At 37.6% G+C, this 286,489-nt stretch overlaps 5 protein-coding genes across 5 annotated transcripts; all 5 read left to right on the forward strand.

The window, feature by feature from the left end:
• Positions 1–12,863: 12,863 nt before the first annotated feature.
• On the forward strand, positions 12,864–16,615 carry RPS16 (ribosomal protein S16). Its single transcript, XM_084206928.1, has 6 exons — positions 12,864–12,913; positions 13,000–13,055; positions 13,731–13,832; positions 14,551–14,647; positions 16,221–16,268; positions 16,411–16,615. The coding sequence occupies exons 2-6, from the start codon at positions 13,008–13,010 to the stop codon at positions 16,554–16,556; spliced, it is 441 nt and encodes a 146-aa protein (XP_084063054.1). The 5' UTR covers positions 12,864–12,913; positions 13,000–13,007; the 3' UTR covers positions 16,557–16,615.
• A 5,234-nt stretch (positions 16,616–21,849) lies between these two features.
• OTOGL (otogelin like) lies at positions 21,850–110,617 on the forward strand (the record flags this gene model as incomplete). The annotated part of the gene is made up of 59 exons (XM_084205440.1): positions 21,850–21,931; positions 22,897–22,936; positions 24,007–24,055; positions 26,132–26,189; positions 27,877–27,975; positions 28,615–28,769; positions 31,446–31,567; positions 32,713–32,918; positions 35,583–35,713; positions 36,342–36,448; positions 38,635–38,741; positions 39,433–39,558; positions 40,254–40,362; positions 40,600–40,646; positions 41,997–42,142; positions 43,680–43,803; positions 45,454–45,631; positions 46,372–46,496; positions 48,303–48,512; positions 49,349–49,514; positions 50,584–50,658; positions 51,198–51,250; positions 51,933–52,095; positions 55,170–55,277; positions 56,310–56,448; positions 69,499–69,633; positions 70,066–70,212; positions 71,870–71,989; positions 73,973–74,089; positions 76,844–77,000; positions 77,545–77,571; positions 78,981–79,148; positions 80,709–80,987; positions 81,605–81,722; positions 82,943–83,022; positions 83,929–84,198; positions 85,876–86,735; positions 87,423–87,600; positions 88,505–88,647; positions 89,300–89,323; positions 89,460–89,552; positions 90,172–90,361; positions 92,627–92,841; positions 93,905–94,046; positions 94,392–94,577; positions 95,090–95,302; positions 96,150–96,254; positions 96,557–96,664; positions 97,028–97,129; positions 98,360–98,464; positions 98,550–98,590; positions 99,538–99,601; positions 100,545–100,723; positions 101,040–101,144; positions 101,953–102,072; positions 103,668–103,713; positions 105,604–105,675; positions 107,863–107,942; positions 110,417–110,617. Exons 1-59 carry the CDS (start codon positions 21,853–21,855, stop codon positions 110,615–110,617), a joined length of 8,112 nt encoding a protein of 2,703 aa, XP_084061566.1. The 5' UTR covers positions 21,850–21,852.
• A 6,182-nt stretch (positions 110,618–116,799) lies between these two features.
• PTPRQ (protein tyrosine phosphatase receptor type Q) lies at positions 116,800–241,375 on the forward strand (the record flags this gene model as incomplete). The annotated part of the gene is made up of 63 exons (XM_084205495.1): positions 116,800–116,847; positions 119,481–119,618; positions 120,221–120,356; positions 121,417–121,671; positions 122,669–122,886; positions 126,146–126,332; positions 126,472–126,756; positions 127,065–127,349; positions 127,928–128,197; positions 129,310–129,570; positions 131,053–131,183; positions 131,362–131,491; positions 132,908–133,058; positions 133,580–133,686; positions 134,161–134,258; positions 136,982–137,144; positions 138,779–139,039; positions 140,745–140,905; positions 141,833–141,944; positions 142,658–142,884; positions 145,087–145,156; positions 147,176–147,375; positions 148,767–149,016; positions 150,787–150,915; positions 151,679–151,825; positions 153,539–153,711; positions 156,066–156,279; positions 157,939–158,091; positions 158,196–158,375; positions 159,170–159,277; positions 161,678–161,959; positions 162,698–162,880; positions 163,559–163,660; positions 166,020–166,140; positions 169,813–169,973; positions 171,516–171,661; positions 178,412–178,565; positions 179,027–179,317; positions 179,552–179,827; positions 180,605–180,756; positions 181,909–182,050; positions 183,675–183,944; positions 193,585–193,917; positions 200,332–200,453; positions 204,070–204,256; positions 206,461–206,705; positions 207,319–207,385; positions 207,970–208,128; positions 209,339–209,561; positions 210,002–210,075; positions 215,508–215,607; positions 216,454–216,582; positions 217,807–217,851; positions 224,053–224,079; positions 224,739–224,820; positions 229,112–229,202; positions 230,593–230,669; positions 233,078–233,212; positions 233,329–233,454; positions 235,601–235,749; positions 237,564–237,699; positions 240,929–241,052; positions 241,338–241,375. The coding sequence occupies 63 exons, from the start codon at positions 116,800–116,802 to the stop codon at positions 241,373–241,375; spliced, it is 10,197 nt and encodes a 3,398-aa protein (XP_084061621.1).
• Positions 241,376–263,252: 21,877 nt separating this feature from the next.
• MYF6 (myogenic factor 6) lies at positions 263,253–264,399 on the forward strand (the record flags this gene model as incomplete). Its single annotated transcript, XM_084205726.1, has 3 exons — positions 263,253–263,768; positions 264,008–264,098; positions 264,281–264,399. 3 exons carry the CDS (start codon positions 263,253–263,255, stop codon positions 264,397–264,399), a joined length of 726 nt encoding a protein of 241 aa, XP_084061852.1.
• Positions 264,400–271,047: 6,648 nt separating this feature from the next.
• Positions 271,048–272,425, forward strand: MYF5 (myogenic factor 5; the record flags this gene model as incomplete). The annotated part of the gene is made up of 3 exons (XM_084206930.1): positions 271,048–271,554; positions 272,018–272,093; positions 272,232–272,425. The coding sequence occupies 3 exons, from the start codon at positions 271,048–271,050 to the stop codon at positions 272,423–272,425; spliced, it is 777 nt and encodes a 258-aa protein (XP_084063056.1).
• Positions 272,426–286,489: the final 14,064 nt, after the last annotated feature.

Consider the following 286,489-nt stretch of genomic DNA (forward strand, 5'->3'; position numbering starts at 1 on the left):
GAGAACTCATGTTAAAATCAAATCAAGGAGTGCACCTTGATTTGAGCCTTTATGATCTTCTCTTCAAAAGGCAACTCTGCAAACAGCATGCAAGTATAATGTGTAGTTTGAGAAAAAAAAAAAAACCAACGACTAAAAGTAAGAATATATCACATCAGTCAATCTCTATTTCAGGAAGTGATGCAAGAAAAGTCCATAGCAAAGTGGGCCTCCCAGAAATACTCTGCCACCCACAGCATTGTGTAACCTTCCTTTGGTGTGAAACACGGCTGGGCTTAGCTCCTGCTAGCAGCAGTTAGCTGCAGCCCATGCAACCTTGCTGAAAGTTAGAGAAACAACAAACAACCACTGTTATTCGCCCCCCTCTGCAAAAGTGTGTCTGGTTAAATTCCTGTTACAAAGCCCTACAGCAGAAATGAGTCCTGCAGTTTCTGATGGGAAAACTGCCTGCTCCACATCCCACCAGAGGGAATGGAAAGGCTGGTTTGCTTGAGAGCTGTTCATGTTTTGGATCTTGCCTCTTTTTGGAGCTCTTGGCCTTCAACTTTATTGTCTGGGATTTTTTCCCATTTCTCTCATTTTCTCTCCCATCAGCTAATTTTCTTTGTTTCTTTCTACTTACAGTTTCCAAAACTGAACAAACAAGGAAAATACATGGTCAGGTAACAAAACTCAACACCTGACAATAACACTTAACAACTCATGCAACAATTACAGCTGATAAATGACTATACCACATAATTTTTAATTTGGCTGCCATCATAGTAAGTCTTGCATACAGAATATCCCACTGCACTACCTCAAACCTGATACTTTCTGAGCATATCTACATGGACTATTTCCTGGCAGAGTAACAGCTGCCTTAAAACTACTGACTAAGCAAAGTAGGACTAGAAGAGAGCACATTATTTGACATAATCTATCCTGCTCTCAGGATATTTGGTTGGATTTTTTTCTCCCCTATTCCTCTGAGGCCACAACTTCCCACCGCTGCCGCAGCAACGGTTCATCTGCTATTGCTTTCTTGCTTTTTGAGCAGGGCTGGTGGCAGGAAGCCACAATTGCTCCTTGTGTTTATCTCTCCCCATCTCGAAGCCCTGACAGAGCGAGTCTATTTGGATAGCAAGAAGCTGTGGTAACTAAGCAGCCACAAAATTTAAAAGGGACATTTCCAGCTACTTGCACTCCTAAGAGTAAGTGCAAAGCAAGTCTTTTATAATAGAATATTTTTTTAATGTTGGAATGAGAAAATGGAATGGAATGAGAAAAACAAATAGCAGGTTTTGTGTGGGTGCTTTACTTACATAATCTTAAACTAAATCTTCATGCTTAAGAATAAAAAGCTCTTCATCCTAGAGATGGTTTTTGCTGACAAACATATTAGCAATAACATCATATTCCAGTTACAATCTCTATGTATTTCATCTTGAGCCTTTCTGTGAGAAATTCAGAGCCATGCACAGCCCACTCTTTCTCTAGAATGTAGCTCCCATTTCCTGAGGGAATCAAACAGCCAGACCCACTTAACCCCTTCCTGGAATACTTAACACCCTGCCTCTGGAAGAACTGTTTCAACCAAACAGTTAGCGAAAACATTTGAAGGGGTAGGTCTAAAATGCAAGCTTCAAGCCCAGACCTCAGCTTTGCCAAAGAGGTAGTGCTCAAATCTAGGGCTTTGCTTCAAGGTCAGCCAGTGAGTCAGAAGTAGACTCAGCACCCATACTGGCATCAGCAATGCTCCCGGTCCTGCCTCCTGTGCTTGGACTACTCCTTTTGGTTTTGTATGGAAAATAACGACTGCAACACTCTCCAAGAAAGACTAACAGAATGGTAATGAGACTGCTAGCAGTAGTTATTCTTCTAGGTGGGTCACCAGATTTAAATAAAATTTTTTTTCATCAACAGTGCTCCTGAAAAATAAGATTTGATACTATAAACATCACCACAGATTTCAGGTCTTCTGTGTTCACACATAGTCCAAGGGTTTGATGAGATCAGGGTGCAATTTTTACATCTCAAGCACCATTATACTTAGTGGACTTCCATTATAGACAGTGAAAAACACATTTTAAAGAAGAGGCTATGCCTGCATTTTTGCAAAGGTAAACTCTGCTAATTTCTGCACACGCTTCTCCTCTGGACACCCAGCTGCCAGCGCAGCCCTGCTGGACCTGAGGTGATGCTCAGTGCCTCTGCACAGGGTGAGGGCTGGTTTGAGGAGGTTTGTTCTTCCTTAGTTTTTCCAAATGATGTGCAAGATTTCCCAGTGCACTCTGCCTGCCTTTTACTGCTTCAGGGATTCAGAGTGGTCATAAAGTTTAATTGCTCAATTAAGCAGGCTTTACAGTTGCTCTGTGTTGCTGGAGTGCCACAAAGCAGATTGAGCAAACTAGTGAAGCTGGATCATAACTGTGTCAAAACCAAGACACACATATTTGAGTGTGTGTGTGAAAAAAAAAATTCAATACATGGGGTAAAGAATTCTAAATGCAGAAGTGTGTGTAGATTGTACAGGAAGGCACGTTTCAGTGTTGTGACTTACAAGCAAGAACCCTAATCCCCCCTGATCTCTTTACAGGATGGTAGAGGGAGCCCCCAGTGTGCAAGTGAAGCTGGCACAGCCAGGGTTCTGTCAGGGCTGCAAGATGGAGGGGAAACAAAACAGCTGAGGCTTCCTTCCACTCTCCCAGGGTAGCAGAAATAACCTGCTGCGAACGAAATACAGGAAAAGGAAAAAAAATGCACACAAGTGTCTACGACAATTTGCCAGTGGAGGAATCTAAACTCTCATGGGGAGTGGAATTCAGTGAAGGCGGCTGTAGGTGAGGGCTCAGACCAGCTCTGCTTCTCATTGTCTGCTTGTCCTTTACCAGCTCCCTTTGGCAGCCCCACAGCTTCTGTCCCCACCCACCCTCGGCGGGTTCCTGTTTCTTTTCAAGTCTCTTGGTTGTGGGTGACGCCAGATGCATGTGCCTAAGGAGAGCACAGCAAACACTTTAGGGTGGTGGAGGCCTCTAGAGACAATTTCACTACAATGGCAGCAGGCATCTCAGTAAAAGTGGCTTTATGTTCACGAAAGAGGCCTGCTTACTTCCAGGTTAGTTGGTTTTTGTTTGTTTTTTTTTTTAATTAACAAAGCAGTTTGCTGACAATATAAACTATTGGCTAGAGCAGTGCTGGTCAAACTGTCAGCTATGGCTACCAAAGGAGCCACGGGACAGTTCAAAAGGGCTGTAGCTCACAAAGAGTTAATCAATCCACAATACTTTTATATTAAACTGTCAACAGTTCAAGCCAGTAAGTATTAATTTTGGTAAGTGGGTGTTGTGGAGGGCTTGCAGGATTTTCAGAAACAGACAAATCAAAAAGTAAGCCATGCTTGGAAAACCAAAATTATATAAAATTGAGAAATGGACAATAACACCAGCCCCCAGCTCAGACCCCATAGGATGGTGCCTATCTGGTGAGGCACTGCCTGTGCTGGGATCATGCTCAGCTCCTGACTCTTTCCACCTCAAGGAGCTACCCCAGTCCTCCTGCTCCCTGACAAAATCACATTGAAAACCATTGCTTTTGGGATCCACATCGAAGTTTGTAGCAATATTTTTTCAAGCATTATTTTTGAGTCTGTAACAGTAGTACAAATCAGCTGATTTCTAGTTGTTCTTTAGTACAGATAATAGTGACAGATTTGAGTTAGTACAAACACACTTCACTGTAGCTTTTCCACTATGTTTGAGGGGCAGGTCTTTCTTGGTGGTGATGAAAAAGACACAGGAACATTAGCATTCACCCCCATGGCAGTTGGCATTAGTGCCAACCCAGTGTGCTCCCGCTCTCCATACCACAAGGACACTCACAGCTACACTGGGCTGCACACAAGCCAGCTTTGCCCTCCCCATCTCCTGCCACCCACACACATTTAGATCAGAACTGAGTCTGTTCCAGGACGCTTGTCACAACCCTCTGACAAAGCAAAGAGAGGCAAAGGGAAAAAGGGTTCAGAGAGAATTAGCAAGGAGGGAAGAGATGGAAGGAATACGTATGTGGAGTGGAATATGCTTAAATAGATCATTGACTGGGGTTTTCAGTTGTGTTTGAGGAAGCCTTCAGTAGAAAGCGTTCTACGGGACTCCAAGTAGATGACAGAAGTTGAAAAGGTCACTTTAAGTGAACTGATTTCAAATCTAGATCAGATTAGAACAACTGGAGGTCTGATCACTAGACGGTTATGCAAAATGTGAAATCATCAATTGCTCCTTATAGTGTAGTTCAAGTGAAACCCTCTGCCCAGCCTTTCCTCTGGAGAGTTAATGCAGGAATAGTTGAAAGAAAATGCATTTTGAGATTCATTTTTCATTCTCAGAACATCCCATAAAGTAGTTGTTTCTTTTGGACATTTGGGAAAGAATAATTGCATACATTCTTTAGAGTAGTGTTATGTTGTTTGGACCAGAGCTACCTATTGAACAGTTGTCACATCACAGTTCAGGGACAAATGCCAACAAATTTGAAATCTAAACTCGCAGACATGAACAGGAACATGAAGAATTTAGATAAAATGTGCATTTCAACCTCTAAGTAGGCAAGCCTGCACTGGCATTGCTCTATATAAAGCAAGATTTCTGTTGCTACGGTTTCCAAATGGCCTCATTGTGAGCAATCAATAAAGGCACTGAATGAAATTGTTAAATTAAAACTGCAGCTCCTGATGCTGAAGGCAAGGACTCTGTGCATGTTCAGTCACAACTATAGGTTAGTTTGTTTAAGTCTTTCTATTCAGAGGATTTGATCACTGCATAGAGCAAATTCATGCATGCACAGCTTGAGATCACACAGAGATGGTTGCTTTTTCTTTTTGCACAAATGATGGTTTGACTTTTGAGCTGTTGAAAGGCAAATATGTGTCAAGATCATGACATACAACTAACTGCAGAATATTTTGTTAAAAATTATAAATTGGTGTAGCACATTTTAGTATGTTATTAAAGCCCTATTATTTCTGTTACATATGAACTGTATGAATAAAATTTCAAAAATTAATACAATACAGAAAATGTCAAGTTTTCTGCAATTTTAGTGAAAAAGGTATAAACACTAAGTACAGTCAAACGGAACATCAACAGATCTGAAACTGAATGCTGTCTATAGATAAAAAAGAATTTATATCAGCTCGATATGAAGAGGCAAAACAATATAATTACCATTAAAGATCATTTGGGATGACAGAAGATTGTGAAAAATTATGGTTTTGGTTTACCTATCCAAAATGCTACTGGCCATGGAATGGAATTACATGGTAGAGATTATATGGGACCTTCTTTTCAAAATACTTTAACTCTTTGAATAAACAACTAGCAACTGATTCCAGAATGCATAATAAACAGAACTGAAGAGCTTTTAACCCAAATCTTAAAGGAAAAAAAAAGGAAAAGTGCCTATATAACTAAGAATAACAGTTCAGAGCACCTTTAAATCCAATGGAATACATTTTTTAAACCCTTAATACCCTGATGTATTTGTCCCAAGCACAACCCTGGTGTGGCTGTGAGATACTTGACCTGTTTCCTTTCAAACCCCTCAAAATAATGTAATTGGTAGAACAGAAAGGTTTACTCCCCTTGATACAGACAGCATGCTAGATGGAAAATAAATCTTCCAAAGATTTCCAATGATAATCAACAGAAGTTGTAATTACAAGACGTAGAGGTACTTTAAAAAGCTAAACTTTCAATTAGATATAAACTATGAATCCATGTCGTTCTGCAAACAAAACTAAAGGCAGAGGTTTTGTATTCCCTTGAGATTTAGACATCTACATCTTGTATATATTTTAAACATTTTTGAAATCTGGCATTAATTTCCAATCTAACCACTGATTTTTATGGGGTATAAAATCACCAGAGTTTGTATTTCTACACTTGCCTTACTCCAAACTCCTTCATTTGACAAGACTTTGCAAGCCAGCATCAACTGTGACTTTCATGTGTAAAACTAGAGACACCAACCATGAAATCACAGAATCATCTGTGACAGAAAGGACCTTTAAGATCATCGAGTCCAACTATAACCCCAATACTGCCAAACCCAACACTAAAAAATTTCCCAAGTACCACATCTACACCTCTTCTAAACACCTCCAGGGATAGTGACTCTGCCACTTCCCTGTTCCAGTGTCCGACGACGCTCTGGGTGAAAAACCTTCTTCTAATACGCAACCTAAGCCTCCCCTGACCCAACTTCAGGTCATTCCTTCAGGTACTGAGAGAAGAACAGACTACTGGATGAGACTTTATTTGGATGAATGCTCCAGTCAATCATCATAGGACACATATATAATTATTTTACTTTGTGTGTGAAACCTTTTCTAGAAGAACAAAGTACCTTACAAAATGTGAACTTTGTCTTCATAAATAAAAGCATCTGGTTTGCTGTCTAACCATCTGGCTTGTCTAAAGTTTATAGTCTCCTGAGTGTTATTCACAGGCCCACATATGACCAAGCCTCCACAGACATTTTTATTCAGTAAAAGCTTTCCCAAGCCCCTCATTTTTTCTATCTGTTTTTGATCTTGTAAAAAAATGTCACTTTAATACGTGTGTTGTAATACTGCATGTGTTTGTGTTTCTGTGAACTGTGCAGATCTCCTAGTGTGTAGATATTATGGGCTAGATTCTCTTGGGAACAGTGGAGGAATGAACTACGGAAGAATTTGGAGATACCAGACTCTACGATTTCTCTGTGGTCTCTGAATAAAGGGCTAGGTGAGGGTGGATAGATTACTTTAAAATACATCAACTATTAACATGTAACAAGGCATTGAGGATTGTTTCAGTTCAAGAGCTACAGCTGGTAATTGGTAACAACCACTTTGTCAATCCTACACCAGACAGGCATTCTGCTGTGTTCAACAATTCCATGATTCCTGACAGCACACAGTGTCCAGATAAGCTAGCTGTGTTCAGCTCTGTGTGAATAAAATCTGTTATTATTTTCCCTTAATTCTACAAGCTGAACAGTCACTACGTTTCTGCCTGCTCTCTCTGTTTCATAAACACAAGATTTTCCATCCAGAGCCCTTAGAAAGCCTTGCCAAAAGGGTTCATTCTCCTTTAGAGTTCAACTGCTCCAGTTTCTGAAGAAAATGTCTCAGTTCTCTGGTGGGTCAGTAAGTACACAACAGTTCATGAGCTCTGATACTTCTGCCTAATCTGCTCTCTTACCACAGGCAATGGAAAATGTTTCACTTGAAACAACAAACATTCAAAATCAGAAATAGAAATTACCTCAGTAGATATTAATATAACTTCACAGAAGCCTATCTCTTTGTGCTCTAAACCATGACTGATGTTTCAGCAAAGTAAATGTGTGCATATTTAAGTCTTTTTCTGTAGTCGATAACGATTACACCTCTTTATCTATTAGAAGTCAGCAAATTTCTGTATATATTACGTCAAATGTGTGGTTTAAAGAGAAGTACAGACCTATGGATCATGGAGTGCAGTACTGTATTTGCAATCCGAACATAATTAAGCCAACTGGAGCAAAAAGCATGTATTTTAAGTGGGAAATAGGTGTCTATTTCTACAGTCACTCTTCCTCATATTTCTTTAATATAAGAAAGGATCCAAATAGCCCTGCAGAAGTTAAGACCCAGGACTTCTCTTTCTGCAGAAGAGTTGAGAGAGGGCAGCTGGATCCCACTGGAGCCTGCTGTGTTTAGTTTCTAAAAATGGGAACTAAACTGAGAAGCAGCCTCCAGGGGCAGCAAAATACAGCAGGAAGCTTGGAGATGCCGTTCTGTTCTAAAAAAATAAATTGTTTCATGTACGTGATTCTATTTACTTCTTTGCTTATTAGTGTAGCTTGGGGGTACTGGGCTGTTGCCAGGTCAGCTTCTTGCAGCTTTGATTCCTGTTGACATACAAAAGTGTGAGTGTGTGAGCTCACGCACACATACTTAAAAGCAGCTTCTGTGAATGCAGAGGAGAAGAGTTTTAAGTAATTCTAATTTGCTGTCATAGATTTCACTAAAGCCTTGTATGCTGCAAGAGAGATCGACCATATATTCCAAGTCTAAATCCCAGATCATTCAATTTTAGTCTCCATCATATAGACAGATTCTAAAATGAGCCATAACTTTCCATCTGGAAAGTTAGTGTGTTACCTGATTATACAAACTCCCCGCCATTGTAAATAGGATGCATGTTGCAAATTTAAGTCCCAACTTTTTTCAGATTTCAGCAACCACTCAGGTAACAGAGCTAAAACAGTGAGCCTTAATCTTTGTCTGTATGTTCAGATACAAGATGGGCTTTGTAATTCTATTGTTTATTGTACTGAAAGAGCCTATTCTAAATACCTAGCCTATTCATTCAAAATGAAAGTCAAGACAATCATTAATTGTAATTTTTTCCAAGTAGCAATGCTAACCCTGGTCCTGAGTAAACTATTGTATTGCTAATTATTTACATGCATTGAATTTCAGTGTGAATGAGCTTATCACTGTGTCAATTTCTACATTACAAATCGTCTCATGCTCTCAATCTCTATGCAACATTAACATTTTTCACCTGCAAATGGGAGACAGTATTCACAGCAATCAGGATAACTCACATCCTTATGTTCCAGAGCTTATGCCACAGAGCTTCATTTGAGAAGGATAATTAAATCAAAATTTTTGCTTTAGATTTTAAATATATTTTTAAGAAAAAATATTTATTGCTATGAAAATCTTGTGTGATCCATATTTGGTTTTCAGAAGATATTTCCAAGAGCTGGGAAGATTTGTTTTCTGGCATGCATCAAACATTTTTCCATTGGCCACAGCATTCTTGCACTAATTGAGTTTAGAAAACTCTTCAGCTGCTGCCTGGATGAATACAGTCCGTGTAAAGCAAGCCTCAGAAATAATGGGATCCATTAGCTAATTACACTTTATCATCAAACATGCATCAGTTGCAAACTGTAATATGAGAACTATATTCTGCTATCCCAGACCTTTCAGATTATAAGATCTGCCATCAAAAAGTGATGTCAGTATCTTCTTTCTTGACATATTTCATGCTTTATAGTGAAGGAATCCACTAATTTTCAAAAGATACAAAAGTGTACAAGACCAACACTACCTTCTGAAGAGATGATTCTACTGTCTGAACTAAGAACTTCAGAGAATTTGCTTTGTTTATCATGCATGAAATCGGAACAAATTTCTTCCCGAGTTAAAATTATCCACTCTGCTAAAAAAACCACACAAAATTCTACGAAGTACAATCAATTGCAAATTGGGACATTTTGGTAGAAGGCATGGATCTTTTAAAGTGTGATTAAGGACAATGTAGAAGAACGTTTCTTTTTATTTCCCCTAAATGTTCCTTTACTTTCACAATAATTTTATTTCCTATGACAATATATATAGAAGTAACAGACTGTATTTTGCCATAGCTCTTACCTTTCTATTAATGTTTTAGGTAATACATGAGGAAGATAATGTTGCTATTTCTCCCATTATTTTTCCACTGAGAGCATTTTCTCTCCTTTTTAAACAGGAGGAAATTTAGAGCCACATTACAGCTGGCCTGGTTAACATACTGACCTTGACTCTTTGTTGTTGCCTTACACTCTTGGCAGCTACATAATTCCGTGCTAAGCGGAAGCTAAAATGCCGTCCTCTTTGAATGTTTACCTTCTGAACTTACATGTGAATTTCATTTCAAAGAGGACAAGATCTGAGCAGAGAACAACATCACGATTTCACATGGATGTCCAGTCACTTGCTGTTTTGGTTTCCAAACTACATAAAATCCCAGAAGAAACAAATCCCATGCAAGCACATAAGTCACAAAAATCTTCAATATATTTGACTCGTCTGTTGCCAAATAAAGTGTGAGCATTCAAGTAACAAATATGTTTAAATTTAAAATTCATGGGTTGGACTGCATCAGCCTGACAGTGTTGGTGGGCAGTGGACTAACACACAGGTTCTGTACTGCAGTTTTAGACTGCAGTGAGGTACTGTGCTCTACATTGGCAACTTTCCAAGGAAAGACTCATTGCTGCTCTCCTCAGCCCAACTCACTGGCTCTGCTCAGCTCACCTCTGTCCACCTCCTGCCATTCTCTTCCAGCCCTCCTCCCTGTGGAGCCATGTTATATACACAAGGTTTGTGCTCCTGTCACAAAGTGAATAAACAACTGGAGATGCTGTCAGAGACACTCCTTACAGTGCTACACCCTGCTGCCATACCCTCACTATTTCCAGAAAACTGAGAGAAAACTGCATGTGGCTGGTCTGTGGGAGATGAGCAGGTCACAGCAGCACCTGACAGCATAGCCTGCAATGAGGACAAAGCAGCCCCAGTGGAGGAGGTCAGCTAGTGAGACTCTCAATCCCTTAAAGCCTCACTAAATGCCCACATAAAAGATTAAGTTGCAAAAATCTCGTTGCTACAAAGATACACAACACATCATCTGTGTAGAATTAATAGAATGACTGTGAAATAAAGTACTTAGATTTCTGTAAAATTCAAATAGTTTTCCTTCTATTAGGAAATAATCAAATACCCTATATATAGATGAGTACAATCCTGCCAGCTTTTTATGAGATGCTCTTTCTGCTAAGAGTGGTTTACCAGCAAACATGCTTTAATTTCTCTGGGTCTGATTATTCCCTATAGGAGTCCTCACACTGGTGCAAAATCAGGTTAACAAGAAAAAAAAAAAAGAAGGCCACCAAACAAATGCCTTACATTCCACAGGTGCAATTATTTCACAAATAAAAAGGAAGTGAACACAAGCGTTTGTAGGTGGTGCTTGCAGATTCTTACCATGTATTCCTTTTGAAATCTGAGATACATTACCATTTTAAAGTACTCTGTGCTCAGTAAAACTAAATAGGCATATTGTTAGTGCTGGGACGTTTTGTAAAAGTATAGTATCTTACCTCAGGGGTTTCTTTTCCATTCTGGTATCTTTTTTTTTTTTCTTCTTGTTTTGTGCTATTTATGTTCCAATTAATTCATACAACAGTACACAGCCTACAACCTCTTAGCTCTTATTCCTATTTTTATGCTAGAAAGCAAAGGGAGCAAGCAGCACAAAGCCTTTAACCTTATCTTCCAGGCAAACTTATCACTACATGTTGGTTATTGTCCTCTTTTGCTGATAGAAGGCAGAAAGATACATGTATGTAGGCATATCCCTGGCTCTCACGCAGGCTCCTCTAGGATGATTGCTTTCAGTTCCAGGAGGATCATGCTGCAGATCAACACTCAAATGAGGATGAATTTTAAAGGACCTAAGGAAGCATGCTTCCAAAATGTAAGTTTTATACATGTTAAAAATACCTATTTAATAGTATACTTCATATTAAAACACAGATTTTCATTAGCCGATCTTAGATAATGCCCACACAGGAAACAGATTTAGAGTTGCTTTCTTTTTCTTTGAAAGTTTCCTGGACACCCAACAAAACTGAATTACTAATGGCTCACCTTTGGGTTGATCATAAGTATTAGCTGAACCTTTTTGTCTAACTGGGTTAATAAGGTATTATGTTTTCTCTTTTTCACCTAAATAAAGGTTTTATAATGTCTTAATATTCCAGCTCCTGCAGCTGCTTTCATTGTGCAAGTTAAAGATCTCTCTCGTGCCTTGCCACCTATTTTCAGCAAACATGTAAAACCTGTCTTGGTTCTGAAATTTCCACTCATCTTCAAGAACTAACTGAAACAGGCCAACAAGGAGGTGACCATTCCCCTTCCTCCCATGATAGGGGGAAAAACTGCATGATAGACATGTGTGAGAGCATAAACACTGTTCCTTAGGAAACAGCCTTAAAGAAATAAATCACTGTTTGGATCACATGTTAAAGCTTTGTACAACTGAAGGTTTGAGATGTGCTAAATCTTACATGTTCTGCACAGTCCTATTCATTTGAACAGAACTAATCACTCAAATTGCATAAAGCTAAGTGCTTGTTTAAATCCTCACATGACTGATGACTAATGTTCAGTATTTAAAATCCTGTCCAAAGACAAAGGAACTGATTGTTTCATTTGAACAGTCAACTTTCTAATCATCATAGTAATTTAAATCTCTATCATTTAAAATGTCTAAGAAGCGTGACCTTGCTTCATCAACAGATTCTCCTTTTGTCCTTCCAGAAAATTTCACGTACTACATACTACTGCATTAGAAGTACAATATTTTCAGTCTGAAAGTGACTTAAATTCCATGCTTTATGACAGATATTAAAGAAGGAATAAACGGAAACAGAAGATGAATTTGATGAGGTTCCCTGAGTGCACTAAATCTAAAGAGAACTCTGAGTTGATTTTAAATATAACCATCACTGAGTATTTAAGTGGGTAAAAGGCATTTTCTGAGTATGTGCCAGTGTACAGTGCTAGAAGCGAATACAGGGCTTACTGCTTCATCTTCTCCAGCTTCCCAGAGTTCAAAGTTATAAAAGCCATGGAGTTTGTATTGTGGCATCTCTAGGAGGTTCAAAGAGCGACTGTAAGACTGTTCGGGCATGGCATCATTTTGCTCTCCTTACAGCAGAAGCCCACCTGGGTTCTGCTTTGTGCCTGGGACGCAGCAAAGCGCCCAGCAGTGCCAGCAACGGAGCGGGCCCTGGCGGGTGTCCAGGCTCTCTGTGCCCGGTGTCCCGGCTCTCTGTGCCCGGTTCCCCGGCTCTCTGTGCCCGGTTCCCGCAGCGCTTCCACGGCCGGGCCGAGCTCGGGCCGGGCCCGCCCGCCGGGGGGCCGCCAAGCGCGCCTGCCGGGGCCGAGGCGGCCGCACTCTCTGTCGCGCTGCCGGAAGTGATGGCGTTGCGCTTTGCGGCGCGGCGCCCCTGTTTCGAGGCCCGGAAGCCCCGTACGGCCTTTCCGCGGAGCCGCCGCCGAAGACGGGTGAGTGTCGGGGCGCTCCGGCCGCCCGCGCCCACGCCCGCGCCCCCGCGCCCGCCCGCGCTCACGCCGCTCCGTCTCTCTTGCAGGAACAGCCATGCCGGCCAAGGGTCCCCTGCAGAGCGTCCAGGTCTTCGGACGAAAGGTGAGGCGCGGGCCTGGCGGCCTGCACCATCTGCTCGTCGCTGCCGGGCTGGCCCGCGCCTTTGGGCCGTTCGCGCTCGGGGTGTCTCGGCCGCAGCTCCTCACCGGGGCCGTGCGGCGGGGCTTGGCCGCGGGAGGGCCGGCGGGGGGAGTCCCGCCGCGCAGCCCACGTGTCCCGCGCCGGGGCTGCCGCAGCGCGCCGTGTTCCTGGCTGTGGGGAAGGCTTTGCTCCCCTCGCGGGTGGGTCTGGGCGGCCTCTCAGCGGAGTCTAACGGAGTGGTCGCCGCAGTCCACAGCGGCCTGGCTTACCATTGCCGGTATCCGAGGGGCACGTTGTGAGGGGAGGTAAAGCTCGCCCTTTTGGATGGAATAAAGTGTCTCGAATAATTCACGGTACCAGTGTCTTGTGAGAAAACGAGCCACAAAACTACGGTGTTGTAGAACAGAGGGATCTTTCCTTCGTATACAACTAAGTCTTGTAACTATAAATCAGACACTGAAACTTTTTTTTAGATTTTGTTTTAATACTGATTATACCAGGAAATGTAGAGAGAGATACTGTTTAGTGCATAATGTTAGTCTGGGGCATAAGACTAGGACTGTCGATTGTTAAATTGATGTTCCTGCTGCTTGTGCAAAAATAAAACGCTGTGTTCATACACCTTTGGATTTTTAGAAAACTGCAACTGCTGTTGCCCACTGCAAGAGAGGAAATGGCCTCATTAAAGTTAATGGAAGACCTCTGGAAATGATTGAGCCCAGAACTCTGCAGTATAAAGTAAGCATCCACCCAACGTCTGCCCTGCATCCCTTTTTATGCATGTACCTGCTTCACACTGGAGACAAGTGGCTTGTCCTACTGAAAGTACCAAATTTTTGGTTGCTTAGCTAAAATACAAATGCTGTTATGAAAACTCAGTAAACTGTGCTTCTGTGATTGGGGGGGGGGGGGGGGTGTGTTTGCTTAATGGATTTCATTTAATGTGAAGTATTTTTTGCATTTCCTATCCAATTTCTAAACTAAAATGGGTGACTTGAAGCTCTCATTTTAAAAAGGTTATTTAGAACTTTATACAGTAGCTGCTGAACAATGCTGACAGAATCTGAAACTGTCTAGATAACTATAAAATATAATAAATAGTGAAGAAAACTGCCTACAAACTACTCTAGGTCTTCAGTTTTAATGAACTTGACTTATTTTTTGTAGGTAGTTGTGGCATTCTAGTTAGACTGTTCTCTTGTTCTTAATTCCCATGTACATGTGCTTTGCTGCTAAGATATTTGAAGCTTAAATAAACTAAAGATTTCAGTAAATGTGTCTTATGACAGCGCTAGTACATGTCAAAGAACTCTGCAAGAGGTGTACTTGACCTGGGTGTGTGCTTTTAAAATCAAGGCTCTATTTTTCAGAAGATTCAATGACATCACATTTGGTAAAGCAACTGCAAGCTCTGATCCTCGTTACAAAGGAATTTTCTTTGTGTTTTGTTTCCCAGCTGCTTGAACCTGTCCTCCTTCTGGGGAAGGAACGGTTTGCTGGTGTTGACATCAGAGTCCGTGTGAAGGGTGGTGGCCACGTAGCACAAATCTATGGTAAGGTTTTTGGTGGGATTTCTGGAGTGGGCTGGAATGGGTAAAGCCACTGTAGTGAGTTGACACTGGCTGGGTGCCTGGTGCCCACCACGCTGCTCTATCACTACTCTCCTTATCTTGATGGGGAGGGGAAGAAAATAAGATTGAAAAACCTTGTGGGTCAACTTGAATGAAGATTAATAAAGTAAAAGTAAAGGCTGTGCACTTAAGCAAAGGAAAACTAAAGGCTTCCATCAGCAGGCAGTGTTCAGCCACTTCCTGGGAAGGGGCCTCAATACCTGTGGCAGTTGCTCTTCCTTTGGTTTTACTGCTGAGCAGACATCCTCTGGTATGGAATATCCCCTCTGGTCAGTTTGGATATCAGCTGTCCTGGCTATGTTTCCTCAAGATCTTGCCCACTCGTAGCCTAGTGGTGATGGAGATATCTTGTAGGCATGGCCTTGATGCTGTGCAAGCACTGCTTGGCTGTAGCCAGAACACAAACCGAGTGAGAACTGTCACAGGAAACTCATCTCAGCCAGACCCAATGCAGCCACATATTTATGAGGCTTAAGTTTGGAACAGTGACTTGCCAAACTGTTTCTCTGCTGTGCAAATGTAGTTGATTATATTTTTATGTGCAAAGCTGCAACAGAATAAGCTGAGTAAAGCAAAATGAAGTTTTGACAAAATGTACAGCAGCTACCTATACATTGTGAAGTGACAGGATAGTTTAAAGGTGACTGAGCACAAAGATTACAGGAGGGGTTTAGCGTTAGAAATTATATCCATAGTTGTATATTTCCATGTTGTTCAGAAGCTTCTTTCCAGTATGAGCAAAGCTAGGCAGTTTTCTCCTTGCAGGGAAGGCTGGGAATATATTTGCATTAGCTGTTCTTATGAGTTCATCTTTACAAAAGATAGATTTGTTCTGCTCTTCATTTGAATGTAGTTAGTGAAATGGAGCTGAGGCTGCATAAAAAACAGGCAAATTTCAGGAGAAACTCAATACCATTTGTTTTTCAGAACATTCATATTTTCGTCAAAATCCTGATGTTAATATTTTCACAGTTAAGTGTAACAACATCCTGACAGTTTCTCCCATTCTTCTGGTTTGAGTTCTGATTACTGTTACTGTGCTAGTTCGTTTGTATTGCTGTGTTCTAGCAGTCAGACCATCCTGTTGTCCCTTTTGCATCCTTAGTCTTTCAACACACAATCAATTTTATCTTTGTTGAAAAGTATAGACATTTCAGAGAACTGTGTTTTAAAGATTTTGAAAATTGACTGCTTGTAGACAGAAGATGAACCAACATTAGTACTCAGAGAGAAGGTGATCTGACAGCCCTTGTGCAATTTCTTGGCTAGCTGGCAGCTGTCAAATCTACAAATGAACTGTGGGTGGCCTCTTGGCACAGATTCCTTAAGATTTGCCAAAGTAAGGGTCACGTGGACTATGTGGGAGGGGATATTAAAGAGAGAAAAGGCAATTTGGCAGCGAACAAAATAGCAAATTTCTCAGATAACTAGCACTTTGTGTTTAGATTTTAAATAGATTTGCAATCGTTACTGATATTTTATCTTTGTTTAACAGCTATCCGTCAAGCTATTTCCAAAGCTTTGGTGGCTTACTATCAAAAATGTAAGTAACTTTGATTGTTTTATTAGCTTCAAGTGGAAGTGTATGGCTTTTTGGTTGTTTTATTGCAAGAAATACTAATATGGATTTGTTCCATATGAAACTGCTTAAACTAAAGATTGTTTTTTATTTATTTTTTGAACAGATGTTGATGAAGCTTCCAAGAAAGAGATCAAGGATATTCTTATCCAGTATGATAGGACTCTGCTTGTTGCAGATCCTCGCCGTTGTGAATCCAAGAAATTTGGAGGACCTGGTGCTCGTGCACGCTACCAGAAGTCTTACCGTTAAAATTGGTCTCTAGTCATGTGGCAGTCAATAAACAGAAAGAATTTGATAATTTTCATGTTTCTAAATTGCCTTTTCTTGGGTGGGTAAATAGATTTTTTCACTGTGTGTTAAGATTGATACAGAAAGGGATTTGTATTACAGTAGAATCAGAGGGTTATGGCAGTTCTTTTTTTATCCTTTCATAGTAATTCTGATAGGTAGGGTTTTAGGAGTAAAGAATATCTTTATTCTGTTGAGGAACGTGTGGTTATTCAAACATAAAGAAGGCTCACATCCTGGATTTTGCAGGCACGTGCAACAAGACTGGACCATTTCAGTCTTTACCCTTCTGGTTGTTAACATTGTGAAAACCAAAATAATTATGGGGGCAGGGGAGGGAGGTGTGTTGAGCTCTTGCATTACCAGATAATGCAAAGTCTGAGTCCTGGACTAGTACATCTGAATGTAGGAAACTTAAAAATACTTCTAGTGTTTTGTAAAAATAGATAAAGGATTTTATGTTTTAAGATTAGGTCTGAGTGATTAGTACTTCAACCATATGTTCACACAGTACAAGCTGAGAGGAGTAACTGCTAATGTTATGAGCTAGGTGAGACAATTTGAAAGCCTGGAAGGAAGCAAGGGTGAAAAAAGTGAGTTGGAAAGTAATTTTCAAAAATTTGGCTACAGGATGTGCATATTAAATGTAGGAGAAGTTTCAGATCCTGTCCATTTACCCAAGGACAAAAAGTAAATTCTGAGTAAATGTGGGATGGGCCAACAAGAGTCTTACAAAGACTCATTCTGTCCTTTGGAAGAGATGCAAGTAATGGAATGAGGCTGTGGGTACAAACTGTCCCAACTGGTGTGAGTACAGCCCTGAGCTGTTGTTTCATGTGTTTGTAAACCAGTTTGGAGTGGAGCTGGAAGAAATACTGGAGATTAAGACACTGAGAGTGCAGCTACTGCTCTATTCCTCTCCAGGCCTCGTATTTTAATGTCTATGCTTGTATGGCATTACTGGAATTGACATAGGAGCACCTTGGTTGGAGATTTTTAAATGTTGGGCTTTTCTCTTAGTATTTTATTCTAATTTGCTTAATGGGAAATGTTTTTTCAGTGTGCTCAGTCAACACAAACCAGCTTCCCTTGTGTGTTGGGGAATTGGAATGAATAGTAAAATCCACCCTTTTGCTCTAGTTTAATATTAACAGGTGGTTACAGCTTTTTATTAATGTTAAGCATTTGTCATGAGGTCTGTTTTTTCTGTAGAAGAGTATTAAAGGTATCCTCACAGTTACTCAAGAGTTAAATGCGTAGCAAACAAATTCCTTCTAAAAAAGGAATTCTGCATCCATCTCCCCGTTTTAGCTGTCAGTTTCTGCTGTGAAGTAACTGCATTCTGTGATTAGAATAGAAGTGCAATGCTTGTATTCAAACCTCTCATGCTCCTGTTGAAGTGGAGGAGACTATGTTCTATCACCAATTTATATACCAGGACTATGTGGTTTTACGAAGCAAATGGGATACTACATCCCAGACTCCTGTCTGACTAGATGCATGGTCTGCTTTCTTCAGTTCCCCTTTCCTGTACTCTAAGCTCTTGGGCTGCTGAAAACTGCCACGCTCAGCCTCCTGGCTTGGTGTTCCCAGGAAAAGATGCTATGCAGAGCTAAGTTTGAGTTTGATCGCTTGAATTCCTATGAGTTTTGTGAAAACTTGTGTCTTGATGTTAATTAGCTTCAGCTGAGGGAAAATAAAGTCTCTAGTTTGGCTGAGTGACTGAAAAGCAATGGCTCACTCATTGCTTAGGAGATGCTTCCAGGCCTGCCAGTTGGCACATACATACTCTATGCTGTAGCTTGTCCAAAACTGATTCTTGTCTGGCTGTTAGATCTGTGGGATGGAGGGGAACAGAGATGATGCAAAGTTGTGGTGGTGTGAAACTTAATGAGGCAGGGGGTGATTGAATACCTGATGCCAGTAACCTTAGGGCTGGATTTCACAGTTATGAGGAAGCCTGATGAATCTTTTTTTGCTCACAGAAACAGCTTGTAACAATTGGGGATTATTGTTTTGCTGTTCTTTTGTGGGAAGGCTGAAAATAAAACTCGCATTGCTACTAATATATTCAGAGATGATATCTGCATGTCATTTCTTCAACCAGAAGACTCTTAATGTAATAAAAATGCAATCTGAATGGAACTCTGATCCTATAAAAATTCCCCATTAATCCTGCAGAGTGATGTCATTCCCACACACTTGCTTTCTAAATGAGAAATGTTTGTAGAATTGGACTGCTGTCTGCCTGGATGGCTGAAGATTTTTATTCTGAGAGGTTGCTGACTGACCACCCACTAGATGGCTTAACTTCATTGGGGAACTAACCACTGTAAAGTTTGAAGGTGTTAGTAAAAATGTCTCCTTTCCTCCTGTCCTGATTCTTCAGGGATGGTAATCAAGCACTTGTCATTAAGCATCCACTCTGGCCAGAGAAACACATCCCCAGAAAAATAGTAGGAGTTTGATCTTCAAACCATTAGGAAGGTTCTTGAGCAGCTGGGGAGATGGTTCTCAGAAAAGAGGAAAGGATCCTCACCTTGTATAGTCCAGCTCTTTCATTAGTTTCAGCAATGCTAATCCTTAGAAGATCATCTGTGCACGACAAAATTGAATTCACAATAAAATTGAATTCTTTATTGAAAATACCATGTTTTGTTGACAATGACAGTGGACCCCCTTTCAAACCAGGGTAAGCTTGCCAGCCCATGGCACAGAAGGCAGTTATTTCCTTATCCATTGTTTATAATCCTGATCAGCATTGTGATCTGTGTATAACTTTGAGTCCTCTGAAACAATATGTTGGAAAATTTGGAGAAAATTTATTTTGACTTCAATGTACAAATATATTACTGCTTAAATGTTTAAATTTTACTTTTGAAAAAAAAATCTGTAACTTAAAAATGTAACTGGCATTTTTAAAGTGTGGACAAATGTGTTCTGTATTGTGCTTGTTTTCTTACAAAAGCAATTATTTTCCAGCGCATTTTTTCAAGTTTTTTCAGAAGTGCTAGTCTTGTTAGTATTCTAATACTTGTGTAGATATTAAGTGTTGTTGACTTGATATAATTTGATTTGATTTTTTAATCTCTTTCTTAATATAGTCCTCTGAGTTACAGTTCAGAGTACTTGGTTGAATAATTCTTTTGCCTTAGCTGACATCCTTAATGTGCTTGGGACTTTGCTGTTTCCTACCTTGCCTTGGGGCTGAGATGTCTAAACTTTATGAAGTCTATTGCTTTAACTCTTACAAAGTTCCTTTGCAGATAGTAAGGCTTGGCCTATTTTGAAATATTAGAAGTTAAACAACTGTGAAATACTACATATACCAACTTTGCTATAGAAAAACTGTTAAAAGAAATCCCAAAACCAAACAAAACTCACATAAATGCTATTTTGGATAGCTTTTTTTCCCTGTATAACCAAAAGAGTTCATTCCTATTAATATTATATTAATTTAGTTGAGAAACTGCATATGAAGCATAGTGAGAAATACACTCTTGAGAAAGGGAGAAATCCCAGATCAGATTTCTCAAAGGAGTTTGAGTTTCTAAAGAGTTTCTAAACCAGACTTAGCTTGACAGTAAGATAACAGAGAGACCCGTAAAGGAATTTGGAAGATGTAATGCTTGGTTTCATCTCGACAGCAGTCTTGAGAGTAGGTTTATGAGATGGTGAAAGTCTATTTCCTATAAGTTCTCACAAAAGAATGAAAAGTCTGTGAGTGACTATATCAATGTTTCCATATGGCCTAGGAATTCACTTTTTTGCTTCTGTTTGTGGTGTGGAGTGGTTTTGGATCACGTACTGCAGGTGCAACTGAGCTGCGAGATGCAGTCCAGCTGCAGACAAACAGCCAACCCATGGGAACACACCATAGCTACTCCCATAGAGTTAAAAACAAAGCAAAACACTCTTGAAATGCAACTAAGAGAATGTCAGCTTCTCAGATCCAACATAGTTCTTAAAAATAAAATAGCTCTTAAATACTCCTCGCAGGGCATAGTGTTACACATCAGTTTCCAATAAGTACCCTTGTGCCATCAGTGATCCCACACCTTCACCAGTGCTGCTGGCTGCTGCGTGGACACAGGGTTTTGTTCTTGTCTGTGCTTAGTGAGGCTGAGTTTTCATTTGCTTTCTCTGGTCCATCTGAGGAGCAGGAAAGAGAAAGAGCTAGAAGAAAGGATGGGAGAACTTCTTACCCAAGAGAGGTCATCAACTTCTAAATTTTGTTTAGGTTCAACCACAACTTCTGTAGCATGCTCAGAGGGTCTCACAAATTACCTCCTGGGAAGAATGGAGAGTAGGCAAAAGATAGGCTTTGCAAAATAAAATGATCATCAACAATTTCAAGTAGCATTGTAAGTGTCTTTAACACTGTGCTTTCTGATGATTCTGTTTACATTATGGTAAAGCAGGTAAGATACTTTCAGTTTAAAACATGACAATTTTTAATTTTGGTAAAATTATGGTTATATATTTTAATGACAATTAGAAATTAAACCCTTTGGCCCTGTTGACTGCTTTCTCCTTTTTCCTAATGTGAAGTGTTCATAACATGATTTTTTAAGACCAAAATATAATTATCCTCTGAGAAGCCTTTTTTTGTGCTATAAGCAAACTATACCCAGAAAGGCATCCAGAATATTCTTAAAAAGCCAGATGTATTATTTAATAGAAGTTTATTTCCCTCCTTTCAGGACAGAGAAAAAACATTAACATGTTCATATGTAAAACCATGTAGTTATAATTATACAATGGTATTATTTCAGGGTCTTGCAAAAAATTTTTGCTGTACTAAGGAGTAGAGAATAGCCCTCAGCTCAAGCCTCAATGCACACAAAGGTGTGTGACGACAGAAGGATCTCTCAAACCACCATGACATGGCAACATTTCTGTCATTGTCTGCTGTGTTATAAAGGGCCAATTCAACTCAACAGGAGAGTAATACTCGCAGGTCTGGTGGAAGTGTAACTAATACAGACTGTGCTGAGGAGCTACCATGCATTGCTAATGAGAGACATGCAGCCAGGAAGTTGTACGCAACACTCGCAAGGCTCCTGGAGCTGTATGTAGCTTCCACGCTTGTTGTCTCCTGCTCTTTTCCTCTTTTGCATTGCATTATTTTAAGTAATGAGTCCAATTATCTAACCTCTAAAGGATTTAAATACACTGTAGAAATACACAGTTGTAAGATGCCCCATAATCAAAGCCATTAATTTGGATAAATTCCCTTTTTCCAACTTATACTGAAATGAACATTGTAGGAAAGCTCAGTTTAATGATACCGTGGAGTATATTCTTGCTTCATTCACTGCTGTCCACTTTGCAAGGTAAGAATTTTATTCTATTTTTTTGTAGTAATACTAATTTTTACAAATATTTTTTCTAAATTTTTTAATATTACAGCTAGTTATTTTTTCTATCCTTTTTTTTTGACTTTGCTGGAATTTGTAAATGCAATTTAAACAAGTATAAATCATCATTCTCTCTCACAGGTGCAGAAACTAAAATATAAATTCTTTTTAAGAGTCAATTTTTACATCTGAATTTGTTAGAAAACAATTATTTATGAACAAAGTCTAACTTTCTTGCCTTTCTTGCTATTATTGTCAGATGAGTAGCATTTAATGGTTTCCAACAAAGTAAGATTTTATTTGAACAGACTGCACCTGCAGTTTGTTTAAACGTTTTTAGACTGCCAGGGTAAATAATTGCTCTTTTAGTTATAGAATTTTTTTTATTTTCTATATAATGCAACTGGATCTTAGATATAGTTTCCTTGCTACAAGTATAAATACTTCTAATATAATATAAACAGTTTTTTTGTGGTTTTGTTCCATTTTGTTTATTTGCTGGCTTGTTCTAAGCATGGACTAATTTAAAATGATTTACAATTCAGTCTTACAAGCAACAGTCAGAAAAATATTATAACTCTGGAGGTTTGATTCTGAAAAGCTCTGGGTACCTGTTCTATTTTACCTGTTTAGCTCTTCTATTTTTTTGTTCTGAGCCTCTAAGGAACTATGAGCTCTTTTTACTTCTTCATGGTAGCAGGTACTGAAACCACAACCACGAAAACCTGCAGGTAAAGACTGTGTGAGAGAATCAAATTCTGAGGAAGGAGTGCATATAGCGCTACATTCCTTGGATACAGAGCTTCTACAAAGGTGCCCTGCAAAACTCAGGATTCTTAAACCCTAAAATTCAATAATGTTGTTTTAAACTTGACATTGCTTGCCAAGGGCAGAGTGATGCTGTAGAAAAAAGTTTTACTTTGTGATTTTTTAATCTACAGGATCTTATTGCAAGCTTCCTCTTTTGAGAAGAACTTTGAGGTAAGTTTTTATTCCTTATTTGTCAAGTCCTACAACAAGAATGAGCAAATACAATGCAGTGAAAGTTAGAAAGTAAAATATAACCTTGAATTCAATGTGTAAAATGTCATCTACATGTAGATTGGATGTAGAACACACTTTCAGAATGTTTACAACTCTGTCCCAAGTATTTACGTAATGGGCATGGGTCCTCTGTTTGAAAAATGGAGGTCCTTATGAAAAATGATACTTCTATGGTCTCGAGAAAGCTTAGAGGAATAATGGAATGAAAACAGCATGAGATCATGATTTCATGACTGGAAAAATACATTAAATGAGTATCCATCTACAGTTTTAACTGCATGATAAAATCCTAGCTGCTATTTGAAGCACAGAGAAGTAAGTGCTATACAGCCTTAAAATAAACATTTTCAATACTAATTTTCACATAGAAGCTGAAATCCAAACAAAACCCAAACTAGGCAATGTTCCTGATCCCATTGAATTAAATGGGATCTATGCCATCAATTTCAATGGAAGCATCAAGTTGGACGTAGCTTTGTGTGTCTTATGACTTCTAATACATCTAGCGGACACACAGGCACGTCAAATGATATGCCATCATGAAGTGTTGATAGAACTAAGTGTGTTTTATAGTTTGATGCCCTTGTTTCTAAACTTAATCACAAATTAAAGTCGGCTCCGGCTGGAGAGTCATCTCTTGCTATCAAAAGAACCATCAGAGTATATTCAAGCAACACTCTGGGGAACATGTAGCCACTGACATGCAGCATGAAATAAATGTGAAGCTGGTTTACAATTTGTATCCTGTTGTGTAAGTCTGTTTTGCCTATTTAGGTCTCCCCAAAGCTCCAGGTACCTCCCTGCAGAGATTGGAGTGCCTCCCAATTCTGTAAAATGAGACACTGACGAAAAAAAAAACAAGAATCACCTTTTTAAATGTTAACCCAAGAAAGACCTCTTTGATAAAGTGATGGTAATCAGAGAGAAACACTTCTCTCTGGGGACTTGCTTATTCAGGTTGCTCCAGGGACCTTTGATAATACAAGATCCTTTTTGTTTTCTTCCAGAGCTGAGTCTAATGCAACTCGACAGAAAAGAGATCTTGTAACAGCCGAGGTAGGTTATACCTCCAAAAGTAGGAGGGTGGGGAAACCCTCCTCCCTTTTCTGCTCTGGGCCTTTGCCATCCGTACAAATGACCCTTTGTGGGGAGAAGGGCTGCGGTAACAGGAGGACAGTGAGGACGAGCAGCTACTCCCCACCTGCTCACCCCACCTGAGCCGTGGCCTGATGCCTTCATTCTCCCTCAGCAAAGCACCCAGTGGGCAACCTACCCCGCCAAGCCGACTGACACACACCTTGGGAAATAATCACAGGGCGTCTCTGTGTTTTGTGGGGGTGAACAGGACCTGGAGAGCTGTTTGTGTTTGTGAGAGGCACGACGGCCATGCCTCTGGCAAGGCTCCCTCCTGGACATGGTGCCCCGGCAGCTCCGGCCCAGCCCCGGTTCCCATCGCGCTGGCCCCACGCTGCCTCAGTGCTGCATCCCAGCGATGTTGTGCTGAAATCCAATCCTAAATGGAGGAATCTTGTTCCCCCACTTGTACACACTCGGGCTGTGGAGCCCAGCCAGGGGTTATAACCCCTTTGAAGGGGGTAGGCAGGACGCCAGAGGCGGTCCCTCCTCAGGGCGCTGCAGGCCGCAGGGTGATTTCCTCCAAGACCCTTTGAGATGTGTGCGCTGCTGCGGAGTCAAAGGCGCCGGTGTGGAACACTGCCCCGAGGGTAAGCGAGCCTCTGAGAGAGGCAGGACTGGAGGTGTCCCCACAGGGCCCTCAGCAGGGCAGGGCTGCTGCACCAAGGACGCTCAAAGGCCTAAAGCAGCTTTTGTGAGGTGGGCGGCTTGGAGGCGCTGTCAGGAAAAATGGAAATGGGCCTTGTTGTGCAGAGAGGGAAGGGACCCTCTGCACCTAGCCATGGACCATGGGCACCAGGAATGTGTTTTGGTGCAGGGGGCCTTCCAGGTGGTGATTCAATGAAATCTATTGCAGGTTGATTTTAAACAGATTGTACTACTTGGAAGCATCCCGCAACATATTTCCATTTGGAAAAGGGAGCTGTAAGAGGTGTTGGCGAGACTAACCCTAAAGTGTTCCTTGCACAGTGTTGTTAACTTGAGACCCATCAGCTCAAACTCGAGATGTGGAGAATGAGTGGAGTCAGGAGGGAAGAAAGAAATTAGCTTACAAGCAAAGACTAAAAAATTTCTTTACTTAGTTGTACAGCTGAAGGCTGGCACTTAAGTCTGTGGGGACTGCAGAAAGGTAACTTGTTTTTTCATTGAACATCAGATAAGAAATAAATAACAAACAGAGGAAAGAAGAGCTATTTAAGCAGAAAGGACCAGATTTATAAAGAAAGGTATTTAAACTGGCCATGAATAAACGCAAGTGGGAAGCATTTAAGTGCTCAGCACTTCAATCCTGGTAAACTTTCCAGTCAGACTAGTGGGGGCAGAAGCCCCAGAGTACTTGCAGTCTGGAATGGGATCAGTTCTTGGAAGGGAAAATGTGACGTGACAGGCTGCTACATCAGAGTGCTGGGCCAGATGCAGGGCTTCCTCATAGTGTGAGGCTCCCTGTTCCTAAACAGGAGGCAGATCAGGCAGATCTGCTTCCTCTTTTGTTTGGGATGGACCAAAATGCAATTCTGAAGGATGTCAAGGAGAACACAAAATCCATGGCAGCTAGACTGGCCATAATGGGTGCAGCATGGAGAATGAGTCAGGGGGGTGGAAGCAATAGAGGGAGCTCTTCAACTATGGGCATTTGAGTGAAGCGAAAAAGGGAGATTGCACTCTCTCCCCTTCTTTTCCTTCCAAATGTAAATGCAAAACTTCCCATGTGGAACCTTGGTGATTCACTGGAACTGGAGGGCGTGGATGAGAAGCCAGTAGTAATCTCACATATCAGCTGTATCTTTCCCCAGTCTCCTCAAAAGACACTATGCTTCTCCTTCCCAGGCTGCCAGTCCCTCCAGCAGCACCCATGACTGTGCCATGCGCTGGCTGAGATGCAAATTGCTCTTCTGTATTTAAAGTTCCAACCCAGTGTTTGAGTGCAATGCCTCAGGTTTTATCAATTGTTTTGTAAACCACAGACACCTTGATTTTGCTTTTATGTTTCTCTGACAGGTTCAATCTGCCTCTCGGTTGCACCATCATGGGGCACTGGTGCGGAGTCCACCAGGAGGTAAGTGCTGTGCCCCTCACCTGCCGGAGGAGAGAGCTCTGAAAATGCTGTCTTCCTCCTCTGTGTTACCATGGGCTGTGGAAGCCCTCTTCTTCATGCCACTACAAAACTCTGCCTTGTCTCATTTTCTCATTTTATCCATGTTAAATATAAAAAAAAAGAAAAATCTCTTAAAATTATACTTTAAAAATAGGGCCTTACAACCAAATCTGAACAGATAAGGAAGTCAATCATTTGAGATTTTGGGTTTTTTTAAAGTTTAGTTTTGTTACAATTTTTAATTTCTGCCACTTTTTTTCTGGCCTTGTCAGAGGATGTAGGTATATCAGAAAGGCTTATGACTGGTTTTGCAAAGGGGAAGGAGTGCTCAGGCAGTGAGCATGAAGCTGTTCCTGGATGGATTTAAGCATTGGACGAACACGTAAAGCAGGCTCAATTTACAGAAAAGTTCACTGTAGGAAACTTCATTTGGAATTTTGGTATCCTTCTTGGAAAATTCCTAGGCAGGTGCCTTCTTTTGCATTTTTCTATGTAAAGGAATATATGCAATTTTACAACTCAAAATTCTAAAAACGGCAAAAGATTTCCCCATTAGTGCTGTTATAGAAACAATGGTTTTTGCTTTGTTGGTATTTTCAGAATATCTACGTATATTTGGAAAGCAGTTCTTAAACGGAAAAAATCCAAGGCTAAGCATGGAAAGGAATTTGCACAATGATGGATGATATTCCTAACCACTGGTAGCTTCTGTGTCTCTTTACTGTAAAGGTCCCATTTTTTTTCCCCATTTAATGTCACTAGCAGCTTTGCTGTGCCTCACTGGGAGTGGAAGGGCCTGTTTATTTCATTTACTTCCTGCCTTGTGCAATGCTTGTTAAATCTCCATCAGCAACACTGGAAGTTTTGTATGTATGTAGAGTTTTAATCCTACTCTATGAAGCAAGTAAATATCTGCAAAAAACTAATGCAGTTTTGCTTTTGGACTAGTTTTCTTCTCCACTTTTGGGGAATGATGACTTAGACCCAACTCAATGAGTGACTAGTAAATGACAAGGAGTTCATAGCTTTGAAACAGACTATAAAACCATTTAATGCTTTTGGAAAAAATTACTAATTATAACATAAAACAAACCATTCCCATGGAATATAAAGTCTGACTCCAGTTACCTCTGGAGCAGAAATAACCTTTTTGCTGACTTTTTTTTTTTTTGAATGTGGGGAAGGTTGTTTAGGACTGGTTTTGAGTCTAAAATATATATTCTGGACTGTTCATAAACTGAATGTACCCTTTGCAGTAATGTTTAGGAGGGAGAAGTGGAATATATGTCTAAATTATGCTGAATTTAGGGAATTAGAATGATCTGTGTCCTGTATATTTTGAGATCAGCAGGACTGGGATTTGATTTCTTTACATGGGAACTTGACCTTTTGTTTGCTTGGAGGAGGTTGACCTTTTGCTCCTTTGTTAGTTTATAAGTCTCAAACCAAATGAGAACCTTGCTTCTCTTTTCACTAAGGACCACAAAAGATTAAATTAAGCATATGTTAAAAAATGGAGATAGTTGTTGGTTAATTTTCTCAGCTAATATAGAGGCTCATGATTTAACAATAAAAAGATTTGACTGGGATCTCTCAACTTCTTTGCAAAATACTGTATCTACTAAAAGGCTGGAATGCTTCCCTGCAGGTTCATGTCCTCAGGAGTGCCTTAATGGAGCAGCCTGCACAGAAGCAGGTGACTGTGACTGTCAGTTATTTCAGGCTCAAGGAAGCAGGTGCCAAATTGGTAAGTTTTTTGGGCCAAAATAGTTTAGTATCAGCTTTCAGGAAGATTTAGGATACAGATTTTGAAAAACTACTGTTACCAGCATATTTGTGATTATTCTGTTGCAGGACTCTAATTTGGTCCGTAGCTAGGAGGATTAAAATGATATGCATTATTAGGGACATATAGAGAACAACATCAGAAATGCCTACATTTTGCACTTGGGCTGTAATGATATATAGATACCATAACAGATAGACCATTGTCTAGTATTGTCTAGTAGCCAGACAGCTTTTTTTTTTTTTTAAGTTAGCTGCATAACCAAAACCCACTGTATTTCTTTTAACAAGCAATGGTTTATTGCAAATTAAATTACCTACTACTTAGATGTACTAGTTCCTGTAATCTGCTGTGTGTAGGGGTCAACAAGAATTGTTTTCTAGGATGTGCAGAATATCTAAATCCCTTGCCTCTACTTGTAATTAAAATGTCTCCACTAAAACAAATAAAAACTTAATGATGATTGCATATGGCTTAAACTGCAGACTTAAGACTAAAAAAGAGTGTGACTTTATTTAAGGTTGAAGGCGTAAGTTTATCTTTTGTACTTGCTAATTTTTGATGACCATGCTTCTTGTAAACTCAATGTGTTCTCTTCAGTACCTAACACAGGCAAGGACCGAGATGGGATTTGCAAATCATGGGGACAGTATCATTTTGAAACATTTGATGGCATCTACTACTACTTCCCAGGAAATTGCTCCTATGTATTTGCAAAAGACTGCAGTACTCTGGAACCCCAGTACACTGTTTGGGTAAGTATGTAAACATACATTAGAAGTAAGTATGTAAGTAAACATAAAAGTAAATAAGTAAGTTAAATAAGTAGAGAGACAATAAATGTACCAAACTAAGCATTAATTGCTTAAATATAAAACTGTGGAAATGTGGAAAACTTCTGGAAAAGCTTAAATTTATGTGCAGTAACTCAAAATATTAATGCAATTATAATCGAAAGAGTCAGTATATTAAAAATAGTTTTTCTTTCTTCTCCAATCCTTTATGGCATATCTGCTCTCTCCCTTCTGGGAGCAAAAGTGGGTCTGAAACAAGACGTGAGAAACTTTAATAAACCTCAGCTACCAGGCTGTAAAAAAATATTGAGTTGCTGAGTTGCTGAGAAAGTGCAAGCAGCTCTCACTTGCCTAGTAGCGAGGAACACGAATGTGCTAGGCCCTAATTTGCAGCTATTGGCATGCTGTGAGGATCTGTTTCCCTGGGCTATGGGATTTGCTCCCCATCTTGTCCCCTCTAGGGATTTGCATTCTAATTTTGGATTACCTCTACGTCATGCAGAGAAGATTAACTGCTCAAAGGCTTTCAACTTGACCTACGTATGGAAGGCACTCTTTTTAGTCATTTCTTCAAATTGCTGAGTATCCATGGTTAATGACTGTGGGTCAGGGAGAGTTCAAACCTATACCCTCTTTGAAGAGAGATGCCCTATTTGTCAGGCTGGTGCTTACTGTAGGGAGAGGATGCAAGATCATTCTATTACCTTATTCACAATGGTTGGGATTTGGTGCTGATTGGCCAGGGAAGAAGCGACAAGAGGGGTCCTCATTTTGAGCCTGTGTGTGTACAGTGGTCATAGGCATGAGGGCAGATCTAGATGCTGATTTCTGCTCTGAGGATTGTTTATCATTTACAAACAAATGACCTCTCCTTCCCTCAGATAACAGCACTTAGTGAAGATAAATCTAGCATTAAAACTGCCATTTCTACCTACTCAAGTTACAGAGAGACACGGTTACACCTGTCTTTCCCCATTTCATTTTAATTATTTGGATTCTATATGCAGCTGTGACCTCTTAAAGGTTTTCAGAAAGTGCTGTAGCAAAGTTCAAGATTATATTAAAATCTGGAATCAATATGTCAGTGGATTCCAGTGGCTCTGGAAAGAGGGAAGGTTCTATTCAATTGCTGGAACAAATGTCATGTTTTACTAAAAACTGAAAATGTTTACTCAGCAAAGTCATAAGTAATGTGAGACTGTAGACAGACTGGGCAATGGAGAGACAAAAACCTTGCCAAATCCTAACATTATGGTCCTTCTGGCTTTAATAATTCACCCCTCAAGAGGAGAACAAAACATAAGAATTATTTTGATTTTTCTTTATTGTGTTTCTGTCTTGGGAAGGGATTATGTAGAAGCCATTTGCCAAGACTAATAACTTTTATGTTGTCTTTAATTATGATTATCTTTATACATGTACAAGCTCCTAATGCTTTTCCTGACCTAGTTTATTTCACCCAAAGAAACAGTAATTGGTTTTTACTTCCAGATTTAGTGTCAGTCAAGGAAGATTAATTCAAGTATTCATGAGCACTGTATGTGTTTACTCACAGGTATTTTCTTCACAACAGTTACATTTACAGCCTCCATCACTATGTTGGTAAAATGTTCGCAATTACAAGTTTATTTAGTTTAACAGCACTGTCAAGTAAACTGGTAATGAAATTCCCATCCTTCTCAGAGAATGATGACACACAAAGTAACATACGTCATATTTGAGCTATCTAAACTCTGTCTATATTTTAATCTGGGTAATGATAGGCATCTAAGATGCAAAGCATTCTCCTCTCCCTTCAGTGGTGTCTAAAGCTCATGGCCTTTTGAAGCACATTAGGACATCCTACAGGTTTGGGAGGCTCATTCCCCCTGAGATTAATGAAAACTCTGTAAGTCTTGCTCAAGCACAAACCCACAGTTTTCAAGACCTGAGAGTACTGTTTTCAAGCAAGATAAGTTGATATGTGACTAAGCCAATCCCCTGGCTGATATGTATAATGGAGAGAAGCACACTTCAGAAAAGTCTACCTTTCCAGCCATTAGCAGGGCTGGAAACCCAGTGCAAAATGGATTTTAACAGATCCATGTCGCTTAGATGCCTGCTGTAATCTGTAGTAGCTCTTCAAAATCTCAAGAAATCCTGAGTGGTTCAGGAGGGCATGCTGTAGTTCAGCTTTTACCAGTCTGCTGGCAGGAGAGTGCTGCTATTACACTGAGCTTCTGTACAGTTTGTAATCCTGTTTTATAGATCAGATCTCTAGACATAGAGAAATAGGGGTGTTTCTTCATAGCAAGTAACACGCTCCACCTTTGGCCTCTGTAAGCTAGCTTACTACAGTGTCTCTGAAGTTTGTCAGTGTACCTTACTCCTTTATCCAGTATTTAGACCACTGGCCTGTGATGCTATGCACTGTCAAACAGTTGCTGTATTTCTCAGTAGTATTGTGTAATGTGAACTTTGAGTTTTGCATATCTTTGTAATTGTGACTTTGCAATATTCTAGGTATTTATTTTTAAAGCTATTTCAGTAGCTAGAGCATAAAAATGTAAAATATCATATATGAATTTAATAAAAATGGTGCAAAATTATTGTGGACAAGGATTTACTCTTATTGTGTCTCTATATTTTCCCTCAAAGGTTCATAACAGTCCTCACTGTTATGGTTCAGTATATACTTGTCATAGGTCTATCAGCTTATTTTTTTCAAACCAAGAAGAAATAATGATTTCAGGACATGAAGTAAGAAAAAATGGAATCAGGTAAGTGTTCTAAGGGTGAGTTTTAATATTTTATTGCAAAAAGATAACATGGAGTTTGGGAAACTGATGATTTTTACACAATCCGGATAAAATTATTTGATCTGTACCTTTATTGATCCCTTGCTGTCCTATATTGGGGCTGATAGTGCTCTAGTGTGAGCAGCTGTGACAGTTCTGATGTAATACACGAGTGAGGATAAAATACACTGTATTTACTGTGTTCAGCTTCTTGGCTGTAACCTAACAATTATTTATTCCTTCTTTTTACAGACAAAGTCTGTGTCAGGCAGTCCCAGCTAATCCCTGGTACATCCTCATAGCATTTTGAACAAGTCAATCATTATTTATTCTTGGTAGCTGTAGCTAATATAAGACATGATCGTCTTCTAGATGAGTCTGAATTGGTTAGAAAAAAGATCTTAAGCCCCTTTGGGGAAAAAACTCCACAAAATATCTCTGAGGTACATCGAACCTCCAAATTTACCTTCTTTTAGTACGTAAAAAGATGTGCCTAAGGCACATAAGTATATTTTACTGATTGATAAAGTACAGAAATTTTAAGAAAGTTGTGGAGGTGCTTTTGCCATCCCCTTTGTAATGCCTTTAGTATCTGAGAATGGTAGCTCTGGTGGTATGTTTGAGCCAACAGAAGCAACTTTGGAAGACTAGGATTACATCTGTCATTATTATTGTCCAGTGGTCTTTCACCAAAGGAAGAAGAGGTACAACTTTTTTGTCAGTGGCGTTCTCTGTACTGCAAGCTCCTCCTTTTGCAGATGTCTAACCCAGTGATGACTCAGTGCCCAGAAGGGCTGCTGGTGGTTCCTTGCCCAATGCCGCATGCTCGTGAACTCAAGTATTCCTCAATGTGGTGTGTCAGGCTTTGAAAGCAAAGATGCATTATTCTTTCAAACCTATAATTGGTACAACTAATAGGTGGATATAGCAGAAAGCACTCATTCTTGATGGTTGATATAGAGAAGTAAATATAAGGTAGTAAAAGCATGATGGAGAACTGAATGGAGTGACTGTGTACACCCAGGAAAAAGTGCTTGTTGAGTTAGAGGGCAATGTTTTATGTGGTATTTTTCCTAGCATGAACCTCATTTCATCTGAGATCTTTGATGTAGACTATATTTTTCCAGATTAATATTGCCTCAGACAGTTGGAAATGCTTTCATTGAGAGACTGGCTGACTATATTCTGGTGAAGACTACCTTTGGTTTTTCTCTTGCTTGGGATGGAAACTCTGGTATTTATATTAAACTGACAGAAGATCATAAGGGAAAACCTTGTGGCCTTTGTGGAAATTTTAATGGCAATAAATATGATGACCTGATACTTCAAAACAGTAAGTAAATAACTTACCCTTACTTTGTGTGAACATTTTCCATGTTCACTTTAAATACAATGCTGTATAAGTATAATGCTGTAAAAAGGCAGTCCTGGTTTAGTTATTTCAGTAAAATAGTGTATCTGCTCTACTTTTACTTTTCTGCATCATTAAAGATGAAAAGGGAAAAGGTCCTAGTTCAAGAAAGTATTTATATGTGCATTTAAACCTCTTGCTCAGCAAAGCAATTGGGGTATGTTCATCCTAGCTGATTAAAATGCCTTCAAACAATAAATACATAAACAAATGTTTATGGTTTTCTCTGTGTTTAAAGATGAAAGGAAAAGCAGCATCTTGAATCACCCTTTTATAGCAGCATCATAAAAATCCTAGTTAAAATAAGTAAATTTCAAAGGTGTTTCCTGGGAGTTCCTTGTATCCCCTTGTTGGTATGATGGACTAAGGGCCTCTGACTTTTTAAACTTGTATAGCCAAGTGGACTTTTGTCCTACTTGCAACTAATGTGGAAAAAAAAAAAAAAAGAACAAGAACAAGCTTGAAAATATGAAGATTTTTCTCACTCTCTTATACCAAAAAAAAAAATTATTATCTTTTTGTTACCATTAACTGCTGAGGGAATCTAGTCCCGTGGCTCTGCATGTTCTTAAGTCACAAAAGGTATCCCACAGTAACTTTTTTGCCTTTTTTTTATGGTTGGTAGTGGAGCTTTAAAACTTCCTCAGGGAAGGAATGCTCACTCTATGTATCTTTGCAGAATCTCTAAAAATCTGCCTGAGTATACAGTTTTTGTACCTTTTCTGCCATGAGAGCAGTTAGTTTTGTGTGGTAACTTCTTCACACCAGAGTACAGTGTGTTTAATAACCAGTTTAGTATGCTGATGTGTAATAATAGCAAAAAATAATATTTGGAGGAAATAATGAATTTATGTGATCTCTATAATTCAGTGATTTCAGTATCTTTAGATGTATTATTATGTTTAGATATATTCTGTTATAAAAGTTTTCCAGCTCATACCTGTCTTCATTTTCAGAACTAAACTTTTTCACCATGATCATTTCATCTAGCATTTTTCTTTATCAGAAATGATAGCATTATTGCAGTGCACAACTGAGAGCCAAATGAGTTACTTTAATCTTGAACCAGTTGTATAACATGGTGCCTTGACTCTGCAAATACAAAGCATGAAATTCTGAGATCTTCACAAGAATAGACTGCTAATTCAGATACCTTCCAAGCTGAAACATTTTCCTAAGAATTTCTAAGTCTTATCAATCATTTGATATAATGATTTCTCTCTCCCAGCTAAACTACTTCCCTGAGTAGTGTAAAGGTAAACCTTAAATCTATCCCGAGCCTTCCAGAATCCAAATGTTCATTATTTGTAATGCTTAAATAAATAAGCTGCTGAGAGGTTTCAAAGTACAGTTTAAAAACAAATCCATTTTCTGTTTCCTTATCTTCACCTTAATGCCATCTTCATGTTGCTTTAATATAAAAGACTGTATCTGTGTATAGAACTGTTTCAAGAACAATGATTTTATTTTGTGGTATTTTTTAAAGACTTAAAAGTTTTTTTCAAGCCATGTCAAAATGTACATAAAGTATTTTTAATGTTTTTGTAGAATCAGAGTTATAACAGCAGGTTCATCTCTAGATTAAACCCCAGCCTTTTGTGTTTGGGAAAGGCCTTCTGCATTAAGAAATACTCTGTCAGAGAGGAAGAAATATTTTAAGTCTCCTTCACTCTTAAGCAAAACAGATTGATGGTTAGGATATTATAGTCATTTATTTGTGGAGGTTCAAGTGTATGTATCTCATTAGTGTGCTTTGTGGCTTTCCACATTGCAGTGTCCAACTTTGTACCTCTTGTGCTAGAAGTTAGATGAAGTTTTCTATGGTACAGCTCTGTGGAAAAAAACCCCTCTAGCTGATTTCATTGCAATATCTTCTCTCCTAGCCATGTGTCGATATAGATAACCATAGCATAGACAATTACTGTCAGGTTCTTCAAAGTGGAGGCAATATACCCTTTTTAACCTAATAAAGAATGTAGAGAAAATGCAACATTTAATTCTTGCTGCAAGTATATGGGAATTTTGTGTCTGTTTTTTTACTGCCAAACTTCTTGTACGTTCCTGTATCTAAGCCTGTTGCCATGACTTCCAGTCACGCATCTTGTTCATTAATTCTCCCATGTTCGTGCTGTGAGGAGACCTGGGCATCTTGTGCCTGTGTGTTGTAGGGCTTTTCTGCAATAAGGGAAAAGGAGGGAGATAACAGCACTAACTGACCTTTGTGAAATGTGATGAAAGACTCAAATTGCTTCAAAGAAATGCATTTTTTCTGAAGTATTCAATGCTTTCCACTTGTGATTATTTGTATATTTGTTATGAAATTATCAGTGATTGTGCTTAAAATAACCCATCCTGACACCTTGTCATGTATTTTTTCAATATTTTTATTTAAATGTTTATTTAAATTTATTTAAAATACAACCTGAAATAAAAAAAAAAAGATATTGCTTTTCTGTGTGACTCATACTCTGAAATAATTTGCAATTGAGGTAATGAACACATTGAAAAATGACTGAAATTTTCTAAGTTGTCTTATGTGTTTATGTTGACAATTTTTATTATTGCTCTCCCAATGTTTTTATGCAGTAGGTGAGCATACAGAAGACATTGCTGAATTTGCAAATAGCTGGGCTGTGCAAGCCTCAGATGATATAGCTTGTGTTCCTACTGCCTCAGATTTTTCCAGTCCTTGCTCAGCCAATGCAGAATCCACTGAGGTAAATTAATTATATTTTATGTATATATATAGATACATGCATATGCATACATGTATTTTCTTAATCTTCCCTGCCTACTGATGGTACAAGAATCTAACAATATACAGAATGTTGAAAAAGCCTTATATGCATTGAAGCTTTGGGAAAGATTCAGATCAGGGCTGTTGCTAGGGGGTGCCTGAAGTTCTTCATGCGTTTAGCTTAGAAGTACAAAGGCTCAGATTGAATGTGCCAAGTGGCACCAGTCTGCTGGCAGAGCTCTTCATTACTGCATTAAACTTGGGTTCAGTTTCCAGTTCTGGCATCTTGCACCTCATTATTTTAGTGATTGTGAAATACTGCAGAAATAGTTGCAGGTCAGCTACTGCACTGACACAAAATTCTTTTCTTTGTCTTTTCACACTTTTTCATCCCAGGTGGTTTAGGACCAGATGCAGCAGACCTAGGCACAGAGGGAAAATTTTAGGAAGAATAATGAAAGAGATATAATAGTAAATTAAGACAGCACCATGCTCAAATTTTAATGGGGATATAAAGGACCTTAGACTAGGGAAACAAAGCTAAAGAGAATGATGCCTGTTCAGAAAGTATTGGCTAATTTCCATTTACTGATTTTCCTAATGCACAGGACATATTCTTCAAGTGCCAAATATTCCTACAGTTTCCTTTTCTCAGCTGTCATGAAAGTATAGATCCATATTCTTATATTTCAAGCTGTATGAATGATCTTTGCAGGTAGGTACTGGAATTCTTGTATGTTTAATCTTGACACATGAAATGAATGCTCAGTCTTTTGTGTGGGACCAGAATGAAAGAACATTGTGGGAAGTTGGGAGGAACCAAGTTCAAAATGAAAGAGATGGGGTTTCTTAGGGGGTGATTTGTGTGGGAACAAAGGGCACAGAACCAGCCTGACAACGGATATTTTGATTGCTAAGGGCTTACACAGATTCAAGGAAACACTAGACAAGTAAGTGTGAGGTAAATTCATGGAGAATCACTCATGACAAAAGATGAGTTGCTAATCACAAAAAAGCCATGAAACTTTTATCTGGAGGCCCAGAAACAGCATTATGGGGAGATGATACTAGGAAGAAATATCAACAATACTGGAAGAGCTGGGCCATTTGTCAGACACAGCTGGACTGGTTTTTTATGAGTAACCACTATCATTCAAATTAGTAGAATTTTTACAAAATGGTGCCCTTTACTTAAATTCAGAGCTGCCAAAAGAAATTGAACTCATTTGCTTTGATGGGAGTCACACCCCCTCAGCTGCTGGCATTGTAGGCAACCTGGTATCCTAATTAATTCTAGTCATTCAAGTTAAAATTGTACTCCAGTAATTGAAGAGATAACTGCGCAATGTACCATTTTTTTTGGTAAGTTTTTCAAATGAAGAAGTAATTGTCAGAAATAGGAGGATTTTTTCCAGAGTATATAATTCTCAGATTATCACCAGTTTAATCAAAAGCACACAGAAAGGATCACAAGACTAAACATAGGGATCCCTCAGTATAATCCATTACAGCTTGTTAGTTGAATTTTTGATGAATGTTTAGTTTTCTGATTTACCATAGAGTCAAGACAGAAGAATTTGTGTTTGTAGGCAAACACTGGTGTTGCTCAGAAAAGAGTTGCCTCTGTATGGTCTCTGTGTAACTCAGGAATTTACTGTGACTTTGGAAGAATAATGACAGCCATTTTTTTTTCAAGTAGGATATTGAATCAGTGCTGTGGTTTTAAGGAGGGTTGGATTTTTTGTGAACAATCTGATTTGTGTTGATGTGAATTTTGTGAATGTTAAAAACCTTGAAGTTTCTAAGTCTCAGGAATTCATTAATTTAGGCTTATTTTGTTTCTAAAAGAGACCTCTCTTCTTGTGGCTTAGTGTCAATTTATGAAGGTTTTTTGTGTGGCCATAGTATAGTCCAAGTATTCTTTCTATTAAGACCCATTTAATTGGATTAGATAAGGAGAGTTGGAGAGACTCTGATCACTGTAACAAAGAGTATAGTGGTGTTTGATTTGATAATAGATGTGTTGAAAGGAGAATACAAATGCAATATAACATACTCTTAAGACGATTAATTTTGGAAGCATGATCTGGTGTGCTAAGGGGCAAACTCAGTTGATCTGTCATAAAACATGCTTATAATAGAAATGTCATGTTATGACTAGTTTATTTTGGCATTAGATCTTCCACAGCAAATGTTGTGAGTTGTTCGACTCTCGCAGTAACAAAAGTTTGGTGGTATTTCACCATATGTGACTTACATCTGAATAAAATTTGAACTTGCCTAAATATTAATGAATGTCTTTTTACTTGATTCTGGTAAAAATGCACTGTACAGCTTCTTCTGTATAGACTAAGGCAGAAATCTTGACTTTGCCCAAGGCTCTGCTGCCCTGAGCCTGTCCACAGTATTCAGTGGATAACACTTCTGGTTCTGAGAACTTCAGCACAAGGTCAGGAGGAGTCCACTAATAGGGTTCTTCTTGTCTAAGTTCAAGGCAATTGGAGATTTGAAGTTCTCACTTGAATCACAGTGTCTTTTATAAGTGTAGGTCAGAGTTTCTATGTCATGCAGGATGGAGAAGCCTGAGATGGGGATCTTGAGACTGTTGAGTCGTCCATTGTCTTCAAGAAAAGGTCCCATTTCTCTTTCACGTCAAGCAGCTCTTTTAAAAAATAATAGATTAGTGGTTTTATTCATTGTTGCAATGTTAAAATGAAATAACTTTTAGTGAGATCAAATGACAGAACCACAATGGTGTCTTCAGTATAGCTTATTCCATTTTATAGTTTCCCTGTGTGCCTTTATGACCGAGTGGTGACAGCTATACATGCCGTGTCACATGGCAGAAATTTTTAGATGGGATTTGTGTTCCTTGATTATTCTCTTCTTTTATCATTTCAGAGTGGATGATGATGAAACATACTGCAGGGCAGTGACAGAGTACGCTAGAGCATGTTCTCACGCTGGGTCCCCGGTGCGGGACTGGAGGGATGACTTTCCTGCCTGTAGTAAGATTCTTCAATAAAGCATGAACCTTTGAGATATCCCATGTATTCAGTTCAAATATTCCATCTTGACATTTTTCCTTGTAGAACTCAAACCTGTTACTCAAGCTGACCAGCCAGTTTAACTTTTGCTGGCAAACAATGAAGTCAGTGACTTGCTCAAGGAATATTTTAATTCTATTGTGCTATGATTTAGATTCATACAAAATTCATGTTCCTGTGGATTTCTTGAAACATCATGTGTGCTGATCATATTCTAGGATAAAAAGCAAACATCTGTGGAGATTTGCTATTGCTCTTTACCCCAGAAGACCTCTCAGCCTCTACTGCCCCATGACAGAATTAATGTAGTTAATCCAGCTCCTTCTTGTTATCATTACCACCCATCAATTGCAGCTCATTCTCACGCACAAATCTTAGAACTGGCTGAGATATGTAAACATTTACAGAATGTCACAGAAGCTATAACTTATTTTGGAGAGATGATATAAGGATTTTCTGAAGAAAGACTTAAGTATTGGCAAGAGCTTCACCATAGCTCATCAGTTAAAACTCCTCCAAAACATCCATTTTACTTGATCAGATTTCCTATCTATACCAGAAGAGCTGCACAATGTTTATTTGACAGAAATGTATTTTCTAGCATGGAAAGAGAAATTGCACTAATGTTCAGTATACCATTTTTTTTTTTTAGCTGACAAGTGTGAAGACACCTTTGTTCACCGTGACTGTATCAGTTGTTGCCCACCAACTTGCACATTTGAAAAGGATTGTCTTGGCAGCAATCTGCACTGTTTAGATGGCTGTTACTGCCCAGATGGTAAATATTGTCAATGTTATTTCAAAAGATATGTGTAAAGCTACTATCCAACATCATAATGATGTCTAAATAGACTGTGGGTAAAGTTAATACCTGGAAATTATGAATATTGTAAATTCTGCCCTAGGTGTTGTTATTGTCACTGTGATTCTGCCCTTTATTGTGTGATAAACATTCATCTAGAATAAAAAGGTGTCTCAGCATGCAATATCAGTTAAAATCTGGAGATGTTACTAGTGCTTCTTACAATAGGATATTGCACAGATTTAGTCCACTTTATTTGAATTATTCAAAAATCGATAGAAATTTTCCTTAAACATGCTCTGTACAAGAAACCAAAGTTTCTGAGACCTGTATGGGACAAAAATTACTGACTGGACTATGAACCATCCTATTTCTAGACAGACTAAAGATAGTGAGATTTCAGAATCTTTTCATTTTTGAGTCTGTACAGTTTTACATGCTTAAGGCAGACATTTTTCATAAAGCAACGATTCAGAGTGACAACTTCTTATTAAGGAGCTGAGCTCTGAGCTCTCTGTACTCACTGGGCAAATGTTTTTGCTGGTCCTTGTTTAAGACTGATAACATCACCTCCTGGGAGACTGGAAAGTTTGAGTCAGATGGGGGAAGAGCACTGATCTGGGGTAGGTTAATTTGTTTTATATCCCATTAATTAACTTCTTTCCCAACAGGTCTCATTATGGAAAATGGAACTTGTATCTCTTTGTCGAATTGTCCTTGTATTTATCATGGAACTGCTTTCCCTGTAGGCTCAAAAATTGAACAAGAATGTAGCAACTGGTATGTGAAAGCCTGTGTGTTTCATCTCTCAAGGACTACTGTCCATAGTTAGTTTAACACAGTCACACTTAAATTTTAAACAAAAGTTACTGTTTATGTTTTACAGTCTGAGGCCTGTGTATCACTAAAATATACAGGCTATTCTGTGTGAATTCAAGGCATATTAATTAACTCAAAACTACTTATTTTGCTAACAATCTGAACACTCTTACTCTGTTTTGTGATTTTCCTTTTTAGTATTTGTGTTGGTGGCATTTGGAACTGCACTGATCATGATTGTCCAGGTATTTGTATTTCATTACTCTTCTCACTTCATAACAAAAATGATAAACTTTTCTAAAGACAACAGGACCCTATAAGATCCAAGGCTTTTGGCCACCAGTTTAGGCAGAAAGATTAAGCAGGTGGATATTGACAGTAGCTGTGGGCCAGCTGGAATGAAGCTGTTATTTGCCTGATCATACTCATCCTGCATTTTCTCATGTGCTTCCCCTACCTCTGTGCTACATCCACATGTTGTTTTCTATCTCCTGTTTATGCTTAGTGTTATTTGCCACAGATGGTGTATTTTTACTGCCTGTGCAGTACCTAGGCCAGGTACAAGAATCTCCTCACTTTCAGGTGCAACTTTATTGCGAGCAATAAGAAAACCGTCATTCCAAAACTGTGGGCTGCATTTTCTCTCTTGTAATAGCAGTTCATGTTTGAATAATCATCTTTATGTTTAAAGATAGCATGTCTCTGTAATGAATTACACAGAAGAACATGCAGCAGGCAGGTGGTGAAACTCCCTTAACAGTTCTGTACCTCATACAAGATTATATTATGAAGCTTGTGAAAGAGAGATTTTTTTTTACAAATTAAGGAGCCCTCTTTGAATGAAGTAATAAGGCTTAAAAGTTGTTAAGCAAGGCTTGACATTGTGGATCTGTAATTGAAAACAGCTGCCATTGAGAAGCACTCCCTATGTCTTGTGTGTGTTGTGTGTGCCTGTGACGGGTTTATTGTGACTACTTTGGCCTGGTCCTAGGGACAGAGTTGCTGTTAGCAGTGGCAGCAGGTTAGATGTGCTCCAACAGAGCACCTCCTGCAGCCAAAATGGATCTATTTTGTGTGCTCTGATGCTATCCCATGGTGTGAATGAAAGTGTGGTGAGTGCAGATGAGCAGGAGACTTGCTTCAGCAGCAAATTCCTGATTTGAACTGGAAAAAATCCCAATATGTGCGCCCTGATGACACCTGCATCCCCTTCATACCTGTGGTAGCAAGCAGTTCCATAATACCTAGAAGGATGGAGATAGAGGTCCTCTTTCATACTGAGTCATGGGAAAAAATGACAAAAAGTTCTAGGATATTTCTGAATTGTAATAAAGAGAAAAGTCTTTTCTGTTTTAGTCATAGGCATCTCACCTAGTTAGAACCAAACTATTCTGCACATGGATGTGTTCTTTATGAGATGGTATCTGTTGCAAATAGATGTTTCTAGCATAATTTTTTCTAAATGCCATTACTAATATATAGATTAGTCTCCTAGAAATCAGGAGAAAGTTTCTTTTTATTTCTCTCTTACATAATTTGTAGAATAATGCTACATTCTTATGTAAGTGAACATTCTTTATACTTTTTCTCTCAAGCTGAGTGCTCCATCACAGGCAGCTCTCACTTCACGACATTTGATGGACGTCATTTTACCTTTCTTGGGATTTGCCAGTACATTTTGGTAAAAGGCACTGGAAAAAACAAATTCACAATCACTTTACAAAAAGCACCTTGTGGACAGGTAAGATACATTTTTTTGAAATGTTGAAACAATCAGGTCCATCCATATTTCAGGCAATCTTCTATAAGTTCTACTGTAAACTACATGGTAATGTTAAATAGAAAATATAAACTGAAACCATCTTACAGCTTTTTTTTTGTTATTTTTTGTATTGCTACATGTTATACTGCCCTTTGTAAAAACTATTGCAACTTTAGAGGGATCAAGTCTAAATAGTTACTCATTTATGCATATTAAAGCTGTATAAACACCTCTAGTTATGGTACCAACAGATGTCAGGCTTTGGAAAAGCTGCTGTTGGCAGAACTGTAGGTTTAATACATCACTATTTAGGCAAGATTTTTTTTTTTTGTAGCTTTAGATTTTATTTGATATGCTATAACATATTTAATTTGTTGGAACAATGTCTTTTAGAAAACCATCTATGAGACTAGGCACCACACATACTTGTTTGAAGATATTTTGGCAGACATTCAACAACAGGCTTTAGGAATAAAGAGTACTTACCTGTAAGAATGGATTTCATGATGCTGTTAGGCTCTCAGGAGAAGGGGCCTTGAGACTGTGACTCACAGCTGACCATGTGCTGAGGACAAGGATGTCTGAACACCTCAGCAGGGAGCAATGCCCTACCTGGGAGTGTCTCTCATGTCCTCCTTTCAAAAGCTTGATTATGAGCTGATGCCTCTCTACCTTTCTTGTAAGCACCTCCTTCTCCTGCACAGGTGTTGAGAACAGTTTCTGCATTTCAGGTGGCCTCAAGCATGAAATGGTTGGTTAGGTATCCACTGAAAAATAAGGTTGCCACTGGTAATAACCTTTTGTAGAGCTCTAGGCACCTTGAAAAATTTCTGGCTGAAAACAGAGGGGTCCCTGGGGGGCATAAGATGCTTGGATTCAGCTAATTCTGTGTTGGCTTTTGTCCTGTATTTACGTTCATAAATTCTGCCTGGATTGTACACTAAAATGATGTGTGTGACATGGTTTATAGGTCACAATTTGTCAATAGTCATAAATTCATAAATTACTGTAATATGATACTGGAAAACGTATGTCCTTTTTGTCTGTAATCAGAGATCATCACTACGTTTTATGTGTGCCAAAGTTTCTTTTTCCTGCATTGCTGCATTTGTGCTCTGGTTGCAGTAGCTTGATTTAGATTGGGTCAGACCTTGCTCTACCAGTGGTTAACCCATCAATGAGCAGTACCCAAGGTGGCCATGCAAATATAGAATTTTCAACCCAGTATCAGTACCTGGGGACCTCTGTCCACTTACTATAATAATATAGTACTGCCATAATAGCTAAAATGCATTCTCCTAGCATATGAAGATTGTGCAGAAGCAATGTTATATGATGTTGTACATACAATTTTGAGTGCCTTGTTTAATGCTTTGATCAATATTTTACAACTGATTTACCTGATGATAGTTCTTTCTGTATGCTTTTTTCCCCCACCCTGCTTGTTTGGTTCTGTTTTCCATGGTAATTTTAATGTCATTGCCTGTTTCTGATGGTGAAACTTGTTTCTACTTAGAACTTTGACCATGCTTGCATTGAGTCTATAACACTGGTTCTTGAAGATGACGTCAGGAAACAAGTAACTCTCACAAGATATGGTCAAATCCAGACTGTCCCTAACCAAGTTTTTAACCTCAATGGTAAGAAGTGCGTGAAGAAGAATATTACCACAGTTCACATTCTGTCTCTTATATGCTCCAAAACTTTTTGATAATAAGAAAAAGGAAATTCTTTAAAAGAAGGAATTTCTTTAAACATGACTTATAAAAGCATACAATCACTTGTTTCTTAGAACATTAGTAATAATTATAGAAATTTACTTTTATCATCTGTAAAACAGCCCTTCGTTATGCTCTCATTTCTTTGCATTTCTTATCTTACAGAGTACCTAGAAATTCCACTCATTTTGTTTGTGTTTAGGGGGAGAGAGGTAAGAAAAAGAAAGGAAGTGAAGAGACCTTGATGCTAAGGTCTAGCTTGTTTAAAGCTTTTTAGACTAAATAGAATGGAATAGAATCCATGTGCTCCATGGGATCAATTATATTGATTTTACTGCTAACTTATGTTGTGATTTCAGACAGGTTACTTCACAGTTTTGGAAAGGCTAGTAAAATAAACTAAGCTTAAAAGCATGTTATAAAATTAAGCACTGAAGGTAGAAATGATATTGCTAAATTTTGAAATTTACAGTGACCAGTTACTGAAATTTTAGTCTCTTTCTAAAAGAGTAAAGTGAGAATAAAGTTCTTACCCAGCATTCAGCAAAACAGATTTTAAGGAGTCCTGTGATGGTGATTGCAATTATGTCTTTTTTTTCATTGAATTTGTCTACTCACAGTACTGCTTTTGGCATTCACAGTTTCCTATGACAATGAGCTTCATCGCTCAGTTATGCTCTATGTTGCCAGTTCTGCTTCATAATTTGATTGGTAACTTCATTTTATTTCTTTTGAATTAGTCCCTATTCACTTTCTTGTCTCTTTCCACAGTCTGCAACAAATATAATCTATGAAAAGTATTTTGGTGTCACATTTTTGATAATTGTGTGTATCTAGTAAGTCTGATCCCCTAAGGACATCTTTAAGGATTTTATTTTCCTCTCTTGGTTTTTGCACCTGAGTCTGTGTGCATGTGTAGAGGCTGCTTATGAAGGTAGATCTACTTTAGGCCTTCAGCTGCAAGTAGCCAAACAATGTGTAGCAAATGAATGCTGTGACTGTGAAATTTCCATTTCCTCACATAATGGATTTGCTGAGAAGGAAAGCTGGGAATTTGATAGGGGCTCAGTTCACATACAGTCCAAGGAAGGAGCTATACTGATGTCATGTCAATAGTGGTAAGAGAGAACCTGCCATCTAAAGATTCAATACACTTTACAGACATCTGTTACTTACTCTTGTGATATCACTGGAGACTAAGAAACAAGGGGTTTCTTGTCTTGCCTTCTCATTGCCAGAGGCTTGCAGTTGCATTGCTTTCTTCTAAAATAAAAAAAAACAACAGCCAAACAAAGAGAGGTGCAAGCATGGTTTCCAGATAACTCACAGGTACAGAAAGGTGTGACATTTTTAAAATGTCAACAAGTAAGTGGAATTCCTGATTTGTGTTGTTACTGGAAATAAGCTCAGAAAGAGAATGGGTGAGGATATTTGGCTGATGGTGAGGTTGTGCATAGTTTTTCATTTTATGTCTTGAGTTTTCAAAATTTTTTTTGCTTAGTGGGTAAACCGGTACAACCTGGAAGTTGGGTTTCAGTGACTTTGTTTTTCTTCTTCTTTTGCTATGTTCAGGGGCTATTGAAATTCAGAATGTATCTTCTTTCTTTGTTCAACTGAAAACTAGTTTTGGTTTGAAGATACTGTTTGCTAAAGATGGAGAGAGGATCTATGTTCAAGTTGATGTCAGATGGAAGAGAAGAACATTAGGACTATGTGGAACTTACAATGGAAATTTAAGAGATGATTTTCTGTAAGTTTCATGTTGTGCATTTATGTTGTGTTTAATAACAAATGAAAAGTTTTGTTGAACATAATAATCTGATTTAATTTCATTAACATGCTCAAACCTTATTGAACTAACCAATATAAATTGTCTTAATTAAAATGGTAGTCACTTTTATAAATATGAAAGTCAAAAAATTATGCATTTTAAGACTTTTTGTTAAGTAGATATAGAAAGCTACCATATTATTTGTAGAAGTTTCTGGATGATGATATTATTTGAATGCACTTTTCCTTTTTTTGTTGCTCCCTTATCTTCAGGGCAAATATATAAGCACTGAAAAAAAGAGTGGGTGATAATACTTGTATCATCCTCACATGGCTGACACTTACTACTGCTTGATTTTCCTCCCCACATCAAATTTTAATGTAAAAAAATGTAATTCTGAACCAGGAATATTTTAATTAGAAGGGCACATTTTCCTTACTTTTTAACCTTATTTCCTCCAAAGTTCCTCAAGATATAATGTCACAAAACTTGTCTGTGCAGCAGACTCGGAATGTAGGAACATTTTCACAGGAATAAAATATTGAGAAAAAAGTTTCATATGCCCTCTCTTCTTTTATACCTCAGAGATGGAAATTCTTTTGGCACGTTGACTGTTCAATGTGACTATGCATCTAAGCCTTTTTAATGAACTTGCATCCTCACCCAGGTACACCCTAAGGTCAGCAGGATGCTTGCAGTGTTGATATTTTCCTTTTCAGATCTCCAGCAGGGATGATAGAAGGGACCCCACAACTTCATGCCAATGCATGGAAGGTTTCCTCAGCTTGCTCCATACCTATCAATATTCCTGTGGTTGATCCCTGCAACGTGAATCAGCAAAATGGTATATTTTCACAGGGGAGTCTGGACTTAGATGTATATCTTATTATGGAACAGTTTTTCTTTTTTCTGTGAAAAAGTTGCACATACATGTATTTCAGTTTCAGGTTTAGATGTGCACTTTTTTTTTTTTTTTTGCATCGACAATGACCATTTTCCCATACATTTTTTATGTAAACTGAAGTAAGTACTTGATAAATAAAAGCTAGTTGGCCATTTAGTGCTGGGTGTGCTAGCTATGAGCACTAAATTCTGCTACTATACATGCAGGTTTTTCACTATCTATGGTCCTGTAAATTCCGCCAGTTGAAAGATTGATGCATGATTGTTAAAGAAAGTACAGGAGACACTGTTGGGAATAAAAGTCCTGTCTCTGGCTTCTCCAGGCTTATTGCATTAAAAATTTCTTTATCCTCCATCTATGTTCTCTGACAAAAACTGTTGCAGACAATCTGAGAGCCTTGAATTTGTTCAAATTCCTGGGCAAAGATTTAGTTTTGGCTGGTTGGCATGCCTATGGTTTGTGTTGAACTTTCTCTGTCTCCTTTTTGCATTGCTGTTCTTTTCAATTAATGAGAACAATGGGTGGACTATAGTTGCCAATTCTGACAGAATGTAGTCTAATATTTTTAATATTTCAGACATCAGATCTCACTAGGGATGTGGAATTTATCCATATTTAAAGCCTGTTGAAGCAAGGCTAGAATAACAATAAATCTCTAAAAATGTGGGTAATTCTAGGAGTTTTTATATCCTCCTTGTTGTCTGTCTTCTCAAGACAGCCAGGTCTCTCAGTCAGATCAGCTCAGAGCCTTCATGCCTCCCCCTCAGTTCTGTGCTAGCTCAGTGAAGGTAGAGTTTGACATAAATTTGAGCTGCTTAGAGCAGGAGGGTGGACTGCATGACTTTCTGAGGGTCCTTTTCAGCCTGAATTTCACTATGATTGTCTAATAATTACTGCGAAAAAGCAGAGGAGAGTGAAGTGATCCACACCACGCTACAAGCACAGGCGTCTTTTCCAGGTCTGAGATGATAGCAACCTGATTAACCAAAAAAAAAAAAAAAAAGAAAGAAAAAAAAAGAAAAAAAGATTGTTTTTTTGGTTACTTATTTTGTCAGGTTAATTTTCAACTGAGTTAAGTTCAGTCCTTGAATCTAGTTTACTGAGAGTCCGAAAAATATGGAATTCTTCTGTCAATGAGTGTATGTGGAAATGAACATGGAAGTTGAAGGAGAGGTGCATTTTTTTAGCAGCAGAAGTGGCTTAAATATCACCCAGATAACAGAGTTCCTTACCTATTCCACCACTTGTGGTGGTAGTCTGCTTCAGTGGCCGGAGGGCTGAAGGAGGTTTTCTTGCTGCTAGAAGGTGTATGGCCAGTTTGGGATTTGCCTGCCCTCAAGCTCTGCTTTGTAATACTTCCTGAGACCACATGCCAGGAAGTACACGGCCATTGTTGATGTTAAAGCTAAATGAATGTCAAGTAGGAAAACCATATTCCAAGCTTTGGGGGACTTTTTAACTATTCTTTTGAAATATATTATTTTGGCATTTAAATTTCCTGTGTTATAAGAGGAAGGCATAACTTAGTATTTAGTTTTAGTACAGTTATTTTTATCTTAAGTGGAGTTTGCTGTTGAGGGAGTTGCTTGTAATATCAATTTTAAACTGTAGAATTTTACAGAAAGAGATCGTATGCAAGTGTTTATTGCACATCTGGCTATATTTGGTTTAAATATTGTGTGCTATTCATTTGACTAACTGTTATATTAAAATGGACCTGGCTAAAACAATGTCACCTCCTCTTAGCTGGGTATGCATCTCACTGTGATATCATCAACCAAGACGTGTTTGCTCCCTGCCATGCCTACATCAGTCCAGGGCTGTATTACCAGCTCTGCCGCTTCGACGCGTGCAAATGTGGAAGCAGCTGCCTGTGCAACGCTTTGGCTCACTATGCTTACGTCTGTGGCAAGCATGGCGTTGTCATTGACTTCAGATCTCATGTTTCTTACTGCTGTGAGTAACATTTCCATAATGGAATATCTTTTAGAAATTTGTAAAACTCTACGAATTTCAGTCACTCCACAAAATATAAGGGTTGGCTTCTTTTTCCTGGAAACTAGAGTTGTGCCATGGTGTAATGATGTACTAGGGGAGAATGGTAGCAACCTTTACATTAGGCACCTGAGTTGGTGCCCTGAGCTGCCTCATAGGGATGTCTGCCCTTTCTATTGGTTACAGAGAGAAACGGAATTCTTACTTTGAAGCCCTAAGTCATATGGAAGCCCCCATTAGGATAAAGGAGTCAGGGAGTGGCAGGAGTGGAGCCTTTCCCTAAAGGAAGGCAAGCTGGGCTGGCAGGGTCTCCCTAGATTGGGCAGGGCAGGATGTGTGATACAGTAATAATTTAAAACAAAGCATTTCACAGAATCCTAGAGTATAGTGAACTGGAAGGGACCCACGAGGGTTATTGAAGTCCAACTGCTGTATTTCTGTTTCTAAGCCATATAGCAATGCCTCAGCCTTAGCTAGACCATTCACCTCTTGGAAGCCTGAATTACTAGATAGATGCCCTATTTGATATATAGAAAGAACAGAAAGCTTCTGTTTACAAAACAGATTATTCCAGTCAAAGAATTATTTTAACAAAAACCCACCTTAATCTAAATATTTCTAACTTTAAAAATTGGTACAAAGGCATGTTTTCCTCGTGCTTTTCAACTAAGCCCAGTGCAACAGGAGACCACTTTGCTTTGATTTTTTTGAACTTCCATGATACACTACTTTGTTTTCCATTTTTCACATTTTAAGAGTATGCTGTTCTCCCTTTTTTCTCCCTCTTTTTCCTCCAGCTGTGATGTGTCACAGTGGTATGCTTTATCATCAGTGCTCTTCTTTTTGTAAACATTCCTGTGCTTCACTTTCTATGGCAAATGTCTGTGCTGATGACTGTGCAGAAGGATGTAATTGTCCTGATGGGAAGTATTTTGAAGAGTCGGTCAACTTTTGTGTATCAATGTAAGTAATAAAAGAATAGAATATATGTATGGGCACATTTTCCTCTTTCCAGCAAGATTTAAAGTAGCTTTTCTGCTGTTTCCCTCAAGATGCAGACTACCTAGAGAAGATAGCAAACAACATGTGAAGATTTAATATTCTGTTTTACTAATCAATAATGAGGCCTCATCTGTTACTGTGTGTATGTACATCTGCTTCACTTTAGAGCAGATGTGTCAAACTGCTTTAGAGAAGGGTAGTGAAACTTTCTTAATTCATCGGATAGCATTTTCATATGAAAACCGTGTTTTTAGCACTTGAAAAGAGCAAGAAGGAATCTATAGAGCAACAATCCATAAAGAATGGGATAGTATGGGAAGAGTGGCTAGAAGTTTCTTTTTTCTGTCTCACAATGCAAACGTCCTCAGTTAAAAGGGAGGAAATGGTCAGTGAGAGGCAACAGTTTTTGTATATTGCATACCCAAAATTTTACAGCTTACCACCATGGATAGTTATAGAATTATTTCGGTTCATTGCAACATATATTTTGGAAAGATCAGTGAAGTTCATACTGTAGGGATAAAGACTGTATTAAACTATTCAAGAGTGTGAACTAACTTCTTATTCACATATTTTTCCATGGTTTCTAGGTCATTTTGTTGCTACTTCTAACCTGTCTGGCTCTTATCACAGAGTTAATGGATTTTGCTATGATAATTGCTCTACCACATGATTTTAACAATACTTTGAATGGGAACTGCATGTTTTCATTCTACTCCCATAACTGATAAGAAAAATTCATTTCTATTAGAATAATGCATAGAGACAGCAAATAAAAAGTACAGAGACTGAGGAAAATCCTGGCTTTGTTGGAGATGATATGAGTTTTACCACTGACTTCAATACAGTCTAAGCGTCATCTCTAAGTTTTTGTCTTTCAAAGAGTATTGTACATATAAGGATTGAGTTAATGAATTAAGTTAATGTTATGATGAGACCTGCATATCATAACAGCTTGATAAATAGAGGGCCCTTAAATCCTATTTCATCTTGCTTTTTCTACCTAAATACATGAATATTCTTTCAACAGATCTGACTGTCATTGTCATTACAAAGGCAAAGCCCTCCAGCCTGGAGAAATCCTTTCTACGCCAACAGGCTCCTGGTAGGTTTGAGTGCAAGAGTTTTATCTTTCTTGTATCATAGTTTGGACGCATTTTTAAGTGGTTTGAGAATTTTTCTCATGTAGGTTGAAAGTTTATTGCATCAAGATTTTTTCTTTTTTTTTGCATACTTAGTAAAAGAGAGCCTGGTATAAATTGGATTATGTACCTGATCATTTTAACAAAATACCTGGAAAATTCTGTAAGCTATGGTGGATAAGGTTTTGTGTTATACTGCCTGCATCCTAAATCATCTGGCCCTCTGTTCTCACAGGAGTTGACATACTCAGCTTTTTTTTTATTTCAGTGGAAGTTAGGAAATTACCTAGTACATAAACTATGAATTTAGGCCCTCTCTACAGACCAGGAATTAGAAACTACCAGGAAAATGTTGAGCAGAACTCAAGCTTTTGAATTTTAATCCTCTTTCTCCTCCTAATTTCTGTTGTTTAAATCAGGTTGAATTGTATAATCTTTTTAAACATGGTGGCTACAAAGTATTTTTCCCTTGAATAAACATGGGTTTCCTTTTCTTTTCTAGTCAATGTTTGAATGGAACAGTGAAATGTATTGAAGCCACTACAGAAAACATAGGTAATTTACAGTCTTATCCCATGTAAAAGTTGCACAAATAGAGAATTTGCTATTGAATAGTAATTTGTTTTTCTCCTCATATGTATTTAAATGATGAGATACTTTATATCACAAAATATTTAAAATAGGTGGTTAGGAGCACAAATAGTCTTTGGGGTTTTTCGCTCTGTTTTTGTAGTGCAAATTGTACTACTCAGTCACTTGGGAAATTAAAAGAAATAAATAATTGCATGTGATGTCTAGGTGAATGTGTTCTCATGGGAATGCCTATAATTAGGCTCACTGTCCATGTTTAGGAAGCTTTAAGATCTTGATTTCTAGAAAGTAAATTTTTAATGCATTTCTAATGGATTTAGAAGTACCTTGAAAATTATTGCACTTCTAAGGGTTTTTTCTGCCTAAGGTGTAACAGGTCTGTCATTAAGAATGGACTATGTGGGAGATCCAGGACACATATATCCAGATGCTTAATATTATTGGGTTTTTACATTAGCAGCCATATGAATTTTATGTGTCTGTAATATAGATTATGTCATAAACTGTTATTCCAATTGCATTCTTATATGAACTGTAATGTAACCTGCCTTTGTATCCCAACAAACAGATTGTGAACAAAAACAAATAGAAAACCTTCAGTGTAAAAGAGCAGTTGGTTTATTTAACCTTCATTTTTCATTTGAAGTTCACATATGCCCTGAAGGAAAAATCTACTATGACTGCAGATCTCCTGTGCCTGGGTTACCAGCAGCAGGTGTGAATTGTGGGATCTCTTGTGCAAACCTTGCCATGAACTTCTCCTGTGTCCCCTCACCACCTTGTGCAAGTGGCTGCATTTGCCCCCCTGGGTAAGCTTTGATGGAACAACCTGAAGCACAAGCCAAATGCATATTTTCCACAGTTCAACTCTGCAAAAATTTTTTTGCCTGTTAAATTCCAGTGGTATCACACTTCTAATTTTGAAACTATTGTTCTATAAATTGTCACAGATGCACAGTAACAGCTAAAAGGCCATCAGATATCCAGCTTGTTACCATTCCAATTGGCTGGTTTTTGGTACTATCTGGACAGGAGATGACTTCCACCACTTACACAGTGTAGTTTATTTGAATGCAAAAGCAAACATGACAAAATATTTTGATGGAAACCATTTGTGCTCCTGCTTATTGCTGCCTAAGTCTTAGTCTCACCTAAATTTCTACTCAGGCTTACATTGCTGGTGCCCAGCCTGGGGGAGGGAGGGCAGGTGTATGGATTGGTTTCTGCCGTATTTCCCTTTGCTCCCTCTGTCCTTTTTTTGTTTTCTCAGCTTGTGTGTTTGGATATGGTGCCCAGAAACTGTCTGCTGAGCTTGGGAGGGGTCAAATCCAAGCAAAAAATCTGATAACTTCTATTTGTGTCAGGATCAATCACTACTTCTTCCATTTGTTTCTATTTTCTCCCCTGACACCTCCTGTGTGCATTTTCAGATTAAGGAGTCGAATATACTGTGCAAGTCACTGTAATTGCTGCTCATCTCAGGGGGAGTGCTCCCTTTTTTTTCTCAACTTTCCTTTTTGTTTCACTGTGTGTATAGCCAGTGGTCATCTGACAGTGTATCAGTTGTGCAGATATCAGAGTATAAATGACACTGTCACCATTCCCCTTCCAGCACCTTGTCATGTTCATAGATGACTAACCACTGGTGAAGGTAGAGATTTCAGGCAGAGCTATTTAAGATTTCACTAGCTCTTGCCTGGTATTCTGTAGTCCTCTAAAACCTCTGCCTCAACTGAGAATTTAGCTTTCAGGACCATTAGTGTTATGGGAATAAACAATTATTTTTAGCACAAAAAGTGCAATAATCTGTAAAAGTAGTAAACTGGTAACAAACTGAAACATCACTGTGATATTTACATGAAATTAAACTAGCAATATTGACTTGAAAGTTCATTTGAAAATTTGAAGAAACTAAAATAAAAGTTTTAAAAAACTAAAGCCTTGCTTTCACAGTCATATCATTACAAATTGAGTATTACTTGTTCATTTTCTGAAATATAACAGGAGTACAGACAAGCAAAATCCTAAGTTTCTGTCGCATAATAGAGTGAAACACGTGAATTATTTTTATTACATAAGAGAATAAGCTATGAGGTTTAAAACTAAGTGCATAACACTTAGTGCATTTAGTAATGTCCTTGTTGTCAAATTGCACTTAATTATGACTTTCAGCCTCATGGTTCCAAAAAGCGAGTATGGCTTTAACTAGGAAGGAGCCAGCCATATTTTCTTAAAAATTAGTTTCAAAAGGTCTCTTTTTTATGCAAGAAAATGTCAAACATATATCTCCTGCTATTAATTCTAAGTGGACAAGTCATTAAAAACTTGTTGTGAGGCATTTTAGTGTAGTGTTGTTTTTTTAATTCTCTTAAGTTGCCTTTCTTCTCCTTTTCCACCTTATTTCTACTACTACCCATAGTTTGACTGAATGACCTAAGCTTCTGGGGTGGAATCCTGAATTCTTCTGGAGACTGGCACCTTATTCTAGCACTCTGGGTATTTATGGTGCTTCTAAAGTAAAACAGTTTGTGCATGGTATTGAAACCCTTTCCTTTGGAAAACCATGAAATGATGGACTCTAGTATGCAAATGAATGGTCTTCCTAAAGTATAAATGGTTTACATGTTCTATTGTTAAAACTCTTGCGCAACAGTTTGTCATTCTTTTAGTCGGCAGTTAAAGACTTGGAAACACTGGAAATCTCTGATATACTTTAGAAGTTGAATAATGTAACAGCCCAGATTTTCATGAGGAAATGAGGTGAGGATGACAGTAAATTCAAAGATAATCAAAGATAGACTGAAAGTCACCCTTACACTGAGCTGGAGATATGGGACTAAATTGAGTTGCAGAAGCACAGAGTAGTGTGGAAAGGGACTCCATGGGGCTACATTAATCTCCTGCCTTTAGGCAGCGCCAGCAACACCGATGTTGTTCTTGGGAAACATTTAGCTTCTATTGACAGAGACTAAGTACCTTCCCAAGCTGTCTGTTCTGGTGATTTCCTATCCTTGAGAAATTTTCTGAACACTTAACTCTTTTACTTAGAGCCGATTACTGTTTAATGAACTAGTAATGATGTGAAGAAAAAACCCCTGCATATTCCTTTCAACTTCCAGTGAAACAACCTCTAGATTGTACTTTGAGCTTGTACCTGAGTTGCATGACAACTCCAGGAATTGCTCTCCTAAACAGGACTAGGAGTGTCAATAATATTTTTGTTAAGAAAGTTAAAATTGCTAAATTGGTGGAAGTGAGATAGCAAACGTGTGGATGACCATATATCTGGGTTGCTTATTGATCTAATTAGATTTGATGCTTTTTGCATTAAATTACTGTTTTGTCTTAACCTGGTTAGTTGTTTCAGCTTCCCTTGTGTAGGCAAGCAACCTCCACCATTGCTCTTCATAAACTGGGCAGCAGGTGCCATAGGCCAACTCACCGTTGTGTACTCAGAAGAGGACAGGCGCTGTCTGGGCAGTGGTGCAGGAGCACTCCAGTCCAGTTGCTTTCCTGGCACAGCAGGACAAGAGAGCAGCAGAGATGGAAGGGCAGTCTGGCCACAGCCTCAGCAGCTCACATGGTAGCCAGATGCTCCAGAGTTTTCAGAGAGGAATACCTGTACTACTGACACTCCTGCATGAGAGCTGCAGCCCACACCAACATACCCCTTTCTAGACAGAGAGAGAGCTGCAGCTGTGGGCTTGGCCAGGTCTCCAGTTGTGCACAGTGGAGATCATTTGATTTGGACAGCTTTTGCTGATGAAACAATTTTCCTTAGCTGGTTGGAAGATGGGTTGCTCTTTCAACAATACACTACACATTCAGTTACACTGATCTTTTGGATTTACTCTTTCATCTTAATATTTTTTTTATTTTGAAGGATGGCTGAGCACAGAGGGAAATGTTATATTCCTGACAGTTGCCCATGCACGTGGAAAGACAGAGAATTTCTGTCAGGAGAAGTGATAGCTACTCCATGTTACACCTGGTGAGTTCATTCTGCATACTTTCAAATCATCTGGATCTAGACCTAAAGTGAAACTGATACAGAAAATGTGTTCCGTACTTTGAAAATCAAAAATATATATGTTTGTTTATAGATAGTTAGAGGACATATTTTTTATTAGGCTTAGTGATAGGCTTGGATAAGTAGGAAGACTTTGGGGTCAGTGCCTTTTCAGATCTGAAAAGGAAGCTGAAGATATCAAAGTTAAAAAGGAGTCAAGAGCAAATGCTTGATTCTGCACATATTTGTTAGTCTCTGAAATGAAGACATGGCATTTTGCAGAATAGAATATAATGAAAGACAACCAAGGAGAAAAAGAGAGAGATGCTACTTTTCTAGCCAAAATATCTATAATCAGTTAAGTGTATATTTAATAATGAAAAAAAAATTGGCATGGCAGTTTTAATCAGTTAAAAACCACATTGGCAAATCAACTGAGGATTTACATGTACACAAGCAAAAATAGAGAATGCTAGTACTACTTTCATATAAATTTGTATAAGCCACTGAATGTAGCTGACAGGAAAAGTAATCTTGCAAAATATCAGCATTAATTTCTTAAACTCATTCCATATTTGTCTGATATCCTGAAATCTTACAGGCAGCAACTGGAGGTATTTTCCTTTGAAAATTTGCAGACCTTTATCAAAATTTAGAAAAAATAGACTACTGATATCTTATAAGTACGTTGTGGTGTTGTGCCTTATCTACACTGGAGGCAGTGATGGAAATATTTGCATAAGCCCTGCATAGTTTGAGATTTTGCATTTATTTTTAATGCATTTTTATTGTCCAGATGGGCTAATGGCAAAATGTTTAACACTTGCCAGGGCATCATCAGTATCTTCAGAAGCAATTTACAGTATAGCTCTCTGGTTCAAGGTGTGAGAATTTTATTCCATTCCTGAATTTCGGTGTGATTTGAAATAAGGAACACAAGAAAGCATTTTCTTGAAAATATACAGCAGAAGACTGCCATTATGAGGAGATGCTGATTGTTGGTTTTCCTTGCAGTGTTTGTCGGAGAGGTGTCTTCAACTGCACCAGTTACCCCTGCCCTGCTGTGTGCACCATTTATGGAGACCGACATTATTACACCTTTGATGGGCTGGAGTATGATTATGTCAGTGACTGCCAAACTTACCTGCTAAAGGTAAGAGGATTGGTCATATGTTTTCTTGTGTCCTCAAGAAAACAAGTGTTTTGAGCATCAGGAGTTGATCTATAGAAACAAACATTAAGAAAACGGTTGTAGAACAGATGTGAAAGAAGAACTGTACATGACATTTTGTAATCACCTGTTTGAAAATGGTATGTGGGTGTGTTCTTGCATATCTCTATGGTTTAGAGAAAAAGAAAAATCAATGTTTTCTGTTCTACCTTAACCATGCTTTTGTCACAATGAGCAAAGAATAACACCATAGAAACTGTAAAAACTAGGTATAATCCATAAATTTATTTAATAGTTATCTATAAACCCTGCTTGGCCTAGGGTTAGTGATGAGCTCAGGCTGCTTGGAATTCTTCTTGAACTTGATCTGCATCAGATATGGATTGTATGTGTATAATAATATCAAACACAATGATTTCATAATTCAACAGTGAAATCATTCATTGAGATTGTCTGGCAGCTATATGCTTATGTTCCTCATAGCACACATATAGAGTACATTGCTAGCTTTTTGTTTAAAAATACCATTACTGACATTTAAAAATATATTCTATTACTAAAACCACTATTGTTTATTATAATTGTTGCTATTTTAGGATTGTCTGTGTTCTCAGTTACAGTAATATGTTTGCAAGGATACTTATTTTCCTGACTATCTAAGCTTAAGAATAATGCATAATTTCTCAATAAAGACTACTGCAAATAGTTTATTTCAAGTGTGTTTTAGTAGAGTATTCACAGCTGTGAAATAAAATACATTGGTTCCAGATTTTTTGTTGTTTAAAAAGAAAAAAGAGATTTGAAAAAGAATAATACCTCACAGCAAATTCCTGTCATGTATCATATATGATCAAAGAACTCTTACTCTTAGAGATACATGAACTTTTGTACAAGCCTTCCGCCTTTAAGATGCAAAAAATAGGGGTTACCTTACCTGTAAAATCATCTTGCCTGTATGATGATATGGAAAGGTAGGTTATAATTTCTTAATACTTGTGCCATTCATTCAAAGATGTTTGTAAGACAAATCTGTGCTCCTTTTTCAAACTCTAGTGTGACACTGGAACGTTTGGCTTTTACAATCAAATATCACGTGTCACTCTACTGTGTAAGAAAGAACCTATCTAGAAACAAACCATGGGGAGCATTTGGCATCCAAGAATAAAGTTGGCAGCCAGATCATTAAGGTGGCACACTGCCAATGGGCCATTCTTCAGGTGAACATGACACAAATGATGAAAATGCTGCCTACACAGATCTGCTTTTCAGACTTCTCAGAGTTTTTTTCATCTTTTTAAGCTTAATTTTTTTCCCAAACTCAGCTAATGTGAGAAAGTATAGTCTAATTTGTCCACAATTTTTCTTTATTTAGCATGTGGAAAGCTTTCATGGCCTATATTTAAGAATTCTTTAGTACATATTAGGCACCGCACAATTGTGTCTGGAATGGAAGATGTATCTGTGGGCTGATTTTTGACTGGGAAACATTTAGAGAATTTTTAAGGGGAAAAAAAAAAGAAAAAGAAACAAAGGATGGGATTTTATGGCAGATGCTCCAGAGTTTTGCAACTGATGAACTATGTGATATGCAACCCTGGAATCAGAGGAATAGAAGATGGCAGGATAACCAAATATTTTAAAAGGAATTAATGGCTGAATTTTACAGGAACAGAGCAATATGTCTGATCTGTATATGAAGGAACTTAATAGAAATTTTAATTAAGAGAAATTGCAATCAGAAGAGTGTTGAACCACCCCTTTTTTTTTTGTTTTAATAGAAGAAATTCATGCATGATGAGTCTTCTGAGTTATTCTGTGAAGGTAATATATGGATAAGGATAATCAAGTTAATATGTGTGTATTTTAGCTCAAAGACCTTTTGGAGAAAGATTTCAAGAAATATTTTTTGAAACTACTCTCATATAGGATGAGAATGAATATTCTTTGAGACACAAATTCACAAAATCACAGAATGTGTCAGGTTGCAGGGGACCACAATGGGTCATTTGGTCCAATCTCTCTGCTCAGGCAGAATCATCCTAGACCAGGTGGAACAGGATTGTGTGCAGACAGTTCTTCAATATCTCCACACCCTCCCTGGGCAATCTGTTCCAGTGCTCAGCCACCTGCACAGTAAAGTTGTTCTTCCTTCTATTAAGCAGAACTTGCTGGGCATCTCTCTCTGCCCATTGCCTCTTGCCCTGTTCCTTGGCTGAGAAGAGCCTGGTTCCATCCTCTTGGCACCCTTCCTTAGACTTTTATAAACTTTGATGACATTCCTTCTTAGTCCTCTCTTCTGGAAGCTGAACAGGCCCAGCTTCCTCATCCTTTCCTTGTAAGAGATATGCTCCAGTCCCTTCATCATCTTTCTTTCCCTCTGCTGAACTAATTACAAGTCAGAGGTTAAAACACAAGAATAAGTGGCTATTTTTTTTTTAGAAGGGAGAAATCCTGGTGAAATCCCTCAGGGATCCATGCTGTGAGACCTGCACTCAGCAGCAGAAACAGTTTTGAAAAGGTGATGTGAGGATTGAGATAGAGTATTCTGATGATAAAAATTCAGTCTGAACAGATGAAACAAAAGCTCCAGGAGATCTTATGGCAGAAAACACTGCATAATAAAATAAAAGAGGAAATTCAACAACGAGCAAATGCAAACCAATGAACAGAAAAAAACCCCTGTAACTGCATTAACATGAAGTTAGACACTAAATTGGCTACTATTATGCAGGAATGGAATTTTGTTTAAGGAAAAGAAATGAATCACATGTAATGGACATCTTCATAGTGGCAGCCTGAGTGATAATCATATTTGCTTTTATTTGTATATACACAGTTACACTACACTTGTACCACATCCTGATGTGGTTAAGCTGCATTATATATGCAGACATGATAGCATGTTGAGGGTGCTCTTGTTTGAAGTATTCTTTTTTGTTCCTAGAGCAGGGGTTTCCATGTCTCTCTCTCTGTATAATCCTCTTCCCATATATTGTGACATTTTAAATAGTAGTATATAAGTAATATGAGTCTACCTTGAGCTACTATGTGAGCTACTACCTTGACAAGGTATGTAAGAGAGCCTTGTCTCTTTTAGCCTGTTATCCAACTAGAGAAGCCAGATGAAAGGCGGAAAAGTATATATACAACTGCAAAGTTTAAGTTCCGTGCCTAACATCTTGGCAGGCACAGCAACCCAAGGCAGTAGCACCTAACTGTGCTACCTGTTCTACAAACAAATTTTTTTTTTAGCCCAATCACAGAATCATAGAATGATTTGGGTTGGAAGGGGAGTTTAAAGGTCTTCTAGTCCAAGCCCCCTGCCATCAGGGTGTTTGCTGTGTGCTTCAAGTTTTCTGCCTGTAAGGTATCACAGATCATAGATTTCACAGCTGCTAACACACATTCCATTGATTTAATGCTAGTTTGCAGAGCTGTTGAGAGGTTGATTTTTATGGATAATATGAAATTCTCACCAGACTCCTGAAATCGAAGCAGCCAAAGTGGGTGTAGTATTGTATATACCAAATTGTAATAAGTTTGTTCTTTTCCTTTTATCCTTTATTGTTTAATCTTTTCCCTGTAAGCAGCGGACTGCTTTCTTTCTACTAACAGAAGTACCCTAAAGGTGTTGCAGCAGGGCAATAAGAAAAGTTATTGCTACAATCAGTTTGTTGGCATATGGGCTCTTCCTAGATATAGAACTGAGTGCAAGAGTTATAATCTGAATCTTTATCCCCAGAGGCATGATAATGTGCTGTTCCCATCCATGTTACCAGCCCTCACTGTTTGATTTGGCTGTTGGCCTTCCTAAATCTGATCTGTTTGAACAACTCTTTAATTTGTCATCATATTCCACTGTACCAAACAAAGAACTCATCCTTACCTTTATTATGTTTTTAATAAGGAGCCCTTGTGCTCCTGTGGGAGAAAAATCAAGTATAAGCTTTCAGCCAATTATGAAACCTACTTGTTTTCAACATCATTGTCTCCTGTCAGGCCTTTTTGTTTAAGGTGACTGTAAGTGCATGAAAAAACCCTTTATAACTAGCTCAGCAGATTTGTCTATTGGGCAGAAAATGACAGAAAATATTTAGATCAGCAATTAAGAATATTAGGGCAGTAAGGTCTCATGAAAAGATAAATTCACTTTTATAAAGGAATTAGGAGTTACATTATACACTGAGATGTAAAGTCCCTGTATAGATGAATGACATTCACAGAGAAGACATCAATATTTTTTTAACATTTTAAAATATCAGTTATTTTGAAGGCTAAAACAAAATCTTTGCAAACTCATTTATCAGTGTAAGTCATGTAAACACTTCATTTTGGTAATCTAAATATGAATGATAAAATTAAAGTCAAACAGTTTCTTACTTGAAAATATTTAAATATCTTTTTTCTTCCATTTTCTTGCTTATTGTCTTATTTTACTGTTTGAACAACTCTTTAATTTCATGATGCTGCATTCTTTCCTCCAAAAAATGGGACTATTTTTCTGGCAAACCTATTACTAGTTGCTATCTGTTTCTTCCACTTACCTGTTTCGTAGACTTCTGCTCTTATGATAAAATTAGTGTCTTTCTCTGAGAAGTGTTGGCCTTTTTCATTTCTGTGGTGGTTTCCAGTCCTGCAGCTCAGCATTTTTATTAAGGCTTGTAGGGTCAGCGCACTTGGAGCCCCTCAGACATGTTCTCTTCTGTGAAACAGAAGAAAATTTTTTCTCAGAAACAATATTCCCCAAAAATTTATTAGCATTGCACAGAAAAAAATATTTTCTCTGCTTTGGGGCAGATTTCAAGCAGGAGTTCAGAGGGATAAGCTACCCAGCAGAATATTCTCAAATGAGAGGGTGCTCTGTTGCAATGCTCATCTGCCTTTTAAACAACACCCCAAAATCCCCACTGAAATATATGCACTGACCTTAGGTTTCCAATAACTTTAGGTTTATGACTGGGCATAAGCTGGAGCAACAGAAAGCAACAATTTTTCAATTACTCATTTGACACATCTGAGGAGTCAGAAATAGGATTTATCCTATGATCCCTTATTGAATATCTGTAATTTTTTGTGCAGCTCTTTTCAGCATAATTTGTACCAGGTAGCCACGCTGTAGATCCATGAAATTGGCAAAGCTGTAGAATAAAATATTTGACAAGGTCTCTTTCATAGCTTATTTGCAAAATAAATACATTCTTCTTGCTGTCAGTCACCCTATAGAGAATTAAAGTTCATGCAGGTTCATGATTAATCCATATTGTCAAGCTGACTATTTATAGTTAAGACAAATAGTTTCTTTTAATAGATTCTGGAAATTTTAATGGGAAAGTAAATAATGTTGAATTTGAAATTACAAATGTTTAAAATTGGACACCAGACTCTAAAAGTAATTTTCTTTTTTTCAGGAAATAAAACTGTACATGGTGTTTCAATCAGAGTGCCTTTAATTCTTTAACATATCTAAGCCTCAAGCCATATTTCCATGTGTAGTTTCATGAGTAAATGATGTACTGAAATATTTCCGCCTAAAACACTTGTCAAATAATTTATACGAGCAGTAACTATGTAGAAATAATGATATGTTGTGTAAAAATTTGTGCCCAAGACAGAAAGACACTACATTTCAGTGAAAAAGCTGTTTACTCTGAATACTTTGCCCTGCTCTAGTTGCAAAGAATACCAACAGTTTGCTTTTCATTAGTCCCATGATTTCAGAGGCAACCTTTCTGGATGTCCTCTTTTTTTCTGGGTCTCTGGAAGTCCTGTGAGGGTGAATAGCAAGCTCCCTCTGGGAGACATCCATTTCCATCCTGTCTTCAGTTGTACCTGTTTTTCTATTTGTTCTATTCCTTCTGTGAGCAAAAGATCTGATTACAGCTGGCAATGGATTTATGCTCTGGTTCCATTTTCTTCAGATCAATGATTTCAGACTCAATTACCTCTACATGCCTTTCCGCCTCCACTACCTGATTCTTCAGACCATTAAATTATGCAGTGAATGAATCACTTTTATTCTTCAACAAAGGAAAGATTTCTTTCAATTTGTGCAGATTAGCATGGAGGGCTTCCAGGAAAGGCTTGGGGAAAATTTTCTTACCATGAGAATGGCAATTTTGAGGTGGTGTGTGCATAGTGTGATTCAGAAGCTGGATTCCCTTACTGAGGACTTTGCTATTTAGTGACCTTTCGCCTTGAATTTCTGATTTTGGGTAGTGTTCATCATCCAAAAGCCCTTTGGCTATACTGAGTCCAGAATATTTTACTCTTATGATTGCCTAAAAAGTCAGTTCACAGAATGGCTGCCTGAGTTTGAAAGCTTCTGGTGGGTTCAGTTTCCTGGACTGTTGATGATACAGAAAAGGATGAGCAAAGCCCTGAATGATGTGCTGCTCTTTCAGAGCTGTGTTTGCAGCAGTAGCACCCAGCCCTTCTCTGTGTTTGGAGGGGTGGGATGCTTGGGCCAGTCACCTGAAGGTGCTGCTTTGTTTATGGCCTCTGACTCTGGGTGTTGGTGAAATATGAAAACTGTGAATTCAATTTATTCTGATTAAGGTCAGAATATGAGATTTGTTTTTTCTGAATATATAAAAAGTAAACTTCAGCAGTGTAAATGAACACCCAACTTTTTTTTATATTGAAAAACATAAAAGCTTTGTGCAAGTTTCAGCTTTCTAGCTTCTGCAATCATTTGCTGGAGCTTTTGTCCTTTATTTTCCTTTTGCACTTTATCGTTACAACCAATAACAAAATATTAACATTTACCATGCACTTACTTATTAATAAAACAACACTAACAGGTCTCATGTAAGTACATGTAAACACATGCTTAGATATTAGACTAACACCATGAACTGTGCTGCTGATTTGTAATTCAGAATAGTTCATACTACAGAATGTGTCACTTGGAAACAAATAGTCAAATGTTTCCAAATCTTCAGTCTTCAGAAGGTCTCATTTTTAATTAGAAAGGGATTGCGGTAATATGATCTGTGCAAAAGCTAAATCTGGTACACAAGCAGGCAAAGTTAAGTAAATGAAACAAAAGGAAATCTGCTTTAATGACTTTTTCTCAAACCTTTTAATATAGTTCTCTTAAAATACAAAAAACTTTTTCAGTGATCTCTCTGTAGTGTTTTCAAAATTAAGAAACATGGAGTTAAAACAAGGTTCTATTTTAAAAAGTTATAGTAAAATATTTACTGTAATGTATTTACATTATTATTAGATTAAAAAAATTTTGGATTTTATTGTGGACAAACCTTCAGAACATCCAACAGTTCTATATTGTAGCAAAATCTACTAGAAGAAAACTCAATGTATAAAGAAAGTATTATATAATTATATGTTTTTCCTGTTGCTTGTATATACACATACATACACATAGACATACTTGTCATGCACCTTTTTGGAGTTTTTGAGAGTTTGTTCTGCCTGAGATGTATCCTTTTCAGAAGTTGCTTTTAAAGAAATAGGAAAGAGTTGTCATGGATGCATTAGCAAACATCTGGAAGTTGTTTGAGGAAAAGTCAGTAGCTGGAATAATCTCACTTCTCTTGAATTTTCATCAGTGAATCTACTCAGTCATGTTGCTCTCCTCCTTTTCTACTCAACTGTGCTTCAAAGCTAGAAATATCTCATATCTTACATGTGAACTGCAGGCTTCTTTGCCATATTTTGAGTGAAAATAAACTGTAGCCATGTAAAAGATGAAAAGAAAATTAATGTGCATTTGCATAAGAAATTTTGCTTTTAGGTTCTTAATTCCTAAATGGGCTTTCTGGTTCTTTTTTTTCAGTAGTTGTATAAAAATACATAACATTGGTTGGGAAAAAAGTGCTATTACAACTCCTTTCCTCTCTGTTCTCTCTCGTGTAAGAGGATAATCCACTATCTTTCCCATAATATTTTTTCCCAACTTTCATGTGGATTTCTTCCCAAACTGAGACAGTGTGTTTCAGTGCCATCTGTTGACTCCAAGCAACATTGTTCCATTGTTTTAATAGCTGTGGGGAAGAACATTTGCTGATACAAATTAGTACTGGTTGCAAAACCAGGGATCAAATAAAGTTACTTGGACTGTATATATAATTCTGGCAAGGTGCAGAAGAAATTAGGTGCAGCAGCAAAACAAAGGAAGCTTTTCAATAAGAGATGCTTCTTAATGTAAATTGAGTTTTGCATAATTAATGCATTTTCACTGATTATCTGGAGATCAAGCCCATAGAAAAATGGCATAGGAAACTAATAGAGCAAGAACAAGTTAGATGCCAAGGCATTTGTCTGCTCCCCAAAATACCTTATATATTTATGCCCAAATGCTCACTAAATCTGGGCTAAGATGTTTTACTTCTCCTAGATCAAGCTCCCTTGAAGTAATAGTTTCAAATGTTAAGTTACTTCAGAAGAAACTCAGAACCAATAAACCATGACCAAGCTAATTCTGAGTTTCCATAAAATCCCCTGAAATATTAGATCTGAACAGAGCTAAGGAATCTCTCTGAAAATATGTAGGAAGGAGAAAGAAAATTATACTTTTTAAACTGTTGTATATTTTTTTCTGTATTTTTAGAGCACTTTGCACTTCTTCTTGTGGCTATATATGAAAACACCTAAAATAGCATTAAAGCAAAAGGAAGATAGGCCTAATCTATCTCTAGCCCACTCCCAGGATGTCCTTATATGCCTCTATGGCCACCACAGTTTACAATTTTGTAGGGAATAAGCCAAAAGTAATGGGTAAATCAGGGTACTGAGAAAAAAAATGAGTCTTTACATGGAACATTTAGAGCGATTTTAATGAAACTTTCAAAGAAATGAATGCAGCCAATTAAATTGTCTTCTCCCAGGCTGCGTTTTGACGACATAAGCACGCTACACAGAATTGTTATTGGTTAAAAGGGACAGAAAATTTCTAACAGGATATTGAAATAGAAAGTTTCTAACAAAAATAAACTCTAGCATTCCCAAGCACTGCTAAAAAAAACCCAAAACCAACACCAAACCAGAAAAAGGAAAGCAGTGCTTTGCTTTTTTGACTGGGAAGAAATATGGAAAAAAAGTGCAGTGAAGTCTAGAAAAAGAATGTCCTGAGAAGTGGGACTGACAATGAGCTTTTGACTGACTGCCCAGAGCTGTGACTCTGTCTTTTCTGTTGCTTGGCAACTCCATGTTATCACAAAGAAACTGATATTAAGTTGGAACAGGCTGGATATGGTAATTTACGTGGGCAGATACTCTTGCAGTGGGAAAACCATTTTATTTCTAGTTTCTGTCAGCATAAGTAGGTTTCACATGATGAACTGTAGTACATCCCCTGCTGGGTGCATTTTACCTAAAAAGGTAAAGAGTGACTCTGCCTTGGAAAGAGGCTCTGTAGAAAAAAACAAAACCAAAAAATCCCCCACCTTGTTATTCATTAGACCTGCTCCTAGTGTCTACTCAGACATTTTTTCTAGTGGTAGTGACAAAAGCTTGTTTTCATATTTGTGTGGATTTAGTGCAGATTAGACAGATGGAACTCGATCATTATCATTTATACCATCACATTCCCTAAGAACTCTTGAGATTTGCTTAAGACCTCCCTGTCTTACATAAACATCAGAAGATGATCCTCGCTTTATCTGAATAGTCTTTTCTTTTGCACTTGTAATAGTTAGGTGCTAAGTTTCAACTGCACTTTATTTCTTCTTTATTGAAAGGAGACACTGCATGTGCAGCAGCTACAGAATAATTTCAAGACTGTGATAGAACTGTCATTCAAGTTTGAATTTGTCTAGTATTGTATGGCTTGGAAAGGTGTCTCTTGAGCTATTTGGAGAGAACAGCAAGGAAATAATTTTGTAAACATATGTAAAGCAAATAATTTTGTGAAAGCTTAGAGCCATAAGAGACATGTAATCCATAATGATATTTTAATGTTTGGGTTTAGGTCTAAGATTTAATTAGAAAAAGAGAAAGCACAGAAGATTCAGGATTTAATACAAAGCCCTTTTTTCTTAAATGTCTGATTTACTCATAACTCTATTGAGCTACTAGCACAGTCTCTCTGCATATCCATCCTGCATAATTTCTAGTAATTTAATGCCATCATGCAGTCCTACAAGTAAGGCAGTACTTCACATGTCTTCAGGGCTCCCTGTTCTGGCTTTGGTCAGCAAAATACTTCCTGGCTCCAGGCTTCTTTGTACTGCAGAGTTAACTTGAAATATAACTCAGTTTGTGCTCTTGGCTCAATTCCCAACCATATACAAAAACTTCTGACTTGAGTATGTTGATGCTGTTCAGCTGAAGGGATTGGCCTGGACTGTCAGAAGGCACAGGCAGCAGTTTCAGTTAGCATAGCTAATATAGCTACCCGCTGCTGCCTCACGGACTTGTCTTCATTGCCAAAAAAGGTGTATTTTTACTGTGGGATAATCAGCCTGATTTAACTATCCTAGTTTAAAATCAAGCTCTTAATTTCTTTTCTTACAGGGAAGACATTGCTTCCCTATTAACTCAGAGTGTCACTTTTTGCTGAGACTAAGGTAACTGAAGAGGAGTGACCTGTGCAATGAAAAGAGCCCTCAATGTCCTAGGCATAAAATAGACCCCAAAGACTGCAAGCAAAGTCCTTTTCTGCACTGAGCCGTGGTGGGGTGGAACTCCTTTTCTCACTCTTCTGTTGCCCAGCACACAATGTATCAGCTTGCATCCTATCTACCAAACTAATTAGGTTGTCTCCTTTTTAATTTACCAATAAATCAAAAAATGCTCTGGGCTGTTATCTGTCTTGGAGGGGAATAGTTGGTACTCACTTCAGCAGCAGGCCTGGTTTAATTAAAACAAAGTGTATTTCCCAATAAGGTAGTGGCCAATTTTATTTTGAGTGCAACCTAACACAACTTTACAATAGAATGGAACAGACGAACTTCACTTTACCTTGAAGCTTTTGATACTTTTAAACTGAGTTCCCTTGCTAAATCGTGGAGATCTGATTTCCTTCACCCCCTTACAACTAAGCAGTTAGGGAATAAATTTGCCCACCATAGCTGTTGCCTTCCAAGCTAACTGCTGGCAAGTACCATCTGTTTCCTAATCCCTGGCATTAGGGTAACATAGAGCTTGCAGGCAGTCTCCCACAGCTTGTGCTCATCACATTCACAAGCACTCGTTTGCTGTAGAGTGTTTTCTATGCCAGGTAGCAGCATCCTCTGGCTTGTGGGCCATGCTAGACTAAGGGGAGCAAAACAGTAGTGCCTCCTCTGTGTGGCAAAAAAATACCTCTATGCTTTCCATCATCTGGGGTTGGGTTTGTTTTTGATTTTAGATTGAAAGAGTTCTTTAAAAAGTTTGGTCATGATGACTTTTATTAAGAAAAAATACACAAACTGCTTCCTACAGCATGCGTGCAGTATTTCTCACTGACGAGGAAAAATTACTTATTTGTTTTTAATTCTTGAATTCTGAAGAGCACAGAATAAATAAAAGTACAAATGTAAGACAGGCAAGAAATAGTTAGGAGTAAGTAGCCAGCAACTTCTGGGGGTACACTGAGCAGGGCAATGGTACATTGACCACAGGAGGGAGCGAAGCTCTGGGGGAGATGCTGTGGACAGACACCAAGGCAAGGGATGCCTCCTGTTGTGGCCAAGTGGAGCTCTTCAAGAGCATTGCTGGGAGCCAAGAGTAGTTCCCAGGACTGGGGAGATGCTGAGAGCCACCATTTCCATCTTGCACACCATGCCCATTAGCACCTCCAATTAGTTTCAGCTAAACACAGTCTCAGAGAGTATGTTCAAAAATGGGTGAGAGCCAGAAGAGTTTTAACAAGAAGAGAACCTTTTTGTTCCCAGCACTACCCAAGTGTCCCATATAAGATTAGATTAGTCAGTGGGTGCCACTTGCCACTTCCAAGATTCTTATTTGATGTCTGTCTCAGGTTCCCAATGACTGTAGGACTGAATTTACTTAAAAATTGAACCAGATTCAGAAACAGTGTCTCATATTAATATTAACAGTGGCTCATATGAATGTTATGAAGTTAACTTTCTCAAGTAATTGCTATAGTTATGTCTGCTTGTTTGTTTGAAAGGATTGGTACAGAAAAGAACAGGGAAGTAAATTAAAATAGGAAATAACAGGAATAACTCAACTTTTTTTTTTGTGGTAGTGTTAGCAACTGAAAAGACAGTTCAGCTCCTTTGTTCAAGTAAAATCTTAGCTCGGGGAATTACAAGGTACATGTATGTTTCCCTCAGGAGACAGAAGAAGCACAGGAGCTGTAGGTGAATAAACAGATGTGTTGAGCCAAGGTGCAAAGGTGATTTTTTCGTGCCTAGTATGCAAAAGTAATGAATGGGCTGTAGAGCCAAAAGGAGTGGGATTGGGAAGGCAGTACATTTGAGTTTGAAGTACTGAACCACCAGTAAATCAGGACAACAAAGTATTCAAATCTTCTAAATGCTAAAAAGCCCCACCCTACAAACAAAAATATTGGCAGAAACCTTTACCCCCTCCAATAACATTTAGTATGACTCATATGGTTTTGTGAATTTTGATGTGTGGTGGCACAGAAACTGTTCTATCTATTACTGACAGATGGAAGGTTTCTTGGTTTTAGAAACAAGAAAACAGCTTGATCTCATGTACCTTGGTTTAAAAATAAAGCTCTTTTTATAGCATGTCTCAATTTCAACAACCACACTGTGCTGTAAATATTAGATTCCAAGTAAAAGCATATTTTAAAAGCCTAAACCAGACTCTTGTTTTAGGGGTAGCCTGATCCTCTGAGTTTATGAAGTCTTCAACAAGAGGAGTCACAGCGGAACATAATGGCTCCTTGTGTTTAACTCCAAAGTTTGTGGGTTCAGTTTTGAATTTAAAAAGGCATTTCCTGATTTGGTAACTTGCTTAAATTTAATTTCAAATGTGTGTAAATTCTAAAGTATATATTTTCTTTTTTTCTTGTGATGGTAAGCATAAAGTAAATCTGCAGGAGTGAACCGCAATTGAATATATCAGTAAAATAATTTCTTCTTAATGTTGCAGAGCACAGATAACTCAAATATATCTATAATTGCTCAGAACAAAAAGTGCTTTGACAATGATATTGTTTGCTCAAAGAATGTTTTCATCACTGTTGGAGACACTGAGATTTATTTTAGCGAACCTTCTGAGAAGCAGGTTAGTTATTTTCTTTCCTTTTTTGGTTGTCCTTTAAGATAAGCACTGCAAATTTACAGCTCTAAAGGAGAATGTCTTTGGAAAGCATCTCTCAGTCTGAGTTAATGTAGTACAAGTGTTTAGGCCTGGATAAAGCAGCAGGTCCCAGGACACACTTTTTTTCCCCCCATTGGTTTTTTTCAAGTTCTATCTGTCATGCAAAGAAGATTGCCCAGAAGTCTCAAGGAGTTGAAACATACTGGCACTTATGAGTTTCTTTCCAGTTGTTTTAGAAAGAGAAACCAAAGTATAAAGCAAACTTGAATGACTGAAAAGACAAAATATCAAAGCATTAAACAACAGTTCTAGTAATAAAGTATTCTTCAATATATATTCTGCTGTTATCTGGTAGCATTACTTTAGCAGATCTTAACTAATATTCATTTGTGTTAGAAGACCCTAGGGGCACAAGAAAACAAATCTAACTATCAGCTCTGGAAGGCTGGATATTATACTGTGATACACTTTCCAGAACAGGACATTACAATTCTGTGGGATAAGAAGACAATGATGCATGTAAAAGTTGGACCTCGATGGAAGGTGAGCCAAAATATAAGCCCGAGATTTTGTGTAGATTCTCTGAATTCCTAATGTGATCTTTTATCGAATAACTGTGATAGGTTTTTCTTCAAGACTAGGTTTCCCAGTGATATAGCTTGTTCAGCTGTTAGTATTTCCCAGGTAAGAAGAGATGGAGAAAGCAACTTCTGAAGAGGAGGAGTGGTTTCTACACCTTCGCTCCCTCTGTTGCTCGATACACATAGCTTTGGAGATACGCAGTGATTCAGCTCTGACTCAAAGATAACTTTGGGGGCTGGAAGGGAGGGCTAGTTTTTGAGTTACCCAGTTCACTGCATGATTTCATTGGCTAGAGCCAATGTGAAAGAAGCTTCCACGCCCAGTGACATGGAGGATGGCAAGTTTGTAGTACAGATTGCATTAGACTGATGCTGGAACTGCAGCCTGGGATGTAGTAGAGGCTTCTGGGATGAACAGATGGAGTCACATGTTGGCTTTAATTAAAAAAAGACAAAATACAGAAAAAGATCTAGAAAAAAATTACATTTAAACCTAATGGATATGTAGTGACAGGATTCAGTCATAATGCAAGGAGGAATTCAAGGCTCCTTTTTTTCCCAGTTCCTCTTCTCTTTTCCATTTCTATATCCTCTAATTTGGTGTCTCTGCAACTCAGCCGTTGGGTGCTAGCAGATTAACCATATCAGTGCAATTCAGAATTACATTACTCTTTGTTTCAAACATGAACACGTGTATGGGGCTCATTCAGCAAACGAAAAAAAAGCATGCTAGGCTAGAACACAGTATCAGATTTTTTGAAGTCTAAGTCAAAGCCATAATGACCATCTAATATGGTTTTAAAGGACAATTATTATAAGCTTCTGTCCAAATAGCCATAAAATTCTCAATTCACCAACAAGTTGATTTATCAGCCATCAATACACATAGAGAAAAAAAAAGGTCATCAGTTTTTGAGTAAGCTAGCGCAGAGCTGAATTCTACAGGTTGCATTTAGGAACACAAATACATCCAGTTCTTTCTGTTTCCAATGACTGTTTCTTCCAGAGCCTCCAGTTTGGTAAGGTGTCTGCAGCAGACCTTAAGAAAAAAGAACTCATTAGTGTGAGCCACAACACCCTAAAAATCCAGCTCTACTTTTTATTGTTGTGCAGGAAGGTCTATTTTCCTATATATTTATATATGTATGCATGTATACATAGTTTTTCCATCAGCAGCATATGCCCAAGAAAAGAAAGTTGCAGCCGTCTCTTTTATAATTGCTATTACAAATGCTCTAGCTATTGTGAGCTAAAATTAGGGGCAGCAAGTTTTAATGACAACAACAAGTCAGGCTTCAAAATCATGAGGTAATTCCCCTGAACTTTTGACTTTTGGACTGGAATCACTACTGAGATTTCAGAAAAAATATTACTAGATTCCAGTCCATTTTCACAGGCAGGCAGTAAGAAGAGGCTCTGGAAAATGAGAAGAAAAACACTGATTTCTGTTAAAAGATATTTGCAATATGGAACTGCAGGCATAGCAGAGTGTCAGATACTTTCAAAGATAAGTCAGATTTACATTCACCCTTTTTACGTAAAAAAATTTCTGTTCCCTGTGTGTCACTTGTGCCAATTATTGACTGTAAGTTTATGAAAAAAATTCTTTTCTCTTTCAGGGCAAACTGGCAGGCTTGTGTGGAAATTTTGACAAATATACTTCAAATGATCTGACTACATCAAACAACATGGAGGTGAGAAATGCGCAGGTATTTGGAGACAGCTGGGTATTAGGACAGGTAAGTCCCATGTCCAATAAAAATGTAGAGAAAAAAGATTGTAACTTTAATTTGTAAATGAGCACATTGTAAGCACATGATGTACAGGTATTTTCTAAAGTTATGGTCACTGTATAAAAGGATATTTTAATTTTTGTGTCTATAGATATGAAATGTATTAATAATATAATATAGCAAACAGATACAGAATTTAAATTATACCAAACAATCTCTTTAGCAAAGGATATGTTTTCCCCTGTGTAAGACAATTATAGCTGTCTGCATCTCAGTGTTCTCCAAAGTTAGGTACGCTACTTCTAGTATTTTTGATTCACCCCAATTTTAAAAACAATTGTAATTTCTCTGGGGTTGGAGGCATCAGGATACTGAAAGTAAACAGAATCTGAATGCTGGAAAAAAGAGGCCTAGAAAAGTTTCTTCCTGAACACTGAAAATAAAATGAAGATTTATTTTGGTGGCACTTCATAAACAGAGTAAACTGACAAAGCAGAGGTGGTGAAGGGGTGGGCAGAAAAGGCTCAGAACAGCAACAGGCAGAACCCAGTATGGAAACTTGGTTTCTGAGGAGAAGGTAGGAGGATGGTGTAGGGAGTGAATGGTTTATAACACCATTTGATGTTATAAATGGTTTATAGCACACATTTATGGTGCAACTCTGGTTTATAACACTGGAGAATAGGTATTTCATTAATTTGTGCTGAGAAAATGTAAAGTTTTATAGCCTTGTGGACCTCCTGAAAAATCATTATTAGTAACTCACTCCCTTTGGATGTCTGTCAGGACCAGTTTTTAATCTGTTATCTCCTTGACACAGCAGGAAATTGGCCAAATATCTCTCGCCTCATGGAAGAATGCTTTGCAATAAAGATTTTGTGGCTTCTCTGTCTCAATATCTCCCTTCAGATGTATTTTATTCTACATAAAATGTTTAAATTTTATGAGCAATCAAGGCAAATTTGTAGAGTTATACTGCTCATCTAGAAGGTCCTACATAAACAAACGTGTGAATACTTTATATCAAGTTCATGAATTTCTCTTTTCAATTTACTGTTTCAGCAGCTCCCTTAAAAAGGTGTATAGTGTTTGCATAGCACATTAACTTGTAGGATGTTATAACATACTGTAAAGGAGTATTTGATAGCTGGAGGCCTAGAACCCAGCTCTGCTAGTGGGAAATGTGCTTGTATTAGCACTGTGAAGCAGGAGATGCTTCCAGGGCTCCTCCTCCTGGGCGTGGCAGCACATATCCTCACAGAAGTGTCTGAGCACCTGCCCAGGAGGGCAGCATAGGTGGGTGGCTGCACTGGAGCTAAGGCTGCTGTGGGACACCCTGACAATGCCTGTGCATTCATTGTCACACCTTCCTGGTGCAATACACCCACCTTGCCTGCTGCACCAACACAGCATGGTTTCAGATGAACTCGTGTTCTCCGAGCTGTGTCCTTTTCCGATATTTTTCTGTTCTTTTTTTTTTCTTTTTGCAGAGATCCTAGAAGCGATGCAGTTGTATCTCACCCATTTTTGAGTTATCATGATGATCTTTGACTCTATATTTTAATGAATTGTTCCCTTCCTACCACTGCTTCTTTATTTGAACTTACAGGGCTAAAGCCATCTGTAGTATGACTCCATTTAAAGTCAGTGAAAGCCACCCAGGATGGATTTGGACCACGTATTTGTTTGTGATGTTACAGTTGGTTGCTCTGGTAATGATTTTAATGTGTCACAAAGAAAACATTTTGTCTTTATGCACTGAGCAGACAGCAGGAACATTTTAGTGCTTTAGAAAAAAAAAAAAAGATTCTTTTTTGGTGCAAATGTTTTCAATTATAAAAACAAATCAAGGAAAGAAGAAGAAGATAGCATTGAATTTTTTTTATTTTCTGATTATGAAAGTACTGAATTATATGATATGGTGTACCTGAGTCTGTGATAAACACACCTACCTATAAAATATTTGTGGGTTTTGTGTTTGTTTTCAAGTGTAAGAGCCCAAACGAAACACTGAGACCATGTGAAGTACATCAGAGCAAGTTCCCTTATGCAAAAAAGGAATGCTCAATTCTATACAGTGATCTTTTTGCACCTTGTCGCAATGTGGTAAGTTTATTAAATATCCAAGATTGCTCTCATGAAAATATTAAAATTCCAGTAATTAATTTCTTCCTTCCAGTACCCTCAGTCTGAATGTGGGGATACAGAGTAAAGCCCTGCAAGTATCTCTGTGTGGGTGGGCTATATTTGTGCAGAGCTCCCTGTTCCTTTCAAGACTGGAATCTAAACATAAAAGTGGTAACAGAGTTGTGAATTAGTCTACTGAATAATCTAGTCTCTTTTGGTTTTATTTATACCTTTTATCTATATAGGTAGCTGAGTTTTACAAATTGTACATTTGTATAAACTGATTACTTCTAAAGTAAGCGTATGTGTAATGCACCTACAGCTTACTTTAAACGGTTTTATTTTGTTGTGTTCTTTTTTATATAGAAAGAAATATGACAGAACAAGATTTTTGCTTTTGAGCTATTGGTATTTTTAATTGTTTGGCAGCTTATCATCTGTTTTTATCAAAACTCTGAGGTTTGGTATCCTTGTTTTCCCAATACCTGTCTGAGTATGAGTTAAAAGAGTTACAAGAATGTCCTTCAGTTCAGTCTAGACAAGATGGGGACAACACTATTTTATATGGTAACCTTTTATTCCATTTTAATCCACCCATTATCGATGCAAGACAAGTTTTATACATTTTCCCTATTCCTAATTTTAGCCTCTCAATGGTATTTAGGTGCTTCTTTACACCTGAACAAGCAAGAACCACTATAACATTTCATCTCAGTCTCTTAATTTCTTCACTATTATTAATACTAAATGAGATCATTAGCTGTCTCTGCTGAACCTCCTGACTTTCAGGACTGAAGCTGGATATCAACATGGTTAGGAATTTTTCTGTGAAGGAGGTTGCAGTAGCTTAACCCAAGAGATTTATTAATGTTGACTTAAGTTACTATGTAAAGAATTTTTGGAGCATGTGCCTGAGAACATAGCAATGAGTGTATTTTCAAAGTGGCAAATAATAAATAAAAAATGGAACTTTAGAGAGTCTTTAAGAAACTGTATTATTATAACAACTTAGAAAGATCTTTTCTCTTGAGCATTCATTTTATATATCTTATCCATGTTGTGATTAGAATTTGCAAATATTATGCCAGAAATTTAGCATAATTATGTAAAAAAATCTATGCCAGGTGCAAAACATGTGATTTAATTAGTAGTCAAGTATTTCTGCACGTATGCATCTATCTTGTATGGGAGGGTCTGTAAAGCAAGCATCTTTCATGTCCTTTTAGAACCCATTAATCAGCATGTGAAAGTACAGCTCCTGCAAATGTAATGTAGAGTGACCTCCTATCAAGGGCATGTGCAGCTAACTGCTGGGTGGGGAACAGAGTGCTAAGAAAAAAGCTCGAGCAGAGACTGATGCTGGGGGCAGGGAAAGAACAGAAAACATAGATGGGTGTTTCCAACGTGCTTATTGTTGCTCCTGCTGTGTGGGTGGAAGATCCTGCAGTGCATGCAGGCAAGCTCCTGTCTGGGGGACAGGTGGCCTTGCAGCTCAACTCAGGCTGCAATACCAGTTTGTACGGAGACAAAATCTTGCATCTCTGCCTGGCAGCAACTGATGGATTGTAGTTGCCCAGATAAGCACTGAATTCATCAGGGTCTGAGGAACTTGACCACAGAGAAAAAAGGGCATTCCTCCTAATTCCTGAACTCAGCAGGAACTTTGGCCTAGGGCTCCCAGTTTGTCACAAGAGCAGGATATTGCTGACCCATGGAGAGATGCTGTTCTGCAGGCATAAAGGACAGATTGAGATATTTGGAGCCAGTTTGCTGTTAGGTGATTTCTACAAAGCTACTACTGTCACTTTCAATGGAGCTAGTTCTCATGTGTGTCCCCCACATCCCCAGTGGTATCCCTGTTTTCAAAACAAGAAAAAGAATGAAAGCACAATAACATCTCTCTGCCCTTGATCCAGTCCCTGCCAGCTTCTAGCAACTGCCAGCTGAGAAGCTGTCTTCGTGTTAGATAAGTAGTGCTTTGTTACTGTGGTGGTATTTCTGTAATCTGACGTGTGCCATTTGAGTGCTTTACAGCTGAGCTAGACCAGAGACTAAACTGAAGAGAAGCATTGCTTTAAACATTCCATGTGTTGAGTAAGAACACTGTTTTGGAAATGTTGCTCAACATTACAAAAAAAGATGATTTAAACTCAAGAAATAGTATATCATGTAAAATAATGAAATATTGTGATAGGATTTTAGAGAACATGGATTTCTGATCTATTGAAGTTTTGGGGGCAAATTATACTAAAATCTTGATAAGTGCAGAAATATTTTTTTTCCTGCACTGTCACAAGTGGTCCCAAGATTTCTTTCCTTGGGGAATCTCCCCTCTATAAATTATTACTTTTATAACTTGGTAATGGGAGTCACAGCTCTGATTTTGTTGTTGTTCATGCAAAACTGACAGGATGACTACAGATGGCAGTATTTGCCTTATGAAAGCAGAACTGCCAGCTTCAATAATTCTTTAAAATTGATGAACGGCAAGTGTGTGGACAAGCATGTTTGTTTGTAATCACTGATTGAACTTTTCTTTTGACCTTTAACTTAGTTATAAGCTGATCATTTGAAGTGTATATGTAAGTGTGTAGGAATATGCCCAAACTTTGGAAAATACCTTATTTTTGTGTTTAATTCTTTCAGTCAGTCCAGAAGTAAAACTCCTGCTGCAACTGGAATTTGTACAGCTCATGCAATTAAGCAAGCTGTTTTTGTTCTTTCCCCTCCCAGATTGATGTGACTTCTTTTATCAAAAATTGTCACACAGATACATGCAACTGCAATCTTGGTGGGGACTGTGAGTGTCTGTGTACCAGTATTGCAGCTTATGCCCACAAGTGCTGCCAGCAAGGAGCAGCGATTCACTGGCGATCTCCTCTGCTCTGTGGTATGTACCTGGGCTGGCCGCGCTCCAGAGCTCATCTCACAGGCATCTCTGCCTTTTTCCTGCCCCATTATACAAATATGACAGAAGCAGGTGGATAATATACATAGTTCACATCTCTCAAGCTGTCTCTGTGTTAGCTGTGTCATCGTTATACACCCAAATTCACTGTCTTGCTGAAAAGAGCTGGCTGTGCTTAGGGTGTGTTAGTGCAGAGACTGTGGGAAAGGCACTGGTGGATGTCCATTTTTCTGTGTAGGGCTCCAAAGGGACCCAGTCTGTTCTTTTCTTTGACAGCAAGAAGGGTTCTTAGCTGTAAAATAATTCCTGCTTCAGTTCTGCTGTCAAAAGTCTAAGAAAATAAAATCACTGACTGAAGTATCTTGTGGGACATGAAACTTCCTCTCCTGAAAGTGAGCTTTACAGTTTTAGGGTGCAGAAATACTTGGATTCTCTTGTTACTACTAATAATAATTGTAATAGTAACAACAACAATAACAACAACAACAACAATAATAATAATATGCTTGTTTTCTCTCTCTTTTAGCTTATGATTGTGAATATTACAACCAAGGTATGTATCCTATTTGATATTCTTGTTTAAAAAACTCAATTAATTTATGGGCTTTTTCTTTGACTTGATGTACATAGTTTTAACATTACTTTTATTTTTAATGAGTGAAAGTTAGTGGCCCAGCTTTGTTGAATGATCCTAGTAATCCCTAGTGCCTCCATTAATAAGTTCATAATGTTCAGTGTGGGGGGTGGATTGATCCATCATCCTACAACATATGGTAGCAGTCAGGGAGAAGCTTTAGAAGGACATTTCCTTGTGTTTGAATTGTAAATTTCAGAGCTGGGTCCTACAATATTTGGACATTGATGTGCTGTGGGATTTTGTGCACAAGTCTCTCAATACTGCACTGTAAAAAGAACAGTACCTTAGAATGAGAGTGGTATTCATTTCACAGAATGAATTCCAGCGTCATCTCCTCTAGTATTTGGATACTGTGCACATACATGGGAGCAATAGATATTGATAAGGGAACCTTGACTAATTGCAATGAATGAATGACTCAGAATTTCAATGTATCTTTTTGGTGACAAGGATGACTTGCATCTTATAATGAGGATCATTACAGAGGTTATTTTTTTCTCCTCCAGTCTGGCCTACTACAGTAGTAGCATGTACATCTTGCTAGGTATAGCTCACTTCCCACAATTACTTTGTAATAGGGAATTTTATCTTGCTCAAAAAAGTTTGAGGACATGGCTTTAATGGCGAACATCATGGCAGGGGTCTTAAAGGTCTTTTCTGGCCTTAATTATTCTATGAAAAAGTAGGAAGAAGTACTGGTTTTGGCTAATTTTCTTCATATAGTTAACATGAATGTAATAATATATTTTATATTTGTGATGACAGTGGTGTTTTAGCTAAATAGATTAAGGTTTTCCCAATTCTCATGCTGATCCACCAGTAGGCAAGCTGGGGTTGCACAGGAGGTTAGAGGGGACAGAGTTGGCACAACTGATCCCAGCTGACAAGAGGGATGTTGTAGAACACATGATGTTGAGTTCAGCAATAGAAATTGGAGGAGAAGTTTTCTGGGACTGGTTTTGCTTAGGGTTCATCTAGATGTTGGTCAGCTGATGGTGAAGAATTTTGGCTTTTTCATCACTTTCCTTTGTTTTCTTTTTGCAATTGTTTTCTTTGGTTTGCTTTTCTTTTTCCTTATTTCTCTATAAACAAAACTCAAACCAAACCATGATCCAATTGTCTTTATCTCCACCCATGAGTTTTTTCAGTTCTTCCCCTCTGATTCTTTCGTGACGTGCGTGGTGAGTGACCAGGTGGTGCTTAGCTGCTTGCCAGGGTTAAAGTCAAGGACAGAGTTATGCATGTTTCCACTACCAAGTGGAACCAAGTGGAAAATTAAGACTTAAGTTTTGTATATAATGCAATGAAAATTTTTCTTCCCGTAGGTCTTGGTGAAGGACCCTATATTTTGGCAAGTTTTGGAGTGAATGACACAATAATAGGGGCTAATGTATCCAGCAGAAGGATATTTCCCTTGCCTAGAACTGGAGCACATGGAAATGTAATTTTCAGTTTCATGATAACTCCAGGTCTTTTCAAAGATAAAGATTTATGTAAGTGTTCTCAGCAGCTTTGCTAATGGTGAGATATATATGTCAAACTATATGAATGATTTTTGCTGCATCTTCTAAATGTCCTAAAGTAGTTGAGATATTTTTAGTTTTTCGAATAAGTGGCCAATTTCCAAATAAAGGAGGGATTTAAATTTGAATTTTTTAATATTAGAAAAACCTCACTTCTAGCTTTAAAGTTGAATTTTCAAAAATTCTTTTAGAAGTATTGCAAAATACAAGTGAATAGAGTAACTTTGTGAAAAAATCCAATTAGTTTGTATAACTGGAAACTGGTGAATTTTTCACAAGTGTCTAGCAAATATCAACACTGAAGGTCAATGCAGGATATTTTTGTCTCCAGTAAAATTGGTTCTACCTTGTGTTTCCACATTATTTGTTACTTTTCCTGACCTAGAAAATGTGCATCTCAGAATGATCAATCTATTTCTGTATTGTTAACAAGCAGCATCCCTGTGCAACATAGAAGGTAGTTTCTTAAGTGAACAGCTAATCCTAAGCTCTATTTTTTACTTATCAGAGACTTACCCAAACTATACAACAAAAATAAACCTGTTTAAATGTTTAAATATTTTTCCTTCTCTATATATTTTTCTTTCTTCACATATGTGAAGACTGTGCCAATTAAATCAATAAAGATTTTGTCATTACTTTCTCAAATAATTTAATGTGTTGAAAAAAATCACAAACCCTCAAAAATCAACATAAAGAAGGGCTCTCTCCACAGAAAAATTTCAAACTAAGTTTACAAACATTTGAATGTTTGTTGCCATGGGAAAATTAGGTTTTTAGATGTGATTTTGAAATGAAAAATACATACAACAGAAGAATCAATTCAGTCTTGTCAAATCCGTCTGTAAAGTGGAAGTAAATAATTCATTATATTTGTGCAGTACACATATGGAAATGAGGGATGAGATAATATTCCTCTTGATTAAAGAACTTCAAGACAGTATTCAAGTTGAAAATCAAGTAGGAAGTCAGTTTTCTTATAAAGCCTTACATTTTCAGAGAACTTTTTCACTTTTGATTTGTGGCATGGGTAGAGCAAATAGAGGTCAGGTCTCTTATTTGGCCATAGATTTTCTTACAGTATTTCTGGACATGACTGCATATAAAAAAAAATATGACCTCAATGTTCTTACAATGTGATATTATTTACTAATGAAATTTTGGCCCTGCTAAGCTGTGAGACTTTTGTCCAAACTTGAGAAAAACTCCCAAGATATGCAAGTTCCAGTCTGAGACTGCTTAGGAATAATATTTGAAGGTTAGTAGCAGTTGGCTGAATGCAATTTTTATCTAACTGATAAGTTCCCTGATGGTTCTGGATTATATGATCATTTGGAGTCTCTTTTAGACCCTGCACTGCATTTCTAGGTCTCTTTCGTGCAACATAAAGCTGATTTTTTTTTTTTTTTTTGTGAAAAGACAGTTTTTAAAAGGAGCCACTTAGCAGCCAATATATAGGATTTAATCTCAATTATAAGTTGTTTTCTGTGAAAATCTCACAATTTTAATTATTTTTTTCTTCTGTGGAAGCTCTGTCTCTTGTTTCCCTTGAATCTGCTGAAAGACCAAACTACTTTCTGTATGTACATGACAATGAAATCATCGGGTTGGAGCAGTGGCAGGCAAATGCCTCCTTTCAGAGACGAGCCACCTTCTTCCACCACCAGGGTCTCTGGAGTCCAGGGCTCAGTGCCTTCGAGCTGCACAGTAAAAAAGGCTTTTTCATCATTCTCACTTCATCCAGTGTTAAAGTGGAAAAGTATGATGGCTCAGAAGAATTCAAACATTTCAGTAGCTTTAGTATTGAAGGTAAATTTTACATAATCCTCAGTGATAAACATTCTTTTTCTGCTTGTCTTCAGATCATTTTCTTTCTTGTATTTCATCAGAAATAGTAACAAATAATTTATCCTATTTTTAATTTCTCTCTGTCTTCCATTCTATCTCAAAATGCTATTATTTTCTAACTTTTGCAAATAGGATGGTAACTTTATCTTTGAACCACATTTTCACTGGCTTGCTCTTTCAAAATGAAAGTGGCATATCACAAAATGATGTATATTAATATGTCATTAGTAATCTATAGATATCTATTCTTTTAAATTAATTGGGTAATTGTGTTGCATCTGCTACCAACAATATCTTCAATATGTTTACGTGACCTTTTAGGTTTTGAAACAGATTATATTGTAAAACTGAATAGCTGTTTTTACTGTCAAATCTTGAAGTTTCTTTTAGCTTGAACAAATTTAAAATACTTGAAACTGAACAAAGTCTCACTTATTTGAAAGTTATGAAAAATTTGTCTGTTTGGTTTTCATTTTTTCATTTATCTAAAGATCCCAATGTATGTTATAGAAAAGGTTGTAAATTTAAGTTGTTTATTGACAATTGAATCATAGAAACCCCCTTTCTTTCCTTCTCAGAACTCAGTGCTTCTGTGCCTTACAGAAGGATGTGTGAATGGAGATATGAATCTTGTGCTAATCCTTGTTTTAAGACATGTAGTGATCCTGAAGGAATAGCATGTAAATTTCTTCCTCTGTAAGTGATCTCATATTGCTACTGTATTTTTTTTTGTAATAAGCATACCATATCCTCTCTGAAAATCACTGCTGCTGCAATATCCATTCAGTTTTACTATCCAGATTTCAATATCATCCTGATGAGAAACTCTCAAAAGTTATGTGAAAACATTTGTCCCGAGCCTCTCATTTCCCACAGTTTGTCTTCCCATTTAGATGTGTTTTCCAACACAAGAGTAAGAGAGTTTGTATTTAGCCCAGAGGATTAGCTTCTGGTAGTGGTCAAGTAGAAAGCTGTTTAATTAAATAAAGGATATTTCCTTCTGTGGATTTATAGTTGCATCCTAAACCAGCACACCATGATGTTAAAACAACTACATCTTTCTGGTGTTTATATATCAGAGATCAAAAGTTATAGGAATAGTAAGGGAGGAATACGCCCTCTCCTGCAAGAAGAGGGAACTTTTATACTGGGAGATGCCCACAGGCGTGAAGGGAGGGATTTCAGAGGGGTGATGGTAGCTTGGGATTTAGTAAACAGATTTCCTGTCTCAGTGGTTCTCCCCTGGCCTCTATGAAACCACAGCAAACTAAAAGAAAACACGCCTAAAAGCACAAGGCACAATGTGGTGGAAAATAAAGGATATTTTAGATTTCAGATTCCCTAGGCATATGCAATTTATGATTAGTAATGCTACTAATATGACTAATTTTCTCTGTTGGTATTCTTAGCTTTTTCCTTATGGGAACACTGGTTGTTAATGTCGTGATTTTCTTATTGAAAAGTCCCCCAGAATGAAAAAGACATGGGAATATAGTGATTTGTCTGATTCTCCTATGTTGGAAGGACACAAGAGAAAGGTTTTAGGGAGTCAATCTAAATATTTTAATATCTCAAATAAACATATTTGGATAAAACAGAAGTCTTGTAGACAAGTTCATAATTCTGTGAAAAACCTTTCTATTTAGGGGTCTAAACTTACACCTGTTTGCAGAAGAAAAAAGCTATCATATTCACCAGCCTATGCAAATAATTATTAACAGTTTAGAAATAGAATTATGCTGCTCAATAACTTCATGGCCTTGAAATGCCTCAAAATGCTATATTCATAATTTCATTGGAAAGTTCTCAGAACTCTGATAAGACATTCTAATGGTTTGTTTAGATTAAGTAAAATAATTTAAAATTAACTTATACTTCTATTGTGGCTCTAGAATTGACTATACAATATTTTAAAGGGTTGAAGGATGCATGCCATACTGTCCCAAAAACATGATCCTTGATGAGGTCACGCTTAGATGTGTTTATCCAGAAGACTGTGAGTATACTTTATTATGTTGATCTACTGTCATAAATTACTCCAAGATCCTAGGAAAGGATTAACCAAATGTAAATTTTTTAAGTTAAATGCTTTCTGAGAACATATTTCTGTTGAAGATTGTTTCTCTTGGATGTAGACTCCATTCCCAGTCATCCAAACTACAGCTTCTGAGCTCAAAAAGTTATATTTTACATTGAATTCTCATATTTATCAAATAGTGGGTTATATATAATCTTTTGTGATTATGTTATACTCAGAGCAACTATATTTGACTATACAATGCTAGTATATTACACATCTATAAGGGAGAGATTCCAAATGAAAGAAATACAGCTTTAGCAAAAAATTCAGTCTTTTAAGATGATGACACACCACTAACAAATTCAGCTCATCTATTTCATAATTTCTGGTGTGTAAAGATACCATATTATTTCCTTATTCTGTGGGATAAAGTATTATTTTAACATTAACATTTAGTTTTTATACTGTATCTTATTGTACAATTTTTGAATTAAATATGCTATGCTTGATATTTGTGGGTACAAAGTTATCTCGTACAATATCTTCTAAGGATGTAATGTACTTATTTCAAATATTTTAATTTTTTGGATTTACTGAATTTTCTATGGAATTGCCTTGTTGCTTCAAAATTGCTCTGCAAAATAAAGATTTTCACCAATAATAAAAATTATCCTTTATAATAAAAAATTAAGTACTTTGTTTGCAGAGAAAATTACAAAACATTTTGAGTCAGCTGAGCTCCTCAAAGTCATCAGACAACCTGGAACCATTGGCAAGATCTGATTTGCTAATATTTAAATGGGATTTGAGTCAAGATAGATTTGCTATTTTTCTTTACTAATAATCCATAAAAGACAGTTAAAGACACATTTTTCCTTTTAGGCATACCTGTGACACCTACAGAATCAGACACTGGATGGAAGCCTTCACTGTTAATCTCTCACATGGGTCCTACTACAGAGAGATTTCCTCAGACACTCCCTGTATTTGTTACTTCAAGGAATACATCAACTCTCATCGGTGTGACAGACAAAATAACCATAAATGCAAACACAGCTTCAAGGGGAATGAATATGTCGGCACAGTCCATTACAGACTTTTATTCATTGGAAGCTTCTAATGCAGCCACCTATTCAACATTTTCATTACCAAGTACAGTGGAGCCTTCTGATGTACTTCACAGCACAGCCAGCCCTACTGTCCTTTCCAAACCCATCCCTTCAACAGATTTTCCAATTCTTTTTCAAGCCTCAGCAGTCGCATCACGTACTGCCCGCTCTAATGCATCTATAACTTTACCCATTACAATAACAACTCCAACAATCCTGCTCAGTGCAAGTCCTATTCCAACACATTCTGCATTATTAACACCCACTTCCCTAATGGTAGTTCCATTTTCACTTGAAACATCCACCACTCAGCTAGGAACAGTTCAACCTTCCTCAGCACTAACAGCTTTAGCCTCCAAGATATCTTTGGTTACTTCTGAGCTGCCTGCAGGGATTGGGAAGAGTAGGAGTCCTTCAGTAAGTCATACTAAGGGAGCAGAAATACACTCTGAAGTGTCTTTGTCTGCCTTGCAGGCTGACAGAGAGACTTTCACAAGATCTGCATTTCTTCTAGATCCACGATTGACATTAAGCACATCTACTTCTCCTATATCTACTTTGTCTGTTAGAACTAGGTCTGGCATTAGTCAAACTGCGGTGTACCCAGCACGCAGTTCTGCACTGACTTCAGCCACTCCTCAAATTCCTATGACTACTAGATTTTCTAGCTCTGAGACAAGTGTTCCTCAATTAATCACAGCTTCATATTTCAAAACAACAAAACCCTTGTCTAAAAGTTCTCTGATAGCATTAAATGTTAGCTCTTCAACCAGTTTTTCTCCAAAGCCACTTTCATCTTCAGTGCAAACTTCAACGACTGTTCCTGGGCAGACATCTCCATTAAAAAAGGGCAGTATTTCTGCTGCTCTGCCAATAATGACTGCATCTTCACCTCAAGTTGTTTCTCAAATCCCTAAAAACACTTCAAGTGCTGCAACATGCACAATCTCTACACCAGTGCATTCTCTGTATACCCCTCTGAAGCCCAAAGCTATGGCAGGTGCCACTGTTGCCTCCAAAAGTTTTTATACTGCACCTCCTAGTGCCTCCACTCCTCTAATCAATTCAACAATCTTTGATAAGTCTGTAGTAAGTAAAGCCTCAACAGAAAATAAGCAAATAATGCACACTGATTTCTTTTCATTATCATTCATTTCTGAAAAACCAAAGAAATCTGTTAAGTCTACAGCCTTCCCTCTCAGGACATTGGTATTACCTCTAAATTCTACATCAATAACTGCTTCAGAACTTACAGAGTACCCAAAAAGTTCAGATACAGAATTGAAAACTGACCCCGTAGCTCAAAGTTCAGGTACTTCCATTTCAAAAAACCCTTCTTTTACAAGGTCATTATCTTTATTTACAACCTTGTTATCAACATCAGAACCATCTTACATGACACCTCAGACTCCAAGTTCTTCATTGAGTCCCATAGTCAGTAGCACATCACCACTAACACAAAATATAAGTGCTACCCAAGTTTCATCTCTAGATACACAACAAACTACAAAAAATCCAATTATAGACTTTGCAACTTCTGTGGATTTTTCTAAATTCACTTTAAAAATAAGTCTCTCTACCAACTTTTCAGCAGCACTAAAAACATCCATTGTAATACCCTCTTTACTAATTCCTAACACCTCTGAAATCAGTTTAGAAAGCCAGCCCTCTATGCCTTCACCTCCTCCTAAGACCACTCATATCTCGAATGTTTCTCTAGGAAAACAGAGTTCTTCGGTAAGTTCTTCAGAAGATGGAACAATGTCAGCCATTCCAGCTGGAATCATCACTGAATCCACTACGCCAACGATCAAGAACACAACAGTGAATGCTACATCCTCAAAAGCACCTTATATTTATGCAAAAATGCAACCTAGTTCTTCAGCCAGTTTGTTAGTTACTTCAGGCACCACCACCCTAGCCTCTAGGATTACTACAAAAACTGCTGATTCCTTTGTTGTCAATTTGGATTTTTATATGGCTTCAGCTTCAGTTCCTACCACCATAGAAACACACAAATCTTTATTTACAACTGCAGTAACTCAAGCTTCACAGAGCGCTAGAGAAACTCCAAAGATTAATATAATCAAAACAACTGGTACTACGAATCCATTACCACAAATGAAGAGTACCTCATACATAGCATCAGAAGTTAAATACACAACTTCTTTTGAAAAAACTGTGGATATTTCAGAAGATGGTCAGACGTCACATGAGCAAAAAAATGCTACCAAGACAAACACAACGACAAATGAAAAATCTTCCCCATCTTATTTGCCAGTAACTGCACTTCAGAGTCTGCTTTTTTCAAGAAATACAACCTCAGTCAAAAATATCTCTATTTCTGGAGTCCTGGATGTAATGACATCAGATGGGTCAAAAATACCAACACAGAAGCCCATTACACCTTATTTTAGTGTAACAGAGGCCACAGAGCTGCAAACCAGAGCTATAATAGATTTGTCTCTTTCTAGTGGTGGAACAGCTCTGCCTTCCTCATCAGAAACGATGGCTGTAGCTGACAAGGCTTACTTTGGCACGATGATGCATACACTGATATCTACATCTTCTGAGTGTGTGGTATGATCAGTCTTACTTTCCCCTGTATGTTAACATATATATTTCTTTTCAGTCTATTCTGTTATTCTACATATATAATACCCAAGATTTAAAATAGTTCATATTTTCTATTTAATTTACCTGTTTTGAAATTCTCAGTTATTCTTAGAGGATAGTTTCGTTACTGTTCTTACACTGCCCTGGTATATTCTGCAACTTGGATGTATTGCTCTGAAAAAAATGCTTTAAAGATATGTGAGTTTTCTAGATAGCTAAATATATTTCTGAGGTGCCAAAAAAGCCATAATCCTTGGAATTTTGATGTTTCTGAGTAATCTTACCCTGTCTTTCCTTCTTCCACTTGTTTCTTTGTCATAGAGTTTAGAATTATGGGAATGCATGATTTTATGCATGTTTCTTAAAATGCTTCAGATTATAACTGATTATAACATGTACCCTCAATGCAAAATGCTTTACATAGGGTATTCCACCAAAGCTGGATGGAACAGGAATGGTGTGGGTGAATGGACATGCACCATTGTCACTGGTTACAACCACAGAAATACAAGTCATTCCAAAATAACTGATGAGGGGCCAGTAGATGTGCTGATTCTCTCTCAGAGCTGGGGGGTGGACAAGTCATGGCTTGGACTTCATAAGGCCAATGAAGTTAAAGTTGACTCTGGTTGTTTTTTCCTTATATGACAGCCAAGATACCTTGAACCTGTTGACAAATGTAGCCAGTATGTATGTGTGAATACAGCTTGGATGTTATACAATCTTTCAAGGAACTGCCCGAAGGAGGTTCAGAAGCCAGATTGTGGTTTTCGAGGAATGCCTGTTCAAGTTAACACTGACAGCTGTTGTCCAGAATGGGAATGTCCCTGTAAGTCTCTCTTTTATTTTTAAGTAAAATATGGAGCCTTTATCTGTATGTTAAGTAATAAATTAAAGGGTTGTTACAATGGGAATATGAGGTTAAATATGGGAATGAATTAAAAAGAGCTATTCATCAGCAAAACAGAATGAAATATACTGAACATTTTGGTACCTTTAAATTGACATCCTGGAGAATGAAAATATTTTTCTTTTTTAATGAAAACATTGAAATGACATCTCCAGCATGAACACCAGTATTTTTCAGTTGAGACTTTTCAGAATTTTTATCAGTAGAAATCGTAACAGATTTCGACCTTTTATAAAGAAAAATAAATTAATTACAAGCTTTTCCAAAAGACAAAACCCCCATATTTCATTTTGCTCTAATTACAGTTTTTATTCATGCTTAGACTCTGCAGAAACTGGTGGATGAGCCTGTCAAGGGAACAAAAAGGCTAAAGAGAAATCATATTTAAAACCTTGCAGCATCAATGAAACCAATATTCCACTTCATATTTTTTCAAGATAAGACAGATAAGTCCTTTGCCAGCAGCGCAAAAATATAGATATTTTTATGCATATATCTTATCTCACATCATGCAGATTCTTTAACTTGCCTGTAAAACAGGCAAGTAAAAATTTAGTAACTTTAAAAATTTAGTGACTTAAGTAAAAACTTTCACCAATTTAAACATTTTCCCCTACCATGGGCACTCAGAAACAGGTTAAGGAATTTCCACTGAGTAACCTAAACACTTAATTAGGCTTGTGGCTCAGTATGTTGTCTGCAGAACAAGGTCATCTATCTATGAATGTATGTGCAAAAGCAAATAACGCTACAACTGAAAGTTTTTAGAAATACCCTGTATTCAGTTTTGTGGTAACCCCATTAAATGACAGTTCTTTTTTAGGTCAGTGTTCTGTACTGTCTGAACTGAGTGTTATTACATTTGATGGAAACAACATAGCCCTCTGCAATATGGCTTCCTATGTTTTAGTCAAGTTACCAGGAGAAATTATTGTTGCTCATATTGAAAAATGTCCTGCTAATCAGGTAAGGTTCTTGCATTTATGCAATAATTATAATTGTTCCTTGAATTTTTTTGTGTTATAGGTTTGAAATTATGCAAAAATATGTTAATTAAAACATACATAAAAGCCGCACTCAGAGAAAAATACCAAGTTATTTAATTTTCAAGAAGCATGCTTATAATGCTGTCTAGATAAAAGAATTTTATCTTGAGTTAAATAGTAATTGTTGTGTTATAAGGAAATTCAAATGTAGATTCCTTTTAAATTATCAGAGGTGACGTAACTTCTCAATATGCATGTCTCCTTTCAGGAGGCAACAGTTAAAGGCAACAGTCTTGCATTGTTTCAGATGTTTTCTATTAAATTGCTCTCATTTCCTGGTTGCAGTCTAGAGGTGGGAATGCAGAACACATATGCAGATGAGCTTTAGAAGTCTGTAGTTTTAGTTCTAACTTTAGTTCTTTAGGAAATATAATTTGAAAGGATCTTTCAACATATGCACTACATTAGCTGGAAAGTGTGTATTTTTTATCATTTAAAATAAAATATATTAGTTAATAATTTAGCTGATTGTAGAAGAACATTAAAGACAAAGAAAATGGTAACTAATTTTTGCTAAATAAAAATGCTGCTGATTATTATCTAACTTCTAATTGATTTTTAATGTTTTCCAGAGTGCAAATTCAATAAGAAAACTAGTAAGTACTTGCTTATTTTGCTGATTTTAAAATGCAGTAATATAAAAATATTTAATTAATATAGAAAATCCAATAGCACTGGCACAGAATTAGAAAAATAATATTAACTAAATTTCCTTGTCGCTTTTCTTTCAAGGTGCCACCTGCAAACACTTCAGGGCTCTGTTTTAAGAAATTAAATGTCACAACACACACTTGCCAAATACTTATCAATCGTTTAGCAAGAAAAGTAAGTATATATCAACAGCATGTGTACTCTTAAAACATAGTTGGAGAGCTGTTTTGTTGTAGAATGTGATAAATCCGATTTAAAATATAACACTACAGGATTAGGATTACTTTTGCAGATTAGTTACCCAATAATTCATGGTGTACTAGAGGCAAAACAAACCATTTACATTTCTGGTGCCATGCTTCACTTAATGACATTTTTCCATGTCACTTTAAAGTTCTTTTGAGATTTTAATGAAGCTACAAAAGCAGTTATGCCTGAGACTATATTTCCAGAAACCCTAGAACCCTAGAAGTGATAAATGCTTAAGATACATTTCTTTCTAGTCAGTAACAAGTCACAACAGATGACTTTCAATAATTGGAATGAGGTTTTGTTTCATCATACGATATGTGATAAGATTTATTCTTTCCCTAATTGCAAAAGATTTTTTTCCTCCCATGCCTACTTCATTTGCAGTTTTTGGAAGTGGCATGAGTGGGAAGCTCTCTAAGCACTGTGACTGTTATATGTGGCTGAGGATGTTAAAATAGTCTTTTGTTATAAAATAGAAATGCATATAAAATGCATCATTGCAGTCTGGCTTTGTCTCTAAAATGTGTTTGGTTTCTTTTAGGTAGTTGTGGATTCTGAAATTCAACCATTACCATTTTCCAGAGAAGGAGTGAGTATTCAGGATACTGGTGCAATGTATGTGGTTAATACCCCAGCTGGGATTAGCATCAAGTGGGCTCATGTTACAGGCATCATAGATATACAGTATGGATTACACTCTAACACAACAAGGAAGACAGAAGGACTTTGTGGTAAGGCCATGGTGGCAATTTTTTTCCTGTTCAATAACTTCCCAATTGAAATTTGCAACCCCCTTTTGTGTCTGTGACCAGCTGTGCCTATAGCTCTTGTTGTGACCCTCTAACTCTGCTGACATTCCTATGTAAAAGCCTGTGAAATACTATTAATTTTTTAATAATAAATTAATCATTCTGCTTGAAAGCACTGTGTGCTAATAAAGTACTTTCCAGAACAAGTAATGATCAGCACATTGTATCTAAATAACTTTAAAAAAAATTACTTATTTCTTTTACTTATTTCTGCCTGTTTTAAGAGTTCTGCTGAAGCCAAGTAAAGAAAAAGAATTTTTTTAGTGAAGAAGTGGCTGCTAAAGAAGTTCAGGTAGAGATAGTATATTTCAGTGATTATGGAGACAAGAATAACTGTCTGATGTCAGCAGTGGCAACTTATTGCTATGAAAATACTGACAGAACTTGTCTCTTGGGAAGGGCCCAAATCTTGTGAGGACAGTGAATTAAGAACCTGATTTTAGACCTCTTGAGGCTGGGTCTAAGGTCCAAAACTGTACTGAGGTGTCTCAATCTTGAATACCAATGATAGTAAATGTAGCATGTTTCAAGCTTCCCTGAAGCCTTTTTATAACTTTGCCAGTATGCATAATATGGAAAAGTGTAAGCAGGTGAATAAAAATTAATTTTATCATAAATTTTCATTTTCTAGTGGTTTGTAATTTTTCATAATCTATTTGATATTGAAAAGGAAAATTAACATAGTCTTTTAAACTACTTTTAGTTTTAAAAGCAAGCAAAACAATTCAGATATGCTTTAAGTGTAAGCATAAACAAATCAAGTCTTTAAAATTAATTGCTGTCTTCTGCTTGAACAAAAGGAAAGTTCTCCTAAATCTACTGGGAGAAGGTGAAGACTGGCCCTGCATCTTTTCCCAGTTTCATGCCGTCTTCTCTATGCGTGCGGAATGAATGGGACAAGATGAGGGCAAATGTAGAAAGAATTATAGAATATAGCTCCTCTTTGTGTCATGAGAAGACAAAAAGAGGAAGACTATGCAGAAAAATCCAAATTTAGCTTAAAATGTTGCACTACCTGATATTTTGAGTAAAGTCAGAAGTTTTCTTTAGAGCTTCTTTCCTGTCCTCTGCTATTTGTTACTGTCTGGGATTCTGCAATCCTCTTCCTCTCATACCAGAAAAAGTTGTGGGACTATGCGGTAAATTTGCTTTTTTTTAAAATATATTGATTCTGCAGTTCTGTAATATGGCCTTACAAATTCTAATGCCAGCAGTTTGTGATCTGCAGCAAGAAGCAGAAGAGCTAAGAATACTGGAAAGTGGTGCTACTGTAAACCACTTCTTATTTAAATGCCATCTTCTGTATTTCTCTATGCTGTCTGAAAGAATAATAGCCTGCCCCACCAAGCTAGTCCAGTTCTAACAAAGGACCCAGAAGAGCATCAGACTGCAGGGCTGAAAACACGTGGGCAAGGGCTTAGGGTGTTTAACAGTGCAGAAGGAAAATGGAAGCAAGAGGGGAACTTTGCCTGATCAGTTCCCAAGATGTAAAACTAGTATGAAGATTAAAGTTTTGGCATTGCTCACTTGTTATGTGCTTAAAGAGATCATGTATTTTAATTTATGTATCAATAGAATAATGAATTCAGGTAGACAATGAATGTCAGGGGTCTGGGAAGGTAGTTTTTTTGCAGTGGTTTTGTATTATTAACTTGAATAAGAACAATATTTTCTCTAGATAAAGCAATTTGTTAATAAAAAATTCTTTTAATAACTTCTTACACTTAGAATGTTCAATTAAATCTAAATACAGTGTGAAGTCATTGGTGGTGAGCAATTAATCTCAAAACCATCTACTATTACTCCCAAGGAGCTGACTGCCATTCAGTAGAATGAGATCTGAATCTAGCACCATGGCAGTGAATTTGATACATTCAACAGCACATTTTGGTAGCAGTTTTTCTCAAAAGTTGATTGTTGTGAAAGATACAATGATTTCTATTGTATGATCTACTTGTTTTACCAAGCCATTGAGCTGAGAGCTAAAATCACAAGCAGGAGGTCTGAACTACAGTGGACATACAGCTGCTTTAATTTATTTACTCAGTTTCTTAATTTATTTACTCAGTTGTGACTGAGTTTCACAGGTCACTCTGGTGCAGTGTTGATCATAACTTATCAGGTCGCTTTTCTTTCCTTAATTAAGGAATGTTTGTGTGTGCTTTGAATATGATGCTCTGTCCCCAGGGGTGTGTAATGGAGATCCTAGTGATGACCTGAAAATGCAAAACACGACCATAATTACAAATATGGAGGAAATTGAAATGTTCATTAAGAGCTGGGAAATTGAGAAATCACTTGATGTAACAACCAGGAGGCCAGTAAGAAACTGTATTGAAGATAACTGCACATACTGTATGGAGCTGTTAAACAGAAGCATTTTCATCCCTTGTCACAAGAAAGTGAGTATGAGGATCAGAAAATTTTCAGGACCAAATCATACAATAGTTGCATAATTGAGAAAAGAGTGACTGATGCATGCACATTTTTAATGTTTTGCTTATTTTTATGATTTGACAATGGTATGGGTGTCTTTAACATCCCTGCCATGTTGTCCATTGAAAACACACATCTATACTGATCCCTGGGCTACTATGCTGGTTTTTGAAATTACTTAATGGGCATTTCTCAAAGGGGACACACTGGATCATCGTGTCAAGATAAACACATTCCAGAGATGTTATTTTTATTAAATGCTTGATGAGGATTACTAGAACAGAAAGTTTAATGATTCTGCTCCACAAAACAGTGATTCATGCAGTTGCAGACTTATTGGACTGAAGAGATTTCCAGTTAAAATATTTTGACATAGTCAATATTATGCTGACAATTTTGTAGCATTTCTTATAGAAATCATTATCATTTGCTTCTACAAATTGTACTTTCTAATGGGGATATAGCTGTAGCATGCAGCTATAGAGGTGGGTAGACTTCTATAGGTCACTAGAGGTGGGTAGTGCAGCATAGCTGCTTTCCAGAACAGTAAATGAGGATCTCAAATCTCTGTCTGACTTTTCCAACTCAATTAAAAATAAAAAGGATTAATTACTCAAGGGGCCCTTTCTTTCTGAGACATAGATGTGTAAAATAGGTTATCAGGTCCTACAGGCACAGAAACAGAGTAAGAAGTAATTCATTCACAGAAGGATTGTATTGAAGGTATAGCGGCAATGTTTAGCTGAGATTGTTCACTTTTAGTTGACAGGGCTATGCTGAAAAGTCCTTCTAAGTATTGATGAGTAATTTTTTATGCTGATCAGTAGACAGAGAATGCAGTCTTGATGAGATTGTCACATGACAGTTTAAGTTTTGCAGAATGAGTGTTCTAACAAAAAAGATATTTTTAAATTTAGACATTGTTAGTGATATTTTTCCCCTTGTGGCTGTATTTCTCTTAATTGCTGATTTATTTCAGTTACAGGAAGTCCTTATACTTGTTAATTCCCAGTTTCAATATGTTCCTAGGTGTCACCAAAGGAATTTTGTGAGAAGATGTGGATCAACAGTACTAACTTTTGGGACTATGAGTGTGATGCACTTTCTGCATATGTGGCTTTATGCAACAAGCACAACATCTGCATTAAATGGAGGACACCTGATTACTGCTGTAAGCAGATAGCCATATTCTGTACCCTTATGTGGCTTTAGTGATGAGGTCTTTTAGTGATTAAGCATTTAGTGATAAGTTAAAATTATATTTCTTTCTATTATTCTTGTCAGTAACATCTCATTTTATCACAGTATTGTTAAATCAGGGTACAAGTTCTTAAGATGAGAATACATCATTTAGTCATGAATGAATTTTAATCTCCATTTAATTAGTTGCTTACCTAAAGTACTGTTTAAAGTGTAAATGTGTGCTTTCTGTGCTCACTTGTTATTACTACCTATTTAACCAATGAAATACTGAAAGAATACAGAAGCACTCAATATCCTTTTTTATTCCTTGCAGCATTGAGCTGTCCTGAGGGCAAGGAATACCAGCCTTGTGTGCAACCCTGTGAAGCCAAGACATGCTTGAATAAATGGTTCTATGAAGATTCTCCCTGTTCCTATTTAAGGGAAGACTGTGTGTGTAAAAATGGCACCATTCTGCATAGAACAGACTCAGACCTCTGTATACCAGAAGAAAAATGTAGTAAGTACAGTAGGACAGAGTAGTTTTGTACTTATGACAGTATTAACTACATTTATATTAACAGTTCATGGTAAGAGATAAGCTTAAGTTCTGTGTCAATCCTCAGTAAATGTGAATCTGGGAAAGGTCCCTTCAACAGAACCTAGCTTTTTCTCAAGATACAGCAGTTTGTGCTTTCATTTAACTTGGCTTTAAGAACCAGTGCTGATGTACCTCTGCTTGAGGAAAGGAGATGGCCATTCTTCTATAGCTCTCAGGCTTTCCCCCCTTGAGAACTTAGGAAGAGATAACATGGGCAGGTTCTGTCCTTTGCCCTCTCTCATTTTCACCCACAGAAAAGCATTTGTTCCTTTGGGGCTTTTAAGGTCATCAGCCGTTCTTGGATTCTTTTATTGTGATGTTCTGCAGCCATAATATTTTATGCAATAATTTTATGCAAGTCATAGCTGCTTGCAGGAAAGGGGAGCTGCCTGCTTGTTGAAGGGATAGAATGGGTTCTTTTTCTCTTCCAGCATGTACAGATAACAAAGGACAGCCCCGCTCTGCTGGGGAGGTCTGGAATGGGTCCATGAGAGGGTGCTGCATGTATGGCTGTTTAGAAAATGGAAGCATTATTGCTGTAGAACCTGAGTGCAGTGAGGATCCACCACCAGTCTGTGAAAGAGAAGGCGAAGTTCTACTCCATGTCATTGAAGAGAGAGCTTGCTGTCCCAAGAAAGTTTGTGGTATGTACCACACATGTTTTCTGTAAGAGAAATAAAACAAGTGCTTCACATGCGCAGGCAGCTGACAAACTTTAGATTCATGGTAACATTTTTTAGAATTAATTTTCAAGTACTTGTGGCTGGTTGTGCCAGCAATTGAGGCTTCTATTCTTTATAAGAATTATTCACTGAAATAATATTTTCTTAGAAGTCCACCAGTTAAACAAAACTTCTGTTAAAATATTTTCAAAGCTCTCACATGGAATTTAATAATAAATTGGTTTATATTCAGTGATAGAAGTATCTTGGTATTTGAGGACATCGTCAGAGATTGCCTGCTTTTTTTTCTAGTGCTTTGGTGTGATGAGCAGCATCCTCTGATCTACTGCTGTTTCCCAGAAGCTGTTTTTTGGGAGTTGATCACTGAATACTAATATTCTGCCTAGCCATGGTTGTTAAGAAAAAGAATAAGATTATTTCTCCTAAAATATTAAACAAAGTATACTAATTTCTTCATAACATATTCAAGGAAAATGAGAACATATGGTCCAGCTGATGTGGTGCTTTTGCTTATTAGATGCCTGTAACCAATGCAGTATTGTCAATTTGCTCAAGGAATATCAGTGGGACATTATAGCTGACTTCATGCATAGGGAGAGCAGAGCAAGTAAATACCAGTTTGAAGAGGGATATTACTGTTTGCTTGGGTGGAGTTCAAAAGTCTACATGATGGTATGGAGTGAACTTTAATCTTTCTTGGGCTGCTCTTGTTTTGTGGAACTCTGTATTAGATGGTATAAATAGCTTGAACTATAGGACTTGCACTAGTATCTGTTTAAAGACTTCAAAATTGTTTTTTATCCTGCAGAATGTAACATGTCGTTGTGTGATGCCATTATTCCAACATGCAAACCCAATGAAAAATTAGTGGTAGGCTACCACCCCCTGTCCTGCTGCCCACAGTACCGATGTGGTAAGGGAAATACAAACCACATGGAAAGTTTTCCATACTTGTATTATATGTTGGAAGAAAATTTGCATTACAAGTTGTCTTGATTGTTAATAGAATGCGACACTGTAAATAGCACCAGGCAATGATGTATGTTTTTTTAAACATTCTCCAGTATTTTTTTTATCTTTGTGTTTTGTGTTACTTCTGACTTACAGTCAATTTGGGGTATTTTATTTTACTTAGCATATGAAGAATATATTTTCTTTATCTTTTTCATATTGTGTCAATGACTTTTAAAACAGTTCTTGTTTCACATCCTACAGAATGTGATCCTTCAGTTTGTTTTAATGCCTCTCAGCCTGACTGCAGAGAAGATCAGTTTATTGTTGAGGCAAAACAGGAAGATCCCTGTTGTTTCTCTCATCTCTGTGGTAAGATGCCTCTAATATTTTTATGGAGAACTAAGGAATAGTCAAGTATTTACAAAAAAAGGCTATAATTCTAAAATATATAACTCAAGCCAGGAATTCTTGGAGTGAGACTTCACACAGATCTGGTGGACTGGAGCATCATTATTCTTGGGTTTGGGGATCTTTTTTTTTCCAACATAATTTTGAACATCATATTTGAACTTTGTTTAGCTTTAACATCCATAAAATCCTTAAAATTTCTATTATCTGAGTAACAAATGCAATATTACTTTTCATAAAGTTGATTAGATGGAATTCACATGTGCTAACTTTTTACTATTTTAAACTTTGTACATGTCTGTTTTTTTTTTTTAATTTATTTAGTTTGTGAATCCTGTGTTGAACCTGTTCCCTTGTGTAGTGAAGGGGAAATTCTCACTGTAGACCTTAGTACCATACACTACTGTTGTCCTCATTACTACTGCGGTGAGTGTAACTGTTGTGAGTTTGATATGTCACCAAATTCAGTAAAAATGACAATGTGTGGCTGTGCAGGGATTTGTTTAGGTTTGGCAATTAGAGAGGGCCTCAGGTATAGACTGAGAGGTTGAAATGAGGGTGTAGAGGTACCAAATTTGACACAGATTCAAAGTTCTCGGTATGCCCAGTGGTGGCGTAACAAACCTAGTCAGTGGAGTCTGGAGAGGATATTCAGTTCACTAGACAGAAATATGGTTATCTTCACAGTGATTTAAATACCAGTATATAAATGTGGCACTGAATCCCATCCTTGGAGTACAAATATACAGTTTTTCACATATTAAAACAAATTTACTAAAACAGCTTCCACGCTGGTTTTCCTCTGTTGTACAATTCACTAATGTTTAGGCAGTTTCTTTGCACTTTTATCTCCTAGGGGAAGGAGTAGACCAAGGGTTTCAAATACTGCTGGCTTGACTACTCTTCAAACAATGAGCAGACACAAGAAAAATATTTGTGGTGTAACTTAGTCCTTTTCGTAGTCTCATAAATAAATTGTGCTATACATTTTTAAGTAACATCTAAAAGTACAACTGCTTAATTTAGATTAACTTGCATCCTATTGCAATCTTTCTGGACAATTTCACATAATTAAATTGATTTCCACTAAGTTTGGTGTTTAGTAATTTTTATTTTGGTTGTTTCTGTATTTTGGTCCTTTCCTTTTCCTAGCAGTTTTACTCAGGTGAAATTTTCTGCAATGGCCTTTGACATTTTTTTTTCCCACTTCTGGCAGGGAGAAAGTTAGATCTTAGTGCGTGATCTTCTTTCACAGGCAGTATTTTCTAATTAGCATCATACCTGGAGGGCAGTTCCCTCCAGTTATGGTACGGAAGTGCACTTTGCAGTAGATTTTAAGTCCATGTTTCTCAAAGATTATGGTTTTAGTTGTCTTTGGTACTGGTTATTGTCTTGAGTAACTCTGAAGTAGGAAGAATATTAAATTATTCCTCTTTGATGTTCTCTGAAAATTTAAACATGTTCTAAGACAACTAAAATCACTTTTGAAAATTTTTGTTTAGTTTTTCATTCTAAGTATAGTTCAGATACTTAAGAAACACCATAACATTTATATAAAATAAAATTGTTTTAAAAATAATTTATCAAAAGTAATATAAGCTGGAAAACATGAAGAAAAGTTGAATAAATTCTTATATGTCTTTTCCCCTCATTTAGTTTGTGACGAAAATCTTTGTTCTGAGCCTCCTATGATTTGCACAGATGACATGACACTTGTGAAGGAAAAAATACTTGGGCAATGTTGTCCGGAATGGCACTGTGGTAATTATTGCTTTATTCCTTAGTTCACAACTCTTAACCAAAACTAACAGTTAGCTGATTAACACGGATTTCTTTATCTCCTCAGAATGCAGTTGTGAAAATTCTACCATGCTGACCTGCAAATTGGTAAGTGGTGTCTTTTAAATACTGTTAGTAATGGTGGTGAGCTGTTTTACTCCTCTCTTTTGCACTCCTTGTTTCAGTTAGTTGTAAAGAGTGAATAGGGACAGGGTGGGATTTCCCTGCAGTCCCAGCTCAAGCATGTAATTCCAAGTGTCTGCATAGTGTTGTCAACCATTCCTTGGAGACCAATTTCACTTTGTGTGTTGTAAGGTAGAAAAAGAAAAAAAGCAACTGTAATTTTATCTTGTTCAGTGTTGACATGAAACAATATGCTAGTAAGGCTTTCTACATCAATAATTCACATTTAAAAAATAATTAATGAGGTATGAGCTATATAATTATATGTATCATCTGAAGAAATGTGTCATTTTGCTAAGAATTTATGCTTTTGATTAAAATGATTTTACATTGTTGAATTTTACTGATATGAGAAGTCATGGATATTTTGCTCCTCATGTAATTTTTCATAGTAGGGACTAAAAACAATGAGTGAATGTTCAAACTCCCATTAATACCATAGTGACCATATTTTCCTTATCCAATGCCTGAAGTTTTTTTCCTCATGTGAAGACAGCATAACGTAAAGTCTATTGAGGAATTTTAGATTTAAATAGCTGTCACTTTGGAAAAAAATTCTTAGGAGGCAATATTTTGCTCATATATTCATTATAGAAATACCTTTGTATCTCAGGAAAAAATGCTGTTTATTGACTCTGCTATTCGATGCACCTCTACAGAAAATGAAGTGCTGTTTTCTTCCTTAAGAGATAAATACACTGAATAACTCTGAATATGCTACTGTTTCTTGAGTACATTGCAATTTTCCTATTTTAGGAAACCAGAGGTGGAAGAGATGAAAGTAATATTTTACATTTTTTGAGAAAAATTCTCTGTGTAGCATTACATTTAATTGCGCATGATTTTGCAAACTTTTGTCTTTCTGTACTCAGGGAGAAGTTAAAAAAATAGATAGCAGTGTTTCCAGTGCTTGTGGATGCACTCACTACATTTGTGGTAACTTTTTATATTCCTCATTGTTGTGTTTTATTTTTTAGCTAAAAGGGTGTGCAAAGAAAGCAGAACTAAGGTTATTGTCACCTTCTCAAATGTAAATGCTCTTTTATCTTAATTAGATGTGTGTCTATCTAGTTATGCAATGGAACTCTCTTTTCTGAATATGGTGCTTTGCCTGCTATCCCATCCATTTTGTGTCTGCTCTGGCAGAGTGTGGGAGTGTTGCAGAACTGCCTATGCTTTCAGAGTCAGGAACAGTCTCTCTGGTGAGAGACAAGTAGGAAACAGGCTGTGAATGGTAGCTGAGTGTGAGCAGGGCAGCTGCTCCTAGTCTGCTTTCAACACAAATAACACAAGATCTTGCACAGAACAACAGACCTGTTCAGCCAGCACGAGAGGAGGTAGCCAGTCTCAAGATCAGAGCTCTGCTCCCCTCCCTCTCAGCTACCCATGTAGAATAGATTTCAGCTGCACTGTGCATGGGGGTGCAGAGGCAAGCTGCAGTCCTGGCAGCAGCCCAGGCTGAACTGCCTCCAGGAGCCAAGCATATATTTACAGTACAGCTTGAGCAGATTTCTGGACCACAGGTATTTGCAGACAGGGTAGTTTAATTGACAGAAAGGCTACATTTTGTCATCTGCAGAATAGCTGAATGTTAAATATAAGAACACTTTTAAAATAAGAACAGTCTTTTTTTTACTTCCATAGTAGGAACACTATCAGTTTTAGGTAGTTTTGCATTTTGCTGCATTTTCTAAAGCTGAATTATCATTCCTCCTGCTCTTGTTTGGTAATTAAAACCACGAACCAATCAAGTCTAAAAGACAGAATATTTTTGCAGTGAGTAAGAATTTGCCTGACTTCTGTCTTACCAGTGGTTCTGTTTATTTGTTTCATGATTCTTTTTTTCCCCTCTGGTAACAGCTATTTCTTTTGGTTTTAGAGAAGGATGATGTGTGCATCTTCCAGGAGGTTACAGTACTGAATCCTGGACAGTCAGTGATTCAGTACTTGGATGGAGACCTTTGTTACACTGTACAGTGTTTACAAGAAAAAGATCAGAACACAGGCTACAATGCCATGCATTTCACAATGATGAACTGCTCCCAGCAGTGTGAAGCTGTGAGTATTATAAAAATACAGGAATGATGCAATTTGTGAACACAAGCCGCACAACTAGGATAAAAGTTTTAGTGAAGACTTTTCCTAGTCCTGTTTACTCTGCAAGAACTTGAGAACTTAGCAGTGATTATGTGTCTCATGTGTCTACACAATTACTTGGAGAGGCAGTTTCTAGCAGCCTATGTAAACAAATCTAACTGTCCATCCATCCGTCCATTGCTTTTCTTGGTGTTTTTAATTTCAGAAATCAAAGGATTTTCATATAATGCATGTTTAAAAAATACTAGCTTGTCTATTTCCTTTCCTTTCCTTACAGCATCAAGTATATATTCCTTCCTTCAGTCACCACACTTGTTGTGGTACGTGTCAAAATGTGTCCTGCTCTTTTCATACAGAGAATGGAACACTGATTTTGTATGAGGTAAGTGCCTCTCAACAGAGATAAGAAGTAACTGTAATGATACAATAGAAAGGAGTCTGACAGGCTCTAAGTTAACTCATGCAGTCATTCTAACTTCATACCTCCTTACTGCTGGTTACTTGCTTGGAGACTATTTATGATGTATGATTGGAAATGAGTGTGTTTATCTAAAGACCATTTTACACATGTAAATATCTCATAGCTTGTAATATTTGCTGCAAAGATCTGCAAATGTCATCGTTTACTTAAGGCTGGATATGCTCTAACTGCAGAGCAGGGTTCAAATTGTAACTCTATATTAGGTACTGTGATTTAGATGTGTTGAGAGCTTCTAAGCCTACATCAGGACTTCTATGTCCCCTTCTTCTGAGGGCCGCTCTTCCCTTCCTGCTGTACTACAGAAAGGAAGAGTGCAAATTGAAGCTCTGGGGTTCAGGATCTTGATGGTGTGCTCCAGCATCCACATGCACAGAAATTTAGATGTGGCTATCACTTGGTTCATACTTCCAATTGATTTCAGAGCAAAAGAAATGACTGAACTGGCACAAAGTCCTTTCATTCTGCAGTAGGGCACCCATGCTCAGCAGTATGCTCAGCATGCAGAGTAGAGCCACGGCTCCAGGGAGGAGTAGCCTCTGGTAATTAGAGGATGGTCTTTCCTTTTTTTCACCTACAGGTGGTCTGCAGCAGACTTTCCACTCCAGTAGATGCTACAGCATGAGGGCATTACTTTTTTAGGCATTTCAGGTCAGAGATAAAGCTGAAGTGTTTTGGCTTTCCTAACAATGGCTTTGTTTTATATATTCAGGAAGGAAGCACCTGGACCTCCAACTGTACCAACTACAAATGTGTAAAGACTGCTGCAGGGGCTATTGTACTGGGGTCAAGTGTTGTCTGTCCCCCATTTAATGACACTGAGTGTACAAAGGTTTGTACTTTGAGTAAGGTAAGTGACAATAATTGCTCTGGAGTTTGGCTTACACTCCACAATGCAGGCAAACTTCATGCACTTTCTTTAAATTAAAAAAGTGGTAAGTAAAAACATGCAAATGAGCAATTTGCAGTCATTTCCTATACTCCTGTTTTCTTTCCAACTGGCAATGTATCTGTGAGGAGTGTAAAAGTTTGGCTTGGGTATTGTTGATGACTGCCTTTAGAAATGGAATCATGCTTGACATACCACTATAAAAAGTTGTAATCACTATATCTTGCCTTATTTTGGAATAAAACTTTGCCAAGTTCAATGGCAATAAATAAATCAGATCAATAAATCAAAAATATGCTCCATATAAATGTCAGCTATATTAAAAACCCCTTAAGTTGTGCCATGATTATGGAGATGACTGAGTATATATAAACTTAATTAACTCTTAAACTGAAATTTGTGTAACCTAACAAAAAATATCCGGGGTATCTACCTACATCATATATTTAAAAATATAAAGGTGGCATATCCATATAAACTGCTTCAAAGAACTTGTATTCTTCACAAAGATTTCATATTTGTTTATAGTTTAATTTCTAATTTAAGTAACTATCTAAATTTATAATACTTGTCAATTTTTTCACTTCCAGTACATTTTATATTTAATATGAGCTACAAATAATAGTAAATATATATGTAGAAAGGGTAGGTACCATTGTTGCCTTGGCTACAGATTATGCATTTAGTACTAGTCCTACTTACCCCTTCCACTTATTTAGAAAAGTTCCTATTTCTTCCAGTCCTGAAGAAAGTATTCTATTTTAAAATAATGCCTGTACTACTTTGAGTTAATGCTTGAATTTCTTCCTTGGAACCATTCTGACACCATCTATTAGGTAAAGATTTTAAAGAATGGAGCCCTAAAATTAACTTTCTTAATCAGTCTGACCTGTTTTTGAGAGACTGAGCATAGGCTGAGCATGGGCTTGAGCCAGTAGCTGAGAGGAAAGCTTTTTTCACAGGCAGTTCAGGATAATTCAGGAATATTTGAGTTCAAGTGCTCTTTTAAAAAGTTCTTGAACAACTTATTCAATGTAGCAAGGTAAAAAAATACGTGCTCGCATAAAAAGATAGAAGCTGAAAAATGTGTTTTGTCTGTTGTTATCCTAGGATAACATCAGCAATAGATAGCATCTTTTTATCTTCTGCAGTCTGCTTGATATGCAGAGCGGGGCTACTCACATGAATTTTTGAAACTATCCTAATAAATCTCCTTGGTGGGGAAATAGATGGTAGTAGATGATATAAAAAACATGCTTATAGAAACTAAGTAACTTCTTCTTCAAAGGAAACTAGATCAGATGTCAACTGAACACAACTGAACTCGTCATCAGTGATGAGCTCATTTTCAGTGTCAAAGGCTGTAAAGAATTCATGAAACAAACCTTCAGCTGATACATATCCATGCAATTCTGTTGATTTCAGTGGCGCTACTTTGTATTAGTTTGATATCTTTAAAATGTGGAATGTCTTGGGATAAAATTTCCCTTTGCATTGGGCCCAGCATCTTTTGCTATATTCTTCTTTTATTTTCCTAGAATGGAGGAATTGTGCAGACGTATAACGATGGCTGCTGCAAGACCTGTAAGTGATGAAGGCTGCAATGTGTGCTAGTTTTGCTTTGGTTTTGGAGGGCTTATTTTTTAACCTCTGTTGCTGGGACATAAAGAGGGAAAAAGCATGCAGTTCCCCCTACAAATCTCATAAAATTGTTGTAGTTACCTAACAACTCTTTAAAGATCTTGCTTAATTTGGCTGCTGACTTGGTGATTTTTAACATTATTTTTCTGGAGTATAATCAAATATCTCCAAATATAACCCATGGAAGATTAAAACTATATCAATTAAAACATTTAAAACATTCTCTTAAGTTGGCTCTCAAATACTGCCTATATGATCTTCACCCTAAAATACAAGAATTTTCCTCTTAAAAGTGATTCTTGATTCAATGACATTTTGCAATGCATCGTCAAACTTAGCAACTTATTCTGTATCCCTAATACATATTTTCTAGGTCCAAAATACTGGACCTATGTTTCTTCTTAAATCCCAAATGAGGAAAAATTAGAGAAATATTGATGATAGCAATGCTTATAGAAAATCAGCCCTTTAATATCTGGTAATACATTCACATTTTCTGTGTGTAATTTTAGCATGTGATTAAATGTGACTCAAATTGACATAAAGGTTTCACAATTTATGCAATTTTAAAAATAGATTGAGAACAAATTGGTTTTCTCTGCAGTTTTGAGTAGAATAATTTTTATTATCTACTTATATAATTATGTGTATATATATATATATATATATGTTTATGTTTTTTAAAACTAATTCTGTAGAGCAAGGACATGTTCAACATTACAGAAAATCTTAACCCTCTGTTTTGGCCTTTTTGGTGTTCAACATTAGAATAAAAGCAAATTAGTCTTTGGAATTTTTGTATACAAACCTTTACTTAATATTATTGAATAGCAAGTTGCAGACTTATAACCATATATTGCACTGTTATTATGTAAAACTGAAGTGCAGTAAATTGAATATAATTTGGAGAAATAAGGGGAAGCAGTGAGATTTATAAAATACTGAACAATTACAAGATTCCAAGCTATGTGAGGTTTAGAAAGGAAACTGCAAATATTTTTGTTCCATTGTAACCAAAACATGGAAAATTAAAGGTATTTTAATGCAACAGAATATGTTTTATTATTGAGAATCACCATAGAGAAGTAGCATACCAGAATTTTATCAAAATCTTAATAATCAATAATCTTTATCTCATGAGATAAACTGTGTGGAAAAAAAATCTGTCCCCCCTCCCCAATAAAAAAAAAAAAATTAGGTTGTCATTATTTAGAAAATTAGTCTTAAAAATCATTAAAATTATTGACTGCTGGTTCTCTGTTGACCAGGAAGATTTATAATTTTGGCCATATTCTGTGGCCTCAGGAAAGGCATTGTTATACTTCAGAAATACTTGCTGAGGTGGCTGCTAAAACTGCCAGATATCATTCACGCAATTATATGCTACTTTATTTTAATTTTTTTTTATTTTTAACTAAAAGCATGTGCCCTGTGATGAAGCAGTTAAGATAAGAGTACTTATGAATAGAGCTTGCAACACATTGGGATTTTAATGGGAGCAAATAACTTTTCTGAAAGAGCTTGATTTAATGCATGCAAAGTGAGTGCATATATTTAATTCTTACCTTGCCATAGACAGACTAATTTAAAAAAGTTTGGTTTAAAAGTAAGCATTCCAGTTTTGTGTTAACCAGGAGAATAATAAAGTCAGGCCATCTTTAGTGAGACTTGAAGCAGCTGCAGAGTTTCTAAATTGTAGAAGACTAACAGGAAAGCTCATCATCTTTTGCTAAAAGAAAAATTGCAGTTGGCAGTGTAAGAATTAATGAAGTATCATTTATACAGAAATGTTTTTATTTCATGAGAATCTTCTATTCCTAATGATTCTGCCAGGTTCTGGATTGGGTCTATTACCCTTTGCCATTAGTCCAGTAGTGCCTACTGATAGTATTAATTGTGAACCAGGTATTATTTTTAATAATGTATTTTCTTTCTTTTTCTTTTTTTTTAATAATATAAGCACTGCTTGATATATGTGTCATAGCTGTCATCATTATTGGATATTACCATGCAGTTAATGGTTCTGGGCCTGATACTGAGAGATGCTGATCCTCTGCTGGCCTCCCAAATCAGTGGTTTTCTAAAGCCTGGTTAAGATTCACTGCTCAGCACCTCTCAGAATTAGGTTCATCCTTTTCTGGTATATACTGTTGATTCCTGCTGCTCATTGTTGAAACTGGTGTTATCACATTAACCTACTTTACAGGGTAGTTTTAATAAGAATTGCTACTTTAAAAAAATCATAATTCTGAATACTGTTACCAAGAGATTCTAAATTTGATTCCAGGTCTCTAAATTTAATGATGGAAATCTTTTGGCCTTAAAATAGAGCAAGAATATGTGTATTGTCTGGTCTCACCTGTGCAGATATGGATTTATGCAGTATTTCTTCTTTGTCACAAATAATATGTTTTACAGAGTTACAAAAATATTGAGGCCGGGTTGGGGAGGGCAACATGACACATACAATAACAACCCCGTGGCAATACAGACTTTTTATACCAGAAATTACAGAATGTTACAGAACTGTTGCAGTACACTCATAATTCTTTACTTTTTTAGGATAGATGAGTCACAAAAACTCCTTCCTCAAATAAGGAGTGAGTAAACAAAGCACATCTGATACTGAAATGCAGATCTTTACAGTTCGAGGCTGGAGAGAGGAAAGTATAGCAGCAGTGCTTTTGTAAGACATCAGCATGCTGAAATGTTAGATATACATCTCTATATGACTTGTAGCAGTACAAGGATTGCACTGTCTTCATATGAGCTGGCAAACACTTTAAGATTGAAACATCATAGAAAATTTTTTAAGTGTTTCTGAGGAAGGAAAAGTGAGATGTTATAGTCTAACAACTTCTCTCCTACAGTGATCTGCTAGTTCAGTAACAGAATTTTGTTTGATTCTTTAATGCACCTGTTAAAATTTAGCTTTACTCTGCAGCCAACTTAATTTTTAGTACTTAATGGAGCTGTGCTTGCAGAATATTTTGGTTACTTAGAGATCATTTATCTTATAAAAGTGCTCTCAAGCTTCTGGGGAACAGAAGAGTTGTTTTTCTGTACACCCAACCTTGAAGGAAGGTCAAGAAACTACTGAATAGTGCTTATTATTTTATATGCCATATGTCCAGAATGGTTACACAGCAAAACTTACAGATAATTTTGATGGTTTGTGGATAAGGAGATCTAAATAACTGCTGTTATACAGATAGTAATAATGGTTTGATACAGATGAAGCATGAAAAATTATATGTTTAATTGTTTCAGTATTGTATTATGACTTTGACTATGTTAAAAATGGCTTTTCACTGTACAGCTTTATTTTTCAAATAAAAAAACCCCAAACCCCTCCTATCAATATCTCCAAGACTGAAGAAAAAAATTCAGTATTGCCCTCATCCTAGATCTGTATGCTGACCTCATGTGCTACATGCTTCAGATCTGGTGATAAAAACTACACCATATTTAGCAAATAAATGCAAGTCTTTCTTTCAAGCTTCCTAAAAGGGCAAATTTCTGAAAAATATATTGAAATAATATAATTATAATTAATTTTTAGTCATGAAAAATAGCATGAAGATTGTAACCACATTCACACCTTCACCTTCTTAGATGTTAAGTTTTGATAATTTTTTAAAAGGCAGGATCAAAATCCTATTTGCATTCAAACATTTACAATACAACAGAATTGATTCTAATACTATTAAAAATTACTCAATACACTTTTTCTAATTGCTTATATTTCTTTTGCCATATATGCAATTTAAAAACATATAGTTTAATAGTTTATAGCTTACAGTTTTGTAAACTATGAAGCATATTGATAGTTTAATGTTTAAAAAATTTGTATAGCTTATTTGGGGCATTTGATGCTCGAATGGGCCACCAAAAATTTGGTAATACTGCACAGCACCTATGTATCAATATATTATATTTAAAAAGAAAATTATGGAAGTAATAATTTCTGTGTGTACATTATTGAAAGCAAAGTATAACTATTTAAATTATGTTAATATCTTTAATTTTTTAAGAAGCAAATACATTACAGAAGATGTATTGATTCAGTATGCATTTTTTGTATTTTATCAGGCAAAAAGGAAGAAAGGATTTGCCAGAAAATGACAATCAGGACAACCATAAGAAAAAATGACTGTATAAGTCAAAGCCCGGTAAGCATAAAGTTTCAACACTGGGCCTATGGCATGCCAAGCCAAGCATTAGAAAGTTGGTTATAGCTAATAACAAGCAATAAAAAGTGCTGCTTTCTCCTCAAAAGCAGACCCCTGATTCTAGGAATGTTATCCTACCATAAATGGAGTAAAACTAGCTATTTCTATTACTGAAAGACTGAGCTCTCCTACCTGGAGGAACACCTGACTTCAGATGAAAATTACTGACTATAATTACTTTAACTAATGGAGGCACTGAACTCTTTAGCATGGAATAATATCCTGCTCTAAAAGAGGAGCAGAAATGTTCCAACTCAAAATGGGATGAAACCGCCACATTCCTCTTTGAAGACCTTTATGCTCTTTGTCTTCCCTCACATAGCATGAGTTCCCATATCATAAGTTCATAATGCCATTTATTTATGGGTCTGCTTAAGGCACCTTATTTCTTAGCTCTGGTGCGGCCCCATCTACAGATCCCAGGAGATTTCTGAGCAGCAAATGTGCTCCTCATGTAGCACTTGGAAGGGAAGCAATTGACAAAGTATTTCAAGACTTCCAAAAGGCCCCTGGCAAGATTCTGCTGGAGAGCCTAAGTAGAAATTAGGGAAGAGGCAAAATGTCATCACATGTTAAAAGCAATCCTGATAGAAGATCAGTGGTGACATGTTCAGATTTTAATTGTAGAAATGCGTGGCATATTTATTTTGTTTTAGAATGATTGATAATGAGGAAGTATAAATAGATGAAATTAGAGTAATTTGCCATAGTTAAGAGATGAGTCTGGAGAGCTTCAGTGTTACTTCAACAACCTAGGGTAAGACACAGTAATACAACAAAATAAAGACATGGTATTGACTAAATAAAGAGTACTAAATTGAAAGGTTTAGTCAAGCCTCATAGGGTTTTTAAACCAGGTGAAAAGATCCTTGCCCTTTCATCCAGTTCTATGACAAACTCTGCTCTCCTGCAGACAAAAAGGCTAAAAGCTATGGCATTTAGGCAAAAGGATAGGCAGTGGAAACAAGCTCATTCTAGTGTCTCTTATGAATAAATTCTGCAGTATGAGAGAGGGCTCTGTTCAGCTGTGGTCCCTCTACATTGCTGCAGAACTAAAGTTCTGAGAGGAGCAACAAGAATGTTGGCCAGATCATGTCTTGAATGGTACATCAAATGAAGCCTTCCTTTTCACCTTTCTGTTGTAAACTCTTTATATTTTCTTCCCTCTCTACCCACCTTCCAAAAACACCTGCCACCATCCCACCTTTATTAGAGCCCTCTTTTCCCAGTATCTCCTTGTTTCCAATTTCCTTGGTGGCTGCACATCCTTCACACAGTCCAGATTCCCTTACCCTTCCCAAAGAAGTACCTCCAGATTTTCATGTCCTTATACCATAAACTCCCCTTCCTCTCCTCTCCAGCTCCCCCACTGGCACTCTTTTAGCATCATGTGATTTTGGCCCATCAAATGGGGATATCTGCTGTGACTGGCTAGAAACTACATATGTGTTCTTGGCCAGACTACTGCTGTCAAACTTTGGATAGGGCTGAGCATGATTATGTTTTAAATTAGTAACTGGGATTGCTACTGCTTAAGAAAAAGTCTTTTTTTACTCCTGCCAAATCTCAGGAAATTTCAAAGTTAGAAGAGTAATCTTTTAGTCTAATTTTTATGGGTATGGCATGTTTCATCACAGGCTTGGAAGGGAGTAGCTCAAAGAATCTTTCAAATGCCCCACTTGCAGAAGAAACCAGATTTAAGTCTGTCACAAAGAGAACTAGACCTTGTGCAGCCATCTTTGATTTCCCAGCATTTGAACTCTGCTTAAGTTTAATTGAAAAGTATATTTTTTTTTCTGTCAACACATATCAGCTAAGAAAATTCTTCACATAATGTAACAGTGAGTCAAAGCTTTGCTCTGCTGAAGTCTAGAGCACGAATAATTTTCTAGATAGTCTGTGCCCCAGCTTGTTTGTTACTGCATGTACTTTTTGGATGTATTTCTTTGAGTGATAACACAGCCTTCAGTCATAAACAGTATAAATAAGAAAGGGAAGAGCTTTTGCACTGATATGTCTTTCCTCTTTCAAGGAGGAAGATAAACTTCCCTTTATTTTACTTAGAAGAATTTAACTTTATAATCAGTAAACATGAAAAGGACATGGATTCAGCTGTGCTGTTCCAAAGTTATTAATTTGTAAATGGGGATTAAATTTTGGTATCCATAGCACAAGGTTGAAACAAAACACATGATTCAACAATAAAGAAAAGTTTAATGAAAAAATATTTTAAATGTGGCTAAACTTAGAATAAATGAATTTTAGAAGATAAAATAATTTTAAAGTCCAGAGTCCTTTTCAAATGTAAAAATGGGTTTTAATCACAAAGAAGTTTGAAATGTAATATTTTTATAATAAAATTTGAGATTTCTAGTTTTAATTCCTATTCTTATTTTCTTTTATTTTACTCATAGGTAAATGTGGCTTCTTGTGATGGAAAATGCCCATCTGCAACAATTTTCAATGTCAATATTGATAGCCATCTAAGATTCTGTAAATGTTGTCGAGAAATTGGAACACGAGTTGTGACTGTGCCCTTGCGCTGCTCAGGAAACGGCACGGAAATTATGTACGTCATTCAGGAGCCCATAGACTGCTCGTGCCAGTGGAACTGAACCCTGCTGTGGACATGATCTGGCTTTCTCCAGACACAGTTTTTTGGTCATGGATGGGTATAGTACTCTGCAGGGAAATAGAAAAGGCATCAGTTATGCTTTATAATGTAACTTTCCCCAAATTTAGCAAAGATGTTATTTGTTCTTCAAATTGTCTTTGAAAATATTGGCAAGAATAGAAAGAAAAACATAAATCCTATTGAGCAAGGTGTAGTTTATCCATTTGTTTCTACTCAGTGGCTTTCTGATGAGGAGGTGAAAAAAGCTGGTCAGTATTTCCAGTATTTTAAAATTTTGGATCGTGGCTACCTATCAAAATTGAGAATTTCTCAAACCGTTTCTCAGTGGTTCATTTACTTAGAGACCTCCAGCTGAAAACCATCACCAGTCCTATGTTTAAATGGGAAAGAAGCATATTAGGATTTTGAAAATGACTGAATTAATTCATTTAAAAAATAGTGGGTTCAACTGTAACATTTTTTACCTTGCTCAAAAATCTATCTTTTATCCAGTAAGCTGTTATCAATGATTGGATTCTGCTTACACTGTAAACGACTGAGAAACAACACAACTGTGATCTGTAAGCACTTGTAGGAAATCTCCAGAGTATATAGCAGAATCATATTTTAAAATCTTAGACATATTTAATTTTTATGTATATTATGAATATGAAGCATGACTAGGCAAAGGATGAAGAGGGATAGCTTTTGTGTGTTAAAAATATCTGAAAGCCATTTCTGCTATGAAAGTTTCCATTTTATATCAATTTTTTCTCTTTTCACAGAAAAGAATTTGGCTGTTGGCTAGTATAGAATAAGATTATATGTATATATATTTATTAAAAACCCCCAAATACTGCAAATACCACATTTTAAATATTCATAATGGGTTTTGTCTTTGTTTTCGAGTCTGAAGATTCATGTTCAATATATTTTTAAATTTTGTTTCTTCAATACAGATGTTTAGACTATTGCCTGAATTTAGGATTCAGAATTTTTGAGTCCTGGAAAAAAGGTCAGGTAAAATAAATGCTTTGAAGGACTTATTTGAGTTATTCATACTCAATCAAGCTGTAAATATCCATGATTCAGAACTTTAAGGTGAATATCATTTCCCTTTTACTCAACATACTGCATAACCTACTTTTAAAAATAAAGGGTACAAGTTTAAAGTTGTTTTTAGAAGATGACTTTGCTGTATTAACTCACTGAATGAAAATTTTATTAATTATGACAGTATTTTCCTTATCAATTTTCCTTTTAACTGTGTCAGAATTGAAATTCTTGTCTATAAATTTGAAAATCTTCTGACAGTTTTGATTTCAAGCTGTCATCATTTAATGATGAAAAGGTTGGATTATCACATGGGTTATTACAGTGAAATATAATCAAGTAAAACTACCTTAAAATCCAAGGCTATTTTTCTACTTTGTGTGACAAATTTTAATTGTTTGCTGCATTCAGTTTGATGGCTAATAAAGAAAAATAGCTTATACAGAGAAATCTGTTGTTATTAACAAGACTTGTCTACCCATCCCTATCATCAAAAATAGTGACTCGGTTTAAAAATTAAATAGCAATCCATTGTAAAATATCAGCAAAATGTTTAACCTTTATAAAGAAATAATGATCAACTAAAATCAACTAGTGATCAAAATAAAGTGACACTTTGAGAAGGCCTATGCTTCATGTGCATGTTTTTATATTTGTAAGGCAGATATTTCAAGTTGTATTACATACCAGGGCCTAGAACCAAAATATTCTCTGATACTGCTGCTAAAATTTGTGCATAGAAACTTTCCATGCAGGCAAGAAATAAAAGTTAAACATAGTCATAGCTATAATGTTGGTGTACTTGTACAGCAAATTAAAGGACAACTTTAAAAAAAAACAAAAACACACTTTTGATTTTTTTTGAGGTAGAAATAGGTATCCCATACTTGTATTAAGAGATTTTGGCCCAAATCTACTTAATGAATTTAGTATTTGCTAAAAAGAAAGCTCTCAAAATGTAGAGTTTTTCAATATCATCATCATCATCAAACATTTTCATTGAACAGACGTGGCCTTTTGTAAGCCATGTAAGCCATTTGCTTTTCTAAGATTTAGAACTTAATTTAAAAGAATTTAATAAACATTGTTTTGCAGAGTAATAATAAATCAGTGTTGATGCAATTAATTAAGCTTCACCACTAAGATGAATGCTAATGCAAAACCTAAGGAAAGTCAGGAAATTATAAAAGAAGTTATGTTCAAAATTAACTTCATGAAAACCTGCAATAAGATTAATTCTATTAAACTCTTTTTTTTCCCACTTAGATAATTTGTTTTCTTAAATGCAACAATCAGTAGGGACTGCGTCAGGATTGTCCCTGAAGCCTAGAGCAAAATCTTACATCTTCTGTGGAGCTGGATAGGGTGATTTAAGATTGTCTTTCATTTTACAGTTAAACTTCAAACTTAAGCTGCTTTGGCTTTGTCAGAAAGCAAACATCTGTTAAAACCCAGGAACTATTTCCAGCCCTTTTGCCTCCAGGAAGGTGCCCCTGGCAGAATGTGATGTCTTTTGTGTAATGTGAACGAGCTCTTGCAGGCCTTGCAGCAGAGAGGTTTGAATGAGCTGCAGCGTGGCAGGACTGCTCTGCTCCACATTTCCTCTGTCTGCAACCTACATGTAACCACATATGCAGTTTATGGTTCTGTCTTGGCTTTCTCATGTCTCTTCAATTCTGAATTCCTGCCCCAAGCCCTATCCTCAGATTTTGTGTAGCTCTGTCTGCACAGGTGTCTTGTGAGCTGCTTTGGAAAGGTGATCCAACTCAAATATTATTTAGTTAAATACCAAAATTAATTAGTCTGTTTATTATTGACCAAAAGAGCTTTCACACCCACAGAGTTCTCTCCCTCCTACCTGCTCTGAAACTAAGGCTAGCATAATTTCTACTGCTCTGAAAGGAAGGCTGGGAAGGCATGCTCCTGAAACTCCCACACTGCCATTGAAAAATGCAAGGACCTGTGCGCAATGGAGCAGAGACCTTGTGCTGCAGTCCCACCATGCCTTGTCATTTGTCCCATTTGTAGCTGCTTCCAGTGACCCTTTGTTCCTACATTTCCACTGTTCTGTTCTCCTACCTCTGCTTGAAAGAATTCATACAGTATAAAGGCTTAGCCATTAAACTATGCAGATATTTTAGGGATTAACATAAAAGTATCTCTACACTTAGATGGTAACTGAATGTGCTTCTATAAAATGGTAAGTCTCTGCCATGTTATTTATTTTAGACTTTTAAAATTCCATTGCCTTTTTTACCTGGTCATTTGTTAAGACCAACTACATCCCCAATATGCAATTTCCACAATGCAGACAGTTCTTCCCAAGCACATGCACCTATATAGTGGTGAAATTTTAGGGCAGGATCAGACCTGAGTTTTAGTGTTTTAACACAGTTACAAGCACAGTTACAAGCCAAACAATGTACTGAGAGGCAGAGGCATTTACAGCAACCCAGTCTGGGATTACAAATGGCCACTGTGTTGTTCATAGTGCTTCAGCAGTGACAAAATTCTGTTTCAGATGTGGCTCCTTTCCCCTTTCTTTCACAATCTGTTTTTCCTGACACTCATTTTTTTTCTCTTGAACTTCTGCCCGGCTCATAAACTCAACTTACAGCAACTATGATTTTTTAAATAATTATTTTATTACTATTAATTAGCTCTGTATAATTCTTCCCATCTCTTTTTCTTCCATCTTGTCTTTTACAAGAATTTAAAGGACAAATCCAATTTCCATAAAATACAGAGCTTCACCTTTGTGTAAAAACTTATTAAACAAATAAACATGTAGATGCCACTCGGGAACACCATGGCAATGGAAAGCATTGAGTTGAACTCATTTTTTCAAGTTCTGTCTCATCAAAACCTTTTTCAGATGTTACCCTGATATGTACAAAAGAAAAATCCCACAGGAGTGTTTTCTAGGGGACAAAACATAAATGAGATGTCACATGTGACCATAGCAATACAACCATCATGGAGAACAAAGCATGAAGGCCAGAACATTAGCAGAAAATTTGTACATTTACACACTCCCAACAATTCTCTGGAATATATTAAAAAAAAAAATCATAACATGTAATTAAAAAATCTTTTGAAGGGTAGACTTAAGCACATTAATGCAAGAGAAAAAAAGGATTTTATTGAGAAAATGTTATGGTGAAGATGGTTTGTGCATAACAGTGTGTTCTAAATTTTGTCTAAACTTTCTTTAAATGCCAAGTGGAATGTGCAACCCGTCTATAGAATAAGAGAACTTAAAAAAATATCTCTCCATTAACAGGTGACCAGATTTTAGGGAGGAAAGATATATTCAGAGCTGAAGGACAATGGACTGTAGCAAATAAGATACATTGACTAGATCTTAGCAGCAATGTACTGATCATTTAGGAACTGCCATTTTTGTCCATTTGGAAAAAAAAAATCTGCATCTAGACCAATTAGGTGCTCATATATTAGCTGGAATCGTGGTAAATGATTCCCTAAGAGCAGAGATTTGAGAGACTTGCTTCAAGGAGATAGTCTGAAAAAATGTCTTTTACGTGTAGTTTCTAGTTTTATGAGTATTTTTTTATTGGGGAGCTTGAAGAGCTCCTTCTGTGCTGATGTACTCCACACTCTGGAGAAAAGCAGTAGTGAATGGTGTCATGACTTATCGCTAGAAATGCTGAATAAAAGGAATGTATTTATGTTTTGGGGAGTATTCTTTTGATTAAGGTGGAATGTGCCATGCACACTTAATTTATCAGGGTTAACACAGAGAGGGCTCCTGCTGGTGTTTTGAAAATCACTTTGTTAATAAAGTCTCCCTGTGTGCCTGATGATTACAAATTGCTCTGGAATAAAAAAAAAGAGCATGTCTGCTTTGCAAAACAGCTGAGTAGGCAGTAGCTTACTTTTGTCATTGATAGCTAAAATAGCATTCAGTTGATTAGACCCATGTGCTCTGCTGCTCTGACAGGGGATTGACTCTGTTTTGAGATCAGGGGTATCATTGCAGCAGCTTTTGTTTTACTGTATGTGTCTTTGAGTCTGGATAACATGAAAGCTCCAAAATGGCATTTTTTAGTGAGAGTAAGCCTGCCTTGTTTACTACAATTTCTAAATAAAGCTTTAGTTGAAAATTTTATTCCTTATTTCACAATTTGCAGTTCAGTGGGATACAGGTTTTAGTAAAAATTAGGAACAGCCCACTGAAAAACAAGATAATATCTCAAGACAGAAGTATGATGTGATGATAGCACCTAAGAAAATGCAAAGTATAATACATGATTGTTACTCTTTTTTATGGTACATGTATACCATGGCATTGATTTTTAAATTTATTTTATAATCGATAAACAATTTTTATCAGCTTATTAAACTGATCTGATTTCAAATAACACAGTGGAAAATAAATTTTTTATTAAAAATGTTGTTTGGGGAGAGATTAGGGCACTGGGAATTATACTGAGGTAAGTTCTACTCTGAAATTTTTGCTTCAGATCTGGCCAAAGATGAATGTCACCCAGTACATTTTTTTCTGAGCCAAGTTCTTGTTCAGCAGCCTTTGGGAAATAGTTCAGTGGTCTTACTGCTATGAATTCTTGTCTATTCTTTATTTCTAGTGTCTTATACTGGTGACTTTGCGTGGGACCTCTGTAAGGTCATAAGATATACCAATGGTTCTGCAGCTGTGCTTAGTACTTCTGCAGAAAAGTGCTTTCAGGGTTATTTTGTACACTGAGCACAGAACATTGGATAGAAAGGTGTACTGTAGAAAACAACCAGAGTCTAAAGGGAAATAAATGAGGGGTAGCACTGATTGCAATGAATTTTGATCTGGTAATTGCATAGAAGTTAAAAATCAATTTTTTATACTGAGGGATTTTTAAAAGACAAGTGAACAACAGGCACACCCACAGATCACTGAAATGAAAGGCTCTCAGGAAACTTGATATGAGCCTTGGGAAGAGGCAGGGCCAGAGCAAAGACACACATCTCAGCTGCACCATTGGCTGCCTCTTTATCCATGTGAAGTATAAATGTGTGTATTAGTTTTTCCCTTAGGATATTTTGACATGATTTTGCTTTGAAGCTGTGGTGATGCAAGCACTTAAGAGATACTGGGAGTATAAAATTTCTTTCTCTATGGATGGAACAATTCTTCTTCTGCTTTTATTAAAATATTTATTTAAGGTAAGGAAAATACTCTGTTTTTTGGAGGTGGATAACTAGTCAAAGTTGATGGTTTGTGATTTGGACTGTTTTTTTTTCCCCCAGTGTTCTAGCTCTCTGTTCACAGGGAGCTCTCATTTAGTGCTACTGAACATTCCCAGTCTTCTTTCTACTTAAATAGTTGGAAGCTCTTTTGAGATTGTTAATGTGCTTTATTGCCTGCTGCTTTGGGTTTAATGTTGTTCCCCAGAAGAAGTAAGAGATCCCAGCATCTTTAAGTCACCTCTTAGACAGGTATGGTATGAATTCAAAGCTTTAGTGAGTTCATTATCATACCTCTGGCAGTGGTCAAAAGCAGACCTTTGGGGAGGACTGTAAGAATAGCATAGGAAAATTACTTACATTGTGTCAGTTTTCCACCATTTGCAGCTTAAGGACTTCTTGAGATGGGTGTATTTGTAGTGCCATTTGTGAGCTTCATGGTAGTTTCTTCTATGAACTTGAACTTCTGCAAATATGAATGGGCCTCCTCTGACACCCCTTGAAACTTTTAGCACTCATTTTAGTACTCTTGTCAGATAAACTACTTATTTTGTGAATAACTGTCTTTTTCCCCCTCTTCTTTAAGTCTGGAGCATTCCAGCTGTGTTTCATCCAACAGAGTGCTGGTACTTGAAGAGAAAATGAAAATCAATCTCTGCACACTCTTGGCTACTGAAGACTTTATTGATCTCTGCTGTATTTCCCCTCAAGTGCCTCTTTTTCAGACTGAGAAGCCTCCTTGAGTCTTATGTTGAGACACAGCTGATAGCAGAAGTCAATAAGCTGTTGTTTGTTGTTTAGGTCTCCTGGTTCCTGCATAGCTAGTTTGAAGATGGATTTGAACCTTAGGTCTTTTTGGTCAATTTAATAATTTTGTTCTTATTTTTAAAATTGTTTCATTCTTTAGATAAGGGCCTAAAATGTGATGGCAAGGTGCTGGCAACAAAAAGGAACATTCTAAATCCCTCTCATTAGGTATAAGTTTGGAATAATGTTTGTGTACAGTTGAAAATGCATTTCTTGTTTTTTAGGTCTAAGTAGGATGTATTTATGTATAGTAAAAAGGCACACAATTGCTGCTGGTGGAAAATTATCAAAAATGGTTAATTCAATTATTGCCAAATATATATTTTTATCTTCAAAATCAGATTTTCCTACCCTTTGAATTGTCTGGGCTAGACAGATTGTGTTTTCAGGGAGTGCAAGCCAGCTATACACCCAATACACTGAATTAAAAATCTTAAATTTTCCTGAAAAATATTCCTTAAACACTTTTGTGTCTGCCATGAGTACTATAAGTCCATTGTGCCAGTTTATTCCAGAGGTGGTGTATACCCTCTTGTAAAGGATTTATAGACTTTAAAGGCTTTAAAAGCTTTACAAAGTTTATACTTCACAATGTATAATCTAAACTCTGAACACTGAGATATTGATAGACTTATGTTAGTTATTCATTAGTTAAAGGAAGTTATGTTAAGCCAAACTGAATTACTGAATTCCAGAGTAAGTTATAGTTAAAAAATACAAAAAACTGAGGTTTTTTTTCTTTTTATGGTTTGAATTTTTTTTTGGTTGGTTGGTTGGTTTTTTTTGGTTTTGTTTTTGGTTTTGTATTTTTTTGTTGTTTTTTTGTTGTTGTTGTTGGTTTTTTTTGCATGGTAGATTGCTTTACAGGACAACACAAAGTAATATAATAATAAAACTCCTAACTTTCATTTTAGTGTCCTAGGGGTTCGTATTTGATTTTTATTTTGGGTTTACTTTTTAAAACTAGATTTTAAGTTCATTACTAAGATGGCATTTGTTTGTCTTCTCAATTCATTAAGAAAGCAAAAATGGTCCGCAATAGACAGAACTGCAGCATTTTATAAATGTTTTCTGATAGGGATGGGCATCACACACACTAATTTCTTTGAATGTTACATGTGATTCAGGTTTATCTTAAATTAGATCAAAGCAGCCCATATGAAATTCAGAGAAGGAAGATGCTTCTCTGAAATGTTGACCCTAAGTCCTTCGAAGGCAGGTCAAAAAAGCAGAAGACTTGTGTCTAGAATGAGCTCCCTTCTGCAAGAAGCGGAAGTGCTGAATGAAATTTGCATTGCCATGGCTAAATTAGATTGCTAGGGAGGTGTTTAATAAATTATTTCCTTACCTCTTGAAAGTGGTTGTTTATTATTCTGAAATAGTTGAAAATTTTGAAAGTGAGGACACTAAAGTTTTTAACATGCAATGTAAGCCTGAGACTGAGATCTCCAGCTCCTGACTGCCTATTACTGTGGTTGCCGTATGAACATGGCAAGTGAAATCTCTGACATTGTTTCTAATATGAAATTATGAAAGGTTTCTGTCATATTTGGGTCAGCTGACATGATTTTTCCACCTCAGGAGAGAGAAAGAAAACTAGAAGCTGTACCTGCAGAATTTGTAAAATATTAGGAGGTCTCTATGTGTCACACAGTAGAGCTGATGATACTGGTCCATGTAAAAACTGTTGCTAGCTGACAAGTTCTAGGTAAAATTAGTTAAAATTGACAGAGTTTTATTATTTAGTTAGAGGTATGTTTGCTGCATTTTCTACTAAGTTGCATTCATGTATGTTTGTGTTACAGGGCGCACAGTGTGTAGACTGTGACCAAGTGAAAAAGCCTCCTAGAACAGTTTTGATGGAGTGGACTGAACTGCCCAAAGAAGAGGATCCAGACTATTATATTCTGACATACCAGCAAGCAGATGCTTTCAGTCAAAAAGTATATTTTATCAATCTAAGCAATAAGTTGTTCGATGTTATTTAAGTTGTAGGTAGCAGTAATTAATAGTGTCTTTCTTTGGTTTGGTGGTTTTTTCTAATTAAAAAGTAAAATAGCAAATAAAGAGAAATTTGGAAAAATGTATTGGATTTTTTAATTCATGTCATTTATTTGTACTCTTACAGAGTCCTACTGGAGCCAGTGGGACTCAAATGACCCTTGGGTATCCTGTTGGATAGTTATATGCTCAAAGTTAAGAATATGCAAGTTCTTCAAGGTACTGTGGTTTGAAGGAGGAGTTTAACTTCTCCAGGACATGCACAGATGCTACCCCTTGATCTCAGCGGGAAGGCATTATTCCTTTTTTGAGTGCAGGATGTCCTGGAATTTAAAGAAAATATGGGGATTTTAATATGAAGGTGTTTGTTATTACTGTGATTTCTAAAAGGCTTTGTTTCAAATGCATTGGATATTTACAGTGAAACTGCAGCCTCAAGTTTGATGGGCAGCAATATAAGCTCTCCTTCTAAAAGCTTCATAGATCACTTATAAACTGTATTTTTATTACTCTCACTATATTCAGAAATACTTCTAACTTGCAGAATGTAAGAAACATTTCTAAAGTTGAACGGAAACCTGTCAGTACTGCAGTTCTGCTTGAGGAAAATAGGAAGTATGATGTTAAAATAGAATCCCTGAAGAATGGCCAAATCTTAAGTGTAAAATCATTTAAAACACGTAAGTCAAATAGCACCAAAAAATTTTGGTATCTTTATAGTTAGTCTAACACTGAAGATTAAAAAGCAGGGGTTCATATCCCGAGGTTAATTAATGTATTTAGAAATTTTGCATTGATGTATGTTTTCAACCATGAAGTGTTGAAGGAATAATTTTATATAATGTGTTTGGTTCATGTAGCAATTCTAAAATATGAGACTGATGTAAAAGTTTGTGAGATTTTTAAATATTGCAGGTTTTGCTAAACTACAGTATTTCTAGAAGAAGACATTTATAAAAGGGGACCATGGAAAAAGTTACTTAAAACCTGGAAATATCATAATAACATAGGGTCATTTTCTTATATAAATTAAAAAAATAATTGTTCCAACTTTTTAACAGTCTCTCCTTAAAAAGTGTTAACAAGTATCTTGAAGATCTTAGCATTGTGACTAACTGGGAACAGACTTTCAGTATTAGATTGCATAAGTTTAGCCACTGAATTTATAAAAACATCATTTTTAGCTGTAAATCTGTTCAGGATCACAAGCCCCACTGGTTACTAGAATGGAGGGGCTTTCCAATCTCAACTTGGTCAATGAGAATAGTCTATAACATTACCTTTGTACACTTTGCAAGCTCATACTATTGCATATCTTTGGAATACAGACTTATAACTGAATTCAAACAACATAGTTGGGGAAAAAAATAGTGAATGCACTCCAGGAGCCATCAATGGATGAAAGAACATTCAGCAAGCTACAAAACATGATTATGCTGCTAACGTGTTACTGCATTTAGCATCTATTACTTAACTGATATTCTATCCAAATATGTAGTTTTACAGTTAAAAAACTCCCAAAAGTGTGCACTTTTATCTCTGCTTGCTTCAGTCATAAGTTAATCCACCTTGAAAATAAAGCAAAACATGACTTTCATAAATGATGCTACATTTCCTTATGTACTGGGGCTCTCCCTCATCCCTTCTCAAAACAAAAAAGTAGTAACATGATAAAATAAAACTTTGAGTTATTTTTTTCTTTGTGGCAAACACAGTATTTATTTTTTCATTGTCTACCAGGTGGAATTTCAGAAAGCAACATCAAAACATTTGTGACAGCTACTACAGTGACTTTTAACTGGAGTATGATGACCAAAGAATTTTCAGTTTCTCTTTTCCTGAATGGTACTTCTCAGATTATAAAAAGACCCAGTGGATTCTTTGTATGGAGAAATTTGACACCTGCTACCATTTATACATTTAAGTTTAAATTTGAGCAATTATATCCTGAATTTGTAAATGTGTCTCAGTCACTGGATATTCAAGCTGAAACAGGTATATATTAGAGTTTCTTGTAGTCACAGTGAATGCAAGTTAGTACTGCTTGTTTTTTAGGAGGGTTAAGAGTAAATTGTAAAATCCTGTATTCCATGTAATGTATTTTAATAGTTATGCATGTTATTTCTAGAAAGAGGAAATAAATTGAATGTTAATGACATAGAAAGGTTATTTCTAGTCAATACTTAGTATTGTAAGCGCAAGAATTCAAATTTACATGTGCAAATATTTTAACTATATCTTTGCAATCTAAAATAGAGTGAAGTCAATGTTGACGTTAACCCTTGTAATTAAAGGAGTGTATGGGTTGAATTTGCTATGTAGTTTCAATGGAAAGGCAGAAAAAATCCTGAGTTTGATAAGAATTTGGAACACTTTCTAAGCATTCAAAATGATGAGATTTTTATGATTGAGTGGCAAGCTTAGTTGTGCAGTTTTGTTAGAAATGCTGGGAGGGAGCCAAGATTCTGAAGATATTATAGCTTGGTTGTGTATCCTCATTCCTTTAAATGTGCTACTCTCATAATGCAACTTAGAATCTTTACAATTAGATACACCAAAGAAGGAATTATATACAATCAAATTCAAGGAAATAATTATTTTCCTAGATGCAAGAAGATATTAAAAGCAAATTATTTGTTAAATTAATTTTTATAATTAACAAATTGAGTAATCAGAAACGAAACTTAAAAATTAATTTCTTTTCTAGAGTATGACATTGATTAGTGGACCTCTTCTACTCTTTTTTTCTTCACTGGGTTGCAGTTGTAGCTTTTAAGTCAGACAATCAGTTTTTTTAAAACACTCCGAACTTTGAAGGACTATTGGTTTTTTGAAGGACTATTGGTTTATAATCACTGAATGTTTTGGGGGTTGAAATAATGACTTAATTGAAGGCTATTGTCCTCAAAATATCTGTGTAATTTAAGAAATCAGCACCACTTCCATGAGCAACATAGCATATCTTTAAAATCCTGTCCTTTTTCACCTATAGGTGCCTGTTCCCAAGGGTGGGTGGCATTCCAGAGCAGCTGCTACCAAATGGGTAAGGAGAGCAAGCCATGGAAGCTGGCACAACAAACCTGTGAGGCCTCCTCACAAGGGGCACATCTTCTTGACATAGGGAGTGAAGAAGAACATGGGTTTGTGTTGTCATTTCTCCAGAAAATTAGTCGAATAATCATGCTATGGACAGGTCTTAATGACCTAAAGGTCAGTATATTTTATCATCTTTGTTATTACAGATATGGCAGAGAATTTTGAAACAGAGGAGCAAATCCTTTGGAATAAAAATTACTAAACAGTACATTGGTTATATAGTTATTAGCAATTAGACAAAGAATCATGGTTTCTTCCTATTTAAAAATACTGAAAATATTTAGAAGGCTGTAGCTGGGGGGAAAACAACCCCATTGTGTATACTTAGCCTGTAATATTGTGTGTGTGTGTGTGTGTGTGTGTGTATGTGTGTGTGTGTGTGTTTCCTGAGGATATTATCTTGCCTGCAGGTGGTGCTGCATTACTAGATTTCAGATCTCTGTTACATGCCTGTTACCACGGATATTGAAGTCTGGGGTTGGCTTTCTCAGTTTTGGTGCAGGTTTGAAATGTTGAATGTTGAGCTTAGTGAAGTCTGTCCAGTATAGATGGAGCAAGGTGGTTCCTGTAAAATATTTTCTGTTCCTTGTATTTGGGACATGAAAGTTCCTAATGCCACATCTGCTGTTACAAAATTATTTAGTGTGTGGTTTGGGAGGAAGTACAGACATGAATGAAAGTATTGTGAAAGCACTTGAAAAGATGGAGGCACAGTGCCAGAAATGGAGGACCCAGGCTTCTGTGATTTGGTTTAGTGAAAATTTTATGCTAAGTGTAGAAGGTTGAAAGAAAGCCAGCGGGTTTTGTTTTAAAAAACCTGCCACCTGAAATTTGATTTTAATGTTGTTTTGGTAAACTTATTTTTAAATTGTTCACTGTGAAAATAGTAAAACCAAAGCAAACTTTATGTGTAAGAGCAGGAGTGGTAAGTGTCACACCACATGGCACAGAGATAGAAAAATTCCTTTTTGCAGACTCAGTTAAATAATGGGCTACAGAAAGAAGTCAGAGTGGGATAGCATGCAGACTGAGGAAACACAAACCTGACTAGGCTAGAGAAGCACTGTAACCATCCTGGTTAGTAAAGCACCAGGAATATCTGCACTTTGCATGTAATAATATTTTGTTAATATGACTCCAAAGTTACTTCTGAAATTGCCGTAAGTTTACACCATAGTGATATTCCTTGTAACCACTTGGATATTTTAGAAATAAAGTAGTATTTGTAAGAGGCTGTCTGAAGCATTATAATTTTTCAAGCTGGAAGGAGTACTAGAAAGTTGGTTTTTTAAGCTCTGGTTGCACAGAAAAGAGTCCATTGTCATTTTGAAATTCGACTGCTAGTCAACTGTTTAATCATTACATGCATTTTTATGTTTGTGGGAGTCAGTCAGTTAAATGAGCTAGATAAGAACCATGTTTTAAGAATAACAAGGTATAATAATGAAATGCTTGTTTTACAAGAAATTCTTTCCTAAATATTTGTACTTAATTAGTGTGTTCAAGTGCTGTCTGAACATGTTTCATTCTGAAATGTCATTGTTGTCATCTGTTCTCATCCTATGAGAACTCTGAATTGCTCTTGCACCAAATTGCACTTACCTCTGGAGTTCAAATATCATGGGACATACAGTAAAAGTTGCAGGATTTCTTTAAAATCTGAGATTTGAGTTGCAAATTCAATTATTTTTGCTTTCTCATTTGTATTTGAAGAATTAGGAAGCTAAATCTCTGTTAAAAAAAAAAATCAAAATTTTAATTTTTTTTCTCCAAGAGCCCCAGAACTTGAAATACTTGCTGAAAAGAAGCAGGGGCTATATCCTACTCAGAAGATTTCAGCAGCTTTAGAAAAACTGCTGAGCCCGGTGACCCTGATAAAAATTAACAGCACTGAGAGCAGGATTAGTTCTGTAGAATTTTCAGTCTCACAGTTTCTCCTTCTTTAACCCTGTTCTGATCTGTATCCGAATTCAAACCCTCTGTGATGAGGGTGATCAGTCTGTGGAATGCAACAGAGGCCCTGGAGATGTAGGTTAGTGCATGACTGAATGGAGTGCTTTGGTGACACCCTCATGTCTGTCCTGACATGGTGCAGTTCTTCAGTTAGGAAGTGCAAAAGGTAGCCAAAGACTGTTTGCTTTGCTTTCTCTTGCAAGCCTTGCTGCAGAGGTTTGTGGTTTCCTGTGCTTGTCATTAACTCTAGTGTCTAGGAAGACCAGTACATAAAAAAGAAAAAAAGATACACATTGATCTGTGTAGCATTTTTGAAATGGCAGACTACACGCACAAGTCCTCCCGAAAGAGAAATTCAAGTATTTCATACCATTGAAGATGTTCTTTGCTCTCTTGGGAGGTGAAAAATATCACAATATGTTATTTTATTTTTTCATCACAACAAATTAATTGAAAAATAGCACTATTCTCAACAAATATCACTTTTCATTTGCTTAGAGAATTAAAAAAAATGGGTTTTTTCCTCCCTCTCCCCTCTTCTGAACATCTTTAATAAAAGACTAAACAACAGAAGTCTTAAAATCATGGTGATACCTCAACTTTTCTCCATTGGAGTATGTAAGGCCTTCACTTAGCCTGTAGGACCACAGAGCTGCTATGTCTGAAAGGACTCACACTCTTTTACCTCTGAGAGTGCCCCAGTGCCATGCCTACATGTTCTGGGGTTTCCATCAATCCCCTGTAGATGTCAGAATATGGAAGTTAGTGCAGATTGAAGCCCGTGTCCCACTGGAGGGCTCTGCCTTGAGATGCTGTAAGCAGATTCCTCAAGCATCTTTCCTCCAAAATGTCATGTTGTGCCACCCTAGTGTTAGTAGAGCTCTGCTGGAAAAACAGAAAGTACCTCAAAGGTTAGAAAGCTGGAGTGAGGCGTGAGTGAGTGTCCCAAAGCTGAGAAACCAGCAAACAGGAGAAGGGGGAAAGACAGAATTTCCTCATCTGACTGTGAATCTAACCATGGTTTTCAGCTAAATATTTTTGTTTTCAGACTCAATTTATGGGTATTTTTGACTGAGTGATTTTTTTTAAGTGAATACCTTTTTTAGAAAATTATCCATACAAGATAATTAAGTTATTAGATTTATAATGATTTTTAAAGTCTTTGTAAAGATAAAGCATACTCACGTGGCTTATATTATATTATGCTATGTTGTATTATCATCTTGAAATCTTTTGTGATAGAAGGGATGGAATTTCAGATTGGAACTTATATTAAAAATAGACCTATATAATTAACTTGTATAAATGACATACATAATTTTTGGATATTTAGGAGACCACTTGCAATGAGGGAAACCTTAATAATTTGTAAATATCATCTAAAAATATTTGGGTTATAATTTCATTTATTTCAATCTAGGAGGAAGGTCAGCCAGTGTGGACAGATGGATCTCCTTATCTTCTAAAAGATGGTATCTCATCTCTGTCAATGATACCAGAAAATCAAACTGACTGCTATGCCCTTCAGAAAGATCCCACTGGCCCAGACTATTTCTTCACAGGATTTTTCTGCTATATCCAGCTACCATATATTTGTGAATATGAATGTAACTATATTTTTTCAATCTTTTGCATTTATTTAAAAGCTTTGCCCTCATTAAATTTATATTTTAAAATACAAATATCAAAATAAAAGGATTTTAATGATTTTCAATTTTTTTCCATTTTTGATGCTTTTTTTTTCAGTACCTGTCGTACCAGAAAACTTCATGTTTGATGTGCATGATGTCAAGACAACTGAAGCTGCATTTGTGTGGAGCAGTATGGAGATGTGGCTTAAGTCAGGCTTTGCACTTGCACTTAAGTACTACTTTGATCAGTGGAAACCATACGTTCTGAACTTGCCGGTGAATACAACTCAAACAAAAATTGGGCAGCTGTCTCCAGGCCTCCACTATCGTTTCTTATTAGTAGCAAGGAACCCAGAAGGAGCACAGACTAGCTTAAGTCCAGTTCTAAAGGTAGAAACAAGTAAGTTACAAAAATAAATAGCAGTAATAACCAGAAAACCATATATATTTTATATTTTCTCTTTAATTGCATTGTTTCCTGTATTCTCTGTTTATCAATATTCATTGTCACTGATACACTGCCAAGGTTGCTTTGTTAGATTTGCTCTAATAGTATTTAGCCTTCATGTAAGTGTAAGTGTGCATCATTAGGTTTTCAGGCTCTGTTTCAAACAAACAAACAAAAATATGCAATAAAACACCCCACAGTTATTGATGAAAGGAATGAGAAACTATTTTCTTATTTCTGTTCCTAATCTTATTCAACAGGGCCCTTGCACTCCCAGAAGTTAGAGGCTACCTATGTTTCATCTACAGAAATACATTTAAAATGGAAGTCTCCACAGAATTCGTACAGCATGTCTTTTCATCACTACCTGGTCAACATACTGGATACTGAAACCAACATCTGGGAACAGTTACCAGTTGAAAAAAGCAAGACTTCAATAGTCATACAAAATAGAAAACCTTATCATCAGTATCAGTTATATTTGCAGAATGTAGCAGAGAAAGGAACTCTAAGCTGCCATGAGAAGCCTATATTAATCACAACAGGTAATGTATCCATTTTCTAGTTGTTTTCTTTCACTAGACAGTCTAAATTGAAAATACAAGGCGTAAAGGTATTTTTAAAGCCATGTCAGATTGTGGCTGTTGGGATATTCTTCATAACCTTCCAAAATTTTGAAAGTACCAATCCCTTTATTTATTTATTTATTCATTTGCCTACTTACAGCACATTAGTATGAACTAAAGAAGTGATATTCTGCTTGAGAAATACTGATTTATAGTTTAAATCTCTAATTTCAGCAAAGTTAAAACATTACCATAGTATCTCAAGTATTTTAGGGCAGACTGTGTCATCTTTTTACCCCATATATATCCAGTGGAATGGAATATGCTTGCAAAATAAGTCCTTATTTGTTATGAGAAAACAGAAAATAAAAAACAGAAAATAGAATCTGCCTTTAACAGGTAGATGCCTGCAAATTATTTTAAGAAATAATTAAATGAAACAGTAAGTTTAAAGTCGTGACATTTTAGAAGAAAAAACAAACCAAGAGACATTATTGGAAAGTGATTGTAAAGTGATAGTAAGTTTGATGTGTGGTTTTTCTTTTTCTTCGATCAAGCTGTCAGTCCACCTACAGCTGTTTATATTCACCCAGAGGACATAGAAGAAGAGAGTGTAATCCTTCACTGGAAGCTGCCACGAGAGTGTCAGGAATCCTACATTCAAGTGAAACCTAATGCAGGCATCGGTGAAACTAAAAAGTTTTTATTAAGTAATAAAGAAGAATTAAAGGTTGATGACCTAACTCCTGGAATGGCTTATCAAATAGCAGTGGCAAGTGTGAAAAATGGAACTCGGAGTGAACTGAAGACCACTCAATGCACTTTAAGTAAGACATTATTTATGGTGGAAACTACAGACTATAATACATATGTTGGTATCACCATCGTTGCTGTCATTGAATAAATTTTGTAGATCAAGTAAATTTGCTAAATATCCAAGGATCAAAACAAATATGAAATGTAGAGATCCAATCCTAACTTTAACAACAAAGTTAACAATTTTTGCAAAGACAGTGCAACAATATTTTGAAAGCGTATTGGTACTAGCAACAGCTGTGATGGGGACCACAGCTGGAAATCCTGTTCCCACTGGCAAAAGAAGCTGAGTGAATCATTGATTTGCATTGAAATAGGAAAATATTGGAATGAATGAAACAGATTATTGATTTTTGGAGATACTTTAGTTCTTCTGAGAACTGTGAGAAAGAATTGCCCTACCATTAGTGAGAGACTGCTAAGAAAGAATTAGAAGTAGTAATAGCTGAAAATAAAAGCTTTGCATTGTTTGTCAAAGCATCCTTCCCATTGATAGGGGAGGGTTTATTGAAGGGTCTTACTTTACCAAAATGTTGAAATACTTTTGGTGCAGTCTAAATTTTTTGCATATGTGAAAGGAGTGGGCAGGATTCATTTATACATGTAATATGTGAAGGCTGCAGCTGTCAGGTTATTAGATTCATGAAATGCTGCATTGTCATTTCTTTCTAAATGATTACAGTATTTTGGAGGGTAACAGTCTTAATTATTTTCCAGATTTTTTTTCTAGGATTAGGTTTAATACCTCATTCACGGCACAGATGACAAAATTCTAGATGGGATATTTCACAGCTGTCAGAGCCAACTGTAAGGGAAGAAAACTAAACAGGTCAATGTTGTATCCATCAAATGCACCTCATTCTCCCTCTCCACATCTCCATTTCTGCATAGTTTTCCAGTTATCCTGGTGCAGTTGCAGTTGAGAAGGAAATTCCAGTAATAAACAGTTTAAAAATCAGGTTGTTTATTATTTCTGAGCAATGACATGCTATGGAAGCTGTTAATTTGCATTTGGCAAGAGAATTTCTCAGGGCAGTTGCTTCAGATGCAACTTCAGATTACGTGGCTTTCACTTGGTTTATTTTCAGCTGGTGTAACATGTGGCAATATTTTTTTCTTCTAGAGCCCAAGCCTGTTCAAATTGTAGTTCCTTATGAGCTCTACAGCAATGCTGTGGTACTGTTTGTGCGCATGCCTGATCTCGGAGTATTTGATGGCGTATATGTTACAAGTAAAGAAGGACCTAATGCAACATTCATTTTAAAAAGTGATGGTAAAATAACAATTGAGAACCTTACTGCAGGAAGACAATATGATTTCTGTGTGTCCACAAAAAGTGGAAAAATGTTGAGCACCCATTACCATATAAATGGTGTAAAAACATGTGAGTATTTTAAGTACTTATAAAATTACATTGTATAAAACCTTTTAAACTTTATTTTTATTTCAGTGGAATAGAAAAGACCTGCTATTCAAAAATCATCTTGATATATTTATGTAAGCAATTGGCAGTTGTACTAATTGGTTTTTAAACAAGACTATAAGAATCCCTCATAATTTCTTAACTTACTAAATTGTGCTTTTTGTATCGTGTATAAAATGTCTAGCAAGCATTTCAGGAATTTAGGCTGTATTAAATTACTGTCCTTGTGGGAGACAAGACACAATTTGATCACTTATTTTAAACAAGTAGGTGAGTATCAATGGGGTTACTTCTGTGCCTTGAAATTATTGAGTTTATTTCTCCTGGCGCATCTTTAGGCAAATAATAAAAGTGTACAGGTTCTCCAAGGTAATAAATTAATTCATGAGGACATTAAAGGAATTGTAGTGGACAGGACACTGTCTAGCAAGGCCTTTAAAAACAGAATTTTATTAGAAACCTAAAAAATGTTTAAAAATACCTGCTGAAATTCTGTGGGTCTACTTTCCTATTTTCTATTTTATTTATATTTCCATAAGTTTTTATTTTCCCAATTTATCATTTTCCTTTGAAATTCTTTTTCTGGTCTGTTTCTTTCAGAATAGAAATGGTATAAAAGGAAAAGTTAAGATAGGATCTAAAGAAGTAAGGAAGAAAGAAGAATGAAGGCAAGACAGAAAAAATCATCCCCAAATAAAGAAAGACTTAGAAGCTGATATTTCTTAAAATGCAGTTTTAATAAAAGCTTGGGGTTTCATCAATCTTCTGCAGCATTTCCTAAATTTAGTGGGAAACTGCCTTACGAAACCTAGTCTTGTTCTGACTCTTCTGGGGCCTCAAAAATTTGGAAGAAATAAAAATCCTGACACCTCACATGTATACAGCTTTCCCTTAGAAAAAGTGTAAATTTTGGTGTATTCCCAACAGAAATGGCTGTGACAGGAATGAAAGAGACGTAGAGGAGAGTGGAAATTCTCCTGTAATGTGATCTGAATTCTACATAACGAGACTATACTAATAAGGGATTAATTGTATGTGTCTTGCCTGATCTAGCCAGTTTTGCTGAGCCTTTTGACAAAATTTAGGTGCATTCTGACCACTATGGTAGTGCTATTGGAGGGATTAACTTCATCCTAGAGAACTTTCCCACCTAGGAGTGCCAGCTCTGTCCTCAGGGAGAAATGTAATTTCAACCTCAAGTAATTTTAAGATGAAAACATAAGCGATTTTTCTTAAATAGTGGCATTACTATATCTTTTTGTTTTCTCTATTTTTTTCCTTCTCTATTTTGGAATTGCTGTGTGTCTGCATGCCTGAGATCACATTTTGCCCTCTATTAGTCTGTTACTATCTCCACTTTCATGCCTCCCCAGGAGATATGAAAAGTGTTAGACTGAGCAATGCCTGGGATTGAACAGAGAGGTGTTTTATGTTCATCTGTAGGTCTGGCAGCTCCCCTGAATGTTCGAGAGGGTGACGTCACTGACACTTCCATACAGGTCTCCTGGGACCGCGCTGATGGAGATTTCGAGCAGTACGAGGTTACCTGCACCAACTGTGCAAGTGCTTTCAAGGTATGCTGTGGGGAGCACCACCTGTGCACATACACTGCAGCTATTTTTCAGTCTTCTGTTCAGTAGTCAGAAGCTGAATGAAAGACTTGATTTCCCATTAAAATAGTTGGATGTATGGTTTATAGACAATAAGTGAATTTTGAAAGCAGTTCTGTTAAAGCTGTATTTGGTTTTCTAGGTCCAGAAGGTCAAGCAAGAAACAGCAACATTTTCCAACCTCATTCCTGGTAAGCTGTACAGTTTTGCAATTCGAACAGAGAAGGAAGGTTTCAGAGACAGTGTTTTTGTGACAAAATTAATAGAGACAGGTAAGACCACAAGGTTGTCAAATTCAGTTTGTTTTACTCCATCCATATCTCTTGTTTTCTTCTTTAATTTTATTTTTGTTTCAAACAAAGAAGAGTAATTCAACTATCTTTGTAATTCTCTCCTTATTCTCTTTCATTACTATTTTCTTATTCTTTGGCTGCAAGGAACCATTAAGAATCTCAATATAGCTCCTGTGTACAATGAGATACCAATGTTGACTTCATTTTGGTTCAAGGAGCTTTACAGTCCAGTAACTAATACTTGCATAGTGTCTGGCTACCAATATTAGAAAAAACAATTTTTTTTTCCTTATACTTCTTTTTAATGCTTTAATTTTTCTCTTTATCTGTGACTTTGAACACACTTAAATGACCAGAACTAAATTAGTTTTATCGTGTTTTCTCATTAGCCTCCCCTTACATCACAAGTAAATTTGGGCTTTACTACATTCAGTTTTACTTTGGGTTAGGACATTTGGTTCTCAGTAGTGTAGTTCTCCTCTATTCCAGTACTTCTAGCTGGTTGACATGGCTTCTCAGGCTATTAGATCTGGCATGTTAGAGTTTCTTCTAAAAGGTCACTAATGTGAAAAAATCAAGTATATTAGATGTGATTGAAAGGGTTCAGCAAACATGATCAAAAATATGTAATGTTTTGCATTTAAGGAACCACTGAGTTAAAACTGGTACAGGAACAATGTGAAATTTGTGAGACAGCAAATCTTGGCGAAAGTAAATCACGGTTCTCTGACATTTCCTTTTCGAGAACTAAGGACTTGAAGTTAGAAAACAGAAAGTAGGAAAGAAGCAAAAGGAGATGGTTGTTTATTAAATTTGTAGATAAATTGCAGAACTTCTTTCCACAAGGTATTTTGTCTGTTGATTGTGATCGTAGGTTCAAGTGGAGACCAAAGACATAAAGGAAAATTCTGCTGTGATTTACTACATAGAACCTTTGGTTCCTGAAATCCTTGCACTGCAAACTGCTGTCTGGGGGACTACTGAAAGGAATTATCACTCTATTGAATTCTTCCTTTTTCTGCAGGCATGTCCTTTTGGCCGCTGTTGAATAAAATATACTGTGCAAATTGGGACTTAGTTGTCTGCACAGTGTGTTACCTCTTCCACTGACACTTATTTTCTTTAAAAATTGACAATTTTTGAGGAACTCCACATCAGTGATGTCAAAACTACACTAAGCAGCATTACAGCCAGCTTGGCTGTGGATTTCCTTGATAACAAAGTCACTGTACATGTTTCTGCAGTGGTAGTAGTCTGTATGTCCTTGAGATAAGGAAGAATGTGAGTTCATTTATGTGGAGTTTTTATTGCATTCTGATGATGAGAAGCCTGTCAAAAAGAAATGTGTTTAAGATGTACTTTTGAATCAATGCATTTTGTTTTCTTGTCACACAGCACCAAGTGCAGTCAAATACCTAAACTGTAGCAGAGACTCAGAATCAATAACTGTTACCTGGCCCCCAGCCCAAAGTTTATTTGATGGATATGTTCTTTCAATAAGCAATAAGGTCTTCACTGAGAAGAAGATGTTACCTTCTGGTGTGAGGTATGATGATTACATTTTTAAAATAACTGACATGAACTCAAAGCAGCTGTTTGCCTTGATATTTAAAATAAGTAGCCTGTGCTGTTATTTATATGTTACATATATTTGATGGCTTAGTTGATATACATTACTATGCCCATTTTAACTGCATTTTTTAATCAAATTGCAATTCTCATATGATGTGTTTATGCAAAGAAGAGCAAACAAAATACTGCATTGGTGTGAGCACCAGTAGAACCTGTGTGCCACTCTGGATATTTAATTCAATATTTTAAATATTGAAATATTTAAATATTTTAAATATTTTAAATATTTAATTATTTTAAAACTTTCTAGTACTGGAACTTGCATAGGTGTAATGCACCCTATTTAAGTTTTTATAGTACTAAAATGTTTTTTGACTCACAAGACACACACATCAGGTGTAAATAATATCCATAAAATTATAAAGAATTGACATATGAACATACATGTTTTTTTAGAACCCCAAAGGACATAATCTCTTCTTTTGATCTTTGTAGAATGCATAAATTTGAGCATCTTCTGCCAGGCACTGATTTCTTAATCAATATGGTGACAACCAATGGATTAAAAAGGAGTCGCCCTACTGTCCTCAAGATTAGCACCTGTAGGTTCAGTTTATTCATGACTTTTCATAGTTTCAGATAATTCAGGTTTTTATATTTTCATGTGTTTTCTAAGAAAAGCTATTCCTTATTATATCCATGCATCTTAACAATGACTGAATGAATTCCTTTAAATTTTTCTTTTCAATCTAAACATCTTTGAGAGTGACTAAGCATATAAAACCATTTAAACCCAGTTTCCTCTGCATTAAATGGGATATTGCCACTAACTGAATCAGCAGTAGTGTTAACATGATAAAAATTTTCCATAAAAATTGACAAAGGTTGACTTAATTTCTAATTATGTTTCTAATATTGGAGGTGATTTTCATTTATTTGAAATTCTTTTAAAGCGCAAAATGAAATCTCTTTCTAGATGGATCTGTAAAATAATGAATTAAAGCTATATATTCTGTAGATGTCAATTTCCCTAAAATAAATATAGATTATTTTAAATCTAAATTTTACATCCTCAGATCCTGATCCACCATCAGATTTACAAGTGTTTGGACAAGAAGAAAATACAGTCTATTTTTCTTGGAAACTACCAAGAGGAGGATTTGATATGTTTCAGGTGAGATGAGAATGGGAAGAAACAATGACATTTTTTTCTTGCCATTTCTCAATTAAATTATCATTCTGTACGCGATGCAAAACCAGTAATAAATATTTATTTTAATAACCTATGTAAGTATGGGATGAAATAATGCTATTCAAAAAGTTTGGCTAAATATGTACTTCCTATTACATAACAATTTTAAAAACTATTAAAAAATTATACTTTTAATAGCTCTCAAAAACTGATTTTTCAGCTAGTGGGAAATGAAAAAGATTGCAGGTCAAGGGTTGAATGTAACTGCAATGTAATAATTTTTTTCTTATATTTTCAAATTTGTAATGCAAATTCATTTAACTGAAGTCAAAAATAAAAAATTCCTTCCTTACAGAAGAATGTAAATATTTTGTTTAGAAATTTAAAGAACAATTATATATATTTTGTTAAATATAGCAATTTATGAGACAAAACTGCAAACCTTGGATACCTGCCATACACTTCTAGCCTTGGGCAGTAAGTAGTTTAGGGATTTCCTGAGTGAAATTGGATATACATAAAGAAAAACAAAGACTATTCCTGATTTAGGTTTTGTTATTTATACTTTACAGTTTTGTTTTGCCCTGTTTAAAAAAAAACTTAGTACTTCCCTGTTCACCGTATCTTTCGTGATTTATCAACTTCAATTTTTTCAATTTCTCATCATTCCTTATTCAGTTCTCTGTCAATAATGATCCACAATAGCATCTAAATAGCATGGATCATGTTTTACTATGACATGCAGCCAGTCTCTCTTTTGTATCCTGGCTTTTGCAGTCTGTCTTGTATTACCCTTAGCATTTTGTAGCCACATGTGGTCAACAAAGCTTAGTATATGGCTGTTTTAACACATCACTTGAATCAATATGGATTTTCAGTATTATCTTCCACAGTTAACTTACTTGAATGGGATATGGGTACACAGGACCACCAGGAGTCAAAGTACTTTGTTTTAATGATCTACACGGTTTTTACCTCAATATTGCAGTGCCCAATTCTTTTCCTTCTGCTCTCCCATGGCTTCAATTATATCCTTACCTAAACCTGAAATCTGAGAAGCCTCAGGATAGTTCCTTGACATTTCTTCTCTCTTCATTAGTGTAAAGCTGCATTGATCTCAATGGATAAGAGCAGCCAGTTAACCTCTCACACTATTTGCTGGTGCAGCCTGGAGCATATTTATGAATTTTAAAATTAAATTTAATTATCTTGTTCATATTTTGAGACAGTTCAGATACACTTTTGAATGTGATAATCCTACTTTTGCCACTGCAGAAAATGATTGCCACGTGTAATATTGATCTTTATGTCACGGTATTATTGTTCAGCATCTCATAGAGCAAGCAGCCACATCAGACAGTGCTTTGTCTGTATAAATGAGCTTATCTTTAAATCTTTAATGAGAAAGGCTTTCGTAGACTGGTTGCTTAGTAAGGTGCACCTGCATAAAAGGGATCGCTTTACTAATCATTTAAAATTAATTATCCCTGCTCTCCAACTTTCTATGCAATATATTGTAGTTTGTAAAGTGAAGAGTGCACAAAAGGTACTTTCCTAACTTCTTTATACTAGATGTAAATCTTTAATCTATAGCTTTGCTTCTAGCATCTTGCAGTGCTGTAATTCTAATAAGGTGATGATGGTTTCCAAGATTTTGTTTGTATAAACAGGCACTGTACTGGTAAAATAGACAGAGGGGAAATGGATCATTCCTCCCCAGATGAATAGCAGCTAACCTCCTCCCCAGATGAATAGCAGCTAACCCCAGTGCTTTCAGGTCACTGCCATGTGTACAACATCTCCTTTCTGCTGGAGGAAAAGACTGTTGGCAGGACAGGGCTCACTATGCAGGCAGCTTCAGCCCTGCTTGGTCTCAGCATGAAGAGCCATGCCTGAGAAATGTGTGCTGTTTATTGGAGGTGCTTGTCCAGTGCCCTCCCCTGCAGGGCAGGCATGGTCTTCATCTCACTTGTGCAGATTGGAACCAGTCTGCAGGGACACTCTTCTATGTCCACAGAAAGAAGTGGTGCAGGAATTTTTTGTTACCTTAGAATTTTCTGGAAGGTCAGAAGGAATCTTGGAGTTAAGCCTAACCTCTAGGAGTTAAGTCCCCAGTTTTCAATGACTTGATGTCTCCAACCCTTTTATTCTCTGCAGTGGCTCTTAACAGATGAATTTTCAAGGTATAGCAGTGAACACAGTTGAGTGACTGATTCCTTGGGATTCTTTTCAGAATCTCAGCTCTTAACTGTGCATGGATGTGGTTTTTGGTTGAATGGTTTTAGGTATTTGGGTTTTTTTCCTTTGTTTTGTTATGTTTTGCTTTTTTGTTTTGTTTTGAAGTTTTTTGCCAGAAAGGTACAGAGTTAATTAATTGTACAGTTCATCAGTACAACTGTGAGACTGAACAGTCAGGGTGCACTTTATTGTCCTTCCTCCAAGAGCAAAAAACTTGTAAGCCTCGACTGCACTTTGCTTACTCCATCTACTTTTAAATATTAAAGTCATTGCTTTCACTACTGTGCTATTGAGGAATGCTGGAGTTCTACATTGGTGGAACATAATATAAAGCTCCTTGATTCTTTTTGTATTTAAAATGTAGAAAATATTAGAAATATTTTTATACTAACAGGTAGTTGCAATCTCTGATCATTACTTTTATGAACTTAAATAGTCTAATATGAAGAATTCTTTTCCTTTGATAGCTTTCATATTCTCTGATGAATAATGAAAAGCTGCTTACCAGAACTATTTATGACAGCAGAGCTGTAGTGAAAAATCTGACCCCTGGGACAGAATACATTTTTCAGTTATGGACAGTTAAAGGCTTGGATTCCTCTGTGGCTGTGGAGAAAAAAGTCATCACAAGTAAGGAAACACCTTATTAATTGTCCTTCTGAAAACCAGTAAATGTTCAGAGACCTTTAAATCATTGTTTGTAAGTAACTCAAAAAGATCACAGAGCTCAAAATGTAACTTCAACTTTGGGAGGAAAGTTGTGCTGCTTCTTATGGTAGTTGTTTAAATAGGAGCCTTGTACATCTCCCACTGGATTGAGGTTGAGGAGCCTAGACATGGCTGAAAAGAGCTCTTTGAAAAAAAGCTTTCAGCTCTAACAAAGTAAAATCTTGTCAGAATAGATCCTCCTATACTTTCATAATTATCTTGCATTTTGTTTACAATTGTTTCTGTATCTCCTAAGTTCTTGCAAGCCCATGGTCTCAGGTAGGAGTATTGCTCCTGTGCAAGGACACAGAATGTTTAAAACACTAAGAGGAATCGTGCTTCAGAGCGCTTAACAAGGTCCAGAAACCAGAATCTTGTACTTGTTTTCTGTCTCTGAGCAAACATATATTTTCCAATGCTCCTGTGATACAACATAAAAAAGAGGGAAATTTATTTGTGGCATAAATCTAAAAAGGAAATTTATATTGAATTCTGGACTTCCAAAGCAGACAAAAAGAAGATAGTTGTAATCAGAAAATTAATCAACTCTCAGGTTTATAAACATGCATGTCACAGACCTCCTCTCTTTGATGGATGTTCTATGGCTTTTCTGGACTATAACTCCTTAACTCAGTTAATAGTCAAGGAGGCTCTGCACTTAGTTATTCAGAGATAAATGAATCTATTCAGAGATAAATGAATCTCTGAAAAAATAAACCAGAACAAGTCCTGCAGATTCTTGTGAATGAAATGTGCAGCAGAATATTCATTATCATGTTCCTGAAGATGCTTTTGTTCCTCAGGTAAATATTTTCAAGAGAATTGTGGATGGGTCCTGAGTATGTCTAGATTATAGAAAGTATAATTTTTAGTGGTAAACCCTTAGGATTTTTTTCATGCTGAGTAGTAAGAATATGTTAATTAGTATTTTTCATAAAGCTTCAAGCAAGATAAACTAATTATGTGGGAGATTCACTTTTTAGCGGGAATGGAAACATTTTTCTTTCCCAAGTAGCTGTGCTGCACAGATTAATGGAGGTCTTATTAGTGAATTGTCTCATTAGTGAATTTTAGGAATCTTCATCTAATAAAAAATACTATTTAAAAAAGAAAAAAGGGATGATCCCTGAGACTGTGCTATTTACTCTGTCCCTAAGTGAGCAGGTGAACAGTTTTCTAAAATTATGTGGCAGATAATGTATTAGAAAACTTTAGAGTGACCAAAATCTCTACTTTTGCTTACAAAATATTCCATTCTCATCCTGTTGTACCAGTGAGCAATGTTACTCTTCTTGGAGAAGACCTCATAAAGTTGAAATTTTCTTCCATAAATTTCATAATGCACACAGGAGGTACATCCCCAGGTTTTATTTACCCTGTTTTCTGTACATCCATACAAAGGGTTCTAAAATTTGTATACATAATTCATGATGTTTTGAAACCTCAAAACATTTATTTAGGTAAAAACCATTTATTTTTAAAAGCTGTTATTGTCTTGTGTTTTAAGTACTAAGGATTAATCTTTTCTTTATTAATCTCTATAATTTTTACCATAGAACCTGCTGGGATATGTGGTCTGATATTAAAATTGGTAAATACTTCCTCTGCAACTGTAATGTGGAATCCAACCAAGACTAACTTCACTTCTTATAAAGCATCTTTATCCAACAACACCTTCATAAAAAAGTTCAGAATTCCAGGAGCAGTGACAGACTTCAGCATTACAGACCTGATGGCTGGGGGCATTTACAATTTCACCCTGAAAAGACTAAAAGGAAATATTGAAGGAGCTTCTGCTTTCCTTGAATTTGTAACAGGTGTGTATGGTTTTCTGCTTCCTCTGCCAGAGAATGGTACCTGTCCCTAACAATGCATGTTTATCTGTGTGCAGCTCACTTGAAATTCCAAGAGAGCTTGGGTGTAATCGTTTGCTGTAGTTGTGGGCACATATTACTTATACCCTATTCAAGCTGCATGTAGGGATACCTGTCAGAAACATGTCTTTAGCTGTGCTGCATTTCTTTTGACCATTTTTAGTATTTTGGATCTTATCTTGCAAAGAGATACACACAAGCTGAATTTTACCTTACAATTATTTCAGTAGGGTTTTTTTTTTTTATAGCGAGTGAAGTTAAACATGTTTAGAAACATTTGTAAAATGAAGGCTTTAGGTTGTAAACTACACTCAGAAATTTATTGTGGGTCTGTACAAAAAGACTTCTATAACCATGAAATCCAGCTTTAATGGAGTTGAGATTCATGCAAATAATAGGACTGGTAAGAGCAGTAGGACTCAAAACTTTCTTAGAGTATACTAAAAGGAAGAACTTATGCTCTCAGTTAAACTTGCACAACTCCACTTTTTTTTTTTGGCTCTGTTAGTGTTAAAAAAATCATACATACAAGACAAAACCAGATGGAATGTAAAATATAAAGTTAGTATTTGGATAGATTAATATTTCAGATTATTTGATGGCAGAGCTGGAGTTATCTGTTTGAAACAATTATGCAACTTAGCATACTCTGTGTAAAGGGTTCATCAAAGATATATAATCTTAGCAGATTTACAGTAAATAAGAAAGGAATGGAAATCTTCCAGAGTTGAAGCTATACATTACTCAGGTTGCACAGTATGATACTAATGTATAAACTACTAGAAGATTTAGTCTGAATTCAGAAGAACCATGTTAGAAAGGCAGACAGGACTGAGTGCAAGGGTGAATCTGAAATGAGGTGAAGAGCATCACTGACTGGGCTTGCTCTGAGAGATGAGCATGGGGAAAGAAGATAGTTGTATGTGAGTTCTAAAGTAGAAAATAAACAGATTGATATGGCCAAAGATTGTAGAGGTGAACAAATCATACAGTCTTATATGCAGATAACATTTTAATGACCTCCCGAAGAATTTAAAATCTTCATTTTTCATTCATTATTCATCATTAGGCTTAGAGTGAATAATACGCTAAATTTAAATACACTAATTTAAAGGTGCATTTAAAAGCAGAAGAAAATGGGACGTTGTGACATAAGCAGATGGCTTTAATAAAAGGAGTAGACTACGCATATTTTGGGATATCTGACTAGAGTTCATGGAATTACTGGCATTCCAAATACATTAAATGTAGAAAAGAGTTACCAACACTGTGGCTAGCAGCAGGACAAACACTAGCTATATCTTGAATTTCAACTGTAGCAGTAGTTATGTCAACAGTAGTGCTAACTTTAAGGCTGTGGACAACAGAAACCCCAGGACTGTGCAGAGATTTTGTTGTTAACTGAACACTGTGCAGAGACACTTGAGCTTGCTCTCTGTGAACGGGCACCCCAGCATAGTTGGGAGGCCATCAACCAAATCATAGAGGTAGCGTAGCAGCTGTAGCATCACATGCTGCCATATCCAGACTAATCCTTTGCATAGCAAGTAAACTCTTCTTGGATGCTTTTCTATTCAGTTGCAACTACTAATATATATTAAATGGAGTTGTTTAAGTGAATGTCTTTTATTCTGCAATTTTCTTTCAGAACCTGCAAAGCCAGAAGGTCTTAAATTCTTCAATGTTTCATCATATTATTTTTCACTGTATTGGAGACTACCGTATGGACTTGTAGACAGATTTCATGTGGCCCTTGTTCCTGATCATGCTTCTGTTGTTATCCTAGATCTTGGAGTTAGGGAGTATCAAGTAAGTGCTTTTATTACAGGACTTGCAGGGCTGGCTTTTCCTTATGCGCTGTGCTGATGAGGAATTCAAGCTTCCCTCCTTAGCTGTTTAATGCATATATCAATGTGAAAGTATTAATCAAAAACTGGTGGGATGGGAGCAAATTTCAGCACTCACAGTTTGCTGCCTAACAACAGTAAAAAAACTTACTGCTTTTTTAAAGTCTACTAGAAGGACGCAGACCGTCATCCAAGGATTCATGAATAGTTTAACAAGGGAAGGGCAGAGCTATTGAGTAGTACAGACTCATTAATTGTGTACTTGCCAGGAAGATCTCTGCTTAAATCATTAATGCAGGCAACATTTCACTGCAAAGCCATCAAAAAGATATAGGAGCACTTTTTGATTCTGCGGTCTGGAACATATAATATTAACTGAAATAATGGTTGTTCTGGATGCTTTGCTTTTGTTTTTCATTGGAACTGCAAAGATACAGGTATTTTGTATAATTTCTTGCTAAAAAAGTTAATAATTATGTTTACTGTAAAGGATGGGTTAGTTTAAGGGTCAAAAACTTGTTTTTCGGGTTGTTTTTTGTTCATTCTTTCAAAAAGGAACTTTATAATGCTTCGTATTTACTTTGATAATGATAATACAGAAAAAACCTCTATAGATACATAGATAAGAGACTCTGGGATAAAATAGTTATTTTATTGTTTTTCAATATTGAATGTTGCACAAATCTTATGAAGGGCAAAATACTGTAGCTAACAGATGTAGAAAACTACTTTTAGTTATGAATTGCTCAAAATTTTCTGTAGGTTTTTTTTGGTGCTTTGTTTTGTAGGGGTATTTTCTGTTTGTATGTTTTGGGGGTTTTTGAGGGGAGAGGGGTTCATTTTTGTGATTCTTCATAAAAGGCTTAAATAAAACTATGTCCTATTTCAGGCTGATTTTTCCAATACTATTCCTGGAACAACATACAATGTTGCAGTTTCTGCAGTTTCTTCGTCAGTCTATAGTTCACCTGCAAGTAGAACTGTGACAACAAACGTGACAAGTGAGCTAAAAATGACTGATGAAATTTTGTTTGTTTTTTAAATCATGCTTTCTTATGTTTGTTATGTGCACAGTAATGTCCAAGAAATTATAATCGGTTTTGAACAGTCATTAAAAATTTTAATCTTCTATTACTATTTAAAAATACACTGAATTGGAAGTGAGAGCTTAAGACTTTACAAGTTTTTGAAAAATTTTCTATTTTGTCATGTAATAATATCCAGACTCTGATTTACACCTATAGTGGTACATAAAGAAGTGTCCAGAGCTATTTCCAACAAAATGTAGCCAAAGCAGATGCACTTTTTAAGAGAGTACACTTTAATTGAGTGCTAGAATATGTCAGATGTTAAATTGGCATAGAACTCTGTTTATAACAAAGTTCTTGACCAATACGTTTTTTATATTCTTACAGAAGAATGTTTCTGGTGTTCCAAAATTGACCTAATAATTTCTAACAGGACTCTAGCAAGACAAAAAAAAATTATTCAGAAGTACATCAGTTTCCAGTAGTTTTACGAGGTTATGCTGGCAGATGATTTAACTTCTGTGTAGAACCTTGTGAATGTGTCTCCACTCTCATGAATCTTAACTAAAAATTGGTTTACGTGTGTGTGTTTGTGTGTGTGCATATGTGTGTGTGTGCGTGCGTGTATATATATATATATATATATATATATATATATATAAATTTTTTTTAAATTTTTTTTTTAGATCCTGGGCCACCTGTGTTCCTTGCAGGTGAAAGAGTGGGTTCTGCTGGGATTCTGCTGTCATGGAACACACCACTCTATCCAAATGGGAGAATTCTATCCTATATTGTTAAATATAAAGAAGTCTGCCCGTGGATGCAAACAGCTTATACACAGGTCACAACAAAGCCAGATAGTCTGGAAGTGCTTCTCACCAGTCTTAACCCTGGAACAACATATGAAATTATGGTAAAAACTTTACAAACGTCTCTCAGTATTTTGGATTTTGATTTATTGTAAATTGTTTGAGTTTATAGTAGGTTCCTGTAGAGTTTTCTGAGGGACCATGCTATTTACTGTTGCCATGTAACAAAATATATTAGCCAGATATTTGCTTAGTTGAGTTGACTTGAGTAGTGTTTTTAAAATCTACTTTAAAATGTCCCAGTCAAACTGCACTGAAATGTACCTTCTTCAACTCATATTTGTATTAACATATGGCATTATGAAGTAAAACATAAAAAGCAAAGGGTAGAATTTTTGGAAGCATCTAAATTCTTCTTTATCTTTATTGAGATTTAATCTCTCAGATTACTGGCGTGCTTTGCATATTACATGTAGATTACTAAATCATCTCAGCCAGATCCAAAAAAGCATGTCTTCCATGTATAGAACTTGTTTGCACTGAGATTAGGCATTCTTGATCCATCTCTGAACTCTTCAACAACAGATGACTTCAGGTGGGCAGAAACTCACTTCTCCTCTCTTGGGAGTATTTGCCAAGCAATTCTTTGCCTGCTTTGCTCCTTCATAAGCACCTTGTAGAGGTTCCTCTTTTCAATACCAAGAATTAAATGAAATGATGTGTTGATTTGCTTCATTTCATTCTGTTGCCTTAAAGCTGCACATATGAGGTAGGACTTTCTATGTCTGTCTTAACACTAGTTTTGTTTCTGACTTCTTTCTGCAATAGCTACCTTGAGATGAGGTGATAAAAACAATGTTTAGGTGAGGACATAGCTTAAGATTTATATGGTGTAATTTAAATACTGTCAGAATTTTCTGACTGCATGTCAACCCCCTGAAGATCTCCAGTCAATTCCCTCAGCTATTGCAATTACTGTTGAGTTCATCAATTTCAAAGGATGTTTCAAGTCATTGTCCCTGTGAAGCACAAGTAGGTAGGGTTGGCTGTGGTCATGAGGTGGGTGTGCATGTGTTTGTGTGGCTTAGGAAGGAGCTAGCTAGTGACACAGGTTCTGCTTGTCATCCTAGATTAAGTCTTTGATGCTACCCTGTATTCCTTTACCGTGTTTGTCTGTTGTAGCTTTATCCTTTTGTTTAATCTTTACAGTCTTTGAAAAGTGCACTGTTTAGTGCCAAAAAGTGATTAAAACAAGTTTCCCTTTCTGGCCTGAGGCCTTCTGTTTTCTTTTGTCCTGTGCTACCCCCTGTGTGCTGTCTGTCACTTCTACAGTGATCCACACTTAGTTTTTGCACACCTACCCCTTCTCACCCTGCTTTCCCCACAGTCTGCACTGTCAGATCCCTAAACCCCAGGGCCACAACCTTGTTGCCTTATATCGCCAACTATAACCCTGCTGGAGAGCTTTTCACTTAGCTTATTCTTTCCCACACCTCTCACCATCACTATGTGAATTTTACTCATGTTTACCTTTTGTTGTCCCTTTTACTTATTTTCAAAAAAAGGTGTTAGACTTCCTGCCTCTTTCTATGTAAGTACTGGATGCCATGGCCCATCACTGAGTTGAATTTTCATCAAACTCTTTTTGCAGAGCAAACGTCATTGTTGTTTTGTTTGTCTCCATAAATTTTACCAAAGTCTTGATATATTGCTCTTCTGTGGGAAGACTTGTCCACTTGTCCATGATTGTGAGCACTGAAGCATTTCCATCATAAAGTGCATCTACAATCTCCCTGACCTACTGTCTTTCTGCAAAAAGACATGCTTTCCCTAGGGTTCTGCTTTGAGGAAGGTTGACCTGCTCTCACTACCTACAGGAGACACAGAAATAAAAGCCAGCTTATTCTCTTTTTTACCCCTTCAGGTTATAGTAAGTGAAATAGGAATGCAGAATCTGGAGTAAGTGTATTTTGGTAAGAAAAAGGAGTGCTACTGATGTAATTCTTGTTGTGGAATTTTGCATATAATAGGGGCTGATAAAATAGGGATCCTCTTTTCATGTGTGGATATTCACATGTGGTTTTCTCAATTTCTTATGGTGTTACATACTTTTTCCCTTTTATTTTTTTGCATTTAAACATTGAGTATAAATTATATAACACAACTATAAAGGGCATGTTCATCTGTATATTTATAGTTTAAAAGCTAAAAGCTGTATCTCTGTGTATCCTTAGGATTTTCATATTCTCTGAAACTGTATATACTGTAGATTTTCTAATGTCAATGCTTTCTTTTTATTCCTGTAGGTTGCTGCTGAGAACAGTGCTGGTATTGGAGTGTTTAGCGATCCTTTCCTTTTCCAGACTGCAGAAAGTGGTAAATTTAATAAAGCTGTTAATTATTTTGATTAAATTTGCTCTAATTTGTTCAAATAAATTTCCATTATGAATTTCATACTTGAACAAATTCCAATGCATTTAGAACAAAATCCTCATTATTTTTCTGTCTCTCAGTGACAAAGGTTCATTTTGTTTTATTTGCTAACAATGGCATTTAGGGTGTACCCATAGGGGTGTTTTTTGTACACAAAGTCTGGTTTTTTTTGAGTTTTCCTATGCCAGTTTCTAGGTAGGTAGCTTCCAGAAAGCAAGGTCGTAGCAGAGCAGAGCTACCTATCAAGTGGATCCATCTGCCGTTGCCTGCAACAGTTCTAGGAGACAGACTTTGTTGTGGGATCATCCCTGCCATTGTCTAAGTCAATCTGTATTTGTTTGGTGATGGGTTCTAAGAACTTCAGCACACAATGCATTTTATTAAATTTTTATGTACTGATTCTGAAGGTAAAAAAAAAAAAATCTGAAATGAAAATTTGATTTGGTGGTTTTGAAGATTGAAACACATAGTCTGAGTTTGCACAATCTTTACTAATTTAGTGTTTGCGGTCTCGCTCGTGCTCCAGGAGCAGTTGTGCCTTGGCTGGCACCAGTGCACTTGTGAACCCGTCTCAATGGAATACAGAGCTTGTGCTGCCAAGGCAGTGACTGCCCATCTGGGTTTAGGCTGCTTTCTCTTTCTGTGCAAACTGCAGAGTGAGATATCTTAATTAATGGCAGAAATCATCACTCCGAAGAAATAATGCAATAATTTATGAACCCAATATAAAGAGGAATAGTAAACTTGCCACATGGATATGTGTGAGATCATTATTCTTCACTATTTGTGCATTATTATTATGGTAAAAAAAATTATTTCTGTGAGCTTTATTATTTGCTCATGTTTGACAGAGGACAGCACTGGCATTTCTCCATATGAGAACATAAGCTTTTTACTTTTGGAAGCATTTCTGTCTACATTTTTATTAGACCTAAAATGCCTTACTAAAAATGTCATGGGAAGGTTTCTTTAAATTATAGGTGAGTTATGTGTCATTTGTATAACATGTATACTTTTACTTTCTCAACTGTTTTTTTGTTCTAATTCTTGCTTTGATGGCTAAGGAAAGCCAAACATCTTAATCAACATAAAGATGGGAAATTTAAAGTGAGAAAGTTAGGCAGAAGATAAAATTATTTAAATATAAAGGTTCAATTTTGGGAGGAGGGGAAAAGAGGTGAAAGATGTGGAAAAGATTTAGCAGGACTGAAAGCACTAAATATGAGGCTTGGAGGAGCTGTCTCAATTCACCTGTGGAAGGTCTGTAATTGTGGAATGCCTTTTTTTGAAAAGAGTGTGAAAAGCCTTTTCTCCTTAGTGCTAAGACAGCTATTGCAGAACCTGCTGCTGACTCTGCCACGTGTAGGCAGCACTAAGACAGGGCCACAGGGCTCTTAATCCCAGGAGAGTTCAGCATGTAAAATAGCATGAAAAATCTGATTTCAATGCTGCATCTCATTCCTTTGTGCTGTGATTAATACTGATGCTCTGAAAAAGGCCACAGAAATTGTCACCGATACAAAGAACAGCACTTATGCAGTAATAGTGAATATTCCAATTTAATTGAGTTACTTAAAGCTATGTGCAGCAGAAAAGATGACACAGGTAAAGCGAAGCAAAACACACAGTGTTATCAAATGTTCTTAACCAGAAAAAAAAAGGAAATTTTTTTCTACTTCTGGAATAGTAGAGGACTTTCTTCTAAGAAGAATATTTCTAAGTTGACCAAAGCAATTACTACATATATTATGAGGCTGAAATAGTTATATTTCTCACTTAAACCAGATTGAAAAATAGCTGATTGTATATCAGCTACATTACATATGTTTGTGAATGTTTTTCATGTGTTTTCTTCAGAATTTGGAAGCTAGAAATGGCATTAAAAAAAGAGAAGATTTTGCTAATTTTCAGTGCTGAGAAGAAAAGTTTGTCTCACTGCTTTTTTTTTGTTTTGTTTTCAAGCTCCAGGTAAAGTAGTGAATCTCACAGTTGAAGCCTTAAATTCTTCAGCTGTAAATCTGATCTGGTTTCTCCCTCGGCAACCAAATGGAAAGATAACTAGTTTCAAGATTAGTGTGAAACATGCAAGAAGTGGAATTGTAGTGAAAGATGTCTTGGTTAAAGTAGAGGACCTTCTGTCTGGGAAGTTACCAGAATGTAATGTAAGTGCCATAAACTTTCTAAATTAGAAATAGGCTCAACCCACAGAATATAGTTCCACGTTTAAAATTTGAGACAAAAATGTGGAGGCTTGCTTTCCAGAAAGATTAAAAAACCTTACAGATTTAGTCCCAAGACAGGATAAAATGGATGAAGAAAAACCTTTCTCTTCAAAGTAGTTTAAATGGAATACTTTTGCTTGAAAAGTGCAGTTTAATGAAAGTAAAAATATTATGGAAGGTAAAGTTTGGCATCCTTTTAACAGAAAATAATGAAATAGAAAATTTCTGGTTTTTTCAGCTTTCAATTTTTTATCTTTTTATTTTACACACTATTCAATTAGAAAAAACCAAGAACTTACATGAATTTTTTGGTCAGTGAAGACATATAATATATTGTTAATATCTTAGTTTCTATATAGTATGATACTCTTTTTTTTGGTATGATATTTTTGTGTTTTAGAAGTATGCTTTATTCTGTGTTGCACATTTCAATATTTTTTGAATGCTCCTTATATCAAAATAAAAACTGAACATGACTGGCAGAGTGATTTTCAAAAATATGGTTGCAGTCTGAATTGTTCTTATTGTTGAATTCAGACCTGTAACCGTTGAATTCTTTTGGAATTTCTTGAAGAAAATTCTCTCTTCCAGAATTTTTTTTCTTTTTTTCTTTCTTACTTTGAGCTCAGTTTTGCAGTTACATCAAGTAAACAAGCATTTTTTCCTTTGACCATTTTTCTAAAAATTTCTTCCACTTAGTGCTTTAATGAAAAGTGCAGTTTTAAATTACATAAGTTAGCATAAATTTGGTTTCAGTTTTTATTTGAAAGATCTTCTCAGGCATTGCGAAGGTTCCTGACGCCAGGCTGGTTTAATTCAGCACTGAGAAGGCAGGCTGCCACCTACTGAACCATAAGCACTGGTCACCACAATGCCTAGCAATTTTTCAGAGTTCTCTCCTGACATGATGGGTGAAGAAATTCATGTCTGGTTTTATCCATGATGTGTGGATATATGTATGTTATGCAGGTGTGTGCACATACACACATACAACCTGTATGTGATGCAAAAGGACCTCACTAGGGAATGTTTTTCCAAGAGACAGGCTGAATGCTGAAAATGGAAACTGGGAATAACTAAATGAATCCTAGAGAGATGCTTCTGTTCAGTCAGATTTGAGATTTTCTTGAATAAGGCAGGAAATTATTACACTCTCACTAATAGGATGCACTAGCACAGTCTGCCTAAAATTTGGAAACTGAAGCACAAAAAGGAGAACAAATTTAGGGTAATTTTTTTCAAAGTTGGTCTGCTTTTTTAAATCTACATTTTTTTTTTACAATTACTGGTTATAGACACTCCTCATTATGCTTTTTACTTTGTACTTATAGGATAAGAGTGAATCGTTTTTGTGGAGTACTACCACTCCTTCAACTACTTTTGGGAAATCCACAAGTCTTTCACTGACAACAGTGACACCAAGTCCAGAGGCAGCAAGTCAGAAGAGCTCTGTTTGGAGTGAACCAATCAGCTTTGTTGTAACTAACCTCAGGCCATACACCACCTATCTTTTTGAAGTCTCTGCAGTTACCACTGAAGCAGGCTACATTGACAGTGCAATTGTCAGGACACCAGAATCAGGTATGTTAAATACCCTTTAACAGGTATGTTAAATTTAACGGGTATGTTAAATACGCTTTAAAAATGGCAATAAAGTTCTCAGATTTAAGTGAAAAACTTCAAAATATAGATTTGATTTTCTACTGCAAGATACTTCTGTCCTAATCTGTCTTTATCTGTATCATACTTTTGTATTTTCATGATTACTTAATTTTACCTGGTGGAACCAATTGAAAATGTATACATATATTTATGTTGTGGGAATCTATAAAATCAGAGGGTTTCAGGAAAGCTGCAAAAGGCAAGCTTCAAAAATAGCAGAATTGTGATTAGAGCTAAGTAATAGCTATGAGATAGGTCAGCAAAAAAATTATGTAAGAAGTAAAAAAGTAAAGACAAATAGAACAATAGTCTGTGTATTAACTGTTGTCTAGAATAACTCCCTAAGCTGCAAAAAAGTATATCTAGTGAAATATAAGGAAATTTTAAGTTTAATAATGGGGCTCTGTGCATTGTGTTTTAAGGCTTACAAGCAGGTATTTTATTCAAAATAAGCAAGCATTGTTTTAACCAAAGGGATGTGTGCTTATAGTGATTGGATAGAACAACTGTCAATATGCTTTTGCTTTGTGTGATTGGTCAAAAAATTTTTAAAGTAAGTTGTAATATTAAGTTCTTTATCTGCTGCCTAGGATGTGAGCTGATGGTATCTTCCTATTGTCATAACCATGTAATGGGACTGATGCTGGAAAATAAAACAGCTCAAAGCACATTCCTAGCAGTCCCGTCCCATTTGTGATTTGTACATAGTCCCCAGCCAACGATATATGTATCTAATAATTTACAGTGAGTGAGAGTTCACTTGTTGCTAGGAGTCAAAGATACCAAAATTATGCTCAGGACAGATACAATTTTATAAAAAATTGAGGTAAATTTAAGAACTGCTAATAATAGAATAATGGTAGAAGAATTGAAAATAAAGATGAAGCGTCATAGCTGTCAGGCATAATATTGTAAAAGTATGTGTTTTGTGTACACAGAAATGCACTTTAAGCTTCTTTGCCTTTGTTGAGAAATAAGCAATAATGAAGGAAACTCCTGTATTTATGTTGCCAATCTGTACCTATTGTAGAAAGTTGTTCAGTGCTAAAGAAATCTTTAAGCGCCAGGTGAAGTTGATTTTTGATTATTTGCAATGCACTGAGCAGCTGGAAGTGGAAGCAGTGGTCCATGAGCAGCACTTTTATAATGGCTTAGATAGTGGGAGCGCTGTTAGTAGAGCTATACAAAAAAGGCATTCCAGAGGAATCTTATTCTGCCTTTCTGTTTGCTAGTACATCATTCTTTTGCTTGACATGGCTTGATGTTACTTGGTTCCCTTTCATACATACAAAATAGATAGAACTGTTCAGATAAAAAGAAATTTTATTCCCTCCTAGAAATGTTCAGTTGAATTGCTTTGATAGAATTTCAATAGCCTTCAATAGTTTGCTACTCTGTCTAGGGCTAATGAAATTTTGGTCAGTTTCTCTTCTAATGATTTTTGGGCTAATTTCCAGTTTATTTTTCACCTTTGTCTTCTAGAGATTATTTCCATACTATCAACTCTCTTGACACCTTCCTTGAGAATTACATTAAACCATAAATCAAGTAATATTAATGATATGCTTTTATGGCTTCCCTTCAGAATATTTCATATTTATGTTTAAAAGGAATTGTTTGATATGGGGTTTTTGGACATCCTAATATAAAGTATTTTTTGTTCAAAGACTTTTTCCAATATTGTTTAAGTTCCAGAAGACCCACCACAGAATTTTGCCAAGAGCAACATTACAGCAAAGTCTTTCTCAGTAATGTGGGACCCACCAACCATAGTAACAGGGAAATTCAGTTACAGAGTTGAGCTGTATGGACCATCTGGTAAGTCAGAGTTGATGTTACCATTTCTTTTGATTTTTTTTGTGATTATTTCCTTACACATTCTTCTGGGCCTGCCAATCAAAAATGGATAGCCAAAAGCAGTATTATAGATCCCTTTTTACTATTATATGTTTTAATGGTTTGTAGATTAATTTTAAGGGAAAAGTCAGTCCATCACAAGGAAGAGTATAAAGTTAAATTCACATTAGATATTCCTAGGAATGGAGAAAATCCACTTCTCCTGAGTCTTTCAGGAGATGACAGGTTAAGCACCACTGAATTGCTGTGCTTATACATCGAAATCTTTACTTTTTTTTCTTTCTGTTAAAGATTTCTGGAGAATTTTCATTCTTATGCACTATGCAATCAACTCTTTAAGTATGTTTTGATGTTTTTGCAATTTTTTTGAGTACAGACATATATAGATACAGAAATTATAGAATTGTCCGTAGTTAAGTAAGACAAAAGCTCTATTTAATGTTTTTATGGAACCACACAGGAAAAGTAAGATACATTTTTAAAAATCTCTTCCTCTTAAAACTCACACCTCTTGAAGTGGCTTGTTTCTTTGTTTGGTTGGTTTGTTGTCTTATTCTCCATATATTCAGCATTATTTCACTAAAGGTGATTCTTGATTAGCCTTTCCCCGAACAAATTTGTCCTTTCATTTGTTCATCATACTAGAAAGCAGCCATGGACTAATTTCTCTACTTTCTCTACTACTACTCTTTTAGACCTAAAATCTCTCTGTTTTTAATTCCAGGTCATGTTCTGGATAACAGTACAAAAGACCTTAAGTTTGCGTTTAGTAACCTTGTGCCGTTTACAACATACGACGTGTATGTCAGCGCTGAGACGAGCGCCGGGGTGGGGCCAAAGACCAACCTCACAGTTTTCACTCCTGCAGATGGTAAGTAAGCACAGAGGGGCAAAACAAATGGATTGAACGTGAAAAGGGTTTCAGTTTTCCCTTCAGAGCCTTAAAGGTACTTTGCAAAGGAGAGAATGGATGTAAGAGACCTACAAGAGAGGAAAAGAAAATAAATCAGCTGAATATTATTATGTCTTTTTTTTTTTCCAGTTCGTACTCTGTCAGTACATTTATCTGCTATCAAAGGCCTTCAGAGATTGTGAAAGAAACGTAGTGTGTTTCTAACAAAAGTAGTTTATTTTAGGTACAGTAATTCAGTTGCAGGGCCCCCTCTCCCCCGTTAGATGGCAGCAAGAGGAAAAGAAAGTGCAGCGCAGATTCCCGCTGCTGGCTCGTTCAGCCCCCTGTTCCTTCTGAAACCTCTCCTTTGACTCATCCTCCCCAAATCCAGGGCCCGTCTGTGATGGAGCCACCCTCGGCAGTGAGGCAGGTCCCACATGTAGGGCTTGTCCCGGTACAGCCAAGTGACTGGGTCTGCCTCTGAGCCCTCGGTCCTGTGGAATTGTGCTCCCAAATGGCCAACTCACCAGGTCAGAGTCCTTGGCTGCATGGAAATGCAGCTTTGTCTCACATATATGTGAGATTGTGTGAGATTCTTGGTCAGCACTTGAGGATGTGAGGAGGAATATTGAGAGTTGGTGTGTAAGAGAGAGGCAGTTTCAAGATGGTTATTTCTGTCTTACATTTATGCCGCACAACACAAGTTTAGAAAACCTCTGCCTCAGGGATTGCTGGCAATGTTTGTTGTCAAGGTGTAACGCTGGGAGGAAAACATATCTTTATGCATTTATCATATTCTTTCCTGAATGATCTTCTTCAGGCAGCTCTCAGAGACAATTTCCAGAGATGACCTACCTGACTACAGGTGCTCATCTTTTGTTGAAATGCACTGTCGAATTCCAAAAGGAATTTTGGTGGGTTTGGGGTATTTTAAGTATAACGCAGTGTCTTATTTTGTTGCCAAATCTAAAAATCCTCCTTATACAAGTAATTTCAAAATTGTCTTTTATTGAAGTGCATTAGGAAAAAAAAATTTCTTTTTGTATCAAATCTGAATATCATTCTATTGAATATAAATGCATTTTACCTCTGATGGTCCTATGGAAATTACAATATAATTGAGACTGAAAGTTTAGTGAAGAAATTATATAAATGATATAATTTATATCTATAATATATATATTATATCTCTATTTACACAAATATATAAAATATATAATATAAGTAAAATTATATAAACCTTATAAAAGGTTTTCCCTTATAAAAGGGAAATTAACAAGCTGTATCACATTATTTTTTTTCCCCAGCTTTTTTACTTCATTCTTCTATGGCTTTGATGATTTTAGAGTTAACCTTTTATTTTTAAGAATACTTAAGAGTCCATATAGGAAAATAGCAAAGGTCTGCTGGATTCCAAGCAAGTAGACCTCAGTAGAGCAATCCTGGTGTACATCATCTTAGTCTCTGACCAGACTCATACATGTCTTATTTGTTAAAAAGAGTCTGCATATTTTTAGAATTGTAACTTGTTAGCTAAGAAAATGTGTGAAGTAAGTCTCTACCCTGCACAGGGTCAACTCAAAAGATAAGGATGTGAAATTAGATTGTCTATTGTACTTTGTATACAGTGCTGAAAATCCTTGTAATAATCACAAGTGTTTAATGAACTGAAATTTCTTATTGAATATTCAGTCCCAGGTGCTGTATCAGATTTACAACTAGCAGAAGTGGAAGCCACATATATAAAAATTACTTGGAGGAAGCCACAACAACCAAATGGTATCATTACCCAGTACAGAGTTAAAGTACATGTGCAGTCAACACTCTATGCTCTGGAGAACACTATTCTTGGAGACAAAAATAAGGTATTATTTTGTTTTATTTTTAATATGGATTTCATGTTAGATTAAATTTGCTCTCTGCCTTATCTGACATTTATAGAATGAGCTAGCTCCTACAGAGAAGTGGTCAGTTTTTTAAAAAGCCATCTTCCACAGTCCACTCTCTTTCTCTGACTGGCTTTCAAAAAGATTCCAATAATGCTGTTTCCACAACATGAAAAATTAAATCATCCTGGTAAAATGATCCAGCTGCTGAAGGCAGGAAGCCACAGCCCGCAGTCCTTGAGTTCTTTGCAGCCCAGGGTGGCCAGACTGTTAAGAGTAAAGAATTGGGTGCCTAGATTGATACACAGCCACTCAGTCAAACCTCTAGAAGACGTGAGTACAAACCCTGTGAATTCAGCAGAAGTGTCCAAAGGCTAGCTAAATGTTTTACTAGCAAGGCAGACAGGCTTAGACATTTCTGCCTCCTTTTATATCCTTAAATTCACATGCGTGATGCTACATGCTTAGCTCCATGCTGTGGTTGCATACTAAGGATATATGTGCACATCTATGGGATCATATCTCTGAGGGGACTCTGTCAATCAGTCTAGCTTGTGGATTTTGGGTGCTGATGTGCTTCACATGCTTAGAGCAGCTCTGAGTATGCTGCACAGAACTGCAGACCCCTGGCAAACATTCAGCTCAGGATTGAATTCTTTCTGGGTAGGGCTTTTTGGGCTGAATTTTGGAAACAGGTGCCCAAAGTCTGCCTAATTCCTTATTTTTTCAGACAGTGATGTCTTTCACTGAATTGGAATATAAGTTTTTGATGTAGGGCTCAAGGAAGGAGTTCACTTTCAAGTTGAATGATATACATTAAATAGAGCCCTGGAGTCAAATGTTATATAAGGAGCAAGGGGGAAAAATTAGGATAAGGATCCATTCATTAAACCAGGCAGGCATCCTTGGAAAAGGAAAGTATATAACTCTGTAATTAAAGATTGTATCACAGTCCAGACACAAAATTTAAAGTTGTATGCGCAAAAATGTTTTGGTGATGGAGTTTCCTAATTTTTGAGTTCTTAGTGCAGTGTCATTGCTGATTTATTATAATTTATTGAATGTAATTTTCTAATTAAAAACCAAAGCAAATCATAAAGAACCTTGCTTTAACTGCATTGACCACAGCTTAGAGCAGCTACGGAGCTCTAACTGGCAGACCCACTGTGCTAATGGTACTCAAAAACCAATAGCAATAAAAAGCTGTTGTCTTATATATGGAAAATCCTCATAAGCAAAAAGTATTTCCAAGTGGCCTCCTATTTTGCTAGAAAATGCTGGTGAAGATGAATCATGAACATCATGAACAGTTTTTAATTCTTGGTACTTAGGTGAGATTGATGCTCTATCTGTGCCTGTGCCTAATGTGCCTCGCGTTAAAGGAGTAAAAATGTGGCTTTCCCCTTTCTCTGCCCAGAGTCCATAGGGAAAAAACTAATGTGTATTAGTCACTGTAAAAACATGCCTTTCTGAGGTGGGCCATATGTGTGAGTGGGGAGTGTTCCAGATGACAGCAGAGCAATTCAGAGATACTCAGGTCCTGGATTTGGTCCCAGATTTTGAAGGGGCATGAAGATGTGGTACTAACACATCATTTTGTACCTATGCTTTAGCCTCTCTCTTTTTTTCTGCTTTTGTTTCTCCTCTCTTTGTTGTTCTTCCTCCACTTATATCTGCTACCATCCCTTTCCAACATTTTTTCTGTGCATCTTCTGTCCTTGGGGCCCTTATATCCCTTTACCTCCCCTACACTCTCCCTTTTCACATATATACACCCTTATTTTTCTTTCCCCTTTATTTCATCAGCTTCTGGTTTTCTGCCTCTCCTCTTATTGCCTCTCAGAGAGCTAGTCAGCCTGCTAATCCTTTTCTTGAGGGACTGGAAGGGACATTTGAAGTCCTCTTGATTTCAATGCCTGCTGCCTTCTTTCAGGATATAGTTAATACAAATAAAATCTCTCAAGTTCAAATGTGTATCTATTCAATACAGCTCTAAAATTAGAGCTATAAAATTAAAGGTCTTACTTTAAAATTGCCAAATTGATATAAAATAAGTATTTTAATAATTGTTTTTAAGAAAAAATATTGTGGTCTTTGATTAAATGATAACCAGAATAAAATGTTGTAGGCTCCTGGCAGCTGAACATTTTTAGGACAATGCTTATATTTTAAAAATTATTCTAATGATCAATAATGTTTGTATGCCAAAATTTATGTAGTATTTACATTCATGTGCAAACATACAAGTATCCTTTCTATATTATATATAAATTTAATAATATAATTTAATGATGACTAGGTTTGTGATTTCTTTTTATATTTCTAATTTATAGTATGTGATTGATTATTTGGAACCATACACAATAAATGAAAATATCAAACCTTCTTCTCCCCCTTGGAATTCAATGGAAGCAGACAGTGATTTATATGAAGGTTCAGCTGAAATGTTTTCCAGCATTCAGACAGCTTCCCCAGTAATATTTACAACTGTACCTGGTGATAATTTGCCTGATATAAAAGGAGCTACAGAACTACATTCTGCTTTGGGTAAGATATTTTAGGGTATTTTTCTACCTGCTTCTTTGTGCTGAAGGACCCCCATCACTGTCCCAGATATGATCTTTAGCACATGGTTCAAGCAAATTATAAATGGGTCATTTACTAGAGTCAGATTTTTTTACTACCAAATAACCTTCAGAAGCAAATGGGAATGCCACACAGGCAGGAACTAGCCCCTTGTCACCCAGCTGACCTTCTTCCCGCTGAAAGGAGCACCCGAAAGCCATCAGCCAAGCTGCATAGACAATCAGTTATTACAGTTGCCAAAGCAGGTGTGATTGTCAGGGATTAACATATCTCCAAGCCCTTCAGAGACCTTGATTTTTCTAAGCCTTTTGACTAATAGGTTTTCAAATGTCAGTGAAGGTAAATAGGTCAAAAAGTTACAACTTTGCTGTATGGGTTACAAACAGGTGGAGATGACCCCATGACATGGTGATGTCGTTAGTGAGTACACTTGTTCTGTATTATCAATGGACCACTGTTTCTTTACCAAGTATGGATATTTACAAATCATTAAGCAGCCCTCAGCTGACAGGCAGGGATTTCAAATAACACTCTAAATTTTTACTGTGTTTTGAACAGTGGGGAGAAAATAAAGGTTTTAATTTTTTAAAATTATTTAATTAAGTCACTGAATGAATCTATATGTACCAGTATCTAAAACCAGAATTTAATCCTTTATTTTAAACGACAGCGGATATTTTCGGTGCTATGTTAATCCTTAAGAATCTTCTTTGTCATACACAGGAAATGTACAGCATTTTAAATGTAAATCTTCTTTTTATGGCCTCATTCAGTTTGAGGTATTGAGTTGCTAAAAGATGTCTGTGCTGCTGAAAATTTATTTCAGCCAGTGTCTGTTGTGATCTACCACCCAAGTATTGTTTTATAGGAGTTATAATAGTAGTTAAAGCTGTTGACAGCCAAATTTTCAACAGTGTCTGATGATTTTTCAATGCCTTCGTATTAATACCCTTCTCACTGAATTCTGAGCTTGATACTCAGGTATGTGAAGTGCCCACACCTTTTCATGTTGATGGCATAGTGACTGTTTTACAGCAGGTTGTTTTGGCTAACACAGTTGGATTGTGGCTGACTTCGAACTTTATTTTGAGTGCACCAAACTCTCTTTGTGGGCATGCATGGCTTCATCATTCTACTGACCACAACTCTTCTGGTAAAAATACCAGGGTGAAGGGATCTGTGAAGGCAGCCTTTCCAAGTATTGTTGTTCTAGCACCATTGGGAGGGCAAGGAAGATGGAATTTGTCTTTCTAGATGAAAAATATTTAGAACCCCTCAAAAGCTCCATCAGTCCAGGAGCTGTTGTTCTGAAATCACTGGAGAGACTAGACCTTATACAAAAGTACCCTTTCCTAGCTTCTAGAGAATTACTCACAAAACCTCACAATTCTACTCATTTCACCTAGGCCAATCTATCTATTGTACACATGAAAAAGGACTCTTCTTTAGGGAGTTAAAAGGTTGAATGCAGTCTTTTATTTTTATTTTTTATAATTGACAGGTAAATTAATTCTTTGAGAATAAAATAGTTTCAGGTTGTAATGCCAATGTGAGTTTAGACTGCATAAGAAATAAAATTACTTTATGAGTAAGCAGCTATTTCTCTCTATTTACTCATAGATAATCAATATAACATCGACATTTTGGCTGAAGAACTGTCCTATGTTATAAAGGGCCTCACACCTTTCACAGATTACACAATTAGTGTGTCTGCTTTCACTCCTGTTGGAGAAGGACCACCATCAGTTCTTACAGTCAGGACAAGTGAACAAGGTAAATTGTGTTACCAAAGCTGACATACATGACTTATTTCATTGAATGTTTGAATTTTTTGCTAATTTATTTACTTACTGTGTGTTTTTGTGTTTTTGTTTAAGTCCCAAGCTCAGTACAAAATATATTTTACAAGAATATTAGCTCCTCCTCTGTTTTACTATATTGGGATCCTCCAGCAAATCCTAATGGGAAAATCATTCATTATACTGTTTATGCGATGGAACTGGATACAAAAAGAGCATTTAATGAAACAACTTCAAACAACAGCTTACTTATGACAGGTACAATGTCATTTAATAAAAAAATATAAATATTTAAACTTGCAAGTGCATTTTGCAATCTTCTTATTTCCGATTTTCTATAATGTAGCCATTTGAAATATATGTGGATCAAATTTCCCACATTCACCCATGTCCACACACACACAACAAAACTATGTGTAAAAACAAGGTTGGGACACTACTCAGACTTGTCTGCTGTGGGGGAATATGTAGGGTATGTGAGATGGGAGAAGAGGGCTGGTTAAGATAAACAGTAATTTTTGAAATGGTACAAGCAGTAATCTGTGAAACGGATTTCTCCTTGGAATATTTGCCTCAGTCTCCTTTTTTCCCATAGGAAAATATTCCTGAACTGTCAATTCTTTTTCAGATTTCAATTTTTTTCACAGTATTTTTCTGACATTAATAAAAATTTTCTTATTTTAAGGTGGCAATTTTTAGAGTAATTGAAGCAAACATATTCCTAATGGAGTTTCATTTATTCATTGATGCTAATCAGAATATTGCATACAGATGAAACCCCCATATTTGGATGTTCATATATGCATCCTTTGACATCCTTGACAAATTCTTTAAGCTATTTACAGGGTTGAAGATGGTTGACTTTAAAATGTGCTGATTTAACTGCATGCCTGACATTAAACTGCATGACATTAAACATATTCTTTTAGGGTGTATAAAAAACTCTCAGAACAGTATCCAGTACTACAGTTTTATAAGTACCTATGACAAAAGAAGTAAGCAGTCTTGTCTGCGAAGTTAAGAGTCAAGATGTTTTCAATTAATCTTTTCAGGTTTAAAAAAGTACACAAATTATAAAATGAGAGTCGCAGCCGCTACTGCAGTTGGAGAAAGTGCTTTGTCTGAAGAGAATGAGGTGTTTGTGCGAACCCCTGAGGACGGTAATACGCGGTTTGCAATGATGATTTATTTTCTGTACTGAGGTTTGTGTCTGTTCAAAAAGAAGACTAGCACATACAAAAAAGGCGGAACAAAGTGTATAGATAAAGCCACTGTTGAAATTATTAGTCTTCTATCAGTCAGTGACTTCATTCAGACTGTTTTTTGGTAAGTGCCAAAAGAATAATAATGAAAGCTGTGGCATGACCTGCAATCAACTAATTTCAAATGTGATAGGCAAATGGAAGGAAAGCTCCAGAGCTGAGACTCCCTCTCTCAAAACAATGTGTCCCTAGCACCCATCTAAATAATAATCTTTGTGATTCCATCTTATCTTCTTTTTGTTATCATGTGTAAATTAGGTTGGTTTTGAAGCATATTGGCATTTCAACAATTCAGATGTCATATTTTTATTTGTAGGCAAAGATGCTGATAAAGTGAAGTGTTTTTAATGCTGAATATAATAAGCAGTTGTTTTTGTATAGGTTTTATAATTTTAAGACTGGTCAATAATTTTAATGTCAGGTATAACACTACATTACAAAGATTTTTGAATCTTCCTTTTTTACTTGCAAGGCAGTTTCAACCCATGAGAGCACTGGGGCAAGAGCTGGAGTTGTCATTGGCTTCTGCAAAGAAAATGTGGGAATTTGATGAGCAGAGCAGAGCCGTGACTATTAGTCTTTTCTTGTTTGCATCAAGTTTGTATTTTCACTAGTTTCAGCAGTTATTTCCAGGTTTACTGAAGTAATGCAGAGAGTGATTGCCCAATTGTAATTTATCTCTCTCATTTTCAAGTGTACTACAATACAAGAAAAATAACTGAGCGCCAGTAAAGGAGAGAAAATGACTACAGGATTAAAAGTTATGGGTATTTATGAAGCTTAGGTGATTTGAATAACCACACAAAATATCAGATTAAATGGTGAATCTTTAAATAGTTGCAAATATTTTTAAAAATTACATTCTCCTATGCTTTTAGTATTTTTACAGAAGAAAGGCATATCACAAGAGAAGAAAATTACTTATATAAGTATTTTTCTCTCTGAAAGCTTACAATCCCTTGCCTGTGAGTGTTAAAAGAAATTTTTAGTAGTAGGGTTTGTCTGTTCAGAGCCAACAGCCAACTGCTCATCCCTTCATAAAAGAGCCGTGCAAGGCTTGAGGAAACTAGTGAGAAACCTCCAAGAATTCTTGCCTTTTTATAAGGCTATCCATAATAGTTTATCTTCTCCTTCTTGTTGTTTAGTTTTCCTGGAGTAATTCAGGCTAAGATTCATGTGTCCTAATTTTAGCCAACCTAGGAACAGAAATTTGTTCGACTCTTGAAAGGAGAGATGCCTCCAAGTAAAAGATTCACTACAACTGCCTTAGATAACTTGCATTAGGATGGAAGAAACTAGGCTGTTGCATTTAAATATTTTACCATGCCAGATAAATGGCAAAATACATTTAAATTAAAAATTAATCTTCTTCACATGGGAAATATTCATGTGGGTAGTCTTGTCATTCAGGGAGCAGTGATCTGTTACAGTTAACACTTTCATGTGCTCAGAAATCAGGAATGAAAGTAACCTTTTAGGCAAAAATAAAATTCATGATGAATTCTGAAATATCTGCAAGTGGGTATTTGTACACAAACTGAATCCTATGATCCTGAGTAGGTAGTATATTTTCATCTTGATTTTACAGATTAATTCAGGGGTGAAGTGGTGAAGCCTTCAGAGGAATCAAAGTTGACATTCAGAGCTGATTTTATTCATAAGTGCAGCCCACTCACTTCTTCAACACTTCCATGCCTTATTAGCTCACTGGAGTCACATGAGCTCATACATTGCCAATAGATTTAGCCACACACCACCCTGGAGCTGGACTTGCTTTGTGCATGACCTTCACACCAGAGTGTGCAATATTTACACAGGGTTCTCTAAATGGATGTTAGTTACTGTTCATGCAGGCCCTTTCTTGGTTCAATAGTTGATTAAATACTAAGGGTGGTTATTTACAAAGAAAGCAGAGGACATTAATCCAAGTCTAAAGAACTGAATATGAAGAAGACAATGAGAGGATTTGAAGGATCAGTCTGCATGAGACTGGTAGACAGAAGAAAATTTTTTTCTTAATAAGTGAGGTTTCAGATAGAATTAGAAGTGGATGAGAAAAGAAATTCCAGAAAAGCTAAAGTGTCATAATGCAAAAAGATGCCTAGTTTTATGGGTAAAAAAGAGACATAACAAAATTAACTAAGGTAAAAAGTGGTAAGACTTTGAGAAGGAGATTGAGAAAATGAGTGTAGCTCTTTTGGTACAGTTAGGATCCAGTGCCAGGATCCAATAGGTTTATGATCTCAGCTCTGTTTTCAAATATTTGAAAAGGTTTTTTTTCTGACTTCTGTGTTGCAGAACCAGATTCCCCTCCTCAAAACTTAGAATTAATAAATGTAACTGCAACAGAAATAAATCTGAGATGGTTACCACCTGAGCAGCCTAATGGTCTCATAACTCACTACGAAGTTCTGTACAGTGATTCCAACGATTTTTTTATTAAAAATGCCTCATCTACAAGTATATCACTAAGTGAAATGAAGCCATATACTCTCTACAACATCTCAGTAAGAGCATTCACCAAACTTGGCCATGGGAATCAGTCATCTTTTCCGCTTCTGGTCAGAACTTCTGAAACTGGTGAGTTTTTTTTAAAAACTGAAATTTTTTTACAAGAAGTTGCTTTATGATAACCTTTGATGGCCAGGAGATAAGTTTCAATAATTTTGAAAGGATTTGCTTAATTTGCCAGGCAGTGAGTTTGAATCCCATTTTTTTCTTTTATATACAAAGCAAAAGAGCAAGGGCAGGTGCTTGGTAAGGGATGGGGAGCCAAGAGCCCAGGGGTCCCTGGGCCAGCTGAGCAGAGGCCTCAGTAGCCAGGACTTGTCTCATCACCCTGCTGCAAAGCACATGGAGCAGGCAAGGCGTGGCAGCCAGGGCCAGTCTGGAGGGCCAAAACCCTCATGCTGATGCAGCAGGTTTGAGGTCAAGCCAGGAAAGAAATTTCACAGGTTCAGTGACAGTAACCAAGCCAGACAGAGCCCAGTGCCAGTGGGGCAGGCTTGCAGGGGGGAGCCAAGCTGAGGCTGGGCTGCCATGTCAGGCAGGGACTGGATCAGTGGGACCATGGCCAAGCACAGCCACGACAGCAATGAAGCTGAATTGATTTCTAAAATTTTTTTTAATGACCTTGTCGGTACTGTGTGTGTCTAAGTGGTTTTGATCTTCAAATTCAGCCTCTTTTAAAGTGTATTTCATTTAAAAAAAAGGATACAAATCCAAATATTTACAATGTGTTTCATTGAAACTGGTTTATAAGAATTCTTTCCGAATCAATGAAACTGACTGAAATCCTCTAAAATTTTTTTCTTCTAGTTCCTGCTTCTGCACCAGAAAACATAACCTATAGGAACATCTCATCCATGGAAATTGAATTATCATTTTTTCCACCATCAATTCCCAATGGAATCATACAGACCTACACAATATATCTCATGAGGACTAACGGGACTGAGCAAAGAGTTATAAACACTACTCTTCTGACACTACGTATTGCAGGCCAGTATATAATGATCTGGAACTTAGGGCAGCTGTGAGTTTTTCTGGGAAATGTGCAACAGACAGAGATATATTAGTTCATTGGTTGGACCTGACTCTTCTTGCCCTAACAGAAAATTTTTTGCTCGCTGTCCTGAGAAATAATTCATGTCTTGTCACAGTATGGTGAAATGGGCATTGAATGGTAGAGTCTAACATATATCTCACGGTATTTTAGATGTTTAAAGTACAAGGAAGTTCAATGGATATCTTTGCAGAGCTATCATTTTAACAAAGTAAACCCTCAAGTCACCTGCATATCTTTCTGATTTTATTCTGAATATATCTATTTCCATTCACCTTTTCATCTTTTCCTAAGTTCTGTCACTCTTGCTGATGCATGGCACAGCAAACAATTCTGGGAGCTCAGTACCTTCACTGCTACATTTTTAGAGTACCGCCAAGGACAAGCTGCGAAGCATTCTAGGAATATGAAGTATAAACTGGCAATTAGGGCTTCGCCCTTTCTTTTGCAAAATATTTTTTGTTCCAAGCTTTCCCAATGCTTATTTCAGTCTATAATTATGCAGACCAGTGTGATAGGCTTATTCACCACTTCAAAAATACTTGCTGTCCATTAAAAAACTAATTTGTTCCATTGAATGGTTGCTTTATTGAATTATTCTTTTTTTTGTTTAGATTTAAGTAAATATACAGAATATACTGTAGAAGTGTCTGCTAGTACCACAATGGGAGAGGGTGTTCGTAGTTCACCTCTGCATATACTAACTGATGAAGATGGTAAGTCAGAACAGAAGTTTCAGTGCATCATTTTCTAACTGCATTCTTAAGTTACTCTTAAACTTCATGTCAGATGTTTTTAAGTTTTATGCACTTTTGTTGGCAGTTATATCTCTCCATTTCTATCTGTACCTACGCACAAACATACTTGTCTATCTATCCATCTATCTACCAATAACCAATCTATTTTTCAGTACAAGCTGTAAGAAAGGTTGCAATTGCTGTGCATGGACTTTTGTTCTTACCAATACCTTATTAATCTGAAGTATCTTAATTTACTCATATTATTTTAATCTAATACATGACATGGTAGAATGATTGTATTTGGTTTTTCTGTCATGTGAGAGATGGGGAAAGGGAAAACCACAAAAAGGCAGTTTGGATGGTCCAGGGACATTTCTGTGGGGTTTCTTGGATTATTCTAAATAGATGCATGTACAGGTACACATAGATAGATATGAAATTATTAATGTTATGAAAATTCCCAAAGTCCATCATCTGCAGCGCTGGACTTCCAAATTGAGCTGGGGTGTGTGCAGGCTGAGGGTAGAACACAGTTGTTGCAATCCCTGCTAATTTTTACAGTAGGTCACAAACCAGCAGAGGAACGTTAAAATTTTACTTTCAGTACACAATATTGTGGTGTGAAGTTATCATTGGTCACCTCTCTAGTCTATACAGGTTAATCCTGAAAAAAAATTCATAGCAAAAATCTTAACTTAGGTTTTGTGAGTCACATTTTGGAAAAGGCTATGTCTGTTCTCCTTTGCTTCAGGAGGAAATCTCTGGAAACCTACCTAAAGCAGCATTGACACGAGCAACTCAACAGCTGTCAGGAAAAAATCTTTGCTCAAGATTTATTTTGCTGGAGCAAGCTGTAAAGAGCTAGATTGGATAAATCCATTTTTTTAGCAGAGATTATTTTTATTTAGACCAATGTAGTTTCTATCTTTAGCAAAAAAAACCTCAACCAAAACCAAAAACAAAACAAAAACAAAAAAACCCAAAAAACCAAAAGAACAACAACAAAAAAACCAAAACAACAAAAAAACTCCCAAGAAATTCCTTGAATAAGAATTGTAGAATTAGCTAGACATGTCAAAAACATGGCATTCACCATATGATAGATCTTTTATTATATAGCCACTGAGGATAATATAAGAAGCAAAACACAAAATACAGCCGTCAACATTTTTTCACCAGTAAATACTGAATACTCACTGAATGCAGTAAACCTTTGTTCATGAAAAATATAAAATAATTTTTTCTATAATATAAGGAGTTATAAAACCTTTATGCCAACTTTCTAAGATAGTGAAAGAACAAGAAGTGAAAAACAACAATATTTATAATACACCACATGTTCTGTATTCACAGGAACACAGTGTTCCAAGGCTCAGAACAAATGTTTCATAGATCTGCTAATAGTTATGCTCATATTTTCAATTTTCATGCATGACTACAGCTATGACCTGAATTTTTGGTGCATGATGCTCTTTGGTTTAATTTGAGACAAACAAATGTAATTCTAATATTACTTCATAGTGGTGCATAGGTCCATGAATCAAGATGCAGATAAAGATTCATTTCTCAATAACATGCTGATAATAAAGCAATATAATTTATGCATACATAACATTAGTTATTTGTCCTCAGTAAAATTAATAAGAACCTTAGAACAAAGTCAAATGTGGTCTAACATTTTCATTTATTTACAATGTTTCCCTGCAGGGTTGGGGTATGATATCATCTAGGGATCATCTTAAAATTAATTTTAAACATCTCAATGAATGCCTATTTTTCCATTTGCCCTTGTGACACGTTAAATCTATGAATGTGGTCCTTATTTGATGGAGTGAATAGATTTTACTGCTGTCTACTATCCCACAATTTTATCATCTCTCAATGCCATGCTTATCCACATTTCCACCTTTTCGTGCTTTGTATAATTCTTTACAACACCTTTTTTTTCCTCAGGGGAACTATTATGCTGTATTTTACATGTGTTCATATCTATAAAGCTCTTGCTTTTATTAGAAGGGAAAAAAAATTACAGCAATGTACTTGGGCAGTAGGTGAATCACTGTGACCTAGCCATTGCTCTGTTTTCTCATGAAGTACTTTTTCCATTGAATCACAGAAACAGATGTTCTAACAACACCATGCAAAATCTTCTTTTATCATCTGTCAGAAAAAGGAAAAGAAGCTGTGCCTTAACCTTGGCTGATGGATACTGTACCAGTATGGTACAAGGTTAACTTTCTATCACAAATAATTCAAAGCCTATTTAAGGATGCTGTGTATCCCACCGATCCTCGGTGTTTAACAAGATGTTGTGTCCTATTCTCTTATTTTATAGCTCCAAGTTCTCCTCCACAGGCCCTCTCTGTAAAACAGTTGTTGGGTGTCACTGTGAAGTTGTCATGGAAACCTCCACTGGAGCCAAATGGAATTATCCTCTATTACACAGTTTGTGTCTGGTAAGATTTTTCTGGAAGTACTTCTGAGGATAAATGTTAATCTGTAACCTATCAGGAATGTTAGGTTTTTGTTACACAATATGTTGAATACATGTTTTGGGAGAACAAATATTCATCCAGCACTTAAAATACTGGCCTTTATATTAAAATTCAGAATAGCAAAAAACTGGGGGAACAATTTCAGCATTTTTTAAGCATTTTCAACATTTTTTCCAAATGTTATGCATCTGAGTAAGTGAACTCAGATTTAAACTAGAGCATGGTGCCTATTTCCATTATATTCTGATTGGGCCTGCTGCAAGGCAGGATGCAAACCCATGCTGAATTGTCAAGGAAATTTGAAATATGCTTAAAATGGAGAAATATTGCCTCTTTTTATAGTGTGTAAGAGCCAGGTTCAGAGTTTTTGTATGTGCTATCAATTATGTCTACTGTTATATTTTGTATTTATTACATTCATGGCTAACATGTATTTTTAACAGACACTTTTTATTATGTTCTAGTTTTTTCTATCTAGCCTTCTTTATAATTATTTTTTCCTCCTGTCATATTTTTTCACCTTTACAAAGGAGTTTCGTCACTTTAAAACTTGCAGCTTCTGTCCTATTCCTTGCAAAGCATAGTTTGGTCGAGCAATGTGGCATCTCTTCAAAAATCTCTAACTTCTACTGGAAGTGAAAACATTTTTTATTGATCACTTTTAATATATTGCATTTATGTTTTACCATTTTATTGCCATTGCTAAGGTGCAGGAAGCAAATACTAAAGTGCATAAGACATGAACCAGATGTGCAAGTCCTCATATGTTATGGGCATACTGCTCTTGAGCTTACATTATTTTATTGTTATTTGACAGTTTTGAGGTGGGGTTTGGCCTCAGTCACTACTATTTTTTTTTAAATTATAATTTCTAGTTAAGTTGATGATAAAGTGAAGAGGAGAAAGCTCTTCTTTCTAGAAAAGTTGAATTTGTCTTCTCTTCTTAGTTCTACTCTACTGGGAATGTCAGTTGCTCTTTAAAATAATGACTGTCCTCAAGCTAGGAAGAGTTACTTTATTGTAAGGGCTATGGTTTTGACTCGCTGTGCTCAAAGACTTCAGGTTCTGCAACTTTTCTTCCTTATGTTCCCTTATAAATTACTGCTTTTGTTACTGTGAGAAAAGATTTAGACAGAATTATTTAAAAATAACCCCAACTCTTAAACAATCCATTTTTCTAAATATTGCAATTAAGCAACCATACAGCTTCTTGCTGTAAGCCTAGCCCATATTCTTTTTGCTCTGTCTTGTCTTTCCTTACTGTGCCATACCTAAATTTAGAGAGGCTTTAGGTATCATGTTAAGGCAAGGACATTGGAGAAAAACTCCCTTTGCCTTCAAAGGGGTTATAACTTCACTCCTTCCTTGGCAGGGAGTGAGGGGTGTGGAAGAAGGAGAGTAATTTTAAGTATTTAAAAGAGTTGTCTATACAGTTTCATCAAATGCTCTGCTGGGGGAGATTTGACAAGGCAAATTGTCATGCCATATAGTTGCTGCTCTTGGGAGGTATTCAATGTATTTTGGAAGAGTCTGTTAATCCCAGTGCTTCTCAATAAGGCAGAAAGAAGAAGGTTACTACAGTTGTTAAATAAATGTTCCTTCACTTTACTTAAATATTTTGCAACAGTTATAGAGAATTTGGTAATCTTTCTTTAGCTAATTTGGGTCAAGAATCCACAATCCGTAGAATAGAAAGGGGGCTATTTGCAATGTTTTCAGTTATATTTCATGGAATTTGTCAGAGGACAAGGTGATTTTGGGTGCCAGCAGGCAGTAAAGCAAATTTCTTCTTTCCTTGAGCCCAAAAACTCATACCCCTTAAGTGTAATTTTAGAGTATTAAAGATGAAATTTAAAAAATTGCTGAACTTGTATGTAGCTACTGTTTTTTAGCATTATTCTTTCCTGCAAATTTTTGTGAGATACTTATTGACTAGGTCTATTTGGAGGTATAGATTTTTAAGAAAATATGGTACCTGTCTTTATCAACTGGAATTATGCAGTTTCTTAGAATCTGTGTTGTCTGCATTTTTGAAAAAATGTGATTTAAAACCTTGTATTATTTTTCTTCAGTAAAATTTCTCAGCATAACTTATTCTGCTAAGTACTGTCTCACTGTCTGTGAAGGCTGCACTCGCTTTGATCAGTTTTTTCTTTTTTTAATTGCAATCTCTGTAGTTTCTAAACAGAAAATCAACTCCCTTTGAAATACCTCAAGTTTTTGCTCTTCTTTCTGTGCCTGATTGTGGAAATGTTTTTTGGCAACTCAGATGTAAGAATGCAGTTACTCAGAGTAGAAATGTTCACAACACTAAGCTGTGGATTTTCTTCTTACTTAAATTATAACCAGATATGTATTTCCATACTAAGAATACATTGGGCAAAGATCCAGGAAAAAATGTCTTTCTTTGTTTAGAGTTTGATAACTGCAGCTGCAATCTCTTGTAAATTTTAGTGACTATTAAAAATGTCAGAAGTTTGGGAAAAATGTAAATGTTAACTTTCTCTGTTACCAAGAGTGTTTCCCATGTCAAGCGACATTCCGCTCAAAATCTGAGGGTTAGGAAAGATTTTTTCCTTTATTCTCGTATATTTTCCCATTCCAGTTGTTTTTTAATGTGACCTTATTTCAGATATATTAGATGGTGATCTTTGCTAATGGAGCAGTCATTCAGTTATCAAAGGATGAAAGTCCAGTAATTTTGAAACACTTTTTTCTTTTTTTTTAGTATTAGAACACACTGTCATTTGTGAAGAGTTTCATAGTGATTTCTGGAGCAAGATATTTGGTTTTAATTATCAAATTATCATCTGTATGAAATCCTATTAGAGACACAGGACACCTACTCATACAGAAACCTTTGAAGGAAAGGAATGTTAGGTTTTTATTTTCCTCCTATTTTTTTCTTAAAAGATTACGTTAACTTTATGAGGAATATAAGACTTTTTGAACTGAAGTTAGTTATTTCTGTACCTTATTTTACTTTCTGATAATCATTTCATACCTATGCTAATACCAGTGTTTTATTAATGTTACATCTTGCAGTCTTTCTAGGCGGGTTTTGACCTGACCGGAGTTCCATTCTGATCCTCTGCTACATTCCACCAGAATTAACTCAGCACCAGCTAATTCCTGTTCCATATCATCTTCTATTATTCCATTTATAACTTCAGCCTTCTGACCAATTTCACAGAGTCACAGTAGGGCATGCTCCCTGCTATAATCTTTTTATATTTCGCTATTCCTGTCCAGGGAGACAGTTAAGTTATGCCCTACTGTGTCCTTCCCAAGGGTACCACATAACCATTTGAAAGCAGTTAGTAGATAGAAATACTCCTCCTTAATATTTTGTATAACCATTGTCTTTGTTGATGTAATTAGCAAACATATTTCTGTGGGGTTTTGGGGTGTTATTTTTTTAAGAAACAAAAGGAAGAGCCCTACTCTGATGCCATGGCACAAAAGTTAGGTTTTCACCATAAAAGAGAAAAAGTTATCCTCGCCTCTTTTAAAAACCTAAACTACTTGTATTTAACATGACACTGCATTTCTCATTTTTGCAAAAAATGCCATAATTACATATAGAGAGAGAAATGGTGTGTGTATACAATTAATAAAATACTTTTTCTTTAGGAATAAAATATCAAAGAGGAGTGTAAATGTAACAGAAACATCACTGGAATTCACAGACCTAGAATATAACTATGAATATAGTGCTTACCTAACAGCAAGTACAAGATTTGGAGATGGCAACGTAAAAAGTGATACTATAACATTCAGAACTTCTGAAGGAGGTAAGCTTGTATACAGTGTAAACCTTTATTTTCATTCAGCCTTAAAATTCTGTTGGACTCATTTAAGTTAATAAAGCCACCGAAGTAGAAGAGATGTTTGACTCGTAAAGGAGGGACATTCCACCTCTCTGTGTGGCTCTGTCTTTGTGAATACATGTATCTATGGCTCTGTAAAATTATGATAGGTATTTCTATTATTTTACTGAGAAAAAACCTTAACATTTCTCTTCGAGACAGATAAGATCCAAATAATTTCATTCTAAACTTTGAAATAAATCATATTTTTTTTTGAAATATATTTTAATAGATCCTTACTTTAAGCAGCTGTGACACAATTTCTGACAGGGAAAATATTTCTTAGAGTATCCCTCTTAAGTCTGAAATATTTTTAATTTGAAAATGAACAGTGCAAGTGTAGATTGATTTGTTTATTCCATTTCAATTCTTTTATACTTCCAACATGGAAAGTGACTTTTATGCAATCGTATGATATACGGTGCTTTGAAAGTCATTCAGTTTAAGTTTTGTTTCTAGTTTTCCATAGATCATATTGCTATAATCTGTTGCAAAACATAGATATCAACAATTCCCCAATGCGCGGCCACTTGCAGGATAGCATCTATCTGAGCCATCCCTCCAAAATCTGTCTACATCATCAGGTTGTAGATATTCACAGTTGCTATTGAAGCTGGTATGGGAATATGAGTTGACTTTATAGGGACAGACTTTAAGGAATTGGTCCTGGGGTTCCCCCTCCAATTAATATTTTAATATTTTACACAAACTAGAGCAGCATGAAGCAAGAGAGATACATAACTCGTAGTGTTCAGTACTCTAACACAAGTTCTGTAGAGCACTTTCTTGGATGGTGAGAAATATGGATTTAAATTCTCCTAAGCTGACTTAAGGAATTGAATTTAACTCTCCTACATTACTGTGTTACTGAGAAGAACCATATGCTGTTATTCTTTATAAATAGGAGGAGGGACTAATGGAAGAAGGCTTACAGAGGTCTTCCTGCACATTTAATAGGATGAGAAAAGAGGAAAAAAGATCAATTATCATACTGTCCAAGTTTAAGTATCTGGTTTACCTACATGAGTTGGGAGCCTAAGTTCTGTTTATAATCAGAAAGAAAAAGGCTTTAAATTTAGGTTTTGTAAAACAAAATCCCTTTTTTTCCCCCACTAACTGTGTTTGGAGTATAGACACAAAACTCAGTCAACTTCCATGTCTGCAAATTAGATTTTCTATGTGCACAAAGCAGTAAGTACAGGACAAATTCTATAAGAAAAATCTTAGCTGTTTACAAATGCAGCTTAAATACAAATATGGTTGAAAAAGTGTTTTAAAAATTCATTTTACATATACAATTTTATTTCATTACTTTGTGAAGCAGTTTCTACACGATTATCAGAAAAACATTTAATTTGCCATAGGTTGCTATAAACTCTACTATAGTGGATGATCCTCAGGTACTAAAGTGTACAAAACCTTGAGGTACAAAATCTTCAGGTATGCTAAAACTTAACATTTTTCCAGCACCAAGTGATCCACCGAAAGATGTTACATACAGAAACCTTACTTCCACATCAATAATGCTATTCTGGTCTCCTCCTCAAAAGCCTAATGGAAATATACTGTACTACTCAGTTTATTTCAAAAACAACTCAGGAATATTCATACAGGTAAGCTTATTTTTGTATTCTTTTGTAGAAGCAAATTAAATGTTCTAATAATTACTTAAAGAATAAATCAGTTTTATGGTTATCAACAAATTGGTTTTTCATATTTCCTTCATCATGATGTAGATTTTAAACTTACAAAGACAGAAGCACATTTTGTAATCATATATTTTACATTGTGCATCTCACTGAGAATTCATATCATATAAGCATTAATGCCAATAGATTTTGTGTAATATTCCATTATGCAAAGTTTATATGTACACACACACACATATACATATATATGCACACATACATCAAATATATATACACATTTTACATATGTAGTGGATGGACTCAAGACCCACTACACGCATGGCACACCCTCAAATGTGTTTCTTTCAGTCGAATTTATCAATGTGAGTCAATTTCTAGTTTTGGTTTTACTTTTTAATACATGTTTGTACAGTATTGAAAATATGAGGGTAATGTGAAAGTAGGGAATGCATTTGTTTTTCATATTTTTATTACTCTCAAAAGGAAATTACTGTTTAGTATATTGAAGCAAAGATATTGTTATTCTGAAGTTAAAGCTTAAAAGACAAAATCCTATAAATAATATTTTGGTGATACATTTTCATTTAGGTTTTTTTGCTGTTGCTGCTGTCATTCTTAATTATGCATGACACTTATTAATTGTATGTAGTGTTTCTGTCCTACTTTCTGCAAATATCTTATGGTACAGAAATATAACGAGAGAAATAAAACTTCCTTTACAGTTTTTTGGTTGCAAGTTTTACACATAAGAAAGAAAAACAAGAAATATAAATTCATTTAGAAAATTATGTATGGAAAATAACCTTGGCTGCATAAATTTATGATCAAGATATGTCTAGGGTGAGGCATGCACGTTTTTGAGGATAACTAGAAAAAAATATTCACAAATTTATGGAATAGCTGTGAGTGAATACTTGCTGACATACTTCAGTGTATACACTTCTCTGACTTGTGTGGGCTCTGCATAGTTTCAGGTGCAAGCAGGACTGTGCCATGAATTCACATTCTGATGAGATTAAAATCAGGGCTACAGTTCAGATAGTAGACTCTGTTTGCACAAACTGCTACAGCAACAGCTTTTTTCTTAAATCTCTGGACAAACTTTACATCAGTGGGGAACCAGCCCATCCTATGAAGGACATTTCAAGGAATTTTAGAGGAGGACTATGGACTTGGACTACTCCTGCCTTTAGGAAGGTCCAACTCTGAGATGAATGAGTAAGGTGAAGCTGACACACTGAGAGAGAGAGAGAGATGTGCCCAGGATTGTGGAAATAAAGGAAGAAGATAAAGAAGATGAAGCACAGTAGCATTGGCCCAGCAGGGTCCACTTTTATTATCATGTGATGTAGTTAGGCTAGGAAAGGATGATGGCACAAGTGGAAGTTAATGCTGCTTTGGCATATTATGTGTTGTCAGGAGAAAAATGCTGACAGTTCTACCTTTGTGTGTGGAACCTACCATTTTCATCCTTTTGACTTTGATTTTTATCCCATCCCTCTGCCCTCAGAAGATAGGTTTCAGCTGCTGTTGCATCTGTCTCTTACTGCCCATGGGATATGAACATTAATCTCTTGAATCATGATCAAATCTTAATCTGTCTACTCCCTTTAGCTCCTTCTGCCCTTCACATCCTGTCTGCTCACTGTTTAACATGGCAACTAGCAAAATCTACACTGCAGTCCTAATCTGTAGCTTGGCATTCCTGTGGATGCCAGACAGATTTCAAACAGGTGAAAAAAAGCCAACTCATTTCTGTCAGATATTTTATATTACTCCTTTTACAACAGAGAAATGCATGTGTGAAAGTCAGCCTGATATGTGACTATATATATATATATATATATATATGATATATACAGACAGTTGTAAGCTGCATGTATGAGTATGCATACATACAGCTTACAGCTTTCTGTAACTTAGAAGTATAACCATGTAATTGCAGGGTCTGTTGCTAAGTTTTGTATTGCACATATTTGGAAAGAAGAAATCCTTGGTTGGAATACTCTGTGTCGAGGTCACCATTTTGCTTATGTTTAACCAAACTGTATTTTCAGTTTGAGAAATTATACAGGAGAATTGAAAAAGTGGGTGATCTTTTCACACTTTACATTTTCACATTGTGGGCAGCCATTCTCTACCAGTCTTTCCTCTGCTTCCTTGTCAGGACATAATGTCAGAGGTCCCAGTCTTAAAGCAAAACTTCTAAATGCCTGAATAAACACCCTTGCTGAAGAATGTCAAGCAAATTAATATCTCCCAATGCTCTCATAATCTCAAATAGATACAGAAGTCATACTAAACTATTCTGTTGCCTGAGTTTATCACTGTCTGTTCTATTCTGTTGTCTCAATTTACCACTTCTCACACATTCTCAAAATACTCAGACATATTAAAACCTAATCAATATAAACCACTGACTATTAATATGTTAAAACTAGGAAGTTAGTAGTTACAGAGTGAAGCATTTTGTTTAGGGAAAAAAAATGTCCAAATACAAAAAAAGACCTGAGATAAAAGATACAGTTTGCTCCTTGACATGATGCAGAAATTTGAGTTTTCTGTCAAAAAGGGAAAATTTATGTACCTTCATCAGTCAGAAAAATAATGTATAGTTTCTTTACTTTACTGGCCTACATGAAAAATAACACTGCAGCTGTCCAGTCAGAAGGCCTGGGATGCTCAGACCCAAGGTTCAAGACCAGAATAGCAGAAGGAAATATTTAGTGATGGAGATTAGATTTAAGGATTTTGGTAGATGAGTGGGCTGTTTCTATGGGGATGCTGACAGTTGTTAAAAAAAATGTGTCAGAGAGGGAGGAATGGCTGGTAGCCAACTAGAACAAACCACACCTGCATTAGGCTAGATTCCATTTCAGCTTTAACTTTCATCTTCTGCTGTCAAACATCTATGGGAAATGCTACTTCTTGGTGTGTATACCCTGTCCCAGTGAAGTAAAGATATTACACATATGCTGACAAAGAGTACTTCCTTCACAGATGACAAGACACTGTACTTCTCTGTGACACTGCTGGATTCCTACAGTTCAAGATTTCACTGTTTGCAATAGCAGCTTTGCAAGTTTTGCTCCCCAATGCCTTGCCTGGTGCTTGAAGCAATCATAGTGTCCATATTCTCAGTCCTGTCCAGGAAATAAATCAAAGCCTTAATGGAAGCAACTTTCTCAAGGCTAAATATGAATCTATGAAAGACATTGGCTTGAATAAACTCTGTTATTCAATCTCTATGTACTTCTGTTTTGATAAGCAAGAAAGTTGAAAGGTGTTAATTACAAACATAAATATATGCTTCAATAAATTTCCCCAGTGTAGGAATTTTAGTACAGATGAAAGCTGTCCTGCTCTGACAAACCAGACAGGGGAACCAGGGGCAAGGACTGAAAAAAACCTACGATCCTTCTAGCAACTGAATATCTGACCCCATATCATCCAACCTCTACCTTAAGCCAAGCAAAATGAGTATGACTGGATACAGTTGAGAGTGAAATTCAACTTTGTCTAACCTTGGGATCCAGACAAGGGATGCAAACAATGTACTGTAGTACTTAACAATCAAACATTTTCTTTCACCTGTATGACCAAAGTAGGGATAAAAAAGGGGAACTTCACTACATATACACTGCAAATTTTTAGAAAGCTGGTCTCAGAATGGTACAGCAGACAAAAAGGAAATAACTTCCCTTAGTTTTTTACTGGAGCAGTGACTATTACACTCTTTGAAGGGTGGTTTGGATTAGCCTTCACAGTATCACCACTCTCACCTGATTCTCAGAGTCAAGTATGTGATCCTCTGACTCAAAACAAGAATGCAATGCAATGAACCTAAAGAAGAAAACAAACAGAAGTAAAAGCTTAACAGTGAAGAAGGGCATCACCATGTTTTCCTTATACAGCTAACTACAGCTTTAGGCCACTGGAAATGTCTGCCACTTCCTGAGGTGAAGAAGATACTAGTTTCTGCTGACACTTTCATGGCTTGAGTGTATTGCTTACACTTAGCTGCTTTTAATAATCTGATACTTTGCTATGTCAAAACTTCTTTCATGTATGGATGAAGAAAGGGACAGAAGGAAGAATTTCTTCAGCTGTAGCCAAAGATCCTAAGCTGTTTGCTTTCATCTGCAGCCACAGTTAATTGTAAAACTTCCTAAAGTGTTCTATCCCCAGGGTACAATTAGTACAAGTTTCATCTTTTCTCAGTTTGTACCCACACAGCTCTTCCTGCTCACTGTTACTCTTAATTATGTGCTCCTTTTTTTTCCTAATATTTTGTCACATCAGTAGTCTGAGATATCTCCACTCCTTGGGCTTCTCACAGTAAAGGAACGACCTCTTAAAATAGTGTTTGTTGACCCACCAAAACCCTGCTATTCATGTTGGTTCACTGAGTCCTTAACTGCCAGACAGCTGCCTAAATTGTATTGGTCTTTTTAAACTAAGAGTTGAATTTTCAGCTGTTCATGTCAATAAACTCCCATTAAATCTAGGATCAAAACTTGATGGTAGCCTTGACATTTTTACCTTGAAAACTCAGGTAATTATTTAAGGTCTTATTTAAAAAAAATCTGATTATTACATGTTGTTATAAATTACTAATTGTTGCTAACAATGATAATATTATCAACAAGAGGGTATTAGAATGCTTCCTCTGGGCCAGATGATATTTTCTGTCATACCCTGCTTGGGTATCAGAAAGTTTAACTGAATACCTTAGAATCTGATCCACTGTTTCCTGTATCTTAACCTACCAAATATAACACAAAGCTCTTTCCAGCCTTTTTCAGTTAGGTATGAAGCTAGTGTGAAATCCAAACTACTTCAAGAAGAAAGTCATATATTAAGGTGGAATTTTTTGTATTTTTAATGATGTTGACTTAACCTAATCTATTGGGCAAAATTAACAGTGTGCTTATAGTCAGTTAATGAGTTGATACTCACGCTCATTAAATTAAAAAAAAATTGTACTCACAATTTGTGCAGCTTCTGTTCTGCATTCAAAACAAAGGCTTAAGTTTTCATTGCCAAACTCTTTACTTATTTATGTTATGTCAGTACTTGTGACTGCAGGCAAAACTATGTCTTCAGGTACAGACATAAAAATCTCAGGGAAATGGATGAGAGTGTCACCTATTGTTTTCTGCAAAAATAAAAATATTTTGCCCATACAAAAAATTGATGAGGTGTTGCATTAGATATATAAATTGATACGTGACAGACATTGGTGGCAGACATCAAGATTGCATACTGAACTATCAAGTTTGCACAGTATTGATTCAACTAGATAGAGCATATCACGGTGACTTCTTCAGCAAGAACTTTCCTTCTGAAAAATGTAATCCATTTTTCAGCATGCAGTTTTAGCATTCCTGCGCTTATATGTGGTATTTCTAAATTGTAATACCCAAATATTTCTGTTGCCTTTCTCTTGCTTTAGTAAGTTTGCTCTCACAGCCTCTCTTTTTCAGAAAAAAATTCCTTGAAAGCTAACTTGCATTTTAAAGAAGTGGAGGATGTGGATTTGATCTAGCACCAAAAATAGGGGGCAGGCCAAATAGCTGGAATTCATCAGGGGTTGGGCAAAATCCAGCCCACCCTGAAAATTTTGCTATGTAGAAAAGTTAGGATTTCTTTGGTCCTGAGAAGTGCTGTCCATGCCATCTGCTCAATGGGGCAATGTGGTTGCTGGAGAGAAATGCTACTGGCTCTTTGAATCAGCAGTGAAGATTTGACTTGCTATCCAATGCTTGAGCTGAATATTCTTATGGGCTAAATAACTTCTCAACAATTTTCAAACCATGAACCAAACTGTGTTGGATTATCCAAGTCAGGTTCCTGTAAATCAGTGGATGATTCAACATATTCAGTTATGTGGTATAGCTGAACTTACATATATAATATGCTTTATATTTTTTCTTTTCATTTTCCAAAATTGTTGATTCTAAATAGGAATGGCCTCCTTAGAGGTGCTGATCTGAAGCACGAACTTGTTTTTGTAGTCACAGTATTAATGACATTTTTTTATATAGTTCAAAAGACACTGGGTCTGGGTTCTGCTGCTATTCTTTCACTACCAAGTACTTTCCTGTACAAAGGAAAAAAAATTCTGTTGATGCCTTCAGTTTATTGGTTCACTCACATTTCCTTAGAAATAATGGCATGGTGTTACTGCAAGGGACAACTAACAAAAGGAACAGTTCATCAAGTGGTGCAGTGAGATCTCTGCCTCTGAAAGTTTTAAGTGCAAAACCTACTCTCATAAAAATAGATTAAAGAGAGAGATGTCCTTGGATTTGATTAAAAATGATCAGCCAAGGCATGTGTGATTCATGTAATCTATAAAGAATTAGTAGATGCTGGGGGTTTTGGTCATTTTCTTGATGAAATATGGATAAACACACAACAATATTACAGTTTTATTCCCTGAGTTGGCATTCAACAATTGCAAACAATAGAAGAAGCCAATTATGTACTCTGTAGTACTTACAAGGAGTATAAATAGACATCATACAATCAAGTAGTTCAGTAAAAATCAGTACTCATTAGGAGTCAAAGCATAGACTTATGTCTTCTGAGTGCTGTAATGAATCATGTCTGTTGGTGGTGGTGGTGAAGGCTAAATGGGGAACTAGAAAGAGAAAAAAATTAATTAAACACATTTTAAGTGGTAACATTTTATTTTATTTCTCTCTTTAGAATTTCACAAGTTATAGTAATGACAGCAATGTCAGTGTAGTGCTGGACGACTTGGCGAAATACAGCCATTATACTTTGTGGTTAACTGCAAGCACAGCATTTGGAGATGGAAACAAAACCAGTGAAAAATTAGATGTGCATACAGATCAGGACAGTAAGTTAAAAACTTTTTTAGTGTTCATTGTATATCAGTGCTTTTATTAAATATTCTCTAACTTAAACATTATTTTACTGCTATGATGGCAAAGTTAAAAAAAGACCATTAAATGTGGTTTTCGATGCTGCAATATTTATCTTTGCAAGGAAGGCATTTTGATCTTAGTCTTTGAAATACTAAGAACATAGAGCACAAGCCTCTGTGGATACAAGCAATAAAATTATTGTCTTAAGCTTTCATTAAGAATCTTTTCCTAAACAAATTTAACAGAAATGGTTATTCAAGTATAGCTTCAACTATTTCGCTTTTGATGTTGAAACACAAATTATTTTTAAAAGTTGTAAAAAATATCACAACTGACACTTTCAGACTACTTCTATTTTGTTATTCTGGTTGGGGTTTGGATGTTTTATTACTATAATCCATGCATTTAATTTTTTGCTTATTATCTCTCATAGTCCCAGAAGGTTTTGTTGAAAATCTGATCTATCAAAACATTTCCTCATCTTCTGTAAATGTAAGCTGGCTTCCACCATCCCAGCCAAATGGCTTAGTCTTCTTTCATGTTTCTCTAAGTTTAATGCAACTGGGAACCAGTAAGACATTATCTTTCCTTACTTACAACACAAGCATAATTTTTGATGGTCTGGAGAAATACACTGATTACATTCTGAAAATCACACCAGCCACTGATAAAGGATCTTCTGAACGATATACTCTAAGTCTTCATATAAGAACTGATGAAGATGGTAAGAATAAGATATTTTATTAATTCCTAAAAAAATGTTTATTAAAAAAAACCCAAATAACTTTCTAAAAGAAAAAAAGTTGTTTCTTTTTCTTGTTTCACTTAAAGTGTTTTTGTAATACAGTGACAAATACAACTACTGCACATTTCTAAGACTGTGAAATAGAATTTTTCATTGTATCTCATATTTTTCTGAGATTATCCTTGTTTTTCTCTTTCTTATTTCTTCATATAGTCCCAGAATCAGCGCCTGTAATGAAAACATTTTCAAATCTCTCAACTACCTCAGTTATGCTTTCATGGGACCCTCCTGTTAAACCAAATGGTATTATAATACATTATGATTTAAATCTATTTGGGCCAGAAAGGAATAGCTCATTCTCTACCACCAATAATTTTATCATTTTGGAAGACCTTCTGCCATTCACATTGTACAGCATTTATGCTGCTGCCAGAACAGTAAAAGGACCTGGTCCATCTGCTGTGCTTCAGTTCTACACAGATGAGTCAGGTGAGCAAGTTCAATTGTAAACAGCTTCAAAATATCAGCTCTATTACAACATCCGTCTTAGATCTGAGCATCAGACCTATTGATATGAAGGATTAATTTTCCATTGGTCTGTGAGTTTCAGATGAAGGAAGTTTTCAGATGAAGGAAGCACTGCAAGGCAAGTGCTTCCTGAGTGCTCCTCCTCCTGCCACAGTGCACAAGAGGAGGTCACATTCTGCACAGGATTACAAAAATAACTCCATGAAGAAATATCTTTTGCCTGTGGAATGTGTTATGGTTTGCAAAGTGTCAGGGATTTTGAAGAAAACAAGAGTACCTTTCTCTTCATCCCCCCATGTAATTGAAAAATGATAAAACTTGGAAATATTTCTGATACATTCACACAGTTCTCCTGTATATGGACCTCCTCTCCCCTGCATGGTAAATTACACATCTTTTAAATGTATGATGAGTTGTGGTCCATATATGGGTGGAGAAAGCAAAGTGTATCACATTCCAGTTATATATGTAATATGACTTCTGCTAAATGTCTTAGTTCTGACAGTAGGGATGTTTAAGTGATTAATAGATTTGTTAGACCTCTAAGAAGATCCCTTGCTGACTAAACATGTATTCTGGATTAATGGAATTTGTTTCATGTCAAAGAGGAAAAAAAAAGATTGAAATAGCAATGAAGTACTATTACAAATGTTAACAAAAGTGCCTATGTTCTCTTGCATGTTTTGTTTTGCCTGGAGTATTAGTGATTTGGTACTCAATAGCATTTTTCTTTTGCAGTGCCATTAGCTCCACCCCAGAATTTGACCATTATCAACTACACCGCAGATTCTGTGTGGCTAAAATGGGATCCAAGTCCCCAGGCAAATGGTGTTATTATGAGATATAATTTTAAGATTTATCAAAACAACACTGAAAAACTGGTTTTTTGGGTATGTTTATAATTAACAGTTTATAATCTTTTAAAGTATTTTTTCATGCTTTAGGAAAAAAAAGATATGGCAAATATTTTAAATGTCTGTTATGCTCCTAGAATTATGAAGCACCTATAAATTCCTATTTGCTAAGACAGTTTATTTTCCTTCCCACCATACCTGTAATTCAATTTTTCAAATTAAACAGGAAAAAATGTTTGATTTTAATGTGCTTTGAGCTTCTAATGTTTCAGTTTCTAATTAAGAGTGAGATTTATTAATCTTGCTTGGTATTTTAGTGTAAGCTTGATGTTAGAAAATGACAGAAGTTAATTGCTTTGTGGCTACCTCTGTTTAACTATTTAGTACCTTATGGACTTTCAAGATTCAAAAATTTTTGCCATCTTAAAAAATAGTAAGAACTGTTCACAGGTCTTCATTTAAAAAATTGAACAATAAGAACTGAGTAAATTGTAACTGAAGTAGATACTATATAAATGTTCAGAGCCACGTTGGGTGGAGCTCTGAGTAACTCAGTCTTATGGAAGGTTCCCTGCCCACAGTATGGGGATTGAAACTGGATAGTCTTCAAAGGGACCTTCCAAACCATTTTATGAATCTATAATTTTATGATATACAAAATTTGATCGAGGCTTAAATCTGATTGTTTGGGTGGCCTCAAGGAATGTTCCATTAACTGCAAAGGCAGCAAGCTGAGGTCAGGATTGCCTCTCAAGCTTAGAAACTATATAGTGAGCCCTGTTCATCTGAGATGCTTGTAAAAGCTGCAGGAAAAGACAATGCTGCAGAGAGGTCAGCTGTTATTCCCCATTGTGAGAGGAAGAGCTGGCATCATCCCAGTTTCTTCCATAGTGCCTGAAGGCCACAATGTGCATGTGAAAGAGGAACAGTGGATTCTACAGCCAGCTACCTTTGGAAACACATTCTTTGGGTAGTTTCATAGAAACCATCAAATATCTGTAAGGAAGTAGAAGGTGAGAGGCGTTGATGTGAAGCTGGAAATAGTTTTCAGTACTTGACTGAAAGCTACTCAGAGTGGAAGAGGCAAAACTATGGCTGTAAATCTTCTGTTCATTTCAGTAGGTTCAAGGTGAAGGCTACAATGTTTCTAGAGATCAATTGTGTACTAATAATATTTCCTTCCTTAAGAACATTTCAGGTTCAAACCACGAGGCAAACATTGTTGGATTAGAACCATACAGCCCCTATTTTATCAGTGTGTCTGCGTTTACCAAGCTTGGGAATGGCAATCAGTTCAGTAATGCTGTCCAATTTACAACGATGGAATCAGGTTAGATATGACTTTTTCTAAGCTGCAGTTCTGACAGTTTTAAATATATATTTGTATAAAATATAAATATATTAAAAAATATATTTGTTTTCCTTGTATGGTTGAACAGAAGACTTCCTCTTCTCTCCAAAGAAAACATAACCTAACACTATCACGTTGTCTCTTGCCTGTGTAGCACCGATTCGCATTCCTATTGTAGACTAGGTTTGAAGTCTGATTTCGGAAGTGTAGAATTAAAAATGTCCTCATCTGAAATGAGAGGCTTACATGGCTACTATAAATCTTTTAATAGCAACACAGATAAAGGGAGGAAAATTAGATAGGTATCAGTCTTTGCAGATCAAAGCAATAATTCAGATCCCTGTGAAAATAACTGAAACATTAGCAGTATCAAAAGCAGCTGGACAAAAGATTGGCAAATGAATTGGAAATTATATTAGACAAATAGAAATTTTTAACTTTTTTTTTTCTTTTTTTTTTTTTTTTAGAATTTATTTTAGGAAGGAAGCTAGCCACTAAAAGTGAAATACATAACATTCACTAAAGAGAGCATGTGAGTTTGTGAAACTGGCTGTTGTGCAAAACTGTATCTCCTTTGCCAGGTCAGAGCAACCCCCAGGCTCTGTACGAGCTGTCAGTGCCAGGGAACAAGCATGGGTTAGGGGGCTCCCGAGTTCCTCTACTCTGTTAGCAAAGGGAGCAGACCCCAAATAAAAAGATCCCATATGATGACTACAGGTCTCCTAAGATCATGCTTCCAGTGAAGATTCTTTCCAGAACTGGTAAAGAAGAGTTTCTGGGGAAGAATTTTGCTGCTTATTGTAGCAAAGAGTTACAACACCATCAGAAATCTGGACCGTCACTGAGCTGGTTCAGTTTGGCTGTTGGACTGCAGCTGAAGGCAGAACTCCTCAAAAGCCAGGGTCATCCATCAGTTGTTTCATTTCATCACTGACATTCCATACTTGTGGTACTTTCTTCATATCTCTTTAACAAATTGTTCATAAATAATTGCTCTATTTTCAAAGTGATTGTAGTATTTTCTACCTTCATTAATTTTTTATAAGCATTTGAGAAAATGTCTTTTGCTACAACCAGCAAATAGATGGGAAACAATAAGTTGAAAGAATTGATATGAAAGCTCTGAAATCTGCCCAGTGACTTCTGTACAGAGAAATATAGTAATATAGTGCCTGAAAGAAATAAGGCTGACAGATAAAAAAGAAAAGAGATAAATAAGGAACTTCTCCTGTTGATGCTGTTACTATGTATATGGAGTAGGTATATAGAGTATGTATACTGTGTATGTTATATATAAACACTGTGTTTAAAAACACATGGGGGAAATATTAGAAAAAAGTTTTGTTGGGGAAACAAAACTGAAGCCCACAACTAGGAAGAAGCCAGATAGATGGCCTCTTCTCTCATAGCAGTTGGAAAGGAACCATCTAATGGGAACAAAGTCATAGTTTTGTTCTTTCAATGTGTTTTTTATTAATTTGTCTGACCACAGTGTTGGACTCTTGCTATGAACACTGGGTCTGCTTCTCTGATGATGCTGTTGTGTGATTACAATTTTAGTTGTGTGTGCATGTTAATCTTTGGTGCCTGTGTATCCTTTAAGTGCCAGATGCTGTACAGAACATTCGTTGTATCGCAACAAGTTGGCAATCAATCCTAGTGCAGTGGGACCCTCCTGCTTCAGCCAATGGCATAATTACACATTACATCATAGCAGTTGAAGGAAATTCTACCAATTTTTCATCTTCTGGTACACTGCATACTTTTAGAAATCTGCTTTCCAACATTACTTATCAAATTAAAATAAAAGCTGCAACGTCTGCTGGTGATGGTGAAGAACAGATATGCAATGCCAGTACACTTCCAGAAAAAGGTAAATAATTATTCAAGTTATTTTTTTGTTCAATTTAAATGATGACTATGAAACAAGCAGGCACTAAAAAACTGCTTCAGTACAGGCAGTTAAATCATTCTGTTGTTTAAATTTCTTGCTAATAGTGAATGAAGACAAACAGGGCTTCCTTTTTCTCCTGTTTTAGAACACACCTAGTGACGAGAATAAATTGCCATTTTTAAAAGCACAGTGAGAACACTTTTTTTCTCTGTGAGTTTGAATAGTTATTTTATTAATTTAGGATCACCTATTATTTTTTGCCACATATCTGCCTTGTTCCTAGTGTATTTAGAATATTTTAGACTGTATGTCTGAAAAAAATTTCAGGAGTACAATTTTTGTTGTTTTGCTTTTACTAACTGGCAGTGATATGAATTCAATGGGAATAAAGCTGTTCAGAATTCAGAAAACAGAATAATTTAGCCTCTCCAAATGAGCTTTGTCATGACTTTTCATGGGTAGGATTTTTTAAAAGAAGAAGGAAAATTGTGAGCTAAATCTAAAGAAAAACATAGACAGGTTTTCTGGCATTAAAGTGAAAAATTGTTACCCAAAGTCTGTCTTCCTTTTTCTCTCCATACACCCACTTCACACTTCACCTAATCTTGGCAATGGTTTCACTTGACATGTGAAACATGGAGATTATATTCTGTGCAAAATAGAAGTAGTTCTAAATCTGAATCCAGGAAGCAAAGGCCTGTTTCAGTCCTCCAGTCAGGGATGATTGTTACCCTTGGGACTATTTCTTGGGATTTTTTTCTTCTTTGGTGACAGTTAAATATTAAAAAAAAAAAAATTAAAAAAAAAATATATACGCGCATATATTAAGCAAGAAACATCCAGATAAGAATTCCACATTTCTTCTAAATTACAGGAGAAATTATTGCATTTAGCTCTTTTTTTTGTGTTCTCTTAAGTGACATCAATTTATGCAATGGAGTTGAGGAGGTCTCTATTTCAGAAAATCTGGATAATTAGAAAACACAGGGGTGGGATGGAGGAGCTCTGCTGTGCCCCAGAGGCTTAGAAACCAAACCTAGCTTTTGTAATACTTTATTTTAAGTTTTTGAATAACTTAAAAGATGAGTTGCAGCACTCATGTATACTTCAACTGAAAGAGTGAATTTTCTCAGATCTGTCAAATAATAAGCGCAAGACTCTGTGTCAGGAGCAAGGTTTTGGTTCAGAATGACAAATGAAGGGGAGCAGCTTGGCTAGGCAGACTTGAGTCAGACATTGGACTTGGAGGAGCTCAGACTTACCCTTACTCTTAGATTTCCTGTTGCTAGCTTCCTGAGTGCCTGAGTGGCGTGCACCTCCAGTGGATCCCTCCTGTCCACAAAGCCTCAGTCTTTGATTTCCAAATTTCTTAAAATTGTGGATGTGCATGTCTGAATGAATCTAGACCACGTTGGTGTTGTCAGCTGAACTACTGCTGCTTTGGTTCCAGATCAAATGGATGAGCTACAAATGAGGACAAGCCCCTTGCTGGCATATTTTGGCCAACACTGTGAAAATAGCCAGGGTGGTACTTTGATGACTGCCCCTCCTCATGAAACACTCTATCCCACTAAAGCCTGGCCACATCTGTTATTTGAACTATGATGTAGCACAATCATACACATTTCTGATGAAAATTTTCTGTCTAAACTCGCTTCCTTGTCAACAGTTCCCCTACAAATGCTGCCAGTTTGTGATCCCTGATAGTCCCCTTCTGTCCAGAACCTTGGCAATTTAAGACTTATGCCTGGTTCATCTGTCCTTTTGTTTGTTCAGAAACTTCTGTTCATCAGCAGGGCTCAAAATCCAATTTTGAAAAGGCAAAGGCATTGTTTAAGTATTAGACATGAGCATACTCTTACACAACATTTTACAGTGTTGGCTGGAAATAATGTAGTGAGCTGAGCTGCTGTGCTCAATGTTAGATGTGTGTTCCTGCAGTTCCTGCATTTCTGGACATTTCTCAAAGGCAGTCAGAACACTCAAAGCTTTCTTTTACACCATGGCTGCTGAGCAGCCAACCCTCAGAGCCAGAGCAAGACTGAACCTGGGGATAGAGTTAAGGCTTGGAGATTGTTGCATAGGAGGGATGTTACCCTCTGATAACAGGAGAACAGGAGATTTCCTTGGATCTTGGAGGATGGGGGAAAGGCTTCTAGCAGTGTTAAAGAAGCCTAACACCTGAGAAAGTTAATTGTTGGGATTTCTGAGAATTCTGGAATTGGCTATTAATTAGTCCTTAAGGAAAGACAGAGAAAGCTGTGGATTAAGCATGGACTTTAGGGAGAGACTAGAAGTGTGTTATGGTCCATGTTATAAGGAGTTGTGCTAGCAAGGAAAAAAACCAAACCAATCTTTATTTTGTAACAACATTTGTTTTATGTGTCTTATCACTGGGGGTTTTCCTAAGTGAAGGATTTATACTACAACACATGTACTTTTTGCCCACAAACTCTGCACTGACCCTTTCTTGCTTCGTTGTTGCTTAGTCATATTTACAACAAACTAGTTATTATTAGGACATTTCCTTAGCTGTGTGTTTGCATGAATTGTTTTGTAGTGACTGGATACTAGGAATTGGAGATTCATGGATGGGAATGGAAACAGTTTTATAGTTGTTGTCAGCTTCTTATTTATGGTGGTCTAAGATTAGTCACAGAATATGTAGCCAGCACTGAGTCACTGACAGTGCATTTATTTCTGACATAAAGTGAAATCGAATTTGGCTCAGTGTCTCACTGCATAGCATTTGACCTTTAAATTCTTGGCAAGATTATTTGCCTTTTTTGAGGTAAATTTGTTCATATCTGGGTACAATTAAACATGAATCATGAAGCTTAAATTTATGAGGAGATTAGTAGTGTTTTTGTCTAATCTAGCTCCATTGTCATGGTAAACCACCTCTGCCAGGCTGCAGTATGTTATAAAAGCTGTCAGCTTTGTAGTGGTAGTATTAGTTTGTGATTAAATACATTGTAAGGGATATGAAAGACAGTATAGTATACATACACATGCATAAATGAGTTAGGATTTTATGACTGAACAGATATCTTTGGATTATTTTCAAGAAAATGCACATACTAAAATGAAACTTCATTAAGGTTGAATGAATTTTAGAAGCAAGAGAGAGCCATAAAATAGTAGGAAACTTCTCCAAAAGGCACACTAAAGCTGTGAATATTAAGTTAACTCAAAAATCTGGGACAAGTGTAACAGTCATTCAGTTTACAATAAAAATAGAACAATTAAAAAGCCACTTGGGGGTATGCAAAGCTTGAATAATAAAAAGGGAAACTGCTTCTACTTTAGATTTTTTAATTTAGATTTTACTTTATAGACTTTCCATTGTTTTCTGAGAATGTTAATGTTAATTGTTTATGTTAATTGTTAATGTTATTGATTGCAGTATTAAGACACAGAGATTAATTTCCCCACTTCTCCCCCTTACTGCTAGTCATACCTGATATTATACCTGAACACAGTCTAAGAAGAGGTTGAGGCCCCCACTGTACTCCGGGGACAGTCCTTAACATTTGTTTTCTGCTAAACAAAGATGCATTCATGATGACTTACATTTAAAAGAAATATGGCTAGAAATTTGCCCAGGAAGCATTTTTTCATTTGACCTGGGCTTCATTTTCCAGGCCATTAATAACTTGTAGCTATACACAGAAGTATGCCTTGTGAATAAAGAAGAGTAGTGCCTAAAGGAATTGGTGATGGGAAAGTTTCTCAGGTCTTTTGGTGTGGAGGTGGCAAATTAGCATCAGCTTTTGTTACATGTGCACAAAATGTCTTTACTCTCTGCACTCAAAAGGTTCTGGATTTGTATCTCCAGTATGGAAGTTCCCACTGGAAAATGTGGACTTTTTATAATCAAGACCTTTGAGAAGCACAAAACATAGAAAGAGTTTAAAGCCACCTTCACATCCAAGGAAATGCTGTTTCCTTCACCATAAATCCTTTTCTCAGGATCTGGCAGTTCATGACAGCTCTGAGCTGGAGTTGCATGATTTCCCTCATTAGGTAGTGAAGAAAATGATAGATGACCATGATGCACTGGAAGAATATTTAAACCCATGCCCTTAAGTGGTTCTTAGGGCTGCAAGTACGATGTGCAGTGCAGATGGTTTGCCCCAGTTATCCTGAGGAATCAGCCTGCTGAAGAGCCACTGTATTTGAAATGGCAGAACTTCAGTGTCCCCTGTCACTAATGCAGAAAAGGGCTGTGTGTTTCACATGTTCTATCCCTGCTGCAAGTTCACATTTTGAAATTGTATTGAAGTAAAACCATCCAGAAATTGCAGGGTGAATTAGGAATAAGAATCTTTGAAACACTTCTTTCCAAGATGACTAATTTTTTTCCAGATGTAATTTTCTTTATGTAATATGGACTTCTTTAGATCTTATGATTAGTTGTCTGGTCCAAATTTAAGTTAATGGCTTTGAGGCTGATGGGAAATCTTCACTAGAAAACTGCAGTGTCACTTGGTTGCTGCCAATGAAATTGTACTGGTGTGATTTTTATGAGAAGGTTGATAGAAGTAGATGATTCATATAGCATAGGATAAAGAAATTTTTGTCTTTTTTGTAGGGATTAGATCAACTCTGCATTAATATATAAGATATGGTGGCGACATATATGTACAAAGCTGACATGGATAGCATCTACAGGTCAAATACAAATGTTTACTGAATATCAGACAGTGTTTTAGTTTAATGGAAAACTGAACATTTAAGACTTGAGTGTAGGCAGCTTTCCACTATTTTTGGCTTCAAGAAGTGCCTTTCTCTCTAGATTTGCATGATTTTATTTTTCAGTACTTAGATCCCACAGTTGGACACTGAGTTTTCTAATGTGCTAAGGACTAAGAAACATAGAGGCTCTTTTAAGACATGCTCTCAGGGGTGCAATTTCCTTTAAAACATGTCTGATAATGTCAGTCCCAAGTCATGGGAAAAACAGTCTACAGTTTTTATGTTAGCAAAATAATTTGGGTCTTATTCATGATAGGACTCAAATTATTATTATTAGGACCCAAATTAATCATACTGAGCAGGACTTTGTATCATGATGAGTCCTCCTGAAGTTAGCATTCTATACTCCATTAGCATTTAGTATGACCAGGGTTATCAGCTTAACCCATGGAATTCATTTGTGTAACTAAGCTTTCAAAATGTAATAGAGATAGTCAATACAGAATATTTCTTTTCTTTTCAGTTATTTCTATTTTCCAGATACATCTTTTGGTGTGTGCCCACTGCTGTCGGTTCTACTTTGTTTTTCACTTTCCTCCTATTGATGCTCTTAATACCACCCAACAGACTTCTAGGCTGCCGCAGTCCTTTTAATCCAAACTCCAGCTACAAGCAGCTGTTCTGTAGGCAGGCTTTTTTTTATTAACTTTGTTAGGAACTATGCCATATCATATTACTGTCTTCTGTTCATGGCCTGTGCAGCTGTAGTTGTTGCTTTTCACAAAAGTCTCCACAGAAAGCCATAACCTCTCTTTTCTCAGTAGATTTGTGTACGTGTCCTTTGCTGCCCTTAGGTTTTCTTTGCCTTGTGAATAATGTGTTTTCTACCAAGTGTTTTTTTGTTAGTTTAAACCAGTTCTACTGGCAAATTTCAACTTGATATGAGTCTTTCCACTGTGCTAGTGCTTTTTCTACCAAGAATTTCCTTTTATTTATGTTATCAAATAAAAACTTAATCTCAGAGCAGTCCACCAGCTTTAAAAGGGCTGATTAGCATTGTAGCCAGACAAGCATAAGGCTGAGATCTGCCAAACTAACTTGCATTTAGGTGTTTAACTTTCTGTCAACTTCAGTGAGAGCTCAGACATGTAAATAGGTTTTAGGAATTAAAATCCCATGCAGATCTGATTTCAGTTACTTTCCATTGAAATTTAGGCATTATATGAACAATGGTAGATGAATCTGAAAATACCTCATTCCTCTTCCATTCCAGAAACTGAATTCACCAGCATTTCATGGTTAGCCTCTCTGCCAGCTCCCTGGCTGGCTTTCAAGAGCTGAATTAGAAGCTATTAAATGGAAAATTAGGTGGAGTACATTGCACCAAATGTTTCAGACTGAGAAAAACTCCCTACTCCCAGAGATAGCTGAATTATAGCAAACATAATACAATAGGGAAAGACTGTGAGATAGGTGATGAGACTTAAGGGATGCTATGTATGATTCTTGGGAAATTTAAATCTGGGATTCAGATAAGAATTTCCACTAGCCAATCAGAGCACAGTCCTCAGAAATTAGTTTCTTACAATACCACAAACATAACCTTTTTCATGCCTTTTCTTTCAGTGCACCTTTCTGGAAATTTGGATTAATAATACAACTCCCATTAGGTACATATCAAATTGTCAGTGAATAAGAATTGATAAGAAGTCTTTATACAGTTCCAATGTAACCTGAAATAATAATTGAAAAATATGCAGTTTCTGGCTTCCACAATTTTTAGTGTGAACAGTGATCACTTCATCATAGTTAAGTCATGTTTAGAAAATTTAGACAAGCTGTATGATTAGTCTAGGAAGCATGGAATGGTTTGTTCAAATCAGTACCATCTGTGGAGAGAAAAAGTTGGGGGAATTTTAGTCATTCTTGAGGAATGGAAATCTGATTCTCCATGCTAGAGTAATTGTAATCCTCTTTGTATCTGTAACCCAATAGCATAGCTGTCTTGAAATTGTCTCTGAACACAATCACAAAGTTCAAGAGACACTGTGCCACTGGGTGTCACTGCTCTTCACTGTGGCCCTAGGACCAAACCTCTTTGATCTGCTCCAGTTTCAGGTCACCTCTTTTCATTTGTTCCAATGAGTGATTACATTTATTTTTGATTTGCCTATGTAGGGAAGGAGACAAAATTAGCTTGATTTTAAACTGACATTTAAGGCTCTGATTCCATTTTAAAGGTCTGTCTAGGCAATGACAGAGAAAATTTTACTGTGAATTCTGCTGACTGACCATTGATTTTTAGGTTCAAAATATTTTGTTTATATGGGTCTTCCTAAACTGGAAAAAAGAAACCATAAAATAGGTATCAAAGCTTTTGTGTGAAAGAAGGAATGCTTGTCTGATTGTCTGCTATCAGGATATCTGCAAGTTTATCTTTAAAAATGGTGGTTTTCATGTAGTGTTACTTACTGGGGTAATCCCAGGTGTTACCTTCAGCCCTATGAAGATAATGTGTATGGGCGACCTCAGCAGACAATGGGAAAAAGGAGAGATAGAAAGAGAAACATCATTTTTCCATCCTCCATTCTTCCCCCTCTTTCAGTGAGTTTTCCTCTTTTCCAAATACAAGGAAGGCTCATAGAAGCTGGATTTATTAGAATTTTGTTAGTCTGCCAGAGAGCCCACAAATCAGAGCCCCCATCATTTTGCCTGATGCAGTTTCTAGCTCTATGAAAGCCAAGCATCTTTTCCTTCTTTACTGCAAAACTGCCAACACAGTTCTTTCTGATGTCATCATGCATGTTGAAAATAAGGGAACCAGGTGCTCTCCTTAAGAAGGAAAGGCCACCATGCCCAACAGACCATGGGCATTGCTCTTCCTCTATCTGGGACCAGACTCTTTAACCTGCCTTGTTTTAGGTGCAGAAACTGCAGTTGTGCCAGCCAGGGCTTAACCAGTTGCACATTTGAGCAAGTGAAGGCATATATTTCCACCTTCCTACTAAAACCCAGGAACTAACCAGTTACTATCTGCTCTATGGCAAACCCTAGTATCTGTGTTGGAATATAACCCAATAGTTAGTTTTCTGCTCTATCCCACATTTTATCATTATCATATTTGAGTGTGTAAGAATTTGTATTTTTGCAGTATCTTAACAGATATTAACAGCTTACATTACAACAGAATAGAAGATTTATGGAGGAAAAACACAGGTATTTTTTACTAACTGTGTAGCATTTCTCTGCCTTTATTTTCCATAAAGTAGTAGTTGAACTAGGACATTTCTTGTAATTTACGCCAATGGCTAATACAGTTTATAGAGTTTTTATGACAATATTGCAGTTATTTATTTTTTTGAAAGTGGGCAAACAAAGTATTACATCTCCAAATCTGAGCAAGCAAGAATGTTACTGCATGTTTTGATGTTTTTACTACTTTCTGTACTTACAGTCATGCTAATAGCAGCAGAGAAAGACAACTTTAATTTTGATAGCATGGAGTATGATGATGAAGGTTATCTTTAGCAAAGATTTTTTTAATATAATTTGCTCTTGCTCTGTGTCTGGTTAGTGTGCAGCAAGATGGGAGCCTATGGGGTTGTTGCATGCTGGGGTGTTGTGCATGAGAGTTCAGTGGAAGAACATGGTTCTCTGCCTACTCCCTCTCCTGCAGGCTTCTCCTTTGGGTTCATTTGAAGGGATTTTAATTTCTCAATCTTTTCATCAACACAGCTTTGTCTGATTCAGAATTTATATTTCTCATTAAGCATTCATATTTAATGGAGAAGTTTTATCTTATTATTTTATGATGGTTTTAATAAACAAATTGTTGCAGACAAAGGCAAAGATCAGATATTCCCATAGGGCTGAAAGAAAAGAAAAAGGAGTGTTTTCTCTTTCTTCCCCAGTAACGTTGGTCTGGGATCCTTTTCCTCTTTATGTAAGCCTTGGGACTTCTTCAGTTTCAGCTTGAGGATGTATCATGTGTTTTTCTTTTAGCAGTGATACCTCTTCCCCCAAAGACTCTAAAGCACTCTTTAAAGCTATGTGCACACAATGATTTCTGAGCTGATTTTTCTGCACAGTTTTTTGCCATAGAGAGTATTAGTATTATCTTACAGAGTCTTAGAGATAATATTAGCTTTCTCTATGACTATGTGATATAGTACAAAAACATATGTTGCAACTGGTCTGTGAAATCTGGGAGTACACTGCTGACTCAATATTGACAGGGTAAATGTGTGTACATGCATATGTATGTACATATATGCACTGCTTCTGTCTTGTGGATGTGAATATAACCTGCATAAAAATAAATAAAGCAAAGTTTGTGGGAAGTTTATTTTTTATCTTTTATTCAGCTCTTTCTCTTAATGTTCTTGTAAAGCACTTCTATAATGCCAGACAAACATATTCCATGTATTGATACTTTTCATTCAGAGGGTGAAACAGGAGATTTACAAAACTTACCTTGATGTGTTGTGTGAGGATTTCATATATTAGCAAGAGAGATGGAAACACATGAGTATTTCTAAATGAGAGCTGAAGAACCCCATTAGAACACACAGTAAAACATGCTATGGGTAGCACTGAAAAATAACTTTGTGTAATATTCCCTCCATTAGTTGAGACAGAGCCCCAAAAGTAGCAATAGAAATGTCACATCTCTCAAAGCTCGTCCTACATCCCATGCCTGCAAGAATTTATCTTTATTTCAAAGGCTATAGTAAATGTATGCTACCTAAATATGCACAGTGTAATTTATGCCATTGGAAATATTGCCTATTAAACATATGAAGCTGAATCTTCATCTTTACATATGCTTATGAAAATATGTTTTCAACAGTGGATAAAAGTCATATAGTTGCAATCACTTTTTATTCAAATTAAGGTATCTTACAAGTGTTTTAATCTGTAGTTCCTAGTGCTCCCAGGGATATTGTTTTTTCCAATGTGCAATCAACAAGTGTGACCTTGCATTGGAGAGCACCAAAATCTATCCTTGGCTACTTTCAAGACTACAAGATTACCACACAGCTACAATCCATCCACTGCAGTGACTGGGAGGCTATGGAATGTATTGAACATGAGATGCATCAGTACTTATACGAAAATGTCATGGATGACTGGATAGAAGACACAGTGTATGGACTGAAAAAATACAGATGGTACAGATTTGCTGTTGCTGCCAGTACAAATGTTGGTTATGGCAGTTCTTCGCCTTGGATTTCAACTCAAACCCTTCCTGGCTGTAAGTAAGGGTGTCTGCCATGTCTTGTGATGCTATAACAATGTGCTGTTCATCTAAATAACAAGAACACTTGTTAGAAGTTATTTCTTCATAGACCTACAATACTGGTGAAGGATTTATAGCAACTCTTGACCTATTTTTTTTTATATATATATATATATATAAAATATAAATCATGTGGTAGGTGTACATACCTAACACTGACTGATATTTCAATATCTTTTGTGTACTCTTTTATATTTACTGCTTACCCAACAGTATTTCACTCCTCAGCTGTACTACACGTGTAGACTTGGTAAGTCTGTATTTTTGCTAGTATGAGTTGATATGCCATTTTTCAATGCAATTTCACCTGTGGGGTGTGCCAATGAAAAAAGTATTTTTTAAATTCTTTGACTAAAAGCCAGTTCATTAAGTTGTAGTTGTAAAAATTTCCTGAAATGCTGTTGTGTGGTTTTGGCAATGGAATTTAAGCAATAGTTTCTGAGGGATTAAGATTTCTTTCCAAAACCATATCCACCTACAGAGTTTACTAATCAGAGTAGCCATGAAACATGTATAGGATTGCCATGACACATGTTAGAGCTCTCATGCCTCAGATGAGGATTTAAGTTTCCAAGTAAGAGAAGAGGTAGTTGTCATAAATATGTCGGCACAAAATATTTGAGAGAAGGGGACATGAAACATAAATTATTTAGGCAGTTGTCATGGGCATATATGACCTTCCCTACCAGCTTGCACCCATCCTAGGACAGAGAATATTCTGAGATCTGGCCTCTGTAGAGCAACTGAGAACCACCATGGGTTACCTGACTTAATCACAGCTCTTTTAGTCATTTCCCCTTTCAAAGTAATGATAATAATAATATAGCTACCAGGTACTTAAAGAGCTGTGTACCAAGGACTATTCAGTGGTCCAGATATTTACCTTGTCCCGCTCAGATCTTTATAATCATGTGATGTGTGGGCACTGTGATAGTAAACATCAGTAACAGCCTGATTTTTTTGTAAAGCTCAGAAGTAGTCCTTTGGATTGAGAAGTGCTGGAATCAGCTGCAGTCATTCTCATGTGCACTTACTTTCTTTGTCCAGTGACTCATGGGGGAGCTCTGCCTGTAAATCAGTGCAACATTTTAAATTAAGGGGAAGGAAAAAACCAACAAACCCAGATGGAGCAGAAAATAGATAACAGAAGTTCTGCACAACCTGAGAAACTCTTGAGCCAGCAGCTCTGGGGAGATTTCTTACTATTAAAATGATAGAACTCAGCTGCTGATGTATGCAAATACTTCAAAACAAATTGTTGCTGAGTTTAAAAATGTTAGGGATTTAAACCGGAAGGCGAAGCAGATAATGAAAACATATATAATGACATAAAGTTAGGATGCTTTTTATTATTTCCTCTTCAGAGAGTGATGATTTGTTTTAAGAGAAAGCTAGTTTCCTATCCAGTCCCTCTGAGAAGATGGTAGTTAAAAGTATGAACATCTCAATAGACTGCACGAGCCCTTTCCACGCCAATTCAGTGTCACTCTCAGCAGTAGGTCCTCTGTGTGTTCTATCAGATAGTTTACAAATGGTGGGCAGAAGGTATAAAAGTTCCAGCAGTTCTTCCAGCCTGGTGTCTGGGGCTGCTGACCTGTATCTGTGGTGATGGAAGTAGGCAGCAATGAATTTCCTGTGAGTTAGACTGGTGACACATCAGGAGATAAGCTGCGTATAAAACACACTGCTGTGGAGTCAAGGCAGCATGGGCACTATTCCAAATGTCATGTCTGGGCACTGGTCTTTTTCTGGGGTAATGGCAATCAGCTGAGGAGGAAAAAAAAGACAAAGGTGACATGACACATCTGGGTAGCCAGCTGGCAGATCTGCCTTGCTTCAGCAGTGCTGGGAGCCTCCATGAGCGCTGGCTGATCTTTAGCAAGGGCAGGTTTCTAGGTACCTCAAACTTTTCGAAGCCTAGTAATTAGAATTGCTGTTAAAAATCCCCTCAGTTCTGCTCTTTCTTTTGCAAAGGCTACAGCCTATATCAGGAAAGAGAGATTCAGAATGCACCAAGCACATTCGGCACTCTGGGCAGCCTTGTAACGTGTATGCAGAAAACAGGTGTTGATCTCCCTCTCCTTTCCCTCATGAACAGGGCCAAGCATCCTCTGGATTAGCCTGCTGATACACAGCCAATATACATGGTCTGTTAGGGCTTAAGAGTGCTTAGCTGCTATGTAAAATACCCTGAGTACTTAGCCCATAAAATAATGGGAGTTTTGTTTGCACATTTGAGGGCAGAAGTTAGGCACTGTTTCACTTGATTTGCAAGAAGTGCCTCTATAAGACATTGTTTCTACCAAAGGTAAAGTTGCCTTTGTTGTAGAATAATAGTTAAAGGATTTTTTCTTCGTAATTCATTGGGTTCTCAGAAATTTGCATTTCTCTCAAGCCTAAAGAAAATATTCAAGTATTGTATTCAGTAGGTTATTGATTATCATATTTAGGAGGAGCATATAAGGTGAGAACTGTTAGATTCATTGCCCAGAGTATAAAGAGAAGAAACCTCAAGAGCAGTAAAAATTGCATAAAAGAAATCCTAAATGTTTTTTATAAGTTCTGAGGATTTGATTGTTGTGCTAAAGCAGAAATACCTAGTAATCCTGACTATCCAGTGAAAAAGGTGAGGATCTTAGTTGTTTATTTCAGTTGTTCATTATGAAGACAAATGTAAGGCTATAGGAATTATTTTCAAGATTCTTTAACTTATTTGCACGTTTCAAACAAAAATTAATGGCAGTGTTCTCTACTGAGAGTGGTTATAGAGTTCCTTTGTGAAAATATTATGGACTGTTTGTGCAGCCAAGTTCTCACATCACACAGATAAACTATTCAGCCTTACATCGCACAGATAAACTAAACTATTCAGCCTTCTGTCTTGGAAATTATCCTCACAGGAATTGTCTTACTGTCTCATAAAGTAGTGTGATGGCACCATTATTGCTTAGCTGATTGATTACCCAAGAGCCAAATCTATTCTACAAGATTAAATATTTCCATCATAACTTAGATTTATATGATTAACAGCAAAGAAGATCACAGTGTTGTGTCACAGGAAGAGAAAGGGCAAGAAATGTTTTCCATAGCTATGGAAACTTTGTTCCCTCACACCTACACTTACACCAAGTTTCCCTATTAATTTGTGAGGAGAATGAGATTGGCTGAACTTAGGTTTTCTGAGAGAAAAATAATCGTGGAGGGTCAGTGTTAGATGGAAAATGAATGACAGCGAGATCACTGACCTCATTTTGGATCTCACAGTTACACAATGCAATGCTTTTTGGTAAACTGCCAAGCCTCCTAATGCCAGGATACACCGAGGTACAAAGGAAAATCCCAGATGTTTGAATGTCCCATGAAGGCCAGAACATACAAGCATGGGGCAGAGGGTTATGCTTCTCCTTTCAGTGCCTTCTTTCTCAGTCCCTGCTGATACCCAGTTGCTTGGTACTATTAAGGAAATGTTTTTGTGTGATGAAAAGTAATGAGATTTCACATCTTGTTATGTGTTCTTTCTTCTGGAAAGCTTTGCCTGGGAGAACGTTTTTCTCTTTGTTTGTTACATTTCCTCAAAAGTAAACATTTGAAAATAATTATGGGCTAATATAAGACATAACTGTTTAAAATTACATAAAAATAACCTAGATGATTAAAAATTAAAAAACTGAAGCACAAACTTTATTTTTGCTGGGAAAGGGAAAAAAGGAGCTGATCCTAACCAAACTGGCAAGCATTAATTTCTGTTAGAACACTGGAGTATTCAGTCTTATTTTTGAAGATTATGCTAAATGATGGGCTATCCAGACTTATCTTCAAACTAACACACTTAACTGCTGCCTTAGCATCAGGACACAGATGGATGGGAAAGATGACCCTGACCTCCATAAGACCCACATTCCTGTGCAAGGATAGAAGCATGATAATCAGGAAATGATGGTTATTAGTTACAGAAAATGCATTATTGTGAAAACCAGGAGAAAAGTGCTTATGAGAGGAAGTGATTGGATTATGGGGGAATGAGAGAATAAGACTAGGTCATTTCTCCAGAGTAAATTGCTGTGATTTATAAGAGAAAGGGGTAGTGATATCATGGCTTCATACTGACCAGATTCATTTCACAAACAAACCTAAATCAGAATGCGGCAGTTATCCACTGAATCAAACACAGATTTAAAAAAGATGGTTTTTGTAAGACATAATACATGTCAGATACCTTTCATTTTCTGGTTTTCTCCCCAGTTATACATGTAATTTCAGAAAATATTCCTACATTTCAGTATTATTTGGTTAATGTCTGATATTTTACTTTGCGTAATGAAAATAAACCATGTAATAATATTTAGACATACTTTTAAACAAATAACTTAAATATAGAATGCTCAATCAAAATTTTCTTGTACAAATACATCAAGTATAAACTGCATGTGGAGATGAACCATATAAGTAACTGCAGACTGTATAATTTGTAGATGAGATTATGCTTTAAAATTATTTCACACCAGCTAATGCATAACTGCAGAGTCCATTAGTTCTATTAAAAAACCAATGGGAAATTGTCTTTGGAAACTTGATTGGTTTGAAAATTAAGGCCCAAGAAGCTATATATATATATATATATATATATATATATATATATATATATATATATATATAAAATTTTATACTGTTTTTCAGAAATTTTCTTTTGCAATAAAGCTGATAAATATCATTGCCATAGTTACTGGAAGCATTGTTTACACTGAAAGGCTGTTTGGTAACAAGTCTGACATGCATTAGCTGAAAAATAAAATTGATGCTTATTCTATTTTTCAGGGACTATGCCTGGCCTTGTATTTTGTTTTATCTTTTGTAACTCTCCACTTGACAGCCAGCCTTCTCTGAGCACTCTCCTCTTTTACCACCCTCATGTGCACTCACAGTTCATTCAGTTACACTCCATTCAGTTGTTCCATGCTCTTCAGTATTTTTGGGGACTGCTTCCAATGGTTGAATTTGATCCTGCCTATGAAGTCTTGTATATTCCTGCTAATCCCAGCACAGGAATCTAATTTCTGTATCCAACATCCTAAACTCATTTTAGCACCTTACCTAATCCCAAATATTTCTCTTTTATTCTGCAATGATGGTGCCAAATTTTCACCTCGATAGCACAAAATTTTATTATTTCCTCATTAATCTTTCACACATAACTGTAACAGCTACATACTTCTTTCCATGTTCTTTTCCTTTTCTTACCCTGTGTTCTTCCTGAAGAACTAAGTAGCCTTGTACACCCTCCAGTTTTTCTACTCATTTAGCCCTTTTACCTAATGATTAATAGTGACAAACTACATATTCATGTGTTAATCTGGTTTGAGAACAGAGACTGCATCTTCTGATTATCACAGGTGTGATTGCTTTAGTAATTTTTTATGATATACTGTTGACTGATAGGGATATTTTTGTGGTAGATTGAAAAGACACAATGAATTCAAGTTCTGAAGATATGTACAAATGTGTTTTTGTTTTTTAACATGCTGCTCAGTGATAATTTCCACAGTTGTCTTTTTTTGTACTGCATCCAAAAGCAAGGCACCCTGGAGCCAATTTCTGTGATTATCTCCAAATCTGTTGTCATTCTATTCCAAATTTCATTTTCCTGAAATTTAAATGGTTATTATGAAAAAATAATACCATTTAGTGAGAATTGCTGAGTTGTTATTATGATTTCATTAATTTCTTGTTCATTAATAAGAAATAGCTAGGTTAATTCACATATCACCTCAACAAATGGAAATTTTAGGAAAATCTAATTTCTTATTTGAGCATTCTTGTCCTCTTGCAATTCTTGCCACTTTTTTCTTTGGGTTTTCTGTATTTTCTCAACATGCTAAGAATAAATTAAAAGGAAATACAAAAAAAATATTTCCACTTGTTCTTTCCGACACTACTGGAAATTTTTTCTAGCATGCAGAATTTGATGTCTTTTCACAATTTCTTGTTCTTGGAATGATTCATTTGACATAAGCAAATATATTATACTTGTCTATTTGTCAAAATATTTGCATATATTATACTTGTGTCATATGAAATACTTATAAAGAACTTGTAATTAAATAACCCTATAATCTAAATTAAAAATGAAGTCATAGGCAGTCCATACTCTAGAAAAATTGTAGTGGTTATAATGACAGATGTATTTCTAAATCACATGGTGTGACTTACATATGAAAAAAAGAGAAAAATTATAGTTATTTAAGCAGTGTGTAATCTTAATTGTGAGATAAAATTTTATTTTCAAACCTCTACTGGCCATTAAAATTATACTGGGTTATTTTTTGTGCACTTCGTTGGCCATGATTCACATACACTTTCTTTTTTCTACAGCTCCAGATGGTCCTCCAGAAAATGTGACTGTTTTAGCTACATCTCCTCACAGTATTAATGTCAGCTGGAGTGAACCTGCCATCATTACAGGACCAACGAGCTACCTCATAGATGTTACCTCAGTAAGGCAGCCCTGTTTTACTCAGTGGTTATACAGATGGTTGGGGATATCAATACCACAGCAACAAAAGTTGCAGGACAGACATAAGTGGGCTGAAAACCATATAATTGTGTCTATTTTCACAGAAATTCCACATAAGAATTAATTGTACATTTATTAATGGGAGCTAAATTAATTGGTTCATATTAAAAATAAGGAGAAAAAAGTGTGTCTATAAATGTATAGGAGAACAGTAGTTGAGCTTTGTGGAAGTGGACCTCTTTTTAACCATAACTGCTTTCTCTTCTTCAAAGGAAGGAAAGGTTCATCCCAGTGATTTTACAAACCAAAGTGGAGAGCCTAGCAAAAGGAAATGACTTGTACAAAGCTACACGGCACCAGAGGGCAAACTTTAAAGTCAAGCTAGATCTCCCACTTTGCACTTGGTGCTCTGTCCATCAGATTAGCTCTATTTTGGTAGCACAGTAATAACACTTCTTTCTCCTTGATCTTTATAACCAAAAAAAAGTTGACATAAGAGAAGAACTCTGGTGGCTTTTCTCTTTTCATCCTCTACTGCACTTACAAAACTCCTTAAACCCACCATTAATAAATCTCATTTCCTGCCCTGTGGCAAGATAGGCATCTTTCTAAGTTCAAGCCCATGAGAAGTAGGATATAGGTTCCATGTTCTGCCAGGAATTATACAGACAGGGCTGTAAGTGAAAAGAAGAAGTAGCTTACCAGATGTTACCTAGGAAAAGTTGCTGTTTGCATTTTCAAAAATTTTGAATCATTCTGTTAGACAGTAGGAAAAAAAATAAAGTCTACTTCAAACTATTTAAGGTCTTTAAACAGAAAGTTAAGTTTTCTGAGAAGAGAGTAAAACTATGTGTGTATATTCAATTCTTCTGAATCTGTCATAGGAATTACAGATCTGCTACTATATTAATGCTGAGATATTTCTGCAATCAAAATGTATAAGGAGATCAGTAAAAAATACCAAATATTTTTAAGATACTCAGAAAAGCTACGAGAGAGAGCGATGTGTAGTCCTGTAATTTTCTCTTCCTCTAAGTTCCTTGTACAACATGCAGTGAGAAATCAGCTCAGTTCTGAACAGGCTTACTGCAGCAATAGAATGTCAGGATGAAAGTTGTATGACAAGGGGAGGACTTACAGGGGTGATTGCTTGGCCCAGTGGGTTGGTCACTAAAAACTACACAGAAAATTTTATTTCCACTCTAATAAAGGTAGAGAAGACTTCTTCCTCCTAAAAAATTCCCATCATTTTTTATTAAACAGCATTTTAGTGCATCAGCAGGAAAACATTTCATGGTTTTTATGAAACTTAAAAATTCAACATTCAGAGCTTGAATTTTTTGGATTTAATATTTTAACAATTTGCATTGAAACAATTTCCTTTCTGTCTGATAATTCCGAAGTTATCAATGTTATGAGCTCAATCTACATTCTAAAAATATTATAAATACCTTATCAATGTAAGTTAAAATAAAATTTCTGAAGAAAGATGATCTATGGAATGTTCCATGTGAACTTGCCAGCATTTGAGAGGAACTTAAAAAACTGTTTTAAATCTTCAGTTTGGAGGATCAGTTTTTACAAAGAGAATTTTTTGGGATTTTTCAAAGTATATTTCAGATAAGCAGTTTTATGTTTATGGATTTCCTGTATTTAGATGTTTTCTGTCTAATGACTTGCACTACAGTAGCCAGTTCTGGAAATTTTAGTAGACAAACCTCTTCCTTCTTAAAGACCAGTAAAGCTGTCCCAATCTTTCTCAGTGAAATTTTTAGTATATATTTTATTGTTCCATTGGGAAAGTTTTATGAAGACTCCAAATTCCACAAACTTCCAGTATGTGTAACTTTACTCATTCTTATTCTCAGCCGAGTATCTTTAAATATTTATAAAAATAGCATCATAGAACAGAATAATTCAGATTTCTCCTCTGTTATATACTAAAAGTTAATATTTAATATCCATGACTGAATGTATTAGGATTCTGCTTAAATTACTAGGATGTGTCTTGCAGCTTTAAGGATCAGAAAAGCTAAAAACTACTCCATTATTTTTCCTCCTAGTCATGTTTCAGTTTGTCATACTATAATTATGAATAAGTACTTCTGAATAAAACATTTCTGGAAATAGGTAAGGAAAATGGAACTTAAACATTAAACTTCATGGAGATAGAAATTCAGTCAATGATGTAGTGCTGTGATTGTACTTTAGCTGTTGGATAAATATTTATATGCCAGATTCTTGATAGTCAGAAAGAAGAAAATGTTTCAGCTCTTGATGGCCATCCCAGGAAATGAATGTCTGTGTAATTCATCAGAAAGTTTAGTTCAGGTTAACTCTCAGTGGGGATATATGCCTATCTGTCAAATAAATGGTATGCTTGAGCTGGTCTAATGTTTTATCAGCTGCATTTAATACAGATTTTGTTCAGTGGGAAAACTACTGTACAGCTACCTGATTCTCTTTTCAAATTACACACTCAAGAAACAATAATAAAAACATTATTAACTGAAGCAGTGGGAATATACATAAATACAATTTTGTAATTGATACTTGATGAAACACTAGAAAAGCACCCATTTTTTACTTTTTCTTGTTTTTGAAGATACCATTAGAAGTGATTAATTGGATATAAAGTCCAATACATGAGATTTTTCTACAGAACTACAGGATATTTGAGATGTAAAGATGAGAGGTATCCACAATGTAATTCAACCTGTAGCCTGCTTTAATGCAGAAACAAGTGTACCTAAAGTATTCCTCAAAAATTATTCAGTGTCTTTTTCACATAATATCCAGTGCTGAAAATTGCTCAGCAACCCTCAATATATTATTTTAGCTTATAACTAAAGTAATAGTCATGGTTTTAGTTACATTTTTAGGTATATCAATGCAGATTGTAGTTTTTAATTCTAGTTGGTTTTAGTGTAAGTAAAATTTTTATTTGTATTTTTGTGAACCCTATAAACCCTATAAAATTTTCAATTTACTAACATCCTTTTTATATTTTAAAGTTATTACTTGGTCTCCTATAGTCCACCCATTTTTAGAATGAACTTTAAATCTTTTTAGGTTTTCTGCTGGGAGAATTAATCCTTCCTAACTCTCTCATAAAAAAGAGCTTCTATTAATATATCCAAAGAAGAATTGCACTTTCTGCTGTTGTATCAACATTATATATTGCTGTCCAACTTTCTAATTGTATTCCAAACAATCTTCTGATATATAGATGCTCATCTTCTGGATCTTCCTCTAGTTTGATGCCTGTTTCAGGTCACTAAAATTGCCCTGACCTAGTGCCTCCAAATTGGTTCATGTTTGCTTGGTGTGAGACAGCACCAGCCAAAGAGCTCATTCCCTTAACCACAAACCACATGGAGTGCCAGCAAGGCAGCACATGGGTTAGATGGGAGTGTAGTCCCCAGCACAGCTTTGTACACTTGGTGTCCAGAGACTCCTGGTGAACCCTTGTATATAACTAGTTAGGGAGGTGGAAGAATAAAAGTTAATCAAGATATTCAAATAATAATTTCCTGCTTTTGCTGGTTCAAGCCTTGTAATAACTTTTTTTATTTTATTTTACTGTTTTTTTACAGGTGGATAATGACAACTATAAAGCTCAGTTTTTGAAGACAAATGAGGAGGATAAATTCTTAGAAATTTCTGATTTGAAAGCATTTACGAGGTATTCTGTAGTGATCATTGCCTTTACAGGGGATGTTAATGCTGCACTCCTAGAAGGCAAGCCTAGTTCCCCTGTAATTGTCTCCACTTTTGAAGCAGGTTTGTAACTTTTTTCTACTTTATACAGATCGAAATTCACAGTTTTTCTTTAATTCTTTAAATAGATGAGTACTTTAAACACAAGGTAGGCTTTTAATACAGGTTTGTCCTCCCAATATTTTTTCTTTAATATTTAAAAAGGTGTCAGACAACAAAAAAAGGATGATTATAAATACTAAGATTTACCTTCAGTTACGCTGGGATCCTATCTTGCTCCATGTAAAATTAGGCTGTGTGGAACACAGCCAACTAGATTACCTCTATGGCCAATGAAGAGAGAGGTTCTATCTATACATCAGCATGTATATATGAGATCCTGTCTTAGGCAGGGGTGACTCCTTTGTGGAGGTACCTGTTAAGACACTACTGAAAACCTCATACAACATCCTTGGTTTTGGTGCAAAATTTAAACATAAAAAATTAGGGGAAGTGAATCCTACCATTTCTAAGTGGTATCTGTGCAGACCTGAGGACATTATCTGTGTATTCTCTGTGGAAGGAAGTTGCTAGTGAGGGCCTATAAGAAACTGCTTGAGTTATGTGTTCCACAGATTCTAAACAATCTGGAGAATGAGCTAGATATTAAGGTGACAAAAGTAGATTATGCTGTCAAGTTAGTCAGAGAAATAAAACTGAGAGATGAGGTGTTAAAGAAAAGTAGGCAACATTTGCATTTGCTTAGAAAACTATAAATAGTACAAAAATATAAATATGTACGTGGGGAAAATTTAGTCCTAACTCTACATACATAGGTCATGGTTATGTTCTGTCTACTCTCTTTGCTGGTTTTGAATTGTTTTCCATTGTTTAAACCACCAAACAAGCAAAACACTAAAAATATTTTTCTCAAGATTTATTGAAGTTCCGTTTCATTCTAACTAATTATCATCTGTGTATAAAGAATAATTACCATATCTCTAGTGGGTCTGCTGCAGAACAACTTTTTAGTTGCATACTCAGGTTAATGTCAGATTTAAATGTACTACACAGTGACTTTATGTATCATTTATCTTTCCTTTGATGTATGAAAATCCAAGGTCCCTATTGATATGATACAATATGTATATGTATATATATATATATATATAGATAGATACCTCCAATGTTTTAAATAAGATAAATTCTAGGGATTTCATTACCTATTTCTATGCCTGGAAGATTATATGCTTTTTTGCTGTGGAAAAAGATGTGGCTATGTGGTGGCTGGGTCTATTCTAAAACAGACAGCATCCTGTGGTGCCCTTTCTGGTAGCTCTTTGCCTTATATAAATATGTGATACATTAGGACGTGCAGTAACTTTAGAGAGGAACAAGGGGTTTTTTCCATCTCATTTCATCTGGTTTGTACAGCTTAGCATACAGCTTAGTTAGGATGAGTTGACACAGACTTATTCCAGAGAAGCCTCAGTAACATTTGGTGGCTGCTATAAAAATCCTGGGAAATAGGACAACTGCACCTAAATCCTTGGCCGAGGGAATGTGTTTACCTTCCGCCGCTTGATTTCACTATTTAGAGGTCATGCCACATGCTTGTCTGCCCAGGTAGAGCAATAAATATTTAGCTGTCTGGAAAGAATGTTACAGCTTTTTCCTTCAGATAGGGACCTAGGGAAAATGATTTATACCTTTGCTGCCTTAAGAATAAGCTACTGGAATAAGCATTTGACAGGACACTACCTCCAGGAAAAATGCACGTTGTGCTTGTGTCTGGGCATCAGTTAGTGGGAAATTTTTCCTAAAGATTTAGCTGTGATAAGCAGAGACTCTTAGGAGCACAGTGGCTTGTTTATATGCTGGGAGGCAGCTTGCTGCTAACAGAGGAATACTCTGCTGTTTTCAGAAAGGAATACTCACTGACTTTTGCTTCTTGCTTGTCAACTTGTGCAAAGATTTGTCAACCCCGGATGTGTTTCAAGGTATAATGATGCTTTCAGGTTTTTTAAATAGATAATCAGAAAAAAAAATTCTGAGTAGCAACTACATTCAGTGCCATCATTAAGAAAAGAATTTCAGTAGATATTTGACTTTTTATTGTGTTTATGAATATTTTCATATGCAATAAGTATTTGAGAATTTTAATACAACCCAAAAATATCAATGAAATAATACTGATATACAAAAAATGTAATTTTAATTTTTCAGGTTTTACTCTAATAATAATAGTAGTAAACTGATTAAGTGGGTCATTGAAATATTTATTTCAGTGCCTGAAGACCCACCTAACAACATAACTTTTCAGAAGATACCAGATGAAGTAACAAAATTCCAAGTTACATTTGTGCCACCATCTGAACCAAATGGAAATATTCAAGTGTATCAAGCTATGGTTTACAATGAAGATGACCCTGCTGCCATCCAGATCCACAACCTTAGTGTCATTGAAAAAAAAGATCAGTCAGTCACTGCCATGATAGAAGGACTAAAAGGAGGACATACCTATAATGTCAGCGTAAGAACTGATACATTTTGGGGAGATGGGGGGGAAGTATTTCTTTGTCTTTCATATAAGTGTGAGATTAGTTTGAAACTTTGTCTGATTAGGACATTTTTACACCAAGAATGTTAGCTGGAGTGCAAAGAGAGGCATGTCTGAGGAACAAGGGGAGCCATGAACAGGATAGAGTGAGTGGGAGCAGGATGCATCACTAGGCTGGATGACCAGTTCATCTAGCAAGGCACTTTGTGACACATAGTCACAAGCACAAGACTGAATTTCTCTCTTAATTCCAGTACTGTCATTGCTTACTGGACATGAAAGGTCCAGTTCTGCGAGGGGAGCTTGCTAGAAGTATGTGCATGAAGTACTTTCGAACAGTCAGAGACTGGGACATGGGAGGAGGAAAGACCATTCTCTAAGTGAACTTGCTTAGTCCTTTTTTAAGAGCTTCATAAGCAATGAAGTGTTACCACACTTAGGATTTCAAAGCAATATAAAGTAAGTTCTAACCTAGTCTGAAGGACAAAAGGAGTGTTTCAGCATTTATTGTTGCTGCAGATATATCCAGAATTGGCCAATATGAAGCTATTACATACTCATTGAAACAAATGTTTGTTTTTTTAAGGTGTATGCAATTAATGGTGCTGGTGCAGGGCCAAAAATTCAATTGAAAATAACCATGGATATCAAAGGTATGTCCCATAAAGTATGCTGTATCTGAAATCTCTATAAATTCTGAAGAAATTGCTGTGCCACCTGTGATTACACAGCTGTGTACCTTGAGCTATTATTTAGGGGCTGCATAATGTAGGAACAGGAATGTAAAATTGATCCCCTTGAATTGTAGTGTTCAGTTTTGCTGATCATTTGCTATTTGTATCAGAATCATACTGTCAAGCACATGCAGACTCACTGAAATAATCATATCAAGTTCAATATTTTAGTCACCATCAGCAAACAGTTTAGAATATGCCATAGGAATAGCTAAGTATGTAGTATCACAGCTGTCAAAATAAACAAAGTCATTGATTGATATTAATTGAAAAACTAAAGCTCACTCCTTTTTATTGTTTGTTCTTTTAATTGAGCATTATATACGTAGGCATTTATCAGAATATAGTTTTTAGAGGCTTAAGACAGTAAATTGAACATTAAGTTGTTTCTGAAAATATGCTGGAGATTTTTTTTGCGTAACTCAGCTGTGTGCCTGACCAATGTATCTCCAGTGAAAATATTGTAAAACAGAACTCTGTGGTATGTCTTTTCTTAAAAACAGAACCACCAAGGCCCAAAAAGAAACCAGCACCAGTTTATGATACCAATGGAGCATTACTTGTCACAGCTACAACAATTACAATCAGAATGCCAATATGCTATTACAGTGATGATCATGGCCCTATCAAGAAGATACAAGTTCTTGTTGTGGAAGCTGGAGGTAGAATTTAATAAATTCCCTTGAAAACTGTTTTCGGGTTCAGGCTGTCTTTTTAATTTGGTTCTTGGATTTCAGTAATTTCAACAAAGTCACTTCTGCTGAGGCAACAGCACTAAGGGCATACAATACCTGTGGGCTGGGCACTGGATTCTGGGAATGCTTTCCAGACAAGTGTCTTCCAAGGTGTTTGAAGCCACCAATATTATTCAGTCCCTAATTTTATCACTATAGTTCTTTATTTCCTTGAAAACCACCCCAACATTTCCCATTTGTGAGTATAAATAAATATGAGACTTTTGGGGTTTGATGAGGTTATTCTTCTGTTCTGTTAGTGTTGCCTGTAAAATAATGCAGCCATGTGCAGTAGATATTTCCATTTCATTACGGGGGCAGAGAGTTATATAAATCCCCTCTGCACACTGTGGGTAAGAATGTTTATTCCCTTGTATGGGCTGATGAAGATTTACTTGTGTGAACACTGCTGTGAAACCTTTTGAGTAACTGCTTACCAATGTGAGTGGGAGTTTTATGATAGGACATCTCATGGTCAGGCTTACTTTACCTAAGAAGGACAGACTCCAGGTATTTAAATATTATTTTAAATATTTTACTTATTTTACTTGGTTTTTACTTATTTTACTTGGTTTCAAAGTATGCACATTAAAGTATGCACATTAAGTGAACGCACCTTAAGTGTCTCACCTTCTTCTCAATTTTGAATTTTAGCACTAATCCTAATGACATTTAGTTCATAACTATTGCAGTGAAGATTCTCTTGAACTGAAGGATAAACAAATACCATGCTAAGCAACACTGTGAAGATTTTTCTCATGAGCTGCTGGGTACTATCCACGTATGGAAATCTAGTAATTTAATAATGAAATAATCCTTTGCTAGCTAGCTGGCCATGCTCAGTTTCAAAGTCAAGTGTCTTGCACAAGTAATATCCTCTGCAGGCAGAACTGCTGTGTGAAATTGCCCCTCAGATTTTCTAGATGTGATTTAGTTGTCTTACTCAGAGTTGACAAAACATGGATAGTGTGGATAGTAAGGAAATTTGGGTTTAAATGGAAATTCGGTTATAGGCTTATTTGTGTAAATTGCACCAATTGCATGCTAAACTCTTAAAAAATAATTTCCTATGTAACTTCTTTAATTGTAGCCTGGTTAGAATGTAAATTGTATCTATTATTTATTTTCTTGGCAATAGCTCAGCATGATGGGAATGTTACCAAGTGGTATGATGCCTACTTTAACAGACCAAAGCCATATTTTACAAATGAAGGCTTTCCAAACCCACCATGCATAGAAGGAAAAGAAGATCTGAGTGGGAAAGAAGAGATATATGTCATAGGTGCTGATACTACATGTCTGATACCAGGCAGTCAAGACAAAATATGTAATGGCCCACTGAAACCAAGAAGGCAGTACCTGTAAGTACATTTGTCTTCATGTTTGTTCAAGAGAAAGATTTAAGTACAATATAGATTTATGCAAACACTCGAAATATATAATTAAATTAGAAAAGGAGGAAAACTGATCATCATATATATCTAATTTTAATTTTTTGCCTGAGAGTAGATATGGGAGACAATATTTTTACAAAATTTTCAAGCAAAAAAAGATGCTTATTGAGTTCTAAAATTAAATAAGTCCAAATTTAACATAAGTAATTCACACTGGGGTTTTTTATACATTTAAGATTTTGACACAGTTCTTGCTGTCTGTCATAATGTCATTCTTGCAGGTGAATAATGATTTAAAATTATGTTATACTAAGCTTAAATATATTCTTTTCATTTGTAAGTGGAACCATATTTAACAAAATGCACATCAACTTTATTTCATTACTTCTCCTGGTTTTCTTTCACAGATTTAAGTTCAGAGCAACTAACATTAAAGGGCAGTTTACAGATTCTGACTATTCTGACCCTGTCAAAACATTGGGTAAGAAGACTGTAATTTACTAAAGTATTTCTCTACTTCTAAAGTCTACACAATTCCATGTTTCTTTTTAATACAGTGGTTTCCATGAAGTCAATAATCTCTATTTTTGTTGGATGTAGTTTAACTAGAATGGCTGGAGAAATATATCCATTGCCTTGTATGTCCTTTTGAGGTAGTCAAGGGCTTCTATGTCAGCCTGGACTGTTAAATGAAGAGGCAGTCCTGACAAAGTTTGTTTGCAGAGATTCAATTATACCAATACAGATGTTGCCAGGACAGTTCATCTTGTTTGGCAAACTGCTGGCAAAAATTCTGTTTGCGCTGTTTCCTTCTGTGTTGGATGTAGAACAAGTATTGGATGCATGACAAATTGGCTGGGTGGCCTGGCCCAAAGAATGGTGGTTAAATGGAGTTCACCCAGCTGGCAGCTGGTCCCTGCTGGAATTCCCCAGGGCTCAGTATTTGGCCAGTCCTGTTTAATGTCCGTGTTGATGATCTGGCTGAGGGGATCTAGGACACCCTCAGTCAGTTTGCAGGTAACACCAAGTTTGGCAGGAGTGCTGATCTGCTGGAGGGCAGGAAGGCTCTGCAGAAGGGTCTGGACAGGATGGATCAGTAGGCCAAGGCCAGCTGGATGAGGTTCAATAAGGCCAAGGACTGGGTCCTCACTTGGGTCCCAACAACCCCATGCAGTGCTACAGCTGGGGACAGAGTGGCTGGAAACTGCCCAAGGGATAAAGCAGCTGGGAATGCTGGTGACAGTGCCTGAACATGAGCCAGCATGTGCCCAGGTGGCCGAGAAGGCCAATGGCATCCTGGCCTGGATCAGCACCAGTGTGGCCAGCAGGAGCTGGGCAGGGATTGTGTCCCTGTACTTGGCACTGGTGAGGCCACACCTTGAGTCCTGTGTGTGGTTCTGAGCCCATCACTGCAAGAAAGGCATTGAGGTGCTGGAGAATGCCCAGAGAAGGGCAACAAGGCTGGGGAGGGGTCTGGAGCACAAGTCCTGTGAGGAGTGGCTGAGGGAGCTGGGGTTGTTTAGTATGGAGAAAGGGAAGCTCAGGAGAGACCTTATCACTCTCTACCTGAAAGAAGGTTGTGACAAGATAGGTGTCAGTCTCTTCTCCCAGGTAACAATCAATAGGCCAAGAGGAAATGTGGTGACAGGGGAGGTTTAGATCAGATATAAGGGAAAATTTCTTCACAGAAATAGTGCTAGATTTAAACAGGCTGCCCAGGAAAGTGGTAGTCACCATTCCTGGAGGTATTTAAAAGATATGTAGATGTGGCACTTAGGGACAGGATTTGTGGTGGCCTTGGCAGTGCTGGGATAGCAGTAGGACTTGATGATCTTTTCAAATCTAAATGATTATATTATTATATTCCAATGAGTTTAATGGCAGGGCATTTGAGGGCATGACCCTTTAGCCGCTTCATCCTTTAGATAGACAAAGCTCCATATAAATTTATAAATTAATATTGTCTAATAGAATCCTTGTGGTTCTAAAGTCACTAGTGAATAGGCCAGCAGTTATTTGGTCAGAAATCAAACATAATACCTTCTTGGCCAAGTTGATATACCCCCAAAACTGGGAATGACATCTCTTGTGGCAGATTGCAATAAGATCTGTAAATTCTTTTAATATATTTGTAAGTCAAAAACTTACTTAGCTCAACCTTAGCCCTGACTTTCTGAAAATGGATATCAAGACAACTGGATGAGTACCCAGAAGAATTTTAGTGGGCACATATTTTTCATTTGACATTCATCTTCTGTGATATGAGCTCCCTTATTCATCTAACCCATTTTAGGAATTTGTTACATGATCTGATACTGAAGACCCTGAAATGCTAATTCATTACCTTTATATTCTGAAAGGATTTGGCACTATTTCTCCAGCCCAGAATGCTTTGGAAAGTGCAACATAAAAGTTGTCTTTATATGTTCTGAGTTGAAATTTTTAAGCAAATGAAGCAAATATTTTTCCCAGTAAGGGCAAGAGAGTGTGTCCAATCATGAAAAACAAATTTACTGGAAATGAGCCCAACTGCATCCACTCCTCTGGGCATTTTTCTCCTTTCTAACAGAAAAATCTGCAATACTTAGTGGCAGGCAGATAGTGAAATTCATGGCCTTATGTATTGTTACTGAAAACTTGTGACGTTTTCTACCTTGTGCACAATAAATAAGGAAGATCTGTTTGTATGCTGAATAAAATGTAATAGGGAAAAAACCAAAACAGGGATTAAATCCCCAAATAGGAGGAGACATGGGTCTCCTCATACCCATCCAATGCCTTCTGTGCTAAACTTTAACATCAAGCACTGCTTTTTAAGACCAGACTACAGCATACTTTTGACTGGTCTTAGCTTCTAAATTTCAGAGCTTCTAAATTTCAGAGTAATTCCATCTTACGTGGAAGAGATAATCAAAAGCTCTTGGCAAGCTTTCTTACAAGTGCTGGGAAATAAACACCAAGTTGATGTATCACAAGTGATGCAGGTACTGCAGCTGAATGGTCCTGAAGACAGAGCACTCTTGAGACATGTGGTGTGAGGAACCTTGCACAAGAGTTTCCTTGGAGAACATGTTTCGTTATTGGAACTTCCAGCTTGCTCTAGAAATAAAACTCAGAAAACATGCCAAAAAGTCAGCTTTTATAAATCTTTGAGAGCCAATGACTTCTACTGCACTCAAAACATCAGCCGCTCTCTGGGAGAAATTTATGCTGCCTGAAATCCAAATTGCATTTTGATTTTAAAACAGTTAGCTTCTTTAGTAATAATCTCTGAAATCTGTAGGTTTCCAACATTACACTTTTCATTTTATTAGCTGAAACATTAATTTGAATTCTGGCAGACATATTCATAACAGTTCAAAAAATCCTACATTACTCTGGTTTCTAAATCTACTGATATAAAAGAGCTTTGATCTGGAAAAATCAGCAAGTTAACCTTTTGGTGCAATTTAATAATATGTGTTTGAAGCAGAAAAAAATATGGAAAATCATGGGAAATAATTTTGTGAGACGTGTCAGATGCTCTTGTAGATAATAGGAAATTTGTTGGGGAGGAACACTGAAGTAGAAGTCCTGGAAATATACAGCTGCAATAATGTTTTTTAATTATAGTAAAGGATACATTTTAATAGGGCACCCACCCACCCAATCACATGTGGTGTACCACAACCTTCCTCTTGACCTGGAGAGGTGGAGGTTCTTCCTCACAATCCGTGACTCTCATTGCAAAGTTCTTGTCCATGCTACAATGAAAAGTCAGCATTTTTCCATGAGATAATTAAGGTACAGTGATAAATACTGTTAAAACTTGTAATACATTAAGTATTGTAACCTTTTTGTTACCTTTTTGTAAACTGATGTTTTTGTAAATCACTGTGGGGAAACTGGTAGTTCTGTGTATACTTACAGAACACTTTTCCATGTTAAATATAAAGCTGATAAGACAGGAAATAATCAAAATGGGATTTCCTGACACTGTCTTTTGCATAGAAACTGACCTTATGGTATTTTATTATTGCAATTTTTTATCCACACGTATTGAGTGCAGCACTTCAGAATTATATATCATGATATTCTCTATTTTGTCTCTTCTTCCATGCCCATGATTATCTCTAAAGACATGCCTACAGAAATACGTTTAGTCCTCCCCTGTTGCAAAGAAGCATGAGAAAATGTGGGGGTTTAATTCTTGGTTGGCATTCTACCCGCATTGTTTTTTCTGATAACATCTGCATTTTTTTGATTGCTAATTATACATTTTAACATAGACTTTAATGTTCAGTGCAAAATAGATAGAACTTTTTTAGAGGTTTCTTTGGATATTCTTGTCTTCTTTCACATTGCTGATACTTTTGCCCTATCACCCTGAAAAGTGAGTGTCAGGAACTTTTTCATTCCTTTTCTCATTGAAAAATTTTTGTATGTACTTGCTTTTCTATTCTATTATCTTAAACTAATATTAAATTTTTTCTTACCTTGTAATGTCCAATGTTGCATCTAAAATTTCACTAATGCAGTGGAAGGATTGTTTTAGGTCTTTTTCAAACTGTACTGAATTCTGTTGTCTGTCACTTCATACAGGCCTGATATTGTTTATTCATGTTCATGTCAGTCTACAACAATCTCACACTTTCTTCTGATAAATTTCTACCTAGCCTATTGTTTCCTATGCTGTATTATTGTAGCTGATTATTCCTGCCTACGTGTCGAACCATGCACTTTTGTTCTTACAAAAGTTTATCCCACTGTTTGAAGGTGACTTCAGATAAATCAGGATGGTTTTGAATTTTAATCACATTCTGTTGTGTACATCGGTCCAGATCATCTGCAATATACTCTCAAATCCAAAAATCACAAAGCCAAGACTATGGTGTTTCCCACTGTGTGCTTGGGAGGATGTCATTCCTTGTCTGGGAAATAGTTTCATATGACAGGAACCAGTACATATTCTCCTTTTTTTTGAGGCTAAACAGGAGCCAAGTTTTTCTACAGTGGACCAGCAAGTGGGGGGGAATGTCAAGAAAAGAGAAAAATACCAGCAGTAGGATTCTCTTGCTTTTCTTATTTTCACTGTTGCCTAAGAGAAAAAGAGGGTGAGTTTCATTTTAGGTACAGGAATACAGGAAGGGTGAGAAATTAAATGAGTCCCAGAAATTTAGCATTATAGAAGTTCAGAAAGAGGCCTAGAAACTACTAATCTAAGTAGTTTATCAATTTCTGAATGAGCTATCATTCTCACCTGGAAGGACGGATTAAAATACTAACACCTTTGCTTTTCTATCATAGAGGCCTTTATGATTACTTTTGACCAACTACTGGTGGTTATTCCTAACAATATCACCAATTCCCATATAAACCAGGAGCATGGGTTAATGGTCAGTGAGGCAGATGAATCCAGAAAGTTCAGATCTCATCACTAGTTCAGTTCTTTCAGCACCCTTAAAATACCTCTAAAAATAGTATGTTCTACTTTGTGTCTGTGAGTGGCAGCTGCAAGTCTCATTGCTTTAGAGTTGTGTCTCCCTTTTCCACTTGAGGAGCTGGAGCAGTCCTGCACAGAGACTGAAGCAGGAGCTGAACTCAGGCTGGTGTTCAGACTGATGTTACTGCAGTATAGACTGACCTTAACCTGTTCAGCAGATAAAACTGAAAAACACCAGCTGATACCTGCACATACAGCTGTATTAAAGTAATGTGTTGGGTGGATCAGCAATGCTTAGGAACCCTTAGATAAACTGGTTCTGGTTTGGTTATACTTTTCTTTCTGAAATAGCTCTTCGACAAACATAAAATGGGTGCAGTTATACAGAGACTGAAATGGTCTATCTTTCATTATTCCCTAATTTCATATTGTCATAAATTTAAAGATTCCAAAGAATCTATGATATATTAGCTTTCAACTTTTTGTTGCAGGTGAAGGACCGACAGGAAGATCTGTAGAAGTTGTCCTTGCTGTTACTTTGTGTATACTTTCAGTTGTTCTTTTGGTGGCTGCAGTATATGCTTTTGCAAGGTGAGATTTATATATCCTTGCCATAGCTGGTCTGAAAACACTCACAAATGGTTTAAAGAAGAGTTGAAACAGTCCTATAAGTGCAACTTATCTGTAATTACAAAATGTCTTGATTTTTGGTTGGGTGGGGTTTTTTAGTTGGTTTTTTTGTTTGTTTGTTTTTGGGTTTGTTTTTTTTAATGTAGAACTTTAGGGAGAGACTCACAAAGAATTTAGTCTAGTGAGGGTAACCTCCGTAGATGAAGGGAAGGTTACCTTCACAAGATGAAGAAAATCTAACTTCTCCAGAGGGTAAATCAGAGGGGTAGCCTTTCTTAACCTTTCAGAGCCACTTCTCTATTGACAGATCAGAGTGTCAGCTGGTTGCAGTTATTGTGATGGCTAATACTATCTACAGCTGGATATGAAGTAAATACTCTCAATTATATTTTCTGCCTTCCTAATAAATTTAGCAGTTAAAGACACGGAGTTCTCACGTGGGGAACACAAATTGAGTTTTAATTCAAATAATGAACAAAATATCCATGTAAAGAAACAGGCTGTGTACTGCACACATTATGCTGGTTTTCTCATTCATCAGTTCTCTTCTTGCTCAGCTGCCTTTTTCAGGCATTACCAAAGAATTTTTGTAGGAAAACTGAAAGAATACAGTATGTAGATTCTTTCTTCTGAATTTTAGACAACATAAATTTGACTAAATTACACTGTTATGAGGGAGACAACAATAAAAGCCAAGGAAGGATTCTTGGCAACCATTTTTCAGTTTCAGCCTGTCAAACCAAAGCATTGACATTTGTGTCCTTAAATATTTTGCATGTGTATTTTTCACTATTATTTTCCATTTAGAATTCGGCAAAAGCAAAAAGAGGGAGGCACATACTCCCCACGAGATGCTGAAATTATTGACACGAAATTCAAACTGGATCAGCTGATCACAGTGGCAGACCTGGAGCTGAAGGATGAGAGATTTACACGGTAAGCATACTCCTTAGGCAAAACAGTAGCCCAAAGGGTCTGTAGCCATGACCCGTTTCTGACCTTTGCTTGTTTGGAAGTGTTTGTGCTGTTCTTATTTACACAGGTCACTGAGATCCTTTTTCAAAGAATGACCTCCATCCTCAAGACACTTCTCACTGGCTTTTAGAAAATCACTTAATCTTAACCCTTTTTAGAACAAGATAAAATAAAGTGCAAATCACTCTTTAATTGTTGGCTAAAGAAGGGTTACATATTTTAAACATACAGAATTTCTGAGTGTTTTTAATGGCCCAGTTTTTTGTTTAGGCTGCAAACTTACACAAGCTTTCTGAAAAAGCCAGACTCCTAGAAACCTCTGACAACTAATTCAAGAACAACTAGCTCAAGAACAAATCTGTCATTGTTTAATTGACATTTTGAAAGCATTTGTCTTTTTTGAAAAAGGGATTGGCATAACATCTGGGTTTCTGTGGAGCTCAGCACACTGGCCATCCTAACATCTACTCATTTAAGGTGCATGCAACAATTCACATTTTGTACCTGACAAGAAATCTTGTCACAGATATTTATCAAATGAACTGCTTTTTGACTGCCAAAAATGTTGATATTATTCAACAAATAAATATAATGGTGATTATCAATAATATGTGCCATCCAAGCGTGTTAGAAATATTTGGTGAACATTCTTCACCTGCTTGTATTTTCCCTGCTGTCTCACAGATGAAACACTGTGGTAGGCAGTCTTCTTAAAGATGAGAAGCCTAAAATAGTCTTGCCCTAGTAGCCAAATACCCTACTGTTGCAGACTAGGAATAGCTGGAAGATGAAAGGTTGTAGCTGTTGACCTGGGGTTTCTGTGTATGTCTGTGTGTGGTACAGAGTAAGTTGATTGCATGTACAAACCTGTTCAAAATAGAGCACACAAGAATGGCTGCTGGTGACAGATGAGAAAACATACTGGGAATCATCTGGAACTCATTGATGTAAGGGCTGGGATGTGTCCTGTGCAGGGCACTTGCTCAGATAGCAGAATTTAGTACCTGCTAATAACAGTGCAATGCATCCTCTGAAGGCAGAACCATTGCCAATGCACTGCAGAACTGTGCTTCAGAGGAATTATCTCAATGGATTTTCAAAATTACTTGTTTCCACATTGTTAGCTGAATAAGAATAGTACTAATGTTGTTTATGTACTAAAGTGTTAATGGATTTTACTTCCAGATACTCTTCATTTTTCTTTAGACGCAAGGAGATTTTTGTCATCCAGTAAGTTTTTGTATTTTTGAAGCAACATGGTGTGTTTTCCATTCTGTTCTCTTAACCTGTGTGTTATCATACTATATCAAATGATATAGCTAATCAAAATGAAACATCAATCTTTGCAGATATTCTAATGGCAAACAATGGTATTTTTCATCATGAAATCATGTATATTGTTAGTCCCTAATGTTGAATTATAGGACTTCCACAACTATTTGCAAATAAATCAGGGTTTAAAAATTTTTAAATGGAAATTATAACACAGTATGGCAATATAGCCCTGATATAAACAACCTATCCTTGAGACAAAGGCAGTGTAAATGTGACATAAGAAGCATGCTGTTTCTTTCCTTTGGAAGTTAGAATATATGTACTTAAGAGAAATTAGGTTTTTTCCTCAACTGTCTTTTGTACTCACACTGCAGCTGTTTCATACTATGTCCCTACAATCACAGTCAAATCTTTGTTGGTTTGCAGATACCATTCTGCCACTTTTCTGTCTAAATTATGTGCATTTTAAATTTTTACAGTCCCAAACTCTAAAGGGTAATTGAAAACTATATTATTTCATACTTATGTACACTCCTTTATGTGATTTATGCACAGCAAGACCTTTACTGAACAGTGCTTCAGCAGTTTCAGTTACATCATTCTTATTTTAATGAGTCAGTCTCACTTTTTGGTTTGCAGTTTGTCATGTCCTTCCATCTCTATTTTCCTCTTCTCTCCTTCCAACTGTCCTTTAACGGCCAAAAGCAAAGACTTTCTACTTCTGTCATTGTGAGGTACAGGATGCAGCTGTTAAAATTTTGGATTATTATTTTTCAAACCGTAGTGGCACTGAAGCTACAGCAGGCTCCTTGCCCAGGTCCTTTGCTGAACATTAGGACAAACTGATGAAATGTAGGCACTAATTGAGAGCTCCTCAGGACAGAATTCATGACATCTTTGTCATGTGCCCCGAGGAACTTTCCTAGATAACATCCATATAGTAATGAGGGGCAGGATGTTCTTTATCTGCTCAAAATTCTCGAGTTTATTTTGGCTTTTTTTTTTTTTTAAGCCTCTAAAAATCTATCACTATGTGTAATATTCTATTCTGGTAAAGTCAATGGCAAGAAGGGACATTTTAGGTGTCTCTAGTGCTGTTTTGTATATAGTTAATCCTTCCTGGTAATGAGGAGTTGTATCAGGGAGCTGGCAGAAGCACGGCAGCATGTACCAAGGCAGCTTACTGCAAAACCTAATGACTAAAATGTTTTTGTTTCCTGTTTTTAGACTTCCACAGCTGCACCATAAAAGAACTTTTGTACCTGTTGCCACTGGGGAACAGCTATGCTGAAGTCAATCACAGTCCCAGTTCTTGATCCTGTCATTCTCATGATTTGTGGCTAAAGCAGTGACATGTTAGCATGTTTAGTTTCAGTATTTAATGTTGATGACTGCAGTCTAACCTTCACAAATTTCCCATGCATTTGGAATGGGCATCACTGCATCTGCACTACCAACATTGGCTGCATTTAGGCAGCTGCCTCAGCTGTGTTGCAATGTGCTTGCTGTGTTGCAGTTCATGGCATCTTGCAAGTGTATGAGGAGGGCAGAGATGGGCAGATTCCTTGTCCAGACTGGCATGTCTGCAATTTTCAGGCAGCAGAAAATCAACTGAAATCTGGTCCAGCTTCACCCTGAAAGGGCAATGGAGAGTTTGTGTGAAAATCCTAGGTGAAAACAGAACAATATAGATTTATTCCCTCCACCTACTAGTCATTCCATTCAGTGCTCATTTGAAGGGGGTATTTTAGAAAAAAAGGTTTTTTTGTCACTACTCTGACATTATATTATTCAGCTTCTATAAATCAATAAAGGCATACACTTGCAGCTGACAGAGTTCATCCACAGAATCAAAATACTCCAGCCTGTTCCAGGAGATCCCTTTTGCCTGTCTCTCATCCATTGTCTCTTCAGACATTCTCTCATTCTTGGTGGATTGCAGCTTATGATCTTGGCTCATATTCTCAGAAAATTTTTGCAGCTGGTATCTCACAAGAAAAACAATAAATTCGAAAAATAATTCTGTTCCATATGAATATGACTGTAAATACTTTTCATCATTCATAGACCAAAAATTCAACAGCTTGAAGCTCAGCAAACATTCAGTATAGGTTAATCAAAACATTATATTTTACACATTTTTGTAACTTTTTTTAACATGAAATATTTTGCACTACAAAAGTCAGTTTGAGTGGGAAAAGAGAACTTTAAAAGTGCTGAGCATTCCATTTTGACAATTTTGAAAGTTTTTTGTGGGTAACTTTTTTTTTAACCAGGAAATTAAAGGAAAGTCCCAGTTCCAGTAGTAGTCTTTTAAAATAAGAAAAATAATTTTAAAAAGATTGAAAAACTTCAGTGGCTAAAATTACTAATACTAGCTAGTACACATGCACTCACTCTCAACAAGTCTTTCTTAATCATTTTATCAATTGGATGTAGTTTCAGATGGCATGTAGGGAATTAAGTCCTATAGAATTAAGTGGAAAATGAGATCTCCTTTATGAATCCCAAATGCTAACTTTGAATGTTTGGGACATACATTGCATTCCACGGTGGTGGAGATGGTGTGAGGCAACAGTAAAAAACGACCTTGTTCAAAACATACATAGCCCATCAATCTAAACTGGATTAAACATTGTTTCATTAAACTCACTGAATATACATGTACTGGATGCACTCATCACTTGCCTGACTTACAACAGGTCCACAGGGTTTGCCAAGTCGCTCTTCAAAGCAGACACTAATCTTCTGTGAATAGATTCTATCCCTAAATTTTCAGGTTGCACCAGGTTTGGTGGGATACAAGTAACTCTTCCCTGTTCCAGGTGCTTCCCTAGGAGACAACTTTTCTGGCACCCTACTTTTGCAGTGGTTTCCACAGCAAGGATAAAGCCATTTAGATCCCTGCCTTTTAAAAATCTGTCCTTGAGAAGTTAAACCTTGTGGTTGATCATTTGAGGCTTTTGTTTCACTCTATGTGAGACAGCTTGTCAAGAAAATGGGGTCAGAAGAAATATTTCTGCGTTACAGACACTGTAGCCCCTGCAAATACCAGATAATTAGAACTCCTTATGGAAAAGTATTGTATAGAAAATGATGGTCTGATCTCATCTTTCCTACACACTATGCATTCAGTGGGTGTCTATATTTGAGATTACAATTCTGCACACACAATATTACTAAAGAGCAGCCTGATATACTCTCTGTGTAGACAGACCTGTGTTCCTTTGGGTAGGGATAGACATGGCTTCTGCCTTGCCTTTTTCTTCAATGAGCTTCCCTTTAGTAATCAGCTATCAAAAATAGGCTTCCTGAAGTTTGTGTTCCAGGAGAACAAGGTTTATGAATGTATGTGTCCTGGTACAATGGAAGAAATGACCATGTGTTCTCTTTCTTTAGGCTTTAAGTATGTAGGAAGGTTAAGCTCAATATTGCTTTCAATTAACTTGTTAAAAATTAGTTCCTCTGTTGGTCCTAGGAAGTGTCAGTGGTGCTTATGAGTTAAGCCTTTTGCCTACATAGTAATTTCTGTAGTTTTCTGGTTGGACGAAGTTTTAATTCCCTGTGGATTTCAGATGATTGACCCATAGAGAAAGCTGAGTCTGTGTGACAATATGTCTTCAGTTATCACTGCCAACACAAATAAATGGCTTCTTTCTAGCTCTATCATATGTAATCTGAGTGGGATTCAGATTTTTGATAGTCTTCAAAAAAAACCCTACACATGAAACAATACACTGTTTTAAAAGAAAATCAGATTTAAAGCTATAAAGCATTCTTTATCTTAGAGAATGTTTTTCTTTCCTCATATCAAAGTCAGACAAGTGGGAATCTGAAATGGTCCAGCTGAAATAGGGACATTTTCAACTTCATGGCTTGGTTCTGAATTGTACTCATCAAGATCTAGTGATATTTATATTTTTAAATTTTATACAAAACACTGGGAAATGGGGAGGACAAGATTACATATAGATGAGTATTTGTTCATTGACAAAATACTGTAAGATTGTTACTATGTATTCCAAGTGGAGAGACATTGAAAAAATACTATTTTTTAAGCCTAAGGATGTTGAAACTGAGAATTGCGGGAAGTCTTTAGTGAGAACACAAAATTAATCCCTTCTGAAGATGGACTTTGCACAGCAAAGCCAACACCTTTGCCACAGTCAGACAAGTTAGACATTAACTTTCCTATAAGCAGTTTAAAGTAAATCATCTTATCTTCTGAGCTGCCAAGCTCCTGCTATGTGTTCTTCCTACTAACAAAAGTGTGACATTTCAGTAGTTCTAAAAATCACTTAAATTCCTACAGATAGATTAAAGTGTCATCCCATAGATCCCTTGCTTCTTAAACAAACCTGTTGGATCCATGTACCTTCAGCTCTGAAACATTAAATTACCTACCTGGATTGATTATGCACAGCACAGAAGTAATTTTTATTTCCTAATGACCAAATTGCATTTTCTTACTGCAAATTATGTGCAGTAAGACCCTCATTGCTAAAATTGTGAGAGGAGAGTATTTGAAAAATTATTGGAATGTCAACTGGGACATGACTTTTTTCTGTTCCGTGGTGAAGAGAGGTGAATTCAAAGGAAAAAGAAGTGGAACTTGCCTTCAAAGTCTGTTTATAATTTTGACCTGAAAAAAAAAGCTTACAAAAGTTTCTGTTCTAGTCAAAGACAAATATTTATTTGTGTGCAGTACTTTGGTACAGCTATTGAAAGTCCTTTTTTTTTGTTAGGAAACTTTAGTTCTATAATGTTGCCAATATTACTAGAAGATAGTTTCATCTACCACATAATGCAAACAACTTATGTGATACAAAGAGCGCAAGCTACATGTCTGAACATTCTGAATTAATAGAGTGGCATTCTTTCTTACCTTATTGCCTTCTTTTTCACTCTAAAACTGTCCTTCAGTTGTCTTTCTTAGTAAGCACCTTTATTTCTGTGAATACTTTTAACTCCAGTGAGACTGATCTAGTGAGACTTCCATAGCCAGTTTGCTTTGTTTCAGGATAACTGCTCTAAAAGGGTGTGTCCCACAAAGGCATACTTCAGAGCTTTGAAATTAACTTCCCTGATGCTTAATAATAAATTATTCAACAATTGTATTCATCTCATTTTATTATCTCAATTAACATTTAAATAATTAAGAATCATGTAACAAACTATTTTAAAGCAATTTTTTTCTTTTTCTACTAAAATTATGACAGCAATACAGTAGACTTTGTATTATAGAACATTTTTTGTAATATTTTCTGTAAGAATGTATGTTTGGAGGAACAGACATAAAAGAGGTAGTCAGAGTTTTTAGACGGAGCAGGTTATCTTTAAAACTTAATTATTCCAAACTTTTTTACTTGGTCTTTTAAACAAGCTTTCTGAGTCTGAGTGCTCAAACTTTGGTTTCTAAATCCATTCAGAGGCAATTTTGACCAAGTTTCAAGGCCATCTGAATGTCCTCTGAGTATAGATGCTCATGTTCTATCTTCATGAAACCTGCTGTGAGATCAAGTTAAAGATTTAATATGTATCACAGTTTTTAAAATTGATATATACAGAAACAACCATGAACATATGAAAAATGAAAGTAAAACCAGGACACTAATTTTTAAAAACTTTAGAAAACAACCACAGCTGTGGTTTCTGTAGAGGCACAGCAGTATCAAGACTCATCTGTGACTCATTTTAGATATCTGCTTCAAATGAGATGAAATTACACCTATTTCTCCTCATTGATTATAAAAGAAATCTAGAGTGACTGAGAAATAGGCGTCTGTGTTCAGTCAGATTGATCCTACCCTGATGCTCTGAAATGGCCCTTAGAAGAATGATATTGGGTAAAGAATGCAAAATGAAGCCTGTCAATGTGTATGTAGTGGTGTGCAGCAAGTATGGGTTTCTGAGGGCCATATGAGCCCAGAGCACTGTGAAGTGATCTAAAGAAAATGATAGAAACTGTAACTATGTAATTCATATCTGCTGATACCTGAGATAAAAACTAATAAAGACAATCACCCAAGGTATCTGAATTTGAATCCATAAAGGACACCAATCTTCAGGTACATGGTAGTTAATCTAGAATCTATTAAAATGCACAACATTGGTTAACTCTCAGCTTGCTGCATTTAACAAAGATCTCTATTTCAGGTTGCTTAGTTATAGAAAATCCATCAAGTAAGTTTACTAAAGATTTTTATGTTGTGTTCATTGGTGAGTCTCAATGTGTGGTTCCTTCCTCAAGGTTAGAAAAAAACTCCAAGCTGCGTATAAATCATAAAAGCATGACTAATTGCATGGTAACTGGAGAAATGCTTTCTCTCTCTCTGGGGTGAAGCCTGCATGTCTGTGTTTTAGCTTGGGAAGTAATACAGGGTTATTTAAACTCCTCAGGATTTAAAAACCATGTCATTATGAGAATGAGGTCACTGCAATATTTTATATGTCTAAAACCTTGTAATGTGTAAAATGTTTTCTGTCTGACAAAGAAGTATTATGTACCTTAGAATGCAATAATAAGTTTACAAATTTACTTTAATGTAAAAACCTCGCTTGAAATGCTGTTACTCATAAAAACAATCACAGCCTACAGTACTGTTAACATTAGCAACATTAAAACTGTTGTGAGGGGGAACAACAAGGGGGTAAAATGTTTCTCTTTTAAGTGATTGAAAAGAAATCAAATAAGCATGCTGTAAGCAATTTATAATTTTCTGCCTATAAGTATAATTTTCCATTGAACTGGAAAATATTGTTTATTAATAAACTACAGTTATATAATAAGAATGACAAAGATATTCCCTATGGGTTTCTAATTCTTCTGTCTTTACTTTCAGGCCAATAAGCAAGAAATCCTTTCTACAGCATGTTGAAGAGCTTTGCACAAACAACAACCTAAAGTTTCAGGAAGAATTTTCGGTATGTTGCTAGCAGTTGTCACAACATCGCAAGACCTGCAGTCTTTTCATGTGTCACATTTCATGTCCATTTTAAGCAGACAAGGCCATGAAGGACTCTGGCCTTGATAATCAATACCCAATTACCAGGTTGATTGTTTAGAAAGTAACAGTACACTGATTTGGATTCTGCAGCCTGTACTACAACCTGGTCAGAATTATTCACCTTAGTGTCAGCCAAAGATGATCTTCTTTAGTCTCCAACCTTTCAAGACCACCAGATTTATGTTTTTACATATCTAGTGCTGCATATGTAGGTTACCAAAGAATAAGTTATTTAGAGTTTTCTAACATATACACAGGTGTATTTAACTGTTTGTTTTCCTGAGTGTTGATGACTCCAAAAGGAGAGTTAATGTACATTCTGTAAAATTTTCAGGCCCCAGTCATACTGCCGTGAAACTCAGGAATGTTATTCTTTCATAGATTTTGGTGCAGAAAGTCAAAGGTTCGTACATGGTACTTTGGCTTTTGTTCCTCCACAAGTAATAGGGCATATTTCTTATGCTCTTGAGAATAGCTTCCAAACGAATAGCCTCCATTTCCTTACATGAGCAGATGAACACAGAAAGCCTGCATTTGTGAAAGGGGCCTCATTCTCAAAATATACATTACAGATAATATAATACATGTATCGTTCCAAATTTAAATCTCAAAGTTTTCACTATTTTCATTAAGTAATATTTTATGGCTATCATATTTTTTCTCAACAATAACTTCTTGTTATTTCAGCATCTTTATCATCATTATCTTTCTTAACACATACAGTCGTTTGCCAAAAAAATATTTGTCAGTGTCCAGTGACTTTATTATTTTATAAATTTACCATGAATAATTTACCAGTTGGATTAACAAAAATGAAGACTTAACAATTGGCTTTTCTTTTGCTAGATTATTATATTTCAGTTTCCAAGGAAGCACTAACAAAAGTATATAAATATTAATGGTATTTCCTGCAGGTTTTTTTGTTATGCTCATTAGGTAAAATTGGTCTGGATTTAATGATAAAAAGCACCATAAAATTCTCAGAGCAATAAAGTAGAAGTGTTATTTCACTTGACCAAAAAATGATTATAGTTACATTATGCATGACTGAACAGATGAAAAGTTTTAATATCAGTAACACTTTCACATATTAACATTCATTACTAGAAAGTCTCTAGTATTACTTTCTTTAGGTGTCACCCACATTGGCTAAGCCTTACAGCATTGTAAAGTCTTAACTCTTAAACTATATTGTTTTATCAAAGCAAAATCTTTGCAATCTGCATAAAATTAAAAGAAATACAAGAAGCTGAGATCTCCTTCAATTATTTATATAGTCAACCTATAATAGGCAGTTTTATATGTCATTTGGGTTTTCAGTCTTTTTACTCTCTGACCTTCAACTGCCATGTTGCAGAGTGTAGTGATATCTTCCCAGATGACTTGTCCAAGGGCAGGCAGAATTTCAAGGTAGGTTCAGTCCCTCAAAATGAGTACCTACGTTACTTGTAGCACGTTTTAAAAGATAAACAGTAGGATTGGCAGCGCACTTGAAATTATATCAGTAATGGCAATGCTCAGGAACGGGCAGTGCATGAAGTAAACATGCAGACCTCATGATCTGTATTGTTTTTATTCACATGCATAATTCTACTTTTACATTTTTACATAAATGACTTGAGGGTCCTGCAATGTATGTAGGAAAGATTAGCTCAAGATATAAACCCTTGAACATGATATAAACCTATAACTGAAGCACATAAGTGGTGAAACTGGAACAGGTTTCCCGTGGAAGCTTTGAATGCCCTATCCCTAGAAGTCTCCAAGGCCAGGTTGGGGCTTTGAGCAACCAGGTCTGGTGGAAGGCTGTCCATGGAAACATGGGTTGGACTAGGTTATGTCATGTCCCTTCCAACTCAGATTGTTGTATGGTTCTATGAACAGCATACTGCTGAACTTGCTTGGGCTCTTGGATGTCTCTGAATGAGTAAATTCAAGATTACTGGGAACTGAATATGAGAATATGAAAATTTACACTAATAAACTGCTAGTATATTCCCTGTGCTGGATTTGGACTGTTTCACCTAACAGTCTTTCTGGACAATTCCAAGATATGCTTTGGTAGGTAAAGTAGACGAGGAGTAATTTACAATAGGCAGTTTGTGGACAACAAATATGGTTTGGAGTTTTCCAGCATAAATGTGAGTCTTTCTATTTCACTTATTCTTGTAATCCATGGACATTGCCAGTTTAATCTAATTTGCTTGACTGACCAAACTGCAGTGCCAGTCTTGGTTCACATGTGAACAGGACCTGTGTGTAAATGTTTTGAGAAGGGAATATGGACTTCAGAATAGACCTGGATCCATTTCTTCTCAGAAAAAACAAGTTTAAAGAAACCATAGGGAGACAAAGTAACTGATGATGGTCGTCACCTCATCGCTATTCAAACTTCCAGCTTTCCAGCTGATTCCTGTGTCCCTCAATACATTTGGGAACTTATGCTTTTCTAGTAACTGGCAAATTACTGAAACAGAAATACTTGTATAATACTTGATTTATGATAAGTTCTGCTCATGAGTAAAAAAACTGAAATCCCTCTAATAGTCACCAGTGTCACAAATGTACTACAGAAAACAAAACGCAATTTTTTTATTTCAAAGTTTTATGAGTTTTCAAAGAAACATGTTTTCTGTGTCAAGTTGTTACTGAGTCTGAGAACCCAAATACTCTTCCCCCAAATATGAAAATAATAGATAAGACTGAAATCCCTTCTAATCCAGAGAATTGGTATGAGGCTTTTGAGCACTTGTTCAGTTATGGAAGCATCATTATGAAAATAACAAGATCTGCTTCTCTATTTCCTCTCTACTACAAAGTGATGTATAATGGTGCTACTTGTACAGTAGTTAACTGGCAAGCTAAAACTCAGAGGAGTGAGGCAAATGAGGGAAGTTAAAGTTCACATGTTATGAGGTTCCATGGCCCAAAACAGTATTCAAAATGGGCATTTTGTGTATGTCCTTCCTTCATGAAAATATTCAATGACAGAAACTTTGGGAGAGAGTTTCAGCTTTCTGAATGAGAGGAATTTTAACATCTCCACCTTTGACTGTGTTTTACACACCAGGCTGACAAAATATTTGAATTTCAATGAAAGAAACGGACTGAAATAAAACAGTCCTAGTTTTCAATTTTTCATTACCTCTCTTGTTTGTTTGTTTGTTTGTTTGTTTGTTTGTTTGTTTGTTAGGAGATTCATATTAAATTTTATTAATAAAAGACAGACTGCCTAAATAGCTTGGCAAAATGGCATAATTAATGTTGAGCCTCATAGTAAAGATATCTGCCCAAGTTTTGGAAGTAGCCCATGCAGACGGTAACCACTAATATTAAAAGACAAATTTGAAGGGATTTCAGCAAGATTTCATATTGTGTTCATTCAAAGCAAAAAATAGACCTCTTAATTTATATCTTAGATAGATATAAGAAACAGACTTGTGTATAACATTTGTCAAACAATGCAAAATTCTATGGAAGTTAACAATGTATTTAGAATTCTGGATTTTCTGTATCTTCTGTTCTCTTAGCACCAAGGTCATCACTTTAATACATTTTTTCCATTAACAAGTTCTGAAGTTGTCACCACTCTTTTTATCAACTTTGTAAATTATACCTGTTTATGCACACAAACATCCCCATCAAATAAGTTCCTCAGCACGAATGATTTATCCATCTCTGTCCTCCGGTAATAGAACAAATGGCGAGTTATGAAGCTGCAGTACAACCCAAAATAGCTCTTCCCACCCCTTTAACAAACAGTCATAAGAACAATAACTAATTGCCAGTTGTCTCAACTTAATGAAATTCTCATCAGTTCTCAGGCTGTACCACAAACCCTCCCAAGCTACAGCAGTCAGGAAAAGGCATTATTCGACTGAGTCAGTAGGGCATGGTAACCAAGCATGTGGCTTCATGAACAAAATCAGAAAACTACAAAAGGTGATAGACTGACTTTGTGAAGGCTTTTGAAGGTGAAAATTCATGTAAGCTTAATTGTTCAAGTTGACAGCATTTTCTTCAGTGCTGCATCTAACATTACTGATTTAACTGGGGTTGACCGTGAGATGGGAAGTTCTGTAATGCTTCCAGCTGTTCTTAGAAATGCACTGTTGCAAAACTGTAGGGTTTTTCTTCTTCCTGGATAATTGTGTCATATTTTAAATTCAAGTGGAAAATTATTCCAACAGACATTTATTCCTTTGCAGGAACTTCCCAAGTTTCTTGAAGACCTTGCTTCAACAGATGCTGATCTGCCTTGGAATAGGTCTAAGAATCGTTTCCCAAACATAAAGCCATGTATGTGTGTTTACTGACCAACTCCTCCATTTTGCTCTTTACTTTCAATAGTGTAACAGATATTTGGAATGCAAGTGTATTTATGTTTGATCTGTCTTTGAAATAGCAGTACAATCAAGCCCACATTATGAAATAATTTTCTGTCAAGTAATCCATCTTTACTTTGCAGGTTTTTTTAAAGACAGTTTTATTTGCAAGTAGCTTTCAACTTGCTCTCACAAGCTTTAATATGCAGGTGCAAGAAACTGTAGCCTCAATAGTTTCTTGGCTTTGTAATTCAAGCCATGGAGCAAACTCTTTAAAATTCTTCCTCACTGGTTTTTTTCCCCCCCTTTAGTAAGAAGTAATTTTTTAAACATATAAAATCCACATGTTTGTGCATTCAGCTACCTCAGGAGTCTGGATATGCTTTCTTGTGGATATGTGTACATGTGCTACAAAGGTTCCACAGAAGATCAGAGTGACTGTATGATAACTTATAAGCCCAGGCTAGATATTATCACAGGAGACAGGAGTCTGTTTCTCTATACTCAACACTGCTTCATTTTTCAGTTAATAAGACAAGAAATGTCATTATTATTTTAGGCATTAGCTGTGATGTGAGATGGAGTGCATAGCATTCCTTGGTTAATAATGCTACATTCTGTGCTATTAACTTTTCAGAGCAGCTGTTCCTGCTATCTACTGCCTTGTTCAAGACATATTCTCAGTCACTAAAAATTTATCTTCATGACAGATAATAAGACATAAACATTTAAATATTTTGTTTCATAAATATTTAACTTTGTATTCTATTTTTCTTTAATAAGTTGAAGACCAAACACCAAAATTATGGTGTTACACACATAATATGTTTCTTGGTTTCTGTAATTTCTTCATATGTGCTGCGGGACCAAATCAGAAACCCTAACCTTTTTTTTTTTTTAATAATCACTTAACCTTATGTAAAAAAACTGAATCTACAGAAAAGTGCCAGAGTCTGCTCAGTGACCTGGGCAGCAAGAGTATATAGAAAAATATCAGAAAACTATCAGATCTCTGACCCTGACCTCTGATTCACACAGAAGTGTGTGCTAGGACAGCATGGCTTGGAGTACACAGGCTCATTTGAGGTACAGAATCCTCCCATACATACATCAAATTGGAGGTTTTGGCTCATTCACCTCTTAAATTAAAAAGTACTATCTGCAACATGTCTGGAACATTGAAGAAAAACCATACAGTAATGGGAAAAGGTTAAATTACCTTAATAATTACTGTTCTACTCCATCAAATATTGTTACTGCTAATAACAGTACTTTTGATTTCTTAGCACTCCAGGAACACTTTTTACATGTTTTATGGTTTTTGAACCAATCTTTTAGTTAACTAGACTTTACTTCCATGATAGATAATAACAACAGAGTAAAGCTGATGCCTGATGCTGGTATTCCTGGATCTGACTACATTAATGCCAGCTATGTGTCTGTAAGTAGAAAGTCTCTCACATTTTTACTGTATTTGTTTTATGGTAGAAGAGCAAAAAATAACTTGCAAAAAAACCAGGATTCTAATTTTTCTTTCATTCACTACAGCCACTGTTGCCATGACATTGTTCAAGTGACTCCTGCAGCACTGAACATGCCAAGTTAAAAATATATATATATATATATATCCCATTGCTAAGCAATTATTTCCAATAATAATCAAAACTCTGTCCAGCAAATTGCTTTTTATAAATTATTTCATACCATTTTCATAAAAGGTAATAGTGGAACTCCCACTGAGGCCAATTGTTTAGATAGGTGTTATTTGATCTCTTGATTCAGGAATTAAAGTTGTTGTATTTGAATAGGACAATGCAAAGATAACTGAACTGAAAACTTTCATAGAAATGGCTAACAGTTTTGGCATGCTCCTTATTATTTTGAGAAAGTTATGATGGAGGAAAATGAAAGTAGGCTTCTGGAAGAAGAAAGTAATACTATGTTTTTTGCCCTTATCTTTCTTTACAGACTATCCCATTTTCTTATTGTGCGCTTCTTCATCTATATTTTAATCTCATTTCTGTCCTGTTGAAGCACAAAGGGTGAATTATAGTTATGCATCTAATATCTTCTAGCAGTGGCTGGTGATCTCACATGAGGTCAAGGCTTGATTTACATTAAGGACTTTTCAAACATGTAGCAAGACATGCAGAGTGTAGTCAAATCAGACAACACAAAGGAAAGTAGAAATGGTTATTTGCAGGTAACTAAGACATTACAGAGAATAAGCAGTAGAGCTAAGAAGATCTTCCTTTCTCTGAGCAAACAGTATTTATTCCCACTATGTCTTTGTTCTGAGAGTTAGCAGATAGGAGGAACCATGCCAGTTGATGCTGCGACTACACAGAATGACTAAAGAAAGCAGAGGCATCTTGGAGCATGGTCTAGCCTTTACCCTTCTGTCACTGACAGGCCAAGTCTTAGGCAGGGAACACTAACAGCAACTTCCAAAAAGCTGCAGCAAAAGCCAGCTACAGAGTGTTCCCTGCTGAGATTTTGCTTGTGTGCATACATTTTGGATGACCGTTCATCAGTGAATAGACAATTCCAATGTTGTAGTTTCTCAAGGCTAAAGTTTCACCCTTTATATGCTCTCACTTTCCATGTCTCTAGATGTATAAATATATTAATGCATATAGCTGTAAGCATGCAATATGTATGTGTATTTACATACCTAATTACCTAGGCCTCTTTACATATGCATGCTTTTCCTCTCCATAAAGAGAGGAAAAGAGAAATCTTGTACTTAGTTTTAACAAATGGGAACTCTGCCACTACTTTGACTTTCATTGGTTAAACAAAATCAGTAACTGAACTGTGAGCTTTGCATCCCTGAATTATAGTTTCTCACCTCACTCTTAAACTAAGGAGGATTAACATAGTTTCCCACTGCCACCTGTTCTTTATATTATAGATGGAGTAAGTAACAGGCAGCTGTGAATTATGGGGCTATATAATTCCAACAAGAAGCTTTGGTGGTGCTATAAACCACTGTGTCAGTTGTTTTGAGCAATAAGCAGAACACTGTGATATTATAAACTGCTAGTTCTATGGCATAAATTTATTGCTATTATTGCTATTGTTATTATTTTAGACTTTCTGTAGTACATAATAGTTCCTGTAGGAACTTCTTTTCTATGAGGAACCAGATCCATGTCAAACCATGCGCTCAGAGTATCTATAGATTTTTTCAATAAACTTCCTTCTTCCCAAGTTTTACACTGATTTATAAATTAACCAAAGAGCAAAAGCCAACACTAAAATATAAGTCAACACCTTCAGTAGGTTTCTTGAAAACCTTTAATTGGAGATAATTTATTTCAATGAGCTTCAGCCCCAAGTTACAGCAGATCCCAGACAATCACCAAAGAACAAGGTCATTAGTGTGTGTACACTGGCTCTCAGACTTCTGCTTATTTGTTTCCCTGGCTCCAATGCTCCTTAGCACTATTTGATTCTCCTTTGTTGGCCACCTCTTGATTTAGCTCTTGGTGGCCTCTAGCTGGATCTGAAATAAGTATAATATGAAGGCTTAGATATTTTTAAATGGGAATTGATGACCTGATGTCCCTGTAATATCTCTTCTAAATGCATTTCTATTACCATGGCACTTCCCATATATAATAAAAGTATTGGTTCATAACTGGACTACCAAAAAAAGCCATTTCTCTTTTAGTTTTCCAAGGCAGCCTGCCACACAGTGACTATTCAGGCATATGCCAATTTGCTTATTAGGTCTGACAAGATTTTAGCCTTAGGCATGGCAGATACAGGCACAGCTATGAGTCACATGCAAACTCTTTTGTTTCCTTGCCAACCATTATGTATTAAACATTTTCTCTTTCTTAGGGCTATTTATGTCCAAACGAGTTTATTGCAACTCAGGGACCATTACCAGGAACAGTGGGTGATTTCTGGAGAATGGTGTGGGAGACAAGAGCTAAAACACTTGTGATGCTCACACAATGTTTTGAAAAAGGACGTGTAAGTTACCAATGAACCGATTAAAAACATTTGATATAATTAGAAATTCTGTATGCAGTTTCTGTCAAGATTATAACATTTTAACTGTTAATTAATGAGTAATCATCTCTCTGCAGATAAGATGTCATCAGTACTGGCCAGAAGATAACAAACCAGTGACTGTGTTTGGGGATATAGTGATTACTAAATTGATGGAAGATATTCAAATAGACTGGACCATCAGAGACCTAAAAATTGAAAGGGTAATCCAGCGCTGGAAGTTGATAGAAAAAAATTCATCCAACACCCAAAAGAACATCAAATATGCTATATTCCACCCAACTACTCCCTCAGTATTCTTCTTTTAATCTTTTCGTGCATATGCATTGTACTGCCTGGTTGTCCTGTATTTTATTTTCATTCATGTTTTATTTCCTGAGAATTTTTGTCACAAAGAGCTCAGATATTTGTCCAATATGTTATGAAGGACCTATTAAGGTTACTGAACTTCTGCTCTGGTGGGAGGTAAAGTTTCTACTTGGACACATTGGTGTCTGTTCTAGAAAGGAGTAATCTTAACCATTCTGAGATCAGACAAATCCTTTTGAATGTATCCCTCTCAGATTAAAGGGCAAGATTCTCTGGTGCAGCTGTTTTGCATTGCACCACCAGCCATTGGCCTCCACCCCCAGGAGAGTCACCCAATGTGAATGAGAATCATCAGTATGACTCCCACTCTTAGTGCTGGGAAGGAGGGCATGGGGTACAGCAGAGATCTTCACCTTTGTCATGACCCATAACTACAGCTTCCACGCACTGGAAAAATTGTAACCCAGCATTAACTCGGGACAGCAGGTGGGCTCAAAAAGCAATCTGGGAATAAAGACCCAAAATTAAGTCAGCTTTCTTTTGCACTCCCAGAATTGATTTGTGTCATAAGTCGTGCAGCCAGATCCTAGGACCTGAACTTGGCTGTGCTAATGCAGGCATTACCATCCTGTGGCATATGCTTGTGACAAAGGGCACACAGCAGGTAGGGACTGGTCTCAGCAGTCCGCCCATGGGGATGTGCTGTGCACATAGTACAGAGAAGCTGAACATTTGAAAATTAATGAGAGAAGATAAACCTTTTTCTCTGCTAAAAATAGAACACAGAGAAGCAAGACTGGAAAAAGGACTGTTTAGAATAAAAATGAATTCCAGTGAAATGCCAAGTCACTTGTGTTAACGAGGGTAAGGCTGAAAAGAAGACAATCTGAATTGACTGGGTGATCCATCTGCTATAGCTGAACTACCCTGCACAAGAAGCTAAGCCCTTTATAGCATGTCATTAAATTTGCTGTATTGCTGGTTTTAAGATTGTATGTCCTTTCACAAATGGGTGAATGGTTGATCTTCCAGTGAAGATAAAAAGCATATGTGAAGCAATTAACTCAAAATCATTGCCATTGTGAATTTCTCTTCCATTTTTATGTTGATCAGTTTAAAAATATTCGTACAACTACAAAGTAGTTACTACACATAATTGTTCACCCTTTTTCAGTATTTCTTGCAATATGAAAGAAGGAAGTGATTGGTTCAAAAGCAATTTGAAAAAATAGAAACTGGTTCATTATACAACAGTTGATTAAACTGTGGTACTCCTTGCTGCAGGATATTGTGAAGGCTAAAAACTTACAGAGATTCAAAAAATCTATATAAATTAGTAGAAGAAAATACTGATGAGTACTATTAATTTTCCTTTTACTGTCCCTCACTGAGGCAGTTCACAAACTATTAAGAATGAAAAGGATATTCTGGGGAACTACAGCTACATTGTTATCATGTTTTATAATATTCCCTAACATTTTTTCTTGACTACTGTTGGAAAGAGCATATTGATGTAGATAGGCCTTTGGCATCATCCTGTTCTTTCATTTTTACCATTTCAAAAGTAATCTGGGTATTAGATCATAACCTCTTTTTTGAGGTTACTGTTGCTGCTGCTCTGATTGGGAGTGTGAAAGAAGTAGTATCTGTGTTCACCCAGTGTATGTGTGTTTACCTTTACCATATTGGATCAGTCTTAGAGTGGTTGCCTTTTCCTGAACAAATCTGTCATCCCAGCTCACTAAATTTCTAAATGAGCCATAGAAACTTCAATGTGCAATCTGCAAATTATAGTTATAATGACTAAAGTCAGATGGAGAGTCACTACTGAAATCACTAATACTTCCTGAAAGATGGACTTTGATGCTATCCCTCAAAAAAACATGCCAGAAGTTCTGTGCACAGCAAATTATCCCTTTGTGCCAGTAATCTTCTGTTAACTCTATTTTTTACATGAAATTACTGAGAAGGTTACATGTAGCTTATTGAACCTTCTGTATCATTTCTTCTGTAAAAACTGCTTTTTTATCTATTTTTCAGCATGGAGACTGCATGATGGTGCGGCAGTGTAACTTCACTTCTTGGCCAGAACATGGAGTCCCCGAAACTACTGCGCCAATTATCCATTTTGTAAAACTTATCCGTGCAAGCCGAGCACATGATAACACACCCATGGTGGTGCACTGCAGGTAAGTGTATTCACCAAATCATCGCTTGGTGGCTTTGAATTTCAAGTGCATAATAATGCACAGGGAAGTTGCCAGAAGAACAACCACGGAGGCTGAGTGCTCAGATATGGTTCTAGGATGGACAGCAGTGGAGGTTTCTCTAGCAGTCCTTCTTAATCCTTTCTAGAAGGTAAAATACCGATGTCTGTTCTGCCTTTTATGGAAATCCATTGAGGTGATGTCAGGGAAATAATGGCTCCAAAAATTACCATAAAGTACTGCTGGATTTTTCTCCATTTTCCTCTTTAATTGTGAAAAGAGGAATAGGAAATGACATGTATTGGTTTAAATTACTTCTATCATAATTAGAGCTCTTCTTAAGAAGCAATTATTAAAAATATATTTAAAGTGTATATGTCACATATCATAAGGAAGAAGCTGTTTGAAACCACAGAGAAGGACAAATAGAAATAAGGGTTTGCATAGGCCAGATTTCAAACTTGGATGCCTGTAAACAGTTAAAACCTATATTTAGGCTCTTAAATAAATGGTCTGGGGGTTAGAGGTGTTCAGCTGTCATAGTTTCCACTGGTTTCATTAACACCCTTAAACTTCTGTTTCAAAGAGTGTGTGGGGAGGCCTAAGTCTTAAGGAAACCAGTGAGTGTGACCTGCATTTTGTGCAGGTCAGTGTTCCCACGGAATGTGTGGGCATGCTCTGTAAAAGGGATCTGAACTCATAGGTCTGCTACTGAGTCTTTGCCCCATTCTCACTTGGTATGAGTCTGGAAACAAGTGGAAGGAAAAGATGGCTTTGATGCCACAAATCTTTTCCACCTTATCATGCATGGGAGTTCTTATTACTTGTCCTCAGCATCCCACTGGTGCCACCCACAAAGGGTAGAAAGCCTTACTCATTTAATATTGCTGTCTTTGATGAACATTTCCCTCTGCTGCAAGAGCCAGAGAGACTATGACAGGAAAGAACACAGTCTTCATGTTTTCAGGACACTTATATTCTGTGGGGACTCTCTGCAAAGAACCCTATATTCTTTTCAGACGGGAGATATGTAAAGGGCCAGCATGGTCCTGATACTCCACCTGTGCTCAAATTCCTGATGGTTATAAAGCATTACTGTGTATTCTCATATCCAGAAAACTCATTCATTACTTTTTCTCATTAGATATTGCAGGTTCAATTGCAAGGTCAGGAGTTCTGCTATATACCTCTTGATTATCTGCAGTAATATACCCTACATTTATTACACCAATTGCAGAGAAGTCTGATAGTCATTTGGACAACTCATTATAAGACCTTGAAATAAAACACTACCTACCAGCACATCTTGCACACTCATCCTCCTTTTAAAGTATTTTCTTTTAATTTTTTTGGCTAGATCCCATGTTATTTTCTCTCAAATACTAAAAGTATTACAGAATCCCAGTGTGATTTTACAAAATCTCATGATCATTTTTTTCCTCTCAATTAATGAACTCTAGAAAACTCACAGAAAAGCTCTAGGATCTTTTTTTTTTTCCACTCAAACATGTTTGGGTCATATGAACATATAAATGAGTAATATGTCATTTACCTGATGAAAATGTGAAATCAAAAATTATTACAATGTGAAATCAAAATTAGAAAATGGCTCAAATCCAGATTTCACTTTTCCAATTCAGAAAGGAATTCACAAGATGTAAATACTGAAAATAAGATTTAGGTTTTCCTTCAAAAGTCTTTCTTTTCACAATAAACAATTTATCCAGAATATTCTAAGAAAATGCTGAAAGCATTAACATAAAAGCTTTATTTTATCTTGTTTATCATATTTGCAGTGCTGGTGTTGGAAGAACAGGTGTTTTTATTGCACTTGACCATTTAACCCAACACGTAAATGACCATGATTTTGTGGATATCTATGGACTTGTAGCTGAGCTAAGAAGTGAAAGGATGTGTATGGTACAAAACTTGGTAAGACTTATCTGTTCTGTTTTCCTGTTATTGAACAATTAGTCCTCTCTTCATGTGATCTACAAAACAAGACTAGAAAGCTCATAGCAATCAGCTGTATAATACATTTTCTACCAAATCCTGCATTTATTTATTTCAAGAATTGTGGAAATATAATGTCTGTATCCACCTAAGTACACTGAGCCAGCAAAGTCTTGACAAATGCTGAAAAAAGTGCTATTTATTTTTAAACCTAAATAATAATTTCTCAGTCACTAAGAAAGTTTATTTCAAGTTTTGGGTGCAGAACAATTGTTATATAAAAAATGAATTCACTCATTCTCTATTTAATTTGTCTTCATTTACTACTTTAGTGTATTTTTTTTTTGTGTATGCATATGTGGCATAGTCCACCAAACTTTAATTTACATTACATAAAATTACATTAATTTACCTTTGAACTCATTATTGATTCTTTGATTCTTTTTCAATTGCTTTAAATAAAATAGTACATATGGATGGATTTAATCACAGATTTCAAACTGTTAAAAATCAATGGTGGGTTTGGGGTCTAAAAAAGTACATTTCTGGCAGACTGATTTTGTCTGTCAGACTTATTTGCCTGCTGGTGAGGAAGATTTCCTTCTGCTGTATCTGGAATTCTGAGTATATGTAAAGGAATAATAGAAAAATTTAAAGCTGATCCTAAATGTGCAGTGGAACAGAAATCAGCTTTGTTTGAATAAGGCTTCTGGCATAAGTCTGCTGCTGGCCAGATCTAACCCAGGGCAGCCTGAAGCCTTTGAGTCTACAGCATGACTTACCAACTTCTCAGTATGGATGAGTAGTTTCAGGATGAACTTCCACATGACTGATGGATTTAAGTTGATTTTGATAGAAGGAGACTTGGTCCATTTGGAATGAAATTCTGCTATTCCATATCACATCAGAATATGTAAAAAGTGTGTCAGAATACACAAAGCAGTTAATCCTTCTTCAGAGATTTTATGGGACATTCTGGTGGTATTCTGACATGATGTATCTTATATGGTGCAGTCTGGATACCATGTGCTCTAAATTTTACTTTTTGAAATTTTATTGCACCTAAAAAATTGCCAGTACTTTCTTGTGATGATGAATTCTGGGAATACTTTTTGGTTCTTTTACTTTTTTGACTAGAAGTAGAATCATCTAGAAATAAATCAAAGGCTGGAAGGCAATTTAATGGGAGCACTCCCAAAATAAAATCTTAAAACAGTGAGACATTTGATAATATCATTGTACGTTTTTTAAATATGCATAATTTTTGTGTGTATCTTCATTTAAATGTTTTGGCAGGGGCTAGGAAAAGGTATGCCAAAATGCAATACAGGATGATGGTGTGAGAGTTCAGATTTCCTAACAAATCAAGTATCCATCTATATGCTAGCTGCAAAATTCTGAGATAGCCTGTTCTCTGTCCAGGTCATTTCCAGCTCATATTTGCAAGACTACAAAAGTCAGATCAGCATCAAAACTTGCCCAAAGGGAATCAATCTTGTAAAGTTTTATGGTGGATTCAAAAGTCAAGCTGTTTGAGAGTTCTGTTATAAAACACTGTCGAGTTGCCTATTAATCAGATTTTATGTGATCAGCACAGAAGATATAAAAGAGAGGAGCAATTCCTTCCCAGAACTCAGTATAGAAATCCCTCAGTCAAACTGTCTAAGATCTATGAGTAAGATAAATAAAAACTTATTGCTCTCTGACCTGTATTTTGCTTGTTTATAGCTTCAAAATAGTATTCCTTTTGCTAAAAAGTCACAATATGTTGCTGTAACCAATGGGTAAGAATAGTTAAGACTGTCATTTCTTCTAACTGAGAAAATGCCTAGTTACACATAAACAGCCCAGGTAGCCTGCTTCACTCTCCCCTGGCAAACACAGAAAGATTTTCATTGCTACATCATCAGAAGTTGCTGTATGAGTGCAAGAGATTACAGAGTTTTCAGAGGCTGCATTCTGAACTGGAATAACCAATCTAAACTCCACTGAAATTTAAGACCTTCATTCTAGAAATCCATGTTTGTTCAGCAGACATATCAAAGTTTATCTTCTTGCCAAGTACAAGGGCTAGTTTCAAGTAATGCTATGCTATTATTTCAGTAAAAAAGTTATTGAAAGGTGTAAGGGTGCTGCATGCTTCAGAGGACCTGTGAAAAGCTGTTTTAATTACCCACAGCTCTGGAGCTGCAGCAATAACTCTTATCCATGTATGCAAATTTCTCTCATATATCTGAGACACTTGAATTGCAAATTGATGGCTGTTCTGAAAGAAAACAGCAATTACTGAGCCCAAAAGTTACATAAATATTTTAACCCGTACAAAAGTCAAGGGTAAGAGTATGATTTTGGAGCAGATATTCCAAATCCATCTCTACAAGGTCCTGTGCAAAATGTTTTAGCTGACCCAGCTTGAGCAATGGGTAGTTGCACCAGGTGGTCTCAAGAGGTCTCTTCCAATCTGAGTGTACCTGGCTTATTTTCTGCATCTACATACACAATACTTCTCCTATGTGAATATATGCTTAATCCATTTATTATATTTCCATCTGTTTTCATTCCTTTATTTCATTCTTACATTGTCTTATTTTGTTTTCTTCTTTTCAGACTTTATGTCCTTAAAAGTGTCAAATTAACTTTACTTGCCCACTCTTTGTGTTATCATATGTTAAACATGAGCCTGCAGCTCAGGAAGTGTCACTCAAAATACTGGGTTAATTTGCTCCTAGCACTGGTACAAGCTCCTAGAACATATAGGTTTAGATTTACTTCTGCATTTGAGTGCACCCTGCTGGTTTTCTCTATGGTAGAAAGAGGAAAATTTTCTTATCTACATATTACATTCATGTGGTTCAACTTCTTCAGTCTGTATCTCGAGGCAAAGTGTCTTTTCATAGAACAAACATTCACAGAAAACTGTGGAGTAGCCTATTAGTCTCATTAACGGTTAGTCTAATTTCATATATCTTACTGTTCATAAGGATTGATATGGTGTGGCAAATTTAAAACATTATATTTCATAATAATTGAAATCAGATCAGGCATATATGATATGGTCACCGAAGTACTGAAATTGCTGAGTTAAACTGCAGTTACTTTGAGATTTTCTAGGTGTTATAGAAAAAGTTAAAAGGCTTTTTGGTATTGCAAGCAGATTTTTCTTCTAATCAAGCATCTATTCAATCATCTTTAAATTCACATCTTGCAGGCACAATATATATTTTTACATCAATGTGTATTGGATCTGTTGACAACCAAGGGAAGTAGTCAGCCCTTATGTTTTGTAAATTATTCAGCACTGCAAAAGATGGACTCTCTGGATGCCATGGAAGGTAAGGAGATACAGACTGTGTCAAAATTATTTTTTCACAGCAGGTGCAACAACTTTTCCAGACTAAGAAGCAGCAAAAAAGTCCTTTGACATTAATTTTTTGCTTCAAAAGTAGAAATATCTAGCCTTTTGCTGTTCTTTATTCCCCCTCACAATAATAGTCATTGCTCAAGCTTTCCCACACTTTTCATGCAAGATCTTTTTAATTCAATGAAAAACAGTTCTCTGCCATAAGTTACTATTTGTTTACCAGGTAGGCTAATTTAATATATCTGTTTTTCTGCAGGTGATGTGGAGCTTGAATGGGAAGAAACAACCATGTAAATACTAGGAGTAAATATTACAGAAAAGGAGATTTTGAAAATCAAAGTAATATTTTTCTAAGCACAGGGGCCAAAGAGAATTCCCCTATTTTGTTGATTAAAGGAAACACAGATGATTGAGACATCTTTTCTTCTATCAATGTGCCTTCATAAATAAGTTGAAGTATTTTATTCAGAACACTGAGCAATAATGGTTTGGAGTACTTTTGCACAGACTACACTTCTGGTGTTATATAAATAGTGCATTCAATATGTATTTAAAGTGTATTTGAACACATTCCTTTTTTCCAAACTATCTTTGTAAAAAATGAGCCAAATAGGTTGTAAAAAATTAATATTTCCATTGAACCTACTTTGGTGTGAATTTGCTGTATTCTGTGTGTTTTGGTTTTAAGTAAAAGCTAAGGTTTCTTTATTCATTCTTGATAGATTGGCCTCAGTGTTGTCAGTTCTTGCAGATTAATTCCAAGACCATCACAATGATCTTTACCTAACTGTATCTGTATCTTCTTGTGTTTTGAATATTTTTTTTACAAGTGGTAGTACATCAGCTCATGATCCTGAACAGCTGAAGAGTCACCTTCTGACATGGGGAGGATTATTCAGCTTTTACACAGCACACAGTAGCTCTTCAGGGACACTTGGGGCTATTTAAACTATTTTATAATCAGCAGGTTGGGTTTTTTTAAATACATAATGATGATTGCACATGTTCTGTGCAGAAAAAAAAGTGGTTTACATTCCTGCTACTTTTTCAAGCAGATGAAGTAAAACCATAAATCTATTATCTATTATAATGAATGCTAGATTGACTTATGTAATAGAATGTTTAGAATTCATTTACCTTTCTTGAATATAACACTATCCAGCATTTTGAAAGGTTTCTCAAAATTTAATATCAATCTATTTTATAACGCGGTTGTCAAGTAAAAAAATTTTTGCGCCTTCCTAAGATTTGGGAAATCACTGCAGACACTAAAAATTATGGGAGCTAATATCTAGAGATTTAATAAGAGAAAATATTTTCCACTCCCAGTGACGATGATATGATGGTTATTGTTATTGTAAATAGATCTGAAACAGGAGTGAGAGAAGCAGAAAGCTTGCATCTGAGAAGAAAAGCAAAAATTAGGAGATTAGGAAGGCTAGAGAGATAATGAAACTGTGTGCCCTGGTTTTACATGGAAGTGGCAGTATTCCATTCATATTTTTGGCTGGAAGGGTTGATTGCTAAGTTTTTCTCAGGTAAAGAAATGTATCATCATTCTGAATAACAATGAAGCTGTGACCTTAATATGAGATGAAAAACATAATAGCAAAAGGACTTTGGAATTGCCATCTTATATTGTGTTTAGACAGAAGAAATCAAAGCTGTCTTGTCGAGGCATTGAGCTCAGGGAAGTCAGACAAAACTCTCTAGAACCCTGAAATATCTATGTGAGGGGCTGTTCTTGTGTGCACTCACTCTGAACAGAATAGCCAATAAACAAAAACTTCCATTTCTTCACTGTAGCTTCCCGACAGAAAATGTTGTGCAGGAGGTAACATGGTATTTTTTCAGAACCAAACAAGGTCTTTTTAGAAATTAGCAAGGATGGTACAGTGAGGACCCTTTGGAATTTTGCAAAGTGCCAAATATCTAAAACAAAAATCAAAAGACAGCATTGAAGGAGGTAGAAATGGTCTACAGAGATATTTGGGCAATCTGTCTTTTAGGAAGATCAACGGTATTGTAAACATCACCTGTCAGGCTAAAAAGAAAACAATGCCTTTTAAAGCTTGATAGGGGGAGAGAGAGGTGATGTCCACAGCTGTTCAAGTCTCTGGCAAAGCATTCGGTGCAGCTCTAGTTTCATTTGGTTCCTATGAAACATGTGTTCTTCATTTATTATACATGTACTTTAAAGTATTCTGACAAATTGCTTATAGGGACTTGCAGATGTTTTTTGTGATTTGTGGTTGTACTTGGTAGCAGTACAGGGAGCACTGTGATAAATTGACATTATAGAGTCATAATCTTGCATAGTCTTAAATCCACAATGGTGGAATATCTGCAGGAAAAAGCTAAGCCTTATGCAACCTAGAGATGAACTCCAGAAGTTCTAAATGTGCTTAAATGTTCTCTGGCTTTTGTAAAATACTTAATGGTTAAGATTCCATACACTCCTTTAGGGGACGTGCCTATGGCTACACTGCATTCAGGAACAGGATTGCCTGACAGAAAATGGGACTCCCTTTTCTCTAGGAAAAGTAATTCAAGTACTTTACTATGCAATATGACATGAGCAATCTGATATATACCACCTTGATGCATTTTGCATTGTCTCCAGGGCAAAAGATAATATTCAGCATGAACTGGCCACAGCTCGTAAGGTACATGGTCAGGGAAAGAAGTATCTCCAAGCAATTCCAAGTACTGGTTTTTAGTAGTTTGAACCTTCCTGTGTGTCTGCCAATGCTTTACAGGGATAGAGGAGCATCCATATATCAAGAAATTCCTCCAGACTTCAGTTCAGTTATGAAGGAAAACTTTCCACATAGTCTCTTGTCTTCCATCCTTCCTTCCCTTTCAAAATGACCCTTCCCTATGGTGGTCCTACTGACAGCACCACAGAGCTGGAATCAAGCAGAATTTGTCCAATTGCTACTTTAAAAATATATTTATATATATGAAGCAGCCCATCCATTCATTTTTAATGTCACCACTCAATTTTCTACAAATTCTTGGCACTACTGATATAGCAAGAGTATACTCTGCCAAAATTAGAAATGGAATTAATAAAAATCGGAGAAAAGATCAGAAATTCTACAGGATTATTGAAATTAGCTCACACTGTATTAAATTATCTGGGAAATTTCTAGAGATTGAGATACCTCCATACAGAGAAGAAGCAATATTTATATATATGTATTTATAGCCATTTCTGCTGGACAAGAGACTACAGTCAGTGCCCTTAAAATACTAACTTGCTCTGTTCACAAAGGTAACAGAAAGGCAGCAGAACATTAAGTTCATGTTGAATTTTAAGCTCTTCTTGTACTGTTTTAAAAGAGTTGATAAAAATAATTGTGAGTTCAATTGTGATTTTAGTACATATATGGAGCTATTCAGTAATTTAATTTCTTAACATTATGTGAAAGATTAATAATGTGAATTAATCTGTGTAGTACCCTCTATGTATTGCTGCAATACAGAATATGATCATAAGCAGTTACTAAGAAAATCAGCGAAGAGCAATGAGTCAATCATATTTCATACCAAAGTAGAATGACCGGGAGCTTGCTTGGTTGCATACAGAAATTGAAAAGCAACCTAGAGGTGGATATGAATTTGCTGAGATTCAGGATACAAAGCTCTGTGAAGTCTGTGAAAAGAGGAGATTTTTTCTGAAATGTTTTGACAGCAGGTTAAAATAAAATTTGAGAAGTGCCTTTTTTAGAGGACTAGACATGTGTTAAGCATAACACAAGATCATTGTCTGTCCATGGAAATATTCAGTAAAAATAGATCCAAAATAGTTTTTCTTTTAAGACATGACAAATATTTAATTAGCCACTGGTTTAGAGGATATACACATGGTAATAATGAATTCAGGGTTGTTTTATAAGTAAGGTATGTGCCCATGTATTGCTGTAGTGCATTGAATACAATAGACTGTAACTGGAAACCACTGACACATAGCACTGACCATGTCTTTGTTGGTTTTGATTTTGAGGAAATGAGTCAGAGAAAATGTGCTGAAAGGTGATGCTCTGTTTCAACCTTTTCTCTGTGACTGTTGTGTCACCACTCTACGGTGTCAAAAAAAGCCAATTCCTCCCAACATTTTTCTCCACGATCTCTTCTCTTTTCTAATGTTGTGTTTCTTATCTGTATGTGACTATATTAGAAGGAATTGCAAACAGTAATATGGGTCATCTGAATTCCAGTACTGCAGGTAGGGGTCTTACAGGTGTGGTCTTACTGCAAACCTTCCCTCCGTCTCTTTCCCATGAGTTGGTTTCCAGATGACATCACGGAACATCAGCCGTGTTTTTGCTCTGACTCCTGTTTGGTACATTTTCTGCCTTATCCTCTCTGTGGCTGTGATTAGCAGGCAAGCTCAAAGCTAATTCTGTGGTTCCAGAGCTGAGCTATGTTACCAGTGGCATGTTTTTGCAGCATCAGCTCTGTGTACAATTGTAAGGGCAAGCTGATTTCCTATCCAGAAGTTCCCCTTCCTGCTAAAATAAATTCTGGAATAAATTTTAGTACTGGTCATTGTTCAGCGTGAGCTGAAGGAAGAAGGATGGATTCAGTGTTTGATATTTTGCATGGAGATTATCTTTTCCCATTAACTTTTCCCAAAAGATGCTGAACTAATTACTGCTTTTGTTTCTTCTCACTACCTTATCATGTAGGCCCTTTCTCAGATCATATGTGAACAAAATTGAAAATCAATGGCTTTTCACCGCTGAGTGTATGACACATTTCATAGATCCCACATCATCAGACAGCTTGCAATGAAGTTGTGAGTCTGTATTTCAGTTGAAAGACAACATTTAGAAGGTTTCAGATATATTTGGATCATCTTACTCTGCTTGTTGATTGGTGTTACCAGGGTGATCTTTTTGTAGGATGACAGCTGCACCCAGCTATCTACTGTAATTGTGAATAAACCATTCCAGTACTCCTTACAGTACTGTGAGAGCTGAGGGAAGTTTTACAAGGATGTTCCCAAAATATTTTGGAGGAGATGAAGTTCTGTATGATATAAAAAGCATACTTGGGTACTGGAAACCTAATATGCAGCTAAAGCTGTACCATTCACAGTTGCATTCCGTGAAGCCTGCTGAGCAGGGGGTGTGTCCTGGAACACACAGAGCATATTTGGGACAATGTAACAACCTGAGTAATGCATGGTGCAGGGAACTCTTGCCATCCATGCAGGAATGAACTTAAATAAGCTTTACCATAAAATTTCCCTGGTTTACTTGAAAAACACAAATGCAGATAACACCTATTGTGACAGCTGGTAACATCCTTTGTGATTCAAATTAGTGTGAGGAACAAAGGATTCTATTTAGTAAATTCTTTCAGTAATCTTAAATATAGAAACAAATACTTTGACACCACAAGTGTAGAACATGGACAGACAGTATATAGACAAGGAAGATTTTCTTCCACTCATGGAGGCACAAACATAAAACTAATTAAACCTGTATGTCTCTCTCCTCCCCTAAGTCTGCTATCTGCATGTGCTCATCAGTTGGGAATAATACTCATTCACTAAATAACATTAATTCACTTTTAATTTGATTCCTGTATGGGTAATCCCTTTCTCAGAATCCAGTATAAAGCAGTTACAGAACTGTGCCTTTTCATGTATCTGCCTTCTGTTTGGATTCACAATAGCTCCATCTAACCAGTTTTCTTACAGAATTCTACTAATTCTCTGTCAGTATTAGAGAGACAATACACAGAGTGTGAATCTGGGCTTGCATACTGTGCACAGAATTCTTTACTGAGCTTCACTAACACAATACTGAGCTCCATGCTTGGGCAAGGAATTGACCTGAAGAGAGTGGCTGCCTGCATGTAATCCTACTCCCTTTGAGAACAAGATAGTTATCTGACAATGCACTGTCCCATTCAGGGAGTCTAGAAAATGTTCTCAAAGCTGTCTGACATTTACATGTGGGAGTTTCATCTGAACCTTTCTCTCCTAAGGATGAACAAGAAAATTCAAGTCATTGTCATCATTGTCAGCAACCCATCTTCGCTGCTTAGGACACCAAGAAGCAAACCTCTTGTTTAACTGGTATTAATAGTGCTTTTAACTTATACTTACTGTCTTCTTCATGGTTTGCACTTAAAGTGCACTTAAATTTTGACACATTTTTGTCCTTTGTGTTGTTTTTTTTTTTCCTCTTTCAAAGTGGGAATTCAGAGATATGACTCTTAAATAGTTACAGGTTGTCTTAGGAAAATAGTAAGCTGTCCTGATAAAACAGGAGGATTCTTTGACAAAAAATGTTCTATCATAATAGCCAGGTTATTGTAATTCCTAAAAGATACCCCTACACCCTGTGGTGGGGGCATTATTGTAAGAAGATATATCTATTAAATATCCTGTACAGCAAAAGTATGACTGAATGGTCAGGAAGACAGATATATTAAGCACTTCTTGATTTTCCCATTCTTTTTGCCCTTCCAGTCCCTATTATCCTCTCCTGGCACTCCAAAGCAGATTTTGGGGACATATCAGGTTGCTGGTTAATGATGATTAATGCATCAGCTATATTAATTCTGTCAAAATTTAATGAGACAAACATTCCCCTCCTGCATGCTGGTGTGCTCTCTCTAAAACCAGAAGGGATCCCTGGCATCACTACCACTGCCAGCTGGCAGTCAGAAGAAGATGGAACAATGCTAATGTGGGAGAAAATCAGTTCTTAGTTTAAGTTTTCATGGACTTTGCATGTCTGAAACAGATCACTTAATTTCCATAGAAAAAATACCTGTCAAACCTTTTCCCTAACACTGATGTGTCCTACGTATTTTTATTTGAAAGCTCTGGGGGAAACCAGTTTCTTCCAAAATTTCTTTGTGCACCTTCTGTCACAACTAAAAATGCCATCAAAGTAATAAATTCCTTCTCCATCCCAACCAAACAAATGGCCAGAAGATTGTTAAGGGTCACTACAGATGGCATCACTGCCACAGTGCTTGTGCTTGCTTAGCTTTCATCATCCCTTCAGTTCTCTTGCTTTGACAAGGAAGAACCTGTGGTAGGCAGTGGCTCTCAAGATGAAGGGCATTAGCTAAGAGAGATTTTGCATAGAACTAACTTCATCTTTCTGGGAAGATTCCAGATCTGCACTTCAGGAGTACAACAGGTAATTATCAACCAAGGCATCTTCATTCTTTTTCAGTGTTTGGGAAAAAATCTCCCAGCTCTGTGTCTGGAATACTAGAAAAATAACAAAAATTACAAGAATTAACTGTAGGTCACTTTTTCTAGCTTGTGGTCATTGTTACAATATATCACATCCACACATCCTTTATTATGTAATCTTGCACATGCAGCTACTCAAGCTCTTGAAACTAAAAGCCCATCTAAATCAGTCATGTCAGGTGTGACAAGCTTGTTTTGTGACCATTGAGTCTTGAATCTACAGAAGTAATTGATTCTGATTATAAAAATAAGCTTTGGGCTCTCATATTATCTGTTGTTAAACCAGGAAGAAAGTTCAGTAGTGTTGTTGAGTAGACTGTGAAACAAAATTTCTCCAACAGCTGAAAGAAGAAGAAAGCTTCCATTGAGATAAAATTAACAAAAAGTGTCAAAATGGATAGCAGGTGTCAATTCTAGAAGGATTTAAAACTTAGACATGAGCTTGAAATAAACATGTTAATTGATCCAATATCTGTATGAAAAGAACCTTGTACTTAGCGAAAGTACATTGAATGATGTACTTGAAATATGCATATTAAAATGCTTAGGAGAAACAAATACTGCATTAATTAAATACAGAAATACTATATTCCATTGATATCCAGCATCATATGATGTATTTTCTTTTTCCTGAAAGAGAAATTCCAAATAAAAGTCAGAGTTTGGGGTTTTGATGAATGTTCATCTTTCAAATATGTAAATGTATGAGCAAGACTCACTCTATGGTGTCATTTCTAAGAGAATACAAATCAAATTAAATTATGTTTTCTATTACAATTTCTATTTTTAAACAAGTCTAGGTAATCTATATAGGATATTTTCAATCACATTTAGGAAACTAATCCAGTATATACTGTAGAAGAACTATGTACAGTTCTTTCTGGAGAAGGACTGCAAGAATAATTTTAGGCTCTGTATTTCAGCAGAGGCTAGCCTTGTGCTGCACACAGGTCACACACAATTCAAATGCAGTTCCAGGCCAAAGACACAGCACATGACTGGCAGTGAGGGTCTGCTGGCATTGCTGGGTAATCCAAACCCTGCCTTTGGGAGGAAGTGAGTCAGGGGAAGCTGTTGAGGCCAACAGCATCAGAATAGCCCAGGCACTCAGCCCAGTCATGTTCCACAATGAAGCAGTGAGCTCACAGGACAACCAAAGCAAGCTCCTGCATTCCAGCCTTTCCAAATGAGTGCTCCTCTCCTGCTTCTCTGTGACCAGAAACACTGGTGGCTCTTGGGCACTGGAAATTTTCAGTATACAGACCAGGTAAATTACAATCTGCTTCATATTTCATGGACCTTTTTTTTTTTTCTTTTTTGTGTCTGAAGGTCAAAAAGAAAGGTATTAAGAAAGGAGCAATGACACAAATAGGAGTTGGGTTGTGTTCGAGAATTTCAAGGACATTTAAATGTTACAGTGCTTAACTATTGGGCAGAATCCTTAGCTGACAGGTAAGTGGTCAAACTCAAAGCACAAAGAAAACCAGCAACTCAGAAAAGGAATTCTGAGAAATTATGAATGAGACTTAGGAAAAAACAAGGACTGATGATGTAGATAAAAATTGTTGTCTAATTCAACTGGAATTGCCAATTCTGATTTCCCCTTCTAAAAATGTCCAGAAGTAAACTGCTAGGCTTTTATTTTAAGCACTCAAATAATACACTGATTTAATTTCATCTTCTCCTTGATTCAGAACAGGGAACTGTTTATCCTTGTTTATCACATCTCAGGGAATCATCATACCAGGGAATCACACATGCATTACCTGTCTTGTCCCAGTAGTGCCATTCTCAAGAATATTCCTTCAGAAGGGGATGCACCCTGAGGGGGACAGGCTCTTACATGAAATGTGGAAGGAAGCTGTTCAAAACCTGAAGTACAGTAATAAAAAAATTACAGAAGCCTGGTTGGATCTTCTTCCTCCCCACAACAGCACTGATATCTTGACTGCTTTTCTTTTTCTACTTTTAATGCTCCTCAGTGATCCCCCCTCCCAAAAAAGTAGAATTCTTCATAATAAGGAACAATCATAACATATTTCATAGCAAAATAAGGCAAAAAAAGGTATCTCATTGTCACATAATCTGCATATTTTGCTTGAAGGCAGTTCATTTCTAGCAGAAGTTGATTTGCTGCTTCTCTGCAGCCAAGCTATCTGGGTTTTTCTTTCTATCAGGACACTGACATAAATCTGCCTTCTTATAACTAATAGCAGCTATTTGTTTCCATCCACATAAACACCAGCAACAGTTTACTCTGTTCCTCTTTGCAGCAGTGTTTACTGTTTGCTTGATCACTGCCAGCACTTTACCTTTCTGTACTCTTTGTCAACATATTCACTCAACATTTACACAATGTTTCCAAGTGCCTCATCATTCTTGTTGGCATTTTGTCTTCCCATTTTGTGCTTTCTATAGTTGTACCAGCTGTATCAGTTTTGAGATGCAGTGCAGTCCCTGAAAATGGACATGGAATTGCAGCTAAGTCTTCCCAGCCTGGAACAGGAGGGAAGGAGTACCTCATGTGCCTCTAACCTGTTTGTATGTCCTAGTGGGATGTGTGGGGTTCTTTTCTGAACAGCATGATATATCTTCATCTTACAACTCAACATAACTATGTTTCCTTCTTCTGTAGAATTACCACTTATCTAGGTACTCAGTTTGTATTTCTGCAGTGATCTTCCCCACTGAAGTGCTCATCTGTGCCCTTGTCCTCATGAAACTGAGGTCATGAAGAATTTGAAATCTACACAAGTCCTCCAAAAGGTGATAATTCAAGATGCCTCTGTGATATCTGCAAACTTGACAAGTATATTTTCAATTCAACCAGACGAGTTATTAATTAAAACCAAGGTTCCTAGAGCAGCACTCTGGGAAGTTCCTCATTTAAGAGTTCTGCTTTGATGAGTTTACAAAGAGCTGAATATGCATAAAACTTCATTACATAGTCTTAATTTTCATAGTGTTCATGAATGAGGACAGCATGTGAAAATGTAGAAAAAACTTCATTTAAATAATTTCTGCTTAATCTCCTTATATTCTGCTATATTTCTGCGTATTGTATAACACCTATCATGGCAGGGCAAAAAAATTGATTTGGCGCTGCTTAGTCTTAAGGATTTTTTAACAGGAACAAAACTACTCCATGTTGACATTATTCACCCCTTTGTATTCTTACAGGTGTACACAAATATTGTATAATTCTCCAGTATTTTCACAGAAACTTAGATTGAATTCCTCATCTACAAGTCCCATTCCTTCTGTTTCTGCTTTACATTTGTCCATCTATACTCCTCTGAGAGCCCACTCATCCACCAGTTGTTCTCAAAGATGTCAGAAAATGGCAAAGATAATTTCAGGCAATTCTCTAATCACACTGAGGCTGAACCAGTTTTAACATGCAAATTAATCTAATAATTTCACCTCTTGGTTTTCTGTCCTGCCCTGACTCCTTCTACTTTTGTTATTAGTGCTAATAACTAGCTAATTGCACTTCATTTTTAATAGCATTTTGAATTGACAGAGGCATTAAGCCCAGCATCATCTCTGAATGGCTTTCTCTCTGTTTTGGTCTGCTTTGTTCTCTTGATACTGCAAATCAAACCTTAATAGAAGTTTCTTCTTAACTTTTATGAGTTTTGATATTGATTTCTTGATTTGTCCCTTGCCTTTCTTTTTCTGTCCTAACACATCTATGCTATCCTTTCTTTCCCAACCTTTTTTTCCTGTGTTGCTTACGACTGCTCTTGCTCAGCTTTAGAACAGAGTATTAGAGCAATTTAGGCTGGAAAGGACCTGTGGAGGTCATCCAACCCAGGTCCAGCTTCAAAGTTTGATCAGGTTACTCAGGGCCTTGGTATGTTGAGATAGCCATTTATCTTGTGGCTTCACTGAGAGGCAGTTACAGTCTCATCAAGAATGACAAGTCCTAAACTGCTACATAAAATGCCCTTGGCTAAGTTGTGTTTGAGGTTCAATCTAGAAAGTGTGTTCTGACTCCATCTGTTCTAGGTCCTGTCAGTATGTCAGCACATGTAAAATAATGCCCCTAGCTGCTCTGCCGAGCCAACAGAGTGATTTCTACATGCATCCAGAAGATCATGTTTAGATACATCTGAAATTTACTGATGAAAAATGCAGCACATATACCTTTCCAGACATCTCTAAGGTCTTGCAGCAGCAAGGCCCGAAAGAACACATGAATTTAGGCACTCAAATTGGGGCACAGGCACATAAATCCCATGTGGAATCAGGCCCTTGATGGCATTAGTGCTAATTGGCATGTGCTAACCTATGCACTCCCTGATGTCTCTTGGCAGCTCTGAGACCCTTCTCATGGTTAGTCCAAGAAGGATAATCTATCTAGATTTCCCTTCGCTGGCTTGTCCTTTGGGACTTGATCCTGCAAGCCCTATCAGATGTAAGTAATTGCAAAACATACTTTGGGAGGTGAGACACTTTTGGGATGTTCAGAAAGGGATTAGATAAATTGATGGGCAACATGTCTGTAAACAGATACTAACAGAAGCAGGCAGGGACGTTCTCTGTAACACAGAAAGTTGGAAGAGTCACACTCGTCCATTAATTATTTCTGTAAGCTCACTGTGTCCAAGAGCAAGTATGTGGATGATGGGCATGGACTATACGTGACTGGTGTGATGTCTGTGTCATAGTTGCTAAAGGAAGCTATTTGGTTCAGATCCATAGTTGCTATCACATATTAATTCTTATGACAAAAAGGAATTTAGGGATGGCTGAGACTAGTCCTGTTGGAACCTGGATGTTGGAACCCTGGATGCTGAGAATTTTAAACTTTCTGTGCTGAAAGGCACAGACCCACAAAAGAACACTACAATTGACCTGAGGCTGTGGAGAAGGCTTCCAAAATTGATTAATAGCATTGAGATTAAGGATGTGTAGTTGGTTAGAAGTGTGGAATATCACAGGGTGGAAAACTTTTGGGGTTTTAGAATATAGAAATAAATATGAAGCAAGATAGAGGTTTTAGGGCAGAGGCAGGTTGTTCTTTACCTTCTTCTTCCTTTTTCTTCATGGGTTTGGGCAATGTTTTGTAATTGGGCAGAAAAGTCCGCATTGTGGGCATCAAGGGATCAGTTACTGGGTTAAAAGAGAAAATAATCTAGGTTTCATTTCTTAATTAGATAATTTAGTCTTTAAAGACCTTGGAAGAAGAGATAGTTAGCCATTTTGTGCCTTGCTAATGAAAGGCTGCAGAACTCATTGTTGTGAGGCTGTTTCACTGATGAGAAATAATAAACACCTGAGTCCGAACACAAACTACCGTCTCAAGTGCCTTCAGTCCCGACCCTGAGAACCCACCAGTCCAATCTGTTCTTCCTAGTACTGCATTTCCTCAGGTACAACAGAGTTGTGATCATGAAGATCTCACCTAGGATTGCCACTGTACTGAACCAATGGTAACAAACTGGTTGAGAAGTGACACGCAGGACAACGAGAACTTGTCAAGTCACATCATGCAATCTCTTTCAGAGATACCTGTTAGGCATTTCCTGTCTTCACCAGAGTTCAGCACAACTGTTTGTTGGGATCAGCAGCGTGCACTGACAGCTGAAGTGAAAAAGCTGTTGGTCTAACTTGGACTCTTCAAATGAAAATAAATTCTGTTATCAGTTACTATAAAGTTGCAAATAAATCACAAAGAATTCACATTTCTGCCCCAAGTATTTTTTATTAAAATAATCTCAAAGTACTTAAAACCAAAAGTTATCACAATCAGAAAGCTAATTCCTTCCAAGAACCTGGTACAGTTGATAAGGTCACTCTAGATCATGACTTAGAATTTTTGGGGCATTGGAAAAGTCACATCAAGAAGTTTGATAAACTTTATCTCATTTACAACTCTCTATATATGTCAGTTTGAGTCACAAGCATTACTATTGTTCTGTTCAGTTTTAGAATGTGCTATATAACTAAGGTGACTCAGTGACTTTTTTTCAGAAATAAAAATGTAGCTATAATTTCTTTTTTATTAGCTAGCTCATGTTGGTCAGAAAAAATAGAATTATTTGATCACATCTGGCAGTTTCTCTACTGATTGTAAAATTCTTGCCTGACTTTCAGTTCAGGGACATTGTGAGCACATATTTATCCTCTGTCAGAGGATCCCAAACGTCTCAAGAAAGCGACATTGTTTTTTCTAGGCATGTATTTTATCCTCTTATTTCAGATACATGACTTCACAAACAGCTTAGAAGTTCCAAAAAATTGTAAGCAAGCTCATTATTAACTAAACTGGGATATAAATACAGTACTGAACAGCTGGAATTCTGGAAAATAGTTTATGTGAAGTGTCACAAAATTCCCGGGACCATGGAAATGTCAAATTTGAGATGCTTGACTGAGAAAGCTCCACAATGAGAGGTGATAATCCAAGCCTCTGCAGATTCTTTATTGTTTGTAAACTGTTGCTGCTGCCTGCATAAAATCAACTTCAGCAAAGATACATCCTCTGTCTGGAAAGACAGCTAAATATCAGCACCCATGAGGCATTGATGCTGCTTGAATGTGCTCACACACTACTTTTCAGCTAGCATAATGAATAATACAGTTTGTAAAGATGGTGCCAATTGTGTGATCATTTAATAACTCCTTATTCCATTAAATACTGGGGCCTAGCATCAGCTGGATCAAGACTATATACATATATATATAGTTTTTCTGTAAATTGACATGACTTTTGAATCCAAATGGAGCTATCCTAGCAGTCCAGAACCTTCAGAAGTTCAGAGGGCTCTCTTCTCTGAAAGAAATTTCAAGTAATTAACTATTTATTAATTCGTGGGCAGTCTTTCTTGGTAATTCCTCATTAATGACATTGAAACCTTGGATGCTGATTTCTAATTCTTTTGTACTAATGAAAAGTCATTTCCTTGGAAAAAAACTGTAGGAGAAGTGCCTCTAAGGCTTCTCATAATGTCACTTTCTTTACCACAATGTCCTTGAGGGTTGTATACTGTGCAGGATGGATTTCAGAGCTTAAAAGATGATAAAAGATTGAATCTCATCTCATTTATACAGTGGGCTTTTTAGAAGTCCAAAGGACTCAGCAGCTCCCATTGAACAGAGCATGACTAGGCCACTATGTATGGGCCTATCAAAATAGAATTAATTTATTATTGGTCATGTGGAGTTTATTTAGGAACTGCTAGTGCACAATAACTTAAGTACATTCTATTTCTTAGTTATTATAGTAGTCAAAATACTTCAAAGTAATAACTGTAAAGCTTACACTTCCAGGCAAACATTTGTATTAGTCTGCTCTAATACATGAATGTTGTTCACAAATAATGCCACTACAAGTTGACAGGTTTTGTTATTAGCCAGCTGGTTTACACTTCACAAAAAAAAAAAAAAAAATCTCACTATTTTCTCTGAGTCTAATCATAGATATAAATTGTCAGTTACCACTTTCAAAACACAGATCTATTACATTTTCTGGGATTTTTTTAATCTAATCAGAATAGATCATGTTTCTTCTTTTAAACTTTTCCTCGGTGTTTAATTTTAAAATAATTTCCCAAAAAAACACAATCAATACACTTTCTCCAAAAATCCACATGCTTGCATTAATTCAGGTGAAGCCTTATTTTGGATGATTTTTTGCAGGCCAAGGAGCCATCTGGCAATCTTTTAGTCTGTGCAGTTTCTCTAAAATGCTATCCAGAATAGTCTGGTGAAAAATTAAATACAAGTGGGTTTTCAGCATGGTTTTTTGAAATCTGATTAGAATGAGAAGGGCAAGACCCATTTTGTCCTATAGAATCTCTGAATACTATCCCACTTTCATTCCTGTCTTTGTTTGTATGTGCCAGATGAGCTGCACGGGGAAGGAAGAGTATCAACTCAGCCAAGGTTCTTTCCATACCTTGAGAAATGTCATGTTCTCTTTTAGGAGAGACCATTGGACTGCTTTGGATTTTGGAACATCACCAAGGTGTTTTAACACAGTACAGAAGCAGTCATCAGAGCCATTTACTTATTTCAAAAATCTCAAGAAATAGATTTGCAGATTTTCCTTTAAGTCACATACCCATGGCTCATTCAAGAAACTATGTTAAAATATCTAGATTCCAGTGTACTGTAAATAACACGATTTTGAGCCTTCAAGAATACCAAAGCAAATGAAATCTTAGTATACAGACAGGCAGAAGTTTTTAAGTGAAATTATGAGACACAAACAGGACACAGAGGCAAAGGAGTACAGTACAGACCTCTGTATTTCTTGGAGTGGCAGATCACAGGTAACCAACCTTGTACATAAGCACGTACCTTAAATGTCACACAGATGAATAACTGAGTGACCTTCACAGGCCAAAACAGTTTTGCAGCTGTGCACCAAGTTTCCGCAACAACAGGATACAATATTCAAGGTCATTACTGCTATTTAATACAGTGCAAATTTCTTTCCAGATGACTTTATCTCAATAGCTTCTATTTTCCACAAACAGCAGCTATTTTCTTTTTGAAAGGGAATCATTTGGCATAATCATTTCATGGTTTTGTGATTCACTGTTTTAAACAATCCCTATGTTATTGCTAAGGAGAGACTTTCCCTCATTCATTACCCTCAGTGCATCTCCACAGCTTCCACTTCCAAGCCACTGTCATACCAGTTTTCTGTGAAGGTCCATGGCTCTGCAAAAATCCCTTGTGAGAGGCCTACAACAGTAAGCTATCACTTTTCCACAGTCTGAGTACCAAACTCTTTTTTTGGACACAGACAGCAGGGATGTGATCAGCCTGTGCTGGATGCAGAGACTTGCTCTTCACATACCCACTTCTTCCTTTCACTTGCAGAATTATGGTTTGACTATTGCCCTTTGGACTGAGATTAGGTTTAGATGTCACAGTCATCATGTTCGGAAACAGCATGGTGTGAAAATGCATTTTACGCTTCCACCAGTCTGTAGTGTAAACAGACAAATCAGCACTTACTGTAAAAATAGCCTTTTGCCTAACTACAAAAAACATGACAACAACAAGCAATTGCACAACGTGTGATGTGCCTTTTACTTGTACCACGTTTCATGTTTTGCCTAATCACAAGTAGAAGACATCTGCCATTATTACTCCCTTTCTTCCTGCAAGAAATCCCTGCTTGTGGATAGAACCATAGAAAATGCTTGTCCCAGCCAGCAACAGTGCAATGGGCCTCCAGTTTCTGATAGGCACTCCCTCCTCCCCAGGAAAATGTCTTGTAGTAAAATAAATGTGTTTGTGCAGTGGTGACTATTTGTCACTGTAGCCCCTGACACAGGCATTAAAGCATCTGCCATTTAGAACTGTGTCTCATAACTGGCCAACATGAGAGCTGCAGTGAAACCCTATCTTACCATATTGAACTGGAGAAGTCTGTTTAGTTAGCAAGGTTGCACCTCTCAGATACTAACAGGACTGTAACTGATATGAACACTAAAGTCCATATCCAATCAAAGGCAAACAGCAATAATTTGGAACAGCTATAGAGTCAAGAACTCTCCGAATAAGAATTTTTAAATCTTCCCCTGCAAAGATTGTAAATTTCTACCGAGTTTTCTTTTCCAAGTCTCTGCCTTTCTGGTTCCCGAGCTCCAGAGCACATATTACACGGTTCACCGCCCTATTTTTAAAACTTGCATTTGAGGGATGGTTGCTACCATGTGCTTTTTAATTCTTTAAAGTGTCACATACTTACATACGAGCACTGGCATGTACAGTACACACACTTCCTCTGGCCAGTTCCTAAATCTCCAGTGAGAATGCACGTGACATTGTGGATATCAAATCCTTGGACAAGCTGCATTTGAATAGGATCAAGTGAACAAAAAATTCTAGGTATACAAAACTCAAGTCTAACATCATATACAAATTAAAAACAAGAATTAAAGCTAGGCTGTGTGAATTTCGCAAACCTCTGTGAAATTCATTATAAGGCAAGATGAGATAATGAAATTCAGCTAAGAAGGGCTGCTACATACCACAAGCCATGAAGCTTGATCTGCTTTTTTCCAGCAGCAGGAATTTCTACTATCATTATTACTTCCGGGAATGTCAGAAAGGTTCTTTTTGCTTAAATTTCTCATAGGTCATTGTTATCATAAAAAATGCTGGTACCTCGTAGAGCCTCCACTGCCCAGACTTTGAAGAAAACTCAAGGAAAATCTCTGATCCCTATTTACCAAACATTTCTGTAATATTTTGTAGATTCAGGAATAGATACATGCTTTTTAACAGACTACCAATCTTCGGCGTGCCAACTTTCCCCTTACACATTTGTCAGCCATTTCAAACATCCTACAAAGCAAATGCTTAAAATATCCTTCTGAAGGGAAAGGAGGGATGAAATTTCTAATCCTCAATTTACAATCCTTGGCATAATATTCTATTTCAGCAGCAAATCACACTTCTCTAGTTGTTCCCTAAGAACTCTGACACCCAATGTCAGTGGATCATATAGGAGAGGCAGGTACAGATCTGTCAAACCTGGCAGTGCTGAAGACCCAGCCTCCTCTTAACATTTCAGGGTGCCTTCCAGCTTAGTTTCTCATGAACAGAACCCAGATGACACACCCTTGAGAGCACCCTGTTAGGAGAATGCAAAGTGCAGTAAGTCAGGGCTAGTCAGAGATTTCCTTGACAAAGGCATTCCTGACAAAGCGAAATGAGAATGTAAACACATCCTCGGTGGGTATTGGAGTGTACCTACGGATACAGCATGAGGAATGACAGACAATTAACCCTGCTAACAGCTTAGACTGGTGTCCTAACTATGTCATTACCCAGGCTGCAAGTGACAACAAAACACAGGCAGTAACACGTATTTCTAGACACACCACCCACCCTTACCTGAACAACCTGCCAGACTCGGGTGAAAAAGCCTGTGTGAACTGGAATTGACAGAGAACACAAAAAGAGCAATGGCCTAAAGGTTTTCAGTAGCAAAGAGGTTTTCAGTACTCTAAGTGGTTGCCTGGAGACAGTAATGAGGAGAGCATTTTTTTTTTCCTGTGGAGAAATTAGATGAAAAAGGCTACAATTTTAAAAGATGCTATTTTTCCTGTGGGGAAAAGAAAAAAGATGTTGGAAATAGCAATCAGTAGAAGATATAAAGTCAAATGTTAGAAGGGTTTCAAAAACACATTTAGAAGAATATAAACTGTTTGAAAAGGCAAAAGCAGAAAAAAAACATCTTGTATTAACAATAAAATACTGAAAGTTTCTGCTAAGAAGGATGCTGTTGAGCACGAGTGTAAAAGGAAGAAGAGGAGAGTGAGAGTGTGAATAGAAAGATTTCCATTTCTAAAGTGCAGAGAAATTCTGAGAGGCCCAGTATGCCCACAACTGGAACTACGCTGGTAACCTGCAATACAAGGAGCAATTTAAGAATTGTTACCCTGGCAGCCAAAGTATCTAGTCATCTCTCTAATCACGTATTTGAGGTATGATAGAACAGGGCTATAACCAGGCCTGAAAATTTCACCTTCACCCAGGTACCCTGTCACAGTGACACACAGGAATGGATGCGATGGATCCTCACTGATTACCAATGCCACTGCAAGGAGGTGTCAAAGAGATCAAAGATTTAAAATGCACTGTGCCTGTGGCTGGAAGAATCTTGAGAACAGTGAAGGAGAAAAAGGAGATATTTGGAATGGTATAAAGTGTTACGTGAGTCCTAGCTGACAAAATACTTCTTCATAGTTCTGGACTAAATTTCTGCTTAAACCTTAAGGTGTCAAGAGTGACCGGGGCAGTTACAGGCTTATAAATCAGCCACAATTATCCAGAAAAATTGTATGTGGCAAAGTGAATTTGGAAGGACCTAATTCCTGGAGGTCTGCTGGGATTTAAAATACAGTGCATCTTTCTTGTATTTGGTCATCCTGATCACTCATTGAATTTACAACTCACTGACTGTCTGAAATACTTCTTTGGTAAAGATAATAGACCTTGTAGACCAAATACAACACACCAGAGTTTTACTTGTATAAATATCCTGAAAGTGTATTTTCAGTAGAGCTACCACACACAGAAGCATGAAAATTGAATAAAGAACTGGCTTCAGAGTAAGTTTTTCTGTGAGGTTCTACCAAGCCAACTGAAATTACAGGCAGCCTTCATTAGTGATCCTCCTTTCAATTCTATGTCCAGTTGTTGTCATTCACATGCTTTTATTTCCTCTTGTGTCTTTGTGCTTATATCTAACATGATAAAGAATAAAAAGCATGAAGAGAAAAAAGGCCTATACCAACTTTTGAATCCTCCACTTCATTCAGTTTTGTAATCTCTGAGGATATTTTATTCACATGTGCTAGGGCTGTTTGCTAGCTGTGTCACATAAACCAAGGAGCTGCAGTGGGTGATGCAGCAAAATTCAAGTTTCTTATATGAGGGGGAAACTGACCATTTTCATTCAAATGAAAATTTATTTACAGTTGTTAGGAGTTTTGCTCCTATCAATTATTCCTACAAAGGACTAATTATGTTGAGCCCATACCACTGTGAGGAACTGAATCTGTTTACTCTGTCACTAAGTGCTGGGAAGAAAGAACATATTTTGTTTCCTGTTTAAAAAAAAGAAATCTGTTGAAAGCAGCAGGAGCACCTGGCTCCTAAACTTACAATTTCCAAACCCACTGAGTTCACTTAAAGCTCTTAAAAGGACAACAATTTGGTAATTATCTTTCTCCCTTAAACTAAATTTTCATTTGTGCGCCTTACCAGTAGACTGTTCTCATCTGTCTTGTTCCAAACATTCCCAGGGTAGTACTGAAGAAACAAAAGATTAAAAGGAAAAAAAATGAGTGTGTAAATGTGAAAAAAAAATTAAACATTGCACTTTTAGTTTGTGGAGTTTGGGGTTTTTTGGCTTTTTTGGGGGGGGGAGGGTGTTTGTGTTTGATTGGTTTTTGGTTTTTTTTTTTTTTTTTTGCTGCTTTGGGTTTCTTTTATTACTACCATTACTAATGCCATGGGGAAAAGACCCATGTAATACCTGAAAGCGTGTAAAGGAGTTGCTTTTCCATGGATAGCAAATTAAATCAGAGACACAACGGATGGGTAAAGGTCAACATTATATCCCTCTTTAAAGGTGGAAAATTAAATCACAGGAAAAGTAAGTGACTGGTCAAAGGTCAAACAGAAAGCAAGTTGCAGAACATGGAAACTGAGAAACTGTTTCTTATGTTCAGTGCCTTAATGCCAGACTGCCATTTCTTTAATCAGAAGAGGGAAAAAACCTCAGTGGTGGAATAGTATCAAAATTAGTTTCGCTGAGAACAGTCTGAATTCTCTGTCTCATCCAAAAGTGGATATTGTTCTGCCTCATTAAAGCAGAAATGAGATCCACTCCAACAACACTGATGTGGTGAAAACAAAACCACAACTACTCATAGTGTTAAAGGTTTTTATACTGCAAAAATTGGTTTGCAGTTTTGGAGCAACAGTCAAGTCAATGATTAATTTCATTGCAGCTTTAGAGAAATGAGCAGTACCACCACTCTTGCCTTCAGAAAGCTGAAGTTTGGAGCTACATTTGAGAGCTATGAGGCCATTGCAGATGCTTCATCTTCATGTACTATTGTTTCTATAAAAAGCTTACACACGTGTATATACACGAGCACACAGAAATATACTTACTTATCCACATAAATATATGTACATATGCATGCGTGGGGGCATATAGATATGGGCACATATGCATATACACATATGTGTATTTATTTAAGCATAAAGACATTACATGGTATTTAAAGAACACAGGGCAGTGCAGGAAAAGAGGCAAAGAGGTCATTTTCCCAATCCTCTTTCTTTATGTGAGACAGCTCCAGACATGATGTGATATTACAGTATAAGCTAACAGAGAGTGGTCACAAGCTCCATTTCTGTCTCTGTGTCTGGGAAGCTCTCTATACCCTGCCAGCCCCGAGGGATTAAACTTCAATTACACCATATGCCTGGGCTTTGCTTGCCCTAAACAGCGTCAAGGACAAGGGCTGTCCAGCGAGCCCCATCACACTGTAACCCAGTCACCTGGAATCACTCCTGTCACCTCATGGGCAACGTGGGAAAGTTCACACTGACAGGCTAAGCCGAGGGGCACTATCTGTGGGTGCCTCATCATCGCAGCACAGCTCTGCCTTGGCAACCTTCCCCATGCGGGTGGAGGAGCAGCGAGCTTGGCTCCTAACCTTGGGCTGGCCCGGGTGGCTCGGGTCAAAGGAATGGCACGCTGCAGGGGGAAGGTGGCGGGGGCGGGGGGTGGGGAGTGGAAATAGCAGGGGCTTCTACTGAAACTATTAACCCGTCTATTTGGAAAGTGGTGGCTGCCTTTGAAATCTCTCCTCGTACATCTATACTTAGCCCCGGGCAGGGAGCGTGGCCGGGGGTGTGAGGGGTGGGCTGGGGAAGGGCTCCCTGCGCAGCCCTTTGTCCTCCAGCCGGGCCCCCGAGGGCTGGGCAGCGGGGCCGGGGCCGCCCGAGACGCTGCTCCCGAGCCCCCAGCTCGCTGCGCCCCGAGATCACGGCAGTTCGGGGCAGGGTGCAAAGTTGGGTTGTACTTTTTTCCGCTTGTTTGTTGTTTTTTTTTTTTTTTTTGGGGGGGGGGGGGATTGTTTTGGTTTAGTTTTTCTTTGTTTGTTTGTTTTAATTTTTTTTTCTAATCGGTCTCCCACCTCTCGTGTCCCCCCTCCCCCATCTAAATAGGAGATGTTCTCAGGACAGCGCCCGGGAGACTGACTGGAATCAGTTTTGGAGGGTGATACACCGCGACAGCTAAAAGTTGGATAGGGTTTCAGCAGCTCCTATATAAAGCAGGGGGGACTTATGTCACTGCACTAATTAAATTCCATCTGGGTTGTTCCTCGGGGTGTTTTTGAGATTGCCACCCAACTCAAGCAGGCAGAGAGGCCCAGGGACAGCATGATGGACCTTTTTGAAACTGGCTCCTATTTCTTCTACTTGGATGGGGAGAATGGAGCCCTGCAGCAGCTGGAGATGGCTGAGGGATCCCCGCTGTACCCAGGCAGCGATGGCACCTTGTCTCCATGTCAGGACCAAATGCAGCCAGAGGCCGGCAGTGACAGCAGCGGAGAGGAGCATGTGCTGGCACCCCCGGGACTACAACCCCCTCACTTCCCCGGCCAGTGTTTGATCTGGGCTTGTAAAACTTGCAAGAGAAAGTCGGCCCCCACGGACAGACGGAAAGCAGCCACCCTGCGGGAGAGGAGAAGGCTGAAGAAGATCAATGAAGCCTTCGAGGCTCTGAAAAGGCGGACTGTGGCGAACCCCAACCAGAGGCTGCCCAAGGTGGAGATACTGAGGAGCGCCATCAGCTACATCGAGAGGCTGCAGGACCTCTTGCACAGGCTGGATCAGCAGGAGAAAATGCAGGAGATCGGGGGGGACCCCTTCAGCTTCAGCCCCAAGCAGGGAAATGTAAGCACTGCCGCTTGGCCCCTCCGCCGCCACGGCAGCGCCGCCGCGCCCGTCCCCTCCCTCCTCCTCCTCTTCGGCACGGCCGCTGCGGGGCCGGGAGGGCTGGCGGGCGGAGGGCGCTCCTCGGGGAACCTGCCAGCCCTCGGGCCTCCCGAGCCCCGCCGGCCCGGGGAGCCGCGGCAGCCCCACTAACACCCGTCCTCTCCCCGTGTCTCCCCGCTCCCGCCCGTGTGCCGCAGATCCCCGGCTCGGACTTCCTGAGCACCTGCAGCTCCGACTGGCAAAGCGTTTCTGACCATTCCCGAGCCCTAGGAGTCAGCCCCAAAGAAGGTAACTCGCCCCCGGGCCCCGCCCGCCGCCCCCGGGCCCGAGCGCCCTTCCCGAGCCCCGACGGCCGCGCTCCCAGCGGTCCGGCTCTCACGCTCCCTCCGGTGCCCGGGCTCTCCGGCAGCCGGGAGCCCCCGGCGAGGAGGAGCGGTCTGCTCTTTAATGCCTTTTCTCTCGTTGAGCAGGAGTCTCCGCTGTCGAGTCGTCGGCGTCCAGCAGCCTTCGCTGCCTCTCTTCAATAGTGGACAGTATTTCCTCCGACGATCCCAAACTGCCCAGCGCGGAGGAAGCGGTGGAGAAATAAACCCGGTTTTGTGGTAGTATATTTAACGGAGATGGAGCCTCCACCCTCTCTCCTCTAAACTAAGTAACGAAGCAAATTCACACAGTAGAAAGCCCAAAAAGGGCCCTTTTTAAGATCGAATCAAGGTACACCTACCCCCCAAAAAATGGCTCCCGCTGACTCGAGCCAGACACATTTCTCTCTTGCCCTTTTTTTCCGCCTAGTTTTGTTTTCTTTAAATTGTGTTGCATAAACCACCCTTCCTTTTTTTTTCTTTTTTCTTTTTTTTTTTTTTAATTTTAAGATACTTACCTATGTACCGGTGATCTGCTTTGTCTGAGACTCACCGGGAAGTTCATTCCTGTCTGAGTGAAGCTCTTGGTTGCATTGCGTGAGTCATATTTAAAGAGTCCCCGCCTCATTTCGTTCCTGTAAATAATTTCAGTACTGTCTTTTCTTTTGTAAACATAACATATATATATTTAAATGGTGGAATGTGATATTGTATATAAGAACAGATGGACTTCTTGGATTGTAAAATAAAGCTCTTTGTGTTATAGTGTTTTCCTCCCGTCCTCTTAATTTCATAAAATAACCCGATCCCGGAGTTCAAACCTGCCACTTCAGTGAATGAAGGCCTGAAGAGTCAGACCCGTGTAGCAGAAGCACGACCCGTGTGACTGGAAGCAGGACACGGGACAGATTTTTCTTTGGTTTACTCCTCCAAGGTTTCCCCCCTTAGGGCCGCAGCCGCGGTGTGAATCACCCGTGTCTCCGTGGGCTCTCGGGGAAGCCGGGCGGGCACGGGTGGGTGTACGGACAGGACCCGCCGCCTCTCCGGCCGCCCGCAGCGCCCCGCGGCCCCGTCCCTCGCCGTGCTTGCGGAACGCACGTCCCCCTGGAGAGCGATATTGCTCCCCTAAAATGCCCAACAGTGCCGCTCGAGTACCTTGCCAGGCAAAGATGCTTCGCTGGCCTTGCCCTGCGAAAGTGAGGTTAGAAAAGGGGCATGAAAGAAGATACCCCCGGACCCGTCGTCCTCTCCACTCACCCCCACGACCTCCTGCCCCGGTCTTTGAGCTGGGCGAGGCTCAGTGCGTCTCACCTTCTCCTCTCGCACCTAGGACTTGAACGCAGGGCTTGTCTGCGGCAAAATTGACGGGTCTGCTGCACTAATGGGGCAGCAACTGGCTGTGACAGGAGCCCGCTCCCTCTGGGGCTGGAGGGAGCTGTAGTTTCTTCCCAGGAAAGGTAACTCCCCTTGACTTCCTTGAGCCTGAGGGAGAAGGGAATGGGGTCCTTCAGGGAGGAAAGAGTTAAGCGACCGAAAGGGTTTGGGGGTGGGGGGGTAACAGCATATGAAGCCTTTCACTCAGTGATGTGAAAAAACACAGCCTCTCTGAGGATGGTGAAACGGAGCTGCTCGCAGTCAGAGCGTTACGGTTTGTAATAGATTGTACCCCCGGGAAGGGACGACCACCAGGGATCAGCGCATTCTGCCCCTGGCACACACACAGGGCTCGCCGGACAGCCTGCACAAGTAAACAGGACACTTCAACTCTACTCGCACGCGGTCTCCCCGCCAACTTTACCCCTTGATTTATTCTTTGTGTCTGTTTTTTGGAAGGTCACAGTCGCGTTTCGGGAAGGTCTCCCCCTTCTTGGCCATCTGGGGCACGGGTACACCGGTCTGAAGTGGAAGCTCTGGGTAGAGCCTGCCCTGAGAGCTGGCACTGCAGTCGACCATGCCTTCCTCTCTGCGCCGCCGTGGCCAGCCGCATTTTTAAGCCAGTCATGTACTACCTCTAATTGCTCTCTAACGAGATCCTCCCTCGCAAGGACTAATTGCGGCGGCACAATGTGGTGGGCACAATGATGCAACAGTTTCCCCATGTTTTTTCCTCCTCTCAGATTAAACCCCGTGGCCTCGGGGAACCCTCGGACTCTTCAGAGAGCGGCGCGTCGGGGAGCGCGGGGCCCTGCGTGCCACCTCTGTGACCTGGCACGGGAGAGGAGACGCTGCAGCTCGCTTCTATGGCGAACGCACTTGCCCAGAAAGAGAGTATTTCAGACCGGGCTAGCAGCTCGTCGACTTCCTTCCTCATTTGTTTCAAACCCCTCTGAGTACTCGAGAAGGGCTGTACGCTCACACGGCGATCCGAGCCCCGCGGGACCCGCTGCCCGCATCAGGGCAGAAGCCGTGCTGAGCCACCCCTCAAAGGCACAGTGTCGCGCCCACACCGGGGCAGCCGACTGTCAGGTTTACCCGCAGCCGGGCAATCACCCCAAGAAGCCTCCCGTCCGCCCGGCAGGACCCCCAGGGCAGCGTCTCCTCCAGCAGCAGCGTAACTTGAGCGATTGTTTGGAGTAAGTTTGCCTATAGGAGAGTTTTTTCATTAAATAAAGAAAATACCTCCCGAAGAGACTCTCTGTGACCCCCGCGGCTGCAGCTGACATGCTGGGCTTCCCAGTGAAGGTCGTCAGTGTGTTTGCAATTAAAATGTTTGTGTTAGATATTAATAACGATAATCTTTACTTAAGTCCCCAGCCAAAGCAAACAGAGCCCTGGAATCACAAAATCAAAGGGCAATAACTGGGTAAAGACAAGAGGTTTGTGATTTAATGAAGTCTTTTTTCCGGAGGGACCACGCACAAAGTCATCGAAGTTTTTACGCAAATGCAAGTGCCCCTGCCGCTCCCTCCTCCCCTCTGCGGGCTGGAAATCCCATGCTCAGCACAGCCTTCCTCGCCTCTACCTGCTCCCCTCCCCTGGGAAGCAAGCACCTGCTCGCTCCCTCAGGAGCGGAGGGATGCGGGGCTCCGCCGGCCCGCGGTGCGGGGTGCCCGGCCCGGCGTGGCACAGCTCCGCCGCCCGCCCGAGGTGCCTGCGGGGCCGGGAACGATGGGAGGAAGGCGGGAGAAGGGGGGAATGGGGTGCCTGTCTGCAGTGCTGCCGCGTTGACACCGCTTTCCTCTGAAGAGACGCGACCGAGGGTTTAAAGCCTTGTTTTTAGTTTGAGGTTTTGGTTTTGTATTATTGCTGGGTTTTTCCCCCCTTTTGTTTTGTTGGGGTTTTTTTGGTTGGCTGGTTGGTTTGGGCTTTTATTTGTGCATCTTTATTTTCCTCGGTGAAACCGCCCGCAATCCAGGGAGGGAAGCGGACAGCCAGCAGCAGGCTTAGTTCATTCTCTGAGCTCGGAGTCAAGGCAGTCAAGAGGCGACACAGCAACTATTTCCACGGGAAAATTCCCGCGTGGACCACTGCTGCTTTGTGGACCCCTCAAGACTTTTCCACAGTTTCCGTCTTTCTGTGGAGAACGAGCTAGGGATGGGTGTAGGGGGCAGGGAGGGAGGAGGCTGAATAATTGAACCATGTGCTCGCTGGGATGCCCTCCGATAGCAGGAACTAGCAACTTTTCCCAGTCTCGAGGCTGCTAAAAAAATCCTCGTGTCCCTTTGATCTCTCCTGGGAGTCCCGGGGAGCCATCAGAGGCCAATGCCTTCTTCAGCTGTCCTCTATACAATTCCCTCTGGCAGGTACTAATGTGTTTACTTAGGTGCGCACGGTTCCCAGCGCTGGGGGTAACCAAACGTTTCTCACACGGCTGGAAGAGCCCGGCCCCACCAGCCCGACTGGGAAACAATTTTGTTGTCGGGGCATCACGGAGGAGCACTCGCTGCCGCTGGCAGCGCCCGCGGACGGCGGGAGCCGAGCGGAGCGGGGCGGAGCTGCTCGGCACCGTGAAGTTCGGCGCTCTCGCCGCCCTGCACGGGCCCGCGGGTGCGCTCCGGGGAGGCCGGCCGGGCGCAGCGCAAAGGCGCGCCGGAAGGCCGGGGCTGGGGGTGCGCTCGGGGGGACCGACAACACCTCTCACCACCCCCTCGGCTCGGTGACTTATGGTTTCGGTGGGATTTTCTTCTCTTAAATAGAAAGGCGTGGGACTTGGGAAAAGATGGCACGCTCTGCAGAAGGTGCCCACATTGGATGGAATCCCTCCAGGAGTAGGTGCGGCACGGCGATTCCTGAGGAGTGAGGAGGGCTGGGGTGAGGAACACCGTTTAAGGGATCCTGACTCGTTCACCACTTTCTCTCTACCAGTCCACAGGAGCAGACAGTGTCTGATGCTAAGGCTGTTCCCACTTTCCAGACTTGAGTCTCCTGAAATGCAGCACTATCCTCCCCCTCCCCCCACGCCGCACTTCGCCAGCAGCCTCATTAGCCTTGTAGTGCGTGTTTTCTCCCCCCTTTCTTTAGTTCCACTCGCCTACTGCATTTTTGCAAATTTGTTTTGAGATCACTTTACCAGAGGAGCCGGGGGCTCCTTAAGGGATACTAATTACTGATTTTTTTTTTTCTTCCTGAGTGACAGGCCCTTCCATGGTTTATTCCATTTCCCCAAAAATATTCAAGGAAACAGGAATGATTGTTTTTTCCAGCTCTTCAAATACTTTTGGGGAAAAGCACATCTCCTAACAGTCCCAGCTCCTCTGAGTTAAGAGTCAAATCTGCGAGCTAAAGCCGTGCATGCCAGGAGAGTGGGATTGAGGGGCTTGGCGTTGTGCACCGGGAGATCTACAGTGCATGCTTGGAGAGAACCCAAGCATGCACCAACCCAGAAAGGTGATCGGAACTGCAACCGGCACTTTAAAGATCAAGTTTATTTGTGCACGAAGCATAAATATGTAAACAGGTCTATTTTAGCCAGCGCAAACGCAGGAAATGAAATTGTGTGTGTTTGTGTATGTATGTGTGTGTGCACGCCACAGCCCAGTGAAGAGTTCAAGTTACTGCTGAGAAGAACCCCTCCTGACGCTGTCTTAGGAAAACAGTAGGGAACCGTCCTGCTTCAGATGTGGGCCAACAAAACAGCAACCTGCACCTCAGAGCGGCAGAAGCCTGAAATTCTGAGCTTTCCCATTCTGTAACTTTACTCCTTTATCAACTCCCTGCTTTTCATACAGTATTCACTTCAAAGGGGCTCCCCGTGTTTATGGCCCCAAATAAACCAAGGCAGTGCAGATGTAGCCTTCCCCAGCTTTTAGATAATTTTGCAGCCTTTCAAAAGAAGAAGGGTGTGTGCGTGGTTGCTTTTTAGGAAAAAAATTAGCCTAAGAGTGGAAGAAGTCCGCCTTTGGGGGCTCGGGGATGGTGGTAGCAGGGAAACAAGGACGGGTTCCCTCCAGCCCCAGCACAGGCCGAGCTGCTTGCCTTTCTCCGCCTTGCCCGTGCGGATCGGAGAGCTTCCCGGCGGTGTGCGCTGCCACAGGGCATCTCTCTCAAGAGATACTTCCCTACCGGCCTTGCTCACTTGATCAGCGTTTCCCGGAGACAGGCGGCTCGCCGTGCCATCACATAACTCCTTCCTGAAGAGAGGCTAACTGAAGGCGCCTTTTTCCTGGGCACAAAAGCCGCCTCCGTAGCCTTTGAACCGCTGCTGGGTCATTTGCTCAGCGTTTGAGGTAGCTTAGGTCACATAATTTTATTCCCAGGTAGGGAAGGTTTCCTTTGCCTTCTCATAATATTTTCCTCAGCTACAAAAGCCACCTGGATGAAACCAAAGGAATCCTGCGCGTTAGCAAATGCCTGTTAAATGGCTTCATTACCACTCTAATGACCCTTGCACCCCGCTCCGCTCGGCTACTGCTGCGGCTGGGGCTCTGCAAGGCTTTTGTCCCCTTGTGTAAAGTTACTTAGGGATTGCGGGGTTAGAAATTTTACACTTCCAGGAGGGGTTTGTTGCACTGGCAGCTGGGACGCATCTGTAACGGTACAAGTTTGCCTGAAAGCAGAAAATTAGCAAGCCCAAGGCACTGCTTGACTGTTGTGTCCCTAGCAGCTCCAGGTCACAAGAGAAGGAGAAAGAATGGGAAGGAGATTTGTCTCGGAGCGAACACATACACTTTTCTTTTGTGAGTACCTTTCCTTGTGATCCGATCTGAACGCAGCACTAAAGTCTGGTTTCCCTCCTTCTCGTCTCTCCTGGACACAAGTAGCTGTGCATTGCTGTCCCCCAATTTGTAAATTTGAGCGGTTGGTGGCACAACTTTAATTACTGGACAAAGCGCTCCTAGAGATAAATAAACACATCTTAGGTCTAAGAAGAAGGTTATAATTTTTCAGGTTAGACCTGGATCACGGGCTATGGGAAATAAAGAGATGCAAGTAGTCACTATAGGTGTCCCTCCCGAGGAAACGTGTGATGGGAAACGGGAGATGTGAACACCGAGACGAGGAAGGGCTCTGTAGGAGCCAGTGACAAGTGGTTCGTGCGCGTCCAATGCCCCTCTTTCTCTTTCCGTACCAAACTGCAAATTCACAGACTTGGCTGGAAATTCGGAGATGTCGCAACCAGTGCTTGGGAGGTCGTTCATTAGAAAAGTGCCCATCTCTCGGCGCTCCAAAGGAGCGGTGCGGAGCAAATTGTCTCCTGGGGACTGGAGGGGGCTTGTCCAGACAGCTCCCGGCAGGGGCTGTGGTGGGATATGCTAATAAAGACTGGCCTCTGCGGACCAGCCTCCCTTTCCATGTATATATAAGGGCCCCCCGCATCAGCCGAAGGACACTTGGTCTCGGGTCCCTAATTACGGAGGAAATTGCCCCAGCGCGCTGCGGAGCGCCTCGCCGAGAGCCGGTGGCCGCCGTCCCGTACTGACGCCTCCGCAGCAGGGATGGAGGTGATGGACAGCTGCAAGTTCTCCCCGTCCGAGCTCTTCTATGACAGCTCTTGCCTCTCCTCCCCGGAGGGCGAGTTCCCCGAGGATTTTGAGCCCAGGGATCTGCCTCCTTACAGCGCCCACGAGCCCCCCGAGCCCGCCTGCTCCGAGGAAGAGGAGCATGTCCGAGCTCCCACTGGCCACCACCAAGCTGGTCACTGCCTCATGTGGGCTTGCAAAGCCTGCAAAAGAAAATCCACCACAATGGACCGGCGGAAGGCAGCCACCATGAGGGAGAGGCGGAGGCTGAAGAAAGTGAACCAGGCTTTTGAGACCCTGAAGAGATGCACCACTGCCAACCCCAACCAAAGACTCCCCAAAGTAGAGATCCTGAGAAACGCCATCAGATACATCGAGAGCCTCCAGGAGCTCTTGAGGGAACAAGTAGAAAACTACTATCACCTGCCGGGACAGAGTTGCTCCGAACCGACCAGCCCCACTTCCAGCTGCTCCGATGGGATGGTAAGACAGAGGCAGCAGCCATAGGGCTGTGGGGACCCCAGGATGGCCCGCGGGCAGGTCTCTTTCGGCCCAACGCCGTGGGACCAGTCCCAATGGGTGTGGGACGGGCCGAAGGCATCGGGACATCAGGAAAAGGCAGGCGGTTTGCCCTAGAACAGGTTTTCCTCTGAGCACGCACGTGGGCTCTCCGGGGAGGCGTGGGGGCGGCAGCGCTGTCCGAGGGCGCCCTGCAGGGCCCGCTGCCCGCGTCCCCTCTGCTGTCCCCTTAGCGCGGCCTTAGAGGGGTAAGGCTGGGGGCTGGGGGAGATGGGGAAGGCGCTGCCCGGGGCCAGCAGCCTGGCTGGGGGCGGCTGCTTCGCTCCGTCCCTGCCGGCCTTTATGGCCCTTTCCCTTCTCGGGGAGCGTCCCGCTGGCCCCTGGGCGGGGGCGGCACGGCCGGCACTCGCCCCTCGCTGTCTTGCAGGCCGACTGTGGCAGCCCCGTTTGGTCGGCGAGAGGCAGCAGCTTCGACGCCGTCTACTGCGCCGAGATGGCCCACGGTAAGCGCGACTCGACCCGGCGCGGCCTGGCGGTAGAGGCGGGGCCCGGGCACCCCCCGCTGCCCGAGGCGCTGGGGGAAGGCAGCGCGGCACCCGCGGTAACGCGCTGCTCTGTCCCCGTCCCTCCCCTCGGCGCAGGGTACGCCGCCGATCAGAGCAGCGCCCTGTCCAGCCTGGACTGCCTCTCCAGCATCGTGGACCGTCTCTCCCCGGCGGACGAACCAGGGCTGTCCCTCCGCGACGCCGACTCCCTCTCGCCCAGCGCCAGCATCGACTCGGGGCCGGAGACGCCCGGGACGCCGCTGCCCCGACGGACCTACCAGGCGCTATGAGGGGCCGGAGGGCCGGCACCCCGCGCCTGCCGCCGGGGCCGCCTCCCGCGCTTTGCAAGGCTCCTGCAAACACTTCTCGGGCGAGAGGGGCAGCCCTGGGGCCCCTTGGGCCGCCGCTTCCCTCTGGGGCTGCAGGCAAAGCGCCGCGCCGGCCCTCGGCCAGGGATTTCCCGCACCCCGGCAGGGCAGACAGGCCCCGGGGCTCGGGACACACGCTACCCTGGAATCTCCGCTGCAAATAAAACGTGCTGTGAGAGAGCTGTCTGGCCGGCTGGTTCTTTAAGTGCATTCCCTGGCATGGGGAAGGGCAGCGAGACTCGGCTGCGGGGCGCCCGCCAGCATCCCTGTTGAACCCCCACCCAACCTCGGTCGCCCCTGGGCTCCTGCCCGCGGGGCACCCTCCCTCCTCGCCCCCATCACGGCCGTCCCCAGCCGGGACGTGGAGTGTCTTGCCGGGCTGGGGCCTGGGAGCTTGTCTCTCCTTCCTGAGCTCCATTCTGAGACCACTCATGGAGCAACAAAACCGTGGATGTTTAAATTCTCACACTGTATGTCCTGTTATGGGCAGAGTTTCCTTTATTTTCTGCAAAAGTAAAAATGTTATTCTACAGTCATATTTTTCTATCCTCTCCTCCCCGCCTTCCCTTCCCGTCCACCCTTGCAAAGCTCAAGTTTCTTTCACTGGGTATGATAATGGACTGTGTATTCCAGAATCTGACCCTAAAATTGCGTGGTGACTCTGCTCTTAAAGCAACTGTATGATTAGCTCTGGTGCTGTGCTGGGGAATTTTACTTGTTGCTGGGGCAGAGACAAATTTAGTAAAGTTAGTAAGAACAAACCACACGTATTTCTTTCGTAAGCCACGAGGTATATTTCACAATATTCAGAGAGCAATATAGATTTATTTGCTCCTAATTACTTTGATCTTTTGGTTCAGGATGCAAATTCATTACTCTACATCAAATAACCAGGTCAAATTTTCACCTGTTTTCAGATTTAACAAGTATTTCCTTCCAGGCATTAAATTAGGTCTATCTACCATGAAAAATGTGTTGCACTACATTGTTTTGCACTCTTCTAGATATAATTCAAAACTTTCTTAGCCAACCCTCCCCACCTCCACCCCCAAAAAAGAAATAAAAAAGTTGAGATGGAGAGATGGGCTCTTTCAGTTGATCCAGAAATGTTTTATATGATAAATACTCTGACTGGGAAGGGATATATACCCCTCACTATTGTGGGATAAGGATGTATTTGCCATTTGTGTTTGTGTTGCTAGCACTCGGCGGCCAAGGGGCCTGGCAGTGGTATTTCACCTCTGATAAATCTTTCACTTGAACCCAGCCCAGCTGAGTCATGTCACCAGAAGTTATCATCTGACTGGCCTTTGGCAGCATCTCTGAACCAATGATAAAAGAAGCCTTTGCTTAGGGATGGCTCTGTCCCTGTAGCACACTAAGGGTCTCTGTCCCCCCACAAGGGGCCACAGAGAAAGTGAGGTGATACCTGCCTTCCTGAGCCTGCAGCAGGGCAGCAGCAGGTGCGTGTCAGACACAGGGCAAGGGCAGCCCACCGTTTGTGCAAAGTCTCCCTTGCCCATAGCCTTTAGGTAAGTGTTCTTTCCTTGCAGAATATTTCAGGAGGAGCCTTGACCAGAACGGGCTTTCTGTGTGTACGGATATGTCTGAACTCGCCATGGAGTAGAAGTGGTTTTAAACCCCTGAGTTGCAGTCATGCAGAGGTACAAACAAGGTATTTTCACACTGCAGATGCTTTAGCAGTATGCAAGTGCCTTAACACAGACATAGTCTTGGTTCTGGGGGATCACTTCCCAAGCCTTCTGTTCACAGGAATTCTTATGTTCTCACACTCTGCTGCAGTGTTGCAGTGTTCGCTCCTCGCAATCAAAATACCATCCCAAGGATACTTCTTATGCCCAGGATTTAATAGAGTGCAGATGATTTGAAATGGTATTTTAAAGTGAGCTAAGCTAGAGGACTTTCAGCATTTCATTCTGCACAGTGCTGACCTTGGCAAGTGATCTCAGATGAAGTATGCAGGGTAACACTAGCAAATCACATGCTGGTAATGTACACCTCTCTTTGGCCAGCAGACATTTTAGGAGTCGCAAAAAGGTCAATACTTCTGAGAAGTAGATTTTCAGAGTGTGAGGAGAAGCATTCCGTCTGCGGGATATCTATCTGTAGTCTCCTAAGTCCTGTTACAGTAGTTTACAACCTGTAGGTTTTGCTATACACATCTGGAAACAAAAAAATCCAGGACACTTATGAAGAAAGCTCCCATGAGGTGAAAAGTGAAATAATGCTTGTAAGGAATGGAAGTGAATGCTATGAACCTGCCTTTAGTCTGTAGATTGGGAAGAGCCAAAAGGCTGTTGGGAGATACACTGTTCTGGTCAGATTTTATACATTTCATAATAATATTAATAAGTGGAACTGAAAAGAAAGATTTGTATTCTATATGAAACATGTTCATTTAAGGAAGGCTGTGCCCAGAAATAAATAAGAAGGTGATGGTCTAGAAAATCTGAGCTCCACCTATCCCAACTCCTACTGCGTGTCTGATTGCTTAAGACTCAGGGCAGCGTGTAGTGGCCTCACAGGCAGGTGCAGGGATGTTTCATGGTGTCAGAATAATGAATATTACACAGAAGGTGTGTTACAGCAAGTTTTCTAAGTACCACTCACTGCAAGGAAGGGCATAATTCTGTACACTTTTTAGAATACAATAATGTTGTATTTTACCTCTGAAAACCATGTTTTTTTGGCTTAAATTATGACTGAGGGAGGCAGCTGAGCTTTGGTTTTTTTGTGTGTGAAGTCTCTTGTATCTTTTGTTAATAAACCAAACAAAGATCTTTAGTGAAATAAACATTTTAAATTCAGATCATAAGGGACATTTGTACATTGCAAAACTAACATAGAAACTTGGAAAAGATCTCTTAAGTATAACATCAAGACAAAAATCCTACTTCCTTAATGTTCAAATTTCTTGAGTTGCTTGAGTGGAAAACCACTCATTTTGCCTGCAGGAAAAGATCAAGCTCTTTCTTTTCCTGTGGTAAAGCTTAAAAGTGATACATTTTTAGTAATTGGTAATTTAGTTCTTGGAGGATGAAGGGATCTTTATTTGTAGTGCTTGTCTAAATATGCCTGGGAACATCTCAAATTCACAGCTACATTTCAGTGGAAATTCAGCATCTCTTCTTCCCAGTTCACTCTGCTTATCAGGGGCGGTCAGACTTTACTACAGCAGGCAGCTCACCTCTCCCCACTCTAAAACTCCTCCCTCGCTCCCTTCTTCCCTCCTTTCCTCCTTCTTCTCCACCTTCTCCTCTGCAGAACTCTTGGCTCGCTCATCACTTCTCCCTGCTCCTCTCAGCTGGACCTTGGCATGCTGGAGGACTCACAGCTGGCCAGCTGACTTCTGACCTTTGGCAGGATCTGCATGGGGTATCAGCCTTACAGCTGGCCACAACTGCCCTCCTGGCAACTAAAGGCCTAATGAGCTTGGCCAGCTGGAGACTGGGCTGGAATCCTGCTGGCTGATTTGACCCTGATTTGTGTGAGGGATTGAGGGGTTCACCCCGAAATGTGGAGAGAGCAAGCAGTGCATCTGTCTATATGCTGCTGCCCCAGGGCATTAGAGCTAGGCTTCTACAGCCAATTGGATTACTGGAATGACTAAAAAACAGACAGCAGAGCTGGTTATTTTACTGTTTTTAAATGGAGTTTGCTGTTGAGTATTAGACTTCATTAGTGGCTGTTACCCTCACTGTATCTCATGGTCTTCGCTCCACAGAATCCAAGATACACCCATCCACCAGAGCAGGGCTGGGCTGAGGGAGTTATTCCCCTTCCCAAATACAGTGGGATATATTGTCCCTTTATCTAGCAGGTGCCCCACTTTCCTATCTCCAGGAGGTTATGCATCTTGGATACTTATAGATACCATGAAAAACATCGTACTGCTACTTTCTCAAAAGTCTCCTGCTTTTCACTTCCCTGACCAGCTGAAAGGCATCATTGATCCATGGAGTCTGTTTACTTCTTGAGCATTAGTAACCTTTATGAGCTGCCTGGCAATCTGCTGAAAAATGTTGCTGGCTATGATGCCAAAGGCATTGCTCATCTGTGCTTGAAAAAAGTGATACCATGGTATATGAGGGTCAGCAGACCCAGAAAGAGTTCAGAAAGGTGTTTCAGTATCTGCATTAAATCAGGTGAATTTGGGTCTGACACTCTCTGAGAGGCCTTCCTTCAGACCTGGAGTAGCAGCAGAGGAAAAAATGTGCATCTTTTTCATGATTTCTCTGATCTTCTGTGAATAAATGCTTTTGAACTGATACTATTTTCTGTTTTAAAAACCCATATAACATGACTTGAAAAAGTAACTTTTTAAAAGCATTAAAATCCCTTCCAGTTGGCTGGAGTAGAGTCAGTCAGTCATCTGGAGGTGGTTGCCTCTGCTCTGTCCTGGTTCTGTCTCCTTTGGATAGTATCAAGCTGATATTAGGAGCAGACACCACATTCCCTTCTCCTCTGGGTCTATGCCTACCAAGGCTGTCATTCTGAGCCTAGGACTCCCACATTTCATTAATATTGTGTCTTGAGCAGCTGGGAGTCCTTCTGGACTTTTTTTCTCAGGTTTCTGTGAATTCCAAAATGGGAATAGTTTCGCTGTAAACCTTCAAATGGATGAGCACCATCCCCTTGGATGCCTGCAGTAGTCAAGACTTACACAGCACCTAAATAGTAAGATTTGAGTTCATAATCCCTACATGATTAAAAAGGGATTTTTCTGGGCCTCATCCTGAATTTAAGCATTCACTCTCCTCTTCCTTGCAAACTCTGTGCAACTGTTTACCTGGTCACAGGTAGTGTGTGACCTCCGGTGAGGAGTTTGTTCCTGGTGTGCAGCTGGCCAAGGAAGACACATCCCATGAAGGTGCTTCATGTGGTGAGAAAGCAGACACCCCTCTAATCTGAAGCTGTTTGATTGCTGGAACTATGGGTAGATTAACACCCAGTCTGGGAGAAAGTGCCTGTCTCATACTGAGAATTCCCTTTGGAAGATACACCTGGTGACAGAAAAAAGAGGATTCCTGCTGAAGCCAGGAAGGTCAGCACAGAAAGGGAAGGCAGTGATTATATGGCTGTATATGCAGCTACTCGATATGGAGTAAAGGGATGGTGACTCTGGGCAACTGGGAAAAAAAATTAATAACTCCAAAATCCCTTATGCTGAGCATGAAGTAGAGGAGAAACCAAGTAAACAAGGGCTGAGGCAGATGTATCCTACCAGTGCCTGAACCACAAATTTCTCACAGGGTTTCATAAATTTCTCACATGTTTATTTCCTGGGTGAAATACAAAAATGACTGAACTTGGAAACATGAAACTTGCTATTTCTAAACTTTGTAATAAATGGCACAGTGAAACCCTTTAGAAAAGTACTTAGGAAATTTGACTTCTCAAGCAGAAGTGGTCTGCTCTGAGGAATACCCTGACCATGTCTGCCTCCCACAACCCACATCCCCATCTCTCTCTTTTCTGTGGAAGATAAGGACTATAAGAAAAAAAGAAATGTATTTTGGTGTATAGTCTTGCTTTAATACATTCTTTCAACAATACCATGATTACTTACATTCCTTTTTATAAAGAGAATAGTCCTATTATTTTACTGCTTTTTATTGTCAATTTTTTCCCCTCTATATAGTTTTGTTGTTGATAAGCAATGTGCTTGTTTACATGAATAAGTTTGAGTCCCATTTGGGTTGAATATGTACAGAAACATCTCTTTATCTTCATGTAAACTCTTCTTTAATCAGAAATAACGTATTCTAAAGTACAGCTAGACAGCTAGCTCTTCCTGCAAGTCCACTGAAGCCCCTGGAGTTTCACCAGGAACAGATTTGGGCCAGAAGGCCTAGAGTATAGTTACAATAGATTCGTTTTCTCATGCTTCAAAAATGGACTGTTTATGCGCCAAGCTGTAAAGTGATATTCATGATGACTGAAGCCTGAACAACATTAAAATATCCAGATCCTCTGCTCCAAATCCTGTGGTATCTGAAACTGTTCTTTGGCTTTCAAAAGGAGGGGTTTATTGCTGCTGAGGGTAAACAAGGGCAGGGGCACAGCTTTGGTGCTCACGCTGAAATAAGGACTAGCCCAGCTGATATTGAAGCTTAACTGTAGCGAGCCCGTGTCTCAGAAGCTACCCCAGCCCCCAAGTCTGCCCAGGGCCCTGTGCACCAGCCCAGCCTTCCAGCTCCTGTGGCAGAAGGTTTCTGTTGATCCTTTCAGCTCAGAACCCTTGTGAGACTTGCTGCCCCATTCCCGGAGGAGCCCCCTTTTCAGAGGAATTTTTCTTTAAATGAAAAGTACTGTGGAAAATTGCTTTTTATTGCGATTATAATGGATACAGTGGTTCACATAACTTGCAGTGTGCTTGAGAGCCAGAGCCCACACTCTGTTCACACACTGGCATATCAAGTACAATCATGTTTTCTGTTTAACTTGGCCATGATATCTAGAAGTAGGAGCTTCAAATTGTGCTCACAATAACTGCAGTGTTGTTTTGATGGTCTTGAATGCAAATCAGCTCTCACCAAATAGGTAAGATAAGGTAGGTACGTACCTCCTTACTTAGCACAGTAGTAATTGATAAGTAACTTTATTGATAGTAAGTGCAAGGAGCTCTTGAAGAGCTCTTCCTCTGGAGCCTAATTATTTTAAAAAAAACTTTGCCCATCTGTTTAGTTAGAAAGAAATCCAGAGGGGAAACATTGCTGAACACATGATAAAACCCTCCACTTCCTAAAAACAAACTTCAGATCCGTTAAATCAGTATGTCTAAAATGTTAGAGTAAGATGCAACAAAGTTTATTTTCACATCCTTTTGAGCCAGTAGAAATACCTGTGCACAGACATACTTTATATATGCAGGTTTTAGCAAGTTCAAAGCCTAAAAAGGGAGTCCATTTGGGGGAAGGAAGAAAACCAATATGGCATTATTACAAGATTCTTTACTTACAATGACACAGCAGTATTTTTGGGGGGATTGGTCATGTGATGCTTGACTCAGTCTTCAGCCCCCATATAATTTTTATTATATGCAAGCCTGGTCCGTTAAATGTAGATATCTGTAGTGTCTCAGGCAAAACCTTTGCCCACAGCTTTACCAACATACTGCTACAGGCAATTTTTTCAGAAAGCTCAGGGCCTTTAGAGATTTTAGAGGCTCCTGGCAAGCAGCAGTTCTGCAAGGGGGATATTCTACATCTTTTAGCTACCTGAATAGCTCTGTTCGATTCTAAACTTGAAGGTTACTTGGTTAAAAAGGTGAGCAACACCTACAACTGTTCTTCCTCTCATTACAGGAGGAAATGTGCCTGGCAAATATTGGGTGGCTTATGAATGCTTTTATGTTCCTGTTTCCTGTTTCCAATTGAAAAGAAGAAGAGCAGTGTATAATCCAGTTGAAAATGTGGGTTATCTGAGAATTGCCTGTGCTGTAAGAATTAGAGCATTGTCCCAATGTTAAACAATCCTCAAAATTTTCTGATAACGTGCATCCTCAGGCAGGATTTGGCATATCAGAGCTGACATCAGTGCTGTTCAGCATGGCAAACACACAGACCTGGGCTCTAACTTAGAACTGGAAGCAGGGAGAAGAGCTTCTGGATTAATTTTGATGCTGCAATTCTCCCACTGGAATTAAATGGAATGAAGCACCTGGTAAGAGAAGGGGAAAAAACCCTGAATGCATACTGAAAACATATACTGCGCATCCGAGCCAAATATGACTTAAATAGCTGTAGCCTGAAAATTGGAATTTATAAGCATAACCCCAATCCAGCAGAAAGTATAACACACAAATACTTATAAAATAAAAAATAATTCAGCAGCACCCGAAGATAAGAACACTGTAATAAATATTCTTTTGGTCTTAATAGAAGTGCCTACCTTCAAGTGACACCCTGCGCTTCTGCGAGCTTTTACTCCCTCTGGCTTCTCCAGAGAGGGCTGCTGCAGCTGAGGCCCTTTTGGGTGCAGGAATTCAAAGCTGAAGAATCCTTTTTCCAGTGGGATTATTCTTTTTATAAAGCTCTGTGTGTGTGCTGCAAAAGCAATTTATTTTGTCACTAATGTGGGATAAAGCATCATTATGCTTCTCAGCTGTCACTGGAGAGTATTTGAAAGTGGTAAATCTATTTTGGGCCCAGTAGTAGCTCTAATCATTCCAGTCTGAATAAAAAAAGTAGGAAGTACAGGACAGAGTCTGAACTGTGCTTCTCCATGCCCATCCACCACCCCCCACAAAAAAAAAAAAAAAAAAAAAAAATTCTGAAACCTAAAGGACAGATTTTCTACAGAATGTAGGATTTTTAAAAAATTCCATTTCTCTAAAAATTACATTCTTCTTCTGTACTTCTGTTGAAGTACAGAATTTTAAATATTTGACTAAAAAAATCAAGTGTACTATTTAAAATACTAAAATATACAGGAGTTAGGCACTTTACAAAATCCTATGTCAGACGAAGGCTCAAATTCTCCAGGGGGATTAGGTTTAAATATAGCTGAGAATCAGAGTCCAGGTCCTCAAACTGGGTTAGGGATGCCCGGTGCCAAGGGCCTTGTCTTTGTAAAGCTGTACAGAACACTGGGAATATGGGAAATTCTCAATATATGGGGAGAGGCACCTGGGCCTCTCTGATGAGTGTCATCTCTGGGAATACATAGTGTGAAGCAGGGCTCTGCCTAAATAGCAAGAATTTGATGAAGAACATGTAAGTATCTTAATCTGGATTGGAATATAGTGTCTTTCCCCAGTCAAGATCAATCTGTCCATCTTTCTTTCTGTCTGCCTTTTCACCCTGTGCCCAAGCCCAGTGTTTCATGGTCTAAGCAGGGATAAGTACTTCATTTACAAAGTAAAGGGGGATGTGCAATTGTTCCCCTTTTATTAAGTGGGCTGTCACTTACAGCACTCACTGATGATGTGGGAAGATGAGTGTGTGCCCTTTTCTGCCTATCTTGAAGGGACTGTTTTGATTAGGAGGGAAGAGGGTGTTTCAGAGCCTGGTGTCTCCTGTGCATATTTGAATTGCACTACTGCATGGACTGAACTAGATGGTCCTTCCTTCAGCTTGCATGATGACTTTGGCTTCTCAGACATTAAATTTGCCCCTAAATCAGATTTCTGCTTCCTTTACCCCCAGGTTTTGGGATAGATGAGTTGTGTGGCATATCATTCCCTCTTTCTAAAGGACTCTGTGACTTTCTGGAAGCACAGTTACTACATGGCTAAACTGTTGGTGTTTCCTATCCTGCAAGGACAGCACACTGAGTCCTGTGACAAGACCTCTTGTGTGCGCTCAGACATGATGGGAGCAGTCTGCTCATCCTCATTTTCATGTGTGTCCCTTGAAACATGTATTTTGGTCACCAAGGAGGCATACTTCTCGTTCAGCACAAATAGGCAGGGTCAGGACCTACAGCCCATGCCTCTTCTTCAGACTGACTGGATATCCTGGAGCAAGAGCCTTGTAACCACTGGGCTGCTGAGGAAGGTGGATCTTTGTGGGCTGTGAACTGGAGACCCTGTGACAGGAAATTCCATTAACTCTGCTGTGGTCTGGTGGAGTGTGAGCAGTAGGAACAGTGAGGTCCTAATCCACCACAACTGTTTGCTTAATGACTTGGGAATTTATTGGGTATTTCTTCACCAGAAATTCTTTGCTGAATTTCTTGGGTATTTTCCTCCTCGTTGCCTTCTAGAGGAAGTCTCCTTGCCAAAGCTTATCATCCTATCACAAGCTGGAGCTCTAGGACAATTACAACAAGGTTTCTGATAGACATCAAGTATACATACTGGAATAGCAATGTATAATAATTTATTCTCTGCCTTTGTCAAATATTGGAGGAAGTTTCTTTCCTGTGGTCACCGCACTTTGAATAGTGCGGTTCATCATCCAAGAATGATGAACAGGTTTGCATATTACTTGAAGCAACTGAGAGCATTGAATGAAAAACAAAGAGAAATCTGTGCTACCTGCAGGTATTTGTAACCTTTGTTGTTGAACTGAATTCTGACTCTGTGGGGAAGAAGGTTAATGAATTTATGATGAAATGACAGCAGCCTCAGGCACACATCTGGAGCATGTTGTGTTATGTCTCTTATATTTCAGAGAAAATCCAGTTTCAAAGTGCAGTGTTGCACTATCTTAAGGACTGGTGAGCGTCCTGGGATCTTGCAGCAGATCATAGAATGTGGGCATCTTTTTTCCAATGCTCAAGTCATTCCTGGCTTGAATACCCTCAAAATGAATGTGTGTGTGGACAGTGACTCATGAATAATGCTGAAGAATACAGCAATGTCCAGGCAGAATTTTTTTGTCCTTTTGCTGCACCACAGCAAAAGCTGGTATAATCTGGCATGATTCCTTACATGCTTTCACTGTTCTGTGACCAGCATTTGTCACTTGGTTGCCTTTTTTAACCTCTATTCCCTAAAATCCTGTAATTTAGAGTGACTTAAAGTGGTGGCAGTAACCCATGTCAGAGTCCTGTGATTTTGCACATTTAAGGATGCTAAAGCAGCAAGGTCCATCTCACAGTACATAGGATGCATCTAACTACTTATCCTGCTTGAACCTTCTTACCTCTTCCCTGAAAGGAAAAACTGATCAAAAAGTGTACTGTGCCTGAATAAATCCATCTGCTATTACTAGTGCATGACAAAGAGCCAGGCTGCTGTTTATACCTCTCAGAAGCTGTTGTCATGTGGAGTGGCATCAAAATGCACAAAACCATTTTCCATCTGGGTCCCTGGGGAAGTGTGGATGCTGTCCTTATGCATTTAAACTGAGCCTTTTTTTCTGCTGCTTCCCAAGCTTCTCAGTTATAAATAATACTGATTCTGCTATTCTACTCAGCCCTAGTGATGCCACATCTGGAGTGCCCAGTTCTGGGCTGCTCAGCACAAGAGAGTCATGGAGTGCCTGGAGCAGCTCAAGCAGAGGGCAACAAGGATGATTAAGAGACTGGAGCACCTCTCTTATGATGATGGGCTGAGGGAGCCAGGCCTGTTCAGTTAAGTTGTTGATTCAGCAAGGTCTGTGTGCTGCGGACACGCACAGACATTGTTCTGTGTCTCAGTTACTGCCTACCACTTCATACAGTCAGAGTTTGCTTGCCTTCTGTGCACTCATCTCTGGCAGTTACTGTCCTCAAGTAAAACTTTTTGTGCTCATCAGCTAAAATGTTGCAGTCTGCAGCATCTAAATTTAGGTTTCTTATCTAATATATTCTTGTAACTTCCCTCTGTAGTGAATGAAGCAAAAGAGGCATTTCCCATTATTAATATGAGATACAAGAGATAACTACCCAATATATTTTCTTCAGTGACAAGTTGGGAATAGGATGCTCCTACAGACAAACCAAGAAGCCACAGTACTTTCAATGGGGAGTGAGACAGTGGTTCTTTGCTGCTATGCTGGCTGAAGGAGAAACATGTTAAAGTTCAGGTGGGAATTAGGACTGGCAAGGGAGAGGGATGGAGGAGAATAATTAGAAAATTCTTCTTCTGTCTTCACTGGGAAAAAAAAAAAGGTATTATATTGTGTCAGTAACCATTACACAGATGAGGACACAAATGAGGTGAATCACTTCTTGGAGATAATTGTTCCCTCAGCTGTAGAGAGATGGTAGCTGCAATTAATTGCACCTTCATTGACACTGGTCTCTGAAAATAAAGTCAGGTGTTTTGTCTGACTTCTGAGTCACTTCAGCTGCTTCAACAATGAGTTTTACAGACAAACAAACATGCCAAATCTTCATATGATTTGACACTTGGAACTATCCTTTTTTTCCCTCCTATTTTTTTCCACCTTTGAAGATTGTCATTCTTTGACTCTTGGCTTACAGAGCAAACTTGCTTTAAGATTGCATTCATCTCCTCAGTAGGCCAGATCACCTGCGTAGCTGAGCTGAATAATTCAATAAAGGCAAGATGACTGCATCTAAAACAGGCTTTGGAGGTGCACAAATTGTAATGCAGATAGCTGCTGAGGGTTCATTAGTTCAGCAAAGACTCTGGTTGGAGACTCTTTTGTATTGCAATGAAATCACTTGCACTTCATTGGAGTCAATGATATTTCTCACATCCTTGCTCCATGCAGATTTAAATAATCATCCTAGAATTAGCCACGGATACAGGGAAGAAATCAGCCTCAGCTACACCAGCCTCAGTGGAAGACTTGTTTACAGATGTCAGATTATTATTTAAAGCAATTGGCATGCATTTTGACAAAATATATTTTTGCCTTACCTTGCCCTAAAGTCTAAATTTGGCAAACAGGTAGTCACACCAGACAATTCCAAGATGAGTACAGGTTTCCTGTTAGGAAACCTTCCTTGTCTACTACTGTAACCTTTGTAAGAATCAGGGGGCTTCTAATGGAACTGGAGAACTTGGGCTGCTGTAGTCACCATAGTCAAGAGTATAAAAACTGAACAGGACATCTGGTCCTTAACAAACAGTGAAGGCTGTCAGAGCCTGGGCTTTAGCTCTGCAGCTTGCTGAGGGTAGGACTATTTTAGCATTTTGACTTCTTTCCTCTGTCCATTTAACTAAACAGTGGTGACAGTTTTCTGAGGGCTCTGGTATTTGTCCAGCTGGTGTTTCTTGGGGCATTGCCTTCTCTCAGGCCTTTTAGAGAGGAATCTGCCTGAGAATATAAAATGTGGTATACAAAACGTAGCTCCTAGATGGTTTTCCCTGCTGAAAAAGGAGAACTTTTAGATGTCTGCATACTTAAGCTAAGGATCAAAGCCTTGATTAAAGTTGTGGTGGAGGAAGAGGAAGAAATTACAGGAGTGTCTAGAAGTTGAGAAATAAAAATGCCTCTAGAGCTAATCCATGGATACACCTGGACCTAATGACCCAGGATTCTGTTTGGGTGTTCCTCTGAGGAGGGTAGGCAATGGTACCAGGTAAGTGCCAGGCAGTGGTACAGACTGTTACCATTTTTGAGACAATCACAGCTACAATGGAAACCCAATTTCATGGATATCTTTGGCAAGTCCCCTGCTAAAAGTAGAGCAGCAGTGTTCAGACCCTGTGTGCAGTCCAATACCATGTTAATATTTACATTAACCCTAGAATTATTACCCAGGTAAGAGCATTGCCTTTATTGCCATAATCCTATTGCAACTTGCCATTCTTAACGCAGGGAGTTAAGTTAACTCTTGTGGTATTATTCTACATATAAATCGAGTTCAGTTCTGAACTGTCCACTCACTGTAAAATGTGTGGCAATACGCTGAACGACTGCTGTGTCCATCTCTGCGTGCAGCTGTTTCACGCTAGGAGGAAAGAGCAGCTCTCGGTGCCATGAGCATTGCTTTACACTAGGCGTCTCCCTTGGCACATTTATTCAGCTGCGAGCGGCGCCTGCCGTGCCCACTGAGCACTGACCGGAGTCAGCCGGAGCTGGGGAACAGATAGATCCGTACAACGGGGCTCTAAAGCTGCTACAGTGACGTACATAGAGTGGAGACAATATTGCTCAAAAGGCCCAGTCAGCACTTCTACTTTAGTCTGAGTTAAGTTATGCTTAAAGCCCATTCACATGACCAAGTCTTTGTTTTCCTTCCAGGGAATTAAGACCCAACAGTGAATAGTTTAATTTCTTTCAGTCAACCCTACAGACAACATAAGGACAACATGCACAAAATCGAGGCTTGAAAGGTGGTGCTGCTCTAAGTTTTGCACTTGAAGCATGGTGTTATTAGTGAAATTAATATTTTGTTACATGTTTGATCCCTGGGAGTTTAAGAAAGGCTCTTGCTTACTCATTGCTTACTGGTAGAAACTTTGAAATAGAATTTCAAGACAAACGAAACATTGGTTCCTGGATGTCTTTTTATAATACACTTTCAGACTGGATGGCTGAAGGCACTGACTCAGTGTTAGGATGCTGCCAGGAGTTGGTTCCACATTTACCTGTGAAATTCCAGACAGACATGGGTCTA

The sequence above is a fragment of the Fringilla coelebs genome, assembly GCF_963513975.1.
Source record: "Fringilla coelebs genome assembly, chromosome: 5".
Lineage (NCBI taxonomy): Eukaryota > Metazoa > Chordata > Aves > Passeriformes > Fringillidae > Fringilla > Fringilla coelebs.

What these genes read in the sequence shown, in the direction of transcription:
- RPS16 (XM_084206928.1), top strand. Translation starts at nt 13,008, where the DNA reads ATGCCGGCCAAGGGTCCCCTGCAGAGCGTCCAGGTCTTCGGACGAAAG. An exon ending in CCAGAACTCTGCAGTATAAA is followed by an intron (nt 13,833 to 14,550) that starts GTAAGCATCCAC and finishes TTTGTTTCCCAG; the next exon opens with CTGCTTGAACCTGTCCTCCT. An exon ending in CCACGTAGCACAAATCTATG is followed by an intron (nt 14,648 to 16,220) that starts GTAAGGTTTTTG and finishes TTTGTTTAACAG; the next exon opens with CTATCCGTCAAGCTATTTCC.